Source organism: Podarcis pityusensis, assembly GCF_964106645.2.
Source record: "Podarcis pityusensis genome assembly, chromosome: 10".
In the NCBI taxonomy this organism is placed as follows: domain Eukaryota; kingdom Metazoa; phylum Chordata; class Lepidosauria; order Squamata; family Lacertidae; genus Podarcis; species Podarcis pityusensis.
In genome coordinates this window covers 3,640,957-3,897,596 of record NC_138035.1, presented here as the reverse complement: position 1 = coordinate 3,897,596, position 256,640 = coordinate 3,640,957, and the positions used below count along the sequence as shown (strand labels likewise).

At 47.2% G+C, this 256,640-nt stretch overlaps 12 protein-coding genes and 1 long non-coding RNA gene across 28 annotated transcripts in view; 10 read left to right on the top strand and 3 right to left on the bottom strand.

The window, feature by feature from the left end:
- LOC308486405 (uncharacterized protein) overlaps window positions 1-1,336 on the top strand; it is a 154,348-nt gene extending 153,012 nt beyond the window's left edge. The window contains exon 3 of the mRNA XM_081023235.1: window positions 293-1,336. Within this exon, the coding sequence (XP_080879361.1) occupies window positions 419-1,312 (894 nt within the window). The 5' untranslated portion in view covers window positions 293-418 and the 3' untranslated portion in view covers window positions 1,313-1,336. The remainder of the gene's footprint in view (window positions 1-292) is intronic.
- LOC308486259 (uncharacterized protein) lies at window positions 1,311-20,828 on the top strand. Its single transcript, XM_081022870.1, has 2 exons — window positions 1,311-1,818; window positions 18,872-20,828. The coding sequence occupies exons 1-2, from the start codon at window positions 1,317-1,319 to the stop codon at window positions 20,305-20,307; spliced, it is 1,938 nt and encodes a 645-aa protein (XP_080878996.1). The 5' UTR covers window positions 1,311-1,316; the 3' UTR covers window positions 20,308-20,828.
- A 6,012-nt stretch (window positions 20,829-26,840) lies between these two features.
- LOC308486379 (uncharacterized protein) lies at window positions 26,841-70,089 on the top strand. 5 transcript variants are annotated; one of them, XM_081023189.1, is made up of 3 exons: window positions 26,841-26,891; window positions 67,057-67,081; window positions 68,286-70,089. In XM_081023189.1, exon 3 carries the CDS (start codon window positions 68,997-68,999, stop codon window positions 69,912-69,914), a length of 918 nt encoding a protein of 305 aa, XP_080879315.1. In that variant the 5' UTR covers window positions 26,841-26,891; window positions 67,057-67,081; window positions 68,286-68,996; the 3' UTR covers window positions 69,915-70,089. The 5 variants fall into 5 exon arrangements, with proteins under 5 accessions (XP_080879315.1, XP_080879318.1, XP_080879316.1 ...); XM_081023192.1 differs by lacking the exons at window positions 26,841-26,891; window positions 67,057-67,081 and adding an exon at window positions 48,246-48,381 and having other exon boundaries at window positions 68,310-70,089; XM_081023190.1 differs by lacking the exons at window positions 26,841-26,891; window positions 67,057-67,081 and adding an exon at window positions 48,246-48,381.
- LOC308486283 (uncharacterized protein) lies at window positions 59,250-87,485 on the top strand. The gene is made up of 4 exons (XM_081022964.1): window positions 59,250-60,081; window positions 60,906-61,140; window positions 66,860-67,004; window positions 81,846-87,485. Exon 4 carries the CDS (start codon window positions 81,964-81,966, stop codon window positions 83,776-83,778), a length of 1,815 nt encoding a protein of 604 aa, XP_080879090.1. The 5' UTR covers window positions 59,250-60,081; window positions 60,906-61,140; window positions 66,860-67,004; window positions 81,846-81,963; the 3' UTR covers window positions 83,779-87,485.
- On the top strand, window positions 77,554-157,562 carry LOC308486279 (uncharacterized protein). 2 transcript variants are annotated; one of them, XM_081022949.1, is made up of 3 exons: window positions 77,554-77,685; window positions 79,125-79,216; window positions 154,664-157,562. In XM_081022949.1, the coding sequence occupies exon 3, from the start codon at window positions 154,797-154,799 to the stop codon at window positions 156,609-156,611; it is 1,815 nt and encodes a 604-aa protein (XP_080879075.1). In that variant the 5' UTR covers window positions 77,554-77,685; window positions 79,125-79,216; window positions 154,664-154,796; the 3' UTR covers window positions 156,612-157,562. The 2 variants fall into 2 exon arrangements, with proteins under 2 accessions (XP_080879075.1, XP_080879074.1); XM_081022948.1 differs by lacking the exons at window positions 77,554-77,685; window positions 79,125-79,216 and adding exons at window positions 151,580-152,474; window positions 154,024-154,168 and having other exon boundaries at window positions 154,639-157,562.
- Window positions 95,851-128,301, top strand: LOC308486258 (uncharacterized protein). Of its 4 annotated transcripts, none has more exons than XM_081022868.1 (3): window positions 95,851-96,038; window positions 110,661-110,833; window positions 125,224-128,301. In XM_081022868.1, exon 3 carries the CDS (start codon window positions 125,466-125,468, stop codon window positions 127,413-127,415), a length of 1,950 nt encoding a protein of 649 aa, XP_080878994.1. In that variant the 5' UTR covers window positions 95,851-96,038; window positions 110,661-110,833; window positions 125,224-125,465; the 3' UTR covers window positions 127,416-128,301. The 4 variants fall into 4 exon arrangements, with proteins under 4 accessions (XP_080878994.1, XP_080878993.1, XP_080878992.1 ...); XM_081022867.1 differs by lacking the exons at window positions 95,851-96,038; window positions 110,661-110,833 and adding exons at window positions 109,620-109,795; window positions 119,500-119,596; XM_081022866.1 differs by lacking the exon at window positions 95,851-96,038 and adding an exon at window positions 109,620-109,795.
- On the top strand, window positions 110,870-114,225 carry LOC308486447 (uncharacterized protein). The gene is made up of 2 exons (XM_081023309.1): window positions 110,870-111,165; window positions 113,157-114,225. Exon 2 carries the CDS (start codon window positions 113,280-113,282, stop codon window positions 113,799-113,801), a length of 522 nt encoding a protein of 173 aa, XP_080879435.1. The 5' UTR covers window positions 110,870-111,165; window positions 113,157-113,279; the 3' UTR covers window positions 113,802-114,225.
- Window positions 134,607-147,676, bottom strand: LOC308486307 (uncharacterized protein). Of its 4 annotated transcripts, none has more exons than XM_081023033.1 (6): window positions 147,403-147,676; window positions 143,644-143,892; window positions 143,372-143,453; window positions 143,048-143,130; window positions 142,192-142,318; window positions 134,607-137,399 (listed from the first exon to the last, which is right to left on the bottom strand). In XM_081023033.1, exons 2-6 carry the CDS (start codon window positions 143,803-143,805, stop codon window positions 136,225-136,227), a joined length of 1,629 nt encoding a protein of 542 aa, XP_080879159.1. In that variant the 5' UTR covers window positions 143,806-143,892; window positions 147,403-147,676; the 3' UTR covers window positions 134,607-136,224. The 4 variants fall into 4 exon arrangements, with proteins under 4 accessions (XP_080879159.1, XP_080879158.1, XP_080879157.1 ...); XM_081023032.1 differs by lacking the exon at window positions 147,403-147,676 and adding an exon at window positions 147,280-147,300 and having other exon boundaries at window positions 143,644-144,147; XM_081023031.1 differs by lacking the exon at window positions 147,403-147,676 and having other exon boundaries at window positions 143,644-144,362.
- A 20,345-nt stretch (window positions 157,563-177,907) lies between the features above and the next one.
- Window positions 177,908-183,184, top strand: LOC308457417. The gene is made up of 2 exons (XR_013976900.1): window positions 177,908-178,125; window positions 181,702-183,184. It is a non-coding gene; the product is annotated as an uncharacterized lncRNA (long non-coding RNA).
- A 945-nt stretch (window positions 183,185-184,129) lies between these two features.
- LOC308457346 (Golgi-associated RAB2 interactor protein 1A-like) lies at window positions 184,130-198,149 on the top strand. Of its 3 annotated transcripts, none has more exons than XM_080971094.1 (6): window positions 184,144-184,392; window positions 184,558-184,736; window positions 188,536-188,791; window positions 191,144-191,256; window positions 194,275-194,333; window positions 197,713-198,149. In XM_080971094.1, the coding sequence occupies exons 1-6, from the start codon at window positions 184,252-184,254 to the stop codon at window positions 198,003-198,005; spliced, it is 1,041 nt and encodes a 346-aa protein (XP_080827220.1). In that variant the 5' UTR covers window positions 184,144-184,251; the 3' UTR covers window positions 198,006-198,149. The 3 variants fall into 3 exon arrangements, with proteins under 3 accessions (XP_080827222.1, XP_080827220.1, XP_080827221.1); XM_080971095.1 differs by having other exon boundaries at window positions 184,146-184,392; window positions 197,782-198,149; XM_080971096.1 differs by lacking the exon at window positions 184,558-184,736 and having other exon boundaries at window positions 184,130-184,392.
- Window positions 198,150-202,272: 4,123 nt separating this feature from the next.
- LOC308486444 (C-type lectin BpLec-like) lies at window positions 202,273-211,490 on the top strand. Of its 2 annotated transcripts, none has more exons than XM_081023306.1 (6): window positions 202,273-202,331; window positions 204,061-204,152; window positions 204,797-204,906; window positions 206,160-206,291; window positions 210,554-210,680; window positions 211,246-211,490. In XM_081023306.1, the coding sequence occupies exons 2-6, from the start codon at window positions 204,080-204,082 to the stop codon at window positions 211,341-211,343; spliced, it is 540 nt and encodes a 179-aa protein (XP_080879432.1). In that variant the 5' UTR covers window positions 202,273-202,331; window positions 204,061-204,079; the 3' UTR covers window positions 211,344-211,490. The 2 variants fall into 2 exon arrangements, with proteins under 2 accessions (XP_080879432.1, XP_080879431.1); XM_081023305.1 differs by having other exon boundaries at window positions 204,794-204,906.
- Window positions 211,491-213,492: 2,002 nt separating this feature from the next.
- LOC308486295 (serine protease hepsin-like) lies at window positions 213,493-236,281 on the bottom strand. Of its 2 annotated transcripts, XM_081022995.1 has the most exons (6): window positions 236,160-236,281; window positions 235,337-235,537; window positions 233,708-233,991; window positions 232,460-232,605; window positions 230,256-231,082; window positions 213,493-213,986 (listed from the first exon to the last, which is right to left on the bottom strand). In XM_081022995.1, the coding sequence occupies exons 1-6, from the start codon at window positions 236,267-236,269 to the stop codon at window positions 213,839-213,841; spliced, it is 1,716 nt and encodes a 571-aa protein (XP_080879121.1). In that variant the 5' UTR covers window positions 236,270-236,281; the 3' UTR covers window positions 213,493-213,838. The 2 variants fall into 2 exon arrangements, with proteins under 2 accessions (XP_080879121.1, XP_080879122.1); XM_081022996.1 differs by lacking the exon at window positions 213,493-213,986 and having other exon boundaries at window positions 229,783-231,082.
- On the bottom strand, window positions 214,054-222,424 carry LOC308457786 (acrosin-like; the record flags this gene model as incomplete). Its single annotated transcript, XM_080971958.1, has 6 exons — window positions 222,307-222,424; window positions 221,502-221,702; window positions 216,714-216,997; window positions 215,511-215,656; window positions 214,674-215,304; window positions 214,054-214,184 (listed from the first exon to the last, which is right to left on the bottom strand). Exons 1-6 carry the CDS (start codon window positions 222,414-222,416, stop codon window positions 214,054-214,056), a joined length of 1,503 nt encoding a protein of 500 aa, XP_080828084.1. The 5' UTR covers window positions 222,417-222,424.
- Window positions 236,282-256,640: the final 20,359 nt, after the last annotated feature.

Genomic DNA, 256,640 nt, shown 5'->3' with positions numbered 1-256,640 from the left:
GAGAGGGCCTTTTCATGGAGAGAGAGCAGCTGCCTTTCCTTTGAGGAAACAATTGATTTGAAAAGGCTGTTTTCCAAGATCATGCTGCTTTATTAATGATGATTGAGGATAATGAAAGGTTGCTGATGCAATACTAAATACTATCATTTGGTGACATTGCATCTTCATTTCCTAAAAACTGGGAACATGGGTAGGAGGCAGGGGAAAGTAGGAGATGCTGAAATAAGAGAAGGTGCTAATGGTGCTTGATGTGTTCTCTTCCCCTTTCTTCTTTTCTTTGAAACCCAAACAGGATTTCCTTTCCTCCCACTTTGAAGAAGGTGATGGAGAAGACATTCAGAATTCTGAGGGATGGGGCACTTTTGTTTCATTAGTTATAGACATTAAAATGTGTGAAATGTGGAATATGCTTCACTGAATGAGCACACATAGCTCACATCAGCGATCTCAAGAAGGGGAGAAACCATTTAAAGGTATGGAGTGTGGGAAAAGTTTCACTGATAGTGGAAAACTTAGAACACATCAGCAGACTCACATGGGCAAGAAAGGATTCCAATGCAGGGAGTGCGGGAAGAACTTCAGTCAACATGGACACTTAAGTTTACATCAACGGACTCACACAGGGGAGAAACCATATAAATGTATGGAGTGTGGAAAGAGCTTCTGTCGGAGTGATACACTTAGAACACATCAATGGACTCACACGGGGGAGAAACCATATAAATGTATGGAGTGTGGAAACAGCTTTAGTAATAATGGAAACCTTAGAATACATCAACGGACTCATACAGGAGAGAAACCATACAAATGTATGGAGTGCAGAAAGAGCTTTACTAATAATGGAAACCTTAGAATACATCAAAGGAGTCATACAAGGGAGAAACCATATAAATGTATGGAGTGTGGAAAGAGCTTCAGTCAGAATGGACACCTCAATATACACCAGCGAATTCACACAGGGGAGAAACCATATAAATGTATGGAGTGTGGAAAGACCTTAACTGATAATGGAAACCTTAGAATACATCAACGGACTCATACAGGAGAGAAACCATACAAATGTATGGAGTGCGGAAAGAGCTTTACTAATAATGGAAACCTTAGAATACATCAAAGGACTCATACAAGGGAGAAACCATATAAATGTATGGAGTGTGGAAAGAGCTTCAGTCAGAATGGACACCTCAATATACACCAGCGAAGTCACACAGGAGAGAAACCATATAAATGTATGGAGTGTGGAAAGAGCTTTACTGATAATGGAAAACTTAGAATACATCAACGGACTCAATACAGGGGAGAAACTATATAAATGTATGGAGTGTGGAAAGAGCTTCAGTTTCAATGCAACACTTAGAATACATCAAAGGACTCACACAGGGGAGAAACCATTTGAATGCCTGGAGTGCGGAAAGAGCTTCAGTCTGAATGGAAACCTCAATATACATCAACGGACTCACACAGGGGAGAAACCATTTGAATGCCTGGAGTGTGGAAAGTTCTTCAGTAAAAATGGAGACCTTAAATTACACCAGCGGATTCACACAGGGGAGAAACCATTCAAATGTATGGAGTGTGGAAAGAGATTCAGTAAGAGTGGAGAGCTCAATATACATAAACGGACTCACACAGGGGAGAAACCATTTAAGTGTATGGAGTGTGGAAAAAGCTTCAGTCAGAGTGGACACCTCAATATACACCAGCGAACTCACACAGGGGAGAAACCATATAAATGTATGGAGTGTGGAAACAGCTTTAGTGATAATGGAAAGCTTAGAACACATCAACGGACTCATACTGGGGAGACACCATATAATTGTATGGAGTGTGGAAAGAGCTTCAGTCAGAGTGGAAACCTTAGAAGACATCAACAGACTCACACAAGGGAGAAACCATTTGAATGCCTTCAGTGCGGAAAGTTCTTCAGTCAGAATGGAGGCCTTAAATTACACCAGCGGATTCACTCAGGTGAGAAACCATTTAAATGCATGGAGTGTGGAAAGAGCTTCAGTCAGAATCGAAATCTTAGAAAACATCAGCAGACACACAGGGGAGAAACTGTTTAAATGTATGGACTGTGGAAGGAACTGCAGTCAGAGTGGAACCCTTGATTTATGTCAACAAACTCAAACAAAACACAAACCACATAAAAATCAGGAAAGTAGATAGATGTTCAGTTCTAGTGGAAGTTCTACATCAACAGACTCATGGAAAGGAAGAACTTTAGGAGTTGAAACCCTACAAACCATCAACAAACTCAAAGAGGAGAAGCAGTTTAAATGAAAAGATTGCAAAAAGTGCTTTATTTACAATGGAGTTTTTAAGGAACATCCAGGGACTCTCACATGAAGAAACCATTTAGATGTATGGACTGTGGGACGTCTTCCTTTCAGTGTCCACTCATTTCTTCACAGCAATGAACTCAGCAGGAAATCAGTCTTAAACACACGACGTGTATTTGAAGTTCTTGTGTTTATATGTAAAACTGAACAGCAATGAAATATTGAAGGCAATGTCAAACAATGTGAGTATAATCTAAGAGGTAAAGTACCTTTTGATAGAGAGGATGAATCTGGTTTGTTGGTGATGAGTGAGGATTAGGGCTGGGCGATATATTGATATCTTGTCCAATACCGGTTTCTAGACCACATCGCAATAACCTTTGAAGAACAACTGATATGGGGCAATACACCGCAAATTACAGTGTGTTTCTGGGATGTGCCTGCAAGCAGTTTCTGGGATGTGCCTGCAAGCAGCTTTGCTTCGTGAAGTCCCTGCAGGTGCTGAGTTGCTGACTTCTCTCCAAAATGTCAGGAAACAAAACACACACATCCATTGCCCTGTGTCCTTCCAGCCTCTTTCCTCCCTTGCTCCCTTCTGCCGGTTTGTGTGCTTGCATTAGATATCCTGTGTGCTGTATTTTTTTACTGCTGAAACGGGATTTGCTCTCAGGAGCTAAGTTTTGTGCCTCACTGGGGACCCAGTGAGAACTGTACACTTTGAAAGCTCAGTAAACTATTACTGAAGAAGTCCTGCTGCCTCTGTGTGTGTTTTTGACGTCAGCGTGGGACTTGCACTACATGTGGCCCCTACCCCACCGATGCTAGGCTAAGGCCCTGGAGTTGCTGTACTCATGCATGCAATATGGGTATTTATGTATCAGACTGGTTTTTGCACCAAACTCTGTCGCTGTGGGTAAAACCTCAGCGCCTAGGACTTGCCGATCGCATGGTCGGCGGTTCGAATCCCCGCGGCGGGGTGAGCTCCCATCGTTCGATCCCAGCTCCTGCCCACCTAGCAGTTCGAAAGCACCCTTAAGTGCAAGTACATAAATAGGTACCGCTTTATAGCGGGAAGGTAAACGGCGTTTCTGTGTGCTGCTCTGGTGCCGGTTCACCGGAGCAGCTTCGTCACGCTGGCCACGTGACCCGGAAGTGTCTGCGGACAGCGCTGGCTCCCGGCCTCTAGAGTGAGATGAGCGCACAACCCTAGAGTCAAGACTGGCCCGTATGGGCAGGGGTACCTTTACCTTTACCTTTACTGTCACCCCCACCACGCATGATCTCTACACACATCTTCTTCAACAGAACTTCATCCCTGCCTCCTGCACGTTCTGAAAAAAACTTAAAATTCAATGGGAGATTCCCCCCCCCAAGCCTAGTTTCAAGAAAGGGAAGGTGGGGCTGCGGGTACCAGGGAAGTCTCCTGGGGGGTCCATCTTCACTCATGAACCCCATGGGGCAACCCCAGAGCTCCTGCTTATTCTGGGGTTTGGAGAAGATAGAACTTTTTCATAGTCCCAGAAGTTATTAGTCAATCATGCTGCTAGGGAGTCTTCCTGCCAGAGGACTGAGGAGATTTCACCCCTCCCATTGTAAGAATCTGCTGATTTTCCAGAGAGGAGGGGGCGGATTGTGCTTGCTACAAGGGGAGACTGAGTGTTATCTCTGTGTAGATAAGGTTGCTGCAGAAAGCAGCTGTAACACTCAGTGCAGTCCAGCGTCTCCATTTGTATATAGTTTGTATAGTACAGTAGCTGCAGTGAATAAAATAAGATATTCTTCAGCGCTGTCGTCCGAGTGATTTATGCTCTGCTGTACTCTGCTGTGCACGACTGTCTTCTGGAAGTGAGTTCGGTGCTCACAGCTCTGAGTTGGGAGTCCACAGCACTTAGACCTGTTCCTGCAGAAGAAGGTCTCTGGAAGTGCTACCCCAGCTCGCCTGGCCCAGTCGGGGCTGAAGTGGTTGAGCCCAGTCGGTGGTACTGGCTCAAAGGCGAAGCTGACAAGGACCACAGTGCATATTACTATCCTACTAATTTTATTGTTGTTGCTGCTGTTGCTGTCATGGACTGGCTAGGTTGGGGGGGGGGAGGCACCAGTTGGGAAACCCACAAAGGAAGAAGGCTCAAATCCTGGGGACAGGTGGTGGGATGGCAATGAGCAGAAAGAGGTAGAAAATTGAGCAGAACGGGAGGGGAGGTGTTGCAAGCTGAGGAGGAAACAGGGTTTGGTGAGCAGGAAGAGGCTAGGGCAGAGAGCAGTTCAGGCTCAGAGGGAGGAGAGGAGGGGGGCCAGGAGACTGAGGAGGCCGGCTACAGAAGCATCCAGGGAGACTCCCCCTCCTGCTGTGACCACCTCCCCTTTCCCCTGGTCTCCTAGAGCACACAGAAAAATCCAGTTCATACCCCATGATCCTGCACATGATATTAACAGGTGTTTGTGGTATTTTTGTCCCAACATGCATCCATTTAATCTCATTGACAATGAACTGTATATACTGCCCATTCACCCTGTTTGGAGAGATCTCTTTGGAGCTCCTTGCAATCCCTCTTTGTTTGAGCAATTCTGAACAATTTACTGCCTTCAGCAGAATCACCATTTGGCAATGATGGAGCTGAATGGAAGTGGGCGAGCAAGCCCCACACTCACTCCGGTTGGAGGAATAGAGTCACTGAACCCTATATTCAAAGGTAATGACCACTTCTGGAATCCAGGAAGGAATTCCCCCACTCTTGTCAAACGCAGTTGGGCTCACTTGCCAGAGCCACCTGGAGACTGTGACAGCAATAGCCATCATCCCTGACCACTGGTCTTGCTAGCTCGGGGTGATGGGAGCTGTAGTCCAAAAGCAGCTGGAGACCCAAATTTGGGAAACCCTGTTCTCCCTGAAGGACAAAGGAGGGTTCACTTCCATCAGAACATCAGGTGAGCCCTGCAGGATAGGCCCAAGGGGCCCCTGTCCTCCCAAGGGCCAAGCAGGGGCCTCTTCTGGGAAGCCCACCTGCAGCATTTGAGCCCCAGAGAAGGGGGGAGGCGCATTTCTTCCAGGGACACATTTCTGGGGTCCCCACGGTGCCCCCCAGCCTGGCTCCACTCTGCCAGGGCAGCTGCGTTTTGTTTCACTGCAGGTGAGCCTGCCCTGTGCAATGTGGGGCTCTTAAGGGAACTTCGGGGGGGGGCGGAGGGACTAGAGCTTCCCCGCACTTGCAAAGGACCAGTAGAAGCGGAGGGGAGGCAGGTAGAAGGAGGGCGATGGGGAGGAACCAGCGAGAAGGAGCTTCTGGAGCCTGGGCAGCCCCCTCCCCGCCTGCTCTCGGAAGGTGTCCCGAGCCCCTCCCCTTTTCATTTCAAGGACTGGGGGACCTCAGCATCCCGGGGTTGCTTTGCTGGGGGGGGGGAGGGGGTCCTATTTTGTTTGTTGAGGGCAGGAGTCACAATCCTGTCACCTTGTGTTGTGTCTGGCTTTTAGGTAAGGGGGTGAGGCTCAGGTGGGAAAGAGTTGAGAAGGAAAATATCCCGGGGTGCGGATTTACTCCGCTGCCCAGCTCGTCAGGGTGCCACTCCCCGGGGGTCCCTCCGGTCAGCAAAAGAAGGAGAATCCAGCCAAGTTAAAGAAGCAAAGGGCGGTCAGTTGACCTGATCATTATTTGTTGCAACAAGGTTCAAACACACCAAGAGTAGGAACCCCGAGAAGATGGTTGCATGGATTTTTAAGACCTCTCCCCATTTCCCACAATACTTTTTTCAACAGCATCTTCGATGCATCACAGATTTGTCACAAAGTAGGAGTCTTTGGCATTCAGAAACATGGATCCGTCACCCACCCCTGTCAACAACCCCAGTTTCCCACACCTTTTAACTACCCTCTTCCAATAAGTAGCATAATAGTATTCAGACATCCCCCCAGCTGCAAGGCTTTCCTGGGCTTCTCCTTTGGAAGTATCAGGATCCTCCTCCTCCAATCTGGCTTCTGTTCCGGGAATAAGGGGGGGTGAGCTCCCCTCCCAACCTGCCTGCTTCTCCCGGAAGTGGCTCTTCTACGCCGGATTGCTGCTCTGCGCGTTGCTCTAGGGGAGCGCGCTTTCGGACAGGGGAGGAGGGGCGGCAGGGGACCCCCCCCCCCAAAGAAACATCGATGTTGTAGGAAAGGAAATGAGAATCGGGATCGAGGACAAAGAGGTAAAGGGGTCGCGGGGGGGGGGGAGAGGGGAGAGAAGGACCTATAGAGGGACCCCGCGCCAGCTCCCCAAAGCGCCTTCCGTGGGCCCCCCCAGCAGGGCCTGGATCCCTTCACGCGTGCTGCGAAGGGGGCTTTCCTCGCAGGGGAGGACATGGGGCGCCCACCCACGGGGTCCCACGAGGACTCCCTGGCCCCGTTTCCCCCGCGCAGGCATCCCTGGGGCCCTGTGCTCTCCGCGCGGAGAGAGGCAGACCATGAAAGGGTTAACGGGTGCGAGAGACGCCTAGATAGAGACCCCCCGTCCCTCCCCATCTCGTCTTGGGGGGCCCCTCCGGATGGAGAGATGGGTCGCGCATGGCGAGGGGTGAGCCGCGCCAAGGGGGCCTCTGGGTGCAGGGGAGACTCCGGGAGAGAGGAAGGGGGCCAAGAGTGGGGGCAGCCGGGGGGAGGAGGGAGGGGAGCATCCCCGGGGCAAGGAAGCGCAGCACTGGCGGGGGGCGGGGAAGGAAGACCAGTCTTTGGGGAGACGTCTCCATCGTGCGCCCACGGGGAATCTCCGAAGGGGCGGGCTCGGCTTCTCCCTCCCACCCAAGAATCGACCCCCCCCCTTCAAGGCAACCAGAGAGGGATCCCTGGAAAGTGGGGGGTCCTGTCCCCGCACCCCTTCTTTCCTGCAAGCTCCATCCTCTTCCCACCCCGTAAGCCCCTGCCCAGTCCAACCTTGGGTCCTCCTGGAGAGGAGAGGAACTTCCAAGAGGAAGAGAGGAAGAGGGGAGGGGAGAGGCCTTCTCAGAAGCGGATCTTGGTTTCCGCAATCCCACCCAGGAAGCAGCCAGAAACCTTTTCCTCTCTCTCAGGCTTCCATCTTAAAGTGTCTTTTCCACTGCCTGGTTCATTGAGGATGAGAATAATGTACACCTGTCATCAGAAACAGGGGTGCAGAGTCCATGGAATGGCTCGCAGGATTCATATAGAAGGTGCACCTCAAAAGCATTTCTGTTCCTCTTATTTTTGGTAGGCAGTTTCAGAGTGACTGACAAGCTGAGATGATCTGATGATAGCAATTGCATGAACCTCCCCAGTCAAAGGACCCATTTTCATGATAGACAGTGCCTGTGGCTGGAGTCTCTACATACAAGGTGTGCCTATACAGGCCAAAGACTTCCAGTATTAGAACAGGTGAGGTGTGTGACCTCCCCTAATTTACAGACTGTATGTGAATGAGAAGTTGTGGGGGGGATTACCGTTTATGGCATCCCTGTGATTTTCCCCCCTCATAACATTTCGTGAGCTCATATTGCAGAACGAATTCCAAAATAACTACAAAAAAACCACAAGAAAATAATAATAATAATAATAATAATAATAATAATAATAATAATAATGTTTTTACCCTGCCCACCTGGCTGGGTTTCCCCAGCCACTCTGGGCAAATGACAGTACATATAAAAGACAGTAAAACATCAGACATTCAAAACCTCCCTATACAGGGCTGCCTTCAGCTGTCACCTAAATGTCAGATAGTTGCCCATTTCCTTGCCCTCTGCCTGCTTCCCTGTAACTTCGCTTCTCACGGGCGGTGGGGGGGTGAACCAGGAGAAGACCCTCGAAGGAGGACCTCAGTGTACAGACTGAGCGATGGGCGTGGAGACATTTCTTCATGTCTACATACCCGAGGCTGTTTAGGGCTTTAGGTCAATGATCTTGCTCCTCCACAATGATCTCCAGAGCAAGTCCGACATACAATTAGCAGAGTAGGAAAAAACGCTCAGAGACAGCAAAAAAATTCCTTCAGCAAATAAATTTGTTCCTGAAGGCATAACAGGAATCTATGCCTGAAAAATGCAACCACAGCAATTTAAAGGTCAGCACCAACAATGTGAATTGTGCTCAGAAATGTACTGGGAGTCAGTGAAGATCCTTTCAGACTGGTGTTATGTTGTCTCAGCGGCTGCTCCCATTCTGTTCTCTAGCTGCCACATTCTGGATTAGTTGCAGTTTCCGGGTCACCTTCAAAGGTAGCCCCATGTAGCGCATGGCAGTAGTCCAAGCGGGAGATAACCAGAGTATGCACCACTCTGGTGAGACAGTCTGCGGGCATGGAGAGTCTCATCCTGCGTACCAGAAGGAGCTGGCAGACAGCTGCCCTGGACACAGAATTAACCTGCGCCTCCATGGACAGCTGTGAGTCCAAAATGACCCCCAGGCTGTGCACCTGGTCCTTTTGGGGCAACAGTTATGAACCGGAGAAAGAGAGGGCCTGTTAATGGAAAGGGGGGGCAGGGGACCCCCCAAAAAAAACATCGATGTTGCAGGAAAGGAAATGAGAATCGGGAGCGAGGACAAAGAAGTAAAGGGGTCGCGGGGGGGTAGAGCGGAGAAAGGATCCAGAGAACCCCTCCAGCTCTCCTGGCAGGGCCTGGATCCCTGAGTATGTACTGCGCGGGGGCTTTCCTTGGCAGGGGTGGACATGGGGCGCCCACCCAGGGGGTCCCACGAGGATTCCCCGGCCCCGTTTGCCCCGCGCAAGCATCCCTGGGGCCCTGTGCGCTCCGCGCAGAGAGACGCAGACCATGAAAGGGTTAACAGGCGCACAGTTTGAGTTCCATGGAATGTCTCTCAGGATTGATATAGAAGTCAAAAGCATTTCTGTTCCTCTTATTCTTTGTAGGCAGTGTCAGAGTGACTGACAAGCTGAGATACAACCCACCAGAATCCGATGACAGCAACTGCATGAATCTCCCCAGTCAAAGGACCCATTTTCATGATAGACAGTGCCTGTGCCTGGAGGCTCTACATACAAGGTGTGCCTATGCAGGCCAAAGACTGCCAGTATTAGCACAGGTGAGGTGTGTGACCTTCCCAAATTTACAGACTGTATGTGAATGAGAGTTTGTGGGTGGGATTATCGTTTACGACAACCCTGTGATTTTCTCCACCCATAACATTTTGTGATCTGATTTCGCAGTACGAATTCCAAAATAACTGCAAAAAATCACAAGATGATAAGAATGATTGTAGTATTTATACAGTGTAGTCCATCTGCATATGTATACGTAGTCCATCTGGTTGGGCTTCCCCAGCCACTCTGGGCAGCTTCCAGTACACATAAAAGACAGTAAAACATCAGACATTAAAAACCTCCAGATACAGGTCTACCTTCTGCTATCTTCTAAATGTCAGATAGTTGTTCATTTCCTTGACTTCGGAAGGGAGGGCGTTCCACAGGGTGGGTGTCACCACCCAGAAGGCCCTTTGCCTGGTTCCCTGTACCCTCACTTCTTGCAGGGAGGGAACCAGCAGAAGACCCTCAGAGGAGGACCTCAGTGTTCAGACTGAAGGATGGGGGTGGAGACGCTCCTTCAGGTCTACAGGGCCAAGGTTGTTTAGGGCTTTAGGTCACAGATCTTGCTCCTCCATAACGATATCCAAGACCGATATATAGTTAGCAGAGTAGGAAAAAACACTCAGAGGCAGCAAAAAATTCATTCAGCAGAGAAATTTAGTACTGAAGGCAAAAGCTAGCAAAAACTTAACTTACAGTAAAACCCTAACTTGGTATATCAAAACAGCACTCATGTAAGAAACACACAAGCAGAGTAGAGAATTGCAGATTAGGAAGTGGGACCAGGCGCCTTTCAATACTGCGATTTATAAAAAATTCCATGTCAGAGTAACCTTGGGACTGGATAACAAGCCTGGCTCACCCCAGTTTAAACCAGCTTCTTCTGGTTCCCAGAAACAAGGAAGGTTCAGCATAACCTCATAACCACTGATCCCACCACCTGCTCTCAGCAGAAAGGAAACTCCCTTATCAGCTAAAATGTTCCAGCTAGAGAAAACACCACTTTGAATCACACAGAGTAAAACCACCAGAACCTTCTTGAACCTGTAGACCAAGAATGATCTGTATACATTAGATCAACACTTTTCTTTTTCTGAAAAATACAGCCAGGACACTTAAAGGTCAGCACCAACAGTTTGAATTGTGCTTGGAAACACACTGAAAGCCAGGGAAGATCCTTTAGGACCAATGATATGTGGTCTTGGCAGCTGCTCCCAGTTACTAGTCCAGCTGCCGCATTCTGGATTAGTTGCAGTTTTGGGGTCACCTTCAAAGGTAGCACCAAGTAGAGCGCATGGCAGTGGTCCAAGCAGGAGATAACCAGAGCATGCACCACTTTAGTGAGACAGTGTGCAGGCTGGTAGGGTCTGTCTCTCACCTGTCCCACAGGGACAGTGCTTCCGTCTTGTCAGGATTCAACCTCAATCTGTTAGCCACCATCTATCCTCAAACCACCTACAGGCACCAACACAGGGCATTCACTGGTTCATCTTCACTGGTTCCAATTTAAAAGAGAAGAGCTGGGTATTATCCACATGCGTGTGAACACCCAGCCAAAACTCCCCCAGCGGCTTCATATAGATATTAAAAAGCATGGGGAGAGGACAGAGCCCTGAGGCACCCCACAAGTGAGCACCCAGGGGCCTGAACACTCATCCCCCAACACCACTTTCTGGACATGGCCCAGGAGGAAGGATGGGAACCACTGCACAGCAGTGCCCCCAGCTCCCCTAGAGGGTCCAGAAGGATACCATGGTCAAAGGTCTCCAAAGCAGAGATCCACCAGAACCAGGAAAGAGCTTTGCCCTTGGACTCTAGCCTATTGGAGATCATCAACCAGCGCAACCAGGGTAGTTTCTGTCGTATGATGAGGCCTAAATCCCAATTGGAAGGATAATGGTGGCAGAAGCTTTTCTGGTCCTGCACCCCCAAAAGCTCCAGGCACAAGACTTTCATTAGCTTTGAAGGGGCCATTGGGTACTTGGTGGTCTTCTCTTCAAAAGACAAATATTCTGAATACTTTTTAATTGATGTATGATATAAACAGCACTTCTGTTTTACATATTCCACATTGGAGAGATTTTGATACACAGGTCTGAGTTCATCGCTGCCCCCGAAACTGCTGTGTTAGCAGTACAGCAAGTGTGGACAGTGTGTTTGGGGGTTCAGGGCTGCCTAGACAACAAGAGCCCCTTCTCAGCCTGGCTTATATGGTCCCAAGGAAAGCAGAGCAGTACGTTAGGCACGAACTTGGCTGCAGGAGTGGCTGGAAGGAGGTGTGCAGGACACCATCCAACCCTCTTAGAGACTTTTCTTTTCCTGAAGAAAACCAGGCAGCGAAGGTTTAGGACCACAGTTTTCCTTCTCGAGGACCTCGCTTCCCAGGTTGACAAGCTCCATCTGCCCTTCACTTTCCTCTGCAGCATGGGCAGAATCTGCCATCCTGACTGTGGGATTCACTGTTGTTCTCATCCTCTCCATCCACCAGGGCCTGCCTTCACCTGCAGCAGAATTCCCCAACCCACCAAGGATTTGAGACCCATCAGCTATTCTCACCTGGTTTAGCCGGCTGGTTGAAACCGTTCCTGGGCTTGTGGCCCCTATTCTATCCTGACAGGTTCTGGAAGCCACAGGTGAGAACTGAGTGCAGGTTGGGGACCATTGATGGATAGATTACCCCATAAGGAGCATGACATGACCCCCACCAAAGGAACTAATGCTCTCCTAACACCCCAAGACATCGTATAATTATGATATTTGAGACAGAACCGCAATAAATTCATCTCTAGAAATAACATATCTTCAGGCCATAAATAAATTAATACTACTTATTCAAAGTACTACATATTCCACTAAGTACAGTTTATCTATTTGCCTTGAATATCACCTTTATTTTTTTTAAAAAATAAATTTTTATTAAGATTTTAAAAGTTACAGGAAAAAAAGAAAAAAGAGCAATCAAAAATGAAGAAAAAAATGAAAAACAATACACATCCAAAAACCAAAAAAAGAGAAAAAAGAGAAAAACAAATAAAAAACAAGTCAAACCTTTAACTCACTTACTTACAGTCACTTATTTTCTTGACTTCCTCACACCTCCCATTTTTGTATTCTAATTCAATTAGATATTCCAGCAAATCCTTCCAGCTTTATTTTAATCCCAATAATTTATCTTAACATACTATAATTCCCCTCTTTATATTCTAATTCATATAAATATTCCAACCAGTCCTTCATCTTATTTTTATCCTTATATCTTATCTTATTATACTATAATTTCCCATTCTTTCTTTCACCAAATAACCATCCACTTTTACTTTATCCAATCTTAACTCTCATCCAAACCTATATATCTATACTTATTCTTAAGACGTTTCCCTAAGGTCAAAAAAGATTCCATTCCACGAATTTCCCATCTCTCATTAAGAAAACAAAAAACAAATTATATTATATACACTTTAAATTCCCAATTTCCTTCCACCAGATCCCCTCCCCGGTTTCGGTCCCCAGCAAAAGTCCATCAATCTCGTAAAGCCATCAACCCGGAGATTTTAAATCCGAGGCTCTTAAATCTCTTTCATGTCCCCTCTGCCGGTCTTTTTGATAGTCTTTGGTATTGAATGTTGGAATTCTGCCTGGGTCAGAGGAATGTGCCACAACGTAGGCACCGGCAGATATTCCTGTCGACCTCCCTGCGTCTCCCAACCTCTGCTGATAAGCAGGCGAGGTCCGGCGATTCTTCTCAGATGTATGAGAGGAACACACCGTTCTTCCTCTCTCCCCTTTGGTGTCCCCAGGGAGGGGAAAGAAGCAGACAGAAAACTATTTACATCATTTATTTCTGCCTCTTACATCAGTACAGAGAATCATGTCTGCACTCAACAACAGCAAGAAGAAAAACTCCTCCCAAGTACATCCAGTACGGGTCATATGACACACTGAGCTAACATCCGGTGCTCAGTACAGAATGGACTGCCCCTTTGTTCCCATGGCAACAGTCACAAACATCCTGTCTGGCTTTCCAGCCACAAGCAGCTGGCTGAGCTGCTAGAGCCTTTGCTTGCTGCAGCATTGGTGCTTTATGGTAACATACTCCCCCTAAAGTATCAATGTGTGCCGCGAGCAAAGCGTCATCCAGAGAAGAAAACAAACAGTTGTTATATTTATAACATTCCCCTGTTGTTTCAGTTCCACCCTTGGAACTACCCGCCACTGGTTTAACCAATGTACCTCTCTGGTTGTCTGGCTTCCAAGGAATGAGTGCTTCTGCATTACCTTGGCTAGCTACCCTCTGTTGTGTCTTTGTCTCTGACTTAGACACTGCTTCAATCTGTCCTTGGTCGTTTACAATAGCAACATATGCAAGGTTAGCAAACTCCTTTGAATACCTCTTTGGTGGTACACCCTTCGTTGCTCTCTCAGACCTACGTAAGAGGTTCTGATCCTCTGTGCTCACTGGTTCAACCTTTGAACTCTCTGGAGAACCAGTATCAAGCTTAATCAATGGTTCATCCTCCTCTTCTGAGGGTCTAGTCATTATGTGAGATTTCCTCTCAATGACTGTGACAACTGAGCTGTCTGAGCTATCGCTGTCATCATCAGTACTACTGAACTCAATAAGATCAAACTCATCATCATCATCTGAATCGTTTCCTGTGGGAAATGTGTGTTCTACAACCCGCTCTTGCTTTGGAGCACTCTCTAGGAACTTTGTGAGAATCACCTGACCAGATTCAGACAAAATTACTCTGTAGAGACCCTTTTCATAACCCACAAAAATGCCTCTGGCATTCTTTACTCCACCTGGAGCTTCTGTCCTCACATGAGACCCGAAAACCTTAAAATAGGCAACAGAAGGTTTTCTATTGAACAGCTTCTCAAAAGGAGAACATCCCAACTCTGTTGAGACCTTTCTCAACCACACATGAAGATAGGACGCTAGCGACTCAGCCCAATATTCATGTGGCAAATGTGAACTCAGCAATTGCGCATTCATCCCCTTTTGCAATTCTTTGTTCACTTTTACACAGACCCCTCTGTTCCACGCTTCTTGCGAAACTGCCACTTTGTGGTCTATCCCTTTTCCATCCAGGAACTTCTGAAACTTCTGTAACAGAAAAACTTGTTTGTCATCTGTGAAAAGACAATCAATGTTAGCATCATGCATACTTTTAACCTTGTCACAAAACTCCTGAAACTTTTCTAAAGTTTCTTGCGGTTTCTCCATCATATAAACCCAAGAATAATTAGTGAAACAATCCACACACAAAAGGTAATATGGTGCACCGCCTCTAGATGGTTCTAGAGGACCAATCACATCAGCATACACCCGCTGAAATGCTCTGTCGACCTTCTTCGTCACCTTCCTGGTGCTCACACTGGTCTTGGTCACCCCTGCAAGAGAGATTTCGTTAGAAACAGAAGAATTACATTTCGTGTAATCACTTTGATCAAAAGTCAACAAATACAGTCCATCTTTCTCTTTGGCAGTAAGAAACAGTTCTCCATCTTTGTAGATCTTGCAGCTTTTAGCATCATAGGTCAGTTTCAGTCCTTTCTTTGCAATCTGCGACACGCTCAGCAGATTAAATCTCAGTTCTGGAACCAGGTAAACATCATTTATAGTCAAGTTCAGACTTTCAAGATACACAGTCCCAATTCCGGTTGCTTCCAACTCCTGACCGTTGGCCTGTTTCACAGTGAAGCTTTGCTTCTTCAACGTCGAAAATAGTCCTCTGTGCGGGCACATATGAACCGTGGCGCCCGTGTCAATTATGAACGAGTTCCCAACATCTGGCGTGGCTCCTTTCGCCATCATAGCCTTTGCAGGTTTCACCTGGCACTTGGTACGGCTTTTGCCTGACGCCTGAGGCTTCGTAGAGCTGCTCTTTGCTCCTCTTGACTGGCGCGGCTTCTTACAGTTTTGCTGTAGATGCCCAGTCTGTCCACAATTGTAGCATCGGACAGCACTCAATGCTACACCATGCTCTCCAGTAGCATCAGCAGTGGGGGAATTAGAACTCTGTTCTTCCCTCCCCCTGTCTTTTTCTTCCAGTGCAGCAAGTCTGTCGTGTTCATTCAGGACCACAGCACAAACTCTCTCCGCGGTCAGCTGCGCGGCCGGTAGGGAACCAAGCTGACTGGCAACAACCTTGTAGGTGCGGCTAAGGCTGTTTATCATCATGAAGCAAAACACTTCCTCCTGAAGACGGAAATTGCGTTCCACCATCTGTTGACGCAGAAACTTCATTTCTGTCAGGTGCGCTTGAACATCTCCATCAGGCGCAAGTCTCAGATTGGTCAATTTCTCAAAATACAGCAACGCTGAAGAACCAGCATCTCTCTGATGCGTTGTACGCAGCGTGTCCCATACCTCTTTCGCATTTTCTAAATGCTGAACATGCACCAACTGATCATCTGAGACACACAGAATTATACCAGTCCTGGCCCTTACATTCTGTGACTCCCAACCTCTGGTTGGTGCTGCAGGGATGGGGTTTTCAATTACATCAAAAAGCCTCTGATTCTGCAGCAGGGCCTTCATCTTTACAGACCAAGATGAATAATTGTCATTGGTCAAGGAAGGTGGGCAAGGCAAACCTCCCCCTTTCTTGGCATCCATCTTGAAGCCAAGCCTCTTTCACGCTGTCAAACAAACTGTAAAATCCAACAGTTGTTTTTTCCTTTCTCACGCAGCAAACTGCAAATTGTTTACGCTCTTTGCACCTGGCAGCTAAACTCAGGCTGCTATTGAAAAGTCCCTTCCAAGAGCTCGTAAACCTTGTAGCCAAAACATTCTCTGGTTTTGTTTCGCTTTCCCAGGCTCACACTCAGAGTCCAGCCCCTTTGCCAGTAACTTTCCAGGACCGTTACCTAGCAACAATGCATTTCAATAAGACATCTTATCTACCACAAAAATTTGTGGAATGCAGGCTTCAGCCTTCAAGCTGCAGGCCTCTTCTCCCGGAGCTTTTGTTTTCTTTGAAACGCAGCTCCGTGAACCAGGGAATTAATCCTCCTGCGTTCACACTTTTAGCCCGAAATGCAGCATACCTTGAACTTTGTTGCTCTGGAAAACACCTCTTCTTTCCACCAGCTGTCTGTGGAGCCTCTGGCTGCTTTCAGACGCTTTTCTCCCTCCTTGGAGCAGAGGAGGACAATCCACCAGCCTCTCATGCAGATGTCCGATGAATCGCAACCATCCTCTGCTACCACTGTTGGAATTCTGCCTGGGTCAGAGGAATGTGCCACAACGTAGGCACCGGCAGATATTCCTGTTGACCTCCCTGCGTCTCCCAACCTCTGCTGATAAGCAGGCGAGGTCCGGCGATTCTTCTCAGATGTATGAGAGGAACACACCGTTCTTCCTCTCTCCCCTTTGGTGTCCCCAGGGAGGGGAAAGAAGCAGACAGAAAACTATTTACATCATTTATTTCTGCCTCTTACATCAGTACAGAGAATCATGTCTGCACTCAACAACAGCAAGAAGAAAAACTCCTCCCAAGTACATCCAGTACGGGTCATATGACACACTGAGCTAACATCCGGTGCTCAGTACAGAATGGACTGCCCCTTTGTTCCCATGGCAACAGTCACAAACATCCTGTCTGGCTTTCCAGCCACAAGCAGCTGGCTGAGCTGCTAGAGCCTTTGCTTGCTGCAGCATTGGTGCTTTATGGTAACATTGAAAACCAGATCTCGAGGAAGCTCCAACCCAACGGTAATCATATTCCTTCCTGCCAAACTTCCATGGTTAAAAATAGAGCCTATAGGATATTCCAAATCTTGTTTCATGCTCCTTTCAAATCCAAAGGCCCCCGAAACTCCAACCTCCACCTGGCTCAGATTTGTAATCCAAAGGCCATCTGATCTCCACATAAAGTGATCTCTCCATCTTTCATTTTCCAAACCAGGCCAGGCTTCCATCTCCAAAAATTTGCTTCTCCTTGTTGCCATCATGTCAGGCCTCAAATTGTAGTTCACCATTTGCATCTGTAGGGTTACGGCTCCCCCTTTCTTCACTTCAATCACAACATAATTCTCCTTCTCAAATTTTCCGGTTTGTTCAGTTGAAGGAGGTTCCTGTGCTGAATTCTTATCGAGTTCTTTACTAATACCCACTTTTGTTCCCAAAGTTATAACATTAGTAGTCAAAACATTTATCTGGTTTTGCAGCTTTCCCAAGAGAAAAAATGTCCTGTTCAATTTAGACTCAATTTCCTTCCCGACCGCCATCCTTAAACAGTCCAAGGTCAAAAAACAATTTCCCAACTGCTCCTTAAAACAATGTCCCAAAGCTCCCTCTAGAGGGATTCAAGTTCCTTTTCATTCCTTTCAGCACAGACCCAAAAGTCCCATACGTTAAATTGTAACAGTCCTTCCTTCGTTTTAAACATAAGCTTGTAACAAAGATAGACAATAGAAGCAAAGTCCTCTTTTGTATCTTGACAGCTAACTTGACAGCTGTCAAATTGATCTATTCATCGTCAACGGGCTCTCACGGACCACTCCTGGGTTCAGGGAAGTGGCACTTCAAATCGCAAATTTTGTCCTTCTCCTGCAGGCTCCCCTGCTTCCAAGAAAAATTGATGGCAATTTTAATCAGTAGAATTAAAATCCTTTACATAAAACTCTCCACGACCTTAGTTGACAGGTTCTTTGCTTCAGTTTATTTACAGAAAGGGGAGGCGGACTTCCTGTTTGGACCTTCCCCAATCGGTGCCAATTTAAAAATACTTTAAAAGTCCAATTTCCGTTCTACTCACGGGTTGTTGTTTGAAATCCAATTGTCCACAAGAAAAAGTCAGCGCTCTCCGGCAACGGCTGTGCGGCTTCACTCCGCAAAAATAGCGGTCGATTCGAAACACCACGCCGCTGACCCCACGTCACTTCAGAACCCCCGAAAAGGGGTTTCCCTGTGGGTAGGGGGGGCACTCCTGGTGTCAGCCGAATCCCACGTTCCCAGGCTTCCTCCGCCTGGGATTTTTAGAGGGTCTCCGCCTTCGCCGCAGCAGCAAGACCCGATTTTCGCGGAGCGGGTTCCTCTGGATCAGAGGAATTCCGCCATTGCCGATGGCGCTAACCCGGAAGACCTGAATATCACCTTTAAAGTGTCATTTTAGGATAGTTCTGTATCAGAAGACGGGCACGAGATCAGACAGCACATTCTTTTAAAAATCATATTGCTTTATTAACATTGATTGAGGATTATGAAAGTTGCTCATGAATTACTATCATTTGATGACATTGCAACTTCACTTCCTAAAAATTGGGAACATGGGTAGGAGGTGAGGGAATGTAGGAGGCGTTGAAATAGGAGAAGGTGCTAATGGAGCTTGATGTATTCTCTTTCCCTTAGTTCTCTTCCTTGAAACCAAAACAGGATTCCCTTTCCTCCCACTCTGAAGAAGGAGATGGAGAAGACAGTCAAAACTCCAGGGAATGCGGCACCGTTGGTTTCATTAGGAATAGAAATTAAAATGTGTGAAATGTGGAATATGCTTCATTGAATGAGCACACATAGTTCACATCAACGACCTCCAACAGGGGAGAAACCATTTAAAGGTATGGAGTGCGGAAAGAGCTTTAGTGATAATGGAAGACTTAGAACACATCAACGGACTCATACTGGGGAGAAACCATATAAATGTATGGAGTGTGGAAAGAGCTTCAGTCAGAGTGAACACCTCAATATACATCAACGGACTCACACAGGGGAGAAACCATTTAAATGCCTGGATTGTGGAAAGAGCTTCAGTATCAGTGTAAACCTTAGAACACATCAACGGATTCACACAGGGGAGAAACCATATAAATGTATGGAGTGTGGAAAGAGCTTCAGTCAGAGTGGACACCTCAATATACATCAACGGACTCACACAGGGGAGAAACCATTTAAATGCCTGGAGTGCGGAAAGAGCTTTAGTCAGAATGGAACACTTAAAACACATCAACGGTCTCACACAGGGGAGAAATCATATAAATGTATGGAATGTGGAATGAGCCTTGGTGATAACAGAACCCTTAAAAAACATCAACGGACTCACACAGGGGAGAAACCATTTAAGTGCCTGGAGTGCGGAAACTGCTTCAGTCAGAATGGAGTCCTTAAATTACACCAGCGGACTCACACAGGGGAGAAACCATTTAAATGCATGGAGTGCGGAATGAGCTTTAGTGATAATGGAACCCTTAAAAAACATCAACGGACTCACACAGGGGAGAAACCATTTAAATGCATGGAGTGTGGAAAGAGCTTCAGTCAGAGTGGACACCTCAATATACATCAACGGACTCACACAGGGGAGAAACCATTTAAATGCCTGGAGTGCGGAAAGAGCTTCAGTGAGAATAGAAAACTTAGAGTTCATCAACGGACTCACACAGGGGAGAAACCATTTAAATGCCTGGAGTGCGGAAAGTGCTTCAGTGAGAATGGAAAACTTAAAACACATCAACTGTCTCACACGGGGGAGAAACCATTTAAATGCATGGAGTGCGGAAAGAGCTTTAGTTTCAATGCAAACCTTAGAGTTCATCGACGGACTCACACAGGGGAGAAACCATTTAAATGCCTGGAGTGCGGAAAGTGCTTCAGTCAGAATGGAGAACTTCGAAGACATCAACGGACTCACACAGGGGAGAAATCATATAAATGCCTGGAGTGCGGAAAGTGCTTCAGTGAGAATGGAGAACTTCGAAGACATCAACGGACTCACACAGGGGAGAAACCATATAAATGCCTGGAGTGCGGAAAGTGCTTCAGTGAGAATGGAGAACTTCGAAGACATCAACGGACTCACACTGGGGAGAAACCATTTAAATGCCTGGAGTGCGGAAAGTGCTTCAGTGAGAATGGAGAACTTCGAAGACATCAACGGACTCACACTGGGGAGAAACCATTTAAATGCCTGGAGTGCGCAAAGTGCTTCAGTGAGAATGGAAAACTTCGAAGACATCAACGGACTCACACAGGGGAGAAACCATTTACATGCATGTAGTGCGGAAAGAGCTTCAGTCAGAATGGAAATCTTAGAAAACATCAGCAGACACACAGGGGAGAAACTGTTTAAATGTATGGACTGTGGAAGGAGCTCCAGTCAGAGTGGAACCCTTGATTTATGTCAACAAACTCACACAAAACACAAACCCTATAAATATCAGGAAAGTAGATAGAGGTTCAGTCCTGGTGGAAGTTCTAAATCAACAGACTCACGGACAGGAAGAACCTTTGGAGTTGACACCCTACAAACCATCAACAGACTCAAAGAGGAGAAGCAGTTTAAATGAAAAGATTGCAAAAGGTGCTTTATTTACATAGGAGTGTTTAAGGAAAATCCAGAGACTCTCACATGGAAGAACCCATTTAGATGTATGGAGTGTTGGATGTCTTCCTCTCAGAGTCCACTCTTTTCTTCACAGAAATGAACTCAGGAGGAAATCAGTCTTTAACACATGTTGTGTATGTGAAGTTCTGGTTTTTTATGTGTAAAACTCTATCGTAATAAAATATTCAAGGCAATGTCAAACAATGTGATTATGATCTAAGATGTAAAGTACCTTTTGATAGAGAAGGAGAGAGGGTTTATCTGGATTGCTGGTGGTGAGTGAGGATTGTGGCTGGGCGATATATTGTCACATACTGGTTTCTAGACCACATCATGATAACCTTTCAAAAACAATTGATATGGCAACACACCAAGAATCATAGTGTGTGTTTCCAGGATGCTCATTTGCCTGGAAGCTGCTGGCAGAAAGCTTTGCTTCGTGAAACCCCTGAATATACTGAGTTGCTGACTTCCCTCCCAGGCGACAGGAAGCGAAAGACACACCTCCATTGCCCTGTCTCCTTCCAGCCTCTTTCCTCCCTTGCTCCCTTCTGCCGGTTTGTGTGCCTGACTTAGATATCCTGTGTGCTGTATTTGTTTACTGCTGAAACTGCTGTACTCAAGCATGAAAAATTGGTGCATCTGTGTGTGACTGGTTTTTGCACCAAACTCTCTCACCCCCACCACGTGTGATCTCCAAACACTGCTTCTTTGCTAGAACCTCTCCCTGTCTCCTACACATTCAGAAGAAAACTTAAAATACTGTAATTTAATGGGAGATTCCCCCCCAAGCCTTCTTGCAAGAGAGGGAAGGAGGGGCTGCAGGTACCAGGGAAGTCTCCTGATGGGTCCCATCTTCACTCAAGAACCCCATGTGGCAACCCCAGATCTACTGCTTATTCTGGGATTTGGGGAAGATAGTACTTTTCCATAGTCCCAGGAGTTATTAATCTTCCAGCCAGAGGACCAGTGTGCATATTATTATTATACTTATTTTACTGATGTTGCTGCTGTTGCTGTCATGGAGTGGCTGGGTAAAAAGGGGGGGAGGCAGCAGCTGGGGAACCCCCAAGGGAAGAAGGCTCGGATCCCGGGTCTCGTATGCCCCCCAAGTCTACTCCTAGGTCTGTTCAATAAAAGGCTAATTTGGTGTTATTGGGGGGGGGACCCAGGTGTGAGGCTGCTCAGCCACCCAGCTCATCAGGCAGAGCCCGCGGGTCCCTGCGGAATAAAGGAAGGAGTCCAGCCACCAACCGGAGCAAATAGCTGTAGATCAAAGTTTATTGCGCAACAGGTCCAAAGAGGAATTGAACCCCGAGGATGGGGTGACAAGGACTTTTAAAAGTTTCTATCTTATCCCAGCATGCAGTTCGTGGAGCATCATCACTACAACATCGCTACATCAGGAGGTGAAAAAACCTATCTGAGGATGTACAAATTCCAACGCGCTTTAGTTCTGGGCTGCTTCACTCCTTGCATGAATTTTACCTGGGTGTCGGGGCTGTGTGTGCAAAAGCCAAAGCCCCATTTCCCCCCGTAACACAGGAGTCACAGAGTCCAAGCCGCTGCTCAATGTACACCAGTACCTAAAACACGGGCGGATCTAATCTCGTGGCGTGGGGTGGGGGAGGGAAGGATTTTGCAATGTAAACATTTTGGGGGGAAACCTTCCTCTCCCCACCCCCATTCCTCCCCTCCCGGCACATCCTTCTCTCACCCCGCCCCCACAACCCCAAATCCCGCCCCCATATGTTGCACCTCCTCCTCCTCTTCCACCTCCTCGCCATCTGACTTCTGTTCCGGGAGTGGGGAGGGGGGAAAGAGCCCCCACCCAAATTGCCTGCTTCTCCCACAAGTGGAGCTTCTGCACCGGACTGCTGCTCTGCCCCGCAGCTCTAGGAGCACGCGCTTTCGGAAAAGGGAGGAGGGGCGGCAGGTAAATCCCCCACCCACCCACGTGGATGTTGCAGGAAAAGAAAGGAGAATCGCGAGCGAGGCCAAAGAGGTAAAGGGGTCGCGGGGGAGGCGAGAGAAGGATCCAGAGACCCCCTTGAGCTCCCCAAAGCTCCTGTCGTGCATCTGGATCCCTGCACGCGTGCTGCAAAGAGGGTTTTCCTTGGGCCCTTAGGAAGCCCACCCAGGGGATCCCAACAAAGCCCCCTCGCCCCATTTCCCCGCGCAGGCATCCCTTGGACTCTGTGGGTTCCGCGCGGAAAGAGGTGGGCCATGAAAGGGTTAACGGGCGTGAGGGACGCTTGGATAGAGACCCCCCTGTCCTCCCCTGCTCGTTTTTGGGGGGGCTCCATACGGAGAGATGGGGGGCGCGGGGCGACGGGTGAGCCACGCCAAGGGGGGCCTTTGGGTTCAGGGGAGACTCTGGGACAGAGGGAGGGAGTCGAGGAAGTGGGGAGGGGGAGCATCCCTGGGGCAGGGAAGGGCAGCAATGGGCGGGGGGGGGGAGAGCTAGGAAGACCAGTCTTTGGGGAGACGTCTCCGTGGTGGGGCCTGCAGGGATTCTCTGCCTTGGCTTCTCCCTCCCACCCAGGAATCGGCCACCCCTTCAAGGCTACCAGAGAGGGATCCCTGGAAAGTGGGGGGTTGTGTGCCCCCACCCCTTACTTCCTGCAACCTCTATCCTACTCCCACCCCATAAGCCCCTGCCCTGTCCAGACTGTTGCAGGAATTTATGTATAAGTTGGGGGGGTTGCACCTTCAGGAGATATCATGCACATGCAGCCCACTACCTAAATCAGCACCATCACTTTTGTGATTTGTCCCCACAATCATCACAGTTTCTTCCTATCTATTCAAAGGGCCTCTGCTGCACAATACCAAATGTAAGAAGTCACTGATAAATGTCTATGTACTGGCTCACAGGGAAAACTTCAGAAATTCATACAGACACGTGAACTCAGCAGCCCCTCTGCCTGAGTGATCATCCCTGGCATCCTGATACCTGAGTGCCAGACAGGTAGCCATTCCAGAAAGAACCAACCCAGATGAAGACAAAAGGGTGTGATTAACTTGGCTGGGAAACAGGTCAGGGAGGACAATGGCTGGCCGGCTGGGGGTGGGGCAAAGGGCAAAGAAAAGAGGCCGACCCCTTTGTCCAAGCCCCTTTTGGTTTTCTTCCTTCCAGAATCAGGATCCTCAGGAGCAGCCGGATTAAGGTAAGTTCTGGCCTGATTGGAAGGGACATGGCCCCTCCGCCAGGCTAGGCTGCAATTTTGTGGCTATTCTTTCTGGGCGGGGGGCCAGCCAGGCCGTGGGGTGGCCTTCTTGGTTTTTAGTAGTGGGGGGGAGGCATGGCTCCCTCGCCCCCGCCATCCGCCACCCTCCAGCTGTAGGCCGTATGGCGGCTGATTCTTGTTGGGGGGGGGCATAAGTCAGGCCACGTGGCCGTCGTATTTTTTTGCACTCCCCCCCCCCTGTTCTGCTCTGCCTACTGACGCACCTCTGCTCCTAGCAGTGAAATGTAAATGTCTCTTTTGTTACACTCGATGGGTGTTTGGTGGAGGGCAAGGGGAACTATGGGGCAGGGTCCAGGATGCTCAGATTACTGCCACCAGACCTTCCCTTTCATGATGTAACCATGATGTAGTTTAGGGGGGGTGTAACATTGGGATTAGCAGTGAAATAAATAAATTAAGGTCTTATGTATACAATGAAGGTTCATAAATGTACCAGGCAAACATGTACATAGATATATAGGCCCCATGTCTGAACCTGCACAGGAGAGCAGCCATGGAGCCATTTTGACTCCCAGGCTGACCAGGTGTTTTCTCTGCAAGGTCAAATGGAGCAGCCTCCCCATTGCCTCTTCCTTCACAAATCCTGTCTCAAGGGTTTGAATAGGGTGAGCCTGTGACCTGGCTCAGGAACTAAGTACTTATCATGACAAAAGACTGGCCAGGCTCCCCAGGGTATCAATCAAGTAAGCATTAGCAGGTAACTTGCCAGACAAGGGGTAAACAACCCCCTCCGATTTCTGCTTTAGCCCACCCTTTCTGTGATGCAGGTATGATGTTTCTGGGGGTGGTCTTGGACTCCAAGGTGGGCAATTTAAAATGTCTATATAAGGGCGGACACATCTTGGTTCGGGGTCCTCCTCCTTCTCCTGTCTGTGAAGGGGGCACCCTGTTGCAACAGTTCAGTAAAGATCAGGCTTACAAGCTGCTTTGCTTCTCAATATTCTCTGGTTGGCCTCTGTTTTTTCCTCCGACCAATGGAGAACCTACAAAGGACTCTATGAGGGCTCTTGTGTCCCCCGTTAGGGAATAATTGCAGCAGCTAATAAAACTTTGGGTTCTCTTTTGTTCGGGGCTTCCATCTTGTTCCTCCTGGTGGCAGGTGGGAGTCTTGTCACGACAGTCTTCAATAAAGACCAAGCCTACTGGCTGCTGTTTTGCTCTGGTATTCCTGGCTGGTGTCCTTGTATTTTGTCCAGGGGAGCCCTCAGATTTCCCCATTAACAAGACACACCTTCCTTCCTGCAAGCTCCACCCAATTCCCACCCCATAAGCCCCTGCCCTGTCCAGATAATAACAATACCAACAATAATAATTATTACCGTATTTATATCCCACCCTCTCCAGCCGAAGCCAGGCTCAGAGCGGCTAACAACAATAAAAGTAACACAGTTTACATAATATCACAATCAATTAATTAAAATGCATTCTAATATCAATTCATTCTAATATCAATTCAAAATCAAAATTAAAATAATTGGTCCCCCTGGAGAGGACAGAAAATCCCGAGAGAAAGGGGGGGGGGCGGCTTCTTGGAAGCGACTCTTTGTTTCCTCAATCCCACCCAAGAAGCAGACAGAAACCTGTTCCTCTCTCTCAGGCTTCCATCTTTAAGTGTCTTTTCCACTGGCTGGTTCATTGAGGCTGAGGATAATGTACATCTGTCATCAGAAACAGGGGTTCAGAGTCCATGGAATGGCTCTCAGGCTTGATACAGAAGTTGCACCACAAAAGCATTTCTGATCCTCTTATTCTTTGAAGGCAGTGTCAAAGTGACTGAAAAGCTGAGATTCTTCCCAGTCAAAGGACCCATTTTCATGATATACAGTCCCTGTGGCTGGAGGCTCTACAAACAGGGTGTGCCTATACAGGCCAAAAACTGCCAACATTAGCACAGGCGAGGTTTGCGACCTCCCCCCCCAAAAAATTTTCAGACTGTGTGTGAATGAGAGTTTGTGGGTGGGATTATCGTTTATGGCAACCCTGTTGCTCCTACAAGAGAGCACCCAGGGGTCTGAACCTTCATCCCCCAACACCACGTTCTGGACATGGCCCAGGAGGAAGAAGGGGAACCGCTGCATAGCAGGGCCCAGAAGGATACCATGGTCAAAGGTCTCCAAAGCCGCTGAGAGATCCAGCAGAATGAGGAAACAGCTTTTCCTCTAAGCCTCTAGACCATCGGAGATCATCAGTCACAGCAACCCGGGCAGTTTGAGTTCCATCATGAGGCCTGAATCCCGACTGGAAGGATAATGGTGGCAGAAGCTTTCCTGGTCCTGCACCCCCAATTAGTTTTTAATTGATGTATGATATAAAGAGCACTTCTGTTTTACATATTCCACATTGGAGAGATTTTGATACACAGGTCTGAGTTCATCGCTGCCCCCGAAACTGCTGTGTTAGCAGTACAGCAAGTGTGGACAGTGTGTTTGGGGGTCCTGGGCTGCCTAGACAACAAGACCCCCTTCTCAGCCTGGCTTATATGGTCCCAAAAAAAGCAGAGCAGTACGTTAGGCACCAACTTGGCTGCAGGAGTGGCTGGAAGGAGGTGTGCAGGACACCATCCAACCCTCTTAGAGACTCCACTCTGGATTTCTGTAGGTTTTCCTCCATAGCATTTTCTTCTCCTGAAGATAACTCAAGAGGAAGTGAAGGAGTGAACCAAAGTATTACGACCAGAGATTTCCTTCCCGTTGGGCTCCCTTCCCTGGTTGACGAGCCCCATCTGCACTCACTTTCCTCTGCAGAATGGGCAGAATCTGCCTCCTTGACTGTGGGATTCACTGTTGTTCTCATCCTCTCCATCCACCAGGTCCTTTCTTCACCTGCAACAGAATTCCCTAATACACCAAGGATTTGAGACCCATCAGGTATCCTCACCTGGTTTAGCTGGCCGGTTGAAGCCGTTCCTGGGATTGTGGCCCCTGTTGCATGCTGACAGCTTCTGGAAGAAACAGGTGAGAGCTGAGTGCAGGGTGGGGACCAATGGTGGGTAGATTACCCCAGAAGGTGCGCAACATGTGCCCCATCAAAGGAACTAATGTTCTCCTAACACCCCATGACATCGTATGATATTTAAGACAGAAGAGGAATAAATTCATGTCCCCAGAAATAACACACCTTCAGGGCATTAGTGAATCAATACTACATTTTCAAGGTACTACATATTCCACTAAGTACAGTTTATCTATTTGCCTTGAATATCCTGTTTTTCAGTGTCCTTTTAGGATAGTCTTGCATCAGAAGATGGGCACAAGATCAGACAGCACATCATTCTTTAAAAAATCATGTTGCTTTATTAACATTGATTGAGGAATTTGAAAGTTGCTCATGAATTACTATCATTTGATGACATTGCAACTTCACTTCCTAAAAATTGGGAACATGGGTAGAAGGTGGGAGAATGTAGGAGACGTTGACATAGGAGAAGGTGCTAATAGCGGCTGATCTGTTCTCTTTCCCTTTGTTCTCTTCCTTGAAACCCAAACAGGATTCCCTTTCCTCCCACTCTGAAGAAGGAGATGGAGTAGACACTCAGAACTCCAGTGGATGGGGCACCTTTAGTTTCATTAGGAATAGACATTTAAATGTGTGAAATGCAGAATATGCTTCATTAAATGAGCACACATAGTTCACATCAACGACCTTCAGCAGGGGAGAAACCATATGGATGTATGGAGCGTGGGAAAAGTTTCACTGATAGTCGAAAACTTAGAACACATCAGCGGACTCACATGGGCAAGAAAGGATTCCAATGCAAGGAGTGTGGGAAGAGCTTCAGTCACAGTGGAAACCTCAATATACATCAATGGACGCACACAGAGGAGAAACCATATGAATGTATGGAGTGTGGGAAGAGCTTCAGTTTCAATGGAAACCTTAGAAGACATCAACGGACCCACACAGGGGAGAAACCATATAAATGTATGGAGTGTGGGAAGAGCTTCAGTCAGAGTGGACAGCTCAATAATCATCAACAGACTCACACCGGGGAGAAACCATTTAAGTGTATGGAGTGCGGAAAGAGCTTCAGTTTCAATGCAAACCTTAGAAGAAATCAACTGACTCACACAGGGGAGAAACCATTTGAATGCCTGGAGTGCGGAAAGTGCTTCAGTCAGAATGGAGACCTTAAATTACACCAGCGGATTCACACAGGGGAGAAACTATATAAATGTATGGAGTGTGGAAACAGCTTCAGTCAGAGTGGACAGCTCAATAATCATCAACGGACTCACACAGGGGAGAAACCATTTGAATGCCTGGAGTGCGGAAAGTGCTTCAGTCAGAATGGAGACCTTAAAGTACACCAGCGGATTCACACAGGGGAGAAACCATATAAATGTATGGAGTGTGGAAAGAGCTTCAGTAAGATTGGAAACCTCAATATACACCAACGGACTCACACAGGGGAGAAACCATTTGAATGCCTGGAGTGCGGAAAGTGCTTCAGTCGGAATGGAGACCTTAAAGTACACCAGCGGATTCACACAGGGGAGAAACCATTTAAATGCATGGAGTGTGGAAAGAGCTTCAGTCAGAATCGAAATCTTAGAAAACATCAGCAGACACACAGGGGACAAACTGTTTAAGTGTATGGACTGTGGAAGGAGCTGCAGTCAGAGTGGAACCCTTGATTTATTTGAACAAACTCACCCAATACACATACCATATAAATATCAGGAAAGGCGATACAGGTTCAGTCCTAGTGGAAGTCCTACATCAACAGACTCATGAAGAGGAAGAACTTTAGGAGTTGAAACCCTACAAACCATCAACAAACTCAATGAGGTGAAGCAGTTTAAATGAAAAGATTGCAAAAAGTGCTATATGAAGTGTTTAAGGAACATCCAGGGACTCTCACAAGGAAGAACCCATTTAGATGTATAGAGAACGGGACGTTTTCCTTTCAGTGTCCACTCTTTTCTTCACAGCAATGAACTCATCAGGAAATCAGTCTTAAACCCACGACGTGTATTTGAAGTTCTTGTGTTTATATGTAAAACTGAACAGCAATGAAATATTGAAGGCAATGTCAAACAATGTGAGTATAATCTAAGAGGTAAAGTACCTTTTGATAGAGAGGATGAATCTGGTTTGCTGGTGGTGAGTCAGGATTAGAGCTGGGCGATATATTGATATCTGGTCCAATACCGGTTTCTAGACCACATCTCGATAACCTTTGAAGAACAACTGATATGGCAATACACTGTGAATCACAGTGTGTGTTTCTGGGATGTGCCTGGAAGCAGCGGCAGAAAGCTTTTCTTCGTGAAGACCCTGCAGATGCCGAGTTGCTGACCTCCCTCCAAAACAACGGGAAGCTAAAGACACACATCCATTGCCCTGTGTCATTCCAGCCTCTTTCCTCGCTTGCTCCCTTTTGCCGGTGTGTGTGCCTGACTTAGACATCCTGTGTGCTGTATGATTTTACTGCTGGAACTGGATTTGCTCTCAGGAGCTAAGTTTTGTGTCTCACTGGGTAACCTGTGAGAACTGTAGGCTTTGAAAGCTCAGTAAACTATTACTGAAGAAGTCCTGCTGTTTCTGTGTGTGTTTTTGACATCAGTGTGGGACTTGCTCTACACATGGCCCCTACCCTGCTGCTACTTAGCTCATGCCCTGGAGTTGCTCTACTCAAGCATGCAAGATGGGCATTTGTATGTCAGACTAGTTTTTACACTAAACTCTGTCACCCACACCACCACACGATCTCTACACACATCTTCTTCAACAGAACTTCATCCCTGCCCTCTCCATGTTCTGAAGAAAACTTAAAGTTTAATGGGAGGTTTCCCCCCCCCCCAGCCTAGTTTCAAGAAAGGGAAGGTGGGGCTGCAGGTACCACGGAAGTCTCCTGACGGGCCCATCTTCACTCATGAACCCCATGGGGCAACCCTAGAGCTCCTGCTTATTCTGGGGTTTGGAGAAGATAGTACTTTTCCATAGTCCCAGAAGTTATTATTCAGTCATGCTACTAGGGAGTTTTGCTACCAGAGGACCAGAGTGCATATTACTATCATACTGATTTTACTGCTATGGTTGCTTTTGCTGTCATGGACTGGCTGGATGGGGGGGGAGGCACCAGATGGGGGACGCCTATGCGAAGAAGGCTCAGATCCTGGGGGCTGGTGGTGGGATAGCGATGAGCAGAAAGAGGGAGAAAAAGGAGCAGAACGGGAGGGGAGGTGTTGCAAGCTTAGGAGGAAACAGGGTTTGCTGAGCAGAAAGAGGCTGGGGCAGAGAGCAGTTCAGGCTCAGAGGGAGGAGAGGAGGGGGCCAGGAGACCCAGAGGAGGCCATCAGCTGAAGCATCCAGGGAGACTCCCCCTCCTGCTGCGACCAGCTCCCCTCTCCCCTGGTCTCCTAGAACACACAGAGAAACCCGGTTCAGACCCCATGATCCTGCACATGATATTAAGAGGGTGTTTCCCTGCCCCCCAACATGCATCACTTTAATCTTGTTGACAATGAACTGTATTTACTGCCCATTCACCCTGTTTGGAGAGATCTGTTTGGAGCTCCTTACAATCCCTCTTTGTTTGAACAACCCTGGACAGTTTACTGCCACCAGCAAACTTTGTCCCCTCCCTGCACATTCCTAACTCTAGTTCATTTATGAACAAGTTGACAAGTTGACAATGAACTGTATTTTCAGTCCAATCACCCAGTTTGGAGAGATCTTTTTGGAGCTCCTTGCAATCCCTCTTTCTTTGAGCAACTCTGAACAATTTACTGCCTTCAGCAGGATCACCATTTGGCAATGATGGAGCCAAATGGAAGTGGGTGAGGAAGCCCCACACTCACTCCGGTTGGAGAAATAGAGTCACTGACCCCTATATTCAAAGGTGATTTCCACTTCTGGAATCCAGGAAGAAATTCTCCCACTCTGGTCACACGCAGCTGGGCTCACTTGCCAGAGCCACCTGGAGAGCCTGATGGCAATAGCCATCATCCCTGACCACTGGTCTTGCTAGCTCAGGGTGATGGGAGCTGTAGTCCAAAAACAGCTGGAGACCCAGATTTGGGAAATCCTTCAAGGTGAAGGACAAAGGAGGGTTCACTTGCATCAGAACATCAGGTGAGCCCTGCAGGATCAGGCCCAAGTGGCCCCTGTCCTCCCAGGAGCCAAGCAGGGGCCTCTTCTGGGAAGCCCACTGGCAACACTTGAGCACCAGAGAAGGGGGGAGGCGCATTTCTTCCAGGGACACATTTCTGGGGTCCCCACGGTGCCCCCCAGCCTGGCTCCACTCTGCCAGGGCAGCTGCGTTTTGTTTCGCTGCAGGTGAGCCTGCCCTGTGCAACGTGGGGCTCTTAGAAGGAATTTGAGGGGGGGCGGAGGGACTAGAGCTTCCCCACACTTGCGAAGGACCAGTAGAAGCGGAGGGGAGGCAGGCAGCAGGAGGGCGATGGGGAGGAACCAGCGAGAAGGAGCTTCTGGAGCCTGGGCAGCCCCCTCCCCGCCTGCTCCCGGAAGGTGTCCCGAGCCCCTCCCTTTTTCATTTCAAGGACTGGGGGACCTCAGCATCCCGGGGTTACTTTGCTCTGGGGGGGGAGGGGAGGGGGTCCTATTTTGTTTGCTGAGGGCAGGAGTCACAATCTTGTCACATTGTGTTGTGTTGGGCTTTTAGGTAAGGGGGTGAGGCTCAGGTGGGAAAGAGTTGAGAAGGAAAATATCGCGGGGTGCGGATTTACTCCGCTGCCCAGCTCGTCAGGGTGCCACTTCCTGGGGGTCCCTCCGGTCAGCAAAAGAAGGAGTCTCCAGCCAAGTTAAAGAAGCAAACAGTGGTCAGTTGACCTGATCTTTATTTGCTGCAACAAGGTTCAAACACACCAAGAGTAGGAACCCCGAGAAGATGGTTGCATGGATTTTTAAGACCTCTCCCCATTTCCCACAATACTTTTTTCAACAGCATATTTGATGCATCACAGATTTGTCACAAAGTAGGAGTCTTTGGCATTCAGAAACATGGACCCGTCACCCACCCCTGCCAACAACCCCAGTTTCCCACACCTTTTAACTACCCTCTTCCCCTAAGAACCATAATAGTATTGATACGGAAGGGTGGGGGGGCATGTCTTCTTCACCTTCTTCTTTGCTACAATATATCCATTTATTCCCAATTGTCAATGTCAAAAGGGACTAAATCTATAAAATCCATAGAAAATCAACGTGCCAATTTGCTCAATTTCTCTAGGACTCCACACACCTCCCCTGTCCTCCATAATCCCTCAAGCAAGACCCTAATCCTGTCAAATCACTCTGCCAAGCCTTTCCTTGGGCAATGCCAGGTGGCAGACTATGCATACATGGGCCATTGTCTTCCCATCACCGGCACTCAGGAAGCGCTTATCTACGCATATCTCCAGCTCTGCATATTCCCCCCTCCCTCCTCCATATGTTAATCCGGTGTAACCCAACCTCTCCTTAATGTATTCATGATGTAACTGGGATGTATTTTGCACTGTATTCTGGGACATGGAGGGAGTTTCAAAAGTTCATGTCACCCCTTTCTTGCTGTTCAATCTCGCCTTGAACCTGTTGCGCAATAAACTTGGATCTTCTGCAGTTTGCTCCTGTGCCCGGCTGAGTTCATTTTCTTCCGCAGGGACCCGCGGACTTACCTAGTCTGACGAGCTGGGTGGCAGAGTAACCCTGCACCCAGATTTTAGCCGTAACAGTTGGCGCCCCAACATGGGGCATGTGGTTCTCCCGCGTTGCTGACCGGGGCCCCCGAAATCTTCAGCCGGCACCGGGCCATTTTGCCTGGGAAGATCCTTTGGACCCCCGGCCATCTTCCGGGCAGTAATCGAAAGCCCCAGGAGTTCAGCCAGGGAGCAAAGAGGGATCCAGCCGGCTTATTCATCGATCCTGGGATCATCATAGAAGACGCGTGAGTATAAGGAAAAATCCAGTGCACTGGTGGGAAGGGGGTGGAAATCTCCTGGCAACTGAATTCTCTGCCCTCCTCTCTATCGATCCTTCTTACCTTTCTCTTGGTCTGGTTAGTGAGAGAGACCGTGGACCGCTGCTCGACCCGAAAGGGGGGTTCTGAGCTCTATCTCTTTCTCTAACACCCTCCAGCCAGCCGCACCAATTGGGAGCCCGAAAGTAAGACGGAGAGAGCCGACTTGAAAGACAGCCGACTCTCCGCAACGGACATCCCAGTTGAAAGCAAGGGGTTGGAGCTCTCTTTCCGAACTTCTTTAGCGCCCGGCAAGGGGGCGGGAAGCGGTCTTGCTTTCTGTCTCAATCCCAGCCGCACTGGTCGGTGCCACGTAACACGTGTATCGTGCGTGAGCCCGCTTCCAAAAGCAAGGGGGATTTTCGGTTCAAAACTCTATCCAGGGATCACCCGATCTGGCACCGCACGGCACGGGCGTCCAGTAGGGCCCCTTTTCCTGAGATTGTGACGATAGGTAGGAGGTTGCCAGGAGGGATAGCCCAGGAGGAATTGGGCGGGATCGGCAGAGTGGAAAAGGACCCCAGGTTATTAAATAGGAAATAGGAAAGGAATAGAAAAAGGAACCGAGTGGGTGAAGCTCGTTAAATTGTTAGGAAGTTGCCAAGCAACAAGGAAAAGGAACAAACCCTAAATAGCCCCCTGTACAAGTTACCCAAATCCAAATCAACCCCTCTCTTTCTCCCTTCTCTATCCCCCCCAAAAAAGAGGGGAAAAAGCAACAATGCATGCATATATAAAGGGGTACCCAGTCAACTAAGCATTGTGAGCCCTGCCAGTTTGGTTAACTGGTTGTGTTTGAAGAGGCAAGGAGGCTCTTAAAACTATGTGGGACCTTCCTACTAATTTCACTTAATGAAGCCAAAGGGAGCGGCCCAACTCCTTGCAATAACCAACTAAAGCATGAGAATATATATGTTTACATGTTGTCTGTTATGTGTGTTGTCTGTTAATACATATATGAAAATATGTATGTTTACATGTTGTCTGTTATGTGTGTTGTCTGTTCCTTCTGTCTCTGACAGACTGCCTTTCTTAAGTGCGCATAGTTTAAACTGCAAGCTTGCTTCAAAATTTAAATCTAGGGAAGCCATGCTGGACCTTATCAATCTTAAAAACAGAAAAAACAAAACAAAATGAGAATGAAGGGTGCAAATGTTTGTTATTTGAGAGAGGCTCCGAAGAGTCTTTCTCCAAGTAGCTTAAGTGAGGAGTATGATTTTAAGTTGATGGTAGATAATGTTATGTTGCAACCTTTGAGTTTGTGATTCTACATCCGTGTTCCAGTCTTTTTTCCAGTATTTTGAAATATGCTGTGAAGAAACTAATGTTTCTGCTGCAAAAGCCTAGTTGAGCCAACTGCTCTCTCAAGCTAAAATGCAGTGTATGTATTTCATGAAGCACATGCCTATGAAAATAGGTGTTCCTTCTAAGAAACTTGTTAATAAAAGGTAGAAGCTTCGATAGACAACAATTGTCTATCTATAGAGTCCAGTCCTGATATCAGTCTCTAAGATCAGCCAGGGTTTCCTGGCTTCTTATTGGAAAATGCCTTCCCCACTTGTTTCAGTCTCTCTCAGGTCCCCCCCTCCCTTTTTCTTACTTCCGTGCCAAATGAATTTACTCCCGAGTAAGCTTCCTTCAACAAGGGAGGGGGGCACATTCTTTCCTAAGGTACCCTGCATCTCACTTTCCTATGTGTAGTTAAAAAAAACAACCACAAAAAACACACCATAATCTAAATTAGGTTTACTATTCCTATGCAAGTTCAGAGACATTATTAACTTTTGTATCCCGTTTAAATCAAATCCAGGACTGGTTTTATTATTTGAGTGGGTATATCAACTGAAATAACCCTATGCTTATAAAATATTCTCTCCCAGATTCTCTTCCTATCTTATCTTAGGAAAACTGTTCTTCCTTTAGAGGGTTCTGTATAAAGCTGGGTACTTTTATTTTCCTCTTCCTTAGTACATGATAGGAGCATTGATTGTGCTCTCTTCCCCAGTAGTGCCTGTGTACATAAGTATGTGTGTGTCTCTTTGGTAGTACAAATCTTGCTGTGAAATCTTGCTGTGAACCCTATCTTTTGGAGGGTTGGACTAGATGACCCCAGGGTCCCATTCAACTCTCCCAATTTGTGGCTGTGTGGAAGGACATGTGTCTGCAAGCATTGGAGGGTAATTCTTAAATTCTGGTGTGGGGATGGAGTTTAAATTCAGCCTAGCTTTGCTCTTTAGTTTTAAAAGGTGAGAGGTGAAGCCGTGATGTTTTGAAGCACAACTGGTAATATCAAGCATTTGAGTGATTACAGTGTTTATCATTTTGTCTATTATTAACAAAAATCAGACTTAAAAGTCTACTCAAAGTTTAAGCACATACAAATTCATAATCAAGCAGAATCAGCCTTGACCAATCCTGTAAATAAAGGGCAGGAAAAAAAATTATGTCTGCAAATGGTAAGGCTGAAATGACTGAGAAAATAATAATAATAATCCTATGAATTCTGACTCTCTGGCCATTTTCCCCATATATAAGGGCATGGCATTGTTCCGCGAATAGCCAGAGGGATATTAGCCCTTTCCTGTACATAAAGGAAGCAGTCCCTTTTGCTTAGGCTACAATTGCTAACTTGATTGAATACTTGAATTACTCAGTTTCTCTTTTTTGTTAAAAAAATAAATAAATAAAATCTAACCCTATTTTTTTTAAAAAAACTACTCCTTACCCTTCCCTTCCCTTATTCAAATGGTAATTTAGCCAAAAGATTCAACATTTTCAATAGTATAAAAGGTTTGCTGAGACATGAACTCTGCACATGCACAGAGGCTAGATCAGCTTAAAAAGAGAGAGAGAGAGAGAGAGAGAGAGAGGAAGAAGGGGGGAACTGTAAGGGGGGAGAGGAGGTTTCAAGAAACTTATCCAAATTTCCTTATGTAAAAAAACTTAGAACCATTGAGGGAAATCACCCTTAATGTGTCTTTTGCTCCAGGGGCTACGTAAGACAAAAAAAGTTAAGTACTGGACCATCAAAAGTCAAGAGGTTGCCAAGTTTCAAATCTTAACATGCCAAATTCTTTTCACAGGTAAATATCAAAGCACTCCCACTGTGAGCTCCACTCATGACTAGTTCTCCTCCCCCCCATTGAGATTTAACTTTTATAATAGGCTTTGTGTGCATTTTAGGAACAGCATTTCCTGACAGACTTCTCACATGAAATAATTTTCCCTTTTAACAGGATATGTGAACCCCGATAAAAAAGTTTTTGTCCCTTTTTCTCCCACAGCAACTTTCTTTCTGTTCTGTGAAACAAGTCTGAATCCCTGCTATATTAGTGACTTCCATCTCTTTGTGGCTTTGACACTTTTAAAGTTACAAATAATTTGTTTTCATCTATTTAATCCGTCTTTCCATGATGTCTATGAAATTAATCAAAGCACAACCAAACATAGTTTGTGGAATGGAATTTGTTTACCTTTTGCCTGATCATTTCTTATTAATTCTGTCATTTTGGCTAGTTCAAGGTACTTGTACAACTTTAAATTGCCATGCATTTTTTCTTGGTATTAAGTCATTTCCCAGTATTTTGCTATTAACATTCTAGCCGATGTTGTCACATCAAGAAACACTCTTTTATTTTCATTGTTACTTCAGATTTCTTAAAATTGTGTGTCTTAGCATTTATTTATTTTGGTTCCTCATAGGTAATGTGTGTGTGTGTGTTATTATTATTTTAACCTTGTATTTTTCTTACAGTTCTCTTTCTCTACATATGGAATAATTTTTTTTTATTTAATAATATGGGAGGGAGAAGGAAAACCAAAGTGAAGGAAAGCAAACGAACTTAGCAGATAATAACAGTAATTATATGGAAATGTGATAATAATATTGAAATGAATAAAATGCTTAATCCGCTAAGATTTTTATTATTTGCAGCTTCCCACGGAAACTGAAGGACATTCTTTTGCCTTTCACCCCTTTCCTTTTTTTTTAACTCTGTCTTTAAGCCCACCCTGCCCCTTACAGGATATCACTTCTACAAAGGTGTTACTACAGATCCAATGAAAAGCTTCACCACCACAAGACCTGCAACAACAACAGACACCAAAGTTTTCAAAGTGGCCACAGCTATCTCTTTCAAAGGATATAGACTGCCCAGGGAGTGGGGCTGACAAAGGGGGGGAGGAGTTGAATTGCAAGGACATTTTCTTTCTTTTGAACCTCAAGACTGTGCTCCGGCATTGAGAAGATACATGCGTAAAAATATCACAATTGTCTCAAGATATGCAACTGATACTTAATTAGTTTGTTTTGTATTATGTGTTATTACGTAGGAATGTTAAAATGTGTCCAATAGTGTGTTATTTCCACAAATTGGGGGGGGGGGGGCTATTTCGTGGCTATTTTTGTGTGTAATTGTTTTTATGTTTAATGTCTTATTCCTTACACCCCAGTGGAGGATAATGTCTTATTCCTTACACCCCAGTGGAGGATCCTCATACATTTTATGCCTTTTAACAGATCAGGCTATTATGTAGTCCAATGTTTAGAATTAGATGAATTTATAACCACATTTAGTTGTTTCACCTGGCACTCTGCCAACTTTCCTACCCATTTTAAAATGTGCTAAAACTCACTTTACCAAGGAGAAGCTTCAGGAAGGTGTATATGCTTTGGTTTAGCAGGAATGATCCCTTATAGAGTTAAATTGACTTATTTGGACAAGTGCCCTTTTAAGAATGGTTTTCTTTTAACAGATTGGTTTGAAGAGTTGAGAACCATGGGGCAAGATAAATTCAAATTGGACTCAGTTTGAATTGGGCAAGTGTATCCAGGCTGCAATTAGCTTTTTGGTCCTTTAAGTGCAAGTGAGCAACTTCCCATGAGTGCAAGACCACAGCCTATAATAAAATCCCATAGAAAGGCCAAGGCAAAGACATCTCTCTCATGAGATGCCCAAACCTGTGCCAGCTATGGTGAGTGCCAGGCGACATGGTTAAATGAAAGCCCCGAGGGGATTCAACAGGATGTGTTGCTGTAGCACTATGCCGGTGTGAGACCACAGAAGAGCTAGCTTCGCACCTGAGAACACAAAAACGGTGGAGCTAAAAAACAACAACAACAAAAACCTGCATTTTTTTTTCAGTCAGTAGTGGACCTTCCTGCTAAATGTAAAGCATAGACCACTACTGAACAAAATACAACAGGTGTTCTTTTATATCCAGCTATCTGCACTACTATACTTGCAAATGACCTTAAGAGGCATGGTTTGCAAGTCCCTTTCAGGTTTGCATAAACCCACACATCTGGTACGGTAGATACCAAGTTATTATTTAGCGCACATCTATATAACACGCGCGTACATTGTATTGGTCTGTGTTGCTCCCTCCTTTGCTGCCCTGCTCAACCCACCTCCTTTTCCATTACATCCTATTCCCACTCACAGGGCACCCCTACCTTCACCGAGATTTAGGGGTGCGGAGAAAAGATTTGCAAGTTCTTACAGAACTTTAATGCAAATCTATCTCCGAATGGGGGACTGATACGGAAGGGTGGGGGGGGCATGTCTTCTTCACCTTCTTCTTTGCTACAATATATCCATTTATTCCCAATTGTCAATGTCAAAAGGGACTAAATCTATAAAATCCATAGAAAATCAACGTGCCAATTTGCTCAATTTCTCTAGGACTCCACACACCTCCCCTGTCCTCCATAATCCCTCAAGCAAGACCCTAATCCTGTCAAATCACTCTGCCAAGCCTTTCCTTGGGCAATGCCAGGTGGCAGACTATGCATACATGGGCCATTGTCTTCCCATCACCGGCACTCAGGAAGCGCTTATCTACGCATATCTCCAGCTCTGCATATTCCCCCCTCCCTCCTCCATATGTTAATCCGGTGTAACCCAACCTCTCCTTAATGTATTCATGATGTAATCTGTGTAACCCAACCTTTCCTTAATGTATTCATGATGTAACTGGGATGTATTTTGCACTGTATTCTGGGACATGGAGGGAGTTTCAAAAGTTCATGTCACCCCTTTCTTGCTGTTCAATCTCGCCTTGAACCTGTTGCGCAATAAACTTGGATCTTCTGCAGTTTGCTCCTGTGCCCGGCTGAGTTCATTTTCTTCCGCAGGGACCCGCGGACTTACCTAGTCCGACGAGCTGGGTGGCAGAGTAACCCCGCACCCAGATTTTAGCCGTAACAGTATTTACATATCCCTTAGCTGCAGGGTTTTCCTCCGCATCTCCTCTGAATGCATCAGGATTCAATCTGCCATCCCGATGGATTTCTGCCTGTGGCATGTGCTGCCCTTGATCGCCTCCTGCCTCCTAAGGGATTATGGAGTCAGGGGGAGCCCTGGATCCCCCTCTTCCAGAGGAGTCATTAGTCGTGGGGACCAAGGACATCCGTCAAACCGTTGAATTTTGGCGATTATCGGACATTTCTACAGTTTTCTATATTGGATACTCGGAGGACAAAGTACGATTCATGGTATCCGCTTCTTGCTACAATTGTATAGGCTGCTTCTCTGAACCTCTCTGCTGTTGTGCATGGAAGGTGCCTGTGTCAACAGTTTTGGGGGAGTCGTAGAACTGCCCTTCCCCGGTCTGGTCTGAAGAGCGGCAATACCTAAAGCACGGGCGCACGGCGCATGGCGTGAGATGGGCGAGGGAAGGATTTTGCAATGTAAACTCTTCCGGGAATAAGGGGGGATGAGCCCCCCTCCCAATCTGCCTGCTTCTCCCGGAAGTGGCTCTTTTACGGTGGATTGCCTCTCAGCGCCGTAGTTCTAGGGGCGCGCCCTTTCGGAAAGGGGAGGAGGAGCGGCAGGGGACCCCCCCCACAACAAAACATCGATGTTGCAGGAAAGGAAATGAGAATCGGGAGCGAGGACAAAGAGGTGAAGGGGTCGCGGGGGGAGAGGGGAGAGAAGGACCCAGAGAGGGACCCCGCGCCAGCTCCCCAAAGCGCCTTCCGTGGGCCCCACCGGCAGGGCCTGGATCCCTTCACGCGTGCTGCGAAGGGGGCTTTCCTTGGCAGGGGTGGACATGGGGCGCCCACCCACGGGGTCCCACGAGGACTCCCTGGCCCCGTTTCCCCTGCGCAGGCATCCCTGGGGCCCTGTGCTCTCCGCGCCGAGAGAGGCAGACCATGAAAGGGTTAACAGGCGCGAGAGACGCCTAGATAGAGACCCACGTCCCTCCCCATCTCATCTTGCGGGGCCCCTCTGGATGGAGAGATGGGTCGCGCATGGCGAGGGGTGAGCCGCGCCAAGGGGGCATCTGGCGCAGGGGAGACTCCGGGAGAGAGGGAGGGGGCCACGGGTGGGGGGAGCCGGGGGGAGGAGGGAGGGCAGCATCCCCGGGGCAAGGAAGCACAGCATTGGCAGGGGGAGGGGGAGGAGGAGACCAGTCTGTAGGGAGACGTCTCCATCGTGCGCCCACGGGGAATCTCCGGAGGGGCCGCCTTGGCTTCTCCCTCCCACCCAGGAATCGACCCCCCCTTCAAGGCAACCAGAGAGGGATCCCTGGAAAGTGGGGTGGGGGTCCTGTCCCCACCACCCCTTCCTTCCTGCAAGCTCCATCCTCTTCCCACCCCGTAGACTCCTGCCCTGCCCAGACACAGCGAATCTGCCCAGTCCAACCATTGTTCACCCTGGAGAGGAGAGGAAAGAGGAAGGGGGGAGGCCTTCTCAGAAGCGGCTCTTTGTTTCCGCAATCCCACCCGGGAAGCAGCCAGAAACCTTTTCCTCTCTCTCAGGCTTCCATCTTTATTGTCTTTTCCACTGCCTCGTTGATTGAGGATGAGAATAATGTACACCTGTCATCAGAAACAGGGGTGCAGAGTCCATGGAATGGCTCTCAGGCTTGATATAGAAGTCAAAAGCATTTCTGTTCCTCTTATTCTTTGTAGGCAATGTCAGAGTGACTGACAAGCTGAGATACAATCCTTCAGCATCCAATGACAGCAACTGCATGAATTTTCCCAGTCAAAAGACCCATTTTCATGATAGACAGTGCCTGTGGCTGGAGGCTCAAGACCCAGGGTATACAGGCCCAAGACTGCCAGTATTAGCACAGGTGAGGTGTGTGACCCTCCCCTCAATTTACAGACTGTGTGTGAATGAGAGTTTGTGGGTGGGATTCTAGTTTACGACAACCTTTTTTTAAAATCATTTTTTCAACACAAACATCAACCACAAAAAACACATAAAAACCACAATAACACTAATAACGCACTTTAGCAATTCAGATTTGAGTACTGATATACGTATAACTGCACCTTTTAAACAATATTTCTGGACCTCTCCTCCCCCTACTTCACACTACTTTCTGCCTTATCTCTTAAGTAATCCTTCCAGATTTCCTCATATTTATCCATTCTTATGGACGCGGGTGGCACTGTGGGTTAAACCACAGAGCCTAGGACTTTCATTTCTTCTAGGGACACATTTCTGGGGTCCCCCCAGCCTGGCTCCACTCTGCCAGGGTAGCTGCATTTTGTTTCGCTGCAGGTGAGCCTGCCCCGTGCAACGTGGGGCTCTTAAAGGAACTTGGGGGGGGGGGAGCGGAGGGCCTGCAGCTTCCTCGCACTTGCCAAAGACTGACAGTATTAGCACGGGTGAGCTGTGCAACCTTCCCAAACTGTATGTGAATGAAAGTTTGTGGATGGGATTATACTTTACACTGGGAGCCAGTGTGGTGTAGTGGTTAAGAGCCATAGACTCGTAATCTGGGGAACAGGTTCGCTTCCCTGCTCCTCCACATGCAGTTGCTGGGTGACCTTGGGTCAGTCACACTTCTTTGAAGTCTCTCAGCCCCACTAACCTCACAGAGTGTTTGTTGTGGGGGAGGAAGGGAAAGGAGAATGTTAGCTGCTTTGAGACTCCTTAGGGTAGTGATAAAGCGGGATATCAAATCCAAACTCCTCCTCCTCCTCCTCTTCTTCTTCTTCTTCTTTACGGCAACCCTGTGATTTTCTCCAACCATAACATTTCGTGACCTGATATTGCAGTACAAATTCCAAAATAACTACAAAATATACAAGATAATAAGAATGATTGCAGTATTTATACCCCGCCCATCTGGTTGGGTTTCCCCAGCCACTCTGGGCAGCTTAAAGTACATAAAAAAGACAGTAAAACATCAAACATTAAAAACATCCTAATATAGCTGTCTTCTAAATGTCCGAGAGTTGCCCATTTCCTTGCCCTCTGAAGGGAGGGCATTCCATAGGGCAGGAGGCCCTCTGCCTGGTTCCCTGGAACTTCATTTCTGTCCATTAAACTTTAATTAGTTCAATGTTAAGTAAACGTCCAGTGCGCTTCCAATGCCCTAAGTCTTATCTCAGCAGAGAATTTCGTGCAGCGGCTGAAGAAGGCAGGAGAGTCAGTACCTTTCAATGAAGAATCCTGGAGCAAGCACTTTGCCAAGTGAATTTTTATTGTTTTCCTTACATATTATTTTTCAACAAATTGTAGTAGCACCATACATTCCCTTTGACTCTGCCGAGTCGCGACCCCCCTCCCTCCCCACAACTGGTATATTTATCCTCTTTCCATCATGCACATCATTCTCATATTAGTACTATTATACATTGGAGGTATTATGTCAATCCTGCTAGTGTTTTGACCTCTTTACAATTCTTCTTCAAATATTCAATAAATTTACTCCAGTTATTTTGGTATCTTTGATCTCCCTGGTCCCGGATCCTCCCTGATAGTTTGGCAAGTTCTGCATATTCTGTCAACTTTGCCTGCCACTCCTGAATAGTTGGTATATCTTGTACTTTCCATCTTTGGGCCAGAAGGGTCCTCGCGGCAGCTGTAGCATACATGAACAAATTTTGATCTTCTATTTTAATTTCTGTTCCTATTAAGCCTATTAGACACGCTTCCGGTCTTTTGGGGAAAGTATATCTAAATATTTTTTTGAGTTCATTATAAATTGATTCCCAAATTTTTTTTACCTTATCGCAGGTCCACCACATATGGAAATAGTCCCCATCTGCCTTTTTACATTTCCAACATTTTCTTTCTTTTTTCCTATACATTTTAGCTAATTTTACTGGCGTCAAATGCCATCTATACATCATTTTTAGCAAGTTTTCCTTTAAAGCCATGCATCCTGTAAATCTCAAACCCTCCTTCCATAATCTTTTCCACGCATCCAATTCAATGTTATGCCCAATATCAATTGCCCATTTTATCATTGATTCCTTTACTTCTTCGTCTTTTGTGTACCATTCTAGCAATAAACCATACATTCTTGATAAAATTTTATCTTTACAATCTATTAACTCGATTTGGAATTTTGATTTTTTATCTTCGAACCCATTTCTCTTTTTATCTTCCTTTAATAAGTCACTAATCTGGTGGTATTGCAGCCACCCTGTTAACATCTTTTCAATTTGGTCATATGGTTTGAGCTTTATCCCTTGATCTGTTTTCCTAGTAATATCCTCGTATGTTACTCTTTCCTCTTCCATGTTTACTTTTTTGTTGTCAACACCTCAATTGGTGATATCCACCACGGTGTCTTTCTTTCCAGGTGGTTTTTATTCCGATCCCATACTTCATATAAAGATTTCCAAACACATGTTTTAGAAAACCTTTATGTACCTTTACTTTGTTGTACCATAGGTATGAATGCCAACCGTATCTATTGTCGTGGCCCTCTAGATCTAATAGGTCAGTGTTTTCTAAAGTCAGCCAATCTTTTAACCATACCAAGCACGAAGCTTCATAATATAAAGTCAGGTCTGGTAAATCAAAACCTCCTCTCTCTTTCTTATCTACTAATATCTTCATTTTTATCCTTGGCCTTTTCCCCTGCCAGACAAATTTCGCTAATTTTTTTGCCAATCCTTAAATTGTCTTATCCCTTTTACCACTGGTATTGCTTGAAATAAAAATAACAGTCTAGGTAGTATATTCATTTTTATCACAGAGATTCTGCCTAATAATGACAATTTTAGTCTGCTCCATATATCCATATCTTTCTTAATTTCTTTCCATACCACCTCATAGTTGTCCTTGTACAGGTTTATATTTTTTGTTGTCATCCAAATTCCTAAATATTTTATTTTTTTAGCTATCGCGATTCCTGAGTCTACTTGTAATTCTTCCATCTCTTCTTTCTTCAGATTTTTTGCTAGCATTTTCGTCTTGTTTTTGTTGAGTTTAAACCCTGATACCTTCCCAAACTCTTCCATTCTTTTTATTGCCTCTTTCACACTTTGTCTTGGTTCTTCCAACGTTAAGACTCCCGTATTTTTCGCTCTATAACACGCACCTGACCATAACACGCACATCGTTTTTAGAGGAGGAAAACAAGGGGAAAAAATTCTGAATGAAACAGTGGGTGTATCATTTTTGTGCCTCATGCTGTGGCCACAGACATGTGATCTGATGGTGAGTTTGGGGTAGCCCAAAGCAAAAATCCTGAGAATCCCTGTGGATCTGTGCTTTGTAACCACGTTTTTGCACCATTGTGGCCCCAGGCAACAGTGGGTGCGTGATTTTTTTGGTGCAGGCTGTAGCCATGGACATGCTATGTGATCTGATGGTGAATTTGGGGTGACCCAATGCAAAGATCCTGAGGATCCATGTGGATCCATGCTTTGTAAAGACGTTTTTGCACCATTGCAGCCCCAGGCAACAGTGGGTGCATGATTTTTTTGGTGCAGGCTGTAGCCATGGACATGTAATGTGATCTGATGGTGAATTTGGGGTGACCCAATGCAAAGATCCTGAGGATCCATGTGGATCCATGCTTTGTAACCACGTTTTAAGTGGGGAGAGAAGGAAAAACACAGAAGAGACAAGGAGCACAAGAGGGGTGTGTGGAGAAGCAGCTGGCTAAGAATGCAGGAGAGGGGTTTAACGGGAGGGAGGAAAGGAAGGCAAAAGTTCCCCCCCCCCACACACACACCCAAGCCAGTCCCCCCTCTCTCCCCCCCACCTGAATGTTTTCCGGCTGCCTAAAATGTCCCTAAAACGCTTCCCTGGACCCAGCAGCACCGGAGCACGGAGAGGAATTAGAAGGAAGGACACGATTCTTTCCTTTCCCCTCTGCTTGCCTGGAGGGGAGGGGATTTGCCTGCTCTTTGTTCCGTTTGAGCAAACAGGAACCGAAACAGAACAGGGTGGGCAGTAAGACCCTGAGGCAGAATGCAGGAAAGCAACAGCTTCCTCTCTCACGGAGCTCCCTTCTCCCTGACGCGTGTGATTGGATTTTTGCTGGCTCGAGGGCTTCAGGGACCACACATTCGCACAATAACACGCACAGACATTTCCCCTTATTTTTTAGGAGAAAAAATCTGCGTGTTATAGAGAGAAAAGTACGGTAGGTCATCTGTGAAGGCTCTTAACTTAAATTCTTTTCGTCCCACCTTAATGCCTTTGACTTCTGATGATTCTCTTAGCTTCTTGTTCAAGACCTCTAGGACTGTAATAAATAGCAAGGGAGACAAAGGACATCCCTGCCTAGTACCTTTAGTTATCTCAAAGTTGTCTGATATGTTGTTATTAATTATTAACTTTGCTTTTTGGTCCGAATAAATCGTGTCAATACCTCTCAAAAAAATTTCACCAGTTCCTAGTACTTTTAAGTTTTCTTTCATGAAATACCAAGAAACATTATCAAATGCTTTTTCCGCGTCTATAAACATTAGTACTGCCTGTTTCTCATTTCTGACTTCAAGGTATTCAATTATGTTTATCAGGTTTCTTACGTTGTCCCTTAATTGCCTCCCCGGCAGAAAGCCTGTTTGGTCCTTGTGTATCACCTTATTTAACACCATTTTTAGTCTATTCGCTAGTATATCCGCAAACAGCTTATAGTCGTTATTCAATAACGAAATTGGTCTGAAATTTTTTACATCTAATATATCCACCTCTTTCTTCAGGATCAGTGTAATATAGGCTTCTTTCCAGGTGTTTGGCATCTTTCCTTCTCTTAAGACTTTATTCATTACTTCACTTAGAACAGGTGTCAGGTATTGCGATAATGTTTTATAATACTTTGCTGAGATACCGTCCGGTCCTGGGGTCTTCCCTATTTTCATTCTTTTTATTGCCTTCATGACCTCTTGTTCTGTTATCTCCTGGTTAAGCACTTTTTTTTCTTCTTCTGAGATTTGATGCAATTTATGGTCATGGATATACTTTTCTATTCTCTTATTGTCTTCTTTATCTTTCCTACAAAGATCTCTATAGAATCTCTGAAATGCTTTTCTAATTTCTTTCGGGTCCTCAATCATTTTATCCCCATATTTTATTTTACAAATTGTGTTCTGTTTTTGTCTTGCTTTTATTTGCCACGCCAAGAATCTCCCAACTTTGTTGGCTGACTCAATTTTTTTTTGTCTCATGGCTTTTATTTTCCATTCGATCTCCTGTCCCACCACCATGGAGAACTGAGACTGCAACATTTTTATATTTCCTTTTATTATTTCATCTTTAGGTTTTGTTATAAGCTGTTTTTCGTTCCCCATGAGCTGGGACAGGATCTCTTCTTTCTTCTTCTCTCTCCCTCTTTTCTGGAAGCTGTTTTTTTGAATTAGGAAACCCCTTATCACCGCTTTGCTCGCGTCCCAGACTGTTTCAATTGGTGTTTCTTTGTTTAGATTCCATTTAAAATAGTCTGTTATTGTCTCTTTTGCAGTTTCCACTACTCTCTGGTCATTAAATAAGCTCTCATTCATTCTCCATCTATGTGTAGAAGGGTCCTTCCCTTTTAATTCCATATATAGAGGATTATGATCTGACAGGGTTCTTGGAAGGATTTCAATTCTAGTTACTCTCGGTGTTAGAATCTTAGAAACCCAGATCTGATCTATTCTGCTGAAGCTTTGGTTTGGTTCAGAGTGGAATGAAAATTGTCTTACTGTTGGATTCCTTAATCTCCAGATGTCAATTAGTCCCAATATATTGGCCATATCAAAGAAGGCCTTCGGCAGTTTACCTTCATATGTATTTCGCCTCTTTGTTAATTTGTCTAAATCCGGTACCACCACTCCATTAAAGTCTCCCAGTAGTATCAATTTCTGATCTAAATACTCTAACATTATTTCATCCAACTTTGTATAAAATTCAGCTTTCTTATCATTTGGTGCATAGATCCCCACAATCAGCCATTTCCCCCCTTGAAACCCAATTTGTACAATCAATATTCTTCCCTCATCCTCCTTAAAAATTAATTTTGGATCATGCTTCTCTTTTACATATATTACCACACCTCTCTTTTTGTTCGAATCTAATGCGATAAACTCTTGGCCCAGTTTTTTATTACTTAAAATTCTTTTATGTTTTTTTGCTACATGTGGAGCAAGCACTTTGGAACTCAGGGAAAAACTTTATTCACAAAAGAAAAACCCTGGCGATAAAGCACACATGCTTTTATCTCCGGCATAAAGAAAACTTTAAACTTGACTCATATCAGCAAACACGCCCATGGCCACAAACTGAGTCTGCGAGTCAGGTCAAAGGGGGAAGAAGAGACAGAAACACGGGTGAACTGACTCTTTATACAAACTAACTCACATTCCTGGATGCTTAATGACTTCCAGCTGCTCAGTGATTAGAGCGACTTGTTACCTCTTAACCCTTTAGTACCAAGACCCTCGGAGGAGGACCTCCCTATCCAGACTGAGCGATAGGGGTGGAGACGCTCCTTCAGGTCTACAGGGCCGAGGCTGTTTATGGCTTAAGGTTGCAGATCTTGTTCCTCCATAACGATCTCCAGAGCAAGTTCCACGTATAATTAGCAGAGTAGCAAAAAATGCTCAGAGGCAGCAAAAAAAAATTCAGCTGAGAAATCTATTACAGTGGTACCTCTGGTTGCAAACGGGATCCATTCCGGAGGCCCGTTTGCAACATGAGCATAACGCAACCCACGTCTGTGCATGTGCAGGTCGCGATTCACTGCTTCTGCGAATGCACGTGATGTCATTTTGCATGTCTGCGCATGCATGAGCGGCAAAACCCGGAAGTAACTGGGTTGCCACGGGACACAAGACAGAAACGCACAACCTGAAGCAAACGTAACATGAGGTATGACTGTACTGAAGACAAATAAGCATAACAGGATCCAAAAAAATAGCAAAAATGTAACTTACAGTAAAACCCTGACTTAGCATACCAAAACAGCACTCAAGTAAGAAACAGACAAGCAGAGTAGAGTAATAGCTGAATATGAAGTGGGAGAAGGTGCATTTCAATACTGTAATTTATATATAATTCAATGTCTGAGAAACCCTGGGACTAGATAAAAAGCCTCCAGGTGGACGTGCCCCATCTGCCCTTCACTTTCCTCTTCAGCACGGGCAGAATCTGCCTTCTGGACTGTGGGATTGACTGTTGTTCTCATCCTCTCATCCACCAGGGCTGCCTTCACCTGCAGCAGAATTCCCCAACCCACCAAGGATTTGAGACCCATCAGGTATCCTCACCTGGTTTTGCCAGCTGGTCGAAGCCGTTCCTGGGATTGCAGCCCCTGTTGCATACTGACAGCTTCTGGAAGCCACAGGTGAGAGTTGACTGCAGGGTGGGGACCAATAGTGGATAAATTACCCTATAAGGTGCATGATGTATTTTCCACCAAAGGAACTACTAATACCCCATGACATCTAGATGCAGGTAGGTAGCTGTGTTGGTCTGACACAGTTGAAATAAAAAATAAAAAAATAGTCCAGTAGCACCTTAGAGACCAACTAAGATTGTTCTAGGTATAAGCTTTCATGTGCATGCACACTTCTTCAGATACTCTGAAACAGATGTCACCAGACCCTTGTATATCATGGCAGGGTGGGGTGGGGTTTTTCTCAGATGGGTACACCTACTACCATCTCATACTACCCTTCACTATATGAAGAAGTGTGCATGCACACAAAAGCTTATACCTAGAACATACTTAGTTGGTCCCTAAGATGCTTCTGGACTATTTTTTTTACTTTTTTATTTCAGCTGTGTCAGACCAACACGGCTACCTACCATTAAATACAGTTATCTCCTTGCCTTGAATATCCTGCTTTTCAGTGCCAGATTAGGATAGTCCTCTGTCAGAAGACAGGCACAAGATCAGACAGCACATCATTATTATAAGGAGCAATGGGGGTGGGTGTTTCTGTCTGGGATTCCCATGCACCACCTGCTTTCCTTCTGCTTCTCCTGCTCTCTCCATGCAGTGTAAGGCATGTAGATGGAGGTCCATCTCCAAGCTTCCCTGAGCATCCATTCAGCTGACCCCAAGCACCAATCCTTGTTACTTGTTCTCTGACTGACCCAGACCACAGTCCCCGGAAAAGACATAGACCTGGGTCTCACATAATGGTCCAAATGGACCATTGGGACTCTGCAGGTGATTCATAAAGATCTAGAGGTGGATGGAGGATTATGATGCAGAGGATGGGGAATGTCCAAAGGGACGATGAACCAGAGAAAGCGAAGTACGTTTCATGGACAGAGAGCAGATGCCTTTTCTGTGAGTAAACAATTGATTTGGAAAGGCTGTATTCCAATATCATGCTGCTTCATTAACGATGATTGAGGATTATGAAAGTTTGCTGGTGCATTACTATCATTTGGTGACATTGCATCTTTATTTCCTCAAAACTGGGAACATGGGTTGGAGGCTGGACAAGGTAGGAGATGTTGAAATAAATGAAGGTGCTAATGGTGGTTGATGTGTTCTCTTTCCATTTGTTCTCTTCCTTGAAACTCAAACAGGATTTCCTTTCCTCCCACTCTGAAGAAGGAGATGGAGAGGACAGTCAGAACTCCAGGAGATGGGACACCTTTCGTTTCATTAGGAAGAGAAATTAAAAAGTGTGAAATGTGGAATATGCTTCATTAAATGAGCACACATAATTCACATCAATGACCTCTGACAGGGGAGAAACCATTGAAAGGTACAGAGTGTGGAAATAGTTTCACTGATAGTGGAAAACTTAGAATACATCAGTGGACTAACAAGGGCAAGAAAGGATTCAAATGCAAGGAGTGTGGGAAGAACTTCAGTTATAGTGGACACTTAAGTTCACATCAACGGACTCACACAGGGGAGAAACCATACAAATGTATGCAGTGTGGAAAGAGCTTTAGCCAGAGTGGACAACTCAATATACATCAACAGACTCACACGGATGAAAAACCATATAAATGTATGGAGTGTGGAAGGAGCTTCAGTCGGAGTGGAAACCTTAAATTACACAAACAGACTCACACAGGGGAGAGACCATTTAGATGTATGGAGTGTGGAAAGAGCTTCAGTCAAAGTGGACACCTTAAAAGACACCAACAGACTCACACGGGTGAAAAACCATATGAATGTATGGAGTGTGGAAAAAGCTTCCATTTCAATGGAGACCTTAGAAGACATCAACGGACTCACACAGGGGAGAAACCATATAAATGTATGGAGTGTGGAAAGAGCTTCAGTGAGAGTGGAAACCTCAATATACATCAACAGACTCACACAGGGGAGAAACCATATAAATGTATGGAGTGTGGAAAGAGCTTTTGTGATAATGCACACCTTAGAAGGCATCAATAGACTCACACAGGGGAGAAACCATTTAAATGTATGGAGTGTGGAAAGAGCTTTCATTATATTGGAAACCTTAGAACACATCAACGGACTCACACAGGGGAGAAACCATTTGAATGTATTGAGTGTGGAAAGAGCTTTAGTGATAATGGAACACTTAGAAAACATCAACGGATTCACACAGGGGAGAAACCGTTTAAATGCATTGAGTGTGGAAAGAGCTTCGGTTTCAATGCAGACCTTAGAAGACATCAACGTACTCACACAGACGAAAAACCATTTAAATGCATGGAGTGCGGAAATAGCTTTCGTGATAATACAACCCTTAGATCACATCAACGTATTCACACAGATGAGAAACCATTTAAATGCATAGAGTGCGGAAAAAGCTTCAGTCATAGTGGAAATCTTAGAAAACATCAGCAGACCCACATGGGAGAAATCATTTAAACTTTTGGCCTCTGGAAGGAGCTTCAGTCAGAGTGGAACCCTTGATTTACATTAACAAACTCACACAAGAGACACACCATATAAATGTCAGGAAGTTAGACAGAGGTTGAAGTCCAGTACTAGTGGAAGTTCTAAATCAACAGACTCATGCACAGGATGAACTTTTAGAGTTGAAACCCTACAAACCATCAACAGAAATGAGGAGAAGCAGTTTAAATGGAAAGATTACAGAAAGTGATTTAATTATAGTGGAATGTTTAAAAAACATCTAGGAACTCTCACAGGAATGTTTAAGAAACATCTAGGGACTCTCACAAGGGAGAACCTATTTAGATGTATGGAGTGTGGGACATGTTCCTCTCAGAGTCCACTCTTCCTCACAGCAATGAACTCAGAAGAAATCCGTATTCCTGCTTCAGGGCCAGCTGAGTCTGTTTCTCTTGTCCTTATCTCTTAGCTAGGTATCTCCTGTCTAATCTGCTCTGTATTGCTGTCACTCCCTGCTTCTGAGACCACTGCAAAAGAGGGGGGAGAATCCTCCCCTTCAGCTCTCAGGAAAGCTCATCTGCCTGAGAATGGATTCCCCCATACTCAGCTTCAGACCATTCCCTGATGCATCGCGAGAACCCTTGAAAAACAACTGATATGGCTCACCATTGGAAGCTAAGCCCTATAAAAGGTTGACTACGAAAGATACGTGGGGGCTCTGCTATGGGTGCCTTGGAAGATGGCCGACAATACCATCTCTCCAGCTCACACAAGGTAATTAAGGGGCTGATATGGGAGTAAATCAGCCTCCCATTTTTCTTCCTGGTGTAAGGGAAGATGCAGCCTCGTCCGCAGTTGCCCATAAATCACCCCCGAGTTCGAAAGAAGGAGAGGGTGAGGGCACTGGACGGAAAGCCCTCGAGCGAGCTTGGATCTCCCGGACACTGTCTCCGAGCGCAGCCCAAGTTGCATTTCTTCAGATAAAAAATTGGAAATAAGAATTATTGCACATGCTTCGAGTGAAGAAGAGGGTACTTTAGCTGCTAATTAAACCTGCCACTGAGAAGTTAAGATTGGGGGGCCGCTAGGGGCGCCTTGGAAGATGGTGGATATTAACATCTATCCAGCTCGCACAAGGTAATTAGAGGCTGATTATGGGGAATAAATCAGTCTCCCTTCATCTCTCCAGGGGGGAGAGATGCAGTTTTCACCCGCTGTTGCCACAAATCACCCCCGAGTTCAGAAGAAGGAGGGGGTGAGGCACTGGGTGCACAACCCTCGGTGGGCCTTGGAACTCCTCTGAAGCTGCTTCCAGGTGCAAAACTACTTGCGTTACTTAAAAAGAAAAAAATTGGTGAAAGATAATGCACATGCTTCAAGAGAGGCAGGAGGTTCTTATCTGCTAACAATTTTACCACTGAAATGAAGAAGACTGAGACGGAAGATTACATCAAAGTACTACAGACATGGTATGTGGAATGGAATGCAACGGAACTGAAAGGGGGGGGATGACTTTTTATCTTTTTTTGCTCTATGTGATTAAATAATAACCCTCCCTCTTAGAAGATCCGTCACAGCAACTAATTGGCAAATGGGACTAAAAATGAACTGTGTGGGAATAATATGAACTTAAAGGTTTTACTCTGTAAAAGATTTGGAAAGAAGAAGAAGGGCTCTCTTTGTGACGCAGTAAGAATGGAGATTTGATACGAGACCTGTGTTGCAGGAGGTTTGGTCTTGGGGAGGGCGAGCCAAAGATTTATTATTTTCAATGAGATTGTGAACTGGAAGGGGCAGCCCTCCTGGAAAAAGACTAATTTACGATGCAACAGGTCGGGAAAGTTAAACAGCGAGCTTTAAGACTGTATTTCATCGGGACGAGAAGATGGCAATTGCTTGCTCGAGCGGAAATGCCTGGACTATTGGATGAGAGTGATTTACGAGAGAGCAGTACAAAGCCCACACAGAAACACAAATAAGACTGTTTTTTTCAACCCACTTGCGGAGCAATTCGGAGGTGAATGAAAAGGAAAATGAGTAACGACAAGGATTGAGAAGAAGGGACTGGAAATATCATTCTTAATATGAAAGCAGCAGAAATATTCGAGGATTGGACTCCTGCTGATCAAAAAGCATGGATACTGCCCACAAAAAATTATAATTTGGAAAACAATTGGATTATATGATATGTATTGTTATAATTTGGATTAATTGGTTTGATGTGTTTAATTTTGTAATATGAAACTTAATAAAAATTATTTTTTTAAAAAGAGAGAGAAGTTAAGATAGATGGAGTGGACTGGAAAGAAGATAACATCAAAGAATAACATCTATGCCGGTATGTTGAAACGGAACAGAAAGGGGGGGGGGGCTTTTTCTTTTCTTTTCTTACTATGATATTACCTAACACCCCCCCCCCCAGAAGAACTGTCAAAATGACATAGAGCAAGTGAGACTGGAAAATAAACTGTGTGGAAATAAAAATATCAACTAAAGCCTTTGTTTTTTGAAATATCTGGAAAGAAAATAAAAGGCTCTCTTGTGACGCAGTTTTTAATCAGGGTCCGCCATTATGAGACAGACTATGTTGCAAGATTAATAGCCGTAGGGAGAGGCAAGCCATTACTCTATTAACATGTTTGGAGCCCGGACAGCTCCGTGGTTTTCCACGGATCTGAGGGCAATGAAATAATCGTTGAGACGGCTAGAGCGCCGGTGGCGGATAACCCATTCTGAATCTGACCGGATACGGGTTAGAGCTCAGTGTTGAGCCTACCAAGTGGCGATAGCGACAGCGAAGAAGACTTTCTTCACTGCCTCTATTGCATCTGCGGAAAACAGCAGCAGGAGACTCTTTCAGGTGGTTCACAATTTAGCAGAACCACCTGTCACATTGGGGCCCAGTACGGGCCACATGATCTGCAATGATTTTGCAAAGTTTTTTGCAGATAAAGTCGCTCAGATTCGAGAAGAGGTAGACTCCACCGTGGGAGCAGGGCCGGGGTGGGAGAGTGCTAGAGTCCTGTCTAGTCAAGTTGTGTGGGATCAATTCCAATCTGTTACCCCCGAGGATGTGGACAGGCTGCTTGGACAAGTGAAACCAACCACTTGTCTCCTTGATCCTTGCCCATCCTGGCTCATAAAAGCTAGCTGGGAAGGACTGGGTGATGGGCTTCGTGGGGTGGTGAATGCTTCCCTCCGTGAGGGAGCCTTCCCAGAGCCGCTGAAAGAGGCGGTTATTAAACCGCTTCTTAAAAAACCATCTTTAGATGCAGCCACGATGGCCAACTATCGCCCAGTCTCAAATCTTCCATTCTTGGGCAAGGTGATTGAGCGAGTGGTTGCTGAACAACTCCAGGCACGCCTGGAAGAAGCGGACCATTTGGATCCCTTCCAGTTGGGATTCAGGCCTCATCATGGGACTGAAACTGCCTTGGTCGCACTGGTTGATGATCTCCGGCGGGCTAGGGACAAAGGTGAGAGCTGTTTCCTAGTTCTGCTGGATCTCTCAGCGGCGTTTGATACCATCGACCATAACATCCTTCTGGACCGTCTTGAGGGGCTGAGAGCTGGGGGCACTGTCATACAGTGGTTCCGCTCCTTCCTCCTGGGCCGTGTCCAGAAAGTGGTGTTGGGGATGAGTGGTCAGACCCCTGGGCTCTCACTTGTGGGGTGCCTCAGGGTTCTGTCCTCTCCCCCATGCTTTTCAACATCTACATGAAGCCGCTGGGAGAGATCATCAGGGGATTTGGGCTGGGTGTTCATCAGTATGCAGATGATACCCAGCTCTACCTCTCTTTCAAATCAGAACCAGTGAAGGCAGTGAAGGTCCTGTGTGAGTGCCTGGAGGCGGTTGGAGGATGGATGGCGGCTAACAGATTGAGGTTGAATCCTGACAAGACAGAAGTACTGTTTTGGGGGGACAGGAGGCGGGCAGGTGTGGAGGATTCCCTGGTCCTGAATGGGGTAACTGCCCCTGAAGGACCAAGTACACAGCGTGGGAGTCATTTTGGACTCACAGCTGTACATGGAAGCACAGGTCAAATCTGCGCCCAGAGCAGCAGTTTACCAGCTCCATCTGGTACGCAGGCTGAGACCCTATCTGCCCGCAGACTGCCTCGCCAGAGTGGTGCATGTTCTGGTTATCTCCTGCTTGGATTACTGCAATGCGCTCTACGTGGGGCTACCTTTGAAGGTGACCCAGAAACTACAACTAATCCAGAACGCGGCAGCTAGACTGGTGACTGGGAGTGGCCGCAGAGACCACATAACACCGGTCTTGAAAGATCTACATTGGCTCCCAGTACGTTTCCGAGCACAATTTAAAGTGTTGGTGCTGACCTTTAAAGCTCTAAGCGGCCTTGGTCCAGTATATCTGAAGGAGCGTCTCCACCCCCATCGTTCTGCCCGGATGCTGAGGTCCAGCGCCGAGGGCCTTCTGGCGGTTCCCTCATTGCGAGAAGCAAAGCCACAGGGAACCAGGCAGAGGGCCTTCTCAGTAGTGGCACCTGCCCTGTGGAACGCCCTCCTTTCAGATGTCAAAGCAATAAACAACTACCTGACATTCAGAAGTCATCTTAAGGCAGCCCTGTTCAGGGAAGTTTTTAATGTGTGATATTTTAGTGTATTTTTTGTTTCTATGGAAGCCACCCAGAGTGGCTGGGGAAACACAGCCAGATGGGCGAGGTACAAATAATAAATTATTATTATTATTATTATTATTATTATTATTATTATTATGTTTGCATTCTAAGTTCGACTTGGCAAATCTTCCCTGGAAAGGCTAATTTATGGTGCAACATGTCTGGGAAAATTAATGGGCAAACACCTAGATTTTATTTCATCGGAACTGAAAAAGATGGCGTCTGCCACCCAAGGAGGACTTTTGGATCAGCATGTGAGGATTTATTGCAAACAAAAGACTTACCAGCTTTAAAAAAAGGGAGAGCCTTACAAAGTTCACACAGAAGCATAATATAGCTTACTTTAATTCGTCTGTGGAAACAACTCAGAGGCTATTAAGAAGAAAAAGGAAAACAACAGGAAGATCCAAAGATGGGACTGGTGAACACTAAAAGCAGCAGAAATATAAGATGATTGGACCCGACTGAACTCGAAGCATGGGAACCCCAACAAAAAATTATAATTTGGCAAAATATTTGGACTTTATGATATGCATTGGTATAATTTGGAATAATTAATGTGATATGATTGGATTGTTAAATGGAAAACTTAATAAAAATTATTTTTTAAAAAATATGAAAGATACGTAATTGAAGTATAACGATATTCTGATGGAAGTAGGGGACCAATTTAGATTAAAATCTTATGATCCGTTGAAAGATAAATTAGATGATTGGTTCCAGTACATCCAGATAAATGAAGTGTTTAAAATGGATAAGAAAACTGCTTTTCAAAGAGAGAAATCCAAACAGGAAATGGAATTATTAGATACAAAAACAAAAAACCTATCTAAGATGTACAATTTATTGCTGGAATGGCGTACAAAAGATGAACAAGTGAAATCTGTAATGATTGAATGGGCCAGGCATGTGGGGCACAATATCATGATGGTAGATTGGGAGAAATTGTGGAAAAAAGGAATCAAATTTACAGCTTGTAAAGTATTAACAGAAAAATTGATGAAAATGATGCATAGATGGTATTTAACACCAGTGAAGTTAGGAAAAATGTATCATACTCATGATAATAAATGCTGGAAATGCAGAGAAAAAGAAGGAACCTTTTACCACATGTGGTGGACGTGCCCCAAGGTAAAAGACTTCTGGGAAAGGATTTATAATGAACTGAAAAAAGTGTTGAAAAACACATTTATTAAAAAACCAGAAGCCTTTTTACTTGGTACTTTGGGGGGGGGGTGAAATCCCCCAAAAAGGATGTTATTTTTTTTCTGTATGCCACAACAGCTACGTGAATATTGCTAGCGAAGAATTGGAAGAAACAAGATTAACCAACTATCAAAGCAGGGCAGATGAAGATGACGGACTATATGGAACTTGCCGAACTGACCGGGAGACTCTGACACCAGAGAGAAGAGATGGTGGAAGAAGATTAGAAGTTTAAGGAATATTTGAAAAAATATGTTAATATTTAAATCTTAGAATAGCTTTGGAAGTGGATAGAGGCTGTAGGCTTAGAAGTAGAAGATAGTGTATTTTAAAATAGTATTATTTGTAAGTGATAAAATGTGAAGTTATTTTAAGTGTGATATAAAAAAATATGGTTAGAAACGATGATATATGTAAACTGCTAAAGATGAAGTAAAATGAAAATCAGATAGGTGGGACTTGGAGAACCCCACTTAACAATGTTTAGGAAAATAAGGATATGACAAGAATTTGTTAGAATTGTTTGTTTTTCTGTTTGTGTTCTTTATTTGTGTTATAAAATGAATATTTTTTTTTTTAAAAAAACAAACTGATATGGCAATACACCACAGATCACAGTGTATGTTTTTGTGTTGCATGTTTGCCTGGAAGCTGCCAGCAGAAAGCTTTTCTTTGTGAAGCCCCTGAATATGCTGAGTTGCTGACTTCCCTCCCAGGCAGCAGGAAGCGAAAGACACACATCCATTGCCCTGTGTCCTTCCAGCCTCTTTCCTCCCTTGCTCCCTTATGCCGGTGTGTGTGCCTGACTTAGATATCCTGTGTGGTGTATTTTTTTACCACTGAAACTGGATTTGCTCTCAGGAGCTAAGTTTTTTTTTTTTTTTTTTTCCGCAGATAAATATTTATTGATTTTTCAAAAAGAAAAGAAAACCACATACAACAGACAAAAAGAAAAACAACAACAAAACACAAAACCAATAAGCAATCTACACAATAAAGAAGTTTTCACCTACAATTTTACATTGTCATTTCTTTCTGGGCTTCCTTCAGCTCGTCCGTAAATCTTCCGTAGTCGAAATCAAAATTACGCATTACCTGGTTTGTATTGTCATTATACATTTCTCTTCCTCTATTTTCATTAAACAATAACTCTTAGTCTTTCACAGTACTTCTCTGAATCCCCTTAACGTTATTTGTCCTTTGCTAATATGTTCCAGGTAGTCTACATATTTTCCCCATTCCTTGATAAACTTTTGGTCTCTTAGATATCTAATCTTTCCCGTCAATCTATCTAAGTCCGCGTAGTCTAGTAACTTTAATCTCCACTCCTCTATTGTTGGTACTTCCTGTTTTTTCCACTTCTTGGCGAGGGTTATCCTTGCTGCTGTAACTGCATAATATACAAATTTATGATCTTTCTTTTTTATTTCGTTCCCTAATATCCCCAACAGGAAAATTTCAGGTTTTTTTATAAACGTATACTTTAACACCTTCTTTAGTTCATTATATACTTTTTCCCAGAATTCTCTCACTCTCCCACACTCCCACCACATGTGGTAAAAGGAGCCCTCCTTCTCTTCACATTTCCAGCATTTGCTATCTACTTTATACATTTTCGATAGTTTCGCAGGTGTTATATACCACCTGTAAAACATCTTCATAACGTTCTCTTTCACCGTTATACACGCCGTAAAGTCCAAACCTTCCTTCCATAGATTCTCCCAATCCTCAAATTGTATGTTGTGACCCACATCTCTAGCCCATCCAATCATCACTGTTTTAACTTCCTCATCTCCCAAGTTCCAATCCAGCAGTATCTTATACATTTTAGATATTATTTTCACATCGTTGTTTATGATTTCCATCTGAAATTTTGATTCTTTATCTGCATACCCTCTATCTTTGATCTCTTTTCTAAACATCTCATTAACTTGGAAGTGATGGAGCCAATCATACACATACTCCTTAACCTGCTCATATGGCTTTAGTTTCCATTTCCCATCATCTTTCATTAACAGTTGACCATATGTTGCCCAATCATTTCTCATATTGATTTTCTTGACACTCATCATTTCAAGGGGTGAGAGCCAGTGCGGTATTTTGGGTTCTAGTATGTTTTTATACCTTTCCCATGTTTCAATAAGTGGACCTCTAAAAATATGATTCTCAAACCCCTTATGCACTTTCCTCTTGCCACACCATAGGTAGGCATGCCAGCTGGCATGCCTCAGGAGCTAAGTTTTGTGCCTCACTGGGGACCCAGTGAGAACTGTATGCTTTGAAAGCTCAGTAAACTATTACTGAAGAAGTCCTGCTGCCTCTGTGTGTGTTTTTGACCTCAGCGTGAGCCTTGCTCTACACGTGTCCCCTACCCTGCCGATGCTTGGCTGGAGCCCTGGAGTTACTGTACTCAAGCATTCAAGATGGGTGTTTGTGTGTCAGACTGGTTTTTGCACCAAACTCTGTCACCCCCACCACCGCATGATCTCCAAACATTACTTATTCAACAGAACTTCATCCCTGCACGTTCTGAAGAAAACTTAAAATTTAATGGGAGATTCCTGCCCCCCCAAGCCTAACTGCAAGAGGGGGAAGGATGGGTTGCAGGTACCAGGAAAGTCTCCTGACGGGCCCATCTTCACTCATGAACCACTTAGGGGAACCCCAAAGCTACTGCTTATTTTGGGGTTTGGGGAGGATAATATTTTTCCATAGTCCCAGAAGTTATCAGTCAATCATGCTGCTAGGGAGTCTTCCTGCCAGAGGACCACAGTGCATATTGCTATGCTACTGATGTTACTGTTGTTGTTGCTGTTGCTGTCATGGACTGGAGGGGTGCAGGGGGGGAGGCACCAGCTGGGGGAACACAAAAGGGAAGAAGGCTCAGAGCCCAGGGACTGGGGTTGGGATGACGATGAGCAGAAAAAGGGAGAAAGGGGAGCAGAACGGGAGAGGAGGTGTTGCAAGCTGAGGAGGAAACAGGGTTTGGTGAGCAGGAAGAGGCTGGGGCAGAGAGCAGTTCAGGCTCAGAGGGAGGAGAGGAGGGGGCCAGGAGACCCAGAGGAGGCCGACTGCTGAAGCATCCAGGGAGACCCCCCCCTCCTGCTGCGACCAGCTCCCCTCTCCCCTGGTCTCCTAGAGCACACAGAGAATCCCAGTTCAGACCCCATGATCCTGCACATGATATTAAGAGGGTGTTTCCCTGCCCCCCAACATGCCTCACTTTAATCTCGTTGACAATGAACTGTATTCATTGACAATCACCCCGTTCGGAGAGCTCTTTTTGGAGCTCCTTGCAATCTGTCTCTGTTTCAACAACTCTGGACAATTTACTGCCATCAGCAAACTTTGCCCCCTCCTTGCTCACTCCTAACTCTAGATCATTTATGAACAAGTTGAAAAGCCTAGGGGTCCCAATACTGATCTATAGGGGACTCCACTTTCTTCTCTCCATTTATCGGAGTCTCCGTTTATTACTATGTGTTCCTCCCTCCTCCCATCCTTCTGTGCTGCAGAGGGAACTCTGCGGAAAAGTTCTGGGGTGAATTGTGCTTCCCCACACATCAGCTGCCCTGGACACAGAATTGACCTGCACCTCCATGGACAGCTATGAGTGCAAAATTTGGTTTTACTGCTCTGGCTGCTTTTGCTGTCATGGACTGGCTGATTGCGGGGGCGGGGGAGAGGCACCAGCTGGGGGACCCACAAGGGAAGAAGGCTTAGAGCTTGGGGGCTGGTGGTGGGATGGCAATGAGCAGAAAGAGGGAGAAAAGGGAGCAGAACGGCAGGGGAGTTATTGCAAGCTGAGGAGGAAACGGTTTGGTGAGCGGGATGAGGCTGGGGCAGAGAGCAGTTCAGGAGAGGAGGGAGGAGAAGAGGGGGCCAGAAGACCCAGAGGAGGCCGGCTGCTGAAGCATCCAGGGAGACGCCCCGCCCCTGCTGTGACCAGCTCCCCTCTCCCCATGTCTTCTAGAGCACACAGAGAAACCCGGTTCAGACCCCATGATCCTACACATGATATTAAGAGGGTGTTTCCCTGCCCCCCCCAACATGCATCACTTTAATCTTGTTGACAATGAACTGTATTTTCAGCCCAATCCCCGTTTGGAGAGCTCTTTTTGGAGCTCCTTGTATTCTGTCTTTGTTTGAACACTCCTGGACAATTTACTGTCAACAGCAAACTTTGCTCACTCCTAACTCTAGATCATTTATGAACAGGTTGAAAAGCCACAGGTCCCAATACTGATCTATAGGGGACTCCACTTTCTGCTTCTCTCCATTCACAGGAGTGTTCGTTTATCACTACGTGCTCCTCCCTCCCCCCATCCTTCTGTGCTGCGGAGGGAACCCTGCAGAAAAGTTATGGAGTGAATTTCACTTCCCCACACATCCAACACTGCTCAGCATTCAGGGAAATGGAAGAGGAAAGCTGGCCGCAATCCAAGAGGCTGAGGTCAACAGAAAGGGAAGCAAAGCCTACTCCAAGGCAAGCCGCTTCAGCTTCCAGCCCGTCTGCTCCCACAATGGCTAAAGAAGAATTGCCCTTTGGGAATGGCGGAGCTGAATGGAAGCGGGCGAGGAAGCCCCACAATCGCTACTGCTGGAGGAATAGGGGCACTGACCCTATAATCAAAGGTGATGGCCACTTCTGGAATCCAGGAAGGAATTCTCCCCTCACTGGTCACATGCAGCTGGGCTCACTTTCCAGAGCCACCTGCATGGCCTGCCAACAATTCCCTTCATCCCTAGTCTTGCTAGCTTGGGATGGTGGGTTCTATAGTCCAAAAATAGCTGGAGACCCAAATTTGGGAAACCCTGTTCTCCCTGAAGTACAAAGGAGTATTCACCTGCATTAGAACGTCAGGTGAGCCCTGCAGGATCAGGCCCAAGGGGCCCCTGTCCTCGCAGGGGCCAAGCAGGGGCCTCTTCTGGGAAGCCCACTGGCAGCACTTGAGCACCAGAGAAGGATGGCTGCCTCTGATTGGGGAAGCACATTTCTTCTTGGGGCACATTTCTGGCGAAGTTTAGGAAAGAGCAGTGTACAGAAACGCCATTTACCTTCCCGCCGGACCAGTACCTATTTATCTACTTGCACTTTGACGTGCTTTCAAACTGCTAGGTTGGCAGGAGCAGGGACCAAGCAACAGGAGCTCACCTCGTGGGGATTCGAACCGCCGACCTTCTGATCAGCAAGTCCTAGGCTCTGTGGTTTAACCCGCAGCGCCACCCGCGTCCCTTATTCATGTCTTCTTGTTGTTTAGTTGTTTAGTCGTATCTGACTCTTCGTGACCCCATGGACCAGAGCACGCCAAGCACTCCTGTCTTCCACTGCCTCCCGCAGTTTGGTCAAACTCATGCTGGTCTCTTCAAGAACACTGTCCAACCATCTCGTCCTCTGTCGTCGTCTTCTCCTTGTGCCTTCCATCTTTCCCAACATCAGGGTCTTTTCCAGGGAGTCTTCTCTTCTCATGAGGTGGCCAAAGTATTGGAACCTCAGCTTCACGATCTGTCCTTCCAGTGAGCACTCAGGACTTATTTCCTTAAGAATGGAGAGGTTTGATCTTCTTGCAGTCCATGGGACTCTCAAGAGTCTCCTCCAGCACCATAATTCAAATGCATCAATTCTTCGGCGATCAGCCTTCTTTGTAGTCCAGCTTTCACTTCCATACATCACTACTGGGAAAACCATAGCTTTTACTATATGGACCTTTGTTGGCAAGGTGATGTCTCTACTTTTTAAGATGCTGTCTAGACAATGGGGAGGTTTCCCACTATGACCTTGCAGAGAAATATTTGAGGTTAATTTGGGAGGGACAAAATGGTTCCAGAAATTTTTCTATTGGATTCAGACATGTGGTGTGTGTGTGTTCTTAGAACATTTATTTTGTATATATTAGACCTTAAAATTCTTACAACAATTGCATATGGTTGCAAGAACTTATAACACCTCTCCCCATTTAACACAAAACATTTTTCAACAGGGTCATCGATACATCACAAATATGTCACAAAGTAGGAGTCTTTGGCGTTTAGAAAAATGAGCCCGTCTCCCTGCCCGTCGGTAACCTTATTTCCCCACACGTTTTAACTACCCTCTTCCCCAAAGAACCATAATAGTATTCGGACATCCCCCCAGCTGCAAGGCTTTCCTGCGCTTCTCCTTTAAATGCATCAGGATTCAATCCGCCATCCCGAGGGATTTCTGTCTGGGACATGTGCTGCCCTTGATCGCCTCCTGCCTCGTAAGGGATTATGGAGTCAGGGGGAGCCCTGGACCCCCCAATTCCAGAGGAGTCATTAGGCGTATTGGATAGTCGGAGGAAACAGTCCGATTCATGGTATCCGCTTCTTGCTACAATTGTATAGGCTGCATTTCTGAGCCTCTTTGCTGCTGTGCATGGGAGGTGCCTGTGCAAATGGTCATTGTCCTGGCCTTAGTCCGAGGCTGTGGTGGGGCCTTGGGGTGTTGTTTAACCGCCCCCCCCCCCATTCCTGGTTTGAAGAGCATCAATACCTAAAGCACGGACGCACGGCTAGTGGCGTGGGGTCGGCGAGGGAAGGATTTTACAATGTAAACATTGGGGGGGAACCCCACTTTGCAATTGGATTGCGGAATCAGCCCCTCCCCGCTCTTCTGATCCACAGATGCAAGAGGGGAGGAGGGAAACCTTCCTCTCCCTCCCCCCAATTCCTCCCCTCCCGGCACATCCTTCCCTCACCCCGCCCCCACAACCCCAAATCCCCTCCCCAATATGTTGCTCCTCCTCCTCGCCATCCGACCTCTCCTCCGGGAATAGGGGGGAGAGCCCCCCTCCCAACGTGACTGCTTCTCCCGGAAGTGGAGCTTCCACTCCGGATTGCTGCTCTGCGCCGTAGCTCTAGGGGGGGCGCTTTCGGAAAGGGGAGGAGGGGCGGCAGGGGAGGACACGCCCCCCGTGGATGTTGCAGGAAAGGAAAGGAGAATCTGGAGCGAGGACAAAGAGGTAAAGGGGTCGCGGGGGGGGGGGAGGACAGAAAAGAAACCAGAGACCCCCGAAAGCTCCCGAAAGCGCCATTCGTGGGTCCCGTCGGCATGGCCTAGATCCCTGGACCCGTGCTGCGCCTTGGCAGCGGCGGACATGGGGCGCCCACCGAGGGGGTCCCAAGAGGGCCCCTTTGCCCCGTTTCCCCCACGCAGGGGTCCCTCGGTCCCTGTCGGATCTGCACGGAGAAAGGCGGGTCATGAAAGGGTTAACGGGATCGAGGGACGCCTGGATAGAGACCCCCCCCCCGTGTGGCTTCCTTCTTGCAAGCTGCATCCTCTTCACGCCCCCATAAACCCCTGCCCTGCCCAGTCGCTGCGGTTCAAATCCGGAGAGGAAGAGGGGAGGGGAGAGACCTTCTCAGAAGCGGCTCTTGGTTTCCCCAATCCCACCCAGGAAGCAGCCAGAAACCTTTTCCTCTCTCTCAGGCTTCCATCTTTAATGTCTTTTCCACTGCCAGCTTCATTGAGGATGAGGATAATGTACATCTGTCATCAGAAAAAGGGGTGCAGAGTCCATGGAATGGCTCTCAGGATTAATGTAGAAGGTGCACCTCAAAAGCATTTCTGTTCCTCTTATTCTTTGTAGGCAGTGTCAGAATGACTGACAATTTGAGATTCTTCCCAGTCAAAGGACCCATTTTCATGATAGACAGTGCCTGTGGCTGGAGGTTCTACATACAAGGTGTGCCTATACAGGCCAAAGACTGCCAATATTACCACAGCTGAGGTGTGAGACCTCCCCTAATTTACAGACTGTATGTGAATGAGAGTTTCAGGGTGGGATTATCGTTTATGGCATCCCTGTGATTTTCTCCACCCATAACATTTCATGAACTGATATTGCAGTACGAATTCCAATATAACTACAAAAACAACAACAATATAATAAGAATGATTGTAGTATTTCTACCTTACCTAACTGGCTGGGTTTCACCAGCCACTCTGGGCAGCTCACAGTACATATAAAAGACAGTAAAACATCAGACATTCAAAACCTCCTGATACAGGGCTGCCTTCAGCTGTCTTCTAAATGTCAGATAGTTGCCCATTTCCTTGCCCTCTGCCTGCTTCCCTGTAACTTCGCTTCTCAATGGGATGGGGGGGGGTGAACCAGCAGAAGACCCTTGAAGGAGGACCTCAGTGTACAGACTGAGCGATGGGCATGGAGACGCTCCTTCAGGTCTACAGAGAGTGAGGCTGTAGGGCTTTAGGTCAATGATCTTGCTCCTCCACAATGATCTCCAGAGCAAGTCCGACATACAATTAGCAGAGTAGGAAAGAAAGCTCAGAGACAGCAAAAAATTCCTTCAGCAAATAAATTTGTGACTGAAGGCATAACAGGAATCTATGCCTGAAAAGTGCAACCGAGGCAATTTAAAGGTCAGCATCAACAATGTGAATCGTGCTCAGAAATGTACTGGAAATCAGTGAAGATCCTTTCGGACTGGTGTTATGTTGTCTCAGCGGCTGCTCTCATTCTGTTGTCTAGCTGCCACATTCTGGATTAGTTGCAGTTTACGAGTCACCTTCAAAGATGGCCCCATGTAGCACATGGCAGTAGTCCAAGCGGGAGATCACCACAGCATGCACCACTCTGGGGAGACAGTCTCCAGGCATGTAGGGTCTCAACCAGCATACCAGATGGAGCTGGCAGACAACTGCCCTGGACACAAAATTGACCTGGGCCTCCATGGACAGCTGTGAGTCCAAAAGGCCCCCCAGGTTGTGCACCTGGTCCTTTGGGGGCACAGTTACCTCCATCAGGTCTAGGGAGTCTTCCACATCTGCCTGCCCCCTTTCCCCCTGGGACAGTATTTCTGTCTTGTCAAGATTCAACCTCAATCTGTTAGCCACCATCCATCCTCCAGCTGCCTCCAGAAACTCATACAGGACCTTCACTGGTTCCAATTTAAAAGAGAGGAAGAGCTGGGTATCATCCACATACCTGTTATTCTTTGAAGGCAGTGTCAGACTGACTGACAAGCTGAGATACAACCCATCATCATCCAATGATAGCCATTGCATGAATCTTCCCAGTCAAAGGACCCATTTTCATGATAGACAGTCCCTGTGTGGCTGGAGGCTCAACACACAGGCTGTGCCTATACAGGCGAAAGACTGCCAGTATTAGCACAGGCGAGGCGTGTGTTCCCCCCACCAAATTGACTGGCTGTGTGTGAATGAGAGTTTGTGGGTGGGACTATCGTTTACGGCAACCCTGTTGTTCCCACAAGGGAGCACCCAGGGGTCAGAACACTCATCCCCCAACACCATGTTCTGGACATGGCCCAGGAGGAAGGAGGGGAACCACTGCATAGCAGGCCCCACAGCTCCCCTAGAGGGTCCAGAAGGATACCAAGGTCAAAGGTCTCCAAAGCCGCTGAGAGATCCAGCAGAACCAGGAAACAGCTTTCCCCTCGGACTCTAACGCATCGGAGATCATAATCCAGCGCAACCAGCATAGTTTCAGTCCCATGGTGAGGCCTGAATCCCAATTGGAAGGATAATGGTGGAAGAAGCTTTCGTGGTCCTGCACCCACAAAAGCTCCGGGCACAATATTTTATTAGCTTGGAAGGGGCCATCGGATACTTGGTGGTCTTTTATTCAAAAGACAAATACTCTGATTAGTTTTTAATTGATGTATGATATAAACAGCACTTCTGTTTTACATATTCCACATTGGAGAAATTTTGATACACAGGTCTGAGATCATCGCTCCCCCTGAAACTGCTGTGTTAGCAGCACTGTGAGCCTGGACAGTGTGTTTGGGGGTCCTGGGCTGCCTCGACAACAAGACCCCCTTCTCAGCCTGGCTTATATGGTCCAAAAAAAGCAGAGCAGTACATTAGGCACCAGGTTGGCTGCAGGAGTGAGTGGAAGGAGGTGTGCAGGGCACCATCCAACCATCATAGAAATTAGACTCTGGATTTCTGTAGGTTTTCCTCCATAGCATTTTCTTCTCCTGAAGATAACTCAAGAGGACGTGAAGTAGTGAACCAAAGTATTACAACCAGAGTTTTCTTTCTCGATGGGCTCCCTTCCCTGGTTGACGAGCCCCATCTCCCCTCACTTTCCTCTGCAGAATGGGAAGAATCTGCCTTCTTGACTGTGGGATTCACTGTTGTTCTCATCCTCTCCATCCACCAGGGCCTGCCTTCACCTGCAGCAGAATTCCCCAACCCACCAAGGATTTGAGACCCATCAGGTATCCTCACCTGGTTTAGCCGGCTGGTTGAAGCCGTACCTGGGATTGTGGCCCCTGTTCCATGCTGACAGCTTCTGGCAGCCACAGGTGAGAGCTGAGTGGAGGGTGGGGACCAGTGGTGGATACATTACCTGATAAGGTGCATGACATTTCCCCCACCAAAGGTACTAACGCTCTCCTAACACCCCATGACATCATATAGAATCATAGAATCATAGAGTTGGAGGAGACCACAAGGGCCATCGAGTCCAACCCCCTGCCAAGCAGGAAACACCATCAGAGCACTCCTGACATATGGTTGTCAAGCCTCTGCTTAAAGACCTCCAAAGAAGGAGACTCCACCACACTCCTTGGCAGCAAATTCCACTGTCGAACAGCTCTTACTGTCAGGAAGTTCTTCCTAATGTTTAGGCGGAATCTTCTTTCTTGTAGTTTGGATCCATTGCTCCGTGTCCGCTTCTCTGGAGCAGCAGAAAACAACCTTTCTCCCTCCTCTATGTGACATCCTTTTATATATTTGAACATGGCTATCATATCACCCCTTAACCTCCTCTTCTCCAGGCTAAACATGCCCAGCTCCCTTAGCCGTTCCTCATAAGGCATCGTTTCCAGGCCTTTGACCATTTTGGTTGCCCTCCTCTGGACACGTTCCAGTTTGTCAGTGTCGTTCTTGAATTGTGGTGCCCAGAACTGGACACAGTACTCCAGGTGTGGTCTGACCAGAGCAGAATACAGTGGCACTATTACTTCCCTTGATCTAGATGCTATACTCCTATTGATGCAGCCCAGAATTGCATTGGCTTTTTTAGCTGCCGCATCACACTGTTGGCTCATGTCAAGTTTGTGGTCAACCAAGACTCCTAGATCCTTTTCACATGTACTGCTCTCAAGCCAGGTGTCACCCATCTTGTATTTGTGCCTCTCATTTTTTTTGCCCAAGTGCAATACTTTTTTTGCCCAACTGCAATATGATTATAATATTTAAGACAGAACAGGAATAAATTCATGTCCACAGAAATAACACAACTTCAGGCCATTCGTGAATCAATATTACATTTTCAAGGTACTACACATTCCACTAAGTACAGTTTATCTATTTACCTTGAATATCCTGTTTTCAGTGTCATTTTTGGATAGTTCTTCATCAGAAGACGGACACGAGATCAGACAGCAAATCATTCTTTAAAAAATCAAGCTGCTTTGTGAACATTGATTGAGGATTTTGAAAGTTGCTCATGAATTACTATCATTTGACATGGCAACTTCATTTCCTAAAAATTGGGAACATGGGTAGGAGGTGAGGGAGTGTAGGAGACGTTGAAATAGGAGAAGGTGCTAATGGAGCTTGATGTGTTCTCTTTCCCTCAGTTTTCTTCCTTGAAACCAAAACAGGATTTCCTTTCCTCCCACTCTGAAGAAGGAGATGGAGAAGACAGTCAGAACGCCAGGGGATGGGTCACCTTTCATTTCATTAGGAATAGAAATGAAAATGTGTGAAATATGGAATATGCTGCATTGAATGAGCACACATAGTTCACATCAACAACCTCCAACAGGGGAGAAACCACTTAAAGGTATGGAGTGTGGGAAAAGTTTCAGTCAGAGTGGACACCTCAGTATACATCAACGGACACAAACAGGGGAGAAACCATGTAAATGCATGGAGTGTGGAAAGAGATTTAGTGATAATGGACAACTTAGAAGACATCAACGGACTCACACAGGGGAGAAACCATTTAAATGTATAGAGTGTGGAAAAAGCTTCAGTTTCAATGCAACCCTCCGAAGACATCAACAAACTCACACAGGAGAGAAACCATATAAATGTATGGAGTGCGGAAAGAGTTTCAGTCAGAGTGGACACCTCAATATACATCAAGGGACTCACACGGGTGAAAAGCCATATAAATGTATGGAGTGTGGAAAGAGATATAGTGATAATGGACAACTTAGAACACATCAACGGATTCACACAGGAGAGAAACCATTTAAATGCATGGACTGCGGAAAGAGCTTTAGTGATAATGGATCCCTTGAAAACATCAATGGACTCACACAGGGGAGAAACCATTTAAAAGCATGGAGTGTGGAAAGACCTTCAGTCAGAATGCAATACTTCAAACACATCAGTGGACTCACACAGGGGAGAAACCATTTAAATGTATGGAGTGTGGAAAGAGCTTTAGTGACAATGGATCCCTTAGAAAACATCAACGGACTCACACAGGGGAGAAACCATATAAATGTATGGAGTGCGGAAAGAGCTTTAGTGATAATGGATCCCTTAGAAGACATCAATGGACTCACACAGGGGAGAAACCATATAAATGTATGGAGTGCGGAAAGAGTTTCAGTCAGAGTGGACACCTCAATATACATCAAGGGACTCACACGGGTGAAAAACCATATAAATGTATGGAGTGTGGAAAGAACTTCAGTTTAAATGGAAACCTTAGAATACATCAACGGACTCACACAGGGGAGAAACCATTTAAGTGCATGGATTGCGAAAAAAGCTTTAGTTATGATGGATCCCTTAGAAAACATCAACAGACTCACACAGGAGAGAAAACATTTAAATGCATGGAGTGTGGAAAGAGCTTCAGTCACAAAGCAATACTTCGAACACATCAACGGACTCACACAGGAGAGAAACCATATAAATGTATGGAGTGCGGAAAGAGCTTTAGTGGTAATGGATCCCTTAGAAAACATCAAAGGACTCACACAGGGGAGAAGTCATATAAATGTATGGAGTGCGGAAAGAGTTTCAGTCAGAATGGACACCTCAATATACATCAACGGACTCACACAGAAGAGAAACCATATAAATGTATGGAGTGTGGAAGGAGCTTTTGTGATAGTGGATCCCTTAGAAAACATCAACGGACTCACACAGGGGAGAAACCATATAAATGTATGGAGTGCGGAAAGAGCTTTAGTGATAATGGACAACTTAGAACACATCAAACGACTCACAGGGGAGAAACCATTTAAATGCCTGGAGTGCGGAAAGAGTTTCAGTCAGAATTTTGGACATTCAATAACACCAGTGGATTCCACAGGGGAGAAACCAATTAACTGTATGGAGTGCGGAAAGACCTTTAGTGAAAATGGAACCCTTAGAACACATCATGGACTCACACAGTTGAGAAACTATTTAAATGCCTGGAGTGTGGAAAGAGCTTCAGATTCAATGCAACCCTTAGAAGACATCAACAGACTCACACGGGTGAAAAACCTTATAAATTTATGGAGTGTGGAAATGTCTTTGATCGGAGTGGAAATCTCAGAAAACATCAGCAGACTTACAATGGAGAAACCATTTAAATGTATGGAGTGTGGAAGGAGCTGCAGGCAGAGTGGAATCCTTGATTTTCATCAACAAACTCACACAAGATACAAACCATATAAATGTCAGCAAAGGCGATGAGAGTTTCAGTCCTAGTGGAACATCAACAGACATGCACAGGAAGAACTTTTTGCTAAAATGTCTGCAAAAATTTTGTAATCCACATTAAGTAATGATATAGGGCGGTAGTTCTTAAGTTGAGTCTTTTCAGTCTCTGTCTTTGGTATGAGTGTAATGTATGCTTCTTTCCACGATTCTGGTGCCCTTTTCCCCTCCATAATCTCATTGCAGACTTCCTTTAACGGTTGCACTAACCACTCCTTCAAAGCTTTGTAGTATCTGGAAGTCAGCCCATCTGGTCCTGGAGATTTGCCCAACTGCATGTTTTGGATGGCACCCTCTATCTCTTGTTCTGTTATCTTCTGATTTAGATCCACTTTGCTTTGATAAGAGATTTTTTGTAATCCATATTGCTTGAGAAACTCGTCTATATCTTCTTCCTTCTGCGGCCCTTGTGCATATAGTTTTTTAAAATAGCTCAGAAAGCAATTCCTGATCTCATTAGGTTTATATATATTCTTTCCATCAACTTCTAGGCTTGTAACCGTATTTAATTTCTGTCTTTTCTTCATTTGCCAAGCCAGAAGTTTGCCACATTTGTCTGCAGATTCGAATGTCTTTTGTCTCATTTGTTTAATCTTCCATTCAATCTCTTGGTTCGTCAATTCCATATACTGTGTCTGGTATAACTTGATCTCTCTCAAGATCTCCTGGGATTTTGGTTTGGATCTCAATTTCTTCTCTCCTTCTTTTATCTTTTCCAAAATCCTATCCTTCTTTTCATTTTGATTTCTCTTCTTTATTGAGTTTTGTTGTATTAAGAATCCTCGCATCACTGCTTTACTTGCGTCCCAGATTACTCTTTTTTCCACATCTGTTTTTAAATTTATTTCAAAATAGTCCTTTAGGGTTTTTTGGGCCTTTTTGTGGATCTCCTCATCTCGAAATAGGGTATCATTCATCCTCCATCTAAATGAACCAGCTGTTGGGAATTTCATCTCCATCTTAATGGTGTTATGGTCGGAGCAAGTCTTTGGGCAGATTTCCACTTTCTTAATCTTTGGAGCCATCCCACTAGTAATCCAAATTTGGTCGATTCTGGTCCAGGTCATCATAGCTTCAGAGAAGACGGTTCCCTCTCTCTCGAGAGGGTTCCTTGTCCTCCAAATATCAATCAAATCCATATTTTCAGTCATTTCAAAAAAGTCTTTGGTAATCTCCCATCTTTGGAGATTGTCTGTCTTTGAGCTTTGTCCATATTCGTGGATACTACTCCATTCATGTCTCCCATCATAATTAGATTGTAATCCAAATAGTCCAATAATGTCTCATGCAACTTCTTAAAAAATTCTGACTTCCCTTCATTAGGTGCGTAAATCCCTAAAATCAAAAATTTTTCACCTTGAACTTGGATTTCAACTGCCAAATATCTCCCTTGTTCATCTTTAAACATAAATTTCGGGGAAAGTTTTTCCTTTGCATAGATTACCACTCCTCTTTTTTTAACTTTGTCTGATGAAATAAATTCTTGACCTAATCTCTTGTTGATGAGTAGCTTCCTATGCAATCTTGGCACATGAGTTTCCTGCAAACAAATCAAGTCCAGATGTTCCTTTTTCAATAGGTGAAATACATTTTTTCTCTTACGAGGAAGGTTCAAACCGTTACAATTCCAGCTTAAAAGTTGCAGAGCCATATTGAAACTATTTGCCTCCTGTCGCTCCGAGTAGCTGTTCTTCTTCTGTCGGTAGTTTAAGTCCAAACGACAAATTTAAGCTGTCTGTTACTTCTTTTGTCTCTGGTGTTAGTTCCGCTCCCACTGTTCCTTTCAGAAGGTCTTCCCTGTAGTCTTTCAAAAATTGGTCTCGATCTTGAACTGTTCTTATCCTGGTTTTCCTTCCTTTAAATTTAAAGGATAGGCCTTGAGGGAATTCCCACCTGAAAGGTATTTCGTTCTTCTTCAGCAGACCCACTAGTTCTTTATATAGTGCTCTTGCATCCAGAATCTCTTTTGGTATGTCTTTAAAAATCTCCACAAAAGAATTCTCAATCTCGAGAGTTCTTTGAAAATGCAAACTCAGTATTTTATCTCTTTCTTCTTTTGATCTTAAAGTTATCAGGCAATCCCTTGGCTTTTTCCTGCCTTGCCTTCTGCCCAATCTGAAAGCAGTCACTATTTTAACTTCTTCCTTCTCCAGCTCCTCTTGCCAAAAATCCGAAAATTCTTTTAAAAGGAAGTCCACCAAGTTATCTCCCTCACTTTCAGGAACTGCTCTCAATCTTAAATTCCTTTCCTTCCTCTGCAGGTCAAGCATAGACAGGGCTAATGTGTGATCTTCTAGTTTTTTGCAAACTGGCTCTATTTTTCCCTGTGTAGCATCTGCAGAGACTTTGGCCTCCTCAGCAGAGACCTTAGCTTCTTCTGCAATTTTACGTATGTTGGCAGGGTCCTCTAATATTTTATTAATAGATTCTGTGTTAGACGTCACTCTTTTCCCTAATTCATTCACACTTTGTGTGTTCTGATCAAGTTTTATTGAGAGTTCTGTCAACTTTTTGCTATTTTCCAGTCCCTGCTTTGTCAGAGATTCCAAAGACTCATTTATCTTGACTAAAGCTTGTGTTACAGCATCTGATGTCATTGTTGTTTTTATCTGGCCAGTTGCAGCTGGTGCCGTAGGGATGCCTGAAGCTGAAACTCTACGCTGTTGTGAAGGTTTTGTCTTGTATGGTCTACTAGATCTAGTTGTTGTTTCTTCGCTCATTGCCTGGCCAAGGTCACTCTCATGCCTGGGTTGTTTTTAAAGGGAAATTTCCACTGCCTTAATAGTTACAGTCCAAATTGCAACAATTACCAGAATGTCCTCTAGGGGGAAAAAGTTTCCACAGCTTCTGAAACAAAATGTCTTATAGTCAATCCCCTAGAATTTTCCAATAGTCAATTTGCAACAGTTTCTTGTATTTCCAGAGATCAACAAAACAGTAATTTTGTAACTCTCCTGAGCCCAATAACTTTAAAACAAGGAAACTTTCCAAGTAGCTATTTAACTCACTGACAGTTCTCTTCCGGCATCCTCGCTTAGACAGTCCGTTTCAGAGGAAATTGACACAGCGGTAAAAGTTTTTTTTTAAAACTCCTTTCCAGCAGGTTTAAATCAGAAATTCAACCCCCTTCTGCTCCTGCCAGCCAAAGGGGGAATTTTTAAGTCCAATGTCTAGTTCGCTTAGTTCTTTAAGATCTTTCCAAGGTTGCAGCTTTTAAATTTCTTTGCTGTATGCTTTTGCAGTCCGGGAAAGGCTGACTTCCTTACTTTAAAGCCAATCCCGTTTTCAGCCGAAATTCTTTGAAATAGTTGTAAATTCCGAATTAGTTTCAGTCCTACTCACAGGTTTTAATTTGTAGTCCAAATTTCAGGAAGGAATCGGCGCTCTCCGGCTATGGCGATGCGGCTTCGCTTCACGAGCTGGGTAACGACTCTCAGCGCCGTGCTTCACCCCCGCTGCCGTTCCGGAGCCTTTAAAAAGGCTCTTTCGCGATTTCGGGGGGGGCGCGATGGTGCCTACCGAGTCTCCTTGTTTACAGGCTTCAGCGCCTGTAATTTTTAGGGGTTCCCGCTTCGCCGTAGCGACAGGACCCGAACTCGAAAAGCAGACCCCCTCCGGAGCTCGGAGGCAGATCCGCCATTAGCCGATGGCGCCGACCGGAAGTCTCCCCTGTGTGTGTTTTTTACCTCAGTGTGGGACTTGCTCTACACGTGGCCCGTACTCCGGTTATACTTAGCTCATGCCCTGGAGTTGCTCTACTCAAACATGCAAGACAGTTTTTGCCACAAACTGTCTCACACCCACCACTGCATGATCTCCAAACACTTCTTCTTCTCCAGAACTTCATCCCTGCCTCCTGCGCGTTCTGAAGAAAACTTGAAATACTGAAATGGAATGGGAGATTTCCCCACAAGCCTTATTTCAAGAGGGGGAAGGAGGTGCTGCAGGTACGAGGAAAGTCTCCTGGTGGGTCCCATATTCACTCATGAACCCCATGGGGCAACCCCAGAGTTCCTGCTTATTCTGGGGATTGGAAAAGATAGTACTTTTCCATAGTCCAAGAAGTTATTATTGAGTCATGCTGATAGGGAGTTTCCCTAGCAGAGGACCACAGTGCATATTACCATCATACTGATTTTACTTACAGATGGGTAGCCGTGTTGGTCTGCCATAGTCGAAATAAAAAAATTCCTTCCTGTAGCACCTTAAAGACCAACTAAGTTAGTTCTTGGTATAAGCTTTCGTGTGCATGCACACTTCTTCAGATCTGAAGAAGTGTGCATGCACACGAAAGCTTATACCAAGAACTAACTTAGTTGGTCTTTAAGGTGCTACAGGAAGGAATTTTTTTATTTCGACTGATTTTACTGTTGTTTCTGCTTTTGCTGTCATGGACTGGCTAGGTTCGTGGGGTGGGGAGGCACCAGCTGGGAGACCCACAAAGGAAGAAGTTTCAGATCCTGGGGACTGGTGGTGGGATGCCAATGTGCAGAAAGCGGTAGAAAAGGGAGCAGAATGGAAGGGGGAGGTGTTGCAAGCAGAGGAGGAAAGAGGGTTTGGTGAGCAGGAAGAGGCTGGGGCAGAGAGCAGTTCAGGAGAGGAGGGAGAAGAGGAGGGGGGCAGGAGACCCAGAGGAGGCCGGCTGCTGAAGCAACCAGGGAGACTCCCCTTGCTGCGACCAGCTCCCCTCTCCCCTGGTCTCCTAGAGAACACAGAGAAACCCGGTTCAGACCCCATGATCCTGCACATGATATTAAGAGGGTGTTTCCCTGCCCCCCAACATGCCTCACTTGAATCTCGTTGACAATGAACTGTATTTTCAGCCCAATCACCCCGTTTGGAGAGCTCTTTTTGGATCTCCTTGCATTCTGTCTTTATTTGAACACTCCTGGACAATTTACTGCCAGCAGCAAACTTTGCTCACTCCTAACTCTAGATCATTAATGAACAGGTTGAAAAGCCACAGGTCCCAAAACTGATCTATAGGGGACTCCACTTTCTGCTTCTCTCCATTCATAGGAGTGTTCGTTTATTAATATGTGTTCCTCCCTCCCCCCATCCTTCTGTGCTGCGGAGGAAACCCTGCGGAAAAATTCTGGGGTGAATTTCGCTTCCCCACATATCCAACACTGCTCAGCATTCAGGAAAATGGAAGAGGAAAGCTGGCCACAATCCAAGAGACTGAGGTCAGCAGAAAGCAAAGAAGAGTCTACTCAAAGGGAAGCTGCTTCAGCTTCCAGCCCGTCTGCTCCCACAATGGCTGAAGAAGAATTGCCCTTTGAGAATGGCAGAGCTGAATGGAAGCGGGCGAGGAAGCCCCACAATCGCTCCTGCTGGAGGAATAGGGGCACTGACCCCAATACTCAACGGTGATGACCTGGTCCTTTAGGGGCACTGTTACGCCATCAGGAACCCGGAGTCCCCCACACCTGCCTCCTTTGTCTGGATTCAACCTCAATCCCTTAGCTGCCATCCATCCTCCAACCACCTCCAGAAAGGCACACAGGGAATTCACTGCCTTCACTGGTACCAATTTAAAAGAGAGGAAGAGATGGGAGGAGCCTCCCCATTGTCTTTTCCTTCACAAATCCTTTCTTAAGGGCACATTTAAGATATGAATAGGGTGTGAGGCTGTGACCTGGCACAGATACTAAGTATTTATCATCACAAAAGACTGGCCAGGCTCCCCAGGCAATCCAATCAAGTGACCATTAACAGGTAACCTGGCAGACAGGAGGTAAACAAACCACTCAGATTTCTGCTGTAAACCGCCCTTTCTGTGATGGAGGTATGATGTATCGGGGGGGGGGTCTTGGGTTACACCCCATCTGTGATGTATGTATGATGTATGAAGGGGTGGTCTTGAGCTCCAGGGCAGGGCATTTAAAATGTCTATATAAGGCCTTGTGTGCCATTGTTCTGGGTTCCTCCTCCCTCCTGCGTGTGGTGAGTGAGGACCCTGTTGCAACAGATCAATAAAGATCAGGCTTACTAGCTGCTTTGCTTCTCAATATTCTCTGGTTGGCCACTGTTATTTTCTTCTACCAATAGGGAACCTACGTAAGGACTCTATATAGGCTCTTAGATACCCCATAAGGGGAAAAGGGCAGATTTTTTTGTTTAAAACACTTGCTTGGAACATTTATTTTATATATATTAGACCTTAAAATTCTTACAACAATTGCATATGGTTGCATGAACTTTTAAGACCTCTTCCCATTTCCCACAATACATTTTTTCACAGCATCATCCATACATCACAAATGTGTCACAAAGTAGGAGTGTTTGGAATTTAGAAACATGAGCCCATCACCCTGCCCTGTCAAGAACCCCAATTTCCCATACCTTTTAACTACCCTCTTCCCCAAAGAACCATAATAGTATTTACACATCCCCCCCAACTACAAGGCTTTCCTCCGCTTCTCCTCTGAATGCCTCAGGATTCAACCCACCATCCCGATGGATTTCTTCCTGAGGCATGTGCTGCCCTTGATCGCCTCCTGCCTCCTAAGGGATTATGGAGTCAGGGGGAGCCCTGGAGACCCCAATTCCAGAGGAGTCATTAGTCGTGGGAACCAAGGACATCCGTCAAACCGTTGAATTTTGGCGATTATCGGACGTTTCTACAGTTTTCTATATTGGATACTCGGAGGACACAGTACGATTCATGGTATCCGCCTCTTGCTACAATTGTATAGGCTGCTTCTCTGAGCCTCTTTGCTGTTGTGCATGGAAGGTGCCTGTGTCAACGGTCATTGTCCCGGCCTTAGTCAGAGGAGGTGGTGGGGACTTGGGGTTTTGGGGGAGTCGTATAACTGTCCCCCCATCCTGGTCTGAAGAGCACCAATACCTAAAACACGGGCGCACGGCTCGTGGCGTGGGGTGGGCGAGGGAAGGGTTTTGCAATATAAACATTATAGCGGGGGGACCCCACTTTGTAATTGGATTGCCAGGATCAGCCCGTCCCCCGCTCTCGTGATCCACAGATGGAAGAGGGGAGGAGGGAAACCTCCCCCCCGCAATTCCTCCCCTCCCCTCCCGGCACATCGTTCTCTCACCCCTCCCACACAACCCCAAATCCCGCCCCCATACGTTGCACCCATTCCTCCTCCTCCTCCTCCTCCTCTTCCTCCTCCCCTCCCAAACTGATTGCTTCTCCCGCAAGTGGAGCAACTGCGCTGGATTGCTTCTCTGCGCCGTAGCTCTAGGGGCGCGCGCTTTCAGAAAGGGGAGGGAGGAGGCAGGGGAGGACACCCCACCCGCGTGGATGTTGCAGGAAAGGAAAGGAGAATCGGGAGCGAGGACAAAGAGGTAAAGGGATTGCGGGGGGGGAGGGGCGGTAAGGACCCAGAGACCCCCGCCAGCTCCCCAAAGCGCCTTTCGTGGGCCCCACGGGCAGGGCCTGGATCCCTGCACGAGTGCTGCGGAGGGGGCTTTCCTTGGCCCCTAAGGTGCCCTGGCGGGGGCGGACATGGTGCCCCCACTCAGGAGGTCCCCACGAGGGACCCCTTGCCCCGTTTCCCCCAGGCAGGCATCCCTGGGGCTCTGTGGGCTCCACATGGAGAAAGGCGTGTCATGAATGGGTTAATGGGCGCGAGAGACGCCTGGATAGAGACCCCCGTGTGGCTCGTGTTGGGGGGGTGCTCTTGATGGAGATGTGGGGCGTGCAGGGCGAGCGGTGGGTGAGCCCCGATAAGGCGGCCTCTGGGTGCAGGGGAGACTCAGGGAAAGAGGGAGGGGTCGAGGAAGTCGGGGGGAGCATCCCTGGGGCAGGGAAGGGCAGCAATGGGGGGGGGGGAGCTAGGTAGTCCAGTCTTTGGGGCTTGTCTCCATCATGGCCCCCGCCAGCTCCCAAAAAGCATCTTTCGTGGGCCCCTTAGGCGCCTTGGCAGCGGCGGACATGGGACCCCCACCCAGGGGGTCCCCACGAAGGCCTCCTTGCCCCGTTTCCCCAGCACAGGCATCCCTGGGGCCCTGTGGGATCTGCACGGAGAAAGGCGGGCCATGAAAGGGTTAATGGGCGCGAGGGACGCCTGGATAGAGACCCCCGTGTGCTTCGTGTTGTGGGGGTTGTCCTCTGGATGGAGAGGTGGGGCGTGAAGGGTGAGGGTGAGCCACGCCAAGGCGGCCTCTGGGTGCAGGGGAGACTCAGGGAAAGAGGGAGGGGGTAGAGGAAGTCGGAGGGGGAGCATCCCTGGGGCAGGGAAGGGCAGCAATGGGGGGGGGAGCTAGGTAGATGATGGGGCTTGTCTCCATCATGTCGCCTGCCGGGATTCTCTGGAGGGGCCGCATTGGCTTCTTCCTCCCGCCCAAGAATCGGCCACCCCTTCAAAGCTACCAGTGGGATCCCTGGAAAGTGGGGGGTCGTGTCCCCCCACCCTTTCCTTCCTGCAACCTCTATCCTCCTCCCACCCCATAAGCCCCTGCCCTGTCCAGACACAGCCATTCTGCCAAGTCCATCAATGGGTCCTCCTGGAGAGGAGAGGAAATGCCAAGAGGAAGAGGGGAGGGGAGAGGCCTTCTCAGAAGCGGCTCTTTGTTTCTGCCATCCCACCCAGGAATCAGCCAGAAACCTTTTCCTCTCTCTCAGGCTTCCATCTTTAATGTCTTTTCCACTGCCAGCTTCATTGAGGATGAGGATAATGTACACCTGTCATCAGAAACAGGGGTGCAGAGTCCATGGAATGGCTCTCAGGATTGATACAGAAGTTGCACCTCAAAAGCATTTCTGTTCCTGTTATTCTTTGTAGGCAGTGTCAAAGTGACTGACAAGCTGAGATTCTTCCCAAAGGACCCATTTTCATGGTAGACAGTGCTTGTGGCTGGAGGCTCTACATACAAGGTGTGCTTATACAGGCCAAAGACTGCCAGTATTAGCACCGGTGAGGTGTGTGACCTCCCCAAATTTACAGACTGTATGTGAATGAGAGTTTGTGGGTGAGATTACCGTTTACGGCATCCCTGTGATTTTCTCCACCCATAACATTTCATGAACTGATATTGCAGTACGAATTCCAAAATATCTACAAAAAAATCACAATATAATAAGAATGATGGTAGTATTTCTCCCCTGCCTAACTGGCTGGGTTTCCCCAGCCACTCTGGGCAAATTACAGTACATATAAAAGACAGTAAAACATCAGACATTAAAAACATCCTGATACAGGGCTGCCTTCAGCTGTCTTCTAAATGTCAGATAGTTGCCCATTTCCTTGCCCTATGCCTGCTTACCTGTAACTTCGCTTCTCAATGGGGGTGGGGGGGTGAACCAGCAGAAGACCCTCGAAGGAGGACCTCAGTGTACAGACTGAGCGATGGGGGTGGAGACGCTCCTTCAGGTCTACAGAGAGTGAGGGTGTTTAGGGCTTTAGGTCAATGATCTTGCTCCTCCATAATGATTTCCACAGCAAGTCCGACATACAATTATCAGAGTAGGAAAAAAACTTCAGAGACAACAAAAAATTCCTTCAGCAAATAAATTTGTGACAGAAGGCATAACAGGAATCTATGCCTGAAAAATGCAATCACAGCAATTTAAAGGTCAGCACCAACAATGTGAATTGTGCTCAGAAATGTACTGGGAGTCAATGAAGATCCTTTCAGACTGGTGTTATGTTGTCTCAGCGGCTGCTCCCATTCTGTTCTCTAGCTGCCACATTCTGGATTAGTTGCAGTTTACGAATCACCTTCAAAGATAGCCCCATGTATCATATGGCAGTCGTCCAAGCGGGAGATAACCAGAGCATGCACCACTCTGGGGAGACAGTCTCCAGGCATGTAGGGTCTCAACCAGCATACCAGATGGAGCTGGCAGACAACTGCCCTGGACACAAAATTAACCTGCGCCTCCATGGACAGCTGTGAGTCCAAAATGACCCCCAGGTTGTGCACCTGTTCCTTTTCGGGCACAGTTACCTCCATCAGGTCTAGGGAGTCTCCCACATCTGCCTGCCCCCTTTTCCCCTTGGACAGTATTTCTGTCTTGTCAAGATTCAACCTCAATCTGTTAGCCGCCATCCATCCTCCAAGTGCCTCCAGAAACTCACACAGGACCTTCACTGGTTCCAATTTAAAAGAGAGGAAGAGCTGGGTATCATCCACATACTGGGGAACACGCAGCCCAAACCCGCTGATGATCTCTCCCAGTGACTTCGTATAGATATTAAAAAGCATGGGGGAGAGGACGGAGCCCTGAGGCACCCCACAAGTGAGAGCCCAGGGGTCTGAACACTCATCCCCCAACACCACTTTCTGGACATGGCCCAGGAGGAAGGAGGGGAACCACTGCACAGCAGTGCCCCCAGATCCCCTAGAGGGTCCAGAAGGATACCATGGTAAAGGTCTCCAAAGCTGCTGAGAGAACCAGCAGAACCAGGAAAGAGCTTTCCCCTTGGTCTCTAGCCCACCGGAGATCATCAAGCAGTGCAACCAGGGAAGTTTCTGTCGTATGATGAGGCCTGAATCGCAATTGGAGGGATAATGGTGGCAGAAGCTTTCCTGGTCCTACCCCTTCAAAAGCTCCAGGCCCAAGACTTTCATTAGCTTTCAAGGGGCCATCGGAGTTGCTGGAAGTAGGTGTCCAGGACACCATCCAACCGTCTTAGAGAGTCCACTCTGGATTTCTGTAAGTTTTCCTCCATAGCATTTTCTTCTCCTGAAGATAATTCAAGAGGAAGTGAGGGAGTGCACCAAAGTATTACGACCAGAGATTTCCTTCCCGTTGGGCTTCCTTCCCCGGTTGACGAGCCCCATCTGCCCTGACTTTCCTCTGCAGAATGGGCACAATCTGCCTTCTTGACTGTGGGATTCACTGTTGTTCTCATCCTTTCCATCCACCAGAGCCTGCCATCACCCACAGCAGAATTTCCCAACCCACCAAGAATTTGAGACCCATCAGCTATCCTCACTTGGTTTAGCTGGCCGGTTGAAGCCGTTCCTGGGATTGTGGCCCCTGTTGCATGCTGACAGCTTCTGGAAGCCAAAGGTGAAACATGACATTTCCCCCACCAAAGGTACTACCGCTCCCCTAACACCCCATGACATCGTATGATTATGATCTTTAAGACAGAACAGGAATAAATTCATGTCCCCAGAAATAACACAACTTCAGGCCATTAGTGAATCAATACTACATTTTCAAGGTACTACACATTCCACTAACTACAGTTTATCTCTTTGCCTTGAATATCCTGCTTTTCAGTGTCATTTTAGGATAGTCCTGCATCAGAAGATGGGCACGAGATCAGACAGCACATCATTCTTTAAGAAATCATGCTGCTTTATGGAACATTGATTGAGGATTTGGAAAGGTGCTCTTGAATTACTATCATCTGACATGGCAACTTCAGTTCCTAAAAATTGGGAACATGGGTAGGAGGTGAGGGAGTGTAGGAGACATTGAAATAGGAGAATGTGCTAATGGAGGTTGATGTGTTGTCTTTCCCTTAATTCTCTTCCTTGAAACCCAACAGGATTTACTTTCCTCCCACTCTGAAGAAGGAGATGGAGAAGACAGTCAAAACTCCAGGGAATGGTGCACCTTTCGTTTCATTAGGAATAGAAATTAAAATGTGTAATATTCTTCATTGAATGAGCACACATAGTTCACATCAACGACCTCCAACAGGGAAGATACCATTTAAAGGTATGGAGTGCGGAAAGAGTGTTAGCAATAATGGAAAACTTAGAAGACATCAACATAATAGCACAGGGGAGAAACCATATAAATGTATGGAGTGTGGAAAGAGCTTCAGTCAGAGTGGACACCTAAATATACATCAACGGATTCACACAGGGGAGAAACCATATAAATGTATGGAGTGTGGAAAGAGCTTCAGTCAGAGTGGACACCTCAATATACATCAACGGACTCACACAGAGGAGAAACCATATAAATGTATGGAGTGTGGAAAAAGCTTTAGTGATAATGGAAAACTTAGAAAGCATCAAGGGACTCACACAGGGGAGAAACCATTTAAATGTATGGAGTGTGGAAAGAGCTTCTGTTTCAATGCAAACCTTAGAACACATCAACGGATTCACACAGGGGAGAAACCATATAAATGTATGGAGTGCGGAAAGAGCTTTAGTGATAATGGACAACTTAGAAAACATCAACGGACTCACACAGGGGAGAAACCATATAAATGTATGGAATGTGGAAAAAGTTTCAGTCGGAGTGGACACCTCAATATACATCAACAGACACACACAGGAGAGAAACCATTTAAATGTATGCAGTGTGGAAAGAGCTTTAGTGATAATGGATACCTTAGAACACATCAACGGACTCACACAGGGGAGAAACCATTTAAATGTATGGAGTGTGGAAAGTGCTTCAGTGAGAATGGAAGCCTTAGAACACATCAACGGACTCACACAGGGGAGAAACCATATAAATGTATGGAGTGTGGAAAGTGCTTCAGTGAGAATGGAAGCCTTAGAACACATCAACGGACTCACACAGGGGAGAAACCATTTAAATGTATGGAGTGTGGAAAGAGCTTTAGTGATAATGGAAATCTTAGAAAACATCAACGGACTCACACAGGGGAGAAACCATATAAATGTATGGAATGTGGAAAGAGTTTCAGTCGGAGTGGACACCTCAATATACATAAACAGACACACACAGGAGAGAAACCATTTAAATGTATGCAGTGTGGAAAGTGCTTCAGTGAGAATGGAAGCCTTAGAACACATCAACGGACTCACACAGGGGAGAAACCATTTAAATGTATGGAGTGCGGAAAGAGCTTTAGTTTCAATGCAACCCTTAGAATACATCAACGGACTCACACAGGGGAGAAACCATTTAAATGTATGGAGTGTGGAAAGTGCTTCAGTGAGAATGGAAGCCTTAGAACACATCAACGGACTCACACAGGGGAGAAACCATTTAAATGTATGGTGTGTGGAAAGTGCTTCAGTGAGAATGGAAGCCTTAGAACACATCAACGGACTCACACCGGGGAGAAACCATTTAAATGTATGGAGTGTGGAAAGTGCTTCACTGAGAATGGAAGCCTTAGAACACATCAACGGACTCACACAGGGGAGAAACCATATAAATGTATAGAGTGTGGAAGGAGCTTTAATGATAATGGAAAACTTAGAAAACATCAACAGACTCACACAGGGGAGAAACCATATAAATGTATGGAGTGTGGAAAGAGCTTCAGTCAGAGTGGACACCTCAATATACATCAACAGACTCACACAGGGGAGAAACCATTTACATGTATGGAGTGCGGAAAGAGCTTTAGTGATAATGGAAAACTTAGAAGACATCAACAGACTCACACAGGGGGGAAACCATTTAAATGCATGGAGTGCGGAAAGAGCTTCAGCCAGAATGGACACCTTAGAAAACATCAGCAGACACACAGTGGAGAAACTGTTTAAATGTATGGACTGTGGAAGGAGCTCCAGTCAGAGTGGAACCCTTGGATTTATGTCAACAAACTCAAACAAAAGCCAAACCTTATAAATATCAGGAAAGTAGATAGAGGTTCAGTCCTAGTGGAAATTCTAAATCAACAGACTCACGGACAGGAAGAACTTTAGTACTTGAAACCCGTCAAACCTTCAACAAACTCAAAGAGGAGAAGCAGTTTAAATGAAAAGATTGCAAAAAGTGCTTTATTTACAATGGAGTGTTTAAGGAACATCCAGAGACTCTCACATGTAAGAACCCATTTAAATGTATGGAGTGTGGGACATCTTCCTCTCAGAGTCCACTCTTTTCTTCACAGAAATGAACTCACCAGGAAATTGGTCTTTAAAACATGTTGTGTATGTGAAGTTCTGGTATTTATGTGTAAAACTGTATAGTAATGAAATATTGAAGGCAATGTCAAACAATGTGATTATAATCCAAGATGTAATATACCTTTCGATAGAGAAGGGAAGAGGGTTTATCTGGATTACTTGGTGGTCAGTGAGGGCTGGGCGATATATTGTCCATTACTGGTTTCTTGACCACATCATGATAACCTTTCAAAAACAATTGATATGGCAACACACCACAGATCACAGTGTGTGTTTCTGGGATGTGCCTGCAAGGAGCGGCAGAAAGCTTTGCTTCGTGAAGTCCCTGCAGATGCCGAGTTCCTGACTTCCCTCCCAGACGACAGGAAGCGAAAGACACACATCCTTTGCCCTGTGCCCTTCCAGCCTCTTTCCTCCCTTGCTCCCTTATGCCAGTATGTGTACCTGATCCGGATATCCTGTGTGGTGTATTTTTTTACTGCTGAAACTGGATTTGCTCTCAGGAGCTAAGTTTTGTGCCTCACTGGGGACCCAGTGAGAACTGCAGGCTTTGAAAGCTCAGTAAACTATTACTAAAGAAGTCCTGCTGCCTCTGTGTTTTTGACCTCAGCATGGGAATTGCTTTACACGTGGCCCCTACCCTGCCAATACTTAGCTTATGCCCTGGAGTTGCTCTACTCAAGAATGCAAGACGGGTGCATATGTGTGTGACTGGTTTTTGCACCAAACTCTCTCACCCCCACCACCACATGATCTCCAAACACTGCTTCTTCACCAGAACTTCATCGCTGCCTCCTGCGCGTTCTGAAGAAAACTTGAAATACTGAAATTGAATGGGAGATTTCCCCCCAAGCCTAATTTCAAAAGGGGAAAGGAGGGGCTGCAGGTACCAGGAAAGTCTCCTGGGGGGGCATCTTCACTCATGAACCCCATGGGGCAACCCCAGAGCTCCTGCTTATTCTAGGGTTTGGGAAAGAGTATTTTTCCATAGTCCCAGAAGTTTTGATTCAATCATGCTACTCAGGAGTTTTCCTACCAGAGGACCACAGTGCTGTGGCTGCTGTTGTTGTCATGGACTGGCTGGTGAGGGGGGGGGGAGGCACAAGCTGGGGGACCAACAAGGGGAAAAGGCTCAGATCCTGGGGACTGGTGGTGGGATGACAATGAGTAGAAAGAGGGAGAAAATGGAGCAGACCGGAAGGGGAGGTGTTGCAAGCTGAGGAGGAAACAGGGTTTGGTGAGCGGGAAGAGTCTGGGGCAGAGAACAGTTCAGGCTCAGAGGGAGGAGAGGAGGGGGCCTGGAGACCCATAGGAGGCCGGCTGCTGAAGCATCCAGGGAGACCCCCCCCCTTCCTGCTGCGACCAGCACATGCTTATGCGTCTGGCGGTTATAACTCTTAGAATGTGGGGATCCCATTTTTCAAGCAAAGCCATAACCAAAACAAAAACCCGCCAGCATTTCCCCAGGTCTTTCTTGTCCTGACAGTCATTTGTCTTCTCTACGAAAGACTCTACAAAGTCCTTCTCCCTCTTTTTCCCATGGGGTCCCACCAATCTTTTCTGCCTCTTACACGCAATGGAAAAGAGTCCCTTTCCATTGGACGCCTGGCAGCCCAGTGCCAAATCCGGCTGCTCCAGAGAGAAAGGAAAGGAATTGTAAACGCCCTTGCGCTCTGACGTGCACCAGTCACTTCCTCTCGGATCTTTGTGCTGCCGGTGCAGCTGCATTTACGAGAAAAAGAGAAATTGGAAACCGAGCCCAAGTCCCTTGCTATCCAAAGTGGCCACTTGGACCAGCCTTGGGGCGTCTTCCTTGGGAAAAAGGAAAAGTTTCAAATCTCAGGTTCACCGACAGGGAATGAGAGCTTTGATTGGCGTTCTCCCCTTGCAGTTCATTGCCTCTCTAATTGCAGAACCCCAAGTCTCCCGTTCTCCCCTCCCTCTCCTCGCTACCTCTTGCCAGGAAGGCTGGGAGTGAAGACCGTCAGCAAAAGATACAGCAAAGGATGAGAATCTTGGTTGCTGGGTGTTTCAGAGAATCCCGCCCACAATCTTCTCCATTCCTAGACTCACGTCCGCATGCGCTGCTCCTGGCCATCCCAGGGTCTTTTACTAGATTAATTTATGGCCGGCCTGGGGCTGAAAATAATCTACCAAAAAACTAAATTACTGACAAAAAGCCTCACAATGGAAGAAAAAAAAGAACTTCAAGAAAAAACAGGCCTGGAAATTAAAAATAAGGTTAAATACCTAGGGATCTGGATTTCAAATAAAAGTTTAAATGTATATGAGAATGATTCTAGTAAAAAATATATGGAAAAAAATATATGGAAACCTAGACCAAACTCCATCCCTCACTCTGGGGAAGAGTCTCGGTTGTGAAAATGAATATCCTCCCCAAAATGATTTTCTTATTCCAAACAATACCCATTTTAGGAGAAATGAATTGTTCTAAGGAGTGGAAAAGGGAAATATCTAGATTTATATGGAGTGGAAAGAAACGGAGAATTAAACACCGGTTATTAACAGATCAAAAGGAGAGAGGAGGTTTTGCATTGCCAGATTTGGAATTCTACCATGCGGTGGCAGGATTGGTTTGGATAAAAGACTGGATTACACTAAAAGATATGGACCTATTAGACTGGGAAGGCCACGAGAATCGGTCTGGATGGCACACTTCTTTAATATACGGAAAGGTGAAGGTCCACAGGGGATTTTTGAGCCATGTGATAAGAAAATTGTGATATAAAATCTGGAAGAAATATAAAGGACTACTTGAGCCAAAAATACCCTTGTGGACATCACCAAGAGAAGCCATATACTCATGTTAGAATATTTACAACTAGCAAAACTGATGGGAAGAGTTAGAGGAGTATTGAACCAGAAAATATTTGGAGAATGGAGAATATTTGAGGATTATAGAAGATCATATTGTACCAACCACACCATATTAGCAGAACTTGAGTGATACTTGTAAACACAACAAATGCTGTTTGTGGAGTAGACTGGAACAATATTAAAGAATATAAAACTGTGGGGGAAAACAACGGCAGTATAAACAGTACCATGAGAATGATTGAAAGTCTCATTTTGTCAGAAGTCTTTTTTATTTAATTAGGAAGATTAAGTTTTTTTATGCACATAAATCTGCTTTTTCTGCTTTCCTTTTTCTGTATTTTCTTTCCTTTTTTCTTAATTGTTTTTCTTAATTGTCTTTTTTGCAGTATGAGATTGTAAATTCTTTGTATATGTGTGTAGTTTAAATCAATAAAGATTATGTTAAAAATAAATCAATTTGTGGCCGGCCTGATGAAGCGTTGCTTTCTCTGGTTAGCCCCGCTGGAACTCCACTTCTTTCCAGACCCTGGGGTCACTAGAGGACTGGTGGCTGCTCCTGGCAAATGGCCTGGTGTGCGCTGGATCACCAGTCCTTCCGTGCCCCCAGAATTCGTCCAACCGAAGGTCCCATCTGGGGTGCCATCTGTTGTAAACAAAAGCTGCCCTTCTTCCCTTATGGGGGAAAGAAGAGCCCTTTATAGAGACCCTTGTAGGTTCTCCATCGGTAGGAAAAAACAACAGAGGCAACCAGAGAATATTGAGAGGCAAAGCAGCTAGTAAGCCTGATCTTGATTGATCTGTTGCAACAGGGTGCTCCCCTAACACGCAGGAAAGGAGGAGGACCCAGAACAAAGGTGTGCCTGCCTTTATATAGACATTTTAAATTCCCTGCCCTGGAGCTCCAGACCACCCCTCCATACATCATACATACATCACAGAAGGGGTGTAACCCCAGACCACCCCCCAGAAACATCATACCTACATCACAAAAAAGGTGGTCTACAACAGAAATTTGAATGTTGTTGTTTTTCCTGTCTGCCAGGTTATCTGATAATGCCTTATCTGATTCCCTTTACTGGTAGTCTGGCCATTCCTTTGAGATGGTGATTTCCCAATTCCTGAGACAATGGGAAGGTTCCCTCACCCACTCCCTCCTTGCAGAGAAAACGTTTGGTCAGTTTGGGAGTCAAAATGGTTTCAGGACGGTCTTCCTGTGCTGCTCCAGACATGTGGTTGACATATCTATGTATGCGCTTGCTTGGTACATTTATGAACATTTATTATATATATAAGACCTTAAATTTTTTATTACATGATTCATCCAGACCAGCCTTTCACATGATGAATTCTGCATTTATGTTAAATAAGCAGGAAGACAATATACAGCCTTGTCGTACTCCTTTCCTAATTTTGAACCAATCAGTTGTTCCATATCCAGTTCTAACTGTAGCTTCTTGTCCCACAAAGAGATTTCTCAGGAGACAGATGAGGTGATCAGGCACTCCCATTTCTTTAAGAACTTGCCATAGTTTGCTGTGGTCGACACAGTCAAAGGCTTTTGCATAGTCAATGAAGCAGAAGTAGATGTCTTTCTGGAACTCTAGCTTTCTCCATAATCCAGCGCATGTTTGCAATTTGGTCTCTGCCTCTTCTAAATTTGGTTCCTCTGCCTCTTCAAAATCCAGCTTGCACTTCTGGGAGTTCTCAGTCCACATACTGCTTGAGCCTGCCTTGTAGCATTTTAAGCATAACCTTGCTAGCGTGTGAAATGAGTGCAATTGTACAGTAGGTAGAGCATTCTTTGGCACTGCCCTTCTTTGGGATTGGGATTCATGTGTTGCAATCATTCAGTTTGTACAAACACGACACTCACACACGACATAGGCAACACTTCTGTTATAAATTCATAGAAAATCAGCCGTACATCGGATCTGCACCGTTCGACTTTTATTTTGCACCATGAGGGAAGGACTATCAAAGGGGGGAGACTTGACACAAGGCAGCCAATACGTCTGCAGTTAGCCCTACTCAATTGCCATGCCAACCTTGATGTTCCTGGACAGAAGATCATTCCACTCACAAAGGGCCTGCATATGGAAGTGGATTCAGTACAGACTGAAACACAGGACAGTGACCAGCCCTTCCCTCTGGGGGAAGGAAACAGTGAACTCCTCTTTGTCCTCAGGAATGTAATCATGGGGAGGGGAAAGAAGGAACCGGACAGGTGACAAGACCCTCAGGTTACCACCACAACTCCTCCTCCTTCAAAGAAGTCACACTTCTCTGAAGTCTCTCAGCCCCACTCACCTTACAGAGTGTTTGTTGTGGGGGAGGAAGGGAAAGGAGAATGTTAGCCGCTTTGAGACTCCTTTGGGTAGTGATAAAGCAGGATATCAAATCCAAACTCTTCTTCTTCTTCTTCCTGAACCCCTCCTCTTTGTGATGTGTCAATGATGTAGTCATGATGTAATCATGATGTAGTCATGATGTAGTCTTGGGGGTGTAGCATGGGGGATTAGCAGCTAATAAAAGTTGGGGTCTTCTTTTGTTGGGGGCTTCCATCTCGTTCCACCTGGTGGCAGGTGGGAGTCCTGTGGCGACAGTCTTCAATCAAGACCAAGCCTACTGGCTCCTCTTTTGCTCTGCTCTTCCTGGCTGGTCTCCTTGTTTCTTGTCCAAGGGATCCCTCAGATTTCTCCCTTAAGACATGGAATCTGTTTCTTGCTACAATTGTATCGGCTGCTTTTCTGAGCCTCTTGGCTGTTGTGCATGGACGGTGCCTGTGTCTGTTAACGGAAAAATCTGAGGGCTCCCTTGGACAAAAACAAAGACACCAACCAGGATAACTTGGAGCAAAACAGCAGCCTGTAGGCTTGGCCTTTATTGAACTGTTGCAACAGGGAGCTCCCCTCACTTGCAGGAGAGAGGAAGGACCCAGAAAAATGCTGTGCAAGGGCTTATAAAGACTTTTGAAATTGCCACCCTGTAGATCAAGACCACCCCCAGAAACATCATGCATACATCACAGAAAGGAGGGGTTGAGGGAGGGGTGGTGGTGGTAACCTGAGTGAAATATACTCAGAGTCGCAAAGTGATTTCATGCTCTTTATTCAGCTCATAGTGGTGAGGAGGAATGAATAATTGTCCCCTCACAGTATCTGCTTTATATACATTATTTACACAATGGGCTGCACATGATTGGCTAATTCTGGAATTCTACTGTAAGCCAATCAGGTTGTGGATTCACTTCTATCTGGAGCAGGATTGGGTGGTTCCTGCCAACCAATCATACTGCTGCATTGTTCTAGGACCAATCAGACTGCTGCATTCTGAATCCTATTGTTCTAGGACCAATCAGACTGCTGCCTTTTGGATCCTATTGTTCTAGGACCAATCAGACTGCTACAGTTTGGATCCTATTCAACTCAGTACATAACACCCCTCCCCTCTAAGTTCCAGTCCTGCCCGGGAGGTCGCATTCATAGTCCTCAAGGTATGCCGGCGGCCTACGTGTGCGTTGTGGCCTGGGGTGTTCCCTGGTCCGGGCTCCGGGTTCTGGCTCGTGTTCCAAGGATGCTGGCTGTGATGCGGCTGTTTGGTCTGGTGCAACCGGCTCGCTCAGTCGTGGTTCTGGTTCCGGTGTCCTTTCGGCCTCACGGGTCCTCTCTGTATTTACTGATTCTGCCTCTCCTGCTGGCCCCTCCTGCTCTATGGGCCTCACTGCCCCGCTGTTCCCTTGGGACTCCTCTGACCTGTCCTCCTCCTGGTTTTCTCCCGGGAATCGTCGCCGTATCTGGTCGCAGTGGCGGCGCCAGCATTGCCCCCCATCCGTTAGCACCTCGTACGACACGGGGCCAGTGACCCTGGTGATTGTGGCGGGTACCCATGCTGGGCCTGCCCCAAAATTCTTTGCGTACACTGGGTCCTGGGCCTCGAAGGTCCGGGGGTTCCTGCCTTCCCCCACCACTACCTCATCCTGAGCTCTATCGGGGTGAAGGCGGTCCAATCTGATTGCAAGGCGCCGACCCATTAGTAGTTCAGCGGGGCTCCGGCCAGTCGTTGAGCTGGGGGTGCTGTGCTGTGCTAGAAGGAATGTGGCAAGGCGGTACTCCCAGTCCCCTTGCGTCATGCGGCGAAGGGTGTCCTTGGTGGTCCGCACCATGCGTTCTGCTTGGCCATTGGTGGCAGGGTGGAACGGCGCCGAACGGATGTGGCGGATGGCGTTCTGCGCTGTGAAGGTTTGGAATTCTCCTGACGTAAATGCAGTCCCGTTGTCTGAGACGAGAGTGTCAGGGAGCCCGTGGGTTGCAAACAGCCTGCGTAGTACCCGGATGGCTGCGGACGTGGAAGTGGACGGTACCAGTGCGACTTCCAGCCATTTGGTGTAGGAGTCCACCACTATGAAGAATGTTTTCCCCTGAAAGGGGCCAGCGAAATCCACATGCAGGCGTGACCATGGTGCTCGGGCGGACTCCCAGGACTGGACTGGGGCCCTTGGGGGGTCTGGGCGGGATTCTTGGCAGGCCTGGCAGTGTTTGACCCAGGCCTCTATCTCTCCATCGATCCCCGGCCACCACACATAACTCCTGGCAAGGGCCTTCATTCTTACTACCCCTGGATGTGTCTCGTGTAGGGCTGTGAGGACCCTTTTGCAGAGGGGCTGGGGAACAACGACTCTGCTTCCCCATAACAGGCACCCTTTGTGGGCCGACAGTTCATGTTTGCGGGTTGTGTAGCCGGCGAATTCTGGCCCGGGGCTGCTGCTGGGCCATCCCCTCCACACCCAGTCCAGGACCCGGGAGATGACCCTATCTTTCTTGGAATGGTGTGCAACTTCTTGTGCCTGAATGGGGCGGTCGGGAAGCAGCTCCAGGCTCATAACCTCTTGTGCAGGTGCTGGGTCAGGGCCTGTTTCCGGTAGTGGTAGCCTGCTGAGGGCGTCCGCATGGCCCATCGCCTTCCCAGGTCGGTGAATCAGTGCATACTGGTAGCTGGCAAGGAAAATTGACCACCTGAGGACGCGAGGAGACAGCACTTGGGGGGTCTGCTTTTCGGGGGCAAACAAGCCAAGCAACGGCTTGTGGTCAGTCACCACGGTGAAGGGCCGCCCGTACAAGAAATCATGGAATTTTTTTACTCCCTTTACGATTGCCAGACCCTCCTTGTCGATTTGCGAGTAGTTCCGCTCGGTTGTGTTGAGTGTCTGGGAAAAGTACGCCACCGGCACCTCTCTTCCATCCGGGAGTTGGTGCCCCAGGACAGCTCCAATGCCATAGGGTGAGGCGTCGCATGCTAGCACCACCGGCAGCCTCTCGTCGAAGTGTGCCAAGACCGAGTTTGAGACAAGCAAGTCCTTGACTGCCTGGAATGCGGCCTCCTGGCGCTGGCCCCACACCCAAGGGGCCCGCTTGTCCAGGAGTCTGTGTAGGGGCTCCGCTACCGCCGCCTTGTGGGGAAGGAAGGAATGGTAAAAGTTCAATAGTCCCAAGAAGGCCTGAAGTTCAGTCTTGCTCTTGGGCGCTGGGGCATCACAAATGGCCCGTACCTTGTCCCCAGTCGGGTGGACCCCTTCTGCGTCCACCATAAATCCCAGAAAGTCCACCTGAGGCACTCCTAGTAGACATTTTTCCCGCTTCACCTTGAGACCCGCCGTCTGGAAACGGTGCAGAACGGTGCGGAGGCGGTCCTCAAACTCCTCTGGTGTGGGGCCGGCAATCAACACATCATCGAAGAAGGGGGTGACGCCAGGAATCCCTTTAAGGAGAGAGTCCATTATATTCTGGAATATGCCTGGTGCCACGCTGACACCGAATTGCAGCCGCTTTACCCTGAACGCTCCTCTGTGCGTCACAATCGTCTGTGCCTCTGCTGTGGCCTCATCTACTGGCAGCTGTTGATATGCTTGGGCCAAGTCCAGCTTGCCAAAAATTTTCGACCCAGCCAGGGTGGCAAGGACATGGCTGACCACTGGCACTGGGTATGCGTGGGCCGTGAGGGCCTTGTTTATGGTACATTTGTAGTCTGCGCAGATGCGGACCGAACCATTAGGCTTGACGGGTGTGACGATTGGGGTTTCCCAGGGAGCATTAGGCACCGGCTCCAGCACTCCTTGCTCTACGAGTCGGTCCAATTCCTCGTCTATACGGGGTTTCAAGGCGAACGGGACCCGGCGGGCCTTGAGCCTGACCGGTCGTACTGCGGGGTCAAGCTGTAGCGCAATGGGGGGGCCCGTATACTGTCCCAATTTCCCATCGAAAACCCCTGGAAATTCCTTGCATATGGCGTCCACGTCCACTTGTAAGCTAGTGTGGTTCACCCCGGTGACAGCTAGCCCCAGTGGTCCAAACCATGCCAATCCCAGTAAGCTAATGTAGGGGCCCTTGACCACAAGCAAGTCCAGTTGCCGCGTCCGCCCTCGGTATTGCACCCTGAAGGTCCCCACCCCCATTGTGGGGACCTTACGTTTCTGGAAGTCCCGGAGGGTGAATGGGGCCGGCCTGAGTTTGGGACCCCCAGTGGGACACAGTTTCCTTAAGGTCCTTGCCGAGATTATGGATAGAGTTGAACCCGTGTCAAGCTCCATGCGGCATGGGGCCCCCTCTATCTGTACCTCTACATAAATTTTCTCTACGTTGGGGTGGGGCAACTGGTATACCTGGAAGTCCGTGAGCTCCGTCGAGTTGCCTTGGTGCGTTGGGCCCCGGGACCTGGGGCTCTTGGATTGGTCATCTGATGCCTGGTGTCGGGTGGGCCGAGCCCGACACACCCGGGCGATGTGTCCCGATTTTCTGCACTGCCTGCACTCTGCGTTGCGGAAACGGCAGGTCCTCCTCTCGTGACTCTCCCCGCAGCTTGCGCAGTTCCCTCCTTCTCGTTGAGGCAGCTGTGGTCTGTGCGCTGCTTGAGTGCGCTGCTGTACTCGGTGCACCTCCTCCCTGTCGGATCCTGAGTCGTCGGTGAGGTCTTCATGGTGGACCCTCGGTTGGGATGGCAGGCTCGGCCGTGCCTCTTGGGTCGACCTCTCGGCAGCTTCTGTTGCCAGGGCCTCCTCCAGAGCGACCTGGAACGTTAGGTCCTTCTTAGCGTAGAGGCGTCGTTGCAGCTTCTCATCCTTCAGGCCACCGACGAGGCGGTCACGAAGCATGTTCTCCAGCTCTGAGAAGTTGCAGAACCGGGCGGCTTGGCGGAGAGAGGTCACAAACCCAGTTATGGTTTCCCCAGGGGCTTGCCGCTTTGCGTAGAAGGCATTTCGACGAGCCACCACTGAGGGCTGCGGCGAAAAGTGCCCCTTCAGCTGTTCCATTATTGTTTTGTATGGAACAGTAGCGACGTCTTCAGGCGCAAGGAGAGCCCGGGCGATTTCAAACGTCTCCTCTCCGCAGATGCTGAAGAATATCGCCCTCTTCTTGGCGTCTTCTTCGTCCGTGACCCCTTTGGCTTCTAGGAGGAAGGTGAAACGGGAGGCGTACGCTTCCCAGTCTCCAGATGCTGGGTTGAATGGCGAGAAGCTGCTGTTGGCTGCCATTCTGAGTTCCTTGTGCCCCGGAGCTGAAGCCTGGATACACGGTGCGAGGCAGCGGTGCGGCAGTTGGCGGTGCTGCGGTGCTGTGTGTGGCAGTCAGCTCAGCGGGATCCCACCTTCGTCGCCAGTGAAATATACTCAGAGTCGCAAAGTGATTTCATGCTCTTTATTCAGCTCATAGTGGTGAGGAGGAATGAATAATTGTCCCCTCACAGTATCTGCTTTATATACATTATTTACACAATGGGCTGCACATGATTGGCTAATTCTGGAATTCTACTGTAAGCCAATCAGGTTGTGGATTCACTTCTATCTGGAGCAGGATTGGGTGGTTCCTGCCAACCAATCATACTGCTGCATTGTTCTAGGACCAATCAGACTGCTGCATTCTGAATCCTATTGTTCTAGGACCAATCAGACTGCTGCCTTTTGGATCCTATTGTTCTAGGACCAATCAGACTGCTACAGTTTGGATCCTATTCAACTCAGTACATAACACTGAGTGTCCTGTCACCTGGCTGGTTCCCCCTTTCCCCCTCCCCATGAGTACTTTCCAGGTGACAGAGAGGAGTTTGCAGTTTCCTGCCCCCTGAGGGAAGAGCTGATTATTGTCCTTTGTTCCAGTCCGTGCTGAATCCACTCCCATATGCAAGTTCTTTGTGATCTTGATGGTCTTCTGTCTAGGACCATCAGGGTTGGCATAGCAACTGGGCAGGGCTCCTGTGGATGTGCTGGGATGGTGAAGGGATTATGGCTGCCCTGTATCAAACCTTCCCCATTTTGTAGTCCTTCCTTCATGGAGCAAAATAAAAATGGAACAGTGCAAATCCGATGTATGGTTCATTTTTCTATGAATTTATGACAGAAGCGTTGTGTATGTAGTGTGTGAGTGTGTGTGAAGTTTGTAGAAACTGAATGATTGGGGGGGGGGGGTTTCTTGCTACAGTGTCCACGGTCCTTGTCCTGGCCTTAGTCAGAGGCTGGGGTGGGGAGCTGGGATTTGGGGGGGAGTCGTTTAGCTCCCCCCCCCCCCCCGTTCCTGGTTTGAACAGCGCCAAGACCTAAAACACGGAGGGATCTAAGCTCGTGGGGTGGGGGAGGGGTGGATGTTGCAATGCAAACCTTGTAGGAGGGACGGGACCCACTTGGCAGCTGGATCTCCGGGATCAGCCCCTCCCCCGCTCTCCTGATCCAGAAGGAAGAGGGGGGGGAAACCTTCCTCCCCCCCCCCCAATTCTTTCCCTCCCCTCCCGGCACATCCTCCTCTCACCCCGCCCCCACAACCCCAGATCCCGCCCCCAAACTTCCCACCCCTTCCTCCTCCTCCTCCAATCCGGCTTCTGCTCCGGTAATGAGGAAGGGTGAGCCCCCTCCCACCCTGCCTGCTTCTTCCGGAAGTGGAGCTTCCACTCCGGATTGCTGCTCTGCCCCGTAGCTCTAGGGGGGGCGCTTTCGGAAAGGGGAGGGAGGAGGCAGGGGACCCCCCCCCCCGTGGATGTTGCAGGAAAGGAGAATCGGGAGCGAGGAGAAAGAGGTAAAGGGGTCGCGGGGGGGAGGGGGGAGAAGAGGACCCAGAGACCCCGCCAGCTCCCCCAAGCGCCTTCCGTGGGGCCTGGATCCCGGCACGCCTGCTGCGAAGGGGCGGAGATGGGGCGCCCACCCACGAGGACTCCCTGGCCCCGTTTCCCCCGCGCAGGCATCCCTGGGGCGCGGAGAGAAGCCAGGATAGAGACCCCCCTGTCCCCCCTTGCTCGTCTTGGGGGGCAATAGGGACGGAGAGATGGGTTGCGCCTGGCGAGGGGTGAGCCAAGGGGGCTCTGGGTGAAGGGGAGACTCAGGGATGGGGGGGCAAGGGCGGGGGGAGGAGGCGGGAGGAGACGAGGACCCAGAGACCCCTCCAGCTCCCCCAAGCGCCTTCCGTGGGGCCTGGATCCCGGCACGCGTGCTGCGAAGGGGCGGAGATGGGGCGCCCACCCACGAGGACTCCCTGGGGGCGCGGAGAAGCGGGCCAGGAAAGGGTTAAGGGGTGCGGGAGGCGCCTGGATAGAGACCCCCCTGTCCCCCCTTGCTCGTCTTGGGGGGCAATAGGGACGGAGAGATGGGGGGCGCAAGGCGAGGGGTGAGCCAAGGGGGCTCTGGGTGCAGGGGAGACTCAGGGATGGGGGGGCAAGGGCGGGGGGAGGAGGCGGGAGGAGACGAGGACCCAGAGACCCCGCCAGCTCCCCAGATCGCCTTCCGTGGGGCCTGGATCCCGGCACGCGTGCTGCGAAGGGAGCTTTCCTCGCAGGGCGGACCCCTCGCCCCGTTTCCCAGGCTGCGCGCGTCCCATGAAAGGGTTAAGGGGCGCGAGAGACGCCTGGATAGAGACCCCCCCAGTCCCTCCCTTGCTCCTGTTCGGGGGGGGCCCTAGGATGGAGAGATGGGGCGCGCAGGGCGAGGTGTCAGTCGCGCTAGAGTGCAGGGGAATCTGCGGGAGAGAGGGAGGGGGAAGGGAAGAGGAGCACTGGGGGGGGGGAGATAGGAAGACCAGTTTTTTTGGGGGGCGTCTCAATCATGGCTTCCTTGGGCAATCTTCGAAGGGGCCGCCTTGGCTTCTCCCTCAAGCCCAGGAATGCCCCCCTTCAAGGCGACCAGAGAGGGATCCCTGGAAAGTGGGGGGTCCTGTCCCCTCACCCTTCTTTCCTGCAATCACCATCCTCTTCCCACCCCATAAGTCCCTGCCCTGTCCGGATGCAGCACTTCTGCCCAGTCCAACCAATGGTCCCCTGGAGAGGAGAGGAAATCCCCAGAGGAAGAGGGGAGGGGGGAGGCCTTCTCAGAAGCGGCTCTTGGTTTCCGAAATCCCACCCAGGAAGCAGCCAGAAACCTTTTCCTCTCTCTCAGGCTTCCATCTTTATTGTCTTTTCCACTGAGGATGAGGATAATGTACACCTGTCATCAGAAACAGGGGTGCAGAGTCCATGGAATGGCTCTCAGGCTTGATACAGAAGTTGCACCTCAAAAGCATTTCTGTTCCTCTTATTCTTCATAGGCAATGTCAGAGTGACTGACAAGCTGAGATACAACCCATCATCATCCGATGACAGTGACTGCATGAATCTTCCCAGTCAAAGGACCCATTTTCATGATAGACAGTGCCTGGGGCTGGAGGCTCTACACACCGGGTGTGCCTGTGGAGGCCAAAAACTGCCAGTATTAGCACAGGTGAGGTGTGTGTCATTCCCAAATTTACAGACTGTATGTGAATGAAAGTTTGTGGGTGGGATTATAATTTACGGCAACCCTGTGATTTTCTCTGCCCATAACATTTCGTAAGCTAATATTGCAGAAAAAATTCCAAAATAACTACAAAAAATCACAAGATAATAATAATAGTACAGTGGTCCTTCGGGTTAAGAAGTGAATTTGTTCTGCAGGTCCGTTCTGAATCTGAAACTGTTCTTAACCTGAAGCACCACTTTAGCTAATGGGGCCACCACGCCGCTGGAGCACAATTTCTGCCCTCATCCTGAAGCAAAGTTCTTCACTAAAGGTACTATTTCTGGGTTAGCAGAGTCTGTAACCTGAAGCTCCTGTAACCCGAGGTACCACTCTAGACGTTATAGTATTAGTATTTTCCCCCAGCCACTCTGGGCAGCTTCCAGTACATATAGTTAAAGGTAAAGGGACCCCTGACCATTAGGTCCAGTCGTGGCCAACTCTGGGGTTGCAGCACTCATCTCGCTTTATTGGCTGAGGGAGCTTGCGTACAGCTTCCGGGTCATGTGGCCAGCATGACTAAGCCGCTTCTGGCAAACCAGAGCAGCGCACGGAAATGCCGTTTACCTTCCCGCCGGAGCGGTACCTACCGTATTTTTCGCTCTATAAGACACACCTAGTTTTGGGGGGAGGAATCCAAGAAAAAAAAATTTTTTGAATCCCAGAAGCCAGAACAGCAAGAGGAATCTGGCTTCTGGGATACTGTGTGGCTGTTCTGGGATAACAGCGCCAAGGGCAGCAGGATGAAGAGGCTAAGGCAGAAGCCAGGACAGGCGCCTCGCTGAAGGGGCGCTGCGCAGTTCTCCCTCTTTGCGCAGCCGAAGACTGATAAGCATAACAGGATCCAAAAATAGCAAAAATGTAACCCTGACTTAGCATTCCAAAACAGCACTCAAGTAAGAAACAGACAAGCAGAGTAGAGTAATATCAGAATATGAAGTGGGAGCAGGCGCATTTCAATACTGTAATTTATATATAATTCAAGGTCAGAGTAACCCTGGGACTAGATAACAAGCCTCCAGGTGGACGTGCCCCACCTGCCCTTCACTTTCCTCTTCCGCACGGGCAGAATCTGCCTTCTGGACTGTGGGATTCACGGTTGTTCTCCTCCTCTCCATCCACCAGGGCTTGACTTCACGTGCAGCAGAATCCCCCAGCCCCCCAAGGATTTGAGACCCATCAGCTTTCCTCACCTGGTTTAGCCGGCCGGTTGAAGCCGTTGCTTGAACCCCTGTTGCATGCTGACAGCTTCTGGAAGCCACAGGTGAGACCTGAGTGCGGGGTGGGGACCAAGGGTGGAAAAATGACCCCAGAAGGTGTAGGACATGTCCCCCACCAAAGGAACTACTGCTCCCCAACACCCCATGACATCTAGATTCAGGTAGGTAGCCGTATTGGTCTGAAGCACTTGAAATAAAAAATTAAAAAATAGTCCAGTAGCACCTTAGAGACCAGCTAATTTTGTTCTAGGTATAAGCTTTCGTGTGCATGCACACTTCTTCAGATACACTGAAACAGATGTCACCAGACCCTTGTATATCGTGGGAGGGTGGGCTGGGGTTTTTCTCAGAAAGGTACTCCTACTACCATCTCCCACTACCCTTCACTATATGAAGAAGTGTGCAAGCACATGAAGTGTGCAAGCACTTGATCCCTGCTGTTGTTGTTGTTTATTCGTTTAGTTGTGTCCGACTCTTCGTGACCCCCTGGACCAGAGCACGCCAGGCACTCCTGTCTTCTACTGCCTCCCGCAGTTTGGTCAAACTCATGCTGGTAGCTTCGAGAACACTGTCCAACCATCTCGTCTTCCGTTGTCTCCTTCTCCTTGTGCTCTCCATCTTTCCCAACATCAGGGTCTTTTCCAGGGAGTCTTCTCTTCACATGAGGTGGCCAGAGTCTTGGAGCCTCAGCTTCAGGATCTGTCCTTCCAGTGAGCACTCAGGGCTGATTTCCTTCAGAATGGAGAGGTTTGATCTTCTTGCAGTCCATGGGACTCTCAAGAGTCTCCTCCAGCACCATAATTCAAAGCATCCATTCTTTTGCGATAAGCCTTCTTTATGGTCCAGCTCTCACTTCCATAATCACTACTGGGAAAACAATAGCTTTAACTATATGGACCTTTGTTGGCAAGGTGAGGTCTCTGCTTTTTAAGATGCTGTCTAGGTTTCTCAATGCTTTTCTCCCAGGACCCTAAGGTGCTACTGGACTATTTTTGTTAATTTTTTACTTCAACTGTGTCAGACCAAAATGGCTACCTACCATGAAGAACAGTTATCTCCTTGCCTTGAATATCCTGCCTTTCAGTGCCAGATTAGGATAGTCCTCTGTCAGAAGACAAGCACAGGATCAGGCAGCACATCATCATTATAAAGAACCATTGGGGTGGGTGTTTCTGCCTGGGATTCCCATGTGCCATCTGCTTTCCTTCTGCTTCTCCTGCTCTCTCCATGCAATGTGAGGCATGTAGATGGAGGTCCATCTCCCAGAACAGGAGCTTCCCTGAGCACCCATTCAGCTGGCGCCAAGCACCAAGCCTTGTCACTAGTTCTCTGACTGACCCAAACCACAGTCCCCAGAAAAGACATAGACCTGGGTCTCCCAAAATGGTCCATATGGACCTCCTGAGGTCAGTGGGACTGTGCAGGTGATTCATGAAGATCTAGAGGTGGAAACGGGGGCAGCCACTTGATTTGAAAGGCAGAGGACAACAGTATTCCAAGATCATGCTGTGTTATTAAAGATGATTGAGGATTATGAAAGGTTGCTGATGCATTACTAGGATTTGACATCATACCATTTTCATTTCTTAAAAATTGGGAACATGGGGAGGACATGGGAGAATGTAGGAGATGTTGAAATAAGAGAAGGTGCTAATGGCGGTTGATGTGCCCTTCCCCCCCCCCCCCGTGTTTTCTTTCCTGAAACCCAAACAGGATTTCCTTTCTGCCCACTCTGAAAAAGGTGATGGAGAAGACAGAATTGCAGGGGACAGGGCACCTTTCATTTCATTAGGAATAGCCATTAAAATGTGTGAAATGTGGAATATGCTTCACTGAATGAGCACACATAGTTCACATCAACGAACAGAAAAAGGAAAGAACCCATTTAAAGGTACTGAGTGCGGAAAGAGCTTGTGTTTCAATGCAAAACTTAGAAGACACCAGTGGACTCACACAGAGAGAAAACTCACACAGAGAGTATGGGAAGAACTTCAGTCAGAGTGGAAACCTTAAATTGCACAAACGGACTCACACAGGGGGGAAACCATATGAATGTATGGAGTGTGGAAAGGAATTTAGTAATAGTGGAAACCTTGGAAGACATCAACGGGAACACACAGGGGAGAAACTTTATAAATGTATTGTGTGTGGAAAGAGCTTTAGTGATAATGGAAAACTTAGAAGACATCAATGGACTCACACAGAGGAGAAACCATTTAAATGTATAAAGTGTGGAAACGTCTACATTCAGAGTTGGCACCTGAGAAGACATCAACGTACTCACACAGGGGAGAAACCATTTCAATGTATGGAGTGTGAAAAGAGCTTTAGTGATAGTGGAAGCCTTAGCAGACATCAACAGACTCACACAGGGGAGAAACCATTTAAATGTATGGAGTGTGGAAAGCGCTTCAGTCACAGTGGAAGTCTTAGAAGACATCAATGGATTCACGCAGAGGAGAAACCATTTAAATGTATGGAGTGTGGAAAGCGCTTTAGTGATAGTGGAAGCCTTAGCAGACATCAACAGACTCACACAGGGATGAAACCTTTTAAATGTATGGAGTGTGGAAAGAGCTTCAGTTATAGTGGAAACCTTAGAAGACATCAACATGCTCACATCGGTAAGAAACAATTTAAATGTATGGAGTGCGGAAAGAGCTTTGGTGATAATGGAAAACTTAGAACTCATCAACGGACTCACACGGAAGAAACCATTTAAAAGTATGGAGTAAATACTAAATGCTTCACTCTGAGTGGAAATCTTAGCAAACAACAGCAGACACACAGGGGAGAAACCATTTAAAGGTATGGACTGTAGAAGGAGCTTCAGTCAGAGTGGAAGCCTTGATTTATGTCAACAAACTCACACAAAAGACAACCCATATAAATATCAGGAAATTAGATAGAGGTTCACTCTTAGTGGAAGTTCAAAATCAACAGACTCATGGACAGGAGAAGCAGTTTAAATGAAAAGACTGCAAAAAGTGCTTTATTTATATTGGAGTGATTAAGAAACATCTAGGGACTCTCACATGGGAGAACCCATTTAGATGTATGGAGTGTGGGACGTCTTCCTCTCAGAGTACACCCTGAGCAATGAATTCAGCAGGAAATCATTCCTAAAAGCATGAGGTATATTTGATGTTCTGGTGTTTATATGTTAAACTGTATAATAATGAAATAATGAAGGCAGCATCTCACAATGGTGAGTATAATTTTAGATGAAAGTACCTTTGGTTTTTGCACCAAACTCTGTCACCCCCCCACCACATGATCTCCAAGCACTGCTTCTTCACCAGAACTTCATCGCTGCCTCCTGCCCTGCGCGTTCTGAAGAAAACTTGAAATACTGAAATTGAATGGGAGATTTCCCCCCAAGCCTAATTTCAAGAGGGGAAAGGAGGGGCTGCAGGTACCAGGGAAATCTCCTGGGGGGGGGTCATCTTCACTCATGAACCCCATGGGGCAACCCCAGAGCCCTGCTTATTCCAGGGTTTGGGAAAGAGTGTATTTTTCCATAGTCCCAGAAGTTTTGCTTTAATCATGCTACTTGGGAGTTTTCCTACCAGAGGACCACAGTGCTGTGGCTGCTGTTGTTGTTATGGACTGGCTGGTGGGGGGAGGCACCAGCTGGGGGACTCACAAGGGAAGAAGGCTCAGAGCCCAGGGACTTGTGGTGCGATGGCAATAAGCCGAAAGAGGGAAAAGGGGGAGCAGACCGGAAGGGGAGATGCAGTATGAGATTCCAAATTCTTTGTATATGTGTGTAATTTAAATCAATAAAGATTATTTTAAAAAAAATAAATAAATTTGTGGCCGGCCTGATCAAGCGTTGCTTCCTCTGGTTAGCCCCGCTGGAACTCCAGTTCATTCCAGACCCTGGGGTCTCCAGAGGACTGGTGGCTCCTCCTGGCAAATGGCCTGCTGCGCGCTGGATCACCAGTCCTTCCTTGCCCCCAGAATCCGGGCAACCGAAGGTCCCATCTGTGGTGCCATCTGTTGTAAACAAAAGCTGCCCTTCTTCCCTTATGGGGGACACAAGAGCCCTTTATAGAGTCCCTTGTGGGTTCTCCATCGGTAGGAGGAAATAACAGAGACATCCAGAGACTATTGAGAAGCAAAGCAGCTAGTAAGCCTGATCTTTATTGATCTGCTGCAACAGGGTGCTCCCCTGAGGAGGACCCCGAACCAAGGCGTGCCAGCCCTTATATAGACATTTTAAATTCCCTGACCTGGAGCTCCAGACCACCCCTGCATTCATCACAGAAGGGGCGTAACCCAAGACCACCTACTACAAAAATCTTACCTACATCACAGAAAAGGTGGTCTACAACAGAAATTTGAATGTTGTTGCTTTTCCTGTCTGCCAGGTTATCTGATAATGCCTTATCTGATTCCCTTTCCTGGTAGTCTGGCCATTCCATTGAGATGGTGATTACCCAATTCCTGAGACAATGGGAAGGTTCCCTCACCCGCTCCCTCCTTGCAGAGAAAACATTTGGTCAGTTTGGGAGTCAAAATGGTTTCAGGACGGTCTTCCTGTGCTGCTCCAGACATGTGGTCCACATATCTATGTATGTGCTTGGTTGGTACATTTATGCACATTTATTATCTATATAAGACATTGTAACGGAAAATCTAGGTGTGAGGCTGCTCTGCCACCTAGCTCGTCTGACTGAGTCTGCAGGTTCCTGCGGAACAAAAGGAGCGCAGCCAGAGACTGAAGCATTTATTCAGCTAATATTCTCCTTTCCCTTCCTGCCCCACAACAAACACTCTGTGAGGTGAGTGGGGCTGAGAGACTTCAGAGAAGTGTGACTAGCCCAAGGTCACCCAGCAGCTGCCTGTGGAGGAGTGGAGACGCGAACCCGGTTCCCCAGATTACGAGACTACCGCTCTTAACCACTACACCACACTGGCTATCGACAAGACACTCAGGTTACCACCACAACTCCTCCCTCAACCCCTCCTCTTTGTGATGGGTCAATGATGTAGTCATGATGTAGTCTTGGGGGTGTAGCGTGGGGGATTAGCAGCTAATAAAAGTTGGGGTCTTCTTTTGTTGGGGGCTTCCATCTTGTTCCACCTGGGCGCAGGTGGGAGTCCTGTGGCGACAGTCTTCAATCAAGACCAAGCCGACTGGCTGCTCTTTTGCTCTGCTCTTCCTGGCTGGTCTCCTTGTTTCTGGTCCACGGTGTTATGTAGTGTAGTTTCACCCTGGGCCAACAGGGGGATACTGTATATAGTTTTCACTCAGGTCTGTAGATAGTTTTCACTCAGGTCCGCGTCTGTTATTTTAGGCGGGAACTCTGGGCTGTTGTGGTTACAATGTTGACAGCCGGCTGCCTATAAATACAGGCCGGCTGAGCTGTTCGCAGTCAGTTCTATTCCAGCTTACCATAATAAAGAGCTACTTGAAGAAATCGCTGTGCCGGCTGCTATGTCAACCCACGACTTAACACTGGCGACGAAGGTGGGATGGATGGACATCAGAGCACAGCCAGATGCGGCCAGCCTCTGAACTGAGCTGAATCACTGAGCTGAATCACAGAGCGAAATCACTGAGCGAAATCACTGGGCAGAACCAATTCAGAGCTGACTGTTCTGGCTAGAGCACTGTGTTCCATCCATCGCCCGTCACGCCGGCATCGGGATCATGGCTTCACTTGTGCCTCTACCGCTTTTTGCGCCAGCCTCTGAATCATGGGACTCCTACCTCGCTCGGTTCGACTGCTACCTCCAAGCCAACGAGCTGACAGAAGTATCACAGGAGCGGAAGCGGGGCCTATTCCTCAGCCTCTGTGGGCCTGAGGTGTTTGAGACGGCCCGAGCGTTGGTTGCGCCTGAAGCAGTCCAGGCAACACCATGGGACACGATCCAAGAGAAGCTCCGCAACCACTACGCACCAAAGCCGTCCAAGATTGCTGCCCGCCATGTGTTCTACCACCGGAACCAGGCAGAGGGGGAGTCAATCAACAACTACACCACCGCCCTGCGACAGGCTGCCATGCACTGTGAGTTCCGAGACTTAGACGATGCCCTGATGGATCGAATCGTCTGCGGGGTCCGGGACATCCATCTGCAACGGCACCTCCTAGCCAAGCCAGACCTCACGCTACAGAAAGCCATTGAGGAGGCTGTGGCCTCAGAAGCTGCTGAAAGCTCCGCCCAGGAGATCCGCAAGTCCAGCAGCCCGCGTCTTGCTAGGGAGCCAGTTCCGGTGCATCATGAAGAGGCCAGCAGTGAGGAGGCATCCTCCAGTGAAGACGATGACGTGCACCAGACAAAGCGGGAGCGCAGGAAGTTCCAACAGAAGTCCAAGGGCCAACCGGAATGTGCTGGCTGCGGAGGCAACCATTCCCGTGCCAAGTGTCGATTCAGAGACGCCATCTGTAGGAAGTGTTCCAGAAGGGGCCACATCGCTAAGGTCTGCCGATCGGCTCCGTCTGACACCCCCCCTTCATCGACTCGCAAGTCCAAGTCTTCACTCCAGTCTGCCAAGGAAAGTTGTTTCGCTCTCACCAACTGCCGCTGCCCGTCTGGAACCACGATTGGCCAAACCGACTCGCCTACGCGACGCAAGCTGAACGTCACGGTGCTCATTGAAGGAGCTCCATGTGACATGGAGATCGACACCGGGTCTGCCCTGTCCATCGTGTCATGGAGCACCATCAAAAGACTGGTACCCAGAGTGTCCAAAAGGCAACTCGACTCTCACCGCGTACACCTGAGAGACTACCAGGGAAACGACATTCCCGTGGTAGGCGTTGGCCGGTTCCGGATCGCCTTCAAGGATTTTTCGGGCCTGCTCCGGTTGGTGGTGGTCGAAGGTCAGCGGCCAAGCCTCCTAGGGCTAGACTGGTTTGATGCCCTCGGCCTGGAAGTCACCGGCATCAACTGCATCTCTAACGCAGAGACTGAGGGTCTGGTCAAAGACTTTGCCGAGGTTTTTGACGGCACCTTGGGCCAATATACAGGTACGCCCATCTCCTTTAGCCTTGATCCACAAGTCGCCCCCATCAAGCTAAAGCCACGCCGGGTTCCCTTTGCTCTCAAGGCTAAGGTGGACGAACAACTGGACAAACTGATCGCCCAAGGAGTTTTGGAGCCGGTTGACCACGCAAAGTGGGAAACCCCCATCGTCACGCCTGTCAAGCCAGATGGGTCGGTGAGAATCTGCGCTGACTACAAGTGCACGATCAACAAGGCACTTCAGCAGCACGCTTACCCGGTTCCTGTTGTCCAACACCTGCTGCATTCCCTGGGTGAGGGTAAGGTCTTCGCTAAGCTGGACCTTGCCCAAGCCTATCAACAACTGCCAGTCGATGATGCCACTGCTGAAGCCCAGACGATCGTCACCCACCGGGGGGCTTTCCGTTGCCGCCGGTTGCAGTTCGGGGTGAGTGTGGCTCCTGGCATCTTCCAAAGCCTTATGGAGCGTCTCCTGCAAGGGCTTCCGGGCGTGGTACCATATTTTGATGACGTCTTGGTGTCTGCAGACTCACACCAGCAGCTGTTCGAGCGCCTCCGTGCCGTGCTGACCAGGTTCCAGGAGGCCGGGCTCAAGGTAAAGAGGGACAAGTGCCAGATCGCCGTTCCACAGGTAGAGTTCCTGGGCTATCTTATCGATGCCTCCGGTCTTCATCCAACCACATCCAAGATCCGCGCTATCCAGCAGGCCCCCACCCCAAAGAACAAAACGGAGTTGCAGGCATTCCTGGGGCTGCTGAACTTTTATAACATGTTCCTGCCCCACAAAGCCACAGTGGCTGAGCCTCTTCACCGACTCCTTAGCACTAAGACGCCTTGGGCCTGGGGTCATCGGGAGACGGCGGCCTTCAACGCGGTCAAGGCTCTCCTTTCTTCAGACAGTGTGCTGGTACAGTACAGTGAATCCAGGCCGCTGGTCCTTGCCTGCGACGCCTCACCTTTTGGCATCGGTGCTGTCCTTAGTCACCGTTTTCCAGATGGAAGAGAAGCACCGCTCGCCTACTTTTCCAGGACACTATCTCCGACGGAACGGAATTACAGCCAGCTTGACAAGGAGGCATTGGCACTTGTGGCTGGAGTGAAGAGGTTCCATGAATACCTCTATGGCAGGACTTTTGACCTCATCACTGACCACAAGCCACTCCTGGGCCTCCTCGCCGGTGATCGTCCAACTCCACCGGTCCTCTCACCACGCATGCTGCGATGGACTGTTTTCCTGGCTGCCTACCACTACCGGCTCATCCATCGCCCGGGGAAATCGATGGGCCATGCCGACGCCCTCAGCCGTTGCCCTCTTCCAGCATTTGTGGAAGACCCGGCTCCAGCTTCATCGCTCCTTCTGATTGAGGATCTTCCGGCAGCGCCTGTATCGGCTGCCACTGTGGCCTCCGCATCTGCCCAGGATCGCACCATCAGCCGGGTGCTCAACTGGGTGTGGAGGGGGTGGCCACAAGGGCCTGTTGCATCGGAGTTCCAGCCCTTCGCAACCAGACAACATGAACTCTCAGCTCATCGCGGCTGCCTGCTGTGGGGAGACCGCGTCGTGATTCCCCAGGGACTCCGTCAGCGCGTCCTGGAGGCTCTGCACGTTGGCCACCCGGGAATTGTCAAAATGAAGGCGTTGGCTCGGTGTTACGTCTGGTGGCCTAATATGGACGATGCCATCACTGCCTGGGTGTCCGCCTGTCAAGCGTGCCAGGAGTCGAGGCCTGCACCACCGGCAGCTAAGGGACACACCTGGGAGACGCCAAAGACACCCTGGTCGAGGGTGCACATCGATCTGGCTGGCCCCTTTCACGGCCGGACCTTTATGGTAGTGGTGGACGCCTATTCCAAATGGCTGGAGGTCGCCCTGATGCCCTCCACCACTACCGAAGCTGTCATCCGGGTGCTGCGAGGCCTGTTTGCAACGCATGGGTGTCCTGATGTCCTTGTCTCTGACAACGGACCGCAGTTCACGTCAGGCACGTTTGAGCGGTATCTTTTGGGACTGGGCATCCGCCATGCCCTAACGGCACCCTTTCATCCATCCAGCAACGGGCAAGCGGAAAGAATGGTGCGCTCGACAAAAGAGGCACTGGCGCGCCTGGACCGGGGAGACTGGCATGAGCGGGTCGCCGAATACTTGTTCGTGCAACACATCACCCCTCATGCGGCCACAGGGAGGAGTCCTGCTGAACTGCTTATGGGCCGCCGCCTCAGGTCACCGCTCGACCGGCTACACCCAGACTTTGCCGTGGCTGAACCCCCAGGCTGTGCCAACGCACCACGGTCATTTGTCCCAGGAAACCAGGTCTTTGCCCGGAACTATGTGGGGGACATCCCTTGGGTGCCAGCCACAGTAGTGGGAGTCACTGGACCTCGCTCGTACCAGGTGGCACTCGAAGACGGACGCTTGTGGCGACGGCACATAGACCAGCTTAGGCGCAGGGTTGGGGACTTGGACACTACCGAGGTGCCCCCAACTGCGCTTGCGGCTCCAGAAGAGACACGTACAGATGGCGAGGCCCCACCTACACCTCCCTCGCAAGCTGCCAGCGTGGAGCCGAACCAAGCCGTTTCAGAACAGACTCAGACCACTCCACTTGCGGAGGCTCCACCCACAGCAGCGGATCCAGGGGAGTTGGTTCCAACGCCACCTAGGGTCGCACCACAGCCTCAGCGAGAACTGTGTGGCCCTCCGGACTTGGCTACCAGTCCCCGGCGGTCTGGCAGAGTTTCCAAGCGCCCAACTTATTTAAAGGACTATGTTGTTGGACAGGTATCACTGTTGGTCTAAGTATGGGAAATGTAACCGATATGCTTTTGTGCTTAATTGAACCATTACGCGTAGTGCTGTATATAAGGAAACCATTACGATTGTAACTAACGCCTTATCTCGGTGGGGAGGGGTGTTATGTAGTGTAGTTTCACCCTGGGCCAACAGGGGGATACTGTATATAGTTTTCACTCAGGTCTGTAGATAGTTTTCACTCAGGTCCGCGTCTGTTATTTTAGGCGGGAACTCTGGGCTGTTGTGGTTACAATGTTGACAGCCGGCTGCCTATAAATACAGGCCGGCTGAGCTGTTCGCAGTCAGTTCTATTCCAGCTTACCATAATAAAGAGCTACTTGAAGAAATCGCTGTGCCGGCTGCTATGTCAACCCACGACTTAACACACGGGATCCCTCAGATTTTGGAATCCGCTTCTGGCTACAATTGTATCGGCTGCTTTTCTGAGCCTCTTGGCTGTTGTGCAGGGACGGGGCCTGTGTCCACAGTCCTTGTCCTGGCCTTAGTCAGAGGCTGGGGTGGGGAGCTGGGATTTGTGGGGGGGGGGTCGTTTAGCTGCCCCCCTCCATTCCTGGTTTGAACAGACCAAGACCTAAAACACGGAGGGATCTAAGTTCGTGGGGTGGGGGAGGGGAGGGGAGGATGTTGCAATGCAAACCTTGTAGGAGGGACGGGACCCACTTTGCAGCTGGATCTCCGGGATCAGCCCCTCCCCCGCTCTCCTAATCCAGAAGGAAGAGGGGAGGGGGAAAACCTTCCTCTCCCCCCCTCAATACTTTCCCTCCCCTCCCGGCACATCCTCCTCTCACCCCGCCCCCACAACCCCAATTCCCGCCCCCCATACGTTGCACCCTCTTCCTCCTCCTCTTCCTCCTCCTCCTCCAATCCGGCTTCTGCTCCGGAAATGAGAGGGGGGTGAGCCCCCTCCCAACCTGCCTGCTTCTCCCGCAAGTGGAGCTTCCTCTCCGGATTGCTGCTCTGCCCCACAGCTCTAGGGGGGGCGCTAGGATGTTGCAGGAAAGGAGAATCGGGAGCGAGGAGAAAGAGGTAAAGGGGTCCCGGGGGGGGGAGGGGGGAGAAAAGGACCCAAAGACCCCTCCAGCTCCCCCAAGCGCCTTCCGTGGGGCCTGGATCCCGGCACGCCTGCTGCGAAGGGGCGGAGATGGGGCGCCCACCCACGAGGACTCCCTGGCCCCGTTTCCCCCGCGCAGGCATCCCTGGGGCGCGGAGAGAAGCCAGGATAGAGACCCCCCTGTTCCTCCCCCACTCCCGTTGGGGGGCCGTAGGATGGAGAGATGGGGCGAGCAGGGTGAGGGGCCAGTCGCGCCGGAGTGCAGGGGAAACTACGGGAGAGAGGGAGGGGGGAGGAAGCGGAGCACTGGGTGGGGGGGGGAGATAGGAAGAACAGTCTTTGGGGACACGTCTCCATCGTGGCTTACTTGGGGAATCTCCGGGGGGGCCGCCTTGGCTTATCCCTCCCGCCCAGGAATCGACCCCCCCTTCAGGGCGACCAGAGAGGGATCCCTAGAAAGTGGGGGGTCCAGTCCCCCCTCCCCTTCATTCCTGCAACCTCCATCCTCTTCCCACCCCATAAGTCCCTGCCCTGTCCGGACGCAGCGCTTCTGCCCAGTCCAACCATTGGACCCCTGGAGAGGAGAGGAAATCCCGAGACGAGGGGGGAGGGGGGAGGCCTTCTCGGAAGCGGCTCTTGGTTTCCGCAATCCCACCCGGGAAGCAGCCAGAAACCTTTTCCTCTCTCTCAGGCTTCCAGTCTTTATTGCCTTTTCCGCTGAGGGTGAGGATAATGTACACCTGTCATCAGAAACAGGGGTGCAGAGTCCATGGAATGGCGCTCAGGATTGATACAGAAGTTGCACCTCAAAAGCATTTCTGTTCCCCCTATTCTTTCTAGGCAGTGTCAGAGTGACTGACAAGCTGAGATACAATCCATCATCATCCTATGACAGTGACTGCATGAATCTTCCCAGTCAAAGGACCCATTTTCATGATAGACAGTGCCTGTGGCTGGAGGCTCTACACACCAGGTGTGCCTGTGCAGGCCAAAGACTGCCAGTATTAGCACAGGTGAGGTGTGTGACCCCCCCCTCCAAATTTACAGACTGTATGTGAATGAGAGTTTGTGGGTGGGATTATAGTTTACGGCAACCCTGTGATTTTCTCCACCCATAACATTTCGTAAGCTAATATTGCAGTAAAAATTCCAAAATAACTACAAAAAAATCACAAGATAATAATAATAGTACAGTGGTACCTCAGGTTAAGAACTGAATTCGTTCTGGAGGTCCGTTCTTAACCTGAAACTGTTCTTAACCTGTGGTACCACTTTAGCTAATGGGGCCTCCCACTGCCGCCACGCAATTTCTGTTCTCATCCTGAAGCAAAGTTCTTAACAGAAGGTACTATTTCTGGGTTAGCAGACTCTGTAACCTGAAGCGTCTGTAACCCGAGGTTCCACTGTAGAAGTTCTAGTATCAGTATCTTCCCCCAGCTGCTCTGGGCAGCTTACAGTACATATAGTTAAAGGTATAGGGACCCCTGACCATTAGGTCCAGTCGTGGCCGACTCTGGGGTTACGGAGCTCATCTCGCTTTATTGGCCGAGGGAGCCGGCGTACAGCTTCCGGGTCATGTGGCCAGCATGACTAAGCTGCTTCTGGCGAACCAGAGCAGCGCACGGAAAGGCTGTTTACCTTCCCGACAGTACAGTATATATACAAGACAGTAAAACATCAAACATTACAAACCTCCTGATACAGCTGTCTTCTAAATGTCAGATGATTGCCTGTTTCCTTGCCCACAGAAGGGAGGGCATTCCATGGGGCAGGAGGCCCTCTGCCTGGTTCCCGGGAACTTCACTTGTAACAGCAAGGGAACCAGCAGAAGACCCTCGGAGGCGGACCTCCTGTCCTGACTGAGCGATGGGGGTGAAGATGCTCCTTCAGGTCCACAGGGCCGAGGCTATTGAGAGTAACCCTGGGACTAGATAACAAGCCTCCAGGTGGACGTGCCCCCTCTGCCCTTCACTTTCCTCTTCCGCACGGGCAGAATCTGCCTTCTGGATTGTGGGATTCACGGTTGTTCTCCTCCTCTCCATCCACCAGGACTTGACTTCAGGTGCAGCAGAATTCCCCAGCCCCCCCAAGGATTTGAGATCCATCAGCTTTCCTCACCTGGTTTAGCCGGCCGGTTGAAGCCGTTGCTTGAACCCCTGTTGCATGCTGACAGCTTCTGGAAGCCACAGGTGAGAGCTGAGTGCAGGGTGGGCACCAAAGGTGGAAAAATGACCCCAGAAGGTGCAGGACATGACGACCACCAAATGAACTACTCCTCCCCAACAGCCCATGACATCTAGATTCATGTAGGTAGATGTGTTGGTCTGACACAGTTGGAATAAAAAATTAAAAAATAGTCCAGTAGCACCTTAGAGACCAACTAAGATTGTCCTGAGTATAAGCTTTCGTGTGTATGCACACTTCTTCAGATACAGTGACACAGATGTCACCAGACCCTTGTATATCGTGGGAGGGTGGGGTGGGGTTTTTCTCAGAAGGGTACTCCTACTACCATCTCCCACTACCCATCACTATATGAAGAAGTGTGCATGCACACGAAAGCTTATACCTAGAACAAACTTAGTTGGTCCCTAAGGTGCTACTGGACTATTTTTGTTAATTTTTTACTTCAACTGTGTCAGACCAATATGGCTACCTACCATGAAGTACAGTTATCTCCTTGCCTTGAATATCCTGCTTTTCAGCGCCAGATTAGGATAATCCTCTGTCAGAAGACAAGCACAGGATCAGGCAGCACATCATCATTATAAAGAACCATTGGGGTGGGTGTTTCTGCCTGGGATTCCCATGTGCCATCTGCTTTCCTTCTGCTTCTCCTGCTCTCTCCATCCAATGTGAGGCATGTAGACAGAGGTCCATCTCCAAGAACAGGAGCTTCCCTGAGCACCCATTCAGCTGGCGCCAAGCACCAAGCCTTGTCACTAGTTCTCTGATTGACCCAGACCACAGTCCATGGAAGAGATGTAGACCTGGGTCTCCCAAAATGGTCCATATGGACCTCCTGAGGTCAGTGGGATTGTGCAGGTGATTCATGAAGATCTAGAGGTGGAAACAGGGGCAACCACTTGATTTCAAAGGCAGTCTCAGAGGACAACGGTATTACAAGATCATGCTGTGTTATTAAAGATGATTGAGGATTATGAAAGGTTGCTGATGCATTACTACCATTTAACATCATACCATTTTCATTTCCTAAAAATTGGGAACATGGGGAGGACATGGGAGAATGTAGGAGATGTTGAAATAAGAGAAGGTGCTAATGGCAGTTGATGTGTCCTTTCCCCCCCTGTGTTCTCTTTCTTGAAACCCAAACAGGATTTCCTTTCTGCCCACTCTGAAAAAGGTGATGGAGAAGACAGAATTGCAGGGGACAGGGCACCTTTCGTTTCATTAGGAATAGCCATTAAAATGTGTGAAATATAGAATATGCTTCACTGAATGAGCACACATAGTTCACATCAACGAACACAAAAAGGACAGAACCCATTTAAAGGTATGGAGTGCGGAAAGAGCTTCTCTTTCAATGCAAAACTTAGAACACACCAGCGGACTCACACAGAGAGAAAACGTTTTACGTGCAGGGAGTGTGGAAAGGTTTTCAGTCAGAATGGAAGCCTTAGATCACATCAACGGACTCATACAGGGGAGAAACCATTTAAATGCATGGAGTGTGGAAAAAGCTTTAGTGGTAATGGAAACCTTAGAAATCATGAACGGATTCACACAGGGGAGAAACCATATAAATGTATCGATTGTGGAAAGAGATTTAGTGATAATGGAAACCTTAAAAAACATCAACGGTCTCACACAGGGATGAAACCATTTAAATGCATGGAGTGTGGAAAGAGCTTCAGTCAGAGTGGAGACCTTAGAAATCATCAACGGACTCACACAGGGGAGAAACCATATAAATGTATGGAGTGTGGAAAGAGCTTTAGGGTTAATGGACACCTTAGATAACATCAACAGACTCACACGGGATAAACCATTTAAAGGTATGGAGTGTAGAAGGAGCTTCAGTCAGAGTGGAACCCTTGATTTATGTCAACAAACTCACATAAAATATAAACCATATAAATATCAGGAAAGTAGATAGAGGTTCACTCTTAGTGGAAGTTCAAAATCAACAGACTCACAGACAGGAAGAACTTGTAAGAGTTGAAACCCTTCAAACCATCACAAACTCAAAGAGGAGAAGCAGTTTAATTAAAAAGATTGCAAAAAGTGCTTTATTTATAATGGAGTATTTAAGGAACATCTAGGGACTCTCACATGGGAGAACCCATTTAGATGTATGGAGTGTGGGACATCTTCCTCTCAGAGTCCACTCTGAGCAATGAACTCAGCAGGAAATCATTCCTACAAGCATGAGGTATATGTGAAGCTCTGGAAGGCAACATCTCAGAATAGTGAGTATAATTTTAGATGAAAGTACCTTTGATTTTTGCACCAAACTTTGTCACCCCCCCACCACATGATCTCCCAGCACTGCTTCTTCACCAGAACTGCCTCCTGCCCTGCGTATTCTGAAGAAAACTTGAAATACTGAAATTGAATGGGAGATTTCCCCCCCCCCCCAAGCCTAATTTCAAGAGGGGGAAGGAGGGGCTGCAGGTACCAGGGAAATCTCCTGGGGGGCATCTTCACTCATGAACCCCATGGGGCAACCCCAGAGCTCCTGCTCATTCTGGGGTTTGAGGAAGATGGTCCCAGAAGTTTTGCTTCAATCATGCTTCTCAGGAGTTTTCCTACCAGAGGACCACAGTGCTGTGGCTGCTGTTGTTGTCATGGACTTGCTGGTGGGGGAGGGGAGGCACCAGTCTGGGGGACCCACAAGGGAAGAAGGCTCAGATCCTGGGGACTGGTGGTGGGATGGCAATGAGCAGAAAGAGGGAGAAAAGGGAACAGAATGGGAGGGGAGATGTTGCAAGCTGAGGAGGAAACAGGGTTTGGTGAGCAGGAAGAGGCTGGGGCAGAGAGCAGTTCAGGCTCAGAGGGAGGAGAGGAGGGGGCCAGGAGACCCAGAGGAGGCCGGATGCTGAAGCATCCAGGGAGACTCCCCCTCCTGCTGCGACCAGCCCATGGATTCATGTAATGAATCCTCCCCAGAATGATTTTCTTATTCCAAACAATGCCCATTTTAGGAGGAATGAATTGTTTTCAGGAGTGGAAAAGGGAAATATCTAGATTGATATGGAGTGGAAAGAAAGCGATAATTAAACACCCGTTATTAACAGATAAAAAGGAGAGAGGAGGTTTTGCATTGCCAGATTTGCAATTCTATCATGCGGAGGCAGGATTGGTTTGGATAAAAGACCTTAAATTTTTTATTACAGGATTCATCCAGCCCAGCCTTTCGCATGATGAATTCTGCATTTATGTTAAATAAGCAGGGAGACAATACAGTGGCGGAACGAAAAGAATCCGTTCCGCGAGTCTCTTCGTCTTGCGGTTTTTTCGTCTTGCGAAGCAAGCCCATTAGCGGCTTAGCGGATCAGCTGATTAGCGGCTTAGCGGATCAGCTGTTAAGCGGCTTAGTGGATCAGCTGATAAGTGGCTTAGCGATCAGCTGTTTAGCGGCTTAGCGGATCAGCTGATAAGCGGCTTAGAGGCTTGGGGAAAAGGGGGGAAAACCCTGCAGGAACTCGCAAGACATTTTCGTGTCCATAGCCCATAGGAAATTCATTTTGCGAAGCACCTCCAAAACGGAAAACCCTTTCGTCTAGCGGGTTTTCCGTCTTGCGAGGCATTCGTCTTGCGGGGCACCACTGTATACCGTCCTCCTTCTTGTTCCACATAGAGATTTCTCAGGAGACAGATGAGGTGGTCAGGCACTCCCATTTCTTTAAGAACTCGCCATAGTTTGCTGTGGTCAACACAGTCAAAGGATGTTCTGTAGTCTCCATAATCCAGCGCATGTTTGCAATTTGGTCTCTGGTACCTCTGCCTCTTCTAAATCCAGTTTACACTTCTGGGAGTTCTCGGTCCACATACTGCTTAAGCCTGCCTTGTAGCATCTTAAGCATAACCTTGCTAGCCTGTGAAATGAGCGCAATTGTGCGATAATTGGCGCATTCTTTGGCACTGCCCTTCTTTGGGATTGGGATTCATGTGTGGCAGGAAACCCTCCCCTCAATCATTCAGTTTGTACAAACATGACACTCACACACGACATACGCAATGCTTCTGTTATAAATTCATACAAAATCAGCGGTACATCGGATCTGCACCGTTCAACTTTTATTTTACACCATGAGGGAAGGACTATCAAAGGGGGGAGGCTTGACACAAGGCAGCCAACACGTCCCAGCGAGCCCTACCCAGTTGGCATTCCAACTTTGATGGTCCTGGACAGAAGATCATTCCACTCACAAAGGACCTGCATATGGAAGTGGATTCAGTAGGGACTGAAACACAGGACAGTGACCAGCCCTTCCCTCTGGGGGCAGGAAACAGTGAACTCCCCTTTGTCCTCAGGAATGTAATCGTGGGGAGGGGAAAGGAGAAACCGGACAGGTGAGAAGACCCTCAGGTTACCACCACAACTCCTCCTCCTCCTTCAGAGAAGTCACACTTCTCTGAGGTCTCTCAGCCTCACTCACCTCACAGAGTGTTTGTGGGGGGGGGGGGGAGGAAGGGAAGGGAGGAAGGGAAAGGAGAATGTTAGCCGCTTTGAGACTCCTTCGGGTAGTGATAAAGTGGGATATCAAATCCAAACTCTTCTTCTTCCTGAACCCCTCCTCTTTGTGATGTGTCAATGATGTAGTCATGATGTAGTCTTGGGGGTGTAGCATGGGGGATTAGCAGCTAATAAAAGTTGGGGTCTTCTTTTGTTGGGGGCTTCCATCTTGTTCCACCTGGGGGCAGGTGGGAGTCCTGTGGCGACAGTCTTCAATCAAGACCAAGCCGACTGGCTGCTCTTTTGCTCTGCTCTTCCTGGCTGGTCTCCTTGTTTTTTGTCCAAGGGAGCCCTCAGATTTTGGAATCCGCTTGGCTGTTGTGCATGGACGGTGCCTGTGTCCACGGTCCTTGTCCTGGCCTAAGTCAGAGCTGGGATTTGGGGGAGTCGTTTAGCTGCCCCCCTCCATTCCTGGTTTGAACAGCACCAATACCTAAAACACGGAGGGATCTAAGCTCGTGGAGTGGGGGAGGGGAGGATCTTGCACTTGTGGGGGGGGACCCCTCTTTGCAGCTGGATCTCCGGGATCAGCCCCTCCCCCGCTCTCCTGATCCAGAAGGAAGAGGGGAGGGGGGAAACCTTCTCCCCCCCTCAATCCTTTCCCTCCCCTCCCGGCACATCCTCCTCTCACCCCGCCCCCACCATCCCAAATCCCTCCCCCAATACATTGTTCCTCCTCCTCCTCCAATCCTGCTTCTGTTCCAGGAATGGGGAGTGTGAGGCCCCCCCAAACTGCCTGCTTCTCTCGGAAGTGGAGCTTCCACTCCGGATTCCTGCTCTACCCCGTAGCTCTAGGGCCACGCGATTTCGGAAAGGGAGGAGGGGCGGCAGGTAAATCGGGAGCGAGGACAAAGAGGTAAAGGGGTCACGGGGGGGGGGGAGGCTGGAGAAAAGGACTCAGAGACTCCGCCAGCTCCCCCAAGCGCCTTCCGTGGGGCCTGGATCCCGTGCTGCGAAGGGGCGGACATGGGGCGCCCACCCACGAGGACTCCCTGGCCCCCTTTCCCCCGCGCAGGCATCCCTGGGGGGCGGAGAGAAGCGGGTCAGGAAAGGGTTAAGGGGTGCGGGAGGCGCCTGGATAGAGACCCCCTGTCCCTCCCCGACTCGTCTTGGGGGGCCCCTCCGGATGGAGAGATGGGTCGCGCATGCCGAAGGGTGAGCCAAGGGGGCGTCTGGATGCAGGGGAGACTCCGGGAGAAAGCGAGGGGGTCATGGAAGTGGGGGGAGAAGGGAGGGGGCATCCCCGGGTCAGGGAAGCGCAGCAATGGGGGGGGGGAGAGAGGAAGACCAGTCTTTGGGGAGACATCTCCATCCTGACGCCCATGATGAATCTCCGGAGGGGCCGCCTTGGCTTCTCTCTCCCGCCCAGGAATCCACTCTCCTTCAAGGCGAGCAGAGAGGGATCCCTGGAAAGTGGGGTCTAGTCCTCCCACCCTTCTTTCCTGCAATCTCCATCCTCTTCCCACCCCATAATCCCCTGCCCTGTCCAGACGCAGCGCTTCTGCCCAGTCCAACCATTGTTCCCCTGGAGAGGAGAGAAAATCCCGAGAGGAAGAGGGGAGGGGGGAGGCCTTCTCAGAAGTGGCTCTTGGTTTTTGCAATCCCACCCAGGAAGCAGCCAGAAACCTTTTCCTCTCTCTCAGGCTTCCATCTTTAATTGTCCTTTCTTGAGGATGAGGATAATGTACACCTGTCATCAGAAACAGGGGTGTAGAGTCCATGGAATGGCTCTCAGGATTGATATAGAAGTTGCACCTCAAAAGCATTTCTGTTCCTCTTGGATAAAAAGATAGGATTCCAGGTGGAAAAATCGAAATTAGAAACAGAACTGTTAGAACCTAAGACTAAGGTATTGTCGAAAATGTATAACTTGCTGTTAAAATGGAATACACAAGATGAAACGGTTAAATCAGCTATGATAAAATGATATTGGGTACAACATTATGTTTGCTGACTGGGAAAGGTTATGGACCACCGGTGTGAAGTTCACGGCATGTAATGCCTTAAAAGAAAATATTATGAAAATGATATACAGGTGGTACATGACCCCAGTCAAGCTTGCAAAAATATATCATATGCCTGACAATAAATGTTGGAAATGTAAAGAAACTGAAGGAACGTTCTTTCACCTCTGGTGGACTTGCCCTAGGGTTAAGGCCTTCTGGGAAATGATCTATAATGAATTGAAAAAGGTATTTAAGTATACCTTCCCTAAGAAACCAGAGGCCTTCCTTTTGGGCATTGTTGGCCAGAGGGTGTTAAAGAAGGACCGAACTTTTTTTATGTATGCAGCAACAGCAGCAAGGATACTTATCGCAAAATATTGGAAAATCCAAGATTTGCCCACGCTGGAAGAATGGCAGACGCAACTGATCGACTATATGGAATTGGCAGAAATGACTGGCAGAATCCGAGACCTGGGAGAAGAAGCTGTGGAAGAGGACTGGAAGAAATTTAAGATCTATTTACAAAAACAATGTAAATTGCATGAGTGTTAAGAAGGATGCAGGACTGAAAATAACATGGCACTAGCAAGTGAGCTGAAAGGACTATGAGAATATGTGAAATTTGAGAAAAAGATAAACCTTGGATTAATATTTTGTCTAAATTAAGAATTTAAGTTTTTGATAAAAATATTTAAAGTTAGAGACATAATATTGGAAAGTTACAAAATAAGATTTGAAATAAGGCGATAAATTGCTGTTTAAAATTTTATAATTGGGAACGCAGGAACGAGAGATGCAAGGAAGTCCGAAAAGTGAAGAAAATAGGGTTATTAACCAATTGATTTAATTGTTGTATGTATTTCTTGTTTTTCTTTTTTATTATGTGTTAATCTTTTTATTCTTTTGTGTCTTTTTTATATAAAAAAAAAGCATTTCTGTTCCTCTTATTCTTTGTAGGCAGTGTCAGAGTGACTGACAAGCTGAGATACAACCCATCATCATCCGATGACAATAACTGCATGAATCTTCCTAGTCAAAGGACCCATTTTCTTGATAGACAGTGCCTGTGGCTGGAGGCTCTACACACCGGGTGTGCCTGTGGAGGCCAAAGACTGCCAGTATTAGCACAGGTGAGGTGTGTGACCTTCCCAAATTTACAGACTGTATGTAAATGAGAAGTCGTGGGTGGGATTATATTTTACACAGCAACCCTGTGATTTTCTCCACCCATAACATTTCATGAGCTGATATTGCAGTACAAATTCCAAAATAACTACAAAAAACCCCACAAGATAATAATAATAATTTTACTATTTATACCCCGCCCATCTAGTTGGGTTTCCGCAGCCATTCTGTGCAGCTTCCAGTACATATAAAAGACAGGAAAACATTAAACATTAAAAACCTCCTGACACAAGGCTGCCTTCAGCTGTCTTCTAAATGTCAGATAGTTGTTCATTTCCTTGACCTCTGAAGGGAGGGCGTTCCACAGGGCGGGCACCACCACCGAGAAGGCCCTCTGCCTGGTTCCCTGTAACCTCACTTATCACAGAGAGGGGCCAGCAGAAGACCCTCAGAGGAGGACCTCAGGGATCAGAGTGAAGGATGTGGAGGGGGGGGGGAACGATCCTTCAGGTCTACAGGGCCAAGGCGGTTGAAGGCTTTAGGTTGCAGATCTTGTTCTTCCATAATGATCTCCAAGTCCGACATATAGTTAGCAGAGTAGAAAAAAACACTCAGAGGCAGCAAAAAAATCCATTCAGCAGATAAATTTAGTATTGAAGGCAAAGAATCATAACAACCCAATAACTGAATTTACAGTAAAACCCTAACACAGCATAGCAAAACAGCACTCAAGTAAGAAAGACACAAGAAGAGTAGAGAATAGCAGAATAGGAAGTGGGACCAGGCGCCTTTCAATACTGCGATTTATAGACAATTCCATGTCAGAGTAACCTTGGGACCGGATAACAAGCCTGGCTCACTCCAGTTTAAACCAGTTTCTTCTGGTTCCCAAAGACAAGAAGGTTCAGCATAACCTCATTACAACTTATTCCACCACCTGCTCTCAGCAGAAAGGAAACTCCCTTAGCAGCTAAAATGCTCCAGCTAAAGAAAACACCAGCTTTGAATTACACAGAGCAAAACTACTAGGACCTCCTTGAACCAATAGACTAGGAATGATCTCTATATGTCAGATCAATACTTTTCTTGCCTGAAAGATGCAACCATGACACTTTAAAGATCAGCACAAGCAGTTTGAATTGTGCTCGGAAATGCACTGAGAGCGAGTGAAGATCCTTTAGGACAGTGTTACAAAGTTGAACTTTTCATTAAGTACAGTTATCCCTTTGCCTTGAATATCCAGCTTTGTCAGTGCCAGATTAGGGTAGTCCTGTGTCAGAAGAGGGGCTCGAGATCAGGCAGCACATCATTATTATGAGGAACAATTGGGGTGGGGTGTTTCCCATTTGCCAGCTGCTTTCCTTCTGCTTCTCCTGCTCTCTCCATGCAATGTGAGGCATGTAGACGGAGTCCGTCTCCAAGAACAGGAGCTTCCCTGAGCACCCATTCAGCTGACCCCAAGCACCAAGCCTTGTCACTAGTTCTCTGACTGACCCAGGCCACAGTCCCTGGAAAAGACTTAGACCTGGGTCTCCCAAAATGGTCCACTTGGACCTCTTGAGGCCATTGGGACTGTGAAGGTGACTCATGAAGATCTAGAGGTGGAAACAGGGCTGGGTGGAGGATTATAATAATATAATCATAATAATTTATTATTTATACCCCACCCATCTGGCTGAGTTTCCCCAGCCACTCTGGGCAGCTCCCAATCAAATGTTTAAAACAGTACAGCGTTAAATATTAAAAACCTCCCTGAAGAGGGCTGCCTTCAGATGTCTTTTAAAGATAAGATAGCTGCTTATTTCCTTCACATCTGAAGGGAGGGTGTTCCACAGGGTGGGCGCCACTACCGAGAAGGCCTGGTTCCCTGTAACCTCATTTCTCGCAATGAGGGAACCGCCAGAAGGCCCTCGGAGCTGGACGTCAGTGTCTTTATGATGCAGAGGATGGGGAATGTCCAAAGGAACGATGGACCAGAGAAAGAGAGGGCCTGTTCATGGACAGAGAGCAGCTGCCTTTCCTGTGAGGAAACAATTGATTTGAAAAGGCTGTATTCCAAGATCATGCTGCTTTATTAACGATGATTGAGGATTATGAAAGGTTGCTGCTGCATTACTATCATTTGATGACATTGCTTTTTCATTTGCTGTGCGTAAGAGGGGGTGGGGTGGGTGTTTAGTTGGGTGCGGGAATTTGTTTAATTTAATTTAATTATGGCGTGTTTGTAACATTCTCTTTTTTTGGTTTGTTTTATTGTTTTGTTAGTTTGTTTGTTGTATAGGTTTTAATTTGATTTTGAGGGGAGGGGTCAGGGCTGCCTGGGAGTGGATCCCAACAAACAAAATGGCTGGGGCAGGTTCCACGGGGGGGGGGGGGGCGATGTACTGGGACAACCAATCTCAGTGATCACGGGTAGGAGGAGGAGCTACGCTAAGACCAGACCACGTCATTACCGAGGAAGCGGGCTTAGTCATTGTTTGAGGACTATCCCTGCCTCCAGGTCTGGTCTTGACCAGACGGGATACTGGAATCAGCAAAGGGATACCCACACAACCTGAAGGTGCTGCTGTGCAATGCCAGGTCAATGATCCATAAAACCATTGTGATCCATGACTTGATCGTGGTTGGAGGACTTGACCTGGCATGTGTAACAGAGACTTGGTTGTATGAAGCAGATGGGCCTGTCCTTGCCGCTGCTTGTCTGCCAGGTTTCTCTTACACACAGCAACCCAGGTCATGTGGGCGGGGAGAGGGGTTTGCAGTGATTTTTAGGAAGTCATTAGTTTGCAGCAGGCATCCTATTGAAAAGACCCAGTTTTCTGAGTGCATGTTCTGGAAGTTGGGCAATAGGGGCAGTACAGGATTCCTTTTGGTGTACTGACCCCCCCCCCCGCTTCACCAAGGATTCCCTGCCCGAGCTGCTTCAGGTCATGGTGGATGTTCTCCTGGAGACACCTAGTTTGGTTGTCCTAGGGGATTTTAACATCCATGCTGACACGACCTTACAAGGGGCCGCTCGGGACTTCGTGGAAAGCATGGCCTCCATGGGGCTGTCCCTGAATAAGTCTGGCCCAACCCATAGCCGCGGACATGCCTTGGACCTGGTGTTTACCTCTATGGATGTTCATGATCTGACACTAAGTAAAAGCAAAACAAAAGAAGTGCCATGGTCAGATCACTTCCTGGTGCAACTGGACTTCTCCGCGACCCTTCCCCTCTGCAGGGAGGTAGGACCGATTTGGATGGTCTGCTCCCACCATATAATGGATCCAAATGGTTTCCAGAGAGTGGTAGGGGATGCTTTATCCCATGTTGATGGCCTTTCAGCTGATTCCCTGGTGGCCCGCTGGAATGTGGAGTTAACCAGGGCTATTGACTGGCTCCGAAGCACCCTCTCTGACTGCATGGAGCCCGAACAGCCCCGTGGTTTTCCACGGATCTGAGGGCAATGAAACAATCGTTGAGACGGCTAGAGCACCGGTGGTGGATGACCCATTCTGAAGCTGACCAGACACGGGTTAGAGCTGAATGTTGAGCCTACCAAGTGGCGGTAGTGACGGCGAAAACTACTTTCTTCACCGCCTCTATTGCATCTGCAGAAAACAGCAGCAGGAGACTTTTTCAGGTGGTTCGCAATTTAGCAGAACCACCTGCTCCATCAGGGCTCAGTGCGGCCCACATGATCTCCTGCAATGATTTTGCAAAGTTTTTTACAGATAAAGTCGCTCAGATTCACTCAGGTCACTCAAGTCGCTCAGGTAGACTCCACCATGGCATCAGGGCCGGGGTGGGAGAGTGCTAGAGTCTGTCTAGTCAAGTTGTGTGGGATCAATTCCAACCTGTTACCCTCGAGGATGTGGACAGACCGCTTGGACAAGTGAAACCAACCACTTGTCTCCTTGATCCTTGCCCATCCTGGCTGATAAAAGCTAGCCAGGAAGGGCTGGGCGATGGGCTTCGTGGCGTGGTGAATGCTTCCCTCCATGAGGGAGCCTTTCCAGACCCGCTGAAAGAGGCAGTTATTAAACCGCTTCTTAAAAAACCATTTTTAGATGCGGCCACGATGCCCAACTATCGCTGAGTCTCAAATCTTCCATTCTTGGGCAAGGTGATTGAGCGAGTAGTTGCTGAACAACTCCAGGCACGCCTGGAAGAAGCGGACCATTTGGATCCCTTCCAGTTGGGATTCAGGCCTCATCATGGGACTGAAACTGCCTTGGTCGCACTGGTTGATGATCTCTGGTGGGCTAGGGACAAAGGTTTCCTAGTTCTGCTGGATCTCTCAGCGGCGTTTGATACCATTGAGCATAACATCCTTCTGGACCGTCTTGAGGGGCTGGGAGCTGGGGGCACTGTCATACAGTGGTTCCGCTCCTTTCTCCTGGGCCTTGTCCAGAAAATGGTGTTGGGGGATGAGTGTTCAGACCACTGGGCTCTCACTTGTGGGGTGTCTCAGGGCTCCGTCCTCTCTCCCATGCTTTTCAACATCTACATGAAGTCGCTGGGAGAGATCATCAGGGGGTTTGGGCTGGGTGTTCATCCATATGCGGATGATACCCAGCTCTACCTCTCTTTCAAATCAGAACCAGTGAAGGCAGTGAAGGTCCTATGTGAGTGTCTGGAGGTGGTTGGAGGATGGATGGCGGCTAACAGATTGAGGTTGAATCCTGACAAGATAGAAGTACTGCTTTTGGGGGACAGGAGGCGGGCAGGTGTGGAGGATTTCCTGGTCCTGAATGGGGTAACTGTGCCCCTGAAGGACCAGGTGTGCAGCCTGGGAGTCATTTTGGACTCACAGCTGTCCATGGAGGCACAGGTCAATTCTGTGTCCAGGACAGCTGTCTACCAGCTCTATCTGGTACGCAGGCTGAGACCCTATCTGCCTGTGGACTGCCTTGCCAGAGTGGTGCATGCTCTGGTTATCTCCCGCTTGGACTTCAATGCGCTATACGTGGGGCTACCTTTGAAGGTGACCCAGAAACTAAAACTAATCCACAATGCAGCAGCTAGACTGGGGACTGGGAGCGGCCACCGAGACCACATAACACCGGTCTTGAAAGACCTACATTAGCTCCCAGTACGTTTCTGAGCACAATTCAAAGTGTTGGTGCTGACCTTTAATGCCCTAAACAGCCTCTGTCCAGTATATCTGAAAGAGCATTTCCACCCCCATCGTTCTACCTAGACACTGAGGTCCAGCACCGAGGGCCTTCTGGCGGTTCCCTCACTGCGAGAAGCAAAGTTACAGGGAACCAGGCAGAGGGCCTTCTCGGTAGTGGCACCCTCCCTGTGGAACACCCTCCCACCAGATGTCAAAGAGATAAACAACTACCAGACATTTAGAAGACATCTGAAGGCAGCCCTTTTTAGGGAAGCTTTTAATGTTTGATGTATTACAGTATTTTAATGTTTTTCTGGAAGCTGCCCAGAGTGGCTGGGGAAGCCCAGCCAGATGGGCAGGGTATACATAATAAATTATTATTATTATTATTATTATTATTATTATTATTTCATAAAAATTGAGAACATGGGTAGGAAGAGGGGGAATGTAGGAGATGTTGAAATAATAGAAGGGGCTAATGGTGATTGATTTGTTCTTTTCCCTTTGTTCTCTTCCTTGGAATCCAAAAAGGACTTCCTCTCTGCCCACTCTGAAGAAGGTGTTACAGAAGAACGTCAGAATTCCGGGGGACGGAGAACCTTTCATTTCATTAGGAATAGACATTGAAATGTGCGAAATGTGGAATATGCTTCACTGAATGAGCACACATAGCTCACATCAACTAACTCACAGGAGAGAAACCTTTTAAAGATTTGAAGTGTGGAAAGAGTTTCACAGATAGTGAAAAACCTAGAATACATCAGCGGACTCCCATGGGTAAGAAAGGATTCAAATGCAGGGAGTGTGGGAAGAGCTTCAGTCAGAATGGAAACCTTAAATTACACCAAAAGACTCACACAGGGGAGAAACCATATGAATGTATGGACTGTGGGAAGAACTTCAGTCAGAGGGCACACCTTAAGTTACATGCACAGACACACAAAGAGGAGAAACCTTTTAAATGTATGGAGTGTGGAAAGAGTTTCCGTCGAAGAGATACACTTAGAATACATCAACAAACTCACACAGGGGAGAAACCATTTAAATGTGTGGAGTGTGGAAAGAGCTTCAGTTCCAATACAACCCTTAGATCACATCAACGGACTCACACAGGGGAGAAACCATATGAATGTATGGAGTGTGGGAAGAGCTTCAGTTACAATGCAGGCCTTAGATCACATCAACGGACTCACACAGGGGAGAAACCATATGAATGTTTGGAGTGTGGGAAGAGCTTCAGTTACGATGCAGGCCTTAGATCACATCAACGGACTCACACAGGGGAGAAACCATATGAATGTATGGAGTGTGGGAAGAGCTTCAGTTACGATGCAGGCCTTAGATCACATCAACGGACTCACACAGGGGAGAAACCATATGAATGTATGGAGTGTGGAAAGACCTTCAGTCGGATTGGAAACCTTAGAATACATCAACGTACACATACAGGGGAGAAACCGTTTAAATGCATGGAGTGTGGAAAGAGCTTTAGTGATAGTGGAACCCTTAGAATACATCAACGGACGCATACAGGGGAGAAACCATTTAAATGCATGGCTTGTGGAAAGAGCTTTAGTGATAGTGGAAGCCTTAGAAAACATCAACATATTCACACAGGAGAGAAACCATTTAAATGTATGGAGTGTGGAAAGAGCTTCAGTTTCAGTTCAAACCTTAGACAACATCAACTGACTCACACAGGGGAGAAACCATTTAAATGCATGGAGTGTGGAAAGAGCTTTAGTCAAAATGCGCACCTAACTTTACACAATCAAACTCACACAGGTGAGAAACCATTTAGATGTTTGGAGTGTGGAAAGAGCTTCATTCAGATTGGAAACCTTAGAATACATCAACGGACTCATACAGGGGAAAAACCATATACATGTATGGAGTGTGGAAAGAGCTTCAGTCACGATGCAGGCCTTAGATCACATCAACGGACTCACACAGGGGAGAAACCATTTAAATGCATAGTGTGTGGAACAAGCTTTAGTTATGGTGGAAGCCTTAGATCACATCAACGGACTCACACAGGAGAGAAACCATTTAAATGTATGGAGTGTGGAAAGAGCTTTAGTTACGATGCAGGCCTTAGACAACATCAACGGACTCACACAGGAGAGAAACCATTTAAATGTATGGAGTGTGGAAAGAGCTTCAGTTTCAATTCAAACCTTAGACAACATCAACTGACTCACACAGGGGAGAAACCATTTAAATGCATGGAGTGTGGAAAGAGTTTTAGTGATAGTGGAAGCCTTAGAACACATCAACGAACTCACACAGGGGAGAAACCATTTAAATGTATGGAGTGTGGAAAGAGCTTCATTCAGATTGGAAACCTTAGAATACATCAACGGAGTCATACAGGGGAGAAACCATTGAAATGTATGGAGTGCGGAAAGAGCTTCATTCGGATTGGACACCTTAGAATACATCAACGGACTCATACAGGGCAGAAACCATATAAATGTATTGAGTGTGGAAAGAACTTCAGTCAGAGTGCACACCTTAGACAACATCAACGGACTCACACAGGAGAGAAACCTTTTAAATGTATGGAGTGTGGAAAGAGCTTCAGTTATAGTGGAAACCTGAGAGTACATCAACAGACTCACATCGGTAAGAAACGATTTAAATGTATGGAGTGTGGAAAGAACTTCAGTCAAAATGGAAATCTTAGAACACATCAGCAGACACACAGGGCAGAAACTGTTTAAATGTATGGACTGCGGAAGGAGCTTCAGTCAGAGTGGAAGCCTTGATTTATGTCAACAAACTCACACAAAAGACAAACCATATAAATATCAGGAAAGTAGGTAGAGGTTCAGTCCTAGTGGAATCCTACATCTACAGACTCATGGACAGGAAGAACTTTAACAGTTGACACCCTACAAACCCATCAACCCTCAAAGAGGAGAAGCTGTTTAAAGGGAAAGATTGCAGAAAGTGCTTTAGTTATAATGGAGTGTTTAAGGAACATCTAAGAGCCAGTGTGGTGTAGTGTATTAAGAGTGGTTTGTAATCTGGGGAACCGTGTTTGCGTCTCCGTTCCTCCACATGCAGCTGCTGGGTGACCTTGGGCCAGTCACACTTCTTTGAATTGTCTCAGCAGCACTCACCTCACAGAGGAAGGGAAAGGAGAATGTTAGCCACTTTGAGACTCCTTCGGGTAGTGATAAAGCGGGATATCAAATCCAAACTCCTCTTCTTCTCAGAGTGGAGAACCCATTTAAATGTATGGAGTGAGGAACGTGTTCCTTTCAGAGTTTACTCTTCTTCACACCAATGAACTCAGCAGAAAATCCATCTTCAAAGCGTGTCATGTATTTGTTCTGGTGTTTATATGTAAAACTGTATAGTAATGAAATAATGAAGGTAATGTCCCACAATAATGAGTATAATTTTAGATGTAAGGTACCTTTTGATAGTGAGGGGGAGAGGGTGAATCTGTATTTCTGGTGGTGAGTGAGGATTAGGGCTGGGCATATATTGATCTCATCCTATACCAGTTTCTAGACTACATTGTGATAACCTTTGGAAAACAATGGATATGGCAATACTAATAATAATAATAATAATATCTTTATTGTTATTATTATTATTATTATTATTATTATTATTATTAGTGTGTGTTTCTGGGATGCACATTTGCCTCAAAGCAGCCGGCAGAAAGCTTTGCTTCATGAAGGGCTTCTGGTTGATCGCTCGCCATCACAGTTGGAGATCTCTTTATCGGAGGAGACCTCGGTATATCAAAGGCAGGGGAAACTGCTCCAGCGCAGCAGACCCCCGGGAAAACCTCAAATCGAGCATTTTGAGGACATGGAATCTGGCAGGTGTCAAAAGTGGGCTCCCCCCTCCCTGGAAAGTTCTGCTTTTGAGCTCCGAGAACGAGGGGGTTGGAGCTGCGACACATCGGAGAAAAAGCTTCCTGTGATTATACGAAGCTGCGAGACTGTGAGGCATTAGCGGTCAATTCTTCCAACATCAAAAGGACTGTATTGTGTGTACCTTTTACGTTTGGATTATATATGGCTAATGTAGGGGTTGTGCTGACAAGCTAGCTGAGATAATGCTCCGGGCACACAGCCATCTCTGTACAAGAGATTTATTGCTAAGCTTCAAAGCAGTTACAAGAGTTCAAAGACACACTTCATCTCTCGGAGTCAGATGAATCGTCTGACTTTTTTTACGCCTCCCCCAGCAAGCCCATTTCCTGAGCCCACGCCTCTTGCTTCCTCTGCTCTGTGAGTGGCTGGTTCCCAGTACTGGCTCCCCCCTCCCAGCTTCCTCCTCTGACGTGGAAGAGAAACTGCTAATTACCGGCATGGGCTCTCTGTACTTGCCTCTCTGCTTCCCCCTCAGCTCTTTCGCAGCCTCCAATTCCCTGACATCCACCCCCTCCTCAAAGGCCCCCTCCCCCTCGGGAGAATCGACCATCCCCAATTTACCCTTCTCCGGAGTGGCGGGGGTGAAGCCTGGAAAACTACCCTCCTTCTCATCCATATCTTCAAAAACCATCCTCCAGTCCTCCCTCAAACCCACAGTTCCTCGTGTTTCCCAATAGACACTTTCCTCTTCTTCTTCCTCTTCGTCAGATGGTGGGAATCCCTCGAAATCCTCTTCATCGTCCGTCGGCCCGAACACCTGTTCGAAAAATCTACCCCGGGGTTTGGGTTTGTCGGGGAAGAAATTGTGGAACTCCTCCACTAGACCCTCATCAGTGATACAACTCTCCGGGACCCAGGTATTCTCTGAACTAGGGGCCCCTTCCCACGCCACCAGATACTCTTGCCTCTCTGCTTCCCCCTCAGCTCTTTTGCAGCCTCCAATTCCCTGACAGCTAACTAAAGACCTGACCATAAGAGTCACTAAATCAGAGATTTGCCCAAGGACTTGTTCTGATCGTAATGCTGTGTTGACAGAGTTAAAATTGTCTCTACAGGGTACTTTTAGATGGCAGATGAATGATGTTTTACTGAGAAATGAATTGATCGTAAATAAAGCTCAAAAGATCCTAAAGGACTATTTTGGATTGAACCTGAATCCTGGAATTGAAGCAAGGGGTGCAAGTAAAGTGGTAATGCCAGGTATTTTGATTCAACAGAATTCTATCAGGAAGGAAGCACAGAATGAGCAAAAGGAAAAAGTTCTGTCTCAAAGGAGAAAGAGAAAAAGCTAAGATGTAACCCAAAAAATCAACAGATTCAAAAGGAAATTAAAGCATTACAATCTTAGTCTTCACAAATAGTAAACCAAGAAATTGAATGGAAAATTATATTGATGAAACAAAATACTTTTGCATCGGCAAATAAATGCAGAAAATTATTGGCTTGGGGACAGAAGGAGAGTACAATAATTAATATTATGGAGGATGGTAAGAATATTGAGAACCCAACAGAGATTAGAAAATGTTTTCAAAAGTACTATAAGCAGCTTTACATAAAGGAAAAATGGATAAAATGGAACAGTTTTTGGACAAAAATGGATTGCAGAAAATTCCAGCGGACAAAACAAGCCTACTAAATGAACTGGTTACAAGACAAGAAGTTGAAGGGGCAATTGCCCAAATGAAAATAGGCAAAGCACTGGGACCTGATGCTTTAACTTCCAAGTATTATAAAATATTTAAGGATTGGCTGATACAACCATTGATGGATGTTTGTAACAAAATATTAAAGGGGGACAAAGCACCCGAGTCCTGGAAAGAGACTCTGATCACTCTGATACCCAAACCAGATACAGATAGAGCTCAAGTAAGGAATCAGCGACAAATTTCCTTGTTGAATGTGGATTATAAAATATTTGCAAATATTTTGGCTACAAGATTGAAGAAGATTTTGAATAAGCACATACATAAAGATCAGTCAGGTTTTTTATCTGAGAGGCATATGAAAGATAATATTAGGAATGTGCTGGAAAGATTAGAGGCAAAAAAGAATCCTAAAGCAATGTTTATGTTTATTGATGCAGAGAAAGCCTTTGATAATGTTTCTCGGAGTTTTATGAAACAGAACTTGTGTAATATGGGGATCGGTCAAAATTTTTTCAATGGTATTAATGCAATTTACTTGGAGCAGAAAGCAAAAATTATAATTAACAATGTGGTCTCAGAAGAAATTAGGATTGAGAAGGGAACCAGGCAAGGGTGCCCACTTTCCCCCCTGCTTTCTATTTCTGTCCTAGAGGTGCTGCTGAATAGGATAAGGAATGATGAGGAAGTTAAAGGCATAGTAGTGGGAACTAAACAATATAAGTTAAAAGTCTTTGCTGATGATTTGGTATTGACTTTACAGGACCCTGAGATCAGTGCAATCAAAGCACTGAAGATAATTCAACAGTTCGGACAAGTTGCAGGTTTCAAATTGAATAAGAATAAAACCAAAGTTTTAGGGAGGGAAATAATGATACATGAAAAACTTAATTTAGAGGAACCCACAGGGCTGAAGTTTGTGAAAAAGGTGAAATATCTGGGTGTAAATATGACTGCAAAAAATGCATTTGTACAAAGACAACTATGAAAAGTTATGGAAAGATATCAAAAGAGATTTGGATATTTGTACAAGGTTGAAACTATCTTTGCTGGGCTGAATTTCTGCGATAAAGATGAATGTATTGCCTAAGGTGTTATTTTTGTTCCAAGTACTCCCTATCATTGATAAGTTGAATTGTTTTAAGGAATGGCAAAAGATATTATCTAAATTTATCTGGCAGGGGGAAAACCCCAGAATTAAGTTTAAATTATTAACAGATGTAAAAAAGAGAGGGGGTTTCTCCCTGCCAGATTTAAGGATTTACTTTGAAGCTGCAGCCTTTTGCTGGCTGAAACAATGGTTTTTATTGGAAGATACAGATGTTTTGGATTTGGAAGGTTTTGATAATGTATTTGGTTGGCATGCATATTTATGGTATGACAAGCTAAAAGCTCACAAAGGATTTAAAAATCATATAATTAGAAAATCTTTGGATGATGTTTGGATAAGATACAGGGATTTGTTAGAAAGGAAAACACCCAGATGGATATCACCATTGGAAGCTAAGACCCATAAAAGGTTGAATATGAAAGATACATGGTTGAAGTATAATGATAGTTTGATGGAAGTAGGGGACCAATTTAGATTAAAATCTTATGATCCGTTGAAAGATAAATTAGATGATTGGTTCCAGTACATCCAGATAAATGAAATGTTTAAAATGGATAAGAAAATTGGTTTTCAAACAGAGAAATCCAAACTAGAAATGGAATTATTAGATACAAAAACAAAATACCTATCTAAGATGTATAATTTATTGCTGGAATGGCATATGAGAGATAAACAAGTGAAATCTGTAATGATTGAATGGGCCAGGGATGTGGGGCACAATATCATGATGGTGATTGGGAGAAATTGTGGAAAAAGGAATTGGAAGAAACAAGATTTACCAACTATCGAAGAATGGCAGATGAAGATGATGGACTACATGGAATTTGCCAAACTGACCGGGAGACTCTGAGACCAGAGAGAAGAGATGGTGGAAGAAGATTGGAAGAAGCTTAAGGAATATTTGAAAAAAATATGTTAATATTTAAATCTTAGAATAGCTTTGGAAGTGGATATAGGCTGTAGGGTTAGAAGTAGAAGATAGTGTATTTTAAAATAATATTATTTGTAAGCGATAAAATGTGAAGTTAATTTAAGTGTGATTAAAAAAAAGATGGTTAGAAACTATGATATATGTAAACTGCTAAAGAAGAAGTAAAATGAAAATCAGATAGGTGGGACTTGGAGAAGCCCACCTAACAATGTTTAGAGAAACATTTAGAGAATACACGGCTACCTATCTGTAACTAGAGAAATAAGGATAAGAGAATAATCTGTTTGCATTGTTTGTTTTTCTGTTTGTGTTCTTTATTTGTGTTATAAAATGAATAATTTTTTTTGAAAAAAAGAAGAAAGCTTTGCTTCGTGAAGCCCCTGCAGATGCCGAGTTCCTGACTTCCCTCCCAGGCGACAGGAAGCGAAAGACACACCTCCATTGCCCTGTGTCCTTCCAGCCTCTTTCCTCCCTTGCTCCCTTCTGCCGGTGTGTGTGCCTGACTTAGCTATCCTGTGTGCTCTATTTTTTTTACTGCTGAAACTGGATTTGCTCTCAGGAGCAAAGTTTTGTGCCTCACTGGGGACCCAGTGAGAACTGTATGCTTTGAAAGCTCAGTAAACTATTACTGAAGAAGTCCTGCTGCCCTGGAGTTGCTCTACTCAAGCATGCAAGACGGTTTTTGCACCAAACTCTGTCACCCCCCCCCCCCACCGCATGATCTCCAAGCACTGCTTCTTCACCAGAACTTCATCCCTGCCTCCTAAGCATTCTGAAAAAAACTTGAAATGCTGTAATTTAATGGGAGATTTCCCCCAAGCCTTATTGCAAGAGGGGAATGGAGGGGCTGCAGGGACCAGGGAAGTCTCCTGATGGGCCCATCTTCACTCTTGAACCCCATGGGGCAACCCCAGAGTTCCTGCTTATTCTGGGGTTTGGGGAAGATAGTACTTTTCCTTAGTCCCAGAAGTTTTTATTCAGTCATGCTACTAGGGAGTTTTCCTACCAGAGGCCCACAGTGCATATTACTATCATACTGATTTTACTTTTGTTGTTGCTGCTGTTGTCATGGACTGGAGGGGTGCAGGGGGGGGGGGAGGCACCAGCTGGGGAACACAAAAGGGAAGAAGGCTCAGAGCCCAGGGACTGGTGGTGGGATGGCGATGAGCAGAAAGAGGGAGAAAAGGGAGCAGAATGGGAGGGGAGGTGTTGCAAGCTGAGGAGGGAACAGTGTTTGGTGAGCAGGAAGAGGCTGGGGCAGAGAGCTGTTCAGATTCAGAGGGAGGAGAAGGGGGGCAGGAGACCATCAGAGGAGGCCATCAGCTGAAGCATCCAGGGAGACTCCCCCTCCTGCTGTGACCAGCTCCCCTCTCCCCTGGTCTCCTAAAGCACACAGAGAGATCCATTTCAGACCCCATGAGCCTGTATATGATATTAAGAGGTATTTTTTTGTCCCAACATACATCACTTTAATCTCATTGACAATGAACTGTATTTTCTGCCAATTCAACCCATTTGGAGAAGTCCTTTCCGAGCTCCTTGTAATCTCTCTTTCTTTGAACAACCCTTGGCAATTTACTGCCATCAGCAAACTTTGCCCCCTCCCTGCACCCTCCTAAGTCTAGATCATTTGTGAACAAGTTGAAAAGCCACAGGTACCAATACTGATCTTGAGGGGACTCCGCTTTCTGCTCCTCTCCATTCAGAGAACTGTCCGTTTACTCTCTTGGTGCTTCAGAAAGAGGGCTGCCTCCAACTGGGGAGGCACATTTCTTCTAGGGGCACATTTCTGGAGTCCCCACGGTGCCCCCCAGCCTGGCTTCACTCGGCCAGGGCAGCTGCATTTTGCTTCGCTGCAGGTGAACCTTCTCCCTGCAACTTGGGATCTTAAAGGAACTGTGACGGGGGGCAGAGGGGGCGCAGCTTCCCCACACTTGTGAAGGAGCCATGGGGGGGGGAGGCAGGTGCAATTGGGGGGGGGAGTAGTGTGGAGGAATGAGCGAGACGGAGCTTCTGGAGCCTGTGCTGCCCCCTCCCTGCCTGCTCCCTGAAACTTTCCTGAGCCTCTCCCCTTTTCATTTCAATGACTGGGGGTCCCGCACAGCCCTCAGGGCACCTCAGTATCTTGGGAGGGGGAGCTATTTTGTTTGCTGAGGGCAGGGACACAATCCTGTCTCATTGCGGGGTGTCAAGCTTTTAGGTAAGCGGCTCAGGTGGAAAAGCACTGAGAAGGAAAAAATCCTGGGGTGCTGATTTCCTCCGCTGCCCAGCTTCCCAGGGGGCCACACCCCGCGGTCCCTCCGGGGTCAGCAAAGAAGGAGAATCCAGGCAAATTAAAGGAGCAAAACAGTAGACCTGATCATTATTTGTAGCAACAAGGTTCATTCACACAAAGAGTAGCAACCCTGTGAAGATGGTTGCATGAACATTTAAGACTTTTACCCCCTTTCCCATAATAAATTTTCTAACAACTTCATCAATACATGACATGGGGCTTTTTCGGGGGTTGTTGCTGTTGCCGTTTTGTATTTATATTTTAGATCTTGTTGTGATTCATGTGGAAATGGTTCAATTTTTCAACCCCAGCATTCCAAACTAACCCTATCGCCGTCTAGCATTTCCTAAAATTTACTCTTCTACTGTAATTACCATTAATATATTAATGTCATTGATACATGCGTATAAAACTTTAACTACAAACACCAAGACATTGCACTGAAACTTTAAGTAAATGCGCATGCATGCACTTTCCAAGAGTCTCATTCGAGAGCCAGTGGGGTGCAGTGCTTAAGAGTTTTGGACTAGGACCTGGGAGACATGGGTTCAAACACCCACTCAGCCATGAAGCTCACTGGGTGATGGCTTCACAGCCCAACCTACCTCACAGGGTTGTTGTCAGGATTAAACAATGAGGGGGAGAACGACTTAACACCTCACTGAGCTTCTTGAAGAAACAGGTGGTATATAAAGGCATCCAATAAATTTCACTAAGAAGAAAGGTAAGATTCTGCTCTTAGGCAAGAAGAATTTGCTGCACAAATATAAGATGGGGGATACCGGGCTTGCCAGTAGTACATGTGGAAAAGGGGTCTTAGACTAACATGAGTCAACAGTATGATTCAGCAGCAAAAAAGGCTGTTATTCTAGGTTGCGTCCAAAGAAGTCAAGTGTCCAGATCAAGAGAAGTAACAGCCCCAATTTCTTCCGCCTTATTCAGACCACACCTGGAGTCCTGTGTCCAGTTCTGGGTGCCCCAATTTAAGAAGGATTTTGACAAGCTGGAAGGTGTGCAGAGGGGGGGGGGTGACCAAGACAATTAAGAGTTGGGAAACCAAGCCTTCTGAGGAACAGGAAGGACTATCACGTGGAAGATTGAACAAGCTTGTTTTCACCAGCTCTGGAGGCTGCGACCCAAACCAATGGCTTCAAATTAGAGATGCTCTTGGAAGGTTGTGGACTCTCCTTCCTTGGAGGTTTGTAAGGAGAAGTTGTAAGGAGAAGGCAATGTGTCATGAAAGCTTGAGCTGAGAGTCCTGCAGTGGACTAGACGACCCAGGGGTCTCCTGCAGGTCTAAAATTCTATGATTCTCCCCTGTATAAATTCTTTGATGGACCATGAGCTTGGTCCTCTTACTGAAGCTCTTTTCACATTCCAAGCACTGATATGGTTTCTTACCACTGTGAATTATTTGATGGGAAGGGAGACTTTGCTTCTCCCACATTCCAAGCACTGATATGGTTTCTCCCCTGTGTGAATTCTTTGGTGGGAAGTGAGATTGGCTTTCTGGCAGAAACCCTTTCCACATTCCAAGCACTGATATGGTTTCTCACCACTGTGAATTCTTTGGTGGGAAGTGAGATTGGCTCTATGGCAGTAACTCTTTCCACATTCCATGCACTGATAGGGTTTCTCACCACTCTGAATTCTTTGATGGGAAGCGAGACTGGAGCTCACAGTGAAGCTCTTCCCACATTGGGAGCACTGTTATGGTTTCTCACCACTGTGAATTCTTGGGTGTGCCACGAGATTGGCACGGTGACTAAAGGTCTTTCCACATTCCAAGCACTGATATGGTTTTCCCCCTGTGTGAATTCTTTGGTGGGAAGTGAGATCGGCTCTCTGGAGGAAACTCTTTCCACAATCCAATCATTGATAGGATTTCTCCCCGGTATGAATGCTTTGATGGGTAGCGAGATGGGCGCTTTTACAGAAGCTCTTTCCACGTTCCAAGCACTGTGAATTCTTTGGTGGGAAGTGAGATTGGCTCTATGGCAGTAACTCTTTCCACATTCCGAGCACTGATAGGGTTTCTCACCAGTGTGAATTCTTTGATGGGAAGTGAGATTTTGATTCCGACTGAAGCTCTTCCCACATTCCAAGCACTGATAGGGTTTCTCACCACTGTGAATTCTTTGATGGGAAATAAGACTTGCCTTCTGACTGAAGCTGTTTCCACAATTCATGCATTGATAGGGTTTCTCCCCAGTATGAATTCTTTGGTGGGAAGCGAGACCGGAGCTCACAGTGAAACTCTTCCCACATTCTGAGCACTGATAGGGTTTCTCACCACTGTGAATTCGTTGATGGGCCGTGAGATTCGCCCTGTGATTAAAGCTCCGCCCACATTCCGAGCACAGATAGGGTTTCTCACCTGTATGAATTATTTGATGGGCTGTGAGATGGGTGCTTTGGCTGAAGCTCTTTCCACACTCTCGGCATTGAAATGGCTTCTCCCCCCTGTGAATTCTCTGGTGTTTATGGAAGGTTGTGCTTGTATTAAAGCTTTCCCTACAATCCAAGCCCTGATAGGGTTTCTCCCTGCTGTGAGTTATTTGATGTGAAATGAGATGTGCACTCGTACTGAAGCTCTTTCCACATTCCAAGTATTTCAGCGGGTCTTCCCCTGTGTGAATTATTTCCTGTGAAGTGAGGCTTTCATTCCAACAGAAAGTTTCCCGCCATTCAGAGAACTGAGAGGGTTTCTTCTCAATAGCATTTCTTTGGTGGGTAGTTGAATGGGAGCTGTGACTGAAGCTCTCTCCACACTCCAAGAGTGGCAATGGCTTCTCCACTGTGTGGATTCTGTCATGGACATCCTCACTCTCAATTTCCAAATCATCACCACCTGCAATGAAGAAAGAAATGGATTAGAGCTGCCGAAAGAAATGGAGTGCCGCTGTATTGAATATTGATCACTAACCTTGTGATAGAGGAAGGATTCCATGCATCAACACTGCTGACCACACACTAGAGGCGGTCAGTGTTAGAAACAGAGATAGGACAGCTAGAAAATAAAGAGGACCTTAAACCTAGGTTATGGGCTCAAAAATGGAATGTCCATATGCACTCTCTTATGACAAAAATACAAAGCTGAAAAGGAATGAACAGCAGCTGAAATAATGTTCATTTTTCACATGGTCTAGTCCTTCCCCTGCCCACCCCCCTGATTTTTAAAGAAGGTCTCTCCTTCAGTCTTTAGAGAGTAGCTGGAAGTGGGGAGGCAGAAAAAGGTCCTTCTTTCCTTCCACTCTGCAGTTTTAATCCGAAATATTAGATTCTGTGAGCAGAGCTCAGAAACTGCTTGTGTCTATGACATTCCCTGTTGCAAAATGTGCCTAGCACCATGCGAGTTTCAGACACTGGAGGCAGTGGATGATTTTGTCTACCTAAGAAACCAACAACCTCTTCGTTGATGCCGACAGGATAAGGGTACTGGTGAGGCAGTTACGGCAACGGCTCACCTCTCCAAAAGAGTACAGTGGTACCTCTGGTTAAGAACTTAATTTGTTCTGCGGACTTCCGGGTCACCGCAGCCATGGGAAGGAGCGCAAGGCTGCCCTCCAGGGGGGGGGGGTCTCAAACAACACGGAGGTCTAGGGAGGTCACGAAGGCTCCGTTAACCTCGAAACCTCAGGAGGATTATCCTGGGGGACAGAGTACCCAGCGAGGCTGCTTGTGCTCTCCTGCGTTGTCAGCGTTTTACAGGGTTAGAGCTGCAGCATGAAGGGGAAGCAACAGACTCCGTGTTGTGAAGCCTCAGGCTCCGTGTGAAAAGCGGTGAGCCTCCGACAACAGTTCCAAAGCTGGGAAATAATTTAAGCAACTAAGCTGATAATAAACAGAAAATTTAACTAAAGAACCCAGCGGAAAAGAATACGTGGGATGAAAGAAGAAGAAGGAGTCCACTACTGGCAGTAAGAGTAAAATGGAGTATAGCGGGAGACTGGGAGAGAGAGAAAGCAACAAAGTTGCTGCTAAGTGGGTGTAGAGGAGAGACCTCAGATACAAAATACAAGGATTCTGAGGCAAGGTAACGACTGAAAATAATTTAATGGACTAGATAGAAGTGAAAGGAATTTTTCTGTTCTACCTGGTTGGAGGTTCGAATCAGCTAATAAAATAGGGAAATACTTGGTGTGGCAACTAAGAGAAAGGAAAAAGCAAAATATGATCTGTAAGATAAGGGATGGAGAAAGGATACTGGAAGAGCCAAAAGAAATAAAAAGGATATTTCAGAAATGCTATAAGGACTTATATAAAAGAGAAAAGGAAACAGACTATGAAATAGGACGTTATCTGGGAGAACATCATCTACAACAGATTGCAACTGAAGAAAAACAGTTATTAAACAAGATGATTATGGAAGATGAGATAAGGAAGGCAATAAAAAAAAAGAAAATTGGAAAAGCCCCAGGGCCGGATGGCTTACCGGCCAAATACTACAAAACATTAAGTGATCAACTATGTCCAATTTTATGTGAAGTCATGAATAATATTTTAAAAGAAGGAAGGATGCTGAATACCTGGAAGGAGGCTTATATTACATTAATACCTAAAAAAGATGTCGACGCCCTAGAGGTGAAGAATTATAGGCCGATCTCATTATTAAATAACGATTATAAATTGTTCGCGGAGGTAATGGCAGAAAGATTTTAAAAAGTATTAAATAGTAGAATTCATAAAGACCAAACGGGCTTCCTACCAGGGAGACAATTGAAGGATAACGTAAGAAATGTGATAGATATCATTGAATATTTGGAAACTAGAATAAACAGGCGGCCCTGATATTCATTGATGCTGAAAAGGCATTTGATAATGTTTCTTGGCGTTTCCTGATAGAAAATTTGAAAATGATGGGGGTAGGAGAAAGATTTAGTAAAGGTATCAAAGCTATTTACCGTGAGCAAAAAGCAAAACTTGTAATAAATAATACTACGTCAGAATTTTTTGATATATCCAAAGGGACTAGACAAGGCTGTCCCTTGTCTCCTTTATTATTTATAACAGTATTGGAAGTACTTACTAAGAGACTGAGGGAAACAACAGAGGTTAAAGGAGTCAAAGTAGGGACTAAGGAATACAAAATCAAAGCCTTTGCGGATGACATTGTATTAACATTAGACCCAAAGTATAGTGTGAAAGAGGCCTTACAAAAATTCGAAGAGTTCGGTTGTGGCAGGCCTAAAAGTTAATAAGAATAAGACCAAAATGTTGACCAAAAATTTAACCAAAGAGGATATTGTAGAGTTAGAACAAAAGACGGGGATTATGACTGCAAAGAAGGTGAAGTATCTTGGAGTGTGGATTACAGCTAAAAACATTAACTTATACAAGGATAACTATGAGGTCACTTGGAAGAAAATTAAGAAAGATTTAGAAATCTGGGAAAGAATGAGACTATCCATTTTGGGGAGGATAGCGGTTATCAAAATGAATGTCCTGCCCAGAATGCTATTTTTATTTCAAACCATTCCTGTACTTAAAGGGTTAAAGCAATGTAAAGAGTGGCAAAGAGCCTTGGCGAGATTCATTTGGCAGGGAAAAAGACCGCGAATAAAAATGAAAGTATTGGTAGATAAAAAAGAAAGAGGGGGTTTCTCCCTGCCGGATTTAAGTTTATATTATGAAGCGGTGTGTTTAATGTGGCTGAAAGATTGGATAAGACTGGAAAATAGGGACACCTTGGATTTGGAAGGCTTCGATAACAGGTACGGGTGGCACTCGTACCTGTGGTACGAAAAGGTGAAAGTACATAGAGGCTTTCTAAATCATATTTTTAGGGGACCAATATTTCAAGCATGGGAAAGGAAGAAAGATCTATTGGAAAGGAAGACACCTTGGTGGATTTCACCGAGGTTCTAACTGTCAAAACAATCAATATGGAAGGGAAGAATGCCACCTATGAAGAACTTGCACGGAAAACTGATCAAGGCATTAAACTCAGACCGTACGAAGAGATAAAAAACGCATTTACAGGGTGGCTGCAATACCATCAGGTAAATGATTTGTTAAAAGAGGACAAAAAGAAATTAGGATTTGAAGACAAAAAATCTAAATTTAATGTGGAAGTTATAGAAGGTGAGAACAAAATATTGTCTGGGATATATGATATCTTATTGGAGTGGTATGCAAAAGACGAGGAGGTGAAGGAGGTCATGACTAAATGGGCGCTAGACATTGGTTATAACATCGACTTTGAGAGGTGGCTGGAATTGTGGAACACTAATATGAAGTTCACGGCGTGTATGGCACTAAGGGAAAACCTGTGTAAAATGGTGGTATCACACACCAGTGAAGCTGGCTAAGATCTATAGGTTGAAGAACAAAAGATGCTGGAAATGTGGAGAGGCAGGTGGTGACTTCTACCACATGTGGTGGTCATGCAGCAAAGTGAAAGGCTTTTGGGAATTGATTTCTAACGAACTTAAAAAAAAATTTAAATATACTTTTCCCAAAAAGCCTGAAGCTTTTCTGCTAGAAATGATGGGTAAAGAAATTAAAAATGAAGATAAGATATTATTCCTATATGCCACAACAGCTGCAAGAATCATGTTAGCACAAAATTGGGAAACGGAGGTTATACCCAATATAAGTGATTGGCAGGTCAAAGTGATAAATTATGCCGAGCTTGCTAGAATAACAGGAAGATTAAGGGATCAAGACGAACAGAAATTTCATGATAATTGGAAGAAATATTTGACGTATATTGGAACTAAATTTCAGACGACACTGGCGGGGTTGAAATAACTCTAACAGTAAGTGATTAGGAAGTAAAAGGGATAAAATACGTGACTGTAAAACCTATCTGATACTTACCAAAGGAGTGGAGGGAAGTCCAAGGCTCGGCAGAGCCTAAAACAACTTTGTATTATACTTATGATTTCTGGAATGGATATAATATGTGCAAGTTATGTAATGGATTTTGTATATGTCTATATGTCTATATATGTAATATCAATAAAAAAATATCAATAAAAAAAGAGAACTTAATTTGTTCTGGGGGTCTGTTCTTAACCTGAAACTGTTCTTACCCTGAGGAACCACTTTAGCTAATGGGGCCTACCACTGCCGCCATGCCGCTGCCGCACAATTTCTGTTCTCATCCTGAAGCAAAGTTCTTAACCCGAGGTACTATTTCTGGGTTAGCGGAGTCTGTAACCTGAAGCGTCTGTAACCTGAAGTGTCTGTAACCCGAGGGACCACTGTATGGGTGAATGGGATGCTAACCAATACCAAGATGAAGGTGTATCAGGATTGTGTGTTGAGCAAGCTGCTTTGTGAAGTGAACTGTGGACAATTACAACCATCAGAAACAACCCCTCAATGCCTTCCACAAACTCTGTGTCAGGAAGATTTTGGGCAATACAAGGCACAACAGTGTCAAACAAAGATGTGCTTTCCTATCCTCAAATTCCTAGCATGTTCCCATTCCATTCTCAGCAAGGTCTATGCTGGCTTCATCATGTCCACGGTCAAAACATGCTGATAGCCCTTCATTTAAGGTCAATTTTGGGGGTATTAGAATCCCAGATGCTGCAAGTGGCCCTGTTGACCTCCATCGAAACCAGGGAGCCTTATCACAGAGAGATATGCATGGAATTTCCAAAGAGAGATTAGGATCCACAAGGGAGCCTTACTGAGAGAGGCCATGATCCCATGATTCTCCTCCATGACTTCCTTATGCAGAGCTCTCTGGTCAGGATCCAGCAACACCCATTCCTCATCTGTGAAATGAACAGCGACATCTTCAAAGCACACTGGACCCTAAGAGAGAAATGAAGAGGTCCTCTTTAGAGAGCAGAAAGATTATCTGCTACACATTGCTGTTTCTTTCTGCTCATTAAATGGTGTTTTGTTTCAATGGGATCGTCCTGCTGCACGTTTTAACTGTGGGTGCTGCTTTTAATGTCTTAGTGGAATTCTTTTCTTGTGTGATTTAGTGATGGACATTAATCTTTGTGTAAATGGAAGGAACTCTTCATTGTATTCTTAAAATCCTTCTGTCTATGCCAGATGGAAGGATCCCCTCTCTGCTCCCCTTGTCCTGTTCTTGGGGGGGGGGACCCTTCTGATGCCCTAAAAGACAACTTCAAGAAGTGCATGGGGGGAGGAGAAGGGAGGGAAAGCCCCATTGTGCAACTGATGTAACTGGTGAATCCTGGGAACTGTTTTTTAGGCTTGATGAACTGCTTTGAAGCCTATTTTAGCATTCAATGATAACTCTAGAAATAAAACTACAAATGACTTATGAATCATCCTATTGACCATCAGAAGGCGAGTTAAGGCAAGGTGGCTGTTCCTTATTCTCAGCACATTAAGTTTTTCGAATGGCATTCCCAGCTTCTTGGCTTCTGTCTAGGCTGCCCTTGACAAAGATGCCTTCAGAGAAGCTTGGACAGAAGCCAAGAGGAGGAGAGAGATTCCTTGGGGGCCAGAGGCACCCTGGCGGCCCCACCCCTCAGCCCTCTTCCCCACAGGGCCCCCTCCCTCTACCTGAGCTGCTTCCACAGCCGTTGCTTCTCCTTCCCCACCAGGAATAGATGGATGAGGAGGTCTTGCTGGCATCATCTGGTCACCTGCAAGAGACAGAGGTAAGTGGGAAGCCAGGACTGCAGCTGCTCCCAAAAAAGTCTCACCTTCTGAGTGCATCTGGACATTTGGACCCATTTCATAATTTAGTTGGGTTAAAAAATACATCTCCCTTCCTTGGTGCTCCTGGCCCCAAGTGTCTCCCCCCCAAAAAAGATGACAAGAACCCATGAATTCGTTTTGATATCCACAGAAAGGGACCAAACAGAGAACGGACTCCTTCCTTACCCAGCAGCCTTACTCTCGTGTCCAACAGAATCCTTTTGGTCTCAGAGGAATCTGGGCCCATTTCTGCAAACAGATCCTGTCTCTGGAATAGCAACAAAGATTCAAAACAGAGAATATGAAGAAGAGTTCGAAAAGGTATGACAGAGGCAAAAACTGAAGGGCAATCTGATAGCATTCAATGGCTGCTTTCCAAAAGAAGGATGGAGAATTTTCAGATACCCTCACCCACGTTAGGAGCCCCTTTGGGGTATCCAGAGGAAAGTCTCTCTCACCTGCTGCTCTGCCTGCTTTCTCTCCTCTGCCTGACTCAGGAGGAAACCTTCGGCCAGGGCCACTGCCTGGGAACTGGTCTCTGCTCCGCATTCCCTCACCCAACTTTCCATCTCTGGTGGAAGGACAGCCAGGAACTGCTCCAAGATCACCAGGTCCAGCATCTCAGCTTTCGTGTGCCTTTCTGGCTTCAGCCATTGGTGGTAAAGGTTGTAGAGTCGGCTGCAAACCTCTCAAGGTCCTTTGGCCTCCTGGAAGCAGAATTGCCTGAACTGCTGGCTCTGAGCCTCTGAGTGGAGAGTGTCCTCCTCACCCAGGATCTTCTGCACAGTTTTTTCCCAGAATCCTCCACTGCTCCCAGTTCTGATGGCATGGCTTCTTCCTGCTTCACGGCCACTGAGTCTTGCTCATCCATCTGTGCTCTCAGGAAGACTCCAAGAGAGATGAAGGAATCCCTTGATCTTCTGCCAAGTTCTGTCTGTCTGAATTAGAGATCCTTGCAAATTCTACAAAGCAAATACATCGTTCTGTTACAAAACTGACCTATTGCCTGGAAGAGAAAAATGTTCCGTGAGGAAGTATGTATGAGTCTTGGAAGAGCCAGCTCTGGACTGTACCACAACCCAGACTCTTGAGGTTTCTTTAGAAAGGAGAAGCAAAATGTATTTTTCACTCCATAAGATGCACCTGACTATAAGGCACACCTAGTTTTTAGAAGGGGAATGCAAGAAAAAATATATATTTTAAAGGGAGTGCTTGTAGGGATCAGATGAGATTACCATGTGGAATTATAAAATATACATCAAGCCATTGTGTCCACGATGAATGCATTGTGTTGACTGGGATTGATATATTGATGATAATTTCTGATTAAATCCCATAAGATTCTACATTCATGCCCTTTTCCCTCTACTGCCCATTTCTCTCTCTCCACAAGTCACGTACACACTTAGACAGGCAGGCGTCCTGGGTCCTCAAAGACAACGGGCAGTTTTGTCGGTGTAGCTTTTCTGACATGTTAATCTTAGGATGTTAACCTTAGGGCCAGGAAACAGGTTTCACATTAAGGTGATAATGATCACTGTCCTCCTGGCCATCCTTCTTATCATGTGTATTGATTGCTGAATGTGCTCCTTTGTAGTTTTCATTCATTTACTCCAAAGTATGCATGCCTAACTAGTGTTTATAGTTTAACTTTATCCCCACTTGGGGTTTGTTTAAATGCTCAGAGGAAATCTGATTGGTTCTTACGAGCACTGTGTAAAGGATTCTTTTGCTAATAAAATGGCCTGGTGAGGGGTGTGGTGTACACACTTCCTCCGAGAGCCTTGCCGGTCAAAGCCTCGTGTCTTATTTTAATCTGGGTCCAGTCCTTTCCTTTGGCCTCAGAAAGCAACAGTGCTGAGCAGAGCCCATGTGCACCCCAGGCTCTGCTCAGCGCTCCCTTTCACGAGTCGCGTGGAGCGTGTATGTGGTGCTTACAGGCTTTTCCCCAGGAGGGAGCAGCCCCCAAGAGCTGCACACATGCTCCACGCGGCTAGTGAGTGTGGCTCTTGGGGGCTTTTCCGGGAGGTGGGGGAAGGGACTGAGGGGCTGCCCTCTGTCCCTTCCCCCACCTCCCACAAAAGCCAGCAAGAGCCGCACCCTCTTTAAAGGGTGCACGGCTCCTGCAGGCTTTTCTACGAGGAGGGAGAAGGAACTGACTGGCCGTGTCACTCCCTCCTCGGGGAAGAGTCCGCAAGAGCCGCGCGGAGCGTGTGTGCGACTCTTGGGGGCGTTTCCCGCCTGCATTCGCTCCATAAGACGCACACACATTTCCCCTTTTTAGGAGGGAAAAAGTGCATCTTATGGAGAGAAAAATACAGTAAGTCTCCAGCCCCCTTAGAGGGAAAGAGACCATGCAAAATGTGAAGGGAACTGTTGGTCTTTCTGAGAGATGAATCAGCCTGGTTGCTCCTGCCTTTCAGAGTTTTCAGTCATGGAATGAAGTCAGAACTGTGATTGACAAGTGACTCATTTGTACTGAGTGTTATCTGAGCATTGGGTTTTTTTTGGGGGGGGGTCCTAACCCAGGGTTCCTCAAGAGTTGCTCTCCTGCCCAAACCCATTTCAGAGCACATTTATTCCCTTATCTGGCTAACTCCTGAGGGCCAAATGACATGTGGGTGGGGTCAAAGGACAGCACGCAAAAGCAGATAAAGCGAGACTCGCCTTTCTATGCGTGTAATGTGTTTTCAACTGTTTTTATTTCTGTTTTTAAAATTTTGTAATCTGCTCTAGGAGATTCGGATTACAGACAGGGAACTAACAGTAATGATGAGGATGTTACACTGCTTAACATGCCCCCTCCCCAGTGATGAATACTTGAGGGCACTCCTGGGTCCATCATGGTCGCTTGAGGCCCATGTTCAGCTCAGGCTACTTCCCCACCCCACAGACCTTTTCGGAAAAAGAGGACATGGCCCTGGTCCTCTCTGCTCTGCACCAGATGGGATGGTTGCAACGCGCTCTGTGTGGAACTGCCTTGAAGGCGACTCGGGAACTGGCCGAAAATGCAGCAGCCAGATGGAATATTTCCATTTCACCTTAAGGGACAGGCATGACTGTTGTGTGTCACATGCCTGTTTACACTCCAGCACAGCTTGCTGGGAACTTCTGTTTGTGTACAATGGTACCTCAGGTTACAGACGCTTCAGGTTACAGACACCGCTAACCCAGAAATATTACCTCGGGTTAAGTACTTTGCTTCAGGATGAGAACAGAAATCGTGCTCCGGCGGTGTGGCAGCAGCAGCAGGAGGCCTCATTAGCTAAAGTGGTGCTTCAGGTGGGGTGCTGTCTTGCTTTGGACATGAAGGAGAGGAGACATGATTCCTTTGTCCTGATGTGTGCTGAATAAACTGCTTGTAAATCTGCTCACATATGCCTCTCCAGCCACTTCTGTTGTGCGTTTACTCTGCTGAGTGTGCGTGCCCAGCTTCTGAAGGCTGTTGAAGCTCAGGTCGCAGTTTCATGCTGATCCAAGGACTGGAGATCGCCCAGCACAGCTGGGGGGCTGCCATTTGCCCCCAATTCCTTGGCTGCATCCCAACACTAAGCACTGGAGGAGAAAATGAGGCCTGCAGGATCAGACCATAGGGCTGCCTCCTATGCGGGAGACAGGGCAGAGGATTCCCCCATCGCCCTCTCCTCCTCCTCCTCCACGGATTGGCCTCCTCCTCTTTTAACGCCAGCTTTATTGGTGGCCTCTGCCTCCTGTGGGAGGGAGTTCCACAGGTTTTACTCTGCCCTGCAAGAGGAAGCACTTTCTCTTCTCTGCCCTCCGTCTTCCTTCCTTGCACAGGTGAGATTTTAGGGACCAGGGTATATTTCATGTCCGGATGTTTCCATCCGCGGACAGCCTGCGTTATAAAAGGGGACTGATCCATACATCCGAATGGGGTTTCTCTGCATGCATTTCCCCGCTCCTGGACCCCAGACCCCTCCCCAAGGGGCCAGCAGCGCATCCATGCAAAGGAAGAGCAGAGCTGCCGCCCTCCTGCGACCCTCCGCGCCCTGACTTGCCCCCCCCCTCTCGCCATGCAGCGCTGGGACCCCCGCTCTCCCCATGCGCCCTATGCTGGGAGAGAGGAGACTCACCGGATCCCAGCAGGCGCCCCCTCTGCAGAGCCGAACCAAGGGGACCCCCACACGCCCGACTTCTTGCAGGAAAGGGAGGGGTTGGGCTTTCGCTCTGGAGGACCCTGCCCCCCCCCGTCTTACTTTCCTGTCTAGGAATCCAGCTCGTTTCCGTTTAACCCTTGGCAAGCCGAGCGCACCCAACTCACGCCTCTCCCTCTCTCGAGAGCCGGAGCATCGCGCACCAATGGCATCCCGAGAAGGCGGAGGAGGAGAGGTTTATGGATTACTTCCGGCAAGGGATACATTCAGTTTTGGACAGCAGCTGAACGGCCCCCTAACAGCTGGCCCCTGAACACGGGTCCTAAGAAATCCTCACTGGCTCCCGGTCCGTTTCTGATCACCATTCAAAGTGTTGGTGCTGACCTTGAAAGCCCCAAATGGTCTCAGCCAGAGGAAAACATTTCCGCAAAAAGATAAAAACTCTGGTATGTAGCCGCAGGTGATACAATAGGAGCCTTTTCTGCAAATAGCCTTTGCAACACAACTCACTGGGTGGTAACAAAGTATACACGTTTGCCTCTTTGAAACGGATGCTTTCGCTTAGCCCCGTTTCCTCAATGAATCCACCCATTTCTGGATGAAATGTAACTTCTGCCAGTAAAACCTGAGCTGAAATAGTAAGGAGAGCAAAACAGCAGCCCTGTCTGACCCCAGTCAGCCTCCAGACTCCCCCAGTCACGTGACAGGAGATTCTTCCTGAGCCCCCCCCCTCCGTGAGATGAGTATGACATCATGGATGATCCATTAATGATCCATATGATCCAAGCAGACTGGTCCAAAGAGCAGATCTCTATGCCTGAATGAAACGGGTCTGCGATGATGGATTCTGGAGTCAAGAAATCCGCCCTTTCCAGTGATCTCTCAGGCTGGCCGGGAAAAGGCAGGGAGCAGGAATCGTCAGGCATCCCAATGTACAGACTTGTAATGTTGCCAAAACATGGAGTCTGATCTGATTTCCGTGTACAACGCATTTTGTGACGCAACCAGGGATGTTTTTGGGGTGCTCTCTCTGTGACGGGGGGGGGGGCTACTATCTGAGGGTGTCCAAACTGCAACGCGCTTTACTTCTGGGCTGCTTCACTCCTCGCATGGCGCGGGAGGGGGGGGGGGGCTCGGCGCGCAAACAGATCAACAGCTGCCTTGCTTTCTTCCTGGCCTCATTGTGTTACCTCTGACAGAGACACAAGGGATGAATTTTACCTGGCTGTCGGGGCTGTGTGTGCAAAAGCCCAAGCCCCATTTTTCCGTAACACAGGAGTCACAGAGCCCAACCTGCTGCTCAATGTGCACCAATACCTAAAACATGGAATGGATCTAAGATCATGGCGTGGGGTGGGGTGGGGGGCGGGGGGAGGGAAGGATTTTGCAATGTAAACATTCGGGGGGGACCGCACTTTGCAAATGGATTGCCGAGATCAGCCCCTCTCCCGCTCGCCTCATCCCCTGAACGAAGAAGGGAGGGGGGAACCTTCCTCTCCTTCGCCCCCCCCAATTCCTCCCTTCCTGGTACATCCTCCTCTCACCCCGCCCCCACAACCCCAAATCCCTCCACCATGCGCTGCTCCTCCTCCTCCTCCACCTCCTCCAATCCGGCTTCTGTTTCCGGAATGAGGGGAGAGAGCCCCCCTCCCAAACTGCCTGCTTCTCCCGCAAGTGGAGCTTCTGCGCCGGATTGCTGCTCTGCGGCGTAGCTCTGGGGGGGGGGGGGGGCGCTTCGGAAAGGAAAGGCGGGGCGGCAGGGGAGGGAACCCCCGCCCGATGGGTGTTACAGGAAAGGAAATGAGAATCGGGAGCGAAAACAAAGAGGTAAAGGGGTCGCGGGGGGCGGAAAGGGGAGAAAAGGACCCTGAGACTCCCGCCAGCTCCCCAAAGCGACTTTCATGGACACCACCGGCAGGGCCTGGATCCCTGGACGTGTGCTGCGAAGGGGGCTTTCCTTGCCCCTTAGGCGCCTTGGCAGCGGTGGACATGGGGAACCTACGCAGGGGGTCCCCACGAGAGCCCCCTTGCCCCGTTTCCCCCCGCGCAGGCATCCCTGGGACCCTGTGGGCTCCGCACGGATAAAGGCGGGCCATGAAAGGGTTAACGGGCGTGAGGGACGCCTGGATAGAGACCCCCTGTCCCTAATCTGTGCGTCTTGGGGTGGACCCTCAGGATGGAAAGATGGGGGGTGAGGGCTGAGCCGCGCCAAGGGGGGGGGGGCTTTGGATGCAGGGGAGACTCTGGGAAAGAGGGAGAGAGTCGAGGAAGTGGGGAGGGGGAGCATCCCTGGGCAGGGAAGTGCAGCAATGATGGGGGTAGAGATAGGTAGAAAAGTCTTTGGTGAAACGTCTTCATCGTGGCGCCCGTGGGGATTCTCTGGAGGGGCCGCCTTGGCTTCTCCCTCCCACCTAGGAATCGGCCACCCCTTCAAGGCAGCCAGAGGGATCCCTGGAAAGTGGGGGGTCATGTCCCCCACCCCTTCCTTCCTGCAACCTCCATCCTCTTCCCATAAGCCCCTGCCCTGTCCAGGAAGAGAGGAGGGGAGAGGCCTTCTCAGAAGCAGCTCTTTGTTTCCGCAATCCCACCCAGGAGGCAGCCAGAAACCTTTTCCTCTCTCTCAGGCTTCCATCTTTAAGTTTCTCTTCCACTGCATGGTTCCAGTACAAAGAAAAGACAGTAAAACATCAGACATTAAAAACCTCCCGATAGAGGGTTGCCTTCAGCTGTCTTCTAAATGTCAGAATGTTGCCCATTTCCTTGCCCTCAGCCTGCTTCTCTGTAACTTCTGTTAAGGAAAAATCTAGGTGCGAGACTTTTCAGTCCCCCAGCTGGTTGGGCAGAGCCCGTGGGTCCCTGCAGAATAAAGGAAGGAGTCCAGCCAACCGGAGCAAATAGCTGTAGACCAAAGTTTATTGTGCAGTAGGTTCAAAGAGCAAATTTTGAACCCCAAGGATGGGGTGACAAAGACTTTTAAAACTTTCCCACCACATCCCAGAATACAGTTCGAAGGGGAGAGGTTAACCTTGGCAAACATGTCCAGACAAGTCCTTGGTACAAGATTAGCATAAGCAGACATGGCAGGGCAAGACTCAGGTATAAGATTAGCATAGACAAATATGTCTTTTTTTAAAAAAATATTTTTTATTAACAGACCAATCATATCAAATCAAATCACATAAATTCTGAATTACATAGCCTAATTTTAAATTTTGTTGGGGGTACCCATATTTCAAGTTCCGAAAGGGGTCCAATCCTCTTATTGCTACTGCTTTAAAAGTCCACAAATCTATCCAAATATTGTTCAAAATTCTGTCCAATCCTTTCTTGCTGTTTTCCACATCTCTTCTAGTTGTTTTCATATATTTTTCCTCTCTCTTTGTCTTTGTGGCCTCTGATTGTCTCCATAAGCAGGTTCAAACAAATTTGTATTCCTGTGTGGGTTTTTCCGTTCGTCCAAGAGTCATATTTCAGACAGCCACCGTATTTCATCGTTTCCATAAAGAAAAGCATTCTTGCTATCTACTTATTCACTTTTCGCAGGCTTGTCCCTCTTTCTCAGTCCTCGAAGAGGTTCTACCAGGTTCTACCAGGAATCCAGTGTGAAAACAAAGCTTCCTCCTCCCGATAAATCTTTAGACAAGACCCGTCAAAATGGTGACTCCCTTTTTGTTGCTGCGCCATCAAAAGCCCTTGTTCTTTTTCTCAATCTCACATGTCAAGCTTTTGGTAGTAAATTATTTCCACACAGTTTTTAATCATCCTGCTTAGGTCGGTTATGCAGCGGATCTTTTTGAGAAGGGGTTATTGAAAAAAAGAAAAAAAGTTTTTTCCCCTCCATCCAGTCCCACTCCGGCATACTGAACCTGATGTAATTTCTTCATGATGTATTCCGTTAAATCCAAACCTGTTGCTCTCGTTTCACAGAGGCCACTTCAGTTAGCAGTTTTCACTCCTGTTCTTCACTTGAAATATGTGCATTTGCTTCATTTCCAATTAAATATCTTGAGCTTATGCAAACCAGTGCGCGATCAGAGACAGCGTCCGGGAGAGCCGGACTCCACCTGAGGGCTTTATGCCTAGTGCCCTCACCCCCTTCTTTCGAATCTGGGGGTGAATTATGGGCACAGCAGGCAAGGCAGTCCCCCCCATTCCCTTGGGGGGGCAAGGGAGGCTGCATACTCCCATCACAGCCTCTTAATTACCTCGTGTGGGTCAGAGAGATGTTATTGTCAGCCATCTTCCAATTCACCCCCTGGTGCCCCCCCCCGCATAGACAAATATGTCTTAAGTACCCACCACCCAAAAGTACAATCGAGGTTCCTTTGCATGTTTGGAGCCTGAGGCGAGTCAGGTGATGAGATTTGGCTTCCTTTGGCTAACAATGAGCCCAGCAATTTTCACCTCTGAGAACTTCCTGGAGTCCTTTTGCCAGGGGAAAATAGCTTTGGAATGGGGGGAACTGGGAAAGGAGATGATTTTATATTATTTTTAAAGTTAGGTGACTTCCCTGAGCTGTCAAGTTGGAAGGATATATTCAGGCATAATATTTGTAATATTTAACTTTAAAGATGTGCCCCCCCGTAATTTCCGTAACACTTCGCTTCTTGCGCGGGGGGGGGGGGGAATCAGCAGAAGACCTTCCAAGGAGGACCTCCCTGTCCGGACTGAGCGATGTCGGTGGAGATGCTCCTTGAGGCCTACAGGGTCGAGGCTGTTGAGGGCTTCAGGTTGCAGATCTTGCTGCTCCATAACGATCTCATTCAGCAAATAAATTTATTACTGAAGGCAAAGAAGCATAACAGGATTCAAAAAATAGCAAAAACTTAACTTACGTAAAACCCTATCTCAGCATACCAAAACAGCTCTCAACTAAGAATCACACAAGCAGAGTAGAGAAATAGCAGACTAGGAAGTGGGACCAGGCGCCTTTAAGCCTTGTAATTTATATTCCATTAAATGTCAGAGTAACCTTGGGACTAGATAACAAGCCTGGCTCACTCCAGTTTAAACCAGCTTCATCTGGTTCCCCAAAACAAGAAAGGTTCTTCATAACCTCATCGCAACTTATCCCACCACCAGCTCTCAGCAAAAAGAAACTGCCGAGTTTCAGGAAGCCTGCATTAGATCAACACTTTTCTATGCCAGGAAAATGCAACCATGACACTTTAAAGGTCAGCACTAACAATTTGAATTGTGCTTGAAAATGTGCTGGGAGCCAGGTAAGGTCCTTTAGGAGCAGTGATATGTGGTCTCGGCGCTGCTCCCATTCAGTTGCAGTTTTGGGTCACCTTCAAAGGTAGTCCCATGTAGACCACATAGCCGTAGTCCAAGCTGGAAATAACCAGATCATGCACCACTCTGGCGAGACAGTCTGCGGGGAAGGAGGGTCTCAGCCTGCGTTCCAGATGGAGCTGCTAGACAGCTGCCCTGGACACAGAATTGACCTGCGCCTCCATGGTCAGCTGTGAGTCCCAAATGACCCCTAGGCTGCACACCTGGTTATTTAGGGGCACAGTTACCCCATCAGGACCAAGGGGTCCCCCACACCTGCCCACCCCGTGTTCCCCAGGGACAGCAATTCTGTCTTGTCGGATTTGAGCTCAATCTGTTAGCCACCATCCATCTTCCCACCAACACATGGCCTTCACCACCTTCACTTCTTCCGATTTAAATGAGAAGAAGAGCTGGGTATCACCCACATACTGGTGATCACCCAGCCCAAAACCCCTGATGATCTCTCCCAGCAGCTTCATGTAGATATTAAAAAGCATGGGGGAGAGGACGGAGCCCTGAGGCACCCCACAAGTGAGAGCCCAGGGGTCTGAACACTCACCCCCCAACACCACTTTCTGGATATGACCCAGGAGGAAGGAGGGGAACCACTGCATAACCATTTCCCCAGCTCTCCTAGAGGGTTCAGAAGGACACCATGGCCAAAGGTCTCCAAAGCCACTGAGAGATCTAGCAGAACCAGGAAACAGCTTTCCCCTCAGACTCTAGTGCATGGGAGATCATCATCCAGCGCAACCAGTGCAGTTTCAGTCCCATCATGAGGCCTGAATCCCAATTGGAAGGATAATGGTGGCAGAAGCTTTCCTGGTCCTGCACCCCCAAAAGCTCCAGGCACAATATTTCATTAGCTTTGAAGGGACCATTGGATACTTGGTGGTCTTTTCTTCAAAAGACAAATATTCTGAATACTTTTTAATTGATGTATGATGTAAATAGCGCTTCTGTTTTCCTTGTTCCACATCAGAGAGACTTTGATACACAGGTCTGAGTTCATCGCTCCCCCTGAAACTGCTGTGTTAGCAGCACTGCCTGGGCAGTGTGTTTGGGGTTCCTGGGCTGCCTAGACAACAAGACCCCCTTCTCAGCCTGACTTATATGGTCCCAAGGAAAGCAGAGCAGTACGTTAGGCACCAGCTTGGCTGCAGGAGTGGCTGGAAGGAAGTGTGCAGGGCACCATCCAACCCTCTTAGAGACGGTGCCACTCTGGATTTGTGTAGGTTTTCCTCTATAGCCTTTTCTTCTCCTGAAGATAACTCAAAAGAAAGTGAAGGAGTGCACCAAAGTTTTACGACCAGAGTTTTCCTTCGCGATGGGCTTCCTTCCCAGGTTGATGAGCCCCATCTGCCCTCACTTTCCTCTGCAGAATGGGTAGAATCTGCCTTCTTGACTGTGGGATTCACTGTTGTTCTCCTCCTCTCCATCCACCAGGGCCTGCCTTCACCTGCAGCAGAATTCCCCAACCCACCAAGAATTTGAGACCCAGCAGCTATCCTCACCTGGTTTTGGTGGCCGGTTGAAGCCGTTCCTGGGATTGTGGCCCCTGTTGCATGCTGACAGCTTCTGGAAGCCACAGGTGAGAGCTGAGTGCAGGGTGAGGACCAATGGTGGAGAAATTACCCCATAAGGTGCATGACATTTCCCCCACCAAAGGTACTACCGCTCCCCTAACACCCCATGACATCGTATGATTATGATATTTAAGACAGTCCATCAATAAATCAATACTACATTTTCAAGGTACTACATATTCCACCAAGTACAGTTTATCTATTTGCCTTGAATAGCCTGCTTTTCAGTGTCATTTTAGGATAGTCCTGCGTCAGAAGATGGGCATGAGATCAGACAGCACATTATATTTTAAAAAATTAAGCTGCTTTATGAACATTGGTTGAGGATTTTGAAAGTTGCTCATGAATTACTATCATTTGATATTGCAACTTCACTTCCTAAAAACTGGGAACATGGGTAGGAGGTGAGGGAATGTGGGAGACGTTGATATAGGAGAAGGTGCTAATGGAGCTTGATGTGTTCTCTTTCCCTTAGTTCAACTTCCTTGAAACCAAAACAGGATTCCCGTTCCTCCCACTCTGAAGAAGGAGATGGAGAAGACAGTCAGAACTCCAGGGGATGGGTCACCTCCCCCCCACCCCCCATTAGGAATAGAAATTAAAATGTGTGAAATGCGGAATATGCTTCATTGAATGAGCACACATAGTTCACATCAACGACCTCCAACAGGGGAGAAACCATTTAAAGGTATGGAGTGTGGGAAACGTTTCACTGATAGTGGAAAACTTAGAACACATCAGCGGACTCACAAGGGCAAGAAAGGATTCCAGTGCAGAGAGTGTGGGAAGAACTTCAGTAAAAATGGACACTTAAGTTTACATCAACAGAATCACAAAGGTGAAAAACCTTTTAAATGTCTGGAGTGCGGAAAGAGCTTCTGTTTCAATGGAAGCCTTAGAAGACACCAACAGATTCACATGGGGGAGAAACCATTTAAATGTATGGAGTGTGGAAAGAGCTTCTATCGGAGTGATACACTTAGAATACATCAATGGACCCACACAGGGGAGAAACCATATAAATGTATGGAGTGTGGAAAGAGCTTTAGTGATAATGGAAAGCTTAGAAGACATCAACAGACTCACACAGGGGAGAAATCATATAAATGTATGGAGTGTGGAAAGAGCTTCAGTCAGAATGGACACCTTAGAAAACATCAATGGGTTCACATGGGGGAGAAACCATTTAACTGCCTGGAGTGCGGAAAGTGCTTCAGTCAGAATGGAGGCCTTAAATTACACCAGCAGATTCACACAGGGGAGAAACCATTTAAATGCCAGGAATGCGGAAAGTGCTTCAGTCAGAATGGAGACCTTAGAAAACATCAACAGACTCACACAGGGGAGAAACCATTTAACTGCCTGGAGTGCGGAAAGAGCTTCAGTCAGAGTGGAAACCTCAATATACATAAACGGACTCACACAGGGGAGAAACCATTTAAATGTCTGGAGTGTGGAAAGAGCTTCAGTCAGAGTGGAAGCCTTAGAACACATCAACGGACTCACACAGGGGAGAAACCAATTAAATGCCTGGAGTGCGGAAAGAGCTTTAATGATAATGGAGGCCTTAGAACGCATCAACGGACTCACAAAGGGGAGAAACCATTTAACTGCCTGGAGTGCGGAAAGTGCTTCAGTCAGAGTGGACACCTCAATATACATAAACGGATTCACACAGGGGAGAAACCATTTAAATGCCTGGAGTGCGGAAAGAGCTTCAGTTTCAATGGAAACTTTAGAGAACATCAACGGACTCACACAGGGGAGAAACCATTTAAATGCCAGGAATGCGGAAAGTGCTTCAGTCAGAATGGAGACCTTAGAAAACATAAACGGACTCACACAGGGGAGAAACCATATAAATGTATGGAGTGTGGAAAGAGCTTCAGTTGCAATGCAACCCTTAGAACACATCAACGGACTCACACAGGAGAGAAACCATATAAATGCATGGAGTGCGGAAAGAGCTTCATTCAGAATGGAGACCTTAGAAGACATCAACGGACTCACACAGGGGAGAAACCATATAAATGTATGGAGTGTGGAAAGAGCTTCAGTCAGAATGGAGACCTTAGAACACATCAACGGACTCACACAGGGGAGAAACCATTTAAATGCATGGAGTGTGGAAAGTGCTTCATTCAGAATGGAGACCTTAGAACACATCAACGGACGCACACAGGGGAGAAACCATCTAAATGCATGGAGTGCGGAAAGAGCTTCATTCAGAATGGAGACCTTAGAAGACATCAACGGACTCACACAGGGGAGAAACCATATAAATGTATGGAGTGTGGAAAGAGCTTCAGTCAGAATGGAGACCTTAGAACACATCAACGGACTCACACAGGGGAGAAACCATATAAATGCATGGAGTGTGGAAAGAGCTTCAGGCAGAGTGCACACCTTAGAGGACATCGGCAGACACACAGGGGAGAAACTGTTTAAATGTATGGCGTGTGGTAGGTGCTGCAGTCAGAGTGGAACCCTTGATTTATATCAAGAAACTCGCACAAAAGACAAACCTTATAATTATCAGGAAAGTAGATAGAGGTTCAGTCCTAGTGGAAGTTCTAAATCAACAGACTCACGAACAGGAAGAACTTTAAGAGTTGAAATCCTTCAAACCATCAACAAACTCAGAGAGGAGAAGCAGTTTAAATGAAAAGACTGCAAAAAGTGCTTTATTTATAATGGAGTGATCAAGGAACATCCAGGGCCTCTCACATGGAAGAACCCATTTTGGTGTCTGGAGTGTGGGACATCTTCCTCTCAGAGTCCACTCTTTTCTTCACAGAAATGAACTCAGCAGGAAATCAGTCATTAACACATGTTGTGTATGTGAAGTTCTGGTATTTATGTGTAAAACTGTATAGTAATGAAATATTGAAGGCAATGTCAAACAATGTGATTATAATCTAAGATGTAAAGTACCTTTCGATAGAGAAGCGGTGAGGGTTTATCTGGACTGCTGGTAGTCAGTGAGGGCTCGGCGATATATTGTCCCATACTGGTTTCTAGACCACATCATGATAACCTTCCAAAAACAATTGATATGGCAAGACCCCACAGATTACAGTGTGTGTTTCTGGGATGCTGATTTGTCTGGAAGCAGCCGGCAGAAAGCTTTGCTTCGTGAAGCCCCTGCAGATTCCGAGTTCCTGACTTCCCTCCCAGACGACAGGAAGCGAAAAACACACATCCATTGCCCTGTGTCCTTCCAGCGTCTTTCTTCCCATGCTCCCTTCTGCCGGTTTGTGTGCCTGACTTAGATATCCTGTGTGCTGTATTTTTTTACTGCTGAAACTGGATTTGCTCTCAGGAGCTAAGTTTTGTGCCTCACTGGGAACCCAGTGAGAACTGTATGCTTTGAAAACTCAGTAAACTATTACTGAAGAAGTCCTGCTGCCTCTGTGGGTGTTTCTGACCTCAGCATGGGAATTGCTCTACACGTGGCCCCTACCATGCCGATACTTGGCTCGTGCCCTGGAGTTGCTGTACTCAAGCATGCAAGACGGGTGCATATGTGTGTGACTGGTTTTTGCACCAAACTCTCACCCTCACCACCGCATGATCTCCGAATACTTCTTCTTCACTAGAACTTCTCCCTGCCTCCTACATGTTCTGAAGAAAACTTAAATTGCTGTAATTTAATGGGAGATTTCCCCCAAGCCTTATTGCAAGAGGGGGAAGGAGCGGCTGCAGGTACCAGGGAAGTCTCCTGGGGGGGGGCATCTTCCCTCACGAACCCCATGGGGCAATCCCAGAGCTCCTGCTTATTCTGGGGTTTGGGGAAGATAGTCCTTTTCCATAGTCCCAGAAGTTATTATTCTTCCTGCCAGAGGACCAGTGTGTATATTATTATCGTACTCAATTTACTGTTGTTGCTGCTTTTGCTGTCATGGACTGGCTGGGTGAAAGGGGGGAGGCACCAGCTGGGGAACCCCCTGTTACGAAAAAGGAGCAATGCAGCAGTGAGCTGCAGCTGGCTGTAAAGCCAAACAGGATGTTGATGTTTGGGACTGTACCATGGAAACAAAGGGACAGTCTATTCACTGTACTGAGCACCGGATGTTAGCTCAGAGTTTCATCTGACCTGTACTGGAAGTACAGGGGTGGAGTCTCTCTCTCTGCTGTTGGTGTTTGGAGAGTGCAGACACGTTTCTCTGTACTGCTGCAAAGACAGAAATAAAGGCATGTAAATACATTTCTGTCTGTCTCTTTCCCCTCCCTGGGGAAGGCAGGGAGGAGGAAAGAGTGGTGTGTTCTTCTCACGTTTGAGGAGGATCGCCGATAGTGACCTCGCCTGTTTCCTGCTGGGAGACGCAGACGGGGAGGTCAACAAGGAGCTCAAGCCGGGCGCCTGGAGAGTGGCCAGTTCCTCTGACAAGGCTTGAGATTCCAACATATGGTAGCAATGCCGATGGTTCTGATCCATGGAAATCTGCATGAGAGGTTGATGGATCGTTCTTCATCCTCTGCACCAAGGGAAAGAAGATAACGTCTACGTGCAGCTGGAAGCTGAACAGACGGCTGGGCATCGAGACGAGGTGAATGCCAAGCAACGGAGCCCCAAAGGTATGGTGGATTTATGGCTGTTAAGTGAACGTGTTAAGAGGCAGTCTTCGGTTCACTAAAAGTGCCTGCGTTTGTGAGAAACCAGCACTGTGGGGAAAACAGCCGCATACCTTGCATGCCGAGATAAGACTGGTATGCACAGTTGCTAAGCAACGACAAGTCAGAAGAGTGGAAACTTACTGACTGGGGGCTGGAACACGGAGTGTGTTTTGTCTACTTCGCTGTTCTTTGCAAGGACTTTTAAGCAGCTTGCAGTTTAACTGCCAAGTGGAGAAGGCAGTAAACAACCAAGAAAGACTCTTGGAATTTTACAGGCTCGAGAGTGAGAGCTGAGGTTTGGATTCAAAATGGATGCCAAGAAGGGGGGAGGCTTGCCTTACCCACCTCCCCTGACTAATGACAATTATTCATCTTGGTCTGTAAAGATGAAAGCCCTGCTACAGAATCAGAGGATCTTTGGGGTGATTGAGAACCCCATCCCTGCAGCACCAACGCCAGGTTGGAATTCACAGAATGTGAAAGCCAGGACGGCTATAATTCTGTGTGTCTCAGATGATCAATTGGTGCATATTCAGGATTTAGAACATGCGCGAGATATTTGGGAGACGCTGCGTAGAACACATCAGAGAGATGCTGGTTCTTCAGCGTTGCTGCATTTTGAAAAGCTGACCAATCTGAGGCTAGCGCCTGATGGAGATGTTCAAGCGCATCTGACGGAGATGAAATTTCTGCGCCAGCAGTTGGCGGAACGCAATTTCCCTCTACAGGAGGAGGTATTTTGCTTTATTATTATAAACAGCCTAAATTGGACTTCTAAAACGGTTGCCAGTCAGCTTGGTTCCCTACCGGCCCAGGATCTTACGGCGGATAGGGTGTGTGCCGTGGTTCTGAATGAACACGACAGACTTGCTGCACTGGAAGTGAAAGACACGGGGAGGGAGGAACGGAGTTCTAACTCCCCCACTGCTGTTGCTACTGGAGAGCATGCTGTAGCTTTGAACGTTGTCCGATGTTACAATTGTGGACAGACTGGGCATCTTCAGCGGAACTGTAAGAAGCCACGTCAGCTGAGAGGAGCCAAGGGGAGCTCTGCAAAGCCTGAGGCGTCAGGCAAAAGTCATACCAAGTCTCAGGTGAAACCTGCAAAGGCTTTGATGTCGAAAGGAACCACACCAGAGGTGGAAAACACATTTGTCATTGACACTGGAGCCACGAAGCACATGACCCCACACAGAAGTCTGTTTTCGACGTTTAAGAAGCAAAGCTTCACTGTGAAGCAGGCCAACGGTCAGGAGCTGGAAGCGACCGGGTTTGGGACTGTGTATCTTGAGAGTCTGAACTTGACTATAGACAATGTGTACTTGATTCCTGAGTTGAAGTTCAATCTGCTGAGTGTTTTGCAGATTGCAAAGAAAGGACTGAAACTGTCCTATGATGCTGAAAGCTGCGAGATCTTCAAAGATGGAGAGTTGTATCTTTCTGCCAGAGAGAAAGATGGACTGTATTTGTTGACTTTTGATCAAAGTGATTACATGAAATGTAATTCATCTGATTCTAACATGATTTCTCTAGCAGGTGTGACCAAGAAGGTCCAGGAGACGACAAGGGTCGACAGAGCGTTTCAGCGGGTGTATGCTGATGTGATTGGTCCTCTAGCACCATCTAGAAGCAATGCAAGATATTATCTTGTGTCCAGAAGGATGTTATGGTTGATGGTGTCAAAGGCTGCTGAGAGATCCAGCAGAACTAGGAAACAGCTCTCACCTTTGTCCCTAGCCCGCCGGAGATCATCAACCAGCGCGACCAAGGCAGTTTCAGTCCCATGATGAGGCCTGAATCCCGATTGGAAGGGATCCAAATGCTCCACATCCTCCAGGCGTGCCTGGAGTTGTTCAGCAACCACCCGCTCAATCACCTTGCCCAAGAATGGAAGATTTGAGAATGGGCGATAGTTGGCCATATTAGCCAGGTCTAAAGATGTTTTTTTAAGAAGCGGTTTAATGACCGCCTCTTTCAGTGGGTCTGGGAAGACTCCTTCACAGAGGGAAGCATTCACCACCCCGCAGAGCCCATCGCCCTGCCCTTCCCGGCTCGCTTTTATCAGCCAGGATGGGCAAGGGTCAAGGAGACAGGTGGTTGGTTTCACTTGTCCAAGCAGCCTGTCCACATCCTTGGAGGTAACAGATTGGAATTGATCCCATGTAACAGGACTAGACAGAACTCTAGCACTCTCCTGCCCTGGCCCTGCTCCCACGGTGGAGTCTACCTCCTTTCAAAAAGCTTGTGTGCTCAGCCCAGGAAAATTCTTTGCGGAAAAGGCACACCAAAACATCAGAAAACATCTCCAGCCATGTTCTTGCTGCCACCTTGAAAAAGTTGATGGATCAACTTTTTTCATCTTAGCTTGTTTATTACGGTTGTTGGAGTTGTTCTCCTCTTCTTCCTCATCGTCTGGTTTCCCAACAATGTTGGCATGGCTGCTGCTCACAAAAAAATAAATCTGAATTTTTTCATTTTGCCACAGTTATTGTGACAAAGGAATCTTCCAGTTTTCCTGGGTGCACGGTTGAAAGAAGGAGAGAGGGGTGGGTAGCTGCAAGCGTGGAGGGAAATAGTGTGAGTGCTGTGAAGGTGGATCTTTTGGGCAAAGGACCGGCCCCTCCCACCCACCCATTCCCTTTCGCAATATGGCATTTTTACAAAAGATTCTGTTTCCTCCTCCTGCCACAGGACAGGTGACTGGGCCCACTGCAGATTCCCCCTTTCCAAACTGCTGTGTACAATAGCCCCAAATCACTCACTTCCTTGAAGAAGGTAGCTCAGCAACATTCCACCCCAGGCAGCATGGGGTTCCCAGTGATGGGAATTGTAGTACAGAACACCTGGCAAGCACAAGGTTGGGAAAGAGAGGGTAGTAGAGCATAGTAGTCAAATGAACCAGGAAACTGCTCTTAAACCAGGGAGAAGAAAGTCAAGAAATTTCCCTTTTTACAAGGGTGACTGGTGCTGCTGTGGTGCAAGTGTCAACTCCGGCCACCGCAACCTTACTCTAGAGTCGCGTGGGGCAGCATTTCTGCTCCTGCACCAGCCACGTGCACAGCACTTCAATCTTGAGTCTCACTCGCCATATAGAATGAGTCATGGCAGGAATAAGTCATGGCAAGACTTCTGAAATTGCTCGCCATGAGACTACCTGGCACGAAACCAGAGGAGCTTTTGAATTTTTCCAGGTCTGCCCTTTTTAACTGAGGCTGGTTGAGCATGATGCCTGCATTGTGGGGAGTTGGGCTAGATGACCTTTGGGGTACCACCCGTTCTGTGACTGCGAGGAAGCAAGCTGTGCCCGACTGAGTTAAACCACCTAACCCAGCGCTGCAGGCACTGACAGGCAGCGGCTGCCCAGGGATTCAAATGGGGGCATTTCCCAGCAATACCTGGGCATGTGGTGCAGGTGGTGTAACAACAACAACAACAAATTTTATTTATACCCCACCCTCCCCAGCCACGACCGGGCTCAGGGCTGCTAACAACCAATAATAAAAACAAGTTGATTAAAATACAATTTAAAAAACAAGGTTAAAATACAACATTAAAACATTAGGATGCAGCCTCTTTACAGGAGGAGAAAGGAAAAAGAAAGGGGGGGGGGGATCAAACTGATTCCAAGCCAAAGGTCAAGTGGAACAACTCTGTCTTACAGGCCCTGCGTAAAGAAATCAGATCCCGCAGGGCCCTGGTCTCATGAGGCAGAGCGTTCCACCAAGTCGGGGCCAGTGTTGAAAAGGCCCTGGCTCTGGTTGAGGCTAATCTGACTTCCTTAGGGCACGGGACCTCTAGGGTGTTGCTATTTATGGACCTCAAGGTCCTCCGTGGGGCATACTGGGAGAGGTGGTCCCTTAAGTACGAGGGTTCTGGAGAATTCACTCTATGTTTGGGGTGGTGCTGGGGGCTGCTGCCTGCTTCCCACCCCTTCTCCTCCCAAGGCTATAGGGACAAAAGTAGAGGAGGCCAAAGGGGCTCCTCTAGTCCAGCATCCTGTTCTCACAAGGTGAGCCAAAGCAGCGCCACACCTGTGCTTTCTGTGCTTGGCCACCAGGGGGCAGGCTGGGACATGCAGGTCAATGTAGCTGCTTTTTGCTGGAGTCTGTCTTTTTAAAGATTTTATTTTAAGGTTTATAGAGAAAAATACAAAACTTAAAACCTTTTTCCTTCTTGACAAGACTTTTATTTAGATACAGTAAAAACACAAAGGGGGGAGCAGTGAGAAATAGAGAGAGGATAAATAAATAAATAAATAAATAAATAGGAGTAGAAAGCAGGTGAAAAGGGAATGATAGAAAAATAAGATTCAGAAAATAAAGAACATCTGTCTGCTCTGTAAAAACAATACTTACTTTGTCCAATCCAATACAACAACCCACAAAACCACTTCCTATAAACAAACATTATCTTCCATCCTCAAATCCAGATGTCTATTTCTTTTTCTTCTTCACGCAAATAGTCTGCGAGAGGTTTCCAAACTTTAACAAATATGAACAATGACTTTTCTCTGATTAAACACGCCCATTTTGCCATCTCAGCATACTTTTAAGAGCCATTCTTCCCTGGTTGGCAAGCATGAGTCCTTCCATCTTTGTGCAGATAAAGGTCTTGCCGCTGTGGTCATATATTGAAACATAGACGGATTATAGAAAGTGTTGCAGGAATTTATGTATACGTTGGGGGGGTTGCCCCTCCTGCAGATATCATGCACATGCAGCCCACTACCAGAATCAGCACCATCACTTTTGTGACTTTTATTATTTGTCCCCACAAAACACTTCATCACAGTTTCTTCCTATCTATTCAAAGGGCCTCTGCTGCACAATACCAAATGTAAGAATTCAGTTATAAATGTCTCTATGTAGTGGCTCACAGGGGAAACTTCAGAAATTCATATAGACATGTGAGCTCAGCTGCTCAGCAGCCCCTCTGCCTGAGTGATCATCCCTGGCATCCTGATACCTGAGTGCCAGACAGGTAGCCATTCCAGAAATAACAAACCCAGATAAAGACAAAAGGGTGTGATTAACTTGGCTAGGAAACAAGGAAATGTAAAGATCTCTTTTGTGACACTTGATGGGTATTTGGTGGAGGGCAAGGGGAACCATGGGGCAGGGTCCAGGATGCTCAGATTACTGCCACCAGACCTGCCCTTTCATGATGTAACCGTGATGTATGAGTGATGTAGTTTGGGAGGGCTGTAACATGGGGATTAGCAGCTAATAAAAGTTTGGGGGCTCTTTTGTTTGGGGCTTCCATCTTGTTCCACCTGGTGGCAGGTGGGAGTCCTGTCGCAACAGTCTTCAATAAAGACCAAGCCTACTGGCTGCTGTTCTGCTCTGGTTTTCCTGGCTGGTGTCCTTGTGTTTTGTCCAAGGGAGCCCCAAGATTTCTCTGTTAACAAAGGGCAAGCAGGAAGGCTGCCCCCCCCCCCGTCACTGAATGCCAAGGAGACACAGCTCCCCCACCCAACACCCCTGCCCTGCTTGGCAAGAGAAGGCCCTGGCAGCACCCGAGATGCGCCCCCATAGTCTGGGCCAAAGGGCATCACTGCTTCCGCTCTTGGCAGGGGACCCAAGCCTTACCCAACCTCCCATCTGCCAAGAGAGATGTTGGCAGAAGTAAGAGCAGCCACACACAGCCCTGGCACAGGGGGCAAAGCCTGCCCTCTGCCCGCCTGCTCGGGAGCGAAATAAATAATGAATTTCCTCCCCAAGGGGTCCCTGCCTCAGAAGGAGGACTGGGACCTCGGAAGGAGCGTGATTGAAGGCTCCATACTGGTCAGGAAAAGACAGAGACCACACCAGGATTTTTGGAGAAAAGCAAGGCCTGATTGTTATTGAAAGAACAGAAAAACAAACAACTGTTGCAACAGGGTCCCCGCTCACGCAGTGACAGGGAGTGAGAGACCCCGAACAAAAGGACTGCCTTGACTCTTATACCTTTCCATACAGGTCAATAGCAGTGGAGGTGGTGGGGAGGTGGGAAGCGACATAAATGGCGTGAAGAGTGGATTAAGAGTAGGATGTTGAAAGACTTTCGGGAGGTGTCAATTTGCTGGAGGGCTCGAGTAATATGTGGCGATCTTCGTCCTATTTAATTCTGGATCTGCTTTAAATGGCTTTTCCTTTATCTACAGGAAAATACCTCCGCAACTGCTGATAATCAGCATGGAGATCGTGAGGCTGGATGTTCGGGAAATGGCTTAAATGTTAATGTGGAATCCTATTCTGCATTGCTATCAATTCGGGTGTGGTAGCCTGGTGTTTGCATACTTATTGGAAAATAAAACTACTTTTATATCTGTGTGTATTCATGGTATCGTTTGCAGACCCAGTAGATGGCAGTGTGGTGGAGAGTTTTGGCAGCCTTTTGGATACAATTTTGAGTCAAGTACATACATTTGAAATACTTTGATTGTTACATTCTTCAAAACTACATTTTGGATACATTCAGAAAAGTGCAACACAATACAGCATTTCAGTAAAGATACATTCACAAATACATTTTGCAAGGGAAACACATTTTTAAAAAGATACCTTCATTAAGAAAGAGGTACACTTCATAGTGAAAAAGATACATTTCAGTATCAGTGAAACAGGAATAGCAAAAGGCACATTAAATCACATTCAACGATACATGAAAAGACACAGCAAAATGACATATTCTTCAAGGCACAGTTTATTATTCTTGTTGGGCTTTTGGGTAGAATGATAATCTGATATCTGTAGGGTCATTTTTTATTTATTCCCCTCTCTGGCCCTGATTCTCTTATGACAGGGAGTGCAGCAGAGATTGATTGATTATTGAATTTCTATAGACCATCTTTTAACAATATATCTAAGCGGCAGAGAGAAAAAACCGAAGCAGCTGCAGACAAGCAAAATATTACCAATCTTCTGTACTAAGTTTGTGGGGGCAGTGCCCAAACCTTGAAAATTAATAGATGGCAAGATTCTGATGATTTGGGATGTGAAGGGAGAAATACAAGCTTCAGGGGAATTCCTGGGCTAGCCCATGCGAATGACCTGGCCAAGCTAGGGCCATTAAGAAACAATGCAGAACCACTGAGGGCCATGGGCAACGCAGAATCCTAGAATCCTAGAGTTGGAAGGGACCCCCTGGTCATCTAGTCCAACCCCCGGCAATGCAGGAATTACACCTAAGGGTTTACTGCCCAGATGGACCAAGGCCTTCTCTGAGGAGAAGGCAACTTCCTATGTTCTTACTGGGGAGGGGCCACCACTAAGCAGCCCAGCACCCTTTTCATGCAGTTGGTCTGGGGTTCAAAGCATCTCCAGGTGGGCTAAGAAGGATCACCCTTCTCTGTCTTGAGATCCTGGAGATCCACAGAAGGAAGGTTGCAGTGTTTGGGACATTTTAGGGCCGTAAATCACGGTCTCCTGGCAGCGGCAATGATGCAAGATCATGAATCTTTAGCCAAGGACCTTGGCAATCTCCTCTGTTGACTCATACGCAGGAGATGGTCAGAGTGTGTGATATCAGCCTTGGTCCAAGATAGCCAGAATAAAAGAGGAAGAGCCCCCAGGCTTAAGCTGCTTAAACTGATCAGCCCCACAAGAAGTGTGAAAAACACCCTGTCTCCAGACAGGAGAACTTGGATTATTTCTGCCCAAGACCCTTCACTTTATCTTTGCTACCGATTCCTCCCCACCCCACACCTTCTTCTCTCCATTCCCAAGAGGCCCCCTTTATCATTTATGAGCAGAAAAGACATCCTTACAGAGAAATATATGCCTGATTCTATTGATGTATTTTTTTAAAGTAGCAATAGCCTCAAGAGAGGGTGGTTTTGAGCAGAGGAGTCGCGTTGGGTGAATAGGGGCCCTAAACTTTTCCTTGATGTCCGTTTTTGGCTTGAAATCAATACCCAAGCTGGTTTTCATTGAATTGTAGAGTTGGGACCCGGGGTCATCCAGTCCAACCCCCTGTCACCAAAGCATCCATAACAGATGTCCATGTGGCCATTGATTAAAACCTCCCCAGTAAAAGGGAGTCTCTGGAAAAGGAGTTGAGAGGCGGGAGTTTTGGGGTGGGGAAATCGCAGCAGAAAACAGGTTTGGTCCCTTCACCTCCTAAGGCTGTTTTTCATTTTTTAAAAATCCTGACCTTTCAGACGTCAACACAGGATTGCTGGTGGGGGCTGTGGACTCCGAGGGACATTCCTCCATTTCTGGTGGGAATGCCCTCAGGTTTTATTAGTCTGGTGAAATAATAATAAAAAAGGTCTTATATATATAATAAATGTTCATAAATGTACCAAGCAAACATGTACATAAATATATAAACCACATGTCTGAAGCAGCACAGGAAAGCAGTCCTGGAACCATTTTGGCTCCCAAGCTGACCAAATGTTTTCTCTGCAAGGTCAAAGGAAAATGGAAAAGACTCCCCATTGTCTTTTCCCTCACAAATCCTGTCTTAAGGGTATGTCTGTCTGTGTTTGAATAGGGTGAGCCTGTGACCTGGCTCAGGAACTAAGTATTTGTCATTACGAAAGACTGGCCAGGCTCCCCAGGGTATCCAGTCAAGTGACCATTAACAGGTAACCTGCCAGACAGGAGATAAACAACGACAGGAGGTAAACAACACACTCAGATTTCTGCTGTAGACCACCCTTTCTGTGATGTAGGTATGATGTGTCTTGGACTCCAGGGCGGACAATTTAAAATGTCAATATAAGGGGGGGGCACACCTAGGTTCTGGGTCCTCCTCCTTCTCCTGCGCGTGAAGGGGGCACCCTGTTGCAACAGTTCAATAAAGATCAGGCTTACTAGCTGCTTTGCTTCCCAATATTCTCTGGTTGGCCTCTGTTCTTTTCTCCAACCGATCGAGAACCTACAAAGGACTCTATAAGGCTCTTGTGTCCCCCATAAGGGAATAAGGGCAGATTCTGGCCTCAAGTATATTCAAAAATAGATAAAGCAATTCAATCACCTGTTCAGGCTTCCCCACAACTGCAACTAAGATTTCCCAGGATTGGAAAACCTTGAAAAATCTACATTTGCCTTCATTTGCCATAAGGATTTACAGACTTTGGCTCTTGCGGGGGGGGTGGGGGGGGGTGGCAACCCACACATAAACTGCATGTTTCCAGGAGGATACAGAATGCTTGCCTGTCATCTGGTGTGATTTTACTTCCCATGCTTTGGACTTAAGATGCCCAGCATCCAGCATTCATGCCAGCGTGAGAAATACGGGTGTCTTTTTAAAAATGGGTTGCCACCTCTCATTTTATTTATGGCTCATTTGCTTTGTTCATGGTATGATGCAATAACCTGCACTGCCCTCAACAATTGGAGGCAACCATGCTTATGAATCCTTGTTGCTGGAAACCACAGGAGCAGGGAAAGCTCTTGAGTTCGAATCCTGCTCGCTGGTTTCCCACTGGGGCTTCTGTTTAGCCACTGTGAGAGCAGGATGCTGGTTCTCAATAGTGTGTGTTGTCTGCTCCCAAGTCTTTGAGAGGGTGGGGGTGGGAATGCCACTAGGTGCAGAAGCCGGGTGGCAATGGAAAATGCGTGCCCCACTGTGGCTGACTCCTGCCAGCTGGGCTTGTTTTCCTCTTGTGCCCCTGAATCATCCCACGCAGCTGCAAACGCCCCTCTCTCTCTTGCATTCTTGCATCTTCTCCAGGACGTTTTGTCCTGTCTGAGTCTCTTTCTGTTCTGCAGACTATCCCTGCTAACAGTCCCGGGCTTCCTCTTGCATCAGCCTGGCCTGGAAGAGGAGGAGAGGAGAGAGGAGGAGGGCGCAGCATGAGGAGGAATCACCAGCCCCACCTCCGATGATTCAGGAGCACAAGAGCCCTGCCCTCCCCTTTGGTCATTTCCACAACTGGTCTTCAGAAACATCTATCGCCTCAAATAGTGGAGGCAGAGAAGAGCAATCCTGGCTAGGAGCCGCAGACAGACTTGTTCTGCATGAATTTGGCTAACTGCAGGCAAAAGACCTTCTCAGTAGTGGCGTCCACCCTGTGGAATGCCTTCCCATCAGATGTCAAAGAGATAAATAATTATATGGCCTTCCATAGGCATCTGAAGGCATCCCCATACCAGGAAGCTTTTATAGCTCAGTTTGTAGAGCGTGTTCTGTCGTCTTTTTCTATATTCTGTTGGAAGCCGCTGTGACAGGAATTTTGAGGTCTTATATATATGTTAAATGTTCATAAGCGTACCAACCAAGCACGTACATAGATCAGCACAGGAAGACCGACCTGAAACTGTTTTGATTCCCAAACTAAGCAAATGTTTTCTCTGCAAGGTCAAAGGAAAATGGAAAAGCCTCCCCATTGTCTTTTCCTTCACAAATCTTGTCTTAAGGGCACATTTAAGACATGAATAGGGTGTGAGCCTGTGACCTGGCTCAGGAACTAAGTATTTATCATTACAAAAGACTGGCCAGGCTCCCCAGGGTATCCAATCAAGTAAGCAGGGTATCCAAACAAGTAACCTGCCACACAGGAGATAAACAAAGACAGGAGAAAAACAACATTCAAATTTCTGTTTTAGACTGCCTGTTCTGTGATGTACGTATGATGTATCTGGGGGTGGTCTTAGGTTACACCCCTTGTGTGATGTATGTGTGATGTTTCTGGGGGTGGTCTTGGACTGCAGGGTGGCACTTTCAAAAGTCTTTATAAGGCCTTGCACACCAATGTTCTGGGTTCCTTCTCCCTCCTGCCTGTGGTGAGTGAGGACCCTGTTGCAACAGATCAATAAAGATCAGGCTTACTAGCTGCTTTGCTTCTCAATATTCTCTGGTTGGCCTCTGTTATTTTCTCCTACCGATAGAGAACCCACAAAAGGACTCTATATGGGCTCTTGGATACCCCACAAGGGAAAAAGGGCAGATTTTTGTTTACAACAGATGGCGAAGCTCGAAGGGATGTTTGGTTACCCAAATTCTGGGAATGAGGAAGGACTGGTGATCCAGCGCGCACCAGGCAGTTTGCCAGAAGGAATAACCAGTCAGATGGGCAGCGTGCAAAAATATATTATTATTATTATTATTATTATTATTATTATTATTATTAGAAAGCCATCTAAGTTGCTGGCGACAACCGACTCCAGATTTTAGCTTTGCTTTCTCCCTGAGCACAAGTCATTGTGTGTGTTGCAGAACAGCATCCCACAGGGTCAATCTGCCACCTGCCCCAGCCAGACCCAAGTTCACCTCCACAGTGTGAATGAGGCCACGGCTGCCACCTGCTCACAATGTCTCTCCCATGGCTGGTACATTCAGTGCTGCCAGCAAAAGCTTGTTCCAGACTTGTCACCGTGATTTCGAAATCAAGAAGAAGAGGCTGGTCTGGTGTGGAAGTGCAAGCCCTGGACTCAGTTGGCCCTTGGCCCTTGGCTACATTTGCTTGCTGAGTGGATCAGAGCCCAGGGACAACATTGGCCACAGCATCAGCCGTGTGGTTGGGTTCCACAGCGCAGAAACTGCCTGACACCCCACAACCTCAGGCGTTGCTTGAATCCTGATATTATGAGGCTTGTAAGACAATCTCTAGGGACGCGGGTGGCGCTGTGGGTTAAACCACAGAGCTTAGGACTTGCCAATCAGAAGGTCAGCGGTTCGAATCCCTGCGACGGAGTGAGCTCCCGTTGCTCGGTCCCAGCTCCTGCCAACCTAGCAGTTCGAAAGCACGTCAAAGTGCAAGTAGATAAATAGGTACCACTCCGGCGGGAAGGTAAACAGTGTTTCCGTGCACTGCTCTGGTTCACCAGAAGCAGCTTAGTCATGCTGGCCACATGACCTGGAAGCTGTATGCCGGCTCCCTCGGCCAGTAAAGCGAGATGAGCACCACAACCCCAGAGTCGGCCACAACTGGACCTAATGGTCAGGGATCCCTTTACCTTTACCTTTAAGACAATCTCTCTCTCTCACACACACAGTCATAGAATCGTAGGTGGGACCCTCGAGGGTCATCTAGTCCAACCCCCTGCAATGCAGAAATTTCAGCTCAATAAATCTTTTTTAAATTTTTATTAGAAATTTTATTTACAACATAACATAATCCCCCACCCCCGTAATACAGAAATCCACCCTCATTAAACGTGAACATAAGAATAGCTTATAAGAAGTAAATAAGGAGGCCAGATACAGGATAAAGGAAGTCTTCTATTTGGTTGTTTGTATTGCTGTATGTTATGCTTATTGCATGTTATGTTCAGCTCAAGAATTCATGACAGATGGCCATACAACCTCTGCTTAAAAACCTCCAAGGAAGGGGAGCCCACCATCTCCCAAGGGAGACCGTTCCACTGTTGAACAGCTCTCACCACCAGAAAGTTCTTCCGTATGTTGAGTTGGAATCTCCTTTCTTGTACCTTGAAATAAAAAAATTCCTTCCAGTAGCACCTTAAAGACCAACTAAGTTAGTTCTTCGTATGAGCTTTCGTGTGCATGCATACTTCTTCAGATACACGAAAGCTCATACCAAGAACTAACTTAGTTGGTCTTTAAGGTGCTACTGGAAGGAATTTTTTTATTTTGACTATGGCAGACCAACACGGCTACCTATCTGTAACTTGCACCTTGAAGCCACTGGTTCTTGAGTCCTGCCCTTCAGAACAGGAGAAAACAAACTTGCTCCCTCTTCCATGGGGACAGCCCTAACTGTGTTTCAATCAGGAGTATGGTAATTGCCTCCTGAATTTTGACACTGGGGGAACTCTGCCAGTGGGGGAAAGCGGCAAGTCTGGGTGTGAAAACACGGGGAAGACGCCTGCCTGACATCGATAGGGAGGGAGTTCCAAAGTGCTGCCAGAAAATCGAGTTCTTCCAAATGTGCCCAGGGCCATTTTGCTCTTTGCAGCCTCCCCTCTGCCCCATTCTTCCCAGGCACAAAGCAAGCTGGCAGTTGCTTGCTATGTGTGCCCGAAGCCCAAAGGAATGCTGGATGCCCTGAACCTGTTTTCTGGGTGAAAGGTGACAGAAAGCCTCAGGTTCTTTCTCTGCCTTTGCTCAGGTCAGCCCAGAGAATGCAGAGGGTTGTTGTCTTGCCAGTTGGAAATCTGAGGAACCAGGAGGCCTCGCCAGTGGCTATGTTTACAAATGCGCAGGAGCTTAAGCGCTTTGCACCAAGACCGAGATTTTGTGCGACTCCTGGCTGCGGCAAGCAAGGTGTTCCCAGCCAAAGATTATTCAGCCATTGTGATCAAATGCAAGGACCTAAGGGCATAAGAGGATGTGGGTGGCACTGTGGTCTAAACCACTCTTGGGCTTGCTGATCGGAAGGCTGGCGGTTCGAGTCCCCACGATGGGGTGAGCTCCCGTTGCTCGGTCCCAGCTCCTGCCAACCTAGCAGATCGAAAGCACGTCAAAGTGCAAGTAGATAAATAGGTATGGCTCCAGCAGGAAGGTAAATGGTGTTTCCGTGCGCTGCTCTGGTTTCGCCAGAAGCGGCTTAGTCATGCTGGCCACATGACCGGAAAAACTGTCTGTGGACAAATGCCAGGTCCTGTAGCACCCTGCTTGTGGTTAACGCTTAGCTGGAATGAAATATTCAACGCAGCAATAGAGAAATTAAAATAATAATTTATTTGTCAGACAAATAAATGAGAGGCACAGTGGTATATGGTTACCAAGCTCTGGCCTGGTCTCCTGCCATTATGGCCAGCACTTATATTCCCTCAGCCCAGCCCCCTTGCTCCTCCTTTGGCTGCCTCTGTCCAATCAGCCTGGTTGAATTTCCTATTGGCTGATTGTTATAACCAATCCTAAAAGATACACCCATTTCCTATTGCCTTTTATGGGATACAAAAAGCTATATATTCTTCTATCTATAAATGACAAATAAGTAGTCATATATCTTACATTTGTCTCAACAAGGAACCTTAATTACCAGCTCACCTCTTGCCCTCCTTGCCCTATTGCCCTCCAAAACAGATGGTTAATAGTTTTAAATTTTTATCTTAAACAGATGTCAGAGATCTTGGGTTCACATTCTCATGCATCATCAATGAAAGATCTCTTTTTTGGAGGTCTTTAAAACAAAGGCCTGACAACCATATGTCAGGAGTGCTCGATGGCGTCTCCTGTCTGGCAGGGGGCTGGGCTCGTTTGCCCCTCTGGTCTCCTACAGCAATATGACTCTATGAAATAAGAATTTAACATTTCTTTCTTTCTAGATCCTTTGCATAATTACATTTAAGCCAGTATATTTCATACATTATCATAGATAGCTTTTTAGAAGAATAAACCTTCTCAAAGCAAAAGGAAGGAATAGTTTACAGCCTCAAAATAAAATAGGAAAAAAGCCTCTTCTTCTGTTTACTCCCCTTCTCCAGCCAGTTGCTTTCTTTTCCATTTGCTCTTGGCCTTTAACCTTAGGAAGATATGACTCAAATTTAATGGGAGGCACAGGGTTTTATTTTACTATTTACCAACTCTTAATTATGTAGGGTCAATGTAACCTTGCTCCCAGCCTGTAATTCCCTTTTTTACGACTTTGAGAATTGTTTTCTGCTATAAATCAGGGGGCCCCCTTGTCCAGGAGGATAAACATCTTGCCAAAGTACTTAGGCAGCTGGTCTTCTGCCTGGCATAAAACATTTGAAAATCTTTAAGCTCATTTTAAAATACAGACCCTAATCAAACTATAAGCCTTGATAAAAATGCAGGCTATGATTAGATGCCTCAGTCCCTCGGCCTGTAAAGCGCGATGAGCACCACAACCCCAGAGTTGTTCACAACTGGACTTAACTTTCAGGGGTCCTTTACCTTTACCTTTTTAAGGGCATAAGAAGAGCCTGCCGGATTCGGCCCAAGGGGACCAAACTAGTCACAGTGGTCAGCCAGATGCCCACCAGCAAGACCTGAGTACGACCCCACCCCCACCAACGCTCTCCTCACCTGTGATTCTGGGTGATTGGCATGATTCAGAGGTGAGATTATCCAGATGGTGGAGGGATGGCCTAGCCATTGTGGCCAGTATTATTGATTATTATTTATCTTTTGTGTACCTATGCCACCCTTTTCTCTGGGGAGCTTGAGGTAGTGTATTTGCTTCCCCATTGTCGCTCCTCATTTAATCCAAACAACAACCCTGTGAGATAGGTTAGGCTGAGGGGAAGCGACTGGCCCTCAAGGTCAACCAGCGAGGTTTTTTGGCTTGAACCACCATTGGCAGGACTGGCAGCAAAAGCAGCAGATATGTTTTATACTTAAAACACTATTTAGTCTCTTGCTAATTATGCAGTTTCAAATGCGCATTTTATATTTGACTACCTTTAGAAATGCTTTGTTTTGAAATGTTTAAGAGAAGGTTTTTCATTGTTATATTAGCTGCGTTCCGTAGTTGGCCTCCTTTGTAATGTTTTATGTTCAAATCTTTTAAGACAACATTTTAGTTTCCTGTTAACTATGTTACTTTAAATCAGGCACAGGCAGACTCGGCCCTCAGGATGTTTTGGGACTACAGCTACCATGATCCCTAGCTAACAGGACCAGTGGTCAGGGATGATGGGAATTGTAGTCCCAAAACAGCTGGAGGGCCGAGTTTGCCTGTGCCTGATTTAAATGCATACTTTGCATTTGACTTTCTTCACGACTGCTTTACTCTCAATGGTTTTGTCTTAAAAATATAAAGTGGTATACAGTGGTACCTCAGGTTAAGTACTTAATTCGTTCCAGAGGTCCGTTCTTAACCTGAAACTGTTCTTAACCTGAAGCACCACTTTAGCTAATGGAGCCTCCTGCTGCCACCGCATGATTTCTGTTCTTATCCTGAAGCAAAGTTTTTAACCCGAGGTAATATTTCTGGGTTAGCGGAGTCTGTAACCTGAAGCGTATCTAACCCAAGGTACCACTGTAGATGTTATAAGAGAAAACTGCTCCTTTATCCCCTTATGGGGGTACCTAAGAGCCTGTATAGAGTCCTTATGTAGGTGCTCTATTGGTAGGAGAAAATAACAGAGGCCAACCAGAAAATATTGAGAAACAAAGCAGCTAGTAAACCTGATCTTTATTAAAGTGTTGCAACAGGGTCCCCGCTCACCCCATACAGGCAGGGAAAGGAGGAACACAGAACATTGGTGTGCAAGCCCTTATATAGACTTTCAAAATTGCCTCCCCTGTAGCTCAAGACCACCCCCCCCAAACATTATACATGCATCACAGAAAGAGGTGGTCCCCAGCAGAAATTTGAGTGTGTTGCTTCTCTCCTGTCTGCCAGGATACCTGATAATGCCTTATTATCCGATTGCCTTTTCTGGGTAGCCTGGCCATTCCTTGGAGATGGTAAATCCTTAGTTCCTGAATCTCTTACGCACGTTGATAGTGTGCTCAGCTTAACAGATACTTGCCAGACTGTATTCACAGGGAGGTGTAAGCAGCCCCTACAGTCCAAAGACAATTGGAAAGCTTTCCCCATTTCCTTCCTCCTGGCAGAGAAATGTTTGAGGTAAATTTGGGAGAGTCAAAAATGGCTTCAGGATTGTTCTCCTGTACTATTTCAGAGACGTGGTTTATATACTTATGTACGTGTTTGCCTTGTATATTTATGAAGATTTATTTAATATATATATGACCTTAGAATTCCTATAATGTAGAAATGAAATACTAATAACAATAATTTAAATAAAAAAACCTCCAGTGAAGGAAACTCCTCCTTAGAAGGTGCTGGCATCTCCTTCCTTGGAGACATTTAGGTAGAGGTTGGATGGCCATCTGTTAGGGTTTTCTTAGCTGCAATTCCTGCATTGCAGGAGGCTGGAGTAGAAGACCCTTGGGGGGTGTTAACGGAGAAATCTGAGGGCTCCCTTGGACAAAAAACAAGGACCCTAGCCAGGAATACCAGAGCAAAACAGCAGCCAGTAGGCTTGGTCTTTGTTGAAGACTGTCATGACAGGACTCCCACCTGCCACCAGGTGGAACAAGATGGAAGCCCTGAACAAAAGAGCCCCCAAACTTTTATTAGCCGCTAATCCCCATGTTACAGCCCCCCCAAACTACATCACTCATACATCACGGTTACATCATGAAAGGGCAGGTCTGGTGGCAGTAATCTGAGCATCCTGGACCCTGCCCCATGGTTCCCCTTGCCCTCCACCAAACACCCATCAAGTGTCACAAAAGAGATCTTTACATTTCCTTGTTTCCTAGCCAAGTTAATCACACCCTTTTGTCTTTATCTGGGTTTGTTATTTCTGGAATGGCTACCTGTCTGGCACTCAGGTATCAGGATGCCAGGGATGATCACTCAGGCAGAGGGGCTGCTGAGTAGCTGAGCTCACATGTCTCTAGGAATTTCTGAAGGTTTCCCAGTGAGCCAGTACATAGAGACATTGATCACTGAATTCTTACATTTGGTATTGTGCAGCAAAGGCCCTTTGAATAGATAGGAAGAAACTGTGATGAAGTGTTTTGGGGACAAATCACAAAAGTCACAAAAGTGATGGTGCTGATTCTGGTAGTGGGCTGCATGTGCATGATATCTGCTGGAGGAATGAAGGAGACTGGTACCAGTGCCAAGTGCTGCCTATGGGAAACCTGGCCCCTACACGAATTTGGCTGGGGATTTAAATCATCCCTGCCCTTCCGCAGTGTGTGCCTGGGGGCGCATGCTCACTCTTCACAAGGATGAGTGGAAGCCCAGGGGTCTAAGTAGGTGAAAGGGCAACTGGACGCCCAGGAAGGAGGAGGGAGGGGTGATGCAACTAGGGGGCATCTTGCAAGGGGGGGGCACAAGGCCAAGGGGCGGGAGGGCTGAGTCTTTCCTGTTGGTTGAAAGAAGAGGAATCTGGGGGGTGTGGGTGGGGAAAGCACAAGAGGGGAGTTCAGGTCCTGCTTGCGAGGGGTTCCTAAATGGCCTCGGCCCTGCATACCTGAAGGAGCGTCTCCACCCCCATTGTTCTGCCCTGACGCTGAGGTCCAGCTCTGAGGACCTTCTGGCGGTTCCCTCCCTGCGAGAAGCCAAGCTACAGAGAACCAGGCAGAGGGCCTTTTCAGTGGTGGCGCCCGCCCTGTGGAACACCCTCCCACCAGATGTCAAAGAGAACAACAACTACAAGACTTTTAGAAGACATCTGAAGGCAGCCCTGTTTAGGGAAGCTTTTAATGTTTGATGCTTTATGGTATTTTAATATTTTGTTGGAAGCCGCCCAGAGTTTCTGGGGAAGCACAGCCAGATGGGCAGGGTATAAATAATAAATTATTATTATTATTATTATTATTATTATTAGGCACCTGGTTGGCCACCGTGAGAACGCAACACTGGTTTCTCTCCCTGCGCTATCCAGCAGGGCATTCAGGCGCACTGCTGCCTCTGACTGGGCACAGCCACCCTGCCCAGGCGCCACCCAAACCTCTCTCCTCCTCCAGGAATTTCTCCAATCTTCTTTTAAAGCCATCCCGGTTAGTGGCCATCCCTGCCTCCTGTGGCAGGGAGTTCCACAGGTTCATTCTGCGCCAGGCGAAGACGGACTGTCCTCTCCGAGAGAGGGAGAAAAGCTCTCCTACATCTGCTTTCTCCATGCTAGACACACTTTTCATAAACTTATATCAATACCCTTTATGAGGCGAGGAGACCAGAACTTTACGCAGCCTTCCAAATCTGGTCGCTCCAAGCATTCATAGAGTGGCCTTAGGAAACACAGGGTTGTTGAGTCGGGAGGTACCCCGGGGTCATTTAGTCCAGCCCCCTTCAACGCTGGACGATAACGGCCGTTCTGTTTCCAGTCCCTTCCCTAGCGATCCCGCTAGGGGATTTGTCTTTTCCACGGCCGCTGCCCCTCCCCATCAAAACTGGGTGCTTGAGCGCGGGGTCCAATTGGGGGGTAGCGCGCCTCCCTTCGGAGGGAGAGCCAAAAAGCCGAGCAAGCGGTGCAGAAGTCGAGGTAAGAGGGATCTTCGGAGATGGCGGGACGCGCGGGGGGGGGGGGGAGGCGGCGTGTCCGACGGGGCTAGCCCCCCCTTCTCTGGCCAAGAGCCCAGTGGGTGAGAGGTCACTGCAGGGGCTGGGGGGGTAGGGAGGGGAGAGGGCGGCCTCTGCACAGCCCGGGCGTGTGGCACGTGCAAGGCGTGTACAGCCGTCGGGGGGGGAGGGGGAGTCGTGCAAAGGCAGCAGGGAGCCCCTCCCCACGCTCCCTCCCCGCCCCCGAGATTTCAGGAGGGGTGGGACCGGGCGATGCGCTCCGAGACCCTGGATCGGCCCCGCGACGCCAGTTCCCACGGCCGCCCCGTCCAACAAAGCTTCCCTTCCGGGCGGGGCGGGGTCAGCGCCGCCCCGTCGGAGGAGCCATAAGAGGAGGACGCGTGGCCGGCGGACGGGCTGCGCGTCGCCGGTGTCGAGAGAGGAAGAGGAGGAGATCCAGTAAGTTGTTCCCCCACCCTCCGTCCCGTCCATCGGTTGGGGTCGTCCGGGGAAGAGGGGTCGGGGCTGCACTGAGCCTCGAGGGCTCCTCGCCTCTTTCCCCCACTGGGAAGAATGGACGCCATGGGTCGGGGGTCGGGGAGACTCTGCCCGTCGAAGGGTCCCGGGCCCATCGCCAACGGGGTGGGCTGGGAATGGCGCCCCGCGCATCTGGGACACCCTGCAGGGTCGTCCGCGCCCTCCCAGACGGAGCCCGGGTCGGAGAAGACAGTCGTCCCCCCCCCCCCCGACACACGCACGACTAACCACCCGCGGTCCGACGGGATCCGGGGCGAACCGTCAGCTCAGAGGGACTCTGCACATGCTCCGGGGTAGCCTGGTTTAGTAACATGGGTTGCTTTTCGGTCCAGGCAGGGAGGTTCGCCTTCCAGTTCCTGCTTGCCTACTTCAACATTTTGGAGGGTGTATGGGCTTAAATCTGCTCCTCCTACTCCGCTTTAATTGCTAAATCTGGGAGACTTGATAGTTGAAGCGCTTGCAACAGGAGTCATGCGTTCCGGAGCACGTGCAGAGCGCCTCCCGTTCCTTCGGGCCCTTCAAAGTCATTTTATTTATTGGTCTTCTATCCCACCCTTTCCTCCGAGGAGCTCAAGGTATGGCTTACATGGTTCCCCTCCCGTCTCCTTTAATTCCGAAGAACCCTGCGAAGTAGGGTAGGCGGAGACAGTAAGGCACTGGCCTTCAAGTTCCCGTCCAGTGAGCTTATGGCTGAACTTGGCTGGGCGGGATTTGAACCCTGGTCTTAGTCTTCATTGAATCCCCACTGCAACCCTGCGAGGAAGGTGAGCCTGAGAGGCAGCTTGGCCCCAGTTTCTTGCTATTGCCCTGATGGCTAAGTGGCAGTCCCAGCCCTGCTTCTAGAAAGTGGGCCTCGCAGGCTGCCCTCTGGCTCTCTTTGGGGGTCCTCCTATGTGCAGAGTGGGGCTCCCCTTCCTTTTGCCAGAGGCGGCGGCTGGTGGGCAGCTGCGTAGGCCAGTCGGAGCCTGCTCTTGGGGAAACTGAGGCACGTGGAGGAGTGGGGAAAGAGAGCCCACGTAGTTTCAGAGCAGATTCTCTAGCTGAGATTCGTGCATTGCAGGGGGTTGGACTGGATGACCCTCAGAGGTCCCTTTCAACTCCTAGCATTGCTGATGGGAGTGAGGCATTGTCAGCATCTATTTTTTTTTATATAAATTTTTTATTAGTTTTTTGACATATTTTCAACAGTAATTAAACATACTTTCATATCTTATACCAGCTTTTTTGACTTCCATCAGTCACATCTGAAAAATTTCCAATCTATTCACTAAATATACCTTTCTTACTTCCACAATTACATTTAACTCATAACCAACATCTCTATTCTTTCTCTACTTTGCAATGCTTGATACATTTCTCCTTACAAAACTTCTTGTAGTCCTACTAGGGTAATTTGTTGATTACAGTTGCTCTTCAAATAGTTCGTATACTTCTTCCAATCTTCTGTAAATCTCTGGTCCCGCAGGTTTCGAATCCTCCTGTCATTTTATTCTGCATAGTCCATTAATTTTGTCTGCCATTCTTCTTTCGTCGGAATTTCTTCTTGCTTCCATTTCTGGGCTAAGTAGGCATTGTCAGCATCTAAGACCTGAGCTCAGAGTTTACTTGCGAGATGGTCTTGCCCCCCACCCGTGCCCCCAAAACTGCTTCAGCCTGGCCCTTCCCCAGGAGCCACATCACCCCCCTTCCACATTGGTGAGGACTCAGTCACTGTGCATGTACCCTTTGGAACTCCCTGCCTTGGGATATCAAGCAGGCGCATTTGCCGGATTATTTCTAGCGCCTGCTGAAAGCCTTCTTCCTTGGAGATGCTGATCCGAATTTTAACCGGGTGTAGTGTTTTGATTTGTTTTGCACGTTTTAACACATTGTAATCTTTCCCCTTTGTTTTCCTTATCTTTCTGCAAACCTCACCGAGGCTTCCTCAGTTTTTACAGTGAAGCGGTTTATGAATTCTGGGAAACAAATAAAACAAATGCACTTGATATTGAGAAGGCTAAATGATTAATCTGAGAGGCCTGCGAATGGTGTGTTGGGGTTGAATCTAAAGCTTCCTCTGAGAGCCAGTGCGTTATATAGTTTAACTATGAAATATAAAATTTCCTTGTTATTATTTGCATGTCTAACAGATAAACAGCTATCTGACTTTTAGAAGACATCTGAAGGCAGCTCTTTATAGGGAAGTTTTTTTTTAAATGTTGGATGATTTATGGCATTTTATATTTTTATATTGTGCTGGAAGCCTCATAGAGTGGCTGGAGAAACCCAGGCAGGCTGCATATTATTATTATTATTATTATTATTATTATTATTGACTGCTTCTCCTGGTATGCCCAGTGGAGGACCTTAAGGTCCACAAATGACAACATTTTGGAGGTCCCAAGTCGCAAGGTGGTTAGATTGGTCTCAGCTAGGGCCAGGACCTTTTCAGTACTGGCCCCGACTTGGTGGAATGCTCTGACACAAAAGACTAGGGCCTTGCAAGACTTGACATCTTTCCGCAGGGCCTGCAAGACAGAGCTGTTCCACCTGGCCTTTGGTTTGGACTCAGTCTGACCCTTATGTTTCCCTCCCCTTATGGTTTTGATCTATGGGCTACTTTTAAAGTGAGGCTGCATTTTAAATTCTATTTTAATCTGTATTTTAAATTGAGTCCCCCCACCCCGCATTATGTTTTTACTGTAATTTTACTGATGCTAGCAGCCCTGAGCCTGGCTCTGGCTGGCGAGGGCGGGGTATGAATTATTATTATTATTATTATTATTATTATTATTATTATATCAGGTACGTGGGAGAGAGCAGGCTTCAAATGCCACCCCCATTGCCAAATATGTTGTTTCTATTTCAAGCCATACCAATTATTGATAATGTTAAGTGTTTAAAAGAATGGCAGAAAGCATTGTCTAAATTTATCTGGCAAGGAAAAAACCCCAGAATTAAATATAAGTTACTAACGGACACTAAAGAATTAGGGAGATTCTCCCTGCCAGACCTGAAGATGTATTTTGAAGCTGGAGCTTTCTGCTGGATAAAAGAATGGATTCAATTAGACAATGTTGATGTGCTGGATTTGGAGGGATTTGACAACGTATTTGGTTGGCATGCATACTTGTGGTACGACAAGATAAAGGCTCACAAAGGTTTTAAAAATCATATAATTAGAAAATCTCTATATAATGTTTGGACAAGATATAAAGATCTCTTAGGAAGAAAAACACCCAGGTGGCTTTCACCAATGGAAGCCAAGGGTATGAGAAGCTCTTTTGGTGACCTTGGGGGGGGGGGGGGTGTTATCCACTGCCCTCTCTCAGCCTGACCCTACCTCACAGGGCTGTTGTAGGGCTTCAAGGAGGAGAACCATGTAAGGTACCTTGAGCCTGGAGGAAAAGTCGAGTTTTAAGTGCAGCAAATAAGATAATAGGGGGAAGGTGGGGCTTCTGTGGCCAAAATTGGAGGTGTGAGTTGCAGCCACTCAGGGGTCTGTTCTCTTCTTCTCAGGAGCAAGTCCCGGATCTGTGCCCGCCATATACCATGCAGTGGGTGGTGAAGATCTACCTCCTGGGCCTGGTACTGTCTCTTCTGTCTCTGCTCTTCGGGCTGATGGGCTTCCTGGGAGACCTGATGCCCCCCCATGGGCTGGACCCCTGCCTCCCTGGCCGCTGGGTGGAATCGGAGGGCGGCAGCCTAGCGGACGGAGCCCCCCCAGGCCTCTCGGGGGATGACAAGCTCAGGGCAAGCAAAGGGATTGGCCCCTACGCATGAGCCGAGGGGCTTCGCTGGCGGCAAACCAAAATGACACGGATTATGTGGGTTTTTTTTGAGGGATGGGCTTAACGTGGATGGGGCTGGGTTTGTATGTGCCTTTGCCAACCTGCCCTGGCGAAAGAGGGGGCTGGCAGCAGAAGCCCAGCTGGCCTGGGGAAGGAAGATGCCCCCACTTGGGAAAACCTCTGCACCCTGTTAATTTGGAGATTTGTGGGGCAGGTGTTGGAACCCCTGTGGATCGATATGGAGACGTTGTCCTCAGCCCCACAGCAAGCCGAGACTCTGCAAAAGGAACGCCTATTGATCTTCTGCTGCGGGACATGGAGAAGAACACTGAGGACTAGCGACTTGGGGCCAAGAATATGGCTGACTTCTTCTGCTTCATAGCCTTTTCCGAACACAAAATGGCTTGATTTGGCGAAATTGGGGCGCAGGATTGGGCACCCCGAGCAAAATTCTGGGCTCCCTTCATAGAAACATTTCCCCCTGTTCTTCGGCGCAATAATGGATCTGTGTTCTCATCCTGTGAAAGTTTGCTAGGACTCTGACTGCTTACCCCAAGGTTTAGCCATGCTGTCGCCAGCCCACCTGCAAGCAGCAGTTGGTGGAAGAGGCCTGCTGGACTGTGGATCATTATTATATTGCAGGAGGGGGTCCCTAACTCGTCCCCTGCAAGGGAGGGCAGCTGTGGGCAAGGCAACCCCAGGGGCTGGGCGGGGGGGGGTGACGTGAGAAGAGAAAGAGACCTGCCCCTGGTGTTGCCAGGCTGCCCTGCCCTCCTTCAGGTGCTTCAAACAAAATCCCTGTGCTTTTAATATCTGTAGTTTACGAAGACACCCCAAAAAGGATGCTATTTGGTCTGGAAGGAGCAAAGGCAGCTGCAAAGGAAGGGCTCTTGCATGCCCCCTGGTGGCAGCTGCTAAGAGTTCCAATGGAAACAGCTAAAAGTATTTTTAAGGACAGACTTGGGGAAATTCTAGCCTTGGGGTGAGTGGTTCAGGGGTGCCTTTTTTGTGGTGCAAACCACCTCCTGGATCTTCTGATCTTGCTGGAAAAGCAGAAAGCTGTATCCTAATTTCTTCGCTGCTCCTCCCTCTCCGAAGAAAGAAGGATGGACATTTTAAGCCTGTTGAGCTGGCCTCTCCTTAATGGGAACGGTTGTGATTCCTTCAATAAATGGCAACTCTTTTTAAATAAATATATATAAAACTCAAAATACGAGCTCTTTATTTGTGGGGAGGGAATTTTTTTGGGAGCAGGGAAATGGGGTGCTTGAAAAAGCTCCCCCGTCACCCCCTACTTCATAGCTGTCAACTTTTCCCTTTTCTTGTGAGGAATCATATTCGGAATAAGGGCATTTCCCTTTAAAAAAGGGAAATGTTGTCAGCTATGCCCCACTTGCTGGAAAGGGCTTTTGGTTTTGTGAAGGAATCATAGAATCCTAGAGTTGGAAGAGACCACAAGGGCCATCGAGTCCAACCCCCTGCCAAGCAGGAAACACCATCAGAGCACTCCTGACATATGGTTGTCAAGCCTCTGCTTAAAGACCTCCAAAGAAGGAGACTCCACCACACTCCTTGGCAGCAAATTCCACTGTCGAACAGCTCTTACTGTCAGGAAGTTCTTCCTAATGTTTAGGTGGAATATTCTTTCTTGTAGTTTGGATCCATTGCTCCGTGTCCGCTTCTCTGGAGCAGCAGAAAACAACCTTTCTCCCTCCTCTATGTGACATCCTTTTATATATTTGAACATGGCTATCATATCACCCCTTAACCTCCTCTTCTCCAGGCTAAACATGCCCAGCTCCCTTAGCTGTTCCTCATAAGGCATCGTTTCCAGGCCTTTGACCATTTTGGTTGCCCTCAAATGGAAGGGTGACTGATTTCAAAATATGCCTTAAGAAGAAATCAGCTGAGGTGCTCCTCCTCCCCAGAGGACAGGTATGGAAAACCCCCGTGAATGTTTATGATGGAAGAAGCATTCTGTGCTACCCAGAAGCTTACTTCCAGAAGGGAGAAAAGGAACAGAATCTCACACACACAACACCCGGCTGTATTGCTGATGCCTCTGCTGGGCAGCAACTGCCCCCTCCCAGGAACAGCCCCCCCCTTGCTGGCCAGTGTGACATCACAGCTTGAGCCAGGTAGCCCCGCCCCTCTGCAAGGTGTCATCGCTGATGCTGGGGCAGCAGAGGAGCCCGGCTGCTGCTGGCTGGCTGGGCCAGGGAGGGCCGAGAGTGGCAAGGAGGCCACCCCCGAGGCATGCTCACCCCCTTGAGTGCCCATGTCTAGAGGGGCCTTGGCTCGCAAGCACAGTGCTGGGGAGGAGCTGGGCCTGGAAGGGGGCTTACTGTGCCAGCTGGTCCGCTCCCCGGATTACAACCTGTTCCCCAACTCGGCGGTCTTTGAGAGCAACTTCATCCAGGTAGCTCCCCTTCCCCCCCCCAGGTGGTTTTTCAGTTCAGATGGCCACCTGCCAGGGATGCTTCAGTTGAGATTCCTGCATTGCAGGGGGTTGGACTAGATGGCCCCTGGGGTGTCCCCTTCCAACTTGTGATTTGGGCCGGGGGTGCTTGCTTTTATTCGACAGGTGACCAAGAAGGGGAAATGGGTGGACATCACAAATTCACCCACCATCGTGACCATGGGAGTGACTTCCTCGGACCCCTGCCTGCCGCTCCCCAATGTCTTGCTGATGGGGCGCCACAGGGTCCCGATCCGGAGGAGCCACAGCAAGGCTTTAAGGCGCCCCCCTCTAGAGCTGACCAGGTAAAGTGCAGAAAAGGGATCTGTTGGTATACAGTGGTACCTCGGGTTACAGTCGCTTCAGGTTACAGACTCCGCCAACCCAGAAATATTACCTTGGGTTAAGAACTTTGCTTCAGGATGAGAACAGAAATTGTGCTCTGGCGGCACGGCGGCAGCAGGAGGCCCCATTAGCTAAAGTGGTGCTTCAGGTTAAGAACAGTTTCAGGTTAAGAACGGACCTCCGGCATGAATTAAGTACAGTCATACCTCGGGTTGAATGTGCTTTGGGATGAGCGCATTCAAGTTGCTCTCTGTGGCAACCCGAAAGTAACAGAGTGCGTTACTTCCGGGTTTCGCCGCTTGCGCATGCGCAGACGATCAAAATGACATCACTCGTATGCGCAGAAGTGGCAAAAAGCTACACGCGTGTGAGCAGACGTGCCGTCACTGGTTACGTTTGCTTCTAGATGTGAACGGGGCTCCGGAACGGATCCCGTTCGCATCTAGAGGTAGCACTGTACTTAACCCGAGGTACCACTGTAGTCCAGCACAGGGGTAAGCAACCTAAGGCCTGTGGGCTGGATGCGGCCAATTGCCTTCTCAATCCGGACTGCAGATCGTCCGGGAAACAGTGTGTTTTTACATGAGTAGAATGTGTACTTTGATTTAAAATGAATCTCTGGGTTATTTGTGGGGCATAGGAATTTGTTCATTCCCCCCCCCTTCAAAATATAGTCTGGCCCCCCACAAAGTCCGAGGGACAGGCTGAAAAAGGTTGCTGACCCCTGGTCTAGCACTTTGGCAACGCTTAGCTCTCCCTCTGGGGGTGATAAGAGGAATAATGCAAGATAGGCAAGTTTGCTTTGTACGGCCTTGATTTGTATCGTTTATTGACAATAGCACAGTTATTTCACGAAATTAATAGACTACTTGATTGTAATCAAATAAGACACCTCCCAAGTGGTTTACAGAAAATCCCGCAAAATTGTCAATGAAAAGAATTAGCAATAATTTAAAAACGTTCTACAAAAAAAGCTAAAAACTGATCAAGACGCACATTGGCATTCTAAATATCTGGGTGGGCTTTGTTTAAACAGATGTTTTGAGCCAGAAAGAGTACAGGGAAGGCAGTGTCAATAGGCAGGGAGTTGCCAAGTGTAGCTGCTGCTGCTGCCACAAGAAAAAATTGAGGAAGCAGACTGTCAGGGCCAGCTCTGCCAATCATAGTGGTCAAGGGGGAACATATTTATTTGTTTCTTCCACTGTACACTGTTTGATGGGGGAAACCCCTCAAAAGTGGTTTACAAAATGGTAAAACAGTAAGAGGAAGAATAATTCACAACCGTACCTTAAAACATGCAAAAGTTAAAATTCTGATCTAGATTGAAATCGGGGTTGTTTTACCTGGCTAGATAAAAGATTTCCAGAGTGGCTCACAGAAATCAAGCAATATAAAGCAGCCATAGGCAAACTCCAGCCCTCCAGATACAGTGGTGCCTCGCAAGACGAAAAGAATCCATTCTGTGATTCTCTTCGTCTAGCGGTTTTTTCGTCTAGCGGTTTTTTCGTCTTGCGAAGCAAGCCCATTGACGGATTAGCGGATTAGCGCTATTAGCGCTATTAGTGCTATTAGCGGCTTTTAGCGGCTTATCGGCTTATCGGATCAGCTGATAAGCGGCTTAGCGGCTTAGAAAAAGGGGGGGAGGGAAAAAACCCCGCAGGAACTCGCAAGACATTTTCGTCTTGCGAAGCAAGCCCATAGGAGATTCGTTTTGCGAAGCACCTCCAAAACGGAAAACTCTTTCGTCTAGCGAGTTTTCCATCTTGCGAGGCATTCGTCTTGCGGGGCACCACTGTATTTGAATGAATTTTATTATATTTTGGTCACAGACCAGTTCCAGCCCACATACAATATCAAGGAAATCATAAAACATGATAGGGATACATTTGAATTTGCAATTAGGTATAACAGGTGTTTTGGGACTACAGTTCCCATCACTCCTGACCACTGGTCCCATTAGCTAGAGATGATTTGCCTATGTCTGATATAAAGTAAAAAATAAAATAAAATGTATTTAAACATTGCTATCCCCTCCCTTCATCCTATTAAGATTTTTTTTGGGGGGGGGTATATAAGCAGTTCACATTCACAATGCAAACAATGAGGGTAAAATGATTCAAGCACTTCAAATGCCCAGCTGAGGAAGAATGTTGTGTCTTCCTGGGGCAGAGGGGTTTGCAGGGAAGGTGCTGGGGGTGTGTTTCTTTGCAAGAGATCCTGGGCAGGGGGGCTCTCTGGACACGGCGGGCTCTGCCTCTTTGGAGGTTTTTAAACAGAGGCTGGATAGCCACCCATTAGAGGTGTTTCTATCATGTACCGGTATTTTGTGCTTTTATATTGTAACCACCCTGAGATCTCTGGATGAAGGGCAGGATAAACAGGAAAATGATTATTGCATTGGAGAGAGTTTGACTTGATGGCCCTTGGGGTTCCCTTTCAAGTCTAGGATTCATGTGAGGTTTCTGAGCAGAGGTTGGATGTCAGGGGTTCCTTTGTTGTGATTCCTGCATTGTAGAGGGGGTTGGGCTTGATGGCCTTTGGGGTTCCCTCCCATCTCTGCCAATCTATGAAATGCCCATCTTAGCGCCTGGGTGTCGGATGGTTTATTCATTCACTTTTTTTTATTTATTGCATTCTATATCACTCAGTGGGGACGCGGGTGGCACTGTGGGTTAAACCACAGAGCCTAGGGCTTGCCGATCAGAAGGTCGGTGGTTCAAACCCCTGCAACAGGGTGAGCTCCCGTTGCTCGGTCCCTGCTCCTGCCAACCTAGCAGTTCGAAAGCACGTCAAAGTGCAAGCAGATAAATAGGTACCGCTCAGGCGGGAAGGTGAACGGTGTTTCTGTGTGCTGCTCTGGTTCGCCAGAAGTGGCTTAGTCATGCTGGCCACATGACCCAGAAGCTGTATGCCGGTTCCCTCGGCCAGTAGAGCGAGATGAGCGACGCAACCCCAGAGTCATCCGCGACTGGATCTAATGGTCAGGGGTCCCTTTACCTTTTATATCACTCAATAGTGAGGTAGCTTAGGCAGAGAGGCAGAGTCTGGCCTGAGGTGAGCTCCACAACTAAGGGGGGATTCGAAACCTGGTCTCTTCCGTGTTCTTGGGGCCGGATTTCGGTTTGATGAGCCCCTAAGCTCCTGAAGGTAATGGGGCCCTTGATATGTCCAACTGTCCTCTGTCAACAACAAATGGGCACTGTTTTTTGTGTTGAATATATGCCATATGGTAATTTATGGACCTAAAAGGTATCTCAAGGCATTTGCACATGTGGCCATGCAACCGGTCCATGCGGAATGTAGGCACCCTATATATAGAAAGGAGCAAACCTGTGAGATTTTAGGACATAGCTGTCAACATTTCCCTTTTTTAAAGGGAAATTCCCTTATTCCGAATAGAATTTCTCGCAAGAAAAGGGAAAAGTTGACAGCTATCTTTTAGGGAGCAGGTGAGCAGGCAGGGCCCATGACATACATCACAGGAGCCTACACAACACACAAACACTGCTGCTGTATGTAGGTTTTATTTTATTAGCTTTTTATGTTCTATTTTCGAAATGTACACCCAGGGTTTTTCCCCTTTAATTTTTTTGGGGGCCCTGAAGAGAGTGGGACCGTAAGCTATGGCTTGTTCAGCTTATACGTAAATCCGGCACTTCATGTCCTAATTCAACACTCTAACCACTGCAACACACTGCTTCTGAGCCTCCCCTGCCCAACAGCGCCCATATCCTGATCGCCTCCGCCGCTTTGCCCCAGGCTGCTCCCCCTGCGCTACGTCCGCCTGTCCGTCCACGATGAAGCCCAGCGCATCCTGCGTGTTCAGACTGTGACGGGGAAGGTCTACTACCTGCAGTTGCACCAGGAGCACCCCCACGCCGTCTTTGCCCTGTGGAGCCGCCTGGCTGAGATCCTGCAGAAGGGCCTCTCCATCACCACCAAGGACCCCAACATTCGCATCCGCCACAGCTTGGTCCCCAGCGGCAGCAGCCCCTCCAGCAGCTCCTCCGGTGAGGTAAGGGGGCTGCTCTTCTCGCAAACTCCGGCACAGGGAGGGACACGGTCCGAGGTCTTGGCAGAGGCGGTTCTTGTTGGATGTGATCCATGAGAGGCAGTCAAGTACAGTGGTACCTCGGGTTACATACGCTTCAGGTTACAGGCGCTTAAGGTTACAGACTCCGCTGACCTAGAAATAGTACCTCGGGTTAAGAACTTTGCTTCAGGATGAGAACTGAAATCGTGCTCCAGCGGCGCAGGCGCAGCAGGAGGCCCCATTAGCTAAAGTGGTGCTTCAGGTTAAGAACAGTTTCAGGTTAAGAACGGACCTCTGGAACGAATTAAGTACTTAACCTGAGGTACCACTGTACAACATTCCTTGCGATGCTAGAGAAGACATGTGAGGGGATGTTTGGGCCAGCCTGTTGAAACTTCCTGTTCTTCCTGGCTTGAGCATCCTTCCTTTTGCATGTAATAGAAGGTGGGTGTGGCCAAAAGGATTAGTCACGCAGCACCCTTCCCTCTTTTTTTTTTACTTTGTTCTTCATTTGAGCAGCTTTTAGCTAGGACTGCTCTGCTAGCTCTCAGCTAGCAGAAGCACTGGGATTATTCCCCCATACGGGGTAGATCCACATGTACATATTTGTAACTAACTCTGCCTTCAGGAATCCAACTGTGAACTGATGTGAGTAAACTTCTTTTATTGACTTTGAATAAGATTGTGGCGTCTTTATTCTTTTACGAGTGATTCAAGGGAACTTACCAGGAATGTACAATTCAATCTGAGACAGACAGAATTGTATAATAGTCAGAGGCTCACACGAGCCTGCAACCAGCTATCTGCTGTGCATATAAAAAGGGGAATGTAACTCTGCTAAGTAAAGGAACTTGTTAGCACAAATTAGGAAGGATATTAATAAACAATATATCCTCCCCTGCCACCCTGAGCATTCCCACAGTTCTTGCTCTGGCCCCATGTGGGGGTGTCTGGGCATCTTGTGGGTAGATGTGGGGTCACCATCGCCAGCAGCTGAACAAAGTTGCTGGTGGTGGTGGTTAGGAATCTTCCCAACACTCTGCTGGGGCAAGTCAAACGGAGAGGTCACTCAGGGAAAAATGGCAGCACAGGGCTGCAGAAAGTTTGGCTGCCTTATTGGGCTGTCCAAGCTCTCCGCGTGATTTTTTTGTCTTTGGGCGATGCATTATTCATGTCTTTCATTTGTGTTTTCACTCCCTTTCTTTTCTCTGAGGAGCTCAAGGTTGCTAACACATATTATATTATATTATATTATATTATATTATATTATATTATATTATATTATATTATATATTTATACACCACTTGATTGTAAGGGGTGGGTTACAAAAAGCAGGTTACAAAAAGATAAACCCGGAAAAAATTTACGACAATACTTTAAAACGTACAGAAAGTTAAAATACAGGCAAACCCCCATTTATGTGGGGGTTACATTCAGATACATTTAAGTGAAAGAGTGTATATTTTAAACACCATTGAAAAAACCTGCAAACTCCCTGTTCCACCACTGGCCCATTCGGCCCCTTTTTGTGACATTTTTGGGTCGCTTCAGGGTTTAGCATGTTGTGTGTGTGGGCAGTCATGCACATATCAGACGCACCAAAAATGGTCACTGCCTCTACTGAAACAGGCTAGAATTCACGCCGACCTTCTTGGCATCTTGGTCTAAACAGAAGCTGCTTTTAGTGGGCGCCAGAAAGAGTGCATTGAAGGCGCCTGCTTGCTGTCAAGAGGCAGGGAGTTCCAAAGTTGCCACACTAAAAAAAATCAGGTTCTTGCAAATGCAGAAAAGATATTACATAGTTTTCCTGTTTCTCATTTAATCCCCAAAAGAACCCTGTGAGGGTTTGGCTGAGAGGCAGTGACTGTGCCAGTGAGCCTCCTCTCCAAGTGGGGATAATAACAATAATAATAATAATATAAACCCCAGCTTCCAACACATATAAAAACATAATAAAGCACAAAACATTAACAATCTGATCCAGTGTGAAAAGTCACAATATATTTCAAAGTGATTTTATTTATTTTAAACCACTTATATTAAACAAGGCAATATTCAACAATCTATTCGAATCTAATACTGTAAAATTAAATGCCCGAAAATAATAATTTGAAGGATGGCTAATTGGTGCTTGTTTGTAACTTTGGCAGGGTTTTGCATTATGATTGCTGCAAATGGCTTTGATATGCATTTTTATGACAGAGCGGCATACAGATATTTGTTATAAATAAATGAACTGGGGGGGGCAGCCAGGGGGGAACAGGGGGTGCCTTGGATTCACAGCAGCCTCTCTGGTTCTCTCTCTCTCTCCCCCCCCCCCATTATGGCCTCAGTACGTGGACAGGGCGACCCGGGGAAGGAGCGCAATGAAGAAAGCCGGCAAGAAGGTGACGGGTGCCCTCGCCCACATCTCGAAAAGCCCCCCGAAGGACAAAGGCAAGAGGAAGTAAGTGGCCTGGACTTATTTCATGTGGCTCATTACCAACAGGCGCAAAATTGTAGAGCTGGCAGGGTCATTTAGCTCAACCCCATAAAATTCAGGATTCACAGCAGAAATCATCGCAGGCAGGCGGCTGCCCAACCTGAGTTAATCTAAGAACATCAGAACAGCCGTCTGGGTCAGGCCGGTCTGGTCCAGCCTCCTGTTCTCCCAAGTGGCCAAGCAGATGCCCATTGTGGGAAAGCAGCAAGTGGGATTTGAACACAAGGGCAACTCTCCCCTCTGGGGTCCGGAAGCGCTGGCTGCAGAGCATAGCCACCATGACTCCATGAATTTGTCTCATCCTCTTTAAAAGCCCTCCAAGTTGATGGCCACCATTTATTTCATCCTGGGGAGGAGTGTTGTAGTTTAAAGGAGTTTTGAGAAACCTCCAATGAATCATAGAACTGTAGGTTTGGAAGGGACCCTGTGAGTCATCCAGTCCAACCCCCGGCAATGCAGGAACCACAGCTAAAGGAACCTTGACAGAGGGCCGCCCAACCTCTGCATAGGTAAAGGTAAAGGGACCCCTGACCATTAGGTCCAGTCATGGCCGACTCTGGGGTTACGGTGCTCATCTCGCTTTATTGGCCGAGGGAGCCGGCGTACAGCTTCCGGGTCATGGGTCAGCATGACTAAGCCGCTTCTGGAGAACCAGAGCAGCGCACGGAAATGCCGTTTACCTTCCTGCCGGAGTGGTACCTATTTATCTACTTGCACTTTTGACGTGCTTTCGAACTGCTAGGTTGGCAGGAGCAGGGACCGAGCAATGGGAGCTCAGCCCGTCGCAGGGATTCGAACCGCCGACCTTCTGATCGGCAAGTTCTAGGCTCAGTGGTTTAACTCTCTGCATAAAGACCTTCAAAGGAGGAGGAGAGGCCTGTGAACTGTCCTGAGATCTACAGATGAAGGGGGCGGCATGCAAAGTTAATACCATATATACTCGAGTATAAGCTAACCTGAATATAAGCCAAGGCACCTAATTTTAGCACAGAAAACTGGGAACACTTATTGACTCGAGTATAAGCCAGCTCACCACACCACAAACCTGGTGGTGGTGGCAGTGGCGGAGGAAGGACAAGCAGCCCCAAAGAGCTGCTTTTGGGCTGCTCCTCCGCCGCCACCAACAGCGGCAAAGGCGGTGGAGGAGGAAGGAGCAGCCCAAAAGGACCCTCACTTGAGTATAAGCCAAGGGGGGCCTTTTCAGCATAAAAAATGTGCTGAAAAAGTTGGCTTATACTCGAGTATATATGGTAAATAATACTGATGATTATAATAATGATAATTTGGATCTGTTGGTTCATGCCTTAACAGGCGCTTCCCAGTGCTCTATGGTTCAACGGCTGGAGCGTTTTCTTGTAGGCTCAAGGGCACATTTTTGGCACATCAAAGGGTGCCCCAGGAATGGTTGGCAGGCAATGAGACTGGGCAGGACTCCTCTTCCTCTGCCTGGGGCTAGCCTGGGGGTGGGAGGCAGCTGCCCAGGTCAGTGGGGAGGAAACTGCAGCTCTGGGCTGGAGGGGCAGAAAACAGACAAGCAGGACAAAGTCCACTCGGTGCTGTGCAATGGCTGTTAAAGTGGAATGAGCTTTAAAGGCAAAGAAGTTGCTTTAGCGGTGGACACCTTGGTTGTGATTTCTGTATTGCAGGGGGTTGGACTAGATGACCCCTGGGGTTCCTTCCAACTCTACAATTTTAGGATTCTATGCAACACATAGTGAAATGATGGAACTCACGGCCACAGGAGGCAGTGGTGGCCACAAACTGAGATGGCTTTAAAAAAGGATTCATGGAGGGAGGCAGCGACACTTCTGAATCCAGGTGTTGGAAACCACAGGAGGGGAAAGAGTATTGGGATGTGTCTGGGGAGACGGGGGCAATTGGCAGGCCCCCAGCTGGTTCCAGCCACCGGCCGGCAGCCGGGCAAACTCCGGTTCTCGGAACAGCATCAATCAGCAACTTGAGCCTCAGAAACCTTTAGAGACTGAGCACGCTCTTATCAGCAAAGTGAATAAATCTTCACAATGGAAGGAGCAGACAGAGACATATGTAAGCATATTTAGAGCATTTTATTCAGCATAGTTTACAGCATGTCTGCTTCCCTTCGTGTCCAAGCAAACAACAGTATAGCGAAAGCTATATACAACGGAAGTTCCCAGCAGACTGTGCTGGAAGTAAACAGACATGTGACATAGAACAACTCCACATGCCTGTCCTAACGGTGGGATGGAACTATATACTAACAAAGAGTTGTTCTTGTGCTCAATTCTTGCTTGCTGGTTTCCCATGATGGGCACCCAGTTGGCAACTGTGAGAACAGGGTGGGCCATTGGCGGCCTCTTTTTATGCCTTCTGTGGGAGTGAGTTCCGCAGATTAACTATCCCTGTTTAGGGAAGCTTTTAATGTTTGAAGTTTTGTTCTGTTTAATATTTTGTTGGAAGCCTCCCAGAGTGGCTGGGGAAACCCAGCCAGATGGGTCTGGTATAAATAATAAGAGTAATAATAATATTTTTAAATTGTTATTATTATTAGCATTCCTAAAACAACGTCCACTGTCAATCGATTGACGTTGGAGAGAAACTGAGTTGAGAAACAAGATCAAGGGTACATATTGATATAGGAATGTATTAGATAAAGTGTAAAGAAATATACAGTAATAAGAATACTTTCATTTGTAAAAAAAAAGAAAGAATATACAACGAGATTGATAGGATGTCTGTAGTGTTGGTACAAATATTATTTTGAAATAGCTTTACGTCTTAGTTTTTTCTTTCTTTAGGTACATAAATTTGGTATATAAACTTTGTATACATGTTGGAAATTATACTATAATATGCCCTGTAATGTAATATGATAATGTATACATATGTGACATAAGAACGTTAAAAGGAAAGCATTCCTCAGACATAACACAGAGCTTTGAGGCACATTCCAAATTTCTTAAGCCACATCCTTGTGTTGCATTTTGTCTCCTTCCCTGACAGGGTGTCCTTTCAGGGAGATTACAATGACGAACTCTCGGCTCTGTCCAATGACATTAAAGGTAAGCAATTCCCCCCCCCCTCAAAAAAGTGCTTATTTCTGCCAATAGCCAGCACCCACCTGCCATGAGATGCCACTGAGCCCCTGCAAATTCCAGATGTGCAGAGTCAGAGGGAGGAAGCAGTGGGAGAGACACTCAAGTCTCTGTCTCCAAAGTGGAGCAGGTGTGTGCCATGGCAAAGGGCCTCAGGATCTGCTGGGGATGAGGGTCAAAGTAAATGGCTCTGGGCACAGAGGAGCCTTTCCCCAGCCGGGTGCCCTCCAGCTGTGTTGCGCTATAACTCCCAGCCAGCGCAGCAAATGGTAAAGGATGCAGGCAGCTGGAGTCCTGCAACATCTGGAGGGAGCAGCTATTATTATCGCTATGAATTTATTTATTGCCAACACGAGTTAAGGCATTAAAGCATAATGTTAAAAACAGATTAAAACAACCTCCAGCCGTAAAATGAAGGTGGGTCCCTAAGGACATGTACCTCGAGTGGCGAAAGCCAGAGCAAAGAGGTGCGTCTCCGCTATGGGATGGAAGCAGAGTAATGAAGGTGTCAGGCAAACCTCTGTGGGGAGGGAGGCCCACAGTTTAGGGGTCACAACAGAGTAAGCCCTCTGCCCCCGGGACGCCAACCCCAAGTCTCTGAGGGTGGAGGAACCATCAAGAGCCCCCCACCTCTGCCAATCCCAGCACCCGAAAAGGCCTGTAGCGAAGGAGGTGGCCTTTCAGATACAGTGGTACTTAGTTCTCAAACTTAATCCGTTCAAGGAGTCCGTTTGACTTCCGAAACTGTTCGAAAATCAAGGCGCGGAATCCGATTGGCTTCCTGCACTCAATCGGAAGCTGTGCCAGGTGTTTGGCTTCCGAAAAATGTTTGCAAACTGGAACACTCACTTCCGGGTTTTGCAGTATTTGGGAGCTGATTTGTTTGGATGCCAAGCTGTTTGTTTTCCAAGGTACCACTGTATTTGCAGCCGGAGTCATTAGGGGCTTTAAACACCAACACAAAGCCCTTGAATTGGGCCTGGAAATGAACCCCCAACCAGCGCAGCTGTTTTAAAATGGGGGTTATATGAGAACCCCAGACACGAATCTGGCTGCTGTGTTCTGGGATGGCTGAAGTTTCCAAGGTGTCTTCAAGGGCAGCCCCACGTAAATGGTATTGCAGTAGCCCAGCCTGGAAGTTACCAGTGCATGGAGTTCAGAGGCCAAGTTGTCTCTTTTCAAAGGGGGCCACTGGCAGCTACAGGGACCCGGGTGGCACTGTGGTCTAAAGCACTGAGCCTCTTGGGCTTGCCGATTGGAATGTAGGCAGTTTGAATCCCTGCGACGGGGCGAACTCCCATTGCTCTGTCCCAGCTCCTCCCAACCTAGCAGTTTGAAAGCACACCAGTGCAAGTAGATAAATAGGTACCGTTGCGGTGGGAAGATAAATGGCATTTCTGTGCTCACTCTGGCTTCTGTCACAGTGTTCTGTTGCGCAAGAAGCGGTTTAGTCCTGCTGGCCACATGACCTGGAAAGCTGTCTGTGGACAAATGCCAGCTCCCTTGGCCTGAAAGCGAGATTAGTGCCGCAACCCCATAGTTGCCTTTGACTGGACTTAACCGTCCAGGGGTCCTTTACCTTTACCTTTTTGCTGGCAGATCACAAACTCCGAAGCCACCCCAGCTGAGCCAAAAGGCTCCTTCAGTTTTAATGGAGCAGCTGTAGCCGCAGATAGGATGGAAACTCCAGAACAGGCAACCGCAACCTTCTGCCCTCCAGATATTTTGGACTACAAATCCCATCATCCATGAGCACCGGTCCTGTTAGCTAGGGATCATGGGAGTTGTAGGCCAAAACATCTGGAGGGCCGAAGATTGGGGATGGCTTCTCCAGAAGAGGAACCGCTAAGACAGAAAACGGGTGCCAGAATCTTCTGGAGAGGAAGAAGGAATTCCTTTTCCTAACTAGGCACCAGGAACTCCCACTCTCAGCACTGCAAGGAGCTGGAGCTGGAGCCCCCAGGCAGGACAGGTTTAACCATTTGGCACTGATTAATGCGGGATGCAGGTGGCACTGTGGTCTAAACCACTGAGCCTCTTGGGCTTGCTGATCAGAAGGTCGGCGGTTCGAATCCCCGCGATGGGATGAGCTCCCGTTGCTCGGTCCCTGCTCCTGCCCACCTAGCAGTTCGAAAGCACGTTAAAGTGTAAGTAGATAAATAGGTACCGTTCCGGCGGGAAGGTAAACGGCATTTCCGTGCGCTGCTCTGGTTTGGACAAACGTTGGCTCCCTCGGCCAGTAACGTGAGATGAGCGCCACAATACCAGAGTCGTTCATGACTGGACTTAACTCTCAGGGGTCCTTTACTATTACCTTAATCCAGATTAGTGCTTCTAGATGTGGGATTGTTAACAGAAGGAAGCATTTTGCTTCTTATTTAATTGTTTATTGCATCCATATCCTTAAAGAACCACAAGAGGGCATATGTGGTTTTCTCTCCCTCCTCATTTAATCCTCCCAGCAACTCTGTAAAGTAACTTAGACTGAGAGATGGCAGGTACCGTCCCCCAGGGGACCCCCCCCGTGAGTTTAGGGTCAAGTGAGAATTTGAACCCTGTTCTCTCAGGACCTAGTCCTCATTTCATTCCCACAACAGCCCTGGGAGGTGGGTTAGGCGCACAGGCAGTGATTAGCCCCAGCACACCCAGTGAAAGCTTCAAGGCTGAGGGGAGATTTGAACCCAAGTCTCTCCCAGGTCCTAGTCTGGCACTCTAACCACTAGTCCACGCTGACTCCCTTGCTCAGACTAAGGCCCGTCAGACTAGATCTTCTGTGACTACCTATAGCCACAATTTTATTAGCCCTCCTCTGTGGGATAAAACTGCATTGCCCAGAGGCTGCTAATACGTTTTATTTATCTTATGAAATTTACAGCCTGCTTGGTTGTAGAAAACCTCAGAGCAGTTTGCGAAAATAATGAAACAGTCTGATTATTACCGCCAATTAACATATTCAACAGTGATGAAACTAGCATAGATAAAATCAGCAGCTGAGTTATTTTTTTTTTAGGTCAGCTTGTTTTTTTTACTTTTATTATTGAAAATTTGGGGGGGGGGTGTTACTGAAAATTTTGGGGTGTAATGTTTTTAGTAGTTTTCTTTTTTTTTTTTCTTTTTTAAGCAATAACTCTAAAATAACTCAACTTGACAAAAATTTTACTTGGTGCCAAAAAGCGGTGTCAATGGGCAGGGAGTTCCAAAGTGTAGCTGCTTGCAAAGGCAGGATGGGGATTATGAGGCAGCCATAGCAGTGCCAGTTCCACAGTTTGGAGTGGTGAGGAGCGCATATATATGGGCCCCAGTGCTTGGGGTGGTCTCATGCCTGCCCCTTAATTCCACCTTGCAGGGGCGCCTTTGCGGTGCGATCTGAGCCCTCCTGCTTCCTTCACCTGCTTCCCTGTCCTCTGCCCCTCAGCGCTGTTCTACGACATGCCTGCCCCCCTGGTTTGCGCTCGGTGCAAAGGGCGTCTCTCCAAGATGTCCCGCCGGCACAGCCGAGAGCTCAGGCCCTCCGAGACGGATTTGGACCTCCTGCCTTGGATGGACAGCAGGAGCTACGGACTCTGGCAGCAAGAGACGCCTTCGTGGCTGCAGCCCCTCAACCGGCTGAGTAGCCTGGCTGCCGCAGGCCTGAAGTAGAGAGACGGGCAGAGGCGCTTCGGCTCGGTCTGGGCACCGGAGATGAAGGCTGGGCAGCGATGCCACTGGGGAAACTGAGGCACCGGCTGGCAGAGACTAGAGAGAGAAATCCAAAGCGTAATAAAACTATATGGCTGGGTGTGAGCGGCATGGTGGGCAGCCCTTTTTTTCGAGGGGGGTGGCTTGGTGTTTCCGGCTTATGTTCCTGCACCCTTTCTTGTCCTCAGTTCTCATGCCAGGGAGGACAAAGGGAAAGTGGCCAGAAATGGCCCCCCGCTGCAATTTCTAGCATTCACAGGGCTGGGAGGATGTACGGTGGTACCATGGTTCTCAAACGCCTTGGTACTCAAATGACTTGGAACCCAAACACTGTGAACCCGGAAGTAAGTGTTCCGGTTTGCAAACTTTTTTCGGCAGCCGGACATACTCCGTTTTGAGTGTTACGCTGAGGTCTGTCTGTTTTTACTATTTATTTTGCGTTTTTGTTTTCGTGGCTCTTTTTTGTTTTGTTTTTGTGACTGTGTGGAACCGAGTTCAGCTCCTGATGAATTGATTGTGTGTCTGCAGTACATTGTTTCTTGCGTTCGTTTTATGGATCGATGGTTTCATTAGATAGTAAAAATCCATGTTAAATTGCTGTTTTAGGGGTGGTTTTTAAAAGTCTGGAACGGATTAATCCGTTTTGCATTAACTTCTATGGGAAACCGCGCCTTGGTTTTGGAACGCTTTGGTTTTGGAGCTTACTTCCGGAATGGAACAGATCCCCTGCAATGTAGGAATCTCAACTAGATCTTACACAACAGGTATCCATCCAACCTCTGATTAAAAGTGTTCAGCGAAGGAGAATCCACCACTCTTCCTGGAATCCTTCCTCTGGGCAGTTTATAACTTATCACTCTAGGTTCCTTTTTGCAAGGAGCATGGAAGAGGCTGGCATAGCTTCCCCCAAAGAATCCTGTGTGTCTCAGTTCAGTTAGAAATCCACAGGATTCCCCAGGATTCCTTGGCACAACGGCTATTAAGCCAGATATAAATCTGGTGTGGATATTTTTCTTAGCCAAAAGGGGTTGGCACAGACAACCCGTTGTGTCTGTTGCCCCCCCCCCAAGATGCCAAACTTGATCCAAAATCCATTTTTGAATGTTCTGCCCTTTTGTGACACAAACAATAAACCCGAGTGTCATAGTCCAGTCTTTGCCTTTTCCAACCCATCCAAAAATTTCTCATAAAACCTAACCCCGCAAGTGTCTTTCCAGGGTTCAGGAGGCACAACCTCAGCTGGCCAAGCAGAAGACACATTTAACTAAATCAACAATATATCTGGTCCTGGGAAGAGGCCATTTCATCGCTGAAATGAAGCAGAGCGATCAGGAGAGGAGGACAAGGAGATGCCAGTGGCTCAGGAGAGCAAATATTTGGGGAAGGCGGAAAGAGGGCTTACTGGCTGGGATTACACCAGGCTCACCTGTTGTGGCCTGTAGCCTGCAGACCTGCTCAAGGGGAGCAGGTGTGCTTCAAACTGAGCAGGTGATAGACTGACACCTCAGGACTAGGTTTACCTAGTTCAGCATCTTGTTTCTGATAGCTTTTGGGGAACAACAGGTGCAAAGGTGACTGCCCTGCCTGGAGTGTCATTTCTGTGTGCCAGTGCCTCACAGTGCTTTGTTGCAATGGCCATGATGCCAGCCCATAAAATGCTTTCACTTTATCGGGATTTCCCCTTGCAGCAGAAAAGCCGGTAAAATAAAAACAACCCGTTACATATCTGCAGCCAGTGCTGGTGGGGAAGCTCCAAAAACCACAGAAGTAAAGTATGGGGGGGGGGTTGAAGGGACCCCCAAGGGACATCTAGACCAACCCCCTGCAATACAGGAATCCCTGGCAGGTGGTCCTCCAACCTCTGTTGAGAAACCTCCAATGAATGAGAGACCACCACCTTCCAAGGGCAGCGCTGGATGAACCACGAAGTAAAATGAGCATGGGCTTAGGGCATCAAGGGAAGGGAAATTTTTCATTGCTGGATTTACCATGGGTTTATGGTGCAGCTCAGGGGAAAAGGCTCCCACAATAAATGAAAAAATACATCCTTGAGGCATCGTTTGGCTGAAACATCAGTTCAGAGCCCCTTTTCTTCCACCTCCCTCCATTGAAAGCACGTCAAAGTGCAAGTAGATAAATAGGTACGGCTCCGGCAGGAAGGTAAACGGCATTTCCGTGCGCTGCTCTGGTTTGCCAGAAGCAGCTTAGTCATGCTGGCCACATGACCTAGAAGCTGTACACCGGCTCCCTCAGCCCATAAAGTGAGATGAGCGCTGCAACCCCAGAGTCGGCCACCACTGGACCTAATGGTCAGGGGTCCCTTTACCTTTACAGCCCAGGAAGCCCCTTCTCCTGCTAGGTCAATGTTTGCCAGAGTTCCACAACCTGCATCCTAAACTAAGAACAAGCAACGGCTTGTTTCTTTGCTCAGGAGACAGCGAGGGTCACATCCAAGCCATATATTTAAAGCACTCTTATACCACACCACCACCACCTCCACCATCAATAATTTATTTATACTCCACCCATCTGGCTGGGTTTCCCTAGCCACTCTGGGCTACTCCCAACAAAATTAAAAATACATTAAAACACCAGTCATTAAAAACTTCCCTAAACAGGGCTGCCTTCAGATGTCTTCTAAAAGTCATGTAGTTGTTTATCTCCTTGACATCTGATGGGACAGTGTTCCACAGGGTGGGCGCCACCACCGAGAAGGCCCTCTGCCTGGTTCCCTGTAACCTCACTTCTCGCAGGGAGGGAACCGCCAGAAGGCTCTCGGAGCTGGACCTCATGACTTTTGACTCTCTAAGAATCCTGGGAACTACAGTTTTCTAAGGATCCTGAGAGTGGTTAGGGGACTGTTATTCGGCTCCTAGAACTACAGTTCTCGGGGTTCACCACGAAGAGGGATTAATGGTTAAAAACCAACTGGGAATCGAAGCTCTGTGAGGGGAACGGGTTTCTTCATGCCCATAGCAAACTACTGTTCCCATGGTGCTTCGGTGATGTTTCTGGCTCTGGGGTTCAGCTCCTTGAGAGCACACACTTTTCTACCGCTGATGCTCTTTCTTTCAAAAGATTATTTTTTTAATTAAATGTTATCCACATAACCTAAATAGCAGAACAGAACTTCCTGAGACAAAACACATGGAATCTAAACCGAGCCGAACCAAGGCTGGCTTGGGATGTTTCATTCACAAGAAGACATGAAAGAGCTGGTTGTCAGGATATTTGCGATCAAGATACATACAGGTCAGGGGAGGTTTCTGCCTTGGGATATGGGAGATTAAGAGTGAGTTGCACACAACTTGCCAGATAAGCAGAAACACAAAACTACAGCAGAAACCACCAGGGACGCAAGCAGCAGCAAAAGCCAAAGGCTCACCTTTATATCCAGAAAAATTCTCAACCAATTGGATGTTACTTATTCCACATTTACTAAGACACTTGTGGAAGAGACCAGTGCACATTTTCTTTTTTTAATGTTTCCAATAAAATACAATGAAGCGCAGACAAGAGAGGCTCATTCTGTTTTTCTGTTAAAAAAATGGGTGCAGCGGGTAAGTTTTTCACGCAGTGCAATTTTCCATTATGAAACCCCACCCTAAGGTGGCATCAATTTTAGACAAGGTTTTCCATCTCCAGGCAATCGACAGACGTGCAGACACAAGAAGAAAATTGCAAACATTTTGATCTATATTTTCATTCCCTCTTTACTTTGCATACAGCTTCTGTAAAGTAAGAAGATATTCTTTATTCTATTATATTAGAAAATTCCCATTTCTTTTAGTTGATTTGTTTTATATTTTTGTATTGATGGATGATGAAGAATGTCTCTTGTTTATTTCAATTATATATATTATTGTTTATTAAATTTGTATACTGCCCTATACCCGCAGATCTCAAGACGGTTCACCAAAGATGGTGATTAAAAAAAGATGATAACACCAACTTGGGTGGGAATAAAATATGTTCTGCTTGAAAGCTGCTTCAAATCCTCTCCTAGCTGATCTTTCATGGGATGGAGCAAAGCAGCGAGTAGAACTGCCTCTCCTGCTGCTGCCTGACCCCCCCCCCTCCGCTGGGCGCCTGCCCAAGTTGGCCCAAGTTGGTTGGAGGGACAGGATCCTCCTGAGACTTTGTTTGCAAGAGGTTTTGAGACATGCCAGGCCCAGGTTAAGTCTCCCAGCCCCTCCCTCTTGTAAGGGTATATAGCAACCACTTGGCACCTCGGCCTCACTCTGCACCCGGGGACCAGCGCAAAAAGGGAGCGTTTTAAACACAGAGGTGAGTGACTGGTGAGAAAAAGGCCCCTGTCCTTTGTCTAGTTTCACGAGGGCTGGAGCTGAGGGTTTCTTTGATGTTAAGCAGGCATTCCCTTAGAAGGGAAGAGCTGTAGAGTTGGGAGGTGACCCCGAAGGTTCTCTAGTCTACCCCCCTGCAATGCAGGAAACCAAAGCATCCATGACAGGTCGCCACCCAACATCTGCTTATATGACAACAACAACAACAACAACAACAACAACAACAACAACAACAACTTATTATTTATACCCTACCCATCTGGCTGGGTTTCCCCAGCCACTCTGGGCGGCTTCCAACTGAATATTTAAAAAATACAGCGTCAGACGTTAAAAACTTCCCTAAACAGGGCCACCTACAGATGTCTTTTAAAAGTAGAATAGTTGTTTATTGCCTTGACATCTGGTGGGAGGGCGTTCCACAGGGTGGGTGCCACCACCGAGAAGGCCCTCTGCCTGGTTCCCTGTAACCTCACTTCTCTCAGGGAGGGAACCGCTAGAAGGCCCTCGGAGCTGGACCTCAGTGTCCAGGCTGAACGATGGGAGTAGAGAAGCTCCTTCAGGTATACTGGACTGAGGCCATATAGGGCTTTCAAGGTCAGCACCAACACTTTGAATTGTGCTTGGAAATGTCCTGGGAGCCAATGTAGGTCTTTCAAGACCGGTGTTATGTGGTCTCGGCGGCCGCTCCCAGTCCCCAGTCTAGCTGCCGCATTCTGGATTAATTGCAGTTTCTGGGTTGCCTTCAAAGGTAGCCCCACGTAGAGCGCATTGCAGTAGTCCAAGCGGGAGATAACTAGAGCATGCACCACTCTGGCAAGACAGTCCATGGGCAGGTAGGGTCTCATCCTGCGTACCAGGTGGAGCTGGGAGACAGCTGCCCTGGACACAGAACTGACCTGTGCCTCCATGGACAGCTGTGAGTCCAAAATGACCCCCAGGCTGTGCACCTGGTCCTTCAGGGGCACAGTTGCCCCATTCAGGATCAGGGAGTCCCCCACACCAGCCCACCCCCTGTCCCCAAAAACAGTACTTCTGTCTTGTCAGGATTCAACCTCAATCCGTTAGCTGCCATCCGTTAGCTTAAATGCATCCAAGAAAGGAGAGTCCCCAAACTCCCGAGTTGAGACCATTCCACTGTGGAACAGCTCTTGCTGTCAGAATGTTCTTCCTGATGGCTAATGGGAATTTCCTTTCTTGTAACTGGAAGCCATGGGTTCGAGTCTTCCCCTCTGGAGCTGCAGAAAACAAGCTTCCTCCATCTTCCTTGTGACAACCCTTGTTATCATTCCTAACAATTTCCCAGGAGTTTGAGGGTGGAGCAACTTCCCTCTGAGACCTGCTAGCTCAGGGGTCAGCAAACCTTTTCAGCAGGGGGCCGGTCCACTGTCCCTCAAACCTTGTGGGGGGCCAGACTATATTTTGAGAAAAAATATGAATGAATTCCTATGCCCCACAAATAACCCAGAGATGCATTTTAAATAAAAGCACACATTCTACTCATATAAAAACACACTGATTCCCGGACCGTCTGTGGGCCGGATTTAGAAGGTGATTGGGCCAGATTCGGCCCCCAAGCCTTAGTTTGCCTACCCATGTGCTAGCTGGTACCCAAAGCCTTCTGGAGTAGCCAGCCTGGCAGCCCAGCCTTGGGGCTTGCGGGACATCCTTGCCTTTCTCTGCAGTGCTTCCTTCCTCCCTCCATCTCCCTCCAGGCAAGAAAGGATCCAGGCCATGGGGACCGCGGCTTACATCATCATTGCTCTGAGCTTCCTTGGCCATTGGTCTGGCAGCCCCTCTGCAGCAGGTGAGTCGGGGTCCCTCCTCGCTCCTCTGTGCCTTGGAGAATCAGTGGGCAAAGGGCCAAAGGGAAGGACCAGACTGGCATTCAGAGGGGCACGTGGGACAAAAAATCTAAACCCCCTCAGAAACTGAGACCTTGAAGCCTTGGCTCTGGGCCTAGAAATGCAGTGAGCCCCCAGTGAGCTTCATGGCCGAGTGGGGATCTCAACCCTAGTCTCCCAGGTCCCGATCCAACACTCTAACCATTACAGCGCACTGCCTGTTTCCTGCCTGTTCCTCGTTTTGTTGACTTGGCTTAATGGGGAATTGAAAGAGCTTGAAGTAAGTAAACTGGAGCGAATCTTTGTTCATTTCTTCTGTGTTTACCCTGCTATTGTCTATGTGGGAAATATTCTTCTCACAGGAGATGCAGATTAATTTTTGCTGGTGACGCCTGATGGCTGTGCTGATCTTTGCACAAAGTCTTAAGAGACCAGGAAGCCTGCCAGGCCAATGGCCCATCTAGTCACAGAAATGTAGAGTTGGAAGGGATCCCCAAAGGCCATCTAGTCTAACCCCCGGCAGAGCAGTAACCGCAGCAAAAGAATCCCAGGATCCTGTATCTCTCTCTCTCTCTTTGGTCTTCACCCAACCCTCTTTCAAAAGCAGCTGAAGACTCGATAGAGGGCCCCTCTTCTCCTTGCCCGACAGACTGGCTCTTCTACGAGGGCAGCTGCTATGGATACTTCTCTGACCGGAAGTGTTGGAAAGAGGCCGAGGTGAGTCCTGAGTCATGCCTGGATCATTCACACCAGACCCAACACCGGGCAAGGCTGATTTTCCAAAGAGACACTCTTGAACTGACGGCTTTATTTATTTACTTACAAAAATATACATTAAAAAGGAAACAGATAAAGCATACATTAAAAGAAAAGTGGGTAAAAAGATAAAACAATCTTACAATGTTGTTGTTTTTTTTAAAAAAATAATCACAAAATTGTCCAGTAGCACCTTAGAGACCAACTGAGTTTGTTCTGGGTATAAGCTTTTGTGTGCATGCACACTTCTTCAGATACTTCTGATTTATTTCGACTGCATCAGACCAACACGGCTACCTGCCTGAATCTAGAATCTTACAATGGTTATTCTTAGACTGATGTAGATCTTGACTTATATATAAATAAATTATTTACAAATCTAAGATTTATATAGTAATATAGTTATACAATACAGTATCTAAGGAAAGGAAAGAAAAAAATGACAATTTAAACAATAAAAATACCTATCTAATGTAAAGTAATACTTAATATAATTCAAACCAATATTAGTGGGTTTTTTTTTAAATTTCAACCTTCAGTTTGGGTTGAATCCCTTTTCAATTTATTATATTGTTGACTTCCTCCTACCTCATTACGGTTTCAGTTCGAGTATTCCTATTTCCCCCCTCTATTTAATTGTTTTTCCTCATCTTGGAATGGAGAAAAATATTTTACTACCTGCAAGATTATTCAAGACACAACCAAGTCTTATTGTTGGAACCTTGTTTTGTTAAGTAATTGTTAAAACATTCCCATTCTTTTTTTACTTTGTATTTTCTTTTCTTTTGCTTTATTGTTCATAACTGCATCCATACAACATAAACTTGAATTCACTGTTACCCACAACTCAAAGTCATAAAAAGGAATATATATATACAAATTTCCTAACAATAGATTTTCTCCATCAACAGTTGACTTCCCGTCCTTTCCATCTTCCTTTCTTTTTAATCAACTTGTTGCTTAGCTTAACTATTTATTTAACAAAGTCTTTTTTTTAACTTTGTCTGTTGATTGATTTCTTATTGCCTCCGTCATTTTTTGCGATTCCTCTCCAGACGGTGTAAGTTCACTCTTCCACTATTTGGCTTCTAAAATTCTGGCTGCTGTCAGTGTGTAAAGAAAGATTCTTTTGCTTTCATTTGGAATGCTCACTGTTAGGAATCCTAATAAAATCGCCTCTGAACTGACTGCATTTTTCTCCTGCCCCGGCTTAGGAAGAGTGCCAGCAACAAGGCTCCCACCTGGCTTCCATCCTGACCAAGAAGGAGTGCTGTCGCCTCCGCAGGTACCTCTCCAGGTTTCGGCCTGACGGGGACGTCTGGATCGGGCTCCACAATATTGCCAAGGTTGGTCTCCCCACCAACCCCCACCTTAAGCAACCCCCACTCCCCAGAGCTTAGCTCCTTCACACGATTTCATTTAATGTTTTTAATGTTTAATAGGTTATTGTATTTTAGTGTTTTGTTGGAAGCCGCCCAGAGTGGCTGGGGAAACCCAGCCAGATGGGCAGGGTATAAATAATAAATTATTATTAATATAATTATTCATTTCGTTCTTTATTGCCTGCCCTTCACCCCAAGGTCCCAGGGCAGGTTGTAGCAATAAAACACAGCATAAAAAACTCCCCGTTAAAAACAACTTATAACAACAACAATAACAATAACAATTTATTATTTATACCCCGCCCATCTGGCTGGGTTTCCCCAGCCACTCTGGGCGGCTTCCAACAAAATATTAAAATACAGTAGTCTGTTAAACATTAAAAGCTTCCCTAAACAGGGCTGCCTTCAGATGTCTTTGAAAAGTCTGGTACTTGTTCTTCTCTTTGACATCTGATGGGAGGGCGTTCCACAGGGCAGGTGCCACCACCGAGAAGGCCCTCTGCCTGGTTCCCTGTAACTTGGCTTCTTGCAGTGAGGGAACCACCAGAAGGCCCTCGGTGCTGGACCTCAGTGTCTGGGCAGAATGATGGGGGTGGAGATGCTCCTTCAGGTATACTGGACCAAGGCCCTTTAACTTGCCATTACAGTGGTACCTCGGGTTAAGTACTTAATTCGTTCTGGAGGTCCGTTCTTAACCTGAAACTGTTCTTAACCTGAAGCACCACTTTAGCTAATGGGGCCTCCCGCTCCTGCCGCGCTGCCAGAGAACGATTTCTGTTCTCATCCTGAAGCAAAGTTCTTAACCCGAGGTACTTTTTCTGGGTTAGCGGAGTCTGTAACCTGAAGCGTATGTAACCTGAAGCATATGTAACCCGAGGTACCACTGTACAGGGATGAGTTGGGCCCCCAAACCACACAACTCAAGCAGGGACCCACATGCCACCCCCTCAGCCGTTTTGATCTGCAGAATTGGCACTGCTACATACCGTATTGGCCCGAATATAAGCCGCACCCACGAATAACCCACACCTTTAAAATTCAAGGCTGGGGGGGGGGAGAAAAAAAGACAATACCCAAATCTAAGCCGCTTCCTAAAAAGTCTGCAGACACTCACATCTGTAAATGGCAGAAGTAGAAGAAAATCCTACAGCAATATCATAAAAGCCAATTTTTGTAAGGTCGTGAATTTAAGCTGCACTTTTCACAGTTGGAATTTTTTGGGGGAAAGTGCAGTATTCAGGCCAGTACGGCAATGCCCATTGCACATTCGTAAAGATAAATTCACAACCATAGTTTAAAAGATACAGGAAGCTGAAACACTAACACAGGTTGGAATTCACAGCAGTCTTCTAAGCTTCTGGGTGTAGGCTTGCCTAAAGAGGAATGTTTTGTAGCAGGCGCTGAAAAGAGCACAGGGAACGCACTTGCTTGATCTCAAGAGGCAGGGAGTTCCAGAGGGGAAGGCGTTGTCAATCAAAATGATCTGAGTTCTTGAAAATGTGGAACAGTCATTACATGCCACCTGCAGTTGTGCCCATTCAGCGCCAGAATGTGTTCTTGGAGTTGGTGACTTCTTGCTTCAAGATAAGAGTATAGGAACAGGAATACCCTTTTATGGTCAGAAGTACAGGAAGGAAAACCCTTTTATGGTTAAGAGTACCGGAGCAGGAACACCTGTGGTGTCAACCTGCGTGTATAGGCTGACGTGGCTGGATTCCTGGGGAAGGGGGGAAGAGGGTGCCTGGAGGATATATATACTGCATGAAATTTCTCATTTCTTTGGACTTGCTGTGAACTGACCACACAAGTGCCTTCTGCTATCCGGAGAGCAGAATAAACTCTTTCTTTGAATCAACCTCGGTGTCATTTGACTTCCTCCCTCCCTCCTGGGAGCAACGCAGACCCAATCGGTGAACTCCAGTAAGGTTACACCACAAGCCCACCTGAAGCAGTCAGGTGGGCTTGTGTGGGGTAAGGATATTTCATGGGTAAACGGGTCCCAAGTTATTGAGGACTTTATATACTAATAGTAATGCCTTGAGCTTGCCCTGGAAGCAAACTGGCAATCAGTGCAGACTGGCTGCATGAAGTCTACACTCCTGAAGCACATTCAAAGAGCTGTCTTTCCTGCAAAGAATTCTGGGTGCTGTAGTTTGTTAAGGCCTTTCTGGGAATTGTAGCTCTGAGAGGCATTAAGGATGCTTTGAAGGCAAGAAGGTGCATCAAATGTGCTTCAAAGGCCACAACCTCCTTGCTGCTCTCCGTGACCACATTCTGAGAGCTTTAAAATAATGCTTCTGACATTATTTCCATCTCTCTCAGAGAGAGAGAAAGAGAGAGAGAGAGAGAGAGAGAGAGAGAGAGAGAGAAGTTGACTGTTCCCATCAGTCCAGGAAATGCTCATGTCACCTATTATTATTTGCTAAATGACCGTGAAAAGATGACTATTGTCAACATGGGTGTGCTCCAAAAGGCTCTTAGCTTCTCCCCAGGCCTTTCTATTTGCTTCGATTCATCTATGCTCTGTGCAAACTCCCTCTCCCTAGTGTACAAACCCACACCTTTTGTTTTAAATGGGGGAGGGGGGAAGCAGTGCATGAGTGAACAACTTGCCCCCCCCCCCCGCTGCCCCAGTCTTGCTCTTCCTCTGCCCCAAGGCTGCTCCTTCCCCCTCCTCATCATTGCTGGAGGGCCGGACCAGAGACTGACTGAATTTGCTTGCATGCTGCTTTTACACTACTATGATATGTGCCCAGATTGGCTTACGGAAAATATAGCAAACGCTCAGAATATCGAAATAACAGAGTCCTGGAAATGCAGACATACAAAATACAGAACGTGTTGGCAAATGACAAAAGAAATGAGAACAAATCGACAATGTGGCAAGAGTAGAATAAATCCAATATTTGTTGTTGTTGTTTAGTTGTTTAGTTGTGTCCGACTCTTCATGACCCCCTGGACCAGAGCACACCAGGCACTCCTGCCTTCCACTGCCTTCCACAGTTTGGTCAAACTCATGCTGGTAGCTTCGAGAACACTGTCCCACCATCTCGTCCTCTGTTGTCCCCTTCGCCTTGGGATTCACAATCTGTCCTTCCAGTGAGCACTCAGGGCTGATTTCCTTCAGAATGGATAGGTTGGATCTTCTTGCAGTCCAGGGGACTCTCAAGAGTCTCCTCCAGCACCATAATTCAAAAGCATCAATTCTTCGGCGATCAGCCTTCTTTATGGTCCAGCTCTCACTTCCATACACCACTACTGGGAAAACCAGAGCTTTAACTATACAGACCTTTGTTGGCAAGGTGATGTCTCTGCTTTTTAAGATGCTGTCTAGGTTTGTCATTGCTAAATCCAATATTACAAAAACAAAACAAAACAAAAACAAAACACCCACAAAACATTTAAGTTGAGAAATGCAATAACAATAGCACGGTCTTGCTGCACTCCAAAGAACCTGGCTTTAAAATCAGCTACAAATCTAGCTAACAGTCACCTTGTCCAGCCCTCATTCTGTTCTTACCTCTGGGTTGCATCATGTTCCATTCAGGAAACAGCTGGTGGCACACTCTCCTTCTCTGGAAGTCTTTAAACAGAGGAACTGTTTAGGTGTGGTTCCTCTGCATTGCAGGGGGTTGGACTAGATGGCCCCTGGTGTCCCCTCCCAACTCTCCAATTCTGTGCCAAAAGCAAGAGTTTGTCACTGGCAGCACGGGAAGCTGCTGCTTTCTCTCGTTGCCCATCTAGCCAAGGGTCCATCGCAGGCTGTGACACTTTTAATTAGGGATGCTGTGGGGGACTCTACCCTGAGCCCTTCTTCATGCCAAGCAAGTACTGTTTTTACTTAGTTATTGCATTTATATCCTACCCTTTTCTCCAAGAAGCTCAAGGCGGACCTGTAGTTCTCCCTTTCCTCATTTAATCTCCAAAACAACCCTGTGAGGTAGGTCAGGCTGAGAGCTTCTCAGCCCAGTCCTTCTTAGCTCCTAGTCTGATGCTCTAACCACTACACCAGGCTGCCTCTCACTTAGATGGGAGCCCTCCCCAGATCGAGCCTGATGCCTGTGGCAGGGAGGTCCACTACCAACCATTACTGGGTGCTTTGGGAGAAGGTGCCCCTGTCTGAACTTTGCTCTTATGAGTCTATGGGAGCCCCTGTCCTCCTCCTCCTTCCACACACCCCTCGAGGCACAAGGGCCACCCCTTCCTCGTTTTCTGTGTTTCCCCAGACTCCTGGAAGCACATCCTGGCAGTGGAGTGACGGACTCATCGCTGACCACACGCAGTGGAGCACTGGGCAGCCCAATAATCATGGCAAGACTGGCGAGTGGTGCGTGGAGCTGTGGCGAACTACAGGTGAGAAGCTTGGGCAAAGGTGTGCATTGCACTCTGTGGGCTGGGCATCCCCTCGCTCCCCTTCTTCCTCCCTGACCCTGACGGAATGGAGACAGGGTGCAGTGGGTCTTTGTCGCAGAAGCTGGTTGTGCACAGCACTGACTGGCCAGTGCTTATGCTGCCACGAACACTGCCTTCCTCATAACCCAGAACCTCAGGACAGCCTGGCTGCAGCAGCTGGATCAGGCCCAAGTGGGGGTGGTGGTGGTGGGGAGTCCACCTAGTCCAGCATCCTTTTGGTAGAGCAGGAGACGCTTCCATCTCAAGGTCGTGGATTCGATCTCCATGTTGGACAAAAAGATTCCTGCTGTTTGACAGTGGAAAGGTCTCCCTCGGAAGGTGATGGCCTCTCCTTCCTTGGAGATTTTTAGGCAGAGGGTGGCTGGCCATCTGTCATGAATGCTTTCATTGAGATTCTTGCATTGAAGCCGGTTGGGCTGGATGCCCTTTGTGGGTGCCTTCCAACCCTGCCATTCTGCTTCTGCTCATCCCAAATTTTGGCACTAATTCCTGTCTCACCTCTTAGGTTTCAGAAAATGGAACGACGAGCTCTGCAGCCGTAAGAACAGCTATGTCTGCAAGTACGAGGCGGAGATGTCTGCCGCGGAAAATGGCTGCGAGTGAGCAGCAGAGGCGGGGGCCTCCTCTGTTCTCCGCTGCCCTGGTGGGCTTCCTTCTCTGCTGTTTGGCCTCTCCTGTACCAGGCAGAAAAAAGCTCTTCCTTTCCCATCCTTTCTGGCTGCCACAGTGTGGCAGCAATAAAGTCTCTGAAGCAAGCAGCTTTCTCTGTGCCTGTCCCTCCATCGCACCTTGAAAGCGCACGCCAACGATTCAGTGAGTGCGCATTGCTCTGGCACCAAAATTTGTGGGTGCCCAGCCCCTTCAAGGGGAATCTGGTGGGTGCTCTGGCACCCATGCCACACTCTAACACCACTGGCTCTCTTGGATTTGTGACCGATGCTTTTTCATTTCTTCAAAATCCCATCTGAAAGATCTTCACCCCTTTTCTGTCCTGCCCTCCCCAAAACCCACATCCCTCCTGCTTTGCATCTTTAAACTGGATCACTGCTTAGTGCAGCAGGTGTCCAGATGTGAGCAGAGGATTGCAGTGCCACCCCCCTCCTCCTGCCTTTTGCTGAAACAACCAAACCATGGAATGATTTGTTAGAGGGGTTTTTTTCTTCTGGTGGCAGATGACAGAACCACGAGACCGGTGTAAAACACTCAAACAAAGGTTTTATTACAGCTACACAAAAACAACAAACACAAAGGTGTTCTCTCTCTGCAGGCAAAATTCAAACTGCAACTTCTTTTCTTTTATACACATCACCAGCTGTGCCTAATCAGCCTAGAAAACCACACCCAGAACTCACAGAAAAGGTTCTTGAAGTTACAATCATCTTTTCTGTTTCTTTGCAGAATGACTCCTAACAAACTGGGGTGTTTAAAACTGCAGAATTTCATCATCAGGAAGCTGCAGTGCAGGCACCAGCAGGAAGGAAAGCGGGATGGTGTATAAATGCCTTGATGCCTTTATTTATTGCGTTTCTATCCCATCCCCCCATGTTGCTCAAGGTGGTGACAATGGTTCTCCCTTTCCACCCTTAACCCACACAACAGCCTTATGAAATAGACTTAAGCTGAGGGGCAGTGACTGGCTCAAGGGACTTCCTTTGCTGCTGTGTTTCAGTTGGGGCTTTAAAGCTCTGTGTCCAAGCAGGGTTTTTTGTCCTGGCTCTTTCCTCCGGGGAAACCCTCATTTTACCGCTGAATTGGTGGGAACAGTTGCCTCCAATTCAGTGGTCAAATGCAGATTTTGCCCGGGAAAGAGCTGAGGCAGAAAGAAAACTGTTGGACCTGGAGCTTTCAAGCATGCACCTGTGGCTGGAAAACAAGGTTTGGCTGCATCTACAGGGTACAGGGACGCAGGTGGCGCTGTGGGTAAAACCTCAGCGCCTAGGACTTGCCGATCGCATGATCGGCGGTTCGAATCCCCGCGGCGGGGTATGCTCCCGTCGTTCGGTCCCAGCGCCTGCCAACCTAGCAGTTCGAAAGCACCTCCAGGTGCAAGTAGATAAATAGGGGCCGCTTACCAGCGGGAAGGTAAACGGCGTTCCGTGTGCTGCGCTGGCTCGCCAGATGCAGCTTGTCACGCTGGCCACGTGACCTGGAAGTGTCTGCGGACAGCGCTGGCTCCCGGCCTCTAGAGTGAGATGAGCGCACAACCCTAGAGTCTGGCAAGACTGGCCCATACAGGCAGGGGTACCTTTACCTTTACTTACAGGGAGCACCATGGCTTCAGGAATCCCTTTCATGTGGTGCAGGTAGGCCTGCCTTAGCCAATAGAGCATTGCAGCACCCTAGATCTGCAGCTGAAACAACAGAAGCAAATCACAGCAGGCCTGGCTTAGCCAATAGGGCAGGCACATGCAAAGTCCAGACTAATCTGGTCTGCTGGTCAGTTTAATCCAGCCCCTGTTGCAGTTTATTTCCTGGGGTAAAAGCCACCAAAAGGACAACAACTTCAATCCTAAAAAAGGCTCAGCAACTTTGGTCAGCCCTCACGCATGTTCACTGCATCAAATTTGGCCCTCTTTGAGGAAAGTTTGCAATAGAGCTTTGCAGCTTCCAGGGAACAGCCCGGATCTGCAGCTGAAATAAGAGAAGCAAATCACAGCAGGTGACACAAATAATTCACCTTACAGCCTCCCAAGCATGATTCAGGAGAGCTGTTGCTTTGGGTTGCGAAAAGCAGCACACCAACACTCACCTGTTGATCCATTCATTCGTGGTTTTATTCATTTTGAGAACTTTGATTTTTTTATTTTGTTAAAAAGTGTCACCAACAAGCTGTTTGCAGCATTAAGTCCCCATTCAACTTCATATTCAAGCCAGGTTGAGAAACTCTGAGGAAATGGTGGCGAGGCAATGAGATGAATTTTGCGCACGTGATCCATTACGGGCGATGTTAGAAGAAGAAGAAAATCAAATGGGGAGAAGATGCATTTAGTTTGTTACCAGCAAAGGACGGGTCGTGGGCTCTGAGATCTGGCAGGGGCAGCTCACCCACCATGCCCACGGGCACCCCTGGCATTGCCACCCGAGCCTGGCAGTCCTTATCAGCCCTCGGCTGAGCTAGGGGCCACTTCCATTTGGCTCCCGGGTGGCGCCGGAACTTGCCTTTGCAGCGGCTTCAGTGACCTGGACTCAATCTGTGGTGGGGCTGTGCGAATCGTGACCCACGGCCTGCGAATCGAGACCCACGGCCTGTAAATCTGCCCATGCCAAGCTGGGGCCCTTGTCCTCAGATGCAATCGTCCCAGCCGTATGGATGTTAGGCCCCAGATTGGGCCCCGGGAGGGAGTCGAGTTGCCCGGTCCTGTGGGCCTTGTTCCAGGAGCCATGTCCGATATAACGGGACTGGGACCCCCTCCTTTGGGCCACCGTGTGGGATGGGAGTTGGCTCTGGGGGTGGACCAGGACATGGGAAGGGTCTGGGGGGTGGTGGGGGGTGGCCAAGGTCTGGTTGTGGGGTAGACCACAGGAGGCGCCTGAGGGGTGGTCTCGGGGGGTGGCAAAGGTCTGGTCGTGTACCAGGATGCTGGAGGAGTCTGGGGGGTAGTGTTGGGGGGTGGCCAAGGTCTGGTTGTGGGCCAGACCACAGGAGGGGTCTGGGTGGTGGTGGTGGTGGGTGGCCATGGTCTGGTGGTGGGCCAGACCACAGGAGGGGTCTGGGTGGTGGTGGTGGGGGGTGGCCATGGTCTGGTGGTGGGCCAGCCCACAGGAGGGGTCTGGGGGGTGGTCTTGGGGGGTGGCCATGGTCTGGTGGTGGGCCAGACCACAGGAGGGGTCTGGGGGTTGGTGGTGGGGGGTGGCCATGGTCTGGTGGTTGGCCAGACCACAGGAGGGTTCTGAGGGGTGGCCTTGGGGGGTGGCCAAAGTCTGGTGGTGGACCAGACCACAGGAAGGCCCTGGGGAATGGCCTTGGGGGTGGCCATGGTCTGGTGGTGGGCCAGACCACAGGAGGGGCCTGGGGGGTGGTGGTGGGGGGTGGCCATGGTCTGGTGGTGGGCCAGACCACAGGAGGGGTCTGGGGGGTGGTCGTGGGGGGTGGCCATGGTCTGGTGGTGGGCCAGACCACAGGAGGGGTCTGGGGGGTGGTCGTGGGGGGTGGCCATGGTCTGGTGGTGGACCAGACCACAGGAGGGGCCTGGGGAATGGCCTTGGGGGGTGGCCATGGTCTGGTGGTGCGCCAGCCCACAGGAGGGTTCTGAGGGGTGGCGTTGGGGGGTGGCCAAGGCCTGGGATATGGCACATTCCCATTTTGTCGCATTTGGAGCTGTGGCCTTGGAGGGGGGTGTGGCAGTCGCATAAGCTGGGGCTGTGCCATTGGCGGTGGGTGGTTGGGTAGTGAAAGGTCCTCATTGGTCGTCTTCCTGATCCAGTCACGGTAGAACTGTGTGGAGGTGTAGACCCCCGGCCTTTTCCCCTGACCGCAGACAGACGGTCCCCAGCTGGCGACTCCAACCACCCAGTAGCGTTCGGACCTCTGCTCCCGGCACATGAGGGGGCCGCCTCTGTCGCCCTGCAAGTGGGAGAGAAAAGGCTCCTGTGAGGATTTGGTTTCTGAGGGGCCTTCTCCTTCTCTCATGGCTGCTGCCTGAGATGCTGGAGGATGAATCCCAGAGAAGTTTTGCATGTTCAGAGCAAGGGCTCTGCTGCTCCAGGAGCACCAGAGAGTTTTGCCCCCAAGCCAAACCCATAGCCTTGATTTTGTTGTAGCTTCACCACCTTGCAAGAAGCTACGCCTCCTTCCAAGGCTCCAGCGCAGATGTTCTCCTCGAGGATCCTATTGGACCACCAGTCCGGGCTGCTGCATGTCGCCATGGGGATGAGGTCAACAGTACCCTCCTGCAGGATGTCGGGAAATTTTCTTGCTGATAGAAGAAAGGGAAAGTGGGGGGAGGGGGAGGCTCAGTTCAGATTTCACTCCCCACCCCACCTGCACTCCCAGGACTAAAGGAGAGAGGCATGAAGGCATGTGCAGCAGAATCACCCCCCTAAAACTTAGTTGATGGACTGGGGTGAGTTCAGAGACAAGGGTATGCCAGGCTGCAGAGTAGGGTGAATTCCTGGTTTCTGGGGGCCCTTAAAGGTAAAGGAGACCCCTGACCATTAGGTAAAGTCATAACTGACTAAGCCACTTCTGGCGAACCAGAGCAGCGCACGGAAACACCTTTTACCTTCCCGCTGGAACGGTACCTATTTATCTACTTGCACTTTGACGTGCTTTCGAACTGCTAGCTTGGCAGGAGAAGGGCCCAAGCAACAGGAGCTCACCCCATTGTGGGGATTCGAACCGCCGACCTTCTGATCGGCAAGTCCTCGGCTCTGTGGTTTAACCCACAGCACCACCTGTGTCACCTGGGGGCCCTTAGAGACCCCCAAACTCCCCGTTTCCTCCTGAAACCACATCCCTCCCTCCCTATCTCTCCATCTGTCCTAGTATTGCGTACACTGAGCGACAGCAGAGGTAGACAGGAGTTTCCACCAGCCCTATCCAGAGATTGAAACTCAATCTTCTGCATGCAAAGCCATCATTACTGAGCTGAGTTCTGGGGGCAAGCATCTATGTCTGGAGAAGGCGATCTGCCCAGAAGCCGTGAAGTGGAATGGCTCTCAAAACCAACCATCTCCATCCTTTTCTGCCCTGTGAAAAACACACACACCTGCCTCACCCCTAAGACTCAGGGCTTCTGATGTACACAACCCAAGTGTAACTACCAACTTAGAATCCTAGAGTGGGAAGGGACCCCCAAGGGGCATCCAGCGCAACCCCCTACAACGCAGGAGTTGAAATTTCCACCTTGACTACCATTGCTATTATGTTTCTTTGGTGAAATTGATCTGCAGGGAAGGTGTAGTCTGCAAATTTACTTTAGGCACACAGCCAGGCCGCTCCTTCTGGGGGCCTGGTTTCCCTGCAGATCTCACTTTTCGGGTCTATAATTCCAAAACCGCTGACATAGCAGTGCTTGAGCAAGGAAACCACCACGCTGTCATCCGGCAAGCAGGCTGGCTGAATATAGTCCGTGCAGTTGACTGGCTCGTTCAGCTCCACCAAGGAAATGTCGTTGTGCACTTTCCTGTAGGTATCGTTCAAGAAGTGCTCAAAGAGTTCGTGGTTCACCAGCCTCTTGATCCAGCGCCTCTGGGCATCGGGGCCAGGGTTGGAGATGCGGTTGGCGCCAATCGACAGGCTGATATTTGGTATTTCTCTGCAACAAAGAATACGCACAGAGTGGGGACTGTGTTCCAGGTGGATTTGGAAAACCAGATGCAAACAACTTGCTCATTGGTGATCCCTCATCAAATTGGGGCGATGTTATTAGTGGAGCGATGAAGAGTTGCTTTGCTGAAGGGGTGGAGGGACTTTGCATGACTTTGCTAAAGGGGTGGAGGGAAATCTTTGGAAATTACATTTGGGGTGTTGGTTTTGGTTCCTATCATGTTTCTAATCTTCTCCGCGTCATTTTTTTAAAAAGTCCTCATAAAAATTCATCATCATTTTAGTGTAAATTGCTCTTAATATACACATTTTTGCAGAGCAATTTGCCCCCGAGCCAATTGTTTGTGTACATTGTTTTCATGAAATATTGCATAAATATTGCATTTTTAAAGGGCGCTGTCAGGGGCTCAGGGACAGAGGCACAGGGGAGAGAGGAAATGGAGAGCGAAGGGGAAGAATCTGAGGGCAGCGTAGGGGAGTATGACAGTGACCCGAGAGATTCCATGAGCTTCTCCAGCGAATCAGGAGATTCCCAGAAGGAGGCGCCGATAGTCAGGGCAAGGGGGGTCCCAGGGGGGACGCACCAGAAACAAGGGGCCAGCGGGGACTCCCAAAGCAGCAGCGGGAGATCAGGACCAGCTTCCCCACCAGAGCGTAGTGGGGGGGAAGAGTCCCATGTGTCAGGGCCAGCGTCTCCTCCAGCAGGGGGAGAAGATGAGTCAGGGCTGACCACGCCTCTATCGGAGAGTGGGGGAACGGAGGGGAGGTCAGGTCCAGCTAGCCCCCCCGAAGGGGGAAGCAGTGACAGGAGCAGTGTAACGGTAAGGAGGAAGGTTGCCGGCTGGGCGCGCGCGCCAAGTTCGAATGTACAGGCGTGTGGGACAGCAGAAAACCCGGATTGGGAACCAGGTCCTAAAGCCCGCCGGAGGCAGGGGGAAGACTCAGGGGACTCAGCGTCAGAAGAGTCTAGGAAGGGCGAGACCCCAGCGGACAGGCGGAACCAGAGGAGGAAAGAGCAAAGGAAGGGGTGGAGCAAGGCTAGAGTCTTAAACTGGTGTCTGGGGGGAGGAGATTCAGACGGAGCTTCAGCGGTCTAGAGTTTCAGACGTAGAGCTGCACGCTGCGGTTGTGAAAGCGGAACTGAACTTCAATAAAAACTTTTGTATATAACAACGAACTGGCGTTGGTCCTTTGTGAGCTGGGACCTCGGGCAGCTCTGACAGGCGCTTTACCCCAATGCATGCATTCTTAAGCACATTTCTATTCATTACTCATTGCTCTCCTTTTTTTTAGAGTAATAAATTTGACTTTTCATCTACCTCTGCTGTTTTCATTAAACTCTGGAGCGGCAAATTCTGGAGCAAAATTTCACAAAAGAACTCCAGAAAGGCTTGTCCGGTTTGCAGATCTGTGGGCCTGCGTGGGAACTGAAAACTTCAGTAACACTACATAGTTGAAAGAACCTATAGGATGAGTCCCGGAAACATGAATGAAACAGAAGGGGGCCAGCTTAGTCCCAGTGTCTTTTTTTCAAGTTTTGCAGGAGCACCGCTGGACCAGGCATGTCCAACTTTAAGTAGGTTTTGATCTGCTATCCAGTATCAAAAACTGGCAGTGATCAACCACCCTCCGAAGTCATTTAAGTTTATGAAACAAGCAAGCAAACAAACAAAGAAACAAACAAATGGATCTCTATTTCACAAATATAGTAGTTATGTTTTGATATTATCATGACAGACCCAAATAGTTACAGTGGTACCTCGGGTTAAGAACTTAATTCATTCTGGAGGTCCGTTCTTAACCTGAAACTAGTCTTAACCTGAGGTACCACTTTACCTAATGGAGTGTCCCACTGCCGCATGGTTTCTGTTCTCATCCTGAAGCAAAGTTCTTAACCCAAGGTACTATTTCTGGGTTAGTGGAGACTGTAACCTGAAGCGTCTGTAATCTGAAGTGTCTGTAACCCAAGGTACCACTGTACTAGATGGACAAGTAACTAAACAAGTGAGAAAAGTCTAACTATATTTTTATATTAGTTTTCAGAGATCTGAGGAGACAGATGGAGTGCACAAGGATTCAAGCCCTTTCTCTCTGAGGAGACTATCACAGGGCTTCTCTCGAGACTTCCGGGTTGGTGCGATCAGCTAATGGCGGATTCCCTCCGAGCTCCGGAGGGAATCGGCTCGGTGGAAGAGGGGTCCTGCCGCGGCGACGACGCGGGGACCCTTAGAAACCACAGGCGCGGATGCCTGTGGACTTGGTGACTCGGCGGGCACCATTTGCGCCCCCTCCGACCCGCAAAGAAGCCTTTTTAAAGGCTTCGGAGCGGGTGGCGGAGAGTGGCGTGGTGCTGTGAGTAGACCGCTTCTTCCACGGAGTGAAGCCGCATGCCATGGCTGGAGAGCGCTGACTTCTTTCCTTGAACATTTGGACTCAAAATGTAACAACCCGTGAGTAATACGGAATTTGGAATTAAAAATTTCTTTTCAATCGAATTCGGTACGACCGGGGGAGGTGCCAAAAGGAAGTCCGCCTCCCCCCCCCCTTGCAGGCAATTTAAAGGAAGAATTAAACAACTAAGATCGAGAGACTGCCTTTCTCTCTTTGAGACAAAATTCTTAATTTCACGATTTGGACTTATAAGTTTTATCGCTGGAGGATTAGAACTGATCTTCAGAGCTGAAGTGTAACCCCCCCCCCCCGGATCCGGGAGTGACCCGTGAGGGAGCCTGTGAAGATATCTACAGAGTTTGACAGCTGTCAACTGAGCTGTCAAATTCAGGAAATTCTATTTTTGCTACTTGTGTCGGTTACTTTTGTTACATTGGACTGTAAGCTTTTAAAAATAGAGTGGTAATAACAACAAAATAACCTGATTGTCGGAGAAAGAACACTTAGTAACCAAAATCCCTCTAGAGGGGATTTGGGACATTACAATGGCTGCAGATGGAAAACTACAAGCAGAGTTGGATAGGGTGTTTGAGCTCCTGGGAAAGCTGCAAGAGCAGAGTTATGTTATGGCTACGAATCTGACAACTTTGAACTCTAAAATAAACAATTCTGCTGAAGTGGTGGATTTGACTCAAGAAGAATCTACAGCTGGAAAGCAAGATATATGTGTCGTTTTGGAGGAATGTGAAGGAGGAGCAGAAATGATGCAAGTGAAAAAGGACAACCAGAGGTCTGTTAGGTCAGAATACAAGGAAGGTAAAGTTCGGACGTCGAAAATTTGGTTTGAAATCGAGAATGAAGATTGGGGATTCTTCCCTATGGGGAGTCCGGAAGACTCATGGATTACAAATTTGACCAAGGTGAAAATTGGAAAGTTTGGGACATTTGGGATACTTGGACTTAGAAAGAATAAGAAGCAGGATCTGGACTCTTCCTTTGAATATGGAGGACTGGTTGGAAAAAATATAGACCCTACTGGGTCAAAGATGCTCCGAGATCGGATGTTCAACATAAAGGACAGTCAACAAAACCGGCTGAAAGGAACTGAGAGAGACTTAAAGGCCTCGGATGTGATAGATCCAGGCTGAGAGCTGATAGATTGAAGGACAATTTTTTAGGGATCAAAACCGGGGGAGGGAGGGGGAAGAACTTTAGAATCCAAACGGTTACAAATATATGTTCTTATTTGTTAAGATTTTTTGTAAGTATTTTAATAATTGGGAATTTCGTGAAAGGGAATGTGGATCGATCTTAGAAAAAGGGGTTGATGTTGGGTATCAAAATGAAATTCAGAAGTTTGAAATTGGTTAACTAAGATGAATTAAGTAAAATATTAATAAGGGATTAATTTGGGTACAAAGAACTTGCTGGGCTAAACTTTGAATGGGGATGCAAGAAGGGGAGGTGGGGGAAGTCCGGGAAAGTGGTTAAGAAAATAAGGTTTTAAAACTATATGTGTTATTTGTGTGTAATGTTGATATGTATGTTTATGTTTTTGTGTGTTTGTCTTAAAAAAAAAGAGAAAATCCTAATAAAAATTTTATAAAAAAAAAAAAATATCACAGGGCTTCTCACTCTCCCTCCCCCAAAGCACAGAGCGGGTGGTGGGGAAGGAAAGCAAGCTGGCTTTGGAGGAAGAAGGCTCGGCTAGAGGAGGAGGAGGAGGAGGATGACGACGAGGAGGACGAGGAGTAGGAGAATCTCAGGCTTGCATGAGACTGGCGGCAGAGAAAAGATTTTCTTTCTCAGCCCACAATCGACCAAGATCAGAACCGCAATTGATGAAGGCTGTTCCTGGGCTTCCGAATCCTAAAAAACTTCAATCCTAAAAAAAGGTCAGCCCTCAAGGCCCTTCACTTCATCAAATCTGGCCCTTTTTGGATACCGCTGGAGGCTGGCTCTGAGTTTTGACGCCCTGCGATGCTGACAGCAGCCACCCCTCTGAAGGCAGAAGGTGGGACTCTGCTCCCATGAGATGCCCCCGACCTGGGTGCCAGGTTTGCAGACCCCGTGACAACACTCCTTGAGAACCCTTTGCTTACTTTGCTTTCTGAAAACAGTGGGCTGCGCTGAGGACCCATCGAGGGCTGATTAGGGAGCCTCCACAGAAACTGAAGTATCCCCTAAAAGTTTTTATTTGGAAGCTGACCATCCAGGGCCATGTTCCGGGGGAAGCGTTGCTGCTGCCCACAACCCGGAGGAGGTTATGGCTGCCTGCCATGGGACGCCTTCCGCAGACTCCGCTGGAAAGCAAGACACAGATTGCCATCTACAGAAGATCAGAGCCATTGCATATATACCACCTCCCCCCACTTTGCCCCTCCTCTTGGCCATCTTGGGAAGAAAGGGATGAAACTGGAGGTGTCCAGCTGCACTTCTGGATGCCTCCCAAATGCCCATCACTCCCAGGGAGGGTGGAACTTTTTCCAGGCCAGGGGCCACATTGTCTTCTGAGGGCCACATCTCAGTGGTGGGTGGGGCCAAAGGCAAAAATGGACTGTTCAGCAAATCCAAATTAGTAAGCTATTTTCTACCTCTCTCTCCCTCCCTCCCTCTCTCCTCTTTCAAGAAAAGAAATATTTCCTTTTGTCTGTCCCCCTGACTGGTCCCCCATTCCGCTTCCTTGTGTGACCCAGATGGATTCTAGTATTCTGAGAGAGGGAGGAACATGCCCTCTGAGAACAGACTCTGTCTTTACATGCTAGTTTTGACCCACCACAATGAAGGGGAGTGAGAGCAGCCATGGGGTCACTTGTGCCTTCCTTCTTTCAAGACCACATCCAGGAGTTCGTGGGTGGGATTCCCTCTCCTGCCTCCTCCCCATGTCTGGCCTCTCTCTCCACTTACTCGCAGTTGCTTTCCTTGGCATGGGTTGGGCGGAAAGCAGCGAGGGCCAGAACAGGGAGGAGCCACCACTCCATCCTTCCGCCGGCTCCAGGTGTTGTTGCTTCCACCATGTTTTCCTGGAATCCATGACATCACAAAATGGAAGATCTTTCAGATCAGCAGGTGGACAGTCTGACATCATCACAAGTTCTCTTCTCTTCTCTTCTCTTCTCTTCTCTTCTCTTCTCTTCTCTTCTCTTCTCTTCTCTTCTCTTTGGCACCATGCTCAAAAGCCTATGTTCTGGAGTCAAGTTGTGTGTGCAAAGGGCTCCTTTCTGTTCCATGTGCCCCTTTCTCCCTGCATTACCTGTGCACACTCAAACTCTATACAACAGCGGACCCTCCCAGGGACCCTATTTTCCAGGGATAGTCCTGGATTTACGGGATCTGACCCAGGTTCTGATTTGATCCTGGAATGTCCCGCTTTTTCTTAGGATGTCCCTATTTTCATCAGAGAAATGTTGGAAGGTAAGGAGTTATGTGACCCCCCTGGGGCAAGGAGATAAGTAACTATACAACTTTTTGAAGACATATCTGTGATATTTCCGTCATGTGACTCAAGCGAGAGTTAAAACGGGACACCCTGGAATCCAATCAGAAGCTGGAATGAGGTTGAGGGGTATGCGCTGTAAGAACAGGATGCAGGACCAGATGGGCCTCATCCAGCCGCTAAAACAAGTCTGCATTCGGCTCTATTGGCAAACCACAGCTGGACACAGAAGGGGGACTAATCAAGGCTAAATTTCCAGATTAAGAATAAATTTCCAGAAAACTTGGTTGCCATCTGTCACTGATGCTTTAGCTGAGATCCCTGCATTGCAGGGGGTTGGACTAGATGACCCCTGGGAATCCCTTCCAATTCTACCACTCTATGATTCTGTTGCCCAGTGCCAATGTGACTTAGGCCCATTAATTTCAGTAGCTTTCCTCTGAGTAGGACTAGCACTGGGGGGGGGGGGGGCAGCAGCCCTTCTTACATTTGTGCTGTATGGGAACCTTGGTTTCCAGGAAGAGACATGCGTAGATGGATGGTTTTCTTAGATCACAGAGCGGGAGATTTAAATGTGACACCCCCTAACTGGGTATAGAGGCCAAGGGTTTGCAAAAAAAGTTGAAAGAGAAACCTCGCTGCAATTGCATCAGATATTTTAAACCACTCAAAGAAAAGGGGCACAAAGAACAAATGGCATAAAATTCAACCTCCAACTTCTGTTTTTAATTTTATTATATCTTAGTTCCATCATTACTGGATTATGGTCTGATATCATTTTCGGGAGGATCTCAATTTTACTTATAAAAGGTATTAGATTGTTTGAAGTCCAGATTGCATCCGTACGACTGGCTGATTTTTAAGCATATGAATAGAAGGTATATTGTCTGTTCTTTATATGTTTCTCTCTCCTTTCTCTCTTGGGAGCTTCTCTTTTCTTGATGTTGTCTCTCTCTCCGTTCTATCTAGATCCACAGTTATTACTCCGTTGAAGTATCCCATAATGATCATACTGTCATTACTGTATTCTAATAGCTAATCTTCAAGTTTTTTTTGAAGAAGTTTGTTTTATTTCCATTTGGTGCGTATACCCCCAACCAAGATTATTTTTTCCTCTACCTTTTGTCAATTGTATTCCTAACATTCTTCCTTCATTATCTTTAAATAGGATTTTTGCATCTATCTTTTGATTTATGTATATAACTATTCCTTTCTTTTTGGAAGCATCTGATGCTATATATTCTGTTCCTAATTTATTATTTATCAAAACTTTGTCATGTTTCTTTGCTATATGTGTTTCCTGGAGACAAATGGCGTCCCAATATTTCTTTCTTACAATATGCTAGGTTTTGTGCCTTTTCACCTTATTGTTCAAACCATTGATGTTCCACGATATAATGTTCAAGTTCATTAATCTTTATTAAACACAAAATCAAATACCAACATAAAATATGGAATTGCATTTAAGTACAGTAAAATAGTTATGAGAGCTTCTGTTTCTTTTATTCTCCTCCTGGACTTTCCTGTCCTTCATCTCTTTCTTCTCTTTCTTGAGCTGTACCCCCTCCCAGGTCTCTTTTATATTTCCGCCAATAATTTCCTAATTTTTCTGGGGATCTAATGGTCTTTCTTCTGCCTTTGTAAATGAAGGAAATACCTTCAGGAAATTCCCACTTGTATCTAATTTCATTTGTCTTCAATGCCTCTGTCAGAGTCTGGTACGTTTGTCTCTTTTTCAACAGACGTTTTGGGATTTCTTTGTAAATTAGAATATTTCTCCCATCAATTATCAACTTTCTTTTTTGGAATATCTTGTCTTTCAGTAATCTTGAATTAAGGAAAACCATGCAATTACCAGGTCCCTTAAAGGTTTTTCCATGATCTGGTTTGATCCTGAAGATCTTGTCAATGTCCATTGTTAACTGATCCTCTTGTACTCCCAGCCAGGTCTCCAACTCTTTTCTCAGTTTTGCTTCAATGTCCTCATTTGGTGTTTTGGGGATCCCACGGAAGCAGAGAATTCATTCTCTTCCATGCATTTCTGAGATTGCTATCTGATCAAGCATTTCTTCCTGTATTTTTTTTTAGAGCCGCAATATCACCATTTACTGCATCTTGTCCTTTTTTCAGCTCTTTACTTTGAAAAATCATCAACAAATATTAGCATGTATCTATTCTTTCCCAGTGAAGGAACATTAATGGGTCCACATAAGTCAGTGTGCACAATGTCAAGCACTTTGGTGCTTCTGTGTTCTGTACAACGTGGAAATGAAGGTTTTACAGCCTTTTCAGTAACACAGCTTATACTGGAGCTCTGTTGCTCTTTGTTACCTGCAAACCTCTTACAAGATCTCTTCTCTGTAGATCCAGAATAACGCTGGTGTCTGTGTCCTAGCCTTCTGTGCCATAGGTCCAGGTCTGCCTCATCCTTCTGGCTGGAATGTGCTACTTTTGCAGACTGGTTCTCTGAAAGATCAATCTCATATACACCATTTACTAGTTTGGCTTGTACAAACACTTTACCGTTTTTAGTCACATTACACTCTCCATTTCCAAACGTAATCTGGAAACCTTTTCTGTCCAAAGTGGACACGCTGAGTAAATTGCAGCTCAGTTGTGGTACATACAAAACTCTAGAAACTGTGGATTCAATAGATTCATTGTTTATATTGAATTTCAAGTCCATGCAATCTGCACCTTTTGCTTTAACAATGTTGCCATCTGCAATCTCAATTTCAGATACTTCATCATTTATCTCATTAAATTTTTTGTTGTTGTTTAGTCGTTTAGTCGTGTCTGACTCTTCGTGACCCCCTGGACCAGAGCACGTCAGGCACTCCTGTCTTCCACTGCCTCCCGTAGTTTGGTCAAACTCATGTTGGTAGCTTCGAGAACACTGTCCCACCATCTCGTCCTCTGTCGTCCCCTTCTCCTTGTGCCCTCCATCTTTCCCAACATCAGGGTCTTTTCCAGGGAGTCTTCTCTTCTCATGAGGTGGCCAAAGTCTTGGAGCCTCAGTTCAGGATCTGTCCTTCCAGTGAGCACTCAGAGCTGATTTCCTTCAGAATGGATCAGTTTGATCTTCTTGCAGTCCATGGGACTCTCCAGAGTCTCCTCCAGCACCATAATTCAAAAGCATCAATTCTTCGGCGATCAGCCTTCTTTATGGTCCAGCTCTCACTTCCATACATCACTACTGGGAAAACCATAGCTTTAACTATACAGACCTTTGTTGGCAAGGTGATGTCTCTGCTTTTTAAGATGCTGTCTAGGTTTGTCATTAAAATAGTCCTTTTCAAATGAGAAATGTGAGCTCGCCCCAGAATCAATAATCCACTTATTACAACAATTACCCAACAATTTTCACGATTCTGGACAGCTAAATTCCTTTCTTGTAGTAGCAAAGTGCATTCAGATTTCCCCTTCTTTTCCCTTTTGGCTGAAAGGGGTGGGGTTTCCTTGTCCTAGGAGTTTTGCAGTTCTTTGCAATGTGCCCTTCCTTGTTGCAATTGAAGCAAACCACTTTCTTGGGCATTTCTCTGGACTTTGTAAATTGCCTAGATGCATAATTACTGTCCTTGCTTCTAGCATTTCTTACTGGAGACTCAGCTCTCTCTCTGCATTCCTCCCTTAAATGACTGGTCAGGTCTTTAAAAGTTAGGCCTTCTCTGTGGTCCATTATGCTAACAAATGAATCGAACTTTGGTCCTAGGGATGATAGCAAAAATGATGTCTTTGTATCTTCATCAAAAGGCTTAGGAATAAGATCAATCCTTTGAATAATCTCAGTAAACTTGTTGATGTGCTCTGTGAGTTCTTCTTTTGAATTCATCCTCAGTCTGGTTAATTTACACATCAAGGTTCTGTAGGAGTTCTTGGTAGATTCTTGATACATGCGCTCAATATTACTTAAGATTTGAGATGCATCATCTTGACTATTTATTAATAGATGCTCATCACAAAGTCCACTCGAAATTATGTGTCTGGTTTCGCTGTTCTTGTCTTTCCAAGCTCTTATCTTGGCTAAATCTTCCTCAGTTGCTCCTGTAGGCTGAGGGTTCTCTACAGCATCCAAAACGTATTTTTAATCTAGAAATGCTATTAAGCGCTTCTTCCAGTGCACAAAATTGTATTCATTTAGCACAGGCATTCCTAGTTTTGCATCACTATCAAAAGCTGCTCTAGCCATCTTAGAATTCAAAAATGTGAAAAATATTCAAAAATTTGTCAAAATTTTAAAATCAAAATCTCAAAAATCTCAAAATACAAAACAAATCTTCACTGCCTTGGGTCACTGTGAACTCTGAGGGAGGGGTTGCTTAATCCCCACTGCACAATAGAACAAAGGACCATGTGCTTACCAGGAAGTTCTCTCAGAAAAATATTACTCAACTCAAAATCACAATCCAACGCAATCCTTCAAAAATACACAAAAACATGTAATGCTGGGGCCACTAACCCTTTGTGGGAATGTTCAGGGATGCAGGAGAGGATATATTGTCTGATTATATCCTTATCCAACTTGTGTTAACAAGTTCCACAATTTCAGCAGAGTAACATTCCCCTCTTTTAAATTTTGCAGCGGATGCGTTTTGCTCAGGCTCGCTAAAGCCTCTATAATAACTGTTCTGGTATTTTCCCCTTATTCCCTCATAAAAGATAAGACAGGACACAGTCTTCTATAAAAGCATAAAAAGAGTTTACTCACATTCTGTTCACAGTCGGATCCCAGAAGGCAGACTTAGCTTAGAAAAGTAACATACACTTGGAATCTATCTCATAAGGAGACAGTCCCTTTGTCCTCTCTTGGCTGGAGGCCAAGAGAGCATCTTTGGCTAAGCAGCTGTTGCTTCTTCGATGCATGTGGTGAAAGAGAGAGAGATGGCTGCCCTGCCCTGTGCTTTTGTCGTTACCTGCACAGGTGAGGCCACGCCCACCTCTAGTCACATGCAGAGGAAGTCTGTCCCAGCCCAGAAGGAAACAGGAAGTTGACTTGCTGGCTGGACAAACATTCCTCCCCATATAAACACGTTCACTCTAGGAAGGTTGTACTTGACTGCTCTTGTGTTTTACATCCCACAGAGCTGTGGCGATCCACAGGTGAGAAGCCTGCAGACAGGTGCGCATTGAGCTCTGCTGGCAGGGAATCCACACTCTATGCCACACTCTAACAACACTGGCTCTCTTGGATTTGTGACCAATGCTTTTTCATTTCTTCAAAATCCCATCTGAAAGATCTTCACCCTTTTTCTGTCCTCCCTTTCCCCCAAACCCACATCCCTCCTGCTTTGCATCTTTAAACTGGATCACTGCTTAGTGCAGCAGCTGTCCAGAGGTGAGCAGAGGATTGCAATGCCATCTTCCTCCTGCTGCCTTTTGCTGAAACAACCAAAACATGGAATAATTGGGATGTTTAAAACTGCAGAATTTCATTATCAGGAAGCTGCAGTGCAGGCACTAGCAGGAAGCAAAGCGGGATGGGGTATAAGTGCCTTGATACCTTTATTTATTGTGTTTCTGTTATGTACTGAGTTGAATAGGATCCCAAAGGCAGCAGTCTGATTGGTCCTAGAACAATAGGATTCAGAATACAGTAGTCTAATTGGTCCTAGAACAATAGGATTCAGAATGCAGTAGTCTGATTGGTCCTAGAACAATAGAATTCAGAATGCAGCAGTCTGATTGGTCCACAGGAGCCACCCAATCCAGCTCCAGGTGGAAGTGAATCCGCAACCTGATTGGCCTACAGGAGAATCCCAGAATTAGCCAATCAGGTGGGGCCCATTGTGCAAATAATGTATATAAAGCAGACATTCTGGGGAACTTCCATTCCTCCTCACCACTATAAGCTGAATAAAGAGCATGAAATCCACTCTCAACTCCGAGTATATTTCAGTTTCTATCCCACTCCCCCCCCCATGTTGTTCAAGGTGGTGACAATGGTTCTTCCTTTCCACCCTTAACCCACACAACAGCTTTATGAGCTGAGGGGCAGTGACTGGCTCAAGGGACTTCCTTTGCTGCTGCGTTTCGGTCGGGGATTTTAAGCTCTGTATCTAAGAAGGGTTTTGGGGGGTTTTGTCCTGGCTCTTTCCTCTGGGAAAACTCTCATTTTACCATTGAATTGGTGGGAACAATTGCCTCCAATTCAGTGGTAAAATGCAGATTTTGCCCGAGAAAGAGCTGGGGCAGAAAGAAGAAGAAGAACAAAAGAAGAGTTTGGGTTTGATATCCCGCTTTATCACCACCCGAAGGAGTCTCAAAGCGGCTAACATTCTCCGTTCCCTTCCTCCCCTACAACAAACACTCTGTGAGGTGATTGGGGCTGAGAGACTTCAGAGAAGTGTGACTAGCCCAAGGTCACCCAGCAGCTGCATGTGGAGGAGCGGAGACGCGAACCTGGTTCACCAGATTACGAGTCTACCACTCTTAACCACTACAACACAGTGGCTCAGAAAGAAAACTGTTTGGACCTGGAGCTTTCAAGCATGCACCTGCGACTGGAAAACAAGATTTGGCTGCATCTCCAGGGAGCACCATGGCTTCACGAATCCCTTTCATGTGGTGCAGGTAGGCCTGCCTTAGGCAATAGAGCAGGCACGTGCAATGTCCAGCTTAATCCATTCCACTGGTCGGTTTAATCAGGCCCCTGTTGCTGTTTATTTCCTGGGGGAAAGCCCTAAAAAGCTCAACAACTTCAATCCTAAAAAAAGGCTCAACAACTTTGGTCAGCCCTCACGCATGTTCACTGCATCAAATTTGGCCCTCTTTGAAGAAAGTTTGCAATAGAGCCTTGCAGCTTCCAGCGAACAGCCTGGATCTGCAGCTGAAATAAGAGAAGCAGATCACAGCAGGTGACACAAATAATTCACCTTACAGCCTCCCAAGCATGATTCAGGAGAGCTGTTGCTTTGGGTTGCGAAAAGCAGCACACCAACACTCACCTGTTTATCCATTCATTTGTGGTTTTATTCATTTTGAGAACTTTGATTTTTTTATTTTGTTAAAGTGTGTCACCAACAAGCTGTTTGCAGCATTAAGTCCCCATTCAACTTCATATTCAAGCCAGGTTGAGAAACTCTGAGGAAATGGTGGCAAGGCAATGAGATGAATTTTGCGCACGTGATCCATTACGGGCGATGTTAGAAGAAGAAGAAAATCAAATGGGGAGAAGATGCATTTAGTTTGTTACCAGCAAAGGACGGATCGTGGGCTCTGAGATCTGGCAGGGGCAGCCCACCCACCATGCCCACAGGCACCCCTGGCATTGCCACCCGAGCCTGGCAGTCCTTATCAGCCCTCGGCTGAGCTAGGGACCACTTCCAATTGGCTCCCGGGTGGCGCCGGAACTTGCCATTGCAGCGGCTTCAGCGACCTGGACTCAATCCCTTGTGCGGGTGTGCGAATTGTGACCCACGGCCTGTAAATCTGCCCATGCCAATGCTGCAATTTGGCCCTTGTCCTCAGATGCCACCTTATCGGCTTCATGGACCACGGAGGAGGCGTTAGGCCCCAGATTGGGCGCTGGGGGGGAATCGAGGCGCCCAGTCCCGTGGGCCTCGTTCCGGGAGGCATGTACCATATAATGCCCCTGGGACCCCCTCCTTTGGTCCACCGTGTGGGATGGGAGTTGGGTCTGGGAGTGGACCAGGACATGGGATGGGTCTGGGGGGTGGTCTTGGGGGGTCCCCGAGGTCTGGTCATGGGCCAGACCACAGGAGGGGTCTGGGGAGTGGTCTTGTGGGGTGGTGAAGGTCTGGTCGTGGGCCAGACCACAGGATGGGTCTGGGAGGTGGTCTTGGGGGGTGGCGAAGGTCTGGTGGTGGGCCAGACCATAGGAGGGGTCTGGGGAGTGGTCTTGGGGGGTGGCCAAGGTCTGGTGGTGGGCCAGACCTTCGGAGGGGTCTGGGGAGTGGTCTTGGGGGGTGGCCATGGCCTGGTGACCCCGTCTGCTTTAGGGGGCCTGGGATATGGCACATGCCCATTTTGTCCTGGTTGGGGCTGTGGCGTTGGAGGTGGGCGTGGACGTGGCGTAGGCCGGGGCTGTGCCATTAGCGGTGGTTTTTTGGGTGGGGAAAAGTCCTCCTTGGTCATCTTCCTGATCCAGTCGATGTAGAACTGCGTGGAGGCGTAGACCCCTGGCTTCTTTTTCTGGCCGCAGAATGGTGGTCCCCAGCTGGTGATTCCAATCACCCAGTAGCGTTCGGACCTCTGCTCCCGGCACATGAGGGGGCCGCCGCTGTCGCCCTGCAAGCGGGAGAGAAAAGGCTCCTGTGAGGAGGAGCATGCTGACAGCCCAATGGCTCAGAAGCAGAGCTTTGTAAGAGGAAAGGTTTGTGAAGATGTCATATGCAAACTCCGGCTGGAAGCATCACAGAGTTGCATCCTGCACCCTGGACCATCCATTGAGCCGATGGTTGGCCTAGGTCAGGGGTCTGCAACCTGCGGCTCCGGAGCCGCATGTGGCTCTTTTACATCTTTGCTGCGGCTCCGGGGCGGATAATAGCGAGGGGAGGAGGCGCATTGTGCGCCCCGACACTCCTCACTGTGGCGGGCGCTGTACTGGCTGTGACGTCGCATGGGGGCGGTGCGTGCGTTAGTCACGCACCGTCCCGACGTCACCTTCCCGCCCGCTGTCAGATCGTGGCTCCGGAGATATATTTGTTTTAAATGTCGCAATGGTTTTGCGGCTCCCAGTTGTTGTTTTTTCTTCGGAAACGGGTCCAAGTGGCTCTTTTTGTCTTAAAGGTTGCAGACCCCTGGCCTAGGTGAACTTCCAAGGAAGCTCATCTAATCTAAGGGAAGGCTGTAGCTCAGAAAAAGAGCCGCTGCTCTGCATCTTGAAGGTCATAGAATTGCGGAGTTGGAAGGGTCGCCGAGAATCCTCTAGTCCAACTCTTTGCAGTTGTCCCATACAGGGATTGAACCAGCAACACTGGATTTCTCAGCACCACATCGAACCAACCAGGACAAAGTAGGGCTTTTTGTGTCTGCTGAAAACCGAACCGAGGTCAGCTGTTTGGAGTGCTGCTATGCTCATCACTAGAACACCACCGTCAGTCTCTTGCGGCATCTCCAGAAATGTAGCAACTGTTGGTGACACCCTTCCACTGTGGGATTTTCTCTTTTGGCAAATATCTAACGTAAAATTGAGCTGACCTTTTTGGTGGTTTGGGCATTAAAGGACTCATATCCACCAGTGAGGCAATGGCCCCTACTTTGGTTGTGACTCCTTCTGAGTCCAGATGCTAAGGGTGGCGACCACTTGAGCAGAGCTTGGAGGGATGCTGAGGGCAAAGGGGATCATCTTCATCTGCCCTGTGTCTGTTAAGGAAGACCCCTGAACTCCAAGGAGGGCATTCATGTTTATGCGAGTGCCTTATGCCAAGTTTTCCACTGGTAAATCTCGCCCTGCATTTTCTTCTCAGGCCAGTTGCAGCTCTCCAAAGATTTGTCCTTGGAGTGGCCTTTTCCTTCTCTCACAGCTACTGCCTGAGATGCTGGAGGCTGAATTGCAGGGAAGTTTTGCATGCTCAGAGCAAGGGCTCTGCTGTTCCAGGAGCATGAGAAGGTTTCACCCCCAAACCAAACCCATAGCCTTGATTTTGTCATAGCTTCACCCACCTGGCACATAGTAGTGCCTCTTTCCAAATTTTCAGCACAGATGTTCTCCTCGAGAATATAGTGGTACCACCAGTCCGGGCTGCTGCAAGTCGACCTGGGGATGATGTCAACAGCCCCCTCCTGCATGATGTCGGGCATTTTTTTCGCTGAGAGCAGAAAGGGAAAGTGGGGGGGAGGGGGAGGCTCAGTTCAGATTTCACTCCCCACCCCACCTGCACCCCCAGGACTAAAGGAGAGAGACATGAAGGCAGGTGCAGCAATATCACCCCCCTAACCGCCCCTAATATCTGAGGGTGAGATCAGAGACAAGGGTATGTCAGGCTGCAGAGTAGGGTTAGCTCCAGGTTTCTGGGGACCCCAAGACTTTGTTTCCACCTGAAACCACATCCTCCTCCCCCTTTAGAACAAAACACATTGGGACCAATATGGCAAACCCCTGGGGTCTCAAGAAAATGCATTCTTTAGTGTTTCACTCGTTCCTCTATTGTTTCCAGAGTAAATCCCAGGGAATTTGTTGGGGTTCACTTGTGATGGGATAACCTGTCAACTGCTGTTTTCCTCATTATTTTTCTGTTTTTAGTTTGGATCTCCCTGTTCATGCATTGCTTTCTGAATTTAAAAAAAACCTCACCAGGAATTTGGATACGAATTTCTCCTAAGAGAAACCTTTCTGCAAAGCCATTTCCCCTAATATAATGCATTTTTGTACATTATTTTCACAAATACAGAAGTTTTATAATGCACCCCAAAACTCTCTGTTTCCTCCTGAAACCACATCCCTCCCTCCCTATCTCTCCATCTGTCCTAGTATTCCGTACACTGAGCGACAGCAGAGGTAGACAGGAGTTTCCACCAGCCCTACCCAGAGATTGAAACTCAATCTTCTGCATGCAAAGCCATCATTACTGAGCTGAGTTCTGGGGGCAAGCATCTATGTCTGGAGAAGGCGATCTGCCCAGAAGCCGTGAAGTGGAATGGCTCTCAAAACAAACACAGCCCAACCATAACTACCAACTTAGAATCCTAGAGTGGGAAGGGACTCTAAGGGTCATCCAGCCTAACCCCCTGCAGTGCGGGAATCAAGATTCAGGACCACAAATGCAGCCATTGTAATTTCCACCCTGACTACCATTGCTATTACGTTTCTTTGGCGAAACTAATGGGCAGGAAAGGTGTGGTCTGCAAATTTACTTTAGGCACACAGCCAGGCCACTCCTTCTGGGGGCCTGGTTTCCCTGCAGATCTCACTTGTCGGGTCCATGATGCCAAAACCACTGATATAGCAGTGCCCGAGCTTGGAAACCGCCACGCTTTCGTCTGGCAAGCAGGCTGGCTGAATATAGTCCGTGCAGTTGACTGGCTCGTTCAGCTCCACCAAGGAAATGTCGTTGTGTATTTTGCTGTAGGTTTTGTTCCAGAAGCGCACGTATTGCTTGTGGTTCAGCAGCCTCTTGATTGAGCGCCTCTGGGCATCGGGACCGGGGTCGGAGATGCGGTTGGCACCAATCGACAGAGTGATATTTGGTATTTCCCTGGAACAAAGAATACGCACAGAGTGGGGGACTGTGCTCCTGAACAAAATGAAGGTCAGCTGAAGTTGGCTGGATGTTGGAGTACAGGGAGCACAGCTGGGTCTGAGGAGATAGGGGAGCAGGCAGGCCTCACCGCCCTTTGCCTCATTCCCCTCCCCCAATTTGGTTCTGAGCTGCACATCTCCCTTCCCGCATAATGCCACCAGGTGGATCTGGAAAACCAGATGCGAACAACTTACTCATCGGTGGTCCCTCATCAAACTGGGGCAAAGTTTTAAGTAAAGTGATGAAGTGATGAAGAGTTGCTTTGATCCATGGGGTGGAGGGAAATCTTTGGAAAATACATTTGGGGTGTTGGTTTTGGTTCCTATCATGTTTCTAATCTTCTCCGCGTCATTTTTAAAAAAAGTTCTCGTAAAAATTCATCATTGTTTTAGTGTAAATTGCACTTAACGTACACATATTTGCAGAGCAATTTGCCCCCAAACAATTTTTTTTTGTACACTGTTTTCATGAAATATTGGATTCTAAAGGACGCTTTAGCCCAACGCATGCATTCTTACACATATTGCTATTCATTAATTCTGTTTAAAACCTCTAGTAAATATGCCAATTGCTCTCCTTTTTTTTAATGTAATAAATTTGACTTTTCATCTACCTCTGCTGTTTTCATTAAACCCTGGAGTGGCAAATTCTGGAGCAAAAGTTTCTCAAAAGACCTCCAAAAGGGTTGTCCAGTTTGCAGATTTGTGGGCCTGCGTATGAACTGAAAACTTCAGTAACACTTCATAGTCGAAAGAGCCTATAGGATGAGTCTCAGAAACATGAATCAAAGAGTAGGGGGCCAGCTTAGTCCCAGTGTCCTTTTTTCAAGTTTTGCAGGAGAACCGCTGGACCAGGCATGTCCAACTTCAAGTCGGTTGTGATCTACTATCCACTATCAAAAACTGGCAGTGATCAACCACCCTCCGAACTCATTTACGTTTATGAAATAAATAAGCAAGCAAGCAAGCACAAGCAAACAAACAAACAAATTGATCTCCATTTCAGATCAGTCCTGCCATTGATGATGGTTGTTACTGGGCTTCTGAATTCTAAAAAAAAAAGATGTCAACAACTAACTTTGGGGTAAAATCATAAACAGCCCAACAACTTCAATCCTAAAAAAAGGCGTCAACAACTTCTTTGGATAGCACTGGAGGATGGCTCTTTGACACACTGTGATACTGACAGCAGCCACCCCTCTGAAGGCAGAAGGTGGGACTCTGCTCCCATGAGATGCCCCCGCCCTGGGTGCCAGGTTTGCAGACCCCGTGACCACACTTCTTGGGAACCCTTTGCTTACTTTGGTTCTTGAAAGCAGTGGGCTGCACTGAGGACCCATCGAGGGCTGATCAGGGAGCCTCCACAGATACTGAAGTATCCCGTATAAGTAAGTATTTGGAAGCTGACCGTCCAGGGCCACGTTCCGGGGAGAACGTTGCTGCCGCCCACAACCCGGAGGAGCTTATGGCTGCCCGCCAGGGGACGCCTTCCACAGACTCCGCTGGAAAGCAAGACACAGATTGCCATCTACAGAAGATCAGAGCCATTACATATATACCACCTCCCCCCAGTTTGCCCCAAATATTGGTCAGTCCCCTCCTCTTGGCCATCTTGGGAAGAGAGGGATCAAACTGGAGGTGTCCAGCTGCACTTCTGGATGCCTCCCAAATGCCCATCACTCCCAGGGAGGAGGGAACTTTTTCTAGCCCAGGGGCCACATTGTCTTCTGAGGGCCACATCTCAGTGGTGGGTGGGGCCAGAGGCAAAAATGGACTGTTCAGCAAATCCAAATTAGTAAGCTATTTTCTACCTCTCTCTCGCACCCTCCCTCTGTCCTTCTTCTAGAAAAGAAATATTTCCTTTTGTCTGTCTCCCTGACTGGTCCCCAATTCCGCTTCCTTGTGTGACCCAGATGGATTCTAGTATTCTGAGAGAGGGAGGAACATGCCCTCTGAGAACAGACTCTGTCTTTGCATGCTAGTTTTGACCCACCACAATGAAAGGGAGTGAGAGCAGCCATGGGTCAGTTGTGCCTCCCTTCTCTTCAAGACCACATCCTGGAGTTCGTGGATGGGATTCCCCCTCCTGCCCCCTCCCCATGTCTGGCCTCTCTCCCCACTTACTCGCAGGTGGTTTCCTCGGCATGGGTGGGGCAGAAAGTAGTGAGTGCCAGAACAGGGAGGAGCCACCACTCCATCCTTCTGCCGGCTCCAGGTGTTGCTGCTTCCTCCATGTTTCCCTGGAATCCATGACATCACAAAACGGAAGATCTGTCAGATCAGCAGGTGGAGAGTCTGACATCATCACAAGTTCTCTTCTCTTCTCTTGAACAACCTTCCATCTGGGAGAAGTGTTTATGTGCCCAGAAGCATGGAAAGAGTGAGGCTTTCTGGCCATGGAGTGGGCATCCCGTCATGCTGATCCCTGCAGGCGTTGGCCAACTGCAACATCCATTCTTTACAGGGTGCCCTTCCTTGTGCCCATGAGAGTGCCAGAGTGCCAAGGCAAGGCACCCATTATAGTCCTAGAAAGAGAATTATTTATTTAAAATATGGAGGAAGTACCAAAACGTACTAGAACCAAAGAGATGATTTTGATAAAAAAAGAAAAATATGGAATAAATGGGGTAACTTATTTTTTTATAAAAAGAAAAGAAAACAAGGACAGTTAAAATTGAACTCATACACAGTTTCCTGTTTCCGGCGGTGGGAAATGGCTGACTCCCATACAACTGGATCCCAGCCGTGTCAGTAATTCAGAGCTGATATGGGGGTCATTAGCCCTGGCAGACCCCCCAGGGTGGGGGAGGACTGTCTCACAGACCCGCAGATTGTCCAAGATTGTCAGCTTGCATCAAGGTGCAAGCGGCAGGACACTGAGTCCCAGAGCATGACTCTCAGATGTCATTCTCATAGCCGGAAATATCTGTTTGATAAAATGATTGGATTTGGACAATAAACAGACATAGTCTTGACCGAAGACGACTAAGGAAAAACCTGCAGAACTATACAGTCCCTGGTGTTTAAGTTTAAGCTTGGACTTCAAATAAATTCTCATCATGGCATGTGGATTACGGAGGTGTTTGGTATGTCTTTTGTTTCTTCTTAACATCTACAATTGGTTTTCTATGCTAAGCCTCATTAAGAAACCTATTTTTTTTAAAAAAAAAAGAGTACAGATGGACTTCTATTTATAATTAAATACTCAACTGCACAGCTTTACTTAGACTTGAAAGACTTGATAAAGATAAAAGAAGAAACAAGATGGCGCATGTTAATATGACGCAGCACGGAAAATGAGAATTCCTCCCTTTTTCAAGGGAAGCAGGAAATATTTGCTGGCTACCTTTGTAATGACTTGAGATAACAATTTGGGACAACGTATAGTGCAGCTGTTTGCAGAAGTTTTTCATTATGAGCGAGAGAGAAGGCTGAATGGATGTCTGGCAGCCCCCCCTAGGGCCCGGAGGGGGGATTGCATGGTCTCTGAGAGGCTGAATGATCACCAAATGACTTATATCTGTGGAATACAGTTCATTTACAATACAATATTGCAAACAGTATGCTCAACAATTTACAGTAAGAACCTAACAATTTGGAAGTTACTGTGTTATTAAATCTCAAAATGAAAAGTTTGGACAACAGCCCGGATTGGAATGATTTAACAACTTGGGAGTTGCTGCGTCATTAAACTTCAGATGATAGACTTGGACAACAGCCGGATTGGAAGATTGGAATGGAGTCAGGGAAAGCTGCGCTGGCAAATAGACAGTTGAAAAAATATATATACACAAATAAAGGTGTGTTCGACGGACGAAAGGATATATGATTTTTGACATGACTGAGAATCGCAGAGCCAAGGACGAAGAACTATAAAGCATTAAGATTGGGATGTGGAAAATATGAAAACAATGAGAGGAGGCAGGACTGAAGATTTGGAGATATGCTTCAGAGGTCCAAAATATGGGGAGCCCGGAAAAATTAATAATCAAAATTTGGATTACAATTTGGTCTTTTTTATTTTAGTTTTTAGTTTTTAATTGGATTATGATGTGGAAATGTCGATTGGCTGTTTTTATTGGAAAATCAATAAAAATGATTTTTAAAAAAACTGAAATCATATAAAGAAATCAAACAGTATTGTTACTAACTGGTTACAATACCACCAACAATGATCAATTTCACTCAGATAAGAAAATTGGATTTCAAAAAGAAGAGTCAAAATTCTATATAGAACTACTGCAAAATCCCCCCCGTTGTAAAAAAATGTATAATTTGCTACTAGAATGGGAAATTAAAGATGAAGAGATAAAAGAGGTTATGATTAAGTGGGGGCAGGATTTTGGATATGCGATACAGATCATAGAATCATAGAATCATAGAATCATAGAGTTGGAAGAGACCACAAGGGCCATCAAGTCCAACCCCCTGCCAAGCAGGAAACACCATCAGAGCACTCCTGACATATGGTTGTCAAGCCTCTGCTTAAAGACCTCCAAAGAAGGAGACTCCACCACACTCCTTGCCAGCAAATTCCACTGTCGAACAGCTCTTACTGTCAGGAAGTTCTTCCTAATGTTTAGGTGGAATCTTCTTTCTTGTAGTTTGGATCCATTGCTCCGTGTCCGCTTCTCTGGAGCAGCAGAAAACAACCTTTCTCCCTCCTCTATGTGACATCCTTTTATATATTTGAACATGGCTATCATATCACCCCTTAACCTCCTCTTCTCCAGGCTAAACGTGCCCAGCTCCCTTAGCCGTTCCTCATAAGGCATCGTTTCCAGGCCTTTGACCATTTTGGTTGCCCTCCTCTGGACACGTTCCAGTTTGTCAGTGTCCTTCTTGAATTGTGGTGCCCAGAACTGGACACAGTACTCCAGGTGAGGTCTGACCAGAGCAGAATACAGTGGCACTATTACTTCCCTTGATCTAGATGCTATACTCCTATTGATGAGGCCCAGAATTGCATTGGCTTTTTTAGCTGCCGCGTCACACTGTTGGCTCATGTCAAGTTTGTGGTCAACCAAGACTCCTAGATCCTTTTCACATGTACTGCTCTCAAGCCAGGTGTCCCCCATCTTGTATTTGTGCCTCTCATTTTTTTTGCCCAAGTGCAATACTTTACATTTGTCCCTGTTAAAATTCATCTTGTTTGTTTTGGCCCAGTTTTCTAATCTGTCAAGGTCGTTTTGAAGTGTGATCCTGTCCTCTGGGGTGTTAGCCACCCCTCCCAGTTTGGTGTCATCTGCAAATTTGATCAGGATGCCCTTGAGTCCATCATCCAAGTCGTTGATAAAGATGTTGAATAAGACTGGGCCCAAGACAGAACCCTGTGGCACCCCACTAGTCACTCTTCTCCAGGATGAAGAGGAACCATTGATGAGCACCCTTTGGGTTCGGTCAGTCAGCCAGTTACAAATCCACTGAGTGGTAGCATAGTCAAGACCGCATTTTACCAGCTTCTTTACAAGAATATCATGGGGCACCTTGTCAAATGCCTTACTGAAATCAAGGTAGGCTATATCCACTGAGTTCCCTTCATCTACCAGGCTTGTAATTCTGTCAAAAAACGAGATCAGGTTAGTCGGACATGACTTATTTTTCAGAAATCCATGCTGACTATTGGTGATCACAGCATTCCTTTCTAGGTGCTCACAGACTGTTTTCTTAATGATCTGCTCCAGAATCTTCCCTGGTATTGATGTCAGACTGACTGGGCGGTAATTATTTGGGTCCTCTCTTTTCCCCTTTTTGAAAATAGGGACAACATTTGCCCTCCTCCAGTCTGCCGGGACTTCGCTTGTTCTCCAGGAATTCTCAAAGATGACTGCCAGTGGTTCTGAGATCACATCTGCCAGTTCTTTTAATACTCTTGGATGCAGTTCATCTGGCCCTGGAGACTTGAATACATCTAAACTAGCCAAGTATTCTTGTACTATCTCCTTAGTTATTCTGGGCTGTGTTTCCTTTGCTGAATCATTTGCTCCAAATTCTTCAGGTTGGGCATTGTTTTCTTTATCGGAGAAGACTGAGGCAAAGAAGGCATTGAGGAGTTCAGCCCTTTCTGTGTCCCCTGTTTGCATTTCACCATCTTCTCCTCTGAGTGACCCCACTGTTTCTTTGTTCTTCCTTTTGCTACGAACATACCCATAAAAGCCTTTTTTGTTGCTTTTAACCTCTCTAGCAAGCCTGAGTTCATTCTGTGCTTTAGCTTTTCTGACTTTGTGTCTACACGTGCTGGCTATTTGTTTGAATTCCTCTTTGGTGGTTTCCCCCCTTTTCCATTTTTTGTACACATCCTTTTTTAATCTTAACTCAGTTAAAAGTTCTTTAGATAGCCACCCTGGCTTCTTTAGGCACCTTCCATGTTTCCGTCTCATTGGTATTGCCTGACGTTGTGCTTTTACTATCTCCCTCTTAACAAACTCCCAGCCATCATGAACTCCCTTTCCTTTTAGTATTACTGTCCATGGGATCTCACCCAGCACTTCCCTAAGTTTTATGAAGTCGGCTTTCTTAAAGTCAAGAAATTGAGTCCTAGTATGCTTGGCTGCTCCTTTCCGCTGTATAGTAAACTTCAGAAGAGCATGATCACTCGCGCCTAATGATCCTTCCACTTCTACCCCACTAACCAGGTCATCAACATTGGTTAGGACCAGATCTAAAATGGCTGTTCCTCTTGTTGCTTCTCCCACTTTCTGGACAATGAAGTTGTCTGCAAGGCCAGTGAGGAATCTGTTTGATCTTATGCTCTTGGCTGAGTTTGACATCCAACAAATATCCGGGTAATTGAAGTCCCCCATTACTACTATCTCCCTTCCTTTTGCATGCTTGGCCATCTGTTCCAGGAAGGCATCATCTATGTCCTCCGTTTGGCTTGGGGATCTATAGTAAACTCCCACAATGAGGTCTCTGTTATTCTTCTCTCCCTTAATTTTGACCCAAATGCTCTCACTTTGGCTTTGAGGTTCTAAATCTTGGATCTCTTCACAGGTATACACATCCCTGACATATAACGCCACTCCTCCTCCTTTCTTGTCTGGTCTGTTTCTCCGAAATAGATTGTATCCCCCCATTATTACATTCCAATCGTGGGACTTATCCCACCAGGTTTCAGTGATGCCTATTATGTCATATTTAGTTTGCTGTACCAAGAGCTCAAGCTCATCTTGTTTATTTCCCATGCTTTGCGCATTAGTGTACAGACATTGAAGTCCATTAATCATTCCCCCATGTCTCTTATTTAAGGATTTTTTCCTCCCACCACTAGGTCTGCGTGCTGTTTGCTCCATTTGGTCTATGACATTTGGATGATCATCTTCATCAATTGATAGACTCCTACCTTCAGGAGCACTGTCTCCCTCCCCCACATTAGTCAGTTTAAAGCCCTCCTGATGAGGTTTCTGAGATTTTTTGGCAAAAACATTTCTCCCAACCGTTGTGAGGTGCAGCCCATCGCTTGCCAGAAGTCCATCTTCAAGAAACTGCAGTCCATGATCTAAGAATCCAAACCGTTCCTGTTTACACCATTTGCGAAGCCAGCTGTTCACTTCCACTATTTTTCCCTCTCTCCCTGGGCCACGTCGTTCAACTGGGAGGACAGATGAGATGACAATTTGTGCATTTAATTGCTTCAATTTCCTGCCCAGAGCCTCGTAGTCTCTTTTGATCTTCTGGAGGCTATTGCTTGCAGTGTCATTGGTTCCCACATGAACCAAGAGGAAGGGGTATTTGTCAGTGGGTTTTATGATTCCTTGCAGTCGTTCAGTTACATCTTGGATCTTAGCCCCGGGGAGACAGCACACTTCCCGAGACATCTTGTCAGGCCCACAGATCACTGCTTCTGTTCCCCTCAGTAGGGAATCCCCTATCACCACTACACGCCTCCTCTTAGGTTTGGTCGGGGTTCTTCCATGAGCTGTCCGTTCCAAGGTCGCCTGCACATTCCCTGAGGAATGTGGATGGATCAATGGAAAAGGCTTTGGAAATATGACATTAATTCTACCATCTGTTATACTATTAAAGAAAATATAATGAAGATGCTCTACAGGTGGTACATGACTCCTGCCAAATCAGCAAACATTTATAAATTACCACTGAATGTATGTTGGAGATGTAAGTTATCAGAGGGAACATTATATCATGTTTGGTGGGAATGTGTTAAAATTAACAAGTTTTGGGGAAATATTTATGAGGAGTTAAAAAAAAAAATGTTTAAAATAACCTTTGAAAAAAGACCGGAAGCATTCCTCTTAGGAATAGTGATATCCCCAAGGACAAGAAAAGAATCTTTCTATACACAACAGCTGTTGGGAATCTGTTGTCACGGCTAAAATGGCCGCTGTTTCTTTAATGCGAATAAAGCTGGGTCAGCATGACTCAGCGGTCTGCACCAAGTTGTATATATAAGTGAGAAATGTTAGGTTGTGCTGAGGCTGGTGTTTGGGTTGGTTGGTGCTGGTGTGTATAGTTATTCAGTCGGTTTTTGCACAAAGACTTTTAAGAATAAAACTCTGCAAGGATATTCTCGTGGACTCTTTTTGTGCCGACAAGGAGACTGAGAAGATAAAGGGAGGTCAGAACCCTTTCCGCCTTTTTTTTTTGCTTTTTACAAAGACTGACAGGTTATGGGCCCAGTGTTTCTGAGCATGTGCAGAGTGCAAAACGACTAACAGCATTTCAGCAAGGAGCTGGTGAGTCCTGGTGGTGCCTGGAGCCAGTGGCTGTGCGTTGGAGCAGTTGGTGGCAAGCTGTAACTGTCTGCAACGACGCTGGAGCGGCTAGGATCTGAGAATCAGGAAAGCACTCAGCGTCGGCTACTGGAACAGTTTGAACTGCTAGAGGACCACAGTAGGCGACTCACAGAGCGGCTACACCAGTTGCAGAGCCAGGCGGGACCTGAGGGTCAACAGAGGCAGCAGCTAGAAGCCGGTGAGTGCCAGCCAGGACCATCTAGTTGGACTCTAAAGAGAGAGTCAGGAGAGATTGCTGGAGACCCCACAGAAGGGGCTCAGCAAGCACCAGCAGAGATGGCAGATTTCCAGTCTTCCCAAGTTGTAAATATTGGGGGAGGCATCCCTTTTGAACTTCTCTCAGAGAGCAACTGGCTGAGTTGGTCAATTAAAATGCAGCAGTTGTTAAGGAGAGATGGACTATGGGACTGTGTTGAAACTGAGGTTTTGAGACGGGACTCTACTGAGAAAAGACGGCTGGATGAAAGGGCTCGTGCCCAAATTATGCTGTGTTTGAGCAACTCTCAGTTATTGCATGTAGCAAATGCCAGCACAGCATTTGAGTGCTGGAATTTATTAAGGGCAATGCATGTAAGAGAAACTGCTGGAACTATCATTTCTCTGACCAGAAGGCTGTTCAGGACTGTTATGAAAGAAGGTGAGAGTTTGGCAACTCATCTTCAAACGCTGAAATCTCTGTTTCTTCAACTACAGCAGAGAGGTAAGCGTTATGATGAGACTGACCAAACCTACATTATCCTTTCAAGTTTGCCTGAAAGCTGGTTGCCCGTATAGAAATGGAGTTAAAAGGTTTTGAAGAGAGAACTTTTAGGTGGAGATTGAATGATAATTTATGGGATGACCAAAAGTTCGTGGAAAAAGCACAAAAAAACCTAACTGAATTTTTCATAAATAATATGGACAAAGGGACAAAAATGAGTGTGGTGTGGGATGCAAGTAAGGCAGTGATGAGGGGCCTCTTTATTCAACAGAACGTATGGAAAAGAAATAACAAAGAGAAATGGACAAAAGAGATCCTTAGACAGATTATGGACTATGAACAAAAATTGATTAAAAAACCTAATAATGAGAAGATAAGGCAGGAAATAAAGATTCTCCAAACTCAATTTGCGATGTTAATAAATAAAGAGGTTGAATGGAACGTTAAAAGACTGAGACAAAAAAATTTTGAATTTGCTAATAAATCAGGGAAATGGCTTGCTTGGCAGGTTAAAAAAAGAAAAGAACAAAATACAATTAGCAAAATTGAGGTAAATGGAGAAGAAATAACAGAACCGAAGGAAATTAGGAGAGCATTTGTAGATTTTTACAAGCAATTGTATAGGAATAAAGAAAGGAATAATAAGAAGAAAATAGAAAGATATTTGAAAGAAAAGATGGTGAGAAAGATTCCGATAGACCAAAAAGAACAGCTGAATGCTCCAATATACAAAGAAGAGGTAGAAGAAGTTATAAAAGAGTTAAAAAGGGGGAAAGCACCGGGGCCGGACGGGTTCACTTCTAGTTATTATAAAGAAATGAGAGATACACTGATGACCCCGTTGATCAAAGTAATGAATAACATCTTAAAAGAAAAAGACATTCCAGGAACATGGAAAGAGGCATTTATTACAATAATACTAAAACAAGATTCGGACCCCACACAAGTTAAGAACTATAGACCTATCTCGTTATTAAACATAGATTATAAGATCTTCGCGGGAATCTTAGCTAAGAGATTAAAAAAGATACTGGTAAAGATTATACATAAAGACCAAGAGGGTTTCCTACCGGGCAGACAAATAAGGAATAATATAAGAAATATAGTTAATGTCATTGAATATCTGTCCGATAGATGTGATAAACCAGCAAGTCTAATATTTGTGGACGCGGAGAAAGCTTTCGATAATGTAATCTGGGAATTTATGTTGAAAAATTTGGAGGTCATGGAGGTGGGTCAAGAATTCTTTAATGGCATTGAAGCAATTTATACAGATCAGAAAGCAAGATTGATAGTAAATAACATCATTACGGAAGAAATAAAAATATGCAAAGGTACAAGGCAGGGATGTCCACTCTCGCCATTACTATTTATAGTGGTCTTGGAAGTTCTATTAAATGCAATTAGACAAAATAAGCAAATTAAAGGGGTGACATTAGGGGTAAACGAATATAAAATTAAGGCCTTTGCAGACGACGTGGTTCTGACTGTGGAAGAACCTACAGAAAGTATAAAGGAGATTTTAAACGAAATGGAACAATTTGGGAAAATAGCAGGATTCAGATTGAATAAGAAAAAGACCAAAATGATAGTTAAAAATATGGATCGAGATAAGATTGAATTATTACAACAAAGAACAGAGATTGAGGTAGTAAAGAAGATTAAATATTTAGGAATCTGGCTTTCTGACAAGAACATAGATTTATATCAATACAACTATATCCCTGTATGGAAAGGTGTGAAAAGAGATTTGGAGATTTGGGCCAGAATGAAATTATCATTCTGGGGAAGAATATCGATGATAAAAATGATGGTGCTTCCTAAGCTGTTATTTTTATTCCAAACGATACCCATAATTAGAGGCACAAAAGTTTTTAAAGAGTGGCAAAAGGTGATCTCAAGATATGTCTGGGAAGGGAAGAAGCCTAGAATTAAATTTAAGTTACTAACAGATACAAAAGAAAGAGGTGGCTTCTCCCTACCAGACATGAGACTTTACTATGAGGCAGCATGTTTGTGCTGGTTAAAAGAATGGGTAAAGTTGGAAAATAAGGAATTATTAGATCTTGAAGGGTTTAATAATAGATTCGGGTGGCATGCGTACCTATGGAGCGACAAAAAGAGAGTACATAAGGGATTTGCAAACCATATCTTTAGAGGTGCACTAATAGAGGTTTGGGATAGATATAAAAATATATTAGAACCAAAAATTCCGCATTGGTTATCCCCGTTAGAAATGATGTGTGTTAAAACAATCAACATGAGAGGAAAGTGGGGAAACTACGGAGAAATGGTTATCAATGAAGGAGGGAAGTGGAAAATAAAACCTTATGATCAAGTTAAGGTATTAACATACAATTGGCTAAGCTACTTTCAGATAAATGAAATGTTTAAAAAAGAGTTGAAGGAAAGGAATTATGTAGAAAAAGAATCAACCTTCCAAAAAGAGATAATAAATAACGAATATAAAAATTTGTCAAAAATGTATAAAATATTGTTAGAGTGGTACACGAAGGATGAAGAGGTGAAATCGGTGATGGTACAATGGGCAAGGGACTTTGGATACAATGTTCAATTAGAGGATTGGGAAAGGTTGTGGAAAGAGAATATAAAATTCACGGCTTGCACGTTATTGAGGGAAAACATGATGAAAATGCTCTACAGATGGTACCTGTCACCCACTAAACTGGCAAAGATGTACAAGGTGGATAATAAATGCTGGAAGTGTAAATATAAAGAAGGGACATTCTTCCATCAGTGGTGGGAGTGTAAGAAAGTTAAAAGCTTTTGGGAAGAGATTTATAACGAGTTGAAAAAGATGTTGAAGTACACTTTCGTGAAAAAACCAGAAGCATTTTTATTAGGTATAGTTGGGAAGGATGTCAGAAGAAAGGACTATAAACTTTTCCAGTATGCGGTGACAGCTGCCAGGATTGTGTTAGCTCAGAAATGGAAGCAGGAGGAAGTTCCAACGGTAGAAGAGTGGAGAGCAAAATTGATAGAATATGCTGAATTGGATAGATTAACAGGGAAAATTAGATATACCAAAGATCAAAAATTTGTAAAGGACTGGGAGAAATTTGTGTGTTATCTGGAAAGTAACTATGGTGTAAAAATAACGCTAGTGGGATTTAAAGAGGCTTTGTAAAGGAATAATAAATATTGTATAGTAGAGATTATGAGGAAGGGAAGAACAATGGGCAATATGGAAAAAAAAGAAGAAATGTGTACCAAAAGGATAACTACGAACGATTGTCAGTGACGTTGAAGGAAGTCAAAAATGGATATGATTTGTTGCATAATGGTTGTGGTTTTTTTTGCCTTTTGTTTTTTGTTTTTTTTGTTTTTCTCTTTTCTTGTATTTTGTATTTTTTATTTTTTTTAAAACTTTAATAAATATTATTAAAAAAAAAAAAAAAAGAAAAAAGAAAGCTGGTTGCCCGTAATTAACAGCATGGAGAGTATGCGTCCACGAGATCTGACCCTTGAGTATGTGGTTGGAAGATTGACCGAAGAAGCAGAAAGAAGGTCAGATAGACAGGCTGAACTCCAAGAGCGGAGGAGTTACAGCAAAGGGGGCCAGCAGCAGAATCTGCAAATGGAGCAACGCCAAGGTTTGGACTTGGCAATGGCGGTGAGGAGGTGCTATAGATGCAACCAACCCGGGCATCTCCAACGTCAATGCAGGGCAAGACTTCCAGGAGACGACGTGGAGCAGAGGCAGCAATCGACGCAGAAACGTAAGCAGAAGGGGTTCTCTTCAGGGAAGAAGAACACACGTTCTGCTCAGTTTGTGTCTGCATTTTCTCGAGAGGAGAGAAAGATACCTCGAGGAACATGGTTGCTGGACTCTGGCAGCAGCAGGATTATCTGCAACAGTCGGGAGGACTTTAAGACCCTGGAGAAGCCAGCTGATGGAAAAGACTCAATCTATCTTGCTGATGGTCGTAGAAGCAAGATTGATGGCCAGGGAACATGTTTCCTGAAGTGCTTGAACACTACTCTACCAGAAACTCTGTTTGTCAGCAGTTTGGACTACTGTTTACTGTCTGTAAGCTGTTTGATTAACGCAGGGTATAGTGTTAAGTTCACGCAGGATGGCTGTCTGATAAAGAATGGAACTCAGGTATGTGGCCATGCAAAGATGGAAAATGGGTTATATGTAATGCAGGACAAGCCTGTTAAAGCAGCCCAGGTGGTTCAGGATAATTTGCCAGTTCATAAGGGGTGTGTACATGAACTGCACAGAAAACTGGGTCACGCCAATTTCCGTGTGCTTTCAGAGATGCAAAAGGTGTGCAAGAACCTAAAAGTAAATAGCTGTAACTGTTTCCTAGATTGCAATGTATGTAAAATGGCCAAATCTAAGAGGAAGCCTGTGGCTTCTAAAAGCGACAGAGTATCTAAAGAGGTTTTAGAACTTGTCCATTGTGACGTGATAGGCCCTTTTCCACAGAAGACTGAAGGGGGCGCCAGATATGTTTTTCTGGTAATAGATGACAAATCACGTTTTAGTTGGCTGTTTTTGTTAAAGCAGAAATCTGAGTGTTTCCCCACATTCAGAGAATGGGTTGCCCAAGCTGAAAAGCTCTTCGCTCGGCCTGTTGTGCAGTTGCAAACAGATAGGGGCGGAGAATTTCTGAACAAACAATTTGGGACATGGTTGCGACGTAAGGGGATCACTCATCGTTTGACTAACCCTTATAGCCCTGCTGAAAATGGTCTGTGTGAAAGACGTGGGGCTGTAATACAGTCAGTAAAGGACTGCCTGCTAGTGGATGCAGGATTGGGCCACAACCATAGGCTGTGGGGCGAGGCTTTTCTGACCGCGAACTTTTTGATTAATAGAACCTGGTCTAGCTCTATAAAAGATATTCCATATCGTGTGTTGTTTGGGAAAGAACCAGAGTGGACAATGCTCCATAATTGGGGTTCTTGGGCACATGTAAACATTCCCAAAGCTCAGCGTCAGAAAGGGGGCGCTAGAGTGCAGAAACTGCGATTTGTGGGATATCAGTCCTATGGCAAAGGGTGGCGCCCAGGACGCGTGGTTCAATTTACGCCCAGGACGCGTGGTTCTGTCACGAAGTGCAGACTTCGCTGACCAGGACAGATGGACTGCGATCCATGCCAACCCTGATTGCCTACTGCCCCTGCATGTAAGAGAAGAGGCTTCTTCTCAGCCATTGGCAACACAGGAGCAGAATGAGGAGGAGGCACAGATTTCCCCAAAAGATGTGGCAATAGATAATACTTCTCTAGAGGAAGAGGAAGAAGAGCCAGAGATAAGGGGGGAAGAAGAAGTAGTTATGCCTAGGCGCTCCCAGCGTTCAAACAAGGGTGTACCTCCTCAGCGTTTGACCCTAGGAGGAGTGGGAGTATGCAATGTGAGTTGTGTGGAACCACAAAGTTATAATGAAGTCTTAGACTTACCCCCTGGGGAACGTGCTTTGTGGGAACAAGCTATGAAAGAAGAAATGGACTCTTTTAAATGTAACAAAGTGTTTGAGGTCATAATGCCGCCACCTGGTGGCAGAGTGGTGTCATGCAAGTGGGTTTACAAAAGGAAAACCCTTGCATCTGGGGAACCACGTTTTCGAGCCAGATTAGTAGCCAGAGGGTTCACTCAGATTAAAGGGGAGAGTTATGATGAAGTGTTTTCTCCCACGGTAAAGAGTGAAACTTTTCGTTTAATGCTTTCCATTGCTGCTGTAAGACAACTAGCAGTGCACCATTTTGATGTTGATGCTGCATATCTGCATGCAAATTTAGACCATGAAGTGTTAATGAGACAACCCCCTGGGTTTGAAGAGGAGAATGGTGCAGTCTGGCGTTTGAGAAAGGCTGTTTATGGTCTCAAACAAAGTGGAAGGTGTTGGAACCAGTGTTTAAATGAAGCCCTTGTAAAACTTGGTTTTAAAAGGAGTGTGTCTGATCCATGCCTGTACACCAAGGGGACAGGCAACAAATATCTAATGCTCTTAGTCTTTGTTGATGATTTGCTTGTGGCAGGGAGTTCCACAGATGAGATCCAGAAGCTCACAAGCCAACTGGAAAAGAGGTTTAAGCTTAAAGCCTTAGGGCCTGTAAGCAATTACTTGGGAGTAGAAGTAAGGCAGGAAGCTGATGGAAGCTTTCTATTGAGCCAGAAAGAGAAAATTCTTCATTTGATAGAGCAGTTTGGCATGGAAAACTGCAAGCCAGTTCAAACTCCCATGACACCAGATTTCCCAAAGACAGTATGTGATGATGAATTTGATCAGCCTGAGTTGTATCACTCAAAAATAGGATCACTGTTGTATTTAAGCCAGTGGTCAAGGCCAGACATTGCATGTGCTACAAATGTTCTGAGCCAACGTGTATCTAAACCCAGTACTGCCTATTGTTGTGCTTTGAAAAGGCTTATCAGATATCTAAAGGGGACATTAAATGTATGTTTAAAGATATCTAGTACACAAGATGAAAAACTAGAAGTATTTGTTGATGCGGACTGGGGAAGCTGTGTAGCTACCAGAAAATCTACAAGTGGAATGATTATGATGTTTGCCAATTCCCTAATTGGATGGAGGTCAAAGAAACAAGGATTTGTTGCAACCTCATCCTGTGAGGCAGAATATGGGAGCCTGTCGCTAGCATGCAATGAAATCATGTGGTTTATACAGATACTAAAAGATCTAGATTGTAAAGTAGATTTGCCTATCCAAGTGTATGAAGATAGCCAATCGTGCCTTGCATTAGCGGGCTCGGAAATAATGAAATCCGCATCAAAACATATTGCTATCCGTCATGCGAATGTGAGAGATTGTGTACAGAATGGGGTAATCAAACTGGAGTACTGTCAATCACAAGATAATATTGCTGATTTGTTTACCAAGCCTTTGCCAGCAACATGCCATAATGAATTGATGACAAAACTGGGTTTATGTATATAATGTATGTATGTATGTATTGTTTCTGTTGGGGTTTGTCGCATTTAAGAAACAGAAGGGGTGTCACGGCTAAAATGGCCGCTGTTTCTTTAATGCGAATAAAGCTGGGTCAGCATGACTCAGCGGTCTGCACCAAGTTGTATAAATAAGTGAGAAATGTTAGGTTGTGCTGAGACTGGTGTTTGGGTTGGTTGGTGCTGGTGTGTATAGTTATTCAGTCGGTTTTTGCACAAAGACTTTTAAGAATAAAACTCTGCAAGGATATTCTCGTGGACTCTTTTTGTGCCGACAAGGAGACTGAGAAGATAAAGGGAGGTCAGAACCCTTTCCGCCTTTTTTGCTTTTTACAAACACTGACATCTGTGTACGTGCAGCTACTCACACAGAGTCAATTAAGGTTTGGTAGACAGCCAGAAGGTCATGTGAAGGAGTAAGTCTGCCTGGTGATAACAGAGACATGGAGACAGCTCCCTGATTGGTCAAGCTCTCTCAAGAGTGTGATAATTAATGGCCTACTAACTGGAATGTGTTAGTTCAGTGTTCAGAGGTTCAGAGTTCTGTGTGAGTGTAGGAGTTGTGAGTCGTGTCAGAGAGAGCTAGCAAAAGATCCGAGTTCTGTTCCTGTAAACAGTCCACTGTATATAATAAACACCTAACTACAAGTTCCTGGTTCCTGCTTCGTCTATCCTGTCTGCAACCAAGCTGCCAATTGTTTCCGTGGATTCTGCGTTAACTCTGCTAGGTCTGGCTAAGGTCCTGCAGCTAGTCAGAAATTTGCGAAACACCAATAGGTTTTGCCAATAACAGCTGTTGCCAGGATATTTGTTGCCAAAAACTAGAAAGGAGAGGAAGTACCATCAGTGGCAGATTGGCAATTTAAATTTTATGAATTTATTGAACTAGCAAGAATGACGGCAGAAATTACATTACAATCTAATCAAAAACTTAAGAAAGAATGGAAATATGTAGATAAATATACGGTCAGAACATCGAAACTGAAAGGGAAAATTCCAGGTTGTGAAGTTACTCAACACCCCAGCTCGTCGGGCAGAGCCCATGGGTGCTCCCAGTCAGAAAGGAAGGAGATTCCAGCCACAAACCGGAGCAAAATTGCCGTCAGTAGACAGATATATTTATTTGTTGCGCAACAGGTTCAAACGTCAGTAAGAACCCTGAGCATGGGGTGACATTCACTTTTAAAACTTCCCATGGTTCCCCATATGACATTGCATACAGTGTCACTAAAACGTCATTTTTACATCAATAAAATGTCAAAAGGTGAAGGGTTATATATGATTAACATAAACAGACATGTCAGGGCAAGTCCTCAAGTACAAGGTTAGCATAGACAAACATGTTCTAAACACCTCTTAAGTACCCATCACCAAGAGAACAATGGCACTTGGGAAACATCTTTGTCCATGGGCTAGTCCAGAGATGTGCAGCCTGATACTTAGGCAAGCCTGATATCCTTGCTAATGTCGCCCTGGGGTGTTCTCTCGAGGAGGGGCAATGCGTAAGTGATCTCAGGCTTGAGGGTTATGGCAGACAGTTCAAGCCTCTCTGCCTACGTGACTTCCCGTCCCCCAGGTAATGGTAGTGGGTGAAGGGGTGAAAGTTCTTTCTACATGGAGCAAAACAGCATTGGAATTAAAGGAATTGGCTAAGAAATGGATTTCATATGAATTTCCAAAGCTCAGTCCTTTTTTTCAAGCTGCTAAATAAAAGCTACGGTGGTTTGATAGCAGCAAATATACATTGTAACAACCTTTGAGTGATTGAAACCAATTAATAACCTTTTAATACATTGAACCCATTGTTAGCTCAGCAGGGGACTTAATGAAGCATGGAAGGCTGAACAGTTTTGCAGAGCTGAGCTGGACAATTTTGCAAAGGCATGGTAAAAGAAGCTCCCTGCCGGTTGAGCTTCTTGCCGCTAGGGGCCGCTGTTCGATACCCACCATTGGCTAGCTGTCAAAATTGAGCTCTCCTGATTGGGCGGCAGCCGGTAGTATGCAGATACAAACTTCATTCATACATTCAGTGTCCGTATTGTATAGTGGTTTAAAGGGACGGGGAGGAGAAGCTGCGTACAGACTCCTATTTCCTGCATGCGCACACAAGGGCACACGCTGTGTTTACTCTGCTACAAATCTGGCAAGCTGAGTGGCAGCAGAAGTGCACTGGATTCATTCTTTATCTCACAGGTTATGGGGGCTAACCTTCCAGGTTATGGAGGTTTTCAGTCATGGCTGTGCTGTGTCTGTGTGTGAAGAGCTGCAGAGAAGTCCAGCTAGAGATCCTGCCATGCTGTCTGCTTAAGGCAAGGCAGTGAAACTCGCTGGTGAAGAAGGACCTTGCTGGAGATCGCCTCTTCAAGGACTGGCTGGCAGGAGCATGAGTAGGCTAAGCTCCGGGGGAGAAGAAGGCAGAGGCTCAGGAGATCTTCAATGTCCCATTTGAGGGGCTCAATGGGCACAACTGGGAGGATTGATCCTGAAGAGTCAGGGCCTTGCTTACAGGCAAGGGGCTCTGGAACTGTACGCAGAATGCCCCAGTCCCTGCACCAGCTGGTGCAGCTGCAGCTGCAAGAGTAACAGCCACTGCTGTGTTGAGGAGAGACCAGAAAATGATGGGTCTATTGATGCTCAGTTTGGACTCTTCCCAATTGCCCCACGTTGATGGGCTAGGGACTTCAAGGCAATCTGGCAGGCTCTGGAGAGAGTGCACCTACGCACTACAGCAGGGGCCAAGATTCATGTGACAAGGAGTCTTTTTGAGATGAAACTATGTCCTGGAGAACCTGTTAGAGACCACAGTATGCGTATGCTGGCTGCATTCAGTAAACTGTGGCAGCTCAATGTGGCCTTCCCTGAAGAATTAAAAGTTTACATTCTTCTGAGCTCATTGGATAAAAGCTATGAGAATTTGTGTTAGACCTTGGCGACCATGCCAGTGGGGCAGCTGATGTTAGAGTTTATCTCGGGTAGGCTGTGTGATGAGGAATAATGTTGGCAGAAAGATGGAGGGCGAGCAGGCCCAGGCTGTCCTGCAACCAGGTGTGGGGGGGGGGGTGCAGGGAGAAGTGAAGAAACAGTGAAAGTTTTTTCACCTTGTCATTGTTTTCGTTGTGGCTCTGATTCCCATCTGGTTAGACAGTGTCCAGTGGAGCTACAGGAAGCCTCCAAGGCCGTTTCCCAGGGCAACCAGATTAGAGGTGCTGCCATGCATGGGAAGGCTCAGAGAGGCCCCAAGAGAACCGACAGAGACATATCGTCACACCACCACCTGGCCGCTTCTATGGCAACAGTGAAAAGCTGCGATCAAGGCCAAGTGCTGAGCTGGGTGATTGACAATGGTGCCAGTCACCATCTGATGCCCTCTGCTGGTCTTCTGAGGAACTGCAGGGCTGTGATGACAGGAAAAAGTGTGACTCTTGTAGATGGTTTCAAGCGTAAACTAACTGTTTCAGGCTCTGTTTTTGCTTCTTTTTTACAGGCGGAGATTGAGGCCTACGTCATGCCAGAGATGCAGTGCTGTTTGCTGTCTGTTTCTTCTCTTGTCAATGATGGCTACAAAGTGTGTTTTGAAAATAATGTGTGTTCCATTTCCAGAGGTGGGCAACAACTGGTCAGTGTTGAGTGCAAAAACAGGCTGTTTGTTCTGGAAACGTCTATTGCAGGTAAAGGTCCCACTGAGCCAGCACAAGCACAGTGTGCTAACATTCCCATCCACGATGGGTGTCATCATCTGTGGCACAGGAGACTGTCACACGTTAACTGGGGGTATGTGAAGAAGATCCCAAGTTGCACTGAGGGATGCAAGATGAAGGCATGTGCCAAATACCTGGATTGCAGGGCCTGCAAGAAAGCTAAGGTTCAAATGTGCACTTATCCTAGGTCTGACAGGGTAACCACAAAACCTTTTGAGCTAGTTCATGCAGACCTTTGCGGCCCTATGCAAGTTGCCAGTCTGGGTGGGGCGAAATTTGTGTTATCTCTGGTAGATGATTTCTTCCCAAAATGGGTGGTTGTTCACTCTGAAGCACAAGGGAGAGGCTGCTGCCTTGGTGAAAGACTGGATCACTGCAGTTGAACTACAGTTCTCACTGCAGGTCAGCAGCTTTCAATCAGATCGTGGTGGGGAGTTCCCCCAGTCTGCGCTGCAGAACTTCTTCTGCCGGAAAGGGATATGCCACAGGTTGACAGTCATGCATTCTCCTCAGGAGAATGGGGTGACAGAATGTTGGAACCGCACTCTGCAGGAGGCAACAGAAGCCATGCTTTTTGACACAGGGTTGCCTCAGCGCTTTTGGGCAGAAGCATGGAAGGCCGCATCTTTCACTTTGAACCGCTCGTACAGTTCTGTAGTAGGGGACACGCCCTATTTTCTGCTGCATAGTAAGAAGCCCAAAGTGCATTTCTTCTGTGTGTTTGGGTGCGAGGCTTTGGTCCTTGTACCAAAGGCCAAGCGTAGAAAGGGTGGCTCCAGGTCCCAAAGAATAATCTTTTGTGGGTATGAGCCAGGGACCAAGGGGTGGAGGTTTGCCTATCCCGAAGGTAATCAGTCTAGGATTCTAGTTAGCAGGAGTGCTGAGTTCTGTGAGCAAAGTGGATAGACACATATCCATGGGAATCCTGACATCATCTCAGAAAGTCTGCTTGACTCTGCTGAGGAGGAAGAAGCTGAAATTGATCCTGCTGCTGAGGATCATATCCCTGACCAAGGGCAAGAACAGGAAAGGGCATCTCCTAAAGCTGTTAAGCTAGTGCAAAGGAGTGCACCTTCATCACCCACAGGTCCAGTTGAGAAGTCCAGAAGATTCAGTAAGTCAGAGGGGGAGTCCTCTGAGGGCAAGGACACTCTAGCTGGCCCTAGTGGGTCAGAGGGGGTACCTGAAGTAGCGCTCAGGCGGTCAGCTTGCACTACAAAGGGAAAACCACCCGAAAGGTTTGAGGTCACTAGCGTGTGGGTTGGTCTGGCTCAATGTGAACCAGAGAGCTTTGAGGAATTTCAGAAATTGCCTGAAGCAGAAGCCAGAAAATGGTAAGTGGCAATGAAGAAAGAGCTGAACTCAATGGAGTCTCTAGGCATGTTCTCCATCATGACGCTGCAAGCAGGCAAGCAGGCCATGAGCAGTCGTTGGGTTTACCATCTTAAACCCACGGCAACTGGAGAACCGCAGTACAAGGCTAGACTAGTAGCCAGAGGTTTCACACAGCGGAAGGGGCTGCATTACACTGAAATGCATGCTCCTACTTCCAGAAGTGAAACTCTGTGCATGCTCTTAGCTGTTGCTGCACAGAAAGGTCAACAGGTGCATCACTTTGATGTGGATGTAGCCTATTTGAACTCAGACCTGAGGGAGGATCTGTACATGCTCCCTCCTCCAGGGTTTGAGGGCAATAGGCCAGATGAAGTATGGAAGCTCCACAAGTCCATTTATGGTCTGAAACAATCGGCCAGGAACTGGAACTTGAGTCTGAACGAAGCCTGGCAGAGCATGGGTTTCAAGAGTAGTCTTGCTGATAGCTGCCTGTACCTGAAGGGGTCAGGAGAGTCACAGGAGCTAGTTTCAGTGTTTGTGGGTGATATAATCTACGTCGCCAGGACCAAGAAGCAGGTTCAAGGTTTTGCCAAAGAGCTTGGAAAACATTTCCGACTCAAAAACCTAGGGCCAGTGAAAATTTACCTAGGTGTCCAGTTTGATACAACCCAGGATGGAAGCTTCTTGCTCAGTCAGAAAGGCAAGACTGAGCAGTTGCTTGAGAAGTTCAGAATGTCTGAATGTGCAGGGGTCAGAACACCCATGGAGATGAGCTACGTGAAAGACAGTCAGCTTGGGAATGTGCTGAGTTCGAAAAGGCTGAGATCTTTCAGTCAGCTCTGGGTAGTCTGTTGTATCTCTCCCAGTGGAGCAGACCAGACATAGCATTTGCTACCAATCTGCTCAGCAGAGAGGCTACAAAGCCAAGTGTGAGTGCCTGGAATGGTATCAAGAGGGTGCTGCGTTACCTGCAGGATACCAAAGATTTCTGTCTCGAACTGTCAGCTGAGGGTGAAGCACAGCTCACCTGCTGGACTGACAGTGTTTGGGCGAATCTGGAAGACAGGAAGTCCGTGTCTGGGATGGTAATAAAGTTTGGGGAATCTCTAGTTGGGTGGAAGTCCTGAAAGCAAAGTCTCATTGTGCTTTCCTCTACAGAAGCTGAGTTCAGTGCCT

Excerpts from the sequence above, each read along its gene's own strand:
- LOC308486259 (XM_081022870.1), top strand. The coding sequence starts at position 1,317 with ATGGAGTGTGGAAAGAGCTTCAGTTTCAATGCAACACTTAGAATACAT. Across the intron at positions 1,819-18,871 it reads TGGGGAGACACCATATAATT|GTATGGAGTGCGGAAAGAGC; the intron begins GTATGGAGTGTG and ends AACCATTTAAAG.
- LOC308486379 (XM_081023189.1), top strand. The coding sequence starts at position 68,997 with ATGGAGTGTGGAAAGACCTTCAGTCAGAATGCAATACTTCAAACACAT.
- LOC308486283 (XM_081022964.1), top strand. The coding sequence starts at position 81,964 with ATGAGCACACATAGTTCACATCAACGACCTCCAACAGGGAAGATACCA.
- LOC308486447 (XM_081023309.1), top strand. The coding sequence starts at position 113,280 with ATGAGCACACATAGTTCACATCAACGAACACAAAAAGGACAGAACCCA.
- LOC308486258 (XM_081022868.1), top strand. The coding sequence starts at position 125,466 with ATGGGTAAGAAAGGATTCAAATGCAGGGAGTGTGGGAAGAGCTTCAGT.
- LOC308486307 (XM_081023033.1), bottom strand. The coding sequence starts at position 143,805 with ATGCTGGACCTGGTGATCTTGGAGCAGTTCCTGGCTGTCCTTCCACCA. Across the intron at positions 143,454-143,643 it reads GAAAGCAGGCAGAGCAGCAG|AGACAGGATCTGTTTGCAGA; the intron begins GTGAGAGAGACT and ends TTGCTATTCCAG. Across the intron at positions 137,400-142,191 it reads TGGGATCATGGCCTCTCTCA|GTGGTGATGATTTGGAAATT; the intron begins GTAAGGCTCCCT and ends TCTTCATTGCAG.
- LOC308486279 (XM_081022949.1), top strand. The coding sequence starts at position 154,797 with ATGAGCACACATAGTTCACATCAACGACCTCCAACAGGGGAGAAACCA.
- LOC308457346 (XM_080971094.1), top strand. The coding sequence starts at position 184,252 with ATGTCTAGAGGGGCCTTGGCTCGCAAGCACAGTGCTGGGGAGGAGCTG. Across the intron at positions 184,393-184,557 it reads TTGAGAGCAACTTCATCCAG|GTGACCAAGAAGGGGAAATG; the intron begins GTAGCTCCCCTT and ends TTTATTCGACAG. Across the intron at positions 191,257-194,274 it reads AAGGACAAAGGCAAGAGGAA|GGTGTCCTTTCAGGGAGATT; the intron begins GTAAGTGGCCTG and ends CTTCCCTGACAG.
- LOC308486444 (XM_081023305.1), top strand. The coding sequence starts at position 204,080 with ATGGGGACCGCGGCTTACATCATCATTGCTCTGAGCTTCCTTGGCCAT. Across the intron at positions 206,292-210,553 it reads GGCTCCACAATATTGCCAAG|ACTCCTGGAAGCACATCCTG; the intron begins GTTGGTCTCCCC and ends GTGTTTCCCCAG. Across the intron at positions 210,681-211,245 it reads GGAGCTGTGGCGAACTACAG|GTTTCAGAAAATGGAACGAC; the intron begins GTGAGAAGCTTG and ends CTCACCTCTTAG.
- LOC308486295 (XM_081022995.1), bottom strand. The coding sequence starts at position 236,269 with ATGGAGGAAGCAGCAACACCTGGAGCCGGCAGAAGGATGGAGTGGTGG. Across the intron at positions 235,538-236,159 it reads GCCGAGGAAACCACCTGCGA|CGGAGTCTGTGGAAGGCGTC; the intron begins GTAAGTGGGGAG and ends CTTGCTTTCCAG. Across the intron at positions 232,606-233,707 it reads TGGCATCATGGACCCGACAA|CGAAAAAAATGCCCGACATC; the intron begins GTGAGATCTGCA and ends TTCTGCTCTCAG.